Source organism: Pomacea canaliculata, linkage group LG11 (genome assembly GCF_003073045.1).
Source record: "Pomacea canaliculata isolate SZHN2017 linkage group LG11, ASM307304v1, whole genome shotgun sequence".
Taxonomy (NCBI): Eukaryota; Metazoa; Mollusca; class Gastropoda; order Architaenioglossa; family Ampullariidae; genus Pomacea; species Pomacea canaliculata.
Window position 1 is genome coordinate 11,524,935 of NC_037600.1, and position 288,358 is coordinate 11,813,292.

Genomic DNA, 288,358 nt, shown 5'->3' on the forward strand with positions numbered 1-288,358 from the left:
TCTCAACAGCAAAGGTGAACGGCTGTCTCACCCATGCCTGATATGACTCTCTCAAAGTTTTGTCTTTCACATAGCGCAGGACAACAGCAAGCTGGCTTAGGTTACAAACGTCTGTACCACGTGGTCTCGAACGAACGAACGAACGAATTTTTTTATTGACTCAGGCCACGTGGCCTCAACATTCAGGTGATGAGTACAGCTTGTATAATATCATGAGGCCTAACCACTTCGGTATAATATATCGTAATATCGTATCATGGACAATGACATAAAATAATACAGAATAATTAAACAATACCACTTTGAACTTTACGACGTTTAAAGCAATAATACAGGTATCTGGCAAGACAGTTAAGGTGTGAAGCATCATTAAACAAAAGATTAATTGTAAAATATGATGGTTGGGTTCTATATTGAATTGGCAAAAATGTAAGTCTCAGGTCCTCTAAAAGATGGCAATGGAAAAGATGTATTTCATCGTCTTGCGCTGTCTGACAGTGGGGGCATTTGAGGTCTGGCTCTGTAGTAGTCACGTGTCTGTACCTATGAGTTTTCAGGTCAGAAATTCCCATACGGAATCTCATTAGGGAATCTCTCAGAATCTTATTTTTAACAATATGCAGATAAGGTTCTATCTGTAGACTTGGTTTTAAAGTTGCATAAACGGTAAACCTAGAACTGTCTGCAACATGTTGATGCCAGTCTTGTTTGTAACAGTCGATAAGACGTTGCTTAAAAATACGAAGGAAGAGTCTCACATTCTGTACACCCTGATTCATCCACACATATCCAAAACATACGAGTGTAGAGTCATACACACTTCTGATACCCAGCATACCTTCCCTCTATTATGCAGTTGCAACAACATATTATATGCTTTCCGTGGTATCCTGTTGGAGTTCAGTCTTGTCAAACGTAACCAGTATCGCAAACATGAAACTTTGGCGTGGATCGATAAGGGAATCTACCAGTATCACCATACACCATATCGTTTGGAGTTTTGGGGCTAACATTTAACAACTTTTTCAGTGCAAGGGTAAGTACTCGCTCCACAGGAAGATGAGATTTTAGGCCCCAGATTTCAGATCCGTACAAAAGCAATGGTCTTATTCGGCTGTCAAATAGTTTAAACAGAAGGTTCGGATTGTAACTCCCAATTTTCCAAAGAGTCTTGAAAATTTGAACGACGCCTTGTTTTGCTTTTATTGACAGATCACTGAAAGTAGCCGAAAAGGACAGTCTAGTCGAGAAGAATAAACCAAGATATTTATAGGAATTCACTACTTTCAGTGGCTTACCATTACATGTCCATCTTTCTCTGCCTGCCAAATGACCGCCGTTCCTGAATACAATGATGTTTGACTTTTCTAGGTTTATTGTGAGGCTTAATTCTTCAGAACTTCTGGATAGAGTGTTTAGCTGATTTTGGAGGCCAATAGCGGTATCTGATAATAGTATAATATCATCAGCAAACAACAGAATGAAGATTTCTATAAGATCTGGGTGAAGTTGTATACCATGTTTACCGCTCTGAATTATATCCTGTGCCAATTCGTTAATGAATAGTGAAAATAAAATAGGGCTGGTTATTTCTCCTTGTTTTAGGCCGTTAGGACAGTAGAAAAAATCAGAGAGGTTAGCTTTGGAACCTACACGTGCCTTTACAGTTGTGTAAATGCTCTTTAAAGCCCGGTGCAATTTCCCCCGAATACCCTTTCTCCACAGCACTTGCCATAATTTAGCACGAGAAACAGAGTCAAAGGCTTTCTGGAAGTCTATGAAGGCTACATATAATTTCTTTTTTTGTAGGACCACGTGGTCTCGTCAAGTTAAAGGCTGAATTTTGCCGGACTTGAAATCAAATCTGCAACTACTTGAGCCAAGATGTCTTTACTCGTGCACTCTATCTTGTCACTGAGGGTGTCATTTAAAAGAGGAATTTGGGATAATTAACCTTCCGCCGCTGTTCCGAGTACCGGATTCGCAATCTTTAACGCTGCTGGTCTGATGAGAGTTTCGCCGATGGGAGCTCCGCCCAACCCTCGAGACCGACCCACCTAACCCCTAGGGATTAAGAATCACTGCCTTAGACCTTGGATTAAATTTTAACAGCGTTGTATTAAGGTCTGTTGACATCAACACCACCACGTGGCCTTCTGAACGTGTGAGTGCAAGTGGGAATTGTTTCGTCCTTTGACCATAGTTAACGCCCATTTCCTCTATTATTACCACTCACGATAATAACTAGTGTCCTCCAGACGATTGAGCCGGATAATAGACAGGGTTAACCGTGTGAGTACTGGCTGTAACAAATATTGCTTCTCGGTGCTCTTCGTCTCTTATATACGCGAGCAGAGAGGACACCCAACCACCCTCCTATTCCCAATCTTTCATGCCATATGTCCCGACCACCTCGCGTGTTTGTGGCTTTATGTTGTTCTGTTTTATGCTCAGGTGTGAGAATATTTGTGTTAGCGTGTGATGCAGAAGCGAGAATGATATTGGCGGATAGTTGAGAATGCCAATGTTCACCGACTGAAAAGAATTTAATTTTCAACCACCTTCTTTGCAAATAATTGTACATAAGACGGCTAGTTACTCTACAAGTTAGCTCTGAGGTTTCTATCATTTATTTCTTCGTCGCTAAAATAATATTTTAAAAACCGTATCATTCCTGTCTTCCACTCACTGATGGCGCTCAAGGCAACTGCCGAGATATGATGGCAAAGCAGACAGGACATGTCATGAAAACCGGCCGAGAAATAACATTAATGATGGCTCCGGCGAGAACAATAAACCATTCCCCGCCAATGCCGCCATCATGTGTTCAGCTTCCAACGAGGAACAGCTTGGACAGCTCCACCTGTATCCGGAAAAAGTGAGAGGACAATACGTCCGTGTGCTACGGGACTCCAGGGCAACCATAGCAGGCGTCCGGGAATCCTTAGTACATCCCGATGATTATATACATAAACAGCAATCCTGCATTACCTTTGGAGGAAAGATTGAAGTCTTCCCACTAGCAAGAGTTCCAGTCGAGACACCTTTCTATACTGGAATCTTAACATGCTGTGTAGTCAAAGATCCTGTAGCGGACCTCATCATTGGGAACGTAAGAGGGGCCCGCCACGTCACCTTTAATCTACCTGACGGAGGTCTGGCCCCAGCAGGTGCCGTCACTACCAGGGCCCAGTCTAAGCTACATGATCGGCAACTGCAGCCAATGAACATTCCGCCCGTTCAGTGGAATTTGACAAAAACGGAGATAATAGAGCTCCAGAGGAAAGATCCTTCCTTGGCCACTGCGAGAACCATGGCCGACCAGCAGCTCACTTCTCGAGACGGGTTAGAATCATTCGGTTATAAAAAAGGAATTCTTCATCGTATATATAAGCAAGAGAACGAACAAGTTCACCATATTGTCGTCCCTGAAGGGCTGCTTTTGACAGTTATGAGGCTCAGCCATGACAACCCTTTATCGGGACACATGGGAAGCCGAACCACCTTAAGGCGAATTAGAAATCAATTTTGGTGGCCGAAAGTGAGGAGAGATACCCAGGAATATTGCAGAACATGCGATATTTGTCAACGGACGTCAGCACCAGGGAGAGTCCCACCAGTACCAATGGTGAAAGTACCCACCATTGAAGAACCATTTTACCGGGTCGCGGTGGACCTAGTCGGACCTCTTCATCCTCCATCGGAAGAAGGCCATACCCATGTTTTGACCCTGATTGACCTCGCTACACGCTACCCGGAAGCCATACCGCTCAAAAAAATCGACACCATCACCGTAGCTGAAACTCTGTTAACCGTCTTTAGCAGAGTAGGGTTTCCACAGGAGATCCTAACCGACCGAGGATCGCAATTCACCTCACAGTTAATGGAAGAGATTATGCAGACATTATCAATTCGAACGCTGCATTCAACACCATAGAGATTGTTGCGCTTGCCAGTCGGCATGTGAGTGTTTTTGCGGCGTCTTGGTTTTGCGTCAGAGCCCGACGTCATTTTTATGACGTAATTTTATGACGTCATTTATATGGCGGAGTTTGACGGGGAGTGAAGAATGGATAGGGAGTGAAAACGGACGTGAAAACGGAGGAGCTGAGAAATCGTACGTGTGGTTACTGAGACTGTTGGGAGAAAGGATCAGTAGCGGACTAGAGTGTGTGGATTGTCCGTTTTGGGAAACTGGAAGACCTGTGAACTTTGTAGTTAGTTAATGTTAATTGATTTAAAGTTTTTGATTCCCACGGCAAATCTTGGTGATAAGTGTATGGAAGAACACGCAAGGGGACGCGTGCGTGTAGAGAGAGAAAGTGAGTGATCTAAAAAAAAACTGCGTTCCTGACACCTCGTACCCGGCAATGCTACCCAAAAGATGTTTGTTTGTATACAGCCCTGATGATAGAGCCACTTCAATTCATTGTGTATTTGTGGTCTGGTAGTAAATTTTTATTGCAGGGAGGTAAACGCTTGTCCTGCGGTGTGTATAGACTCGCGAAATCATTAAATTTGTGTGTGGTCCTGTCATGGCAACAGCAGGCGGAATTTAAAATTCAAGAAATCTTAGAGCTTTTCATAGCATCTTAAATGTATATGAAGCGAATCATAATAATACAGTAAATAATGATGGCAGTGCTAGGCAGGCTGGGAGTGAACTCTTGCAAGAGTGGTAAGACACTTTCCTGAACTACTGCTGACCAAACATGGCTGACTAATTTCAGAGTTGATCAGCAGTACATTGCCATCTGCAAGTCGTAAGTGGAACTGATTATGGTAGTTTGATGTAGAATGTCGTGCAAATAAATTGTTAAACTATAAGCAATGTGTTGTGTGTGGCTGTAAGGTGTCACCAACATGTGTATATCGGATGTAGGTCTTTATACTTATCACTAGATCTCGTGGTATGGTTAATGAGGTAATGTGGAGGTTGTCAATAGGTGACATTATTCTATGAACGGTCAAGATAAATTCTTTTTCAAAAAAATGTTCATATACTTCAGGTAGTTCTTTCTAGTAAATGTATTGCAAAGAAAAGAGAAGAAATAAAAATTAATTATCAAACTATTTCTCGTGACAAGCGAGTTATTGTATTACTCAAAGAGACAACATGTGTGATCGTGTTTTAGTAACTTCTCCTAGTACTTCTGAGATAGATGCGGTGTCGTATATTGTTCCTCACTAACATCAGTTTCGAAGACTACACCTCATCTTACATCGACGGAAACATTTGTGGATCTTAGTAGTTTCAGTAAAGGGACTGGATGGTTAAGTACAGTACAGACAGAAGAGGAATGTGTGAAATGAGCATCACCAGACGACAGGTCAAGTCAGTCAACGTCACGACCTACCGTGAAAAGTCACGTGACAAAGCAGACAATTAGTTACAAACCAACAGTACACACCCTCCAACATTCAACATGTCAAACTCACTCAAGGATAAAATCAGTCCAACACAATATTAGTCAAGATCGATAACTCTTATATTGACATTTTCAGTTCAACATGTCTTCATCACAGACACCGTTGCCTATATTATTCACTGTCGACAGTTGATGTCAACAAAGCCGTTGCCGCCTGCTCGGTGTCGTTGGTAAAAACATGAGAACTCATCAGGATATTGGTATTCTTGCTGGCTGTAGACAAACACATGAGTAAGTAACTCTTATCATCGGTTATTTCAATAAATTGGAAATTGTTTTTGACATTGCGTTTTTTGTCATCATTTTACAGTAATCTTACAACTCATACTTAAAACCTTCATGTACTTTTGGTGTATTTCAAGAGAAGCCGTTTATAAATAAATCTTTAAAAGCTGTTAAAATTTTGTTTTAATTACATGAGAAATATTCGCAAAGTGCGTTGCAATCAAAACGCTTTTACATATTTATATACAATATTTAACGAGTGAAGTACATCTTTTGATGATTGTTCACTAACAAACCAAACAAAAAAAATCACACCCACAGAACATAGATTCAGACTTGACAACCACAATATCCCAAAAAAAAACAACCTGTGCAGTGAATTCCGAGCGGATGCAATGGTAATGTAAACTAGATGGTGGTTCACGTGACTTCGATAAGTATAAAGGAATTGTAAACGAGATGACTAGAAGACTGTCGATAATTATAATGTTAGCGATTAGTGCACCTCCTAAAATTTGTTGCAAAAATCTCTCGATTTAATAACAATTTCTCTAAAACACTAAACTGAGTGTGGTTACTGGGGTAGGCTGGGTGCTGGGAGTCATGGTTACCTGTGCGAGCCAATGAGTGTAAGTGTCGCATACACCTACATGTCGGTGCGTCTCCCGGAGCCTCGAGGCGGATGAGTACAATATCTTTGTCCATTTCGTTTACCTATACCCCAAGGTTCACGAAACTAACACAAGTCCTCTTAATTGACTTAAATGACTGACAATACACCTTACTTGAGTTGCGAGACAAGCGGCCAACATAGACATGCATTCGCCTGGCGACAACGGTTCACTGTCGAGCCATGATGTCTTTGTTGAGGTCTAGTACTTACCTTGTGCTGTCAACAATTCGGACTGAGGTGTGTTCTCTCATGACACCTCCACCATTTCTACAGGCCGCTCTTCAGACTCATCATCCGCGTTGTCCGTCCCGGTCTTGGTTGGTTTATATGCCGTGTGCCCAGTAAAGTAAGTAAGTTACGCTTAGCATCAGGCACTACCGGATGTCCGAAACGTTGATCACATTTGTGTCCCGACGAAGGTTGCACACATCTACATTGTAATGTATATAGGCTATCGATGTATTCACTTTGTACCTCAACTCTCGTGCCCCCGTTGTAGCAGCGAAGCTTTCATTCGTCCCCAGCATCGACGGCAAGCCAGCAGCAGCAGCAGTGCGACAAGTGCTGCACGACTAGCGCCGCACGACACTGACCTAGGACTGCAGCTCGCTTTTAAGTGTGTTAGTAGGACTCATATTGGTCGTGGACAGTGGTCTGGACTCTGTTGATCCGTGCTGAGGTCAACGGTCAGCCTGTTTCCTCACCTTCGAATGTAGGTGTTCTGTAGAGATCGTACAATACTTAGACCTTGGACTAGTTGTAGGAAGGTCTGTTGACATCAACACCACCACGTGGCCTCTCTGAACGTGTTAGTGCACTTGATAATTGTTTCGTCCTCTGACCAAAGTTAACGCTCCTTTCCTCTGTATTACCACTAGAGATAATAACGAGTGTCCTCCAGACGATTGAGTCGGACGATAGACAGGGCTAAGCGTGTGAGTTGTGCGTTGTGTTTCAAAGTTCGTCTCTTATATACGCGAGCAGAGAGGACACTCAGTCCACCCTCACATTCCCACCCATCATGTTACATTACAGCTCCATCACACCTCCATCTCGTAGGTCTGCCTCGGATCTCAGTTTCCAACCAATCCTATCAATTCTTCATGGCCAGCGGTGGATGGTACCAGACACCCGGCACCACGCTGATGTCGACCACCTCACGTGTTTGACGGATGGAATGGAGGGGCCGCCCAACCTTCTCTGACAGCAGGTAGGCGAATAGCAGTCCACGAATAGCTGAATTAACGAAGGACACACACGATGATTAGTTATATTTTCCTATTCTTTATTGTGTTAAATTTTCATCAGAAGCTGTCAGACAGGATCTACTCCCCTTTCTATACCTTACCACCCGACACACCCACCCACACACACACACCTAGATGAAGCAAACCTTATAGTTTATGCGCAGTCTTTCTCCTAAAGGTCCTGCTGTCACAGATGATCTTGAAAAATTGTAAAATTTATTTCGAATTTTTAAACAGCATGCAAGCAGTCATACCCAGAGTTCATGCCTCGTGTATGGGGTTCAACCTCAGGTCAAGCCCAATGTCATGGATCTAGTCAGAGTGCTAGGGCTGGGCGCGTGTGTAGATTAAAGCGTGCGAATGATGGACGTTCTCTAAATAGAACGTGACAAATGACGTATAGTGACGTCAAAAGAAATAGTGAGGTAAGCGGGAGAGACGTTAGAAGGGATATGGAAGCAGAAGGACGTTAGAGGACATTTTTAGAAGAAGAAGGACGCTGGAGAATAGAGAGAAGAAGAGGACGTTAGAGAGTAGATAGAAGAGGAAGAACGTTAGCGAGTGGAAGAAGAAGAAAGTTAGAGAGCGGAAAGGAAGACGTGAACGCATTTTGCAGACAATGCGATTGCTGATCAGAGATCGAATGTACTATGTGAAAGGAGAAAACGAATGCCAAGACAGTGAGTTTATAGTGTGTGAGGTGTTCGTTGTACTTTGTAGAAGTGGAGATTGAAGGAAAAACTGTGGTGTTTAGAGACCGTTTTGCTTTTATGGTTAGGATTATTTTTTTTTGTTGGTAATTTTGATCAGTAAACCAGACTCGTACAGGCGAATCATTCTTCAATTGGAACGAAAGAACGCGCAATTGCCCGACCCGCTGCGTGAGTTGGAAGAGAGCGAAAAACAAGAGGCACCGGCGGTGTCGTGACACCCATCTACATCTCTCTGTATGAGTGTAAGGACCAGTTGACAGTCAGCATGTATGTACGAGGACCAGCATGACTGAATCTCAACTGTTGTTGACAGTCTGTACTTTGCATGACACATCCAAGCTTCGATTCTTTTAAGACTCTGACTAATTTTTCACAGCGTTGTAGGAAGGTCTGTTGACAATCAACAACACCACGTGGCCCTCTCAACGTCCTAGTGCACTTGGTAATTGTTCCGTCTTCTGACGCAAGTTGCCCCTTCACTCTATATTACCACTACAAATTAATAACGAGTGTCATATAGACGATTCAGCCTGATGATAACCCAGGGTTAAACGTGTGAGTATTGGTTTGTAACAAATATTGCTTCTCGTGCTCTTTGTCTCTTATATTCGCGATCAGAGAGGACGCCCAGCCACCCTCCTATTCCCACTCATTATGTTACAGTAAAGCTCCACTCCACCTCCAATCTCGTAGGCCTGCATCGGCGCTCACTTTCCAACTAATCCTTTTCAATTCTTCAGGGTGAGAAGTGGATGGTACGTGTAAGCCACCCAGACACCCGGCACCACGCTGATGTCCCGACCCAACCGTCACGTTTTGACGGATGGAATGGAGGGGCCGCCCCCAAACTTCTCTGACAGCAGGTAGGCGTAAACAGTCCGAGAGTAGCAGCAGTAACGAAGAACACATGATGATTAATTTCATTTTTCTCATCATTATTGTTTTATATTTTCATCAGAAGCTGTGAAACAAGATATAACTCCATTTGCTATACTCTCTACCCACCTCCAAACTCATAAACCCGCACAGACACACCTAAAAATGAGTCATGCGTTTATTTATGCGCAGCCTGACCACGTGATAGCATTCCGCGCTATACAGCATCACGAGTTATTATTTTTTATTTTTCATGATACCGGTGTCTTTATAGCAATAGCTCAATATACAGAACATATCATCTTTTATATTACTTATGATATCTTCGATTTCTTTCCAGAAACCGCTTGATTGCATTGTACAAATAAAACCTTTTATAGCAAACACACAACAATTTAATGTTTAGTATTTGTGTGAAACAAAAATATTGTTGATCGAACGTAAAACTAGAACTGGTATAGCCTCGTACCCGGCAATGCTACCCGAGATGTTTGTTTGTATAACAGCCGATGATAGAGCCGATTCTATTCAATTGGGTATTTGTTGGACTGGTAGTAAAATTTTTTATTGCAGGGAGGTAAACGCTTGCCTGCGGTGTGTATCAGGGTATACACATAATCGATCAAAATAATACAGTAAATAATGATGGCAGTGCTAGCAGTCCAAAAGCCTGGGAGTGAACTCTTGCACAAGAGTGGTAAGAACTTCCCTGAATACTGCTGACCAAACATGGCTGACTGATTGTAAAGTTATTAAGAGTGTATGGCATGATAAGTTGTTTTAAATATTCAAACTGACCTTGACAGTAAAAAGTTCAGCTACACTTATTCACGGCATGTTAGCAAAAGAAAAGTTGTAACCTTGATCCCAAGTGTCCTCTTGTTCATAGGATTTTAAAAACAATTGAGTAGGATCTTTCGATAAAGGTTGAATTTTCTGAAGCAATATTTAGTTTTCACATTTTCCTATTCAAGATGAATATATTTCTCTGTGTGTAAACAATCATACCATCCTACCCTCGTAGATCATAATTCTCAAGGTTGGCAACATCAGTACAATGCCTCTGGAAGTCGTAAGTGAAACTGATTATGGTAGTTTGAGGTCCAATGTGTGCAGATAACTATTAAACTACAAGCAAATGTCTAGTGTGTGGCTGTAAGGTGTCACTAACATGTGTATATCGATGTAGGTCTTTAACTTATCACGTACATGTCGTTGTAGGTTATGAGATTGATGAGGAGGTTGTCATAGGTGAAGTAATCTATGAACGGTCGAAGAAGTTCTTTTTCAAAAACATTTTTCATATACTTCAAGTCGTTCTTTCTTGTAATGAATCGCAAAAAAAGTCAAGAAAAAATAATTAATTATCAACTTTTTCTCGTGAGTAGTGAGTTTGGTGTATTACTCAACAAGACAACATTGTGTAATCGTGTTTTAGTAACTTCCTGAGATAGATGACTGTCATACATTGTTAATCAATAACATCATTCTTGAAGACTACACCTCATCTTCACGACGGAAACTTTGTGGACCTGAGAGGTTCAGTAAAGGGACGGACAGACAGAAGAGGAACCCAGACATGTGTGAAATGAACAGACGACAGGTCAATCAGTCAACGTCACGACTACCCAGAAAAGTCAGTGACAAAGCAGACAGTTAGTTCCAAACCAACAGTACACCCTCCAACATTCAACATGTGAACTCACTCATGATAAAATCAGTCCCAAACACAAATTTAGTCAAGATGGATAACTCTTATATTGACATTTTCAGTTCAACATGTCTTCATCACAGACACCGTTCCTATATTATTATCTGCGACAGTTGATGTCAACAAAGCCGTTGTCGCCTGCTGCGGTGTCGGTTGGCAAACATGAGAACTCCTCCAGGATATTGGTATTTTGCTGGCTGTAGACAAAACAATGAGTAAGTAACTCTATGCAATCGGTTATTTCCATAAATTAGAAATTGTTCTGACATTTAGTTCTTCTGTCATCTTTTACTCTAACTTACAACTCTTACTTAAATCTTCATGGTCCTTGTAGGGTATTTCAAGAACAAGCATTTTGAATAAATGTTTAAAAGCTGTTCTAATTTTTTTTAGTTACATGATAATATTCGCAAGTGCAATATACAATATTTAACGACTGCAGTAAATCTTTTGATGATTGTTCACTAACAACAACAAAAAATTCCACCCACAGAACATAGATTGACTGGACAAACCAAATATCCAAAAAACAAAACTGTGGAGTGAATGCCGAGAGGATGCAATGGTATGTAAACTAGAGTGTGGTTCACGTGACTTCAATAAGTATAAAGGAATTGTAAACGAGATGACTAAGAAGACTGTCGATAATTATAATGTTAGCGATTATCGCAGTCCATATTTGCTGCAAAATCTCTCGATTTAATAACAATTTCTCTAAAACACTAAACCTGAGTGTTGTTTACTGGGGTGTACGCCTGGGTGCTGGGAGTCATGGTTACCTTGCGAGCCAATGAGTGTAAGTGTCGCATACACCTACATGTCGGTGCGTCTTCCGGATCCTCGAGGCGGATGAGTACGATATCTTTGTCCATTTCGTTTACCTAGTCCCCGAGGTTCACGAAACTAACACAAGTCCTCTTAATTGACTTAAATGACTGACAACACACCTTACTTGACTAGCGAGACAAGCGGCCAGCATAGACATGCATTCGCTGGCAAGCAACGGTTCACGTGCCGAGCCATGATGTCTTTGTTGAGGTCTGGTACTTACCTTGTGATGTCATAATTCGGACTGAGGTGTGTTTTCTCATGACACCTCCACCATTTCAAGGCCGCTTCTCAGACTCATCATCCGCGTTGTCCGTCTCTCTTGTTTGGTTTATATGCTGTCGTGCAACTGGAGTAGGTAAGTTACGCTTAGCAAGGCGGTACGGATGTCCGAAACGTAAGTCCACATTGTGTCCCGACGAAGGGTCGCACACATCTACATCGATATGTAAAAGGTTAGGGAAGAATTCATTTTCTTCTCAATTAACGTGCCCCGTTGTAGCAACGAAACTTGTCATCAGTCCCCAGCATCGACGGCAACGCCAGCAGCAGCAGCAGTGCGACAAGTGCTGCACGACTAGCGGCGCACGACACTGACCTAGGACTGCAGCTCTCTTTTAAAGTGTGGTTAGTAGGACTCATATTGGTCATGGACAGTGGTCAGGTCTTTGTGATCGTGCTGAGGTCAACGGTCAGCCTGTTCCTCACTTCGACTGTAGTTGTTCTGTAGATCGTACAAACCTTAGACCTTGGAGTAGTTGTAGGAAGGTCTTGACATCAACACCACGTGGCCTCTCAACGTGCTAATGCACTTGATATTGTTTCGTCCTCTGACACAGCTAACGCCCATTCTTATATCCAGTAGAGATAATAACGAGTGTCTCCTGACGATTGAGCCGGATGATAGACAGGGTTAACCGTGTGAGTATTGGCTGTACATAAATATTGTTCTCGGTGCTCTTCGTCTCTTATATACGGCGAGCAGAGAGGACACCCAGTCACCCTCCTCTTCGACCATTCATGTTACAGTAAAGGTCCACCCCACTCCAATTGGTATGCCTGCCGTCTGCTCTCACTTTCAACCAATCCTTTCAATTCTTCAATGTCAGCGGGATGGTACGTGTAGCCACCCAGACACCGGCACACGCTGATGTCCCGACCATCTCACGTGTTTGACGGATGGAATGGAGGGGCCGCCCCCAACCTTCTCTGACAGCAGGTAGGCGTAACAGTCCGAGAATAGCTTAATTAACAAGGACACACGACGATTAGTCTGTATTTTTACCATCCTTTATTTTGTTATATATTTTTATCAGAAGCTGTCAGACACGATCTACTCCCATATCTATACCTCCACACTCACCACCAACACCCACACACACACCTAGATTAAGCAAGCTTATAGTTTATGCTCAATCTTTGTCCTAAACGTCCTGCTGTCACAGATGCTGTTTGACAATTTGTGGATTTATTTCAGGTTTTACGCAGCATTCAATTAGTAATACTCAGTTCATGCTCGTGTATGGGTTCAACCTAAGGTCAAGCCCAGTCTACATCATCTTTGTAGGTGTTCTGTAGAGAACGTACAATACCTTAGACAGTGGTTCTTAACCTTTTTTTTGATGTACTGAATCCCCAGTTTCAAATGCACAGTCACCGAACCCTTCTTTAGTGATAATTGAAATAAGGTTTTTTTTTCAATTCAAGACATAGGTATATGTTTTTACACAAAATGAACCCTGCATAAACATCACCTTGATCTAAGAAAAACACACAACTCACAGCAAAACTACAACACCTGCAAATCAGTGTGATTTCTGCTGTTGTTTTTGAGAGACCAGTTCAGATATGCATTGCTTCACCTTGGCAAGTGCTACTCTGCCTGTCATTTTCACAGCAAAGTCTGTTCCTTTTCTTTGTTTTTATGTCGAGCTTCCTCGAAAGGGATTGTTTCGCAGAAATGTTGAAACAAATGGTAAAAAAGTTCCAGAGCTTTCTTAGCAATAACTGGGTACCTTTCCAACTGTCGGCCCCAAAACCTCTAGAATGTTGTTATTCTGAAGAGTTGCTGTTGAACCTGGCTTTGCTGAATTTCAATGATTTCGTCGAGTTATTCATAATGGACATCTGCTGTCTCAACAGCAAACGTGAACGGCTGTCTCACACGTCTGATATGACTCTCTCAAAGTTTTGTCTTTCACAACAGCAAGCTGGCTTCGGTTACAAACGTCTGTACCACGTGGTCTCGTCCAGTTAAAGGCTGAATTTTGCCGGACTTGAAATCACATCTGCGACTACTTGAGCCAAGATGTCTTTACTCATGCACTCTATCGTATCACTGAGGGTGTCATTTGAAAGAGGAATTTGAGATAATTAACCTTCGGCGCTGTTCCGGAGTACCGGATTCGCAATCTTTAACGCTGCGGTCTGATAAGAGTTTCACCGATGGAGCTCGCCGAACCTCGAGACCAACCCACCGAACCCCTAGGGGTTAAGAACCACTGCCTTAGACCTTGGACCAAATTTTAACAGCGTTGTATTAAGGTCTGTTGACATCAACACCACCACGTGGCCTTCTGAGCGTGTTAGTGCAAGTGGTAATTGTTTCGTCCTCTGACCATAGTTAACCTCCTTTCCTCTATTATTTCCACTCACGATAATAATTAGTGTCCTACAGGCGATTGAGCCGGATAATAGACAGGGTTAACCGTGTGAGTATTGGCTGTAACAAATATTGCTTCTCGGTGCTCTTCGTCTCTTATATACGCGAGCAGAGAGGACACCCAATCCACCCTCCTATTCCCAATCTTTCATGCCATATGTCCCGACCACCTCGCGTGTTTGTGGCTTTATGTTGTTCTGTTTTATGCTCAGGTGTGAGAATATTTGTGTTAGCGTGTGATGCAGAAGCGAGAATGATATTGGCGGATAGTTGAGAATGCGAATGTTCACCGACTGAAAAGAATTTAATTTTCAACCACCTTCTTTGCAAATAATTGTACATAAGACGGCTAGTTACTCTACAAGTTAGCTCTGAGGTTTCTATCATTTATTTCTTCGTTGCTAAAATAATATTTTAAAAACCGTATCATTCCTGTCTTCCACTCACTGATGGCGCTCAAGGCAACTGCCGAGATATGATGGCAAAGCAGAGCCTGTGAATTGCAAATAGAGTCTTTCGAACGATCATTCATGTACTTCTTTCGAGAAAACTTATTGCAACAAAGTAAGAGAGAAAAAAGGTTAAAGAAGAATCAAATAGTTGAAGTTTCTGTATTAACAGCGACGCTCTACACAAAGCTGGTTTCAATCTGGTATATTTTATTGCAGACAGTAATTTTTCACTTGTCTTCTCTAGCCACGTGACCCCATGGCACAACTCCATGTTGAGGACTATCCTTTTTGTTTTCCTTTTGTATCATCGTCGCACCGATCAACAACAGATCATCTCTTCCGTCCTCACCCCGGACCGGCCAGTCATTGGACTTGTCAGACAGGACATGGTAAGGGTTGTGTCAGGATATCAGTTATATTCATGGCCTGTTAGTGTAAAGCATGGAGAGCCTGACCACGTGATAGCATTCCTCGCTATAAAAGCATCACGAGTTTTATTTTTATCTTTGATGATACCCGGTGTCTTTAGAGCGATAGTTCAATATACAGAAACGCTATTAAATATAATGTTTTAATATTACTTATCACATCTCCGAATTCTGTCCAGATGCCACATGACTTCATTTTTAGAAATAAAACCTTTTATAGCAACACACAACATTTTTAATGTTTGGTGTTTGTGTGCTTGAAAACAACATGTCGATAGAACGGTGGAGCTAGGACTGGTATAGCCTCGTACCCGGCAATGCTACCCAAAAGATGTTTGTTTGTATACAGCCCTGATGATAGAGCCACTTCAATTCATTGTGTATTTGTGGTCTGGTAGTAAATTTTTATTGCAGGGAGGTAAACGCTTGTCCTGCGGTGTGTGTATAGACTCGCGAAATCATTAAACTTGTGTGTGGTCCTGCCAAGGCAACAGCAGGCGCAATTTAAAATTCATGAAATCTTAGAGCTTTTTATAGCATCTTAAATGTATATGAAGTGAATCATAATAATGCACTAAATAATGATGGCAGTGCTAGGCAGGCTGGGAGTGAACTCTTGCAAGAGTGGTAAGACACTTTTCCAAACTACTGCTGACCAAACATGGCTGACTAATTTCAGAGTTGATCAGTTTGTATGGCTTGCACAATGCTTAATGAGCACATTCAGTAGCTCACAGTGAGAAAATGTTCATTTTTAGTCAAAATTCCTTAGCTCGAAACCTTTATTTACTCTCTTTGTCGTCAGTCCCTAAGATAAAGTGACAACGAAAGGGGAGAAGCTCTTGTGCTGTATGCTTTATTGCCCTATAGTAGAAATATTCTTTTACTCTGGCATTTTTAGTGTTTTCATAGGAAGTGTCACAAGTCTGACATTTTACTACGAGTATCAGTAAAGCATCCTTCCATTTGTGACTTTCAAAAAAGAAGAGGTTTGTTACCTTGCCGACTTTTTATTTTAAATCTCTATAACCCCTATGTATTTTCCTTTCAACTCACTGGGTGTAAAGCCCTTTTCCTTCAAAAAGGCTTTCAAGATGAAATCGTTTTCTCTGTGTGTGAAATAATTATACCATCCTAACCCTCGTAGCCACAATTCTCAAGGTTCGAGAACACAATGGCAGCAGTACAATGCCATCTGGAAGTCTTTAGTGCAACTAATTATGGTAGTTTGATGTAGAATGTCGTGCAAATAAACTGTTAAACTACAAGTAATGTGTTGTGTGTGGCTGTAAGGTGTCACCAACATGTGTACAGCGGATGTAGGTCTTTATACTTATCAAGTAGATGTCGTCGTATGCAGGAAGGGCATATCTGTAAGAGTGCTAATAAGGAATATCAATTTAATTAATTAAACTTAAACCCAGGCTAGTGTCATACAGTGTGTGTGTGTGTGTGTCCTGCAGTTACCATCAAGGTGGGACAGATCCGCTCTGAGCAAAAAAGTTTTAAAAGCCAGGCCGACATAAAATATTGTCAGTTGATTTACAGACACACGTGATACAGATTACTCACTACATCTATTGCTCTGTATTTATCCATGCAGTGTGGTATGAATATGAGTATTTATTCTTTTAAAAACAGTCATAAAAAATATATTTTTAGCATTTCTTAAAATATCAGTAATTATATAACAAAGCAGACAGCGATCGCCAAACCAACGGCAACGCACAATCCAACACTCAACATCTAAACTCTCAAGGATACAATCAGTCAAACACAATATTGGTAAAGATCAATAACTCTTATATTGAAACTTTTAGTTAAACATTTACAATGAGAGACACCGTACCGAATATTTATAGTCGACACAAAGTCCTGTATAAACTGTACATCCGATCAGTTGTACACGGATATCCCCCTCAGACGATGTCCGGGGTACAGCCCATCGGGAGGCAAAACTTGATGTTCAAGAAAGCCGTTGTCTCCTAGTCGGTGTCGTTGGGAAAAAAATAAAAATTCCTCCAGGATATTCGTATTTTGTTGGCTGCAGACAAACACCATGACTAAGTCATTCGATGCAACGATTATTTAAATAAAATGGAAATTGTTTCTGACATTGAGATCTTATGTAATCATTTTACAGTAATCTTACAACTCATACTTAAAACATTCATGTCCTTGTAGGGTATTTCAAGAGAAGCCGTTTATAAATAAATGTTTAAAAGCTGTTCAAATTTTGTTTTAATTACATGATAAATTTTCGCAAACTACGTTGCAATAAAAAGCATTATATATATATACAAATTATAATTAGTGAATTATATCTTTTGAAAGTAACTTGCAATCCTATATTGCCAGATTGTTCACTAACAAAACAATTAGGGAATTGTAAATGAGATGACTAGAAGACTGTCGATAATTATAATGTTAGCGATTGTTGCAGCTCTGAAAATTTGTTGCAAAAATCTCTCAATTTAATAACAATTTCTGTAATGCACTAAACGAATACACCTACATTTGGTTGCGTCTCAAGGAGCCGCGAGGCGGATGAGTACGATATATTTGCTCATTTCGTTTACATATTCACGAGACTAAAAAAACTACTTTTAATTGACTTCCGGAACACACCCTACATGACTGACAATACACTTACTTGACTTGCGAGACAAGCGGCCAACATAGACATGTAGTTTCCCGGCGACATCGGTTCACTGTCGAGCCATGATGTCTTTGTTGAGGTCTAGTACTTACCTTGTGCTGTCAATAATTCGGACTGAGGTGTGTTCTCTCACGGCCCCTCCACCACTCTACCAGCCGCTCTTTAGACTCATCCGCGTTGTCCGTCCCTGTCTTGTCTGGTTTAGTCGGCGCTTTTCCGTCTCGATGGCGTCGCGTATCCAATTACCCAAGTTCCTATACACGGAGCGGTACTGACATCGTGGCCCTTCAAAATATGAGGAACAAATACATCGACAGTTAGCATTGGCGGGGTCATTGTCGAAATCCCGCTGGCCCCCGTTTAAGCAGGGAAACACGGAAGCACAATCCCAAGTGTACTCATTCTCCCCTAGCGTCGATGGCAAAGCCAGCAGCAGCAGTGCGACAAGTGCTGCACGGCTAGCGCCGTACGACACTAACCTAGGACTGCAGCAAGCTTTTAAAGTGGGGTTAGTAGGACTCATATTGGTCATGGACAGTGGTCTGGACTTTGTGATCCGTGCTGAGGTCAACGGTCAGCCTGTTCCTCACCTTCGACTGTAGGTGTTCTGTAGATCGTACAATACCTTAGACCTTGGAGTAGTTGTAGGAAGGTCTGTTGACATCAACACCACCACGTGGCCCTCTCAACGTGCTAATGCACTTGGTAATTGTTTCGTTTTCTGACAACAGTCGCCCCTTTTACTCTATATTACCCCTAGAGATAATAACGAGTGTCCTCCAGACGATTGAGCGGGATGATGAACGGGGTTAACCGTGTGAGTACTGGCTGTAACAAATATTGCTTCTCGGGGCCGTTGTTCCCTCTGGTGTGCGTTGCGTAGAAAGTTCGTCTCTTATATACGCGATGGACACCCAGTCCACCCTCCTATTCCCACTCATTCATGTTACATTACAATTGTACCCCACCTCCAATCTCGTAGGCCTTCCCTCGGCGCTCAGCTTCCAACCAGTCCTTTCAATTCTTTACTGTCAGCGGTGGATGGTACGTGTAGCCACCCCAGACACCCGGCACCACGCTGATGTCCCGACCACATCACGTGTTTGACGGATGGAATGGAGGGGCCGCCCCCAACCTTCTCTGACAGCAGGTAGGCGTAACAGTCCGGGAGTAGAGCAGTAACGAAGGAAACACGATGATTATTTTGTATTATTCCCATTCTTTATTTTGCTATATTTTCATCAAATCTGTCAGACAAGATCGACTCCCCTTTCTTTACTTCCCTAACACACCTAGCACACCCACACACACACACCTACATGAGGCAAGCTTATAGTCTATACCCAGTCTTTCTACTGAAGGTTCTGCTGTCACAGATGCTGTTGACAATTTGTGGAGTTTATTTCAAGTTTTACACAGCATTCAAGAAGTAATACCCAGCTTTCATGCCTCGTGTATGGGTTCAACCTAAAGTCAACCCCAGTCATCATCTGTATGAGTGTAAGAACAGTTGACAGTCAGCATGTATGTACGAGGACCAGCATGATTGAAATCTCAACTTACACGTTTGTTGACTGTCTGTACTTTGCATGATCACATCCAAGTTCAGTTCCCTAAGGTTTTTTTTATGTTGGTGTATTTTATTCTCAGGTGTGAGAAAATTTGTGTTAGTGTGTGATGCAGAAGCGAGAGTGATATTGGGGACAGGTGAGAATGCAAATGTTCAATTTCCATTTTTTCTTGCACTTTGCTGTGATGCTGCCTGCAATGTGTTTGACATTGTGTCTGACTAATTTTTCCTACACTTTTGACTTCTAAAAATTTGTAAAGAAACTTTGGGAAACCTTGTCCCCCAACGGCATAGTCAGTAATAACTACAACAGCTGGTACAGTGTCAGTAACTTATTCTGGACGACGAAGATCAAAACTTCTTTCAGATTCTTTTTACAGCCTTCTGTTGGTGAGTGTGAACTCGCTCACTGGTATTATGCAATCTAGATATTGAAATTTTCATTTGATAAAATGCAGCAGCCTTTAAAAGTATCAGTATTGTTAAATTATAGATGAAACGGTAGTATATATGCATATGATTGATCGGTGTTACATTTTGGTTTCTTCGCTAACCAAATCATTCCTGTCTTCCACTCACTGATGGCGCTCAAGGCAACTGCCGAGATATCTGATGGCAAAGCCAAATCTGTGAGTTGCAAATAGAATCTTTCAAAGGATGTTTCATGTACTTCTATCGAGAAAATTTATTGCAAGAAAACAAGAGAGAAAAAAGGGTTAAGAAGAATCAAATAGTTGAAGTTTCTGTATTTATGTGAATAGCGAGTTTCTACACAAAGCTGGTTTCACTCTGAAATCGAGAAGCTCTTGTGTTGTATGCCTTATATTACCCTCAAGTATAAATATTTTTTGTAGTCTGGCATTTTTAAGAGTGTTATCATAGGAAGTGTCACAAGTCTGACAATTTACTACGGAGTGTCAGTCAACGGCGGCGTTTGGGGGTGGCAAATGGAGCGACCACCGCAGTACTCGCTCTCGAAGGGGCCCCGCGCTTCAGCCCGGAGGTCATCTTTATGAACTTGTCAACTTTAATAGATTGTGTGTTAAATGGAAAAATGCTGAGAGGGGCTCTTTAAAATCAGATGGCGTTGCGATTCTATCAATAGAATAAGACATTGCTTCCAATTTGGACTACGAAGACCTCATCAATGAATTTTCCACACGGAAGGCAAGAAAACTGTATTTCATAAAAAATCATTAATGTAAAACTTTTGGTTTGAAAACTCTGAAACTGGCGTTCATGTGCAGAAGGCTGCTATGTCCATATACAGCCTAGTCGTCATCTCTTTATTGCATGTCTCGTATTGACTTATTGCTGGCTGTGTTAAACAAGTTGTGACAAAAACATTGACGTCCAGAAAACACTTCTAAGTTCTGATTAAGCAAATTATTGAACCCATGTCTTCACGATCAACCCGAAGATAATAACAAGCAGTTTATTAAGCTATCGACACCATATTATTTCTCTTTAAGAAAAATCCGGTACTGTCACAGACGGGGGGAAATGTTACAAACAATTAAAACACTAAGTTCGTGGTTATTTCGAGAACTAGATCCCGCTTATCTAACTGTATATAAATCAGTGCTTCCAGCATCATATCAATAGGGATTTGACACACGTACTCCATTACCCCGCGCATCCTTCCATTTGTAACTTTCAAAAAAATGAGGTTTGTTACAAGGCCTACTTTTTATTTTAAATCATTTTTAAATGTACAACCCGTATGTATTTTCCCTTTGATTCAATGCGTGTAAAGCTTCTTTCCTTCAAAAAGGCTTTCAGATTGAGAAACAACAAAAACTATTACTGGTTCCTTTTCTGTAGAGAAATCGAATGTGAGCCATCCTCTAACAGTATTGTATTGTAGTGTAGATATCAGGCTTCAAAACAGACTGTTTATGTAAATTGAAATTTTAACATTGATGGTGGATGCTGCTAATGTCCTTCAATTTTACCTGGAGGGTAGGGAAACAGGTAAAGAGACAAAAGATGTTCCCAGACCCTAATTCGCCATCTTCAAACTTGATCCCCATGTAAAGTATGAGCTGAAGCTGGTCGGGTGTCTTTTCAGTGCAACCTCATCAAGAAATGTAGTTTTCGTAACAAGTTAAGTAAACAATTTTTCACTATGTCAACTAATTATCATTTTTTCTCCCAATAATAGCAAAAATTTGACTTGAAATGTTGAGAACAACACAATGGCTGGTATCGACGTCTTGGAAAGAATCAAACAAATGGAGTTATCTAAGCAAATAGCAAAATTAGACGACGACGACGACGACGACGACGATGAGTAGGACGACGACGATGCTGCTGCGGCTGCGGATGATGATGATGATCATGAAGGATAGTTAAACTGAAGAACAAGAAGTGTGGGGAGCTCTGTAGCTTGTCAGTGATATAGTTTCACAATTCTAGTGCAAAATTAGTTTGATCATTATTAATAATGATAGAATTTATCTTAAAGAAACAAATATTCAACTATCGGATAACAACGGTAGCTATAGATGTATAATGAATACTGTTAGTTACAAATAAAATAAAACCTGCCTTACTTTAGTTTTAGTCTATACTGTTTGATCTCTTCATGCAGCCAAAGAAGTGAAAGCAGCTTGACAAAAAATATTTTCTGAAGCCATCCTCTGTTTTCATCTCACAGCCTGCTACTTTCAAGATGAAATCGTTTTCTCTGTGTGTAAATGAATTATACCATCCCGACCCTCGTAGTGATAATTCTCAAGGTTTGGCAACACAATGGAAGCAGTACAATGCCATCTGGAAGTCTTTAGTGCAACTAATTATGTCAGTTTGAAGTAGAATGTCTTGCAAATGAACTGTTAAACTATAAGTAATGTGTAGTGTGTGGCTGTAAGGTGTCACCAACATGTGTAAATCGGATGTAGGTCTTTATACTTATCACGTACATGTCGTTGTATGGTTAATGTGGTGATGAGGAGGTTGTCAATAGGTGATAGTAATGTAAAAACGGTCAAAGAAGTTCTTTTTCAAAAAACCTTTTCATATACTTCATGTAGTTCTTTCTTGTAAATGTATTGCAAGGAAAAGAGAAGAAAAAATAATTAATTATCAAACTACTTGTAGTGAATAGTGAGTTTGTGTATTACTCAAAAGAGACAACATGTGAGATCGTGTTTAGTAACTTCTCCTAGTACTCTGAGATAGATGACTGTCATACATTGTACCTCACTAACATCATTCTCCAAGACTACACCTCATCTTTCATCAACGGAAACTTTTGTGGACCTGAGTAGGTTCAGTAAAGGGACTGGATGGTTAAGTACAGTACAGACAGAAGAGGAATGTGTAAAATGAGCATCACCAGACGACAGGTCAAGTCAGTAAACGTCACGACATACCGTGAAAAGTCACGTGACAAAGCAGACAGTTACAAACCAACAGTAACACACCCTCCAACATTCAACATGTCAAACTCACTCAAGGATAAAATCAGTCCAACACAATATTAGTCAAGATGGATAACTCTTATATTGACATTTTCAGTTCAACATGTCTTCATCACAGACACCGTTGCCTGTATTATTCACTGTCGACAGTTGATGTCAACAAAGCCGTTGCCGCCTGCTTGGTGTCGTTGGTAAAAACATGAGAACTCCTCCAGGATATTCGTATTTTACTGGCTGTAGACAAACACATGAGTAAGTAACTCTATGTATCGGTTATTTCAGTAAATTGGAAATTGTTTCTGACATTTAGTTCTTCTGTGATCATTTTACAGTAATCTTACAACTCTTACTTAAAATCTTCATGTCCTTGTAGGGTATTTCAAGATAAGCCGTTTATAAATAAATTTTTAAAACCTGTTCAAATTTTGTTGTAATTATAATAAATATTCTCAAAGGGCTTTGTAATCAAAACTATTTTATATACATATACAATCTTTAACGACTTGAAAACATATTTTGATGAATTTTTCAAACAAAAAAATTCAGCAACAAATAACACTCACAGAACATCTATTGAGACTGAACAAGGAGAATATCCGTAAAAAATAGTCGTGAATGCCGTGCGGATGTAATGGTAATGTAAACTAGAGACCGGTTCACCTACTTTCTATATTAAGTAATTTTAAACGAGATCACTAGAAGAGTATCGATAATTATAATATTAGCGATTATTGCACCTCCTAAAATTTGTTTGCAAAAATCTCTCAATTTAATAACAATTTCTGTAATGCACTAAACGAATACTCCTACATTTGGTTGCGTCTCCCGGAGCCTCGAGGCGGATGAGTACGATATATTTGCTCATTTTGTTTACATATTCACGAAACTAACAAAACTTCTTTTAATTGACTTCCGGAACACAACCTACATGACTGACAATACACCTTACTTGACTTGCGAGACAAGCGGCCAACATAGACATGCACTCGCCCGGCGACATCGGTTTATTTTCGAGCCATCATGTCTTTGTTGAGGTCTAATACTTACCTTGTGCTGTCATCAATTCGGACTGAGGTGTGTTCTCTCACGACCCCCTCCACCACTCTACCAGCCGCTCTCTCTCCGCGTTGTCCGTCCCTGTCTTGTCTGGTTTAGTCGGCGCTGTTCCGTCTCGATGGCATCGCGTATCAAATTACCCAAGCTCCTATACGGGGAGCGGTACTGACATTTTGGCCCGTGGAAGTCTGGCAAACAATCACATCGAGCGATCAAAAGGGTAGGGATGAATTCACTTTCTTCGTCAGCTTCCGTGCCCCCGTTGTAGCAGCTATTCGCGGAGACCGTCCCCAGCATAGACGGCAACGCCAGCAGCAGCAGTGCGACAAGTGCTGCACGCCTACCGCCGCTCGACACTGACCTAGCACTGCAGCTCGCTTTTAAAGTGGGGTTAGTAGGACTCATATTGGTCATGGACAGTGGTCAGGACTTTGTGATCCGTGCTGAGGTCAACGGTCAGCCTGTTCCTCACCTTCGACTGTAGATGTTCTGTAGATCGTACAAAACCTTAGACCTTGGAGTAGTTGTAGGAAGGTCTGTTGACATCAACACCACCACGTGGCCTCTGAACGTGCTAATGAACTTGATAATTGCTTCGTCCTCTGACCAAAGTTAACCCTCCTTTCCTCTGTATTACCACTAGAGATAATAACGAGTGTCCTCCAGACGATTGAGTCGGACGATAGACAGAGCTAAGTGTGTGAGTTGTGCGTTGTGTACAAAGTTTGTCTCTTATATACGGGAACAGAGAGGACACCCAGTCCACCATCAAATTCCCACCCATTCATTTTACATTACAGCTCCATCACACCTCCAATCTCGTAGGCCTGCCCTCGGATCTGTTTCCAACCAATCCTATCAATTCTTCATGGCCAGCGGTGGATGGTACGTGTAGCCACCCCAGACACCCGGCACCACGCTGATGTTCCGACCACCTCACGTGTTTGACGGATGGAATGGAGGGGCCGCCCCCAACCTTCTCTGACAGCAGGTAGGCCAATAGCAGTCCACGAATAGCTGAATTAACGAAGGACACACGATGATTAGTTTGTATTTTCCCTTTTCTTTATTGTGGTTTTTTTTTCATCAGAAGCTGTCAGACAGGATCTACACCCCTTTCTATACCTTACCACCCCCAACACACCCACCCACACATAGATGAAGCAACCTTATAGTTTATACGCAGTCTTTCTCCTAAAAGTCCTGCTGTCACAGATGATCTTGAAAAATTGTAAAATTTATTTCGAGTTTTTACACAGCATTCAAGAAGTAATACCCAGTTTATGCCTCGTGTATGGGGTTCAACCTCAGGTTAAGCCCAGTCTACATCATGTATGAGTATATAGGACCAGTTGACAGTCAGCATGTATGTACGAGAACCAGTATGACTGAAATCTCAACTTACATTGTGTTGACAGTCTGTACACTGCATGATCACATCCAAGCTCGATTCTTTGAAGTTTGTGTTGGTTTTATGTTGTTGTATTTTATGCTCAGGTGTGTGAAAATTTGTGTTAGTGTGTGATGCAGAAGCGAGAATGTTGTCGGTGGACAGGTGAGAATGCGGCTGCGGTGTGTATAGGGCTCGCGAAATCATTAAATTTGTGTGTGTTCCTGCCAATAATGATGGCAGTGCTAGGCAGGCTTGAAGTGCACTTTTTCAAGAGTGCTAAGAGACTCCCAAACTGTGGCTGACCAACCATGGCTGACTAATTTCAAAGTTGATCATTTTGTATGGCACGACAAGATGTTTTACATATTCCAATGTTCCTTGACAGTAAAAAGTTCCCTACACCTTATTCACGGCCTTTTTAGCAAAGAAAAGTTGTAACCTTGACCCTTAGGGTTGAGACTGGTAATGCCAGCTAAGTGTCCTCTTGTTCATAAGATTTTAAAACAATAGCGCTTTCTCCTGTAACTAAAAATAGAATGTGACGTCACGCAGCAGAGCATCATGGGATTGCTTTGCAGTCAAACGCCTTATGTCAATTGAACATTTATTGTTCATTGTACTCTACGCTACGGCGACTGACAAAAAGTGAATTTTTGCTATTAATCTCTGAAACAATGCTGAAAACAGGAGGAACCAAGCACTGCTGTTGGTGTTTATGTAAATCTGACTCCAGATATCCAGAGCGATTACCGGAGGGGACATTTTTTATTCCATTTCCAAAACCTGGTAAGACCAGTGACAAAATGACCCATGCAGTGGGAAAGACAACAGGGCAAGTTCAAGACTGACAAAGCAAAGCGCCGGCAGTTTTTATGTGGGCGATCTGATTTCCAAAATGGGGAGAAAATAACCAGGAACACATATATCTGCTCTCTGCATTTTCGTGGTGAAAAAGACCCAACATCTGAGAAGACGAACCAATATTAGCGACACTTACAGAGGAGGAGACACAAAAGCGACAGGGAGGTAACAGGAAGGCTCCAGCGCCACATGGCGACCAAACTGCACATTATCAACGTGAACGTGGGAGAAAAAAGCTTCGCAAAGAAAACTCATCATTTCCAGAACCCACAGAACAAAGTGACAACATAACATTTGAAGACGAAGGTGAAGCCGTGGCTGAGAGTGCATTGCTGAATGTAAGTCGGCTAGCCCAAACCACAAAGCTACACAAACATCTTATGATCATTACATGCTTGGAGCTAAAATCGAAACTATGATCATGAGAAACGCTGCTGCAGTAAAAAAAAAAAAATGATCGAAGTGAAACTGAAGTTACCAACAGGATGGACCCAACATTTGTTTTTAAAGACAGCAAGAATACAAAGTTTTTAGTTGGACTATTTCTCTAGCAGTTTGGCGTTTTGTACACATTTCTTGGTCCAGCAAAATACAACCTTCAATACTGGGACTCCAAGTGAAATACCAGAGAAACCAACGGGACAAATGATAAGAACACTGGTCCATCTAGGCGTTTTACCCCAAAAGAGGAACTTTTATTACACTTCTGAGACTGCGAAGGGGACTTTCACTGAAAATGATGGCCTACATGTTTGACACATCTGAATCGTTTGTAAGCAAAATTTGTATCACATGGATTCAGTTTATGCTCCTACACTTCAAGTCTATGAATGTCCCTATGTTCCCAACAAAAGATATAGTTAAAACATCTTTGCCAAGAGTGTTGAAACAGTTTAAAAATGTCAAATGCTCTGTAGACTGCACAGAGTTCTGTTGCAAGACACCGAGGGATTATGGGCAGCAAGGCAATGTGCATTCCTCTTACAAGAACCATACCACAATGAAAGGACCGATTGCAGTGACCCCTAAAGGTTCTGCATGTTTTGTTGATATATTTGAGAAATGTGGCATTCTACAACACATTGAACAAGATGTTTTGCTTGTGGACAAAGGGTTTAAAGTGTGGGATTTGCTTTTGTCAAGACAGGCTACTATAAAAATCCCTGCATTTCTAGGTAAGCGAGCTAGCCTGTCTGCAGAACAGATGGATACAAGGAGGGTAGCCAAGGCACGAATTCATGTAGACCGCTTTAATGAAAGACTGTAAAAGTTCATGCTTCTCAGTAGATATCCCCCTAAGCCTCAGTTGTGTTGCCTCCCAAATAGTTTTTCTTGGATGCAGTTTGTTAAATTTTCAGAGTAGCTTATGCATTTAAAAGCAAGTCAAATGCTAATGTGCGCAATAGACAGGTCAAAGATAGAAATGTGGGAGTAATTTTTACCAAAACAGACTAAAAAGAATTTTTGGTGCAAAAATAATGGTCAACCTATCAATTCATTCAGGGGCATATGACAGAAAAGTATTGTAAATAAATCTGTATAGTAATTAATATTATAGGTTACAAGTACTGACTGTACTGTTCTGCTTCATAGTAAACAAAGAGAAAAATAAAAAATCAAAACCGCATTTTTACACGTTCACGTTTTGTTTTGTTTAACAATAAACTGCACAGCAACGCATTCGCTGCAAACGCTGGTGTAGTACATGTGGGGAATATATTTGTCCGCTTTGCATTCCCAGAAACCCTTGCGCGGCTAGATCGTGACGTCATCTGTGGAAAGCGCCATTCTAGTACAAAATTAGTTTGATCATTATTAATATTGATAGAATATATCTTAAAGAAACAAATATTCAACTATCGGATAACAAAGGTAGCTATAGCTGCCTAATTAATACTGTTAGTTAAAAATAAAAAAAACCTGCCTTACTTTAGTGTTAGTCTATACTTTGTCTAATCTCTTCATTCAGTCAAAGAAGTGAAAGCAGCTTGACAAAAAATATTTTCTGAAGCCATCCTCTGTTCTCATCTCACAGCCTGCTACTTTCAAGATGAAATCCTTTTCTCTGTGTGTGAACTAATTATACCATCCTAACACTCGCAGGCTGTTGACAGTCTGTACTCTCCATGATCAGATCCAAGCTCAATTCCTTAAAGTTTGTGTTGGCTTTATGTTGGTGTATTTTATGCTCAGGTGTGAGAACATTTGCGTTAGTGTGTGATGCAGAAGCGAGAATGATATCGGTGGACAGGTGAGAATGCGAATATTGCTGTGATGCTGCCTGGGACGTGTTAGAAAGTCCGACTAATGTTTCCTACAGATTTGACTTCTAATAAATTGAAAAGAAACTTTGGGAAACCTTGTCCTATAATGGCATAGTAAGTAAAAACTACAACAGTTGGTACAGTGTCAGTAACTTATTCTGAACGACGAAGATCAAAACTTCTTTCAGATTCTTTTTACAGCCTTCTGTTGATGCGTGTGACTCGCTTACTGGTATTATACAAGTCTAGATATTTAATTTTTTATTTGAGAAACAGCAGCCTACAAAAGTATCGTTATTGTTAAATTACAGATGAAACGGTACCGTTTATATATAGAGAGATATATGTGCATACGATTGACAGGAGTAACATTTTGACAATAATTTAAAAATCAGACCATTCCAGTCTTCATCTCACTGATGGCGCTCAAAGCAACTACCGAGATATGTGATGGCAAAGCCGAGCCTGTGAATACCAAATAGAGTCTTTCAAAAGATGATTCATGTACTTTTTTCGACAAAATTTATTGCAAGAAAGAAGTGTAGAAAAAAGGGGTTAAGAAGAATCAAATAGTTGAAGTTTCTTTATTTATGTCAATAGCGATTTCCTACACAAAGCTAGTTTCAGGGTTTCATTAGGACAAGAATTTCTGTTCACTTATGTTGTCTTCTCTAGCTATGTGATCTCATGACACAACACCATGTCGAGGATTGTTTTTTTGTTTTTTTTTTATCATTGTCGTCACGATCCACAACAGATCATCTCTTCCGTCCTCACCACTGACCGGCCAGTCATCGGGTTTGTCAGACAGGACATGGTAAGGGTTGTGTCAGGATGTCTGCTGCCGATGTCCTGACACTGTGTGAGTGGGAGAGAGAGTGAAACAAAGAGATTGTGTGTTTCTAAGTTATTATTTCACTCCATCCCTTATCAGTTTATTCCATATTCATGGCCTGTTAGTATAAACATGGAGAGCCTGACCACGTGATAGCATTCCGCGCTATACGAGCATCACGAGTTTTATTTTTATCTTTGATGATACCTGGTGTCTTCATAGCGATAGTTCAATATACAGCTACGATATTAAATATAATCTTTTAATATTACTTAGGATATCTTCGATTTCTTTCCAGATGCCTATTGACTGCATTTTTAGAAAAAAAAAACTTTTATAGCAACACACAGCATTTTTAATGTTTGTTGTTTGTGTGCTTGAACACAACATGTTGTTGATAGAACGTTGGAGCTAGGACTGGTATAGCATCTTACCCGGCGGTGCTACTCATAGGATGTTTGTTTACAGCCCTGATGATAGAGCCGCTTCACTTTATTCCCTATTCGTGGTCTGGTAGTAAATGTTTATTGCAGGGGAGGGAAACGCTTGGCCTGCGGTGTGTATAGACTCGTGAAATCATTAAATTTGTGTGTGGTCCTGCCAAGGCAACAGCAGGCGGAATTTAAAATTCAAGAAATCTTAGAGCTTTGCATGACATCTTAAATTTATACGAAGCGAATCATAATAATACAGTAAATAATGATGGCAGTGCTAGGCAGGCTGGGAGTGAACTCTTGCAAGAGTGGTAAGACACTTTCCCAAACTGCGGCTGACCAAACATGGTTGACTGATTGTAAAGCTGATTAGTTTGTATGGCACGACAAGATGTTTTAAATATTCAAATGACCATCGACAGTAAAAAGCTCCCTACACCTTTTTCACGGCATTGTTAGCAAAGAAAAGCTGTAATCTTGATCCTTAAATTTGAGACCGATAATGACAGCTATGTGTTACGACCGTAGCGGTAACTTGGCTCGTTTAAAGATCTGAAAATCTGCGGTGTCACACTTTCCTGTACAAAGTCACTTCAGTCATCCGTTGAACAGAAGATAGAACACGTATACAGCGTCTCACACTGTAATATTTCTCAGTATTATTTCAATGTTCAACAACTCAACGTTATAACCACATAATCAGCGGACTGACACACAGGCTACTTATCCTCTTATTTTCAACTCACACAGAGTACTACTTCCAACTCACACAGAGTACTACTAACAACTCAGAAAATCGAATACCGACACTAGGTCTACCCAGCCCTTTTTATAGATCCCTTCAAAAATGCTAAAAATGCATAAATAAAAAAAAAAATATTAAAAAAATTAAGACGCAGTACGCCCTGGCCTTGACATCGCCACTTCCGCCAAGGCCTCGTCAAACTAAAAATACTCAATTTCGTAACACTATGTGTCCTCTTCTTCATAAGATTTTAAAACAATTGAGCATAAGAAGTTAAGCAAATAGAAATATGTGCAACAAGATCCGCATCACATGTTTTTCTGATGTAGTTTTCTTATATTGAAATCTGAAACTCCTTCCGACATCAGGATGAGGTGTGAAAGGTGAGACGGAAGTGTGGCACTGATTGTTGACAGTCCCTGCGATAAAATAAAATCTTCCTATACGCTCTTTGTAAATTATTAAACATTAGATGAGAGTTCTTGAATTATCTAAACTCAGTCTGAGTAATTCTCCATAAAGCCCTATGTATCAAACAGCAGTCACCGCTGATGGCATCACATTAAAAAAAAGTGGAACCAATGTCCAGTATCTCCGATAAAAGTTGATTTTCTGATGCAATCCTTAGTTTTCACAGCCTCCTACTTTCAAGATGAAACATTTTTCTCTGTGTGTAAACTAATTATACCATCCTAACCCTCGTAGCCACAATTCTCAAGTATTGGCAACAGCAGTACAATGCCATCTGGAAGTCTTTAGTGCAACTAATTATGTTAGTTTGATGTAGAATGTCTTGCAAATGAACTGTAAAACAATAAGTAATGTGTAGTGTGTGGCTGTAATATGTCACCAACATGTGTATATGGGATGTAGGTCTTTATACTTATCACGTACATGTCGTTGTATGGTTAATGAGGTAATGTGGAGGTTGTCAATAGGTGATAGAAATCTAAGAACGGTCAAAGAAGTTCTTTTTCTAAAAACTTTTTCATATTTTTCAGGTAGTTCTTTGTCGTAAATGTATTGCAAAGAAAAGAGAAGAAAAAATAATTATCAAACTATTTCTCGTGAGTAGTGAGTTTGTGTATTACTCACAAGAGACAACATGTGTGATTGTGTTTAGTATCTTCTCCTAGTACTCTGAGATAGATGACTGTCATACATTGTTCCTAACTAACATCATTCTTCAAGACTATACTTCATCTTTCATCGACGGAAACTTTTGTGGACCTGAGTAGGTTCAGTAAAGGGACTGGATGGTTAAGTACAGGATAGACAGAAGAGGAAAGTGTGAAATGAGCATCACCAGAGGACAGGTGAAGTCAGTCAACGCCACGACATACCCTGAAAAGTCACGTGACAAAGCGGACAGTTAGTTCCAAACCAACAGTACACACCCTCCAACATTCAACATGTCAAACTCACTCAAGGATAAAATCAATCCAACACAATATTAGTCAAGATGGATAACTCTTATATTGACATTTTCAGTTCAACATGTCTTCATCACAGACACCGTTGCCTGTATTATTCACTGTCGACAGTTGATGTCAACAAAGCCGTTGCCGCCTGCTTGGTGTCGTTGGTAAAAACATGAGAACTCATCCAGGATATTGGTATTTTGCTGGCTGTAGACAAACACATGAGTAAGTAACTCTATGCATCGGTTATTTCAGTAAATTGGAAATTGTTTCTGACATTTATCTTCTGTCATCATTTTACAGTAATCTTACAACTCATACTTAAAACCTTCATGTCCTTGTAGGGTATTTCAAGAGAAGCAATTTATGAATAAACGTTGCAAAACTATTCAAGTTGTTTAATTACATGATAAATATTCGCAAAGTGCGTTGCAATCAAAATGCTTTTATATACAATATTTAACGACTGAAGTACATCTTTTGATGATTGTTCACCAACAAACAAACAAAAAAAATCACACCCACAGAACATAGATTCAGACTGGACAACCAGAATATCCACACAAAAAAACTGTGGAGTGAATGCCGGGCGGATGCAATGGTAATGTAAACTAGAGGGCGGTTCACGTGACTTCAATAAGTATTAAGGAATTATAAACTAGATGACTAGAAGACTGTCGATAATTATAATGTTAGCGATTATCGCACGTCCTAAAATTTGTTGCAAAAATATCTCGATTTAATAACAATTTGTCTAAAACACTAAACTGAGTGTTGTTACTGGGGTGTACGCTGGGTGCTGGGAGTCATGGTTACCTGTGCGAGCCAATGAGTGTAAGTGTTGCATACACCTACATGTCGGTGCATCTCCCGGAGTCTCGAGGCGGATGAGTACGATATCTTTGTCCATTTCGTTTACCTATACCCGAAGGTTTACGAAACTAACAAAAGTCCTCTTAATTGACTTACATGACTGCCAATACACCTTACTTGAGTTGCGAGACAAGCGGCCAGCATAGACATGCATTCGCCTGGCGACATCGGTTCACTTTCGAGCCATGATGTCTTTGTTGAGGTCTAGTACTTACCTTGTGCTGTCAATAATTCGGACTGAGGTGTGTTCTCTCACGACACCTCTACCCTTCTACAGGCCGCTCTTCAGACTCATCATCCGCGTTGTCCGTCCCGGTCTTGGTTGGTTTATATGCTGTCGTGCCCAATAAAGTAAGTAAGTTACGCTTAGCATCAGGCGTTACCGGATGTCCGAAACGTTGATCACATTGTGTCCCGACGAAGGGTGGCACACATATACATCGTTTTATATTTGGGACGATTACCCCAGGCATGACTTCACTATCCATATCATATACCGTACCTCCGTTGTAGCAGCGAAACTCGTCATCAGTCCCCAGCATCGACGGCAACGCCAGCAGCAGCAGCAGTGCGACAAGTGCTGCACGACTAGCGCCGCACGACACTGACTTAGGACTGCAGCTCGCTTTTAAAGTGGGGTTAGTAGGACTCATATTGGTCATGGACAGTGGTCAGGACTTTGTGATCCGTGCTGAGGTCAACGGTCAGCCTGTTCCTCACCTTCGACTGTAGGTGTTCTGTAGATCGTACAATACCTTAGACCTTGGACTAGTTGTAGGAAGGTCTGTTGACATCAACACCACCACGTGTCCCTCTCAACGTGCTAATGCACTTGGTAATTGTTTCGTCCTCTGACCAAGTTAACGCTCCTTTCCTCTGTATTACCGCTAGAGATAATAACGAGTGTCCTCCAGACGATTAAGTCGGACGATAGACAGAGCTAAGCGTGTGAGTTGTGCGTTGTGTACAAAGTTCGTCTCTTATATACTCGAGCAGAGTGGACACCCAGTCACCCTCAAATTGCCACCCATTTATGTCACATTACAGCTCCATCACACCTCCCATCTCGTAGGTCTGCCCTCGTATCTCGGTTTCCAACCAATCCTATCAATTCTTCATGGCCAGCGGTGGATGGTACGTGTAGCCACCCCAGACACCCGGTACCACGCTGATGTCCCGACCACCTCACGTGTTTGACGGATGGAATGGAGGGGCCGCCCCCAACCTTCTCTGACAGCAGGTAGGCGTAACAGTCCGGAGTAGCTGCAGCAACAAGGACACACGATGATTAGACTGTATTTTTACCATCCTTTATTTTGCTATAGCTTCACCAGAAGCTGCCAGACAAGATCTACTCCCCTTTCTATACCACCTCACCCACCCCCAACACACCAACACACACACCCCTAGATGAGACAAGCTTATAGGTTATACGCAGTCTTTGTCTTGAAGGTTTTGCTGTCACACATGCTGTTGACAATTTCTGGAGTTTATTTCAAGTTTTACACAGCATGCAAGCAGTCATACCCAGAGTTCATGCCTCGTGTATGGGGTTCAACCTAAAGTCAAGCCCAGTCATCATCATCAGTATGAGTGTAAGAACAGTTGACAGTCAGCATGTATGTTCGAGGACCAGCATGACTGCAATCTCAACTTACAGGCTGTTGACAGTCTGTACTTTGCATGATGACATCAAAACTCAATTCCTTAAAGTTTGTGTTGGCTTGATGGTGGTGTATTTTATGCTCAGGTGTGAGAGAATTTGCGTTAGTGTGTGACGCAGAAGCGAGAATGATATCAGTGGACAGGTGAGAATGCGAATGTTCAATTTTCACTTTTCTTGCACTTTGCTGTGATGCTGCCTGGACGTGTTACAAAGTCTGACTAGTTTTACCTACAGCTTTGACTTCTAATAAATTGAAACCTTGTCCTATAATGGCATAGTAAGTAAAAAACTACAACAGTTGGTACAGTGTCAGTAACTTATTCTGGACGACGAAGTTCAAAACTTATTAACGATTCTTTTGACAGTTTTCTGTAGGTGCGTGTGAGCTTGCTCACTGGTATTATGCAATTCTAGACATTTAATTTTTTATTTAAGAAATTACAGCAGCCTACAAAAGTATTGTTATTGTTAAATTACCGATGAAACGGTACCGTTTATATATAGAGAGATATATGTGCATACGATTGACAGGAGTAACGTTTTGACAATAATTTAAAAATCAGACCATTCCAGTCTTCATCTCACTGATGGCGCTCAAGGCAACTACGGAGATATCTGATGGCAAAGCCAAGCCTGTGAATATCAAATAGAGTCTTTCAAAATATGATTCATGTACTTCCTTCGAAAAATTTATTGCAAGAAAGTAGTGTAGAAAAAAGGGGTTAAGAAGAATTAAATACTTGAAGTTTCTTTATTTATGTCAATAACGATTTCCTACACAAAGCTGGTTTCACTCTAGTATATCTTATTGGACAAGACTTTCTGTTCACTTATGTTGTCTTCTCTAGCTATGTGATCTCATGGCACAACACCGTGTCGAGGATTGTCTTTTTTTTTTTTTTGTATCATCGTCACCCCGATCCACAACAGATCATCTCTTCCGTCCTCACCACTGACCGGCCAGTCATCGGGCTTGTCAGACAGGACATGGTAAGGGTTGTGTCAGGATGTCTGGTGCCGATGTCTGACACTGAGTGAGTGGGAGAGAGAGAGTGAAACAAAGAGATTGTGTGTTTGTGTTATTATTTCACTCCATCCCTTATCAGTTTATTCCATATTCATGGTCTGTTAGTATAAACATGGAGATCCTGACCACGTGTTTGCATTCCGCGCTAACGAGCATCACGAGTTTTATTTTTATCTTTGATGATACCAGGTGTCTTTATAGCAATAGTTCAATATACAGCCACGATATTAAATATAATGTTTTAATATTACTTAGGATATATTCGATTTCTTTCCAGAAACCGCTTGATTGCATTTTTCGAAATAAAACATTTTATAGCAACACACAGCATTTTTAATGTTTGGTGTTTGTGTGCTTGAACACAACATATTGTTGATAGAACGGTGGAGCTAGGACTGGTATAACCTCTTACCCGGCGGTGCTACTGCAAGGATGTTTGTTTGTTTACAGCCCTGATGATAGAGCCGCTTCACTTTATTCCCTATTTGTGGTCTGGTATTAAATTTTTATTGCAGGGGAGGGAAACGCTTGGGCTGCGGTGTGTGTAGGTTTCGCGAAATCATTAAATTTGTGTGTGGTCCTGCCAAGACAACAGCAGGCGGAATTTAAAATTCAAGAAATCTTAGAGCTTTTTCGTAGCAGCTTTAATGTATATGAAGTGAATCATAATAATACAGTAAATAATGATGGCAGTACTAGGCAGGCTGGGAGTGAACTCTTGAAAGAGTGCTAAGACACTTTCCTGAACTACTGCTGACCAAACATGGCTGACTGATTTCAGAGTTGATAAGTTTGTATGGTATGACAAGATGTTTTAAATATTCAAATTACCCTTGACAGTAAAATGTTCCCTACACTTAATCCTTAGGGTTGAGACTGATAATGCCAGCTCTGTGTCCTCTTGTTCATAAGATTTTAAAACAATTGAGCAGGATCTTCGATGAAGGTTGATTTTCTGAAACAATCCATACTTTTCACAGCTTGCTACTTTCAAGATGAAATCCATTTCTCTGTGTGTAAACTAATTATACCATCCTAACCCTCGTCGCCACAATTCTCAAGTATTGACAACAGCAGTACATTGTCATCTGGATGTCTTTAGTGAAACTAATTATGATAGTTTGATGTAGAATGTCGTACAAATGAACTGTTAAACTATAAGCAATGTGGAGTGTGTGGCTGTAAGGTGTCACCAACATGTGTATATGTGATGTAGGTCTTTATACTTATCACGTACATCTCGTCATATGGTTAATGAGGTAATGTGGAGGTTGTCAATAGGTGATAGTAATCTATGAACGGTCAAGATAAGTTCTTTTTCAAAAATATTGTTCTTATATTTTATGTAGTTCTTTCTTGTAAATGTATTGCAAGGAAAGGAGAAGAAACAATAATTAATTATCAAACTATTTCTCGTGAATAGTGAGTTTGTGGATTACTCAACAGAGACAACATGTGTGATTGTGTTTAGTAACTTCTGAGAAAGATGACTGTCATACATTGTTCCTCACTAACATCATTCTCGAAGACTACACATCATCTTTCATCGTCGGAAACTTTTGTGGACCTGAGTAGGTTCAGTAAAGGGACAGGACAGACAGAAGAGGAATGTGTGAAATGAGCATCACCATACGACAAGTGAAGTCAGTCAACCACACGACATACCGTGAAAAGTCACGTGACAAAGCAGACAGTTAGTTCCAAACCAACAGTACACACCCTCCAACATTTAACATGTCAAACTCACTCAAGGATAAAATCAGTCCAACACAATATTAGTCAAGATCGATAACTCTTATATTGACATTTTCAGTTCAACATGTCTTCATCACAGACACCGTTGCCTATATTATTCACTGTCGACAGTTGATGTCAACAAAGCCGTTGCCGCCTGCTCGGTGTCGTTGGCAAAAACATGAGAACTTCTCCAGGATATTGGTATTTTGGTGGCTGTAGACAAACACATGAGTAAGTAACTCTATGTATCGGTTATTTCAATAAATTGGAAATTGTTTCTGACATTGAGATCTTCTGTCATCATTTTACAGTAATCTTACAACTTATACTTAAAACCTTCCTGTCCTTGTAGAGTATTTCAAGAGAAGCCGTTCATAAATAAATGTTTAAAACCTGTTCAAATTTTGTTGTAATTATATGATAAATATTCACAAAGGGCTTTGCAATCAAAAGGATTTTATATATATATATACAATCTTTAATGACTTGAATACATACCTTGATGAATTTTTACCAACAAATAAAAAAAACAAACAAATAACACTCACAGAACATTTATTGAGACTGGACAAGGAGAATATCCATAAAAAAATTGTCGAGTGAAAGCCGTGCGGATGCAATGGTAATGTAAACTACAGGGCGGTTCCCCTACTTTCTATATGAATTAATGAATTTTAAACGAGATCACTAGAAGACTATCGATAATTATAATGTTAGCGATTATTGCACCTCCTAAAATTTGTTGTAAAAATTTCTCGATTTAATAAAAATTTCTGTAATGCACTAAACGAATACACCTACATTTGGTTGCGTCTCCCGGAGCCTCGAGGCGGATGAGTACGATATATTTGCTAATTTGGTTTACCTATTCCCCGAGGTTCACGAAACTAACAAAACTTCTTTTAATTGACTAACGGAACACACCCTACATGACTGACAACACACCTTACTTGAGTTGCGATACAAGCGGCCAACATAGACATGCATTCGCCCGGCGACATCGGTTCACTGTCGAGCCATGATGTCTTTGTTGAGGTCTGGTACTTACCTTGTGCTGTCAACAGTTGGGACTGAGGTGTGTTCTCTCACGACCCCTCCACCGTTCTACCAGCTGCTCTCTAGACTCATCCTCGTTGTCCGTCCCTGTCTTGTCTGGTTTTGTCGGCGCTGTTCCGTCACGACGGCGTCGCGTATAAAATCACCCAAGTTCATAAACGCACTGCGGTACTGACATCGTGGCCCTTCATAATCTCGGGAACAAATACATCGACAGTTAGCCATGAGGGGGTCATGGCCGTAATCCCGCTCGCCCCCGTTTAAGCAGGGAAACACTGCATTACAATCCCAAGTGTACCGATTCTCCCCTAGCGTCGATGGCAACGCCAGCAGCAGCAGTGCGACAAGTGCTGCACGACTAGCGCTGCACGACACTGACCTAGGACTGCAGCTCGCTTTTAAAGTGGAGTTAGTAGGACTCATATTGGTCATGGACAGTGGTCGGGACTTTGTGATCCGTGCTAAGGTCAACGGTCAGCCTGTTCCTCACCTTCGACTGTCGGTGTTCTGGAGAGATCGTACAATACCTTAGACGTTGGACTAGTTGTAGGAAGGTCTGTCTTCAAAACGATCGAGCCGGACGATAGTGTTAACCGAGTGTATTGACTGTAACAAACACTGCTTCTCCGTGCCGTTGTTCCCTCTCGTGTGCGTTTGGTAGAAAGTTCGTCTCTTATATACGCGAGCAGAGAGGACACCCAGTCCACCCTCCTATTCCCACTCATTCATGTTACAGTACAGCTCTACCACACCTCCAATTTCGTAGGTCTGCCCTCGGCGCTCAGCTTCCAACCAATCCTTTCAATTCTTCACTGTCAGCGGGGGATGGTACGTGTAGCCACCCCAGACACCCGGCACCACGCTGATGTCCCGACCACCTCACGTGTTTAACGGATGGAATGGAGGGACCGCCCCCAACCTTCTCTGACAGCAGGTAGGCGTAACAGTCCGAGAGTAGGGGCCGTAACGAAGGACACATGATGATTAGTTTGTATTTTTCCCATTTTTTTCCCCTATATTTTCCAAACAAGTTGTCAGACAAGATCACGGGGAAAAAAAGACACACACACAGACACTCACACAGACACACACACACACAGAAAATTTGCTTTACTGTCTGATGCAAACGCGAGAATGATATTGGCGGAAAGGTGACAATCCAAATGTTCAATTTTCATTTCTCTTGCACTTTGCTGTGATGCTGCCTTTGATGTGTTAAATTAAATGTGACTAATTTTTCCTACCCCTTTGACTTCAAACAATTTGAAAAGAAACTTTGGGAAACTTCGTCCTCCAGTGGCATAGTCAGTAATAGCTACAACAGTTGGTACAGTGTCAGTAACTTATTCTGGACGACGAAGATCAAAACTTCTTTCAGATTCTTTATACAGCCTTCTCTTTATGCGTGTGAGCTCGCTCACTGGTATAATGCAAGTCTAGATATTTAAATTTTCATTTGATTAATGACAGCAGCCTCTAAAATTATCGTTATTGTAAATTTATAGATTACACTTTAGCATTTAAATATATATATATGTGTGTGTGTGTGGATAATATTGACCGGAGTAACACTCACTGATGGTGCACAAGTCAACTGTCCAGATATCTGATGGCAAAGTCGAGCCTGTAAATTGCAAATATAGTCTTTCGAAAGATAATTCATGTACTTCCTTCGAGAAATTTTAGTGCAAGAATGCAAAAGAGAAAAAAGGGGTTAAGAAGAATCAAATAATTGAAGTTTCTGTATTTATATGAACAGCGACTTTCTACACAAAGCTGATTTCACTCTGGTATATTTTATTCCAGATAGTAATTTGGACAAGAATTTCTGTTCACTTACATTGTGATCTTTAGCCATGTGACCGCATGGCACAACACCATGTCAAAGACTATCGTTTAGTTTTGTTTTGTTTTGTTTTTGTTTTTGTTTTTTGTATTATTGTCGGCCCGATCCACAACAGAAATTCTCTTCCGTCCTCATCCCGGACCGGCCAGTCATCGGGCTTGTCAGACAGGACATGGTAAGGGTTGTGTCAGGATGTCTGCTGCCGATGTCCTGACACTGTGTCAGTGGGAGAGAGTGAGGGAAACAGAGAGATAGCGTGTGTCTGTGTGTGTGCATGTGTGTGTTATTATTTCACTCCCTTCCCTATCAGTTTATTCCATATTCTTGGCCTGTTAGTGTAAAGCAGCGGTTCTCAACAAGGGGTCGCGAAGGTGGTCATTTTTTAAAAGTTTCTTATACCGGTATTAGTGAAATTAGTTTACATTGTGTAACCGAGTGGTGAGGGGGCTCAAACTCCAAATCTCTTCTCCCTATTCAAGTACACTGTCTCGGCATGCAGTGACTTCTCACTTACAAAACTCAAAACACAATCCCCCTCTCAACAATTGAGCCTCAAATCTCCTTCCTCTCGCCTTTTTACCTCTCTCTCCCCCAATCTCTCATCGCTGACTCCTCTCTCCCTCTCCAGTCACACCTCCCTATTTTTTTTTTAACATCTAAAAGGCACGCATTCAGGAAACGTCCATCATTCACACCCTTTCGCGCTCGCACGTGCTCAGTCCTAGAACTCTAGGTCCCTGACAGAAGGCCATGACCAGACAGTGCGGGGTGGGGGCTTAAGAACGACCGATGACTGCTGCTAATGGCATATTTATCGGACATATTTGAGAAACTGAACGTTGTGAATACTTCTCTGCAAGGGAAAGACACCACCATATTACAAACAACTGACAAGATGAATGCTTTCGTCCGAAACATTTTGTTGTGGACGCAAAAGATACGCCAAGAAAATATTTTTGATATGTTTCCGTGCTTGTGTAAGTGCAAGGCTGACTTTAACTTGAATCTTGATCAGGTGAAGAATGTAATTATTGCCCATCTAAACGGACTGCAAGAAAGGCTTCAGCATCACTTCGCTGAAATTGAAATACGATTGGATTCGTAATCCATTTCTGGCTGATCCTAGCACAAGCGGGTTGTCCACGGAAGAAGAAGAGCAGCTCATCGACCTTTCGAGTGACCAATCCCTGAAAATGGTCTTCCAAACAACACCAGTGCCAACATTCTGGATTAGCATCAACGGTGCTTTCTGAGAAAGCAATGAAAGTTCTTCTGCCATTTTCAACTTCGTATATGTGTGAGCAAGGATTTTCAGCATTAGCAGCACTGAAGTCTCAATACAGAAATCGTGTGGACGCAGAGGCTGAGCTGCGAATAGCAGTGGGTACGAACATCGCACACAGATTCGCTTCTCTATTCAACAGCAAGCAGGCTCAACCTTCTCATTAATCAAAGTGTGTGTCTAATAAAACTAATAAAATAATATTTATTAGCACCGCAGAATTTGCTTTCGTAAAATTTCATTAACAGTTATACTTCTTGCAGATACGAACTTTGTTCTTCCGTTGTTGAATTGCATTGATTTTTTCGACGCGGCGTTCGAGGTTAGCTAAGGCCCCTACCCTTCCCCTCCACCGACCTATAGCTGGCTTCACAAGTAAAAGGCTAAGAACCTCTGGTGTAAAGCATGAAGAGCCTTACCACATGATATCATTCCGCGCTATACGAGCATCACGAGTATTATATTTATCTTTGATGATACCCGGTGTCTCTATAGCGAAAGTTCAATATACGGCCACGATATTAAATATCATCATTTAATATTACTTATGATATCTTCGATTTCTTTCCAGATGCCGCTTGACTGCATTTTTACAAATAAAACCTTTTATAGCAACACACAACATTTTTAATGTTTTGTGTTTGTGTGCTTGAACACAACATATTGTTGATAGAACGATGGAGCTAGGACTCTTACCTGGCGGTGCTACTCAAAGGATGTTTGTTTGTATACAGCCCTGACGATAGAGCCGCTTCAGTTTATTCCCTATTTGTGGTCTGGTAGTAAATTTTTATTGCAGGGGAGGGAAACGCTTGGACTGCGGTGTGTATAGACTCGCGAAATCATTAAATTTGTGTGTGGTCCTGCCAAGGCAACAGCAGGCGGAATTTTAAATTCAAGAAATCTTAGAGCCTTTTTATAGCAGTTTTAATGTATATGAAGTGAATCATAATAATACAGTAAATAATGATGGCAGTGGTAGGCAGGCTGGGAGTGAACTCTTGCAAGAGTGGTGAGACACTTTCCCAAACTGCGGCTGACCAAACATGGAAAACTTATTTCAGAGTTGATAAGTTTGTATGGCACAAGATGTTATAAATATTCAAATGACCCTCGACAGTAAAAAGTTCCCTACACCTTATTCACGGCATTGTTAGCAAAGAAAAGTTGTAGTCTTGATCATTATGGTTGAGAATGATAATGCCAGCTGTGTGTCCTCTTCTTCATAAGATTTTAAAACAATTGAGCATAAGCAGGCCTGAAGAGAGGGGGGGACAAGGGGGTCTGGTGTACCCGGGCCGCCGCGTCAAGGGGGCCCGGCCTTGGTCAGTGGATTTTTTTTCTTCTTCTCCTTTTCTTTCCTTTTAAAGAAAGGTCTAAGACAGAACACCCAAGCATTACACATGCAGAAGTTGAGTTTGAGTGTAGATATTGAGATTCGAATTGTAAACATACATTATATACTGGGAAAATAATTTACGATTACAAGTACAAGGGGCCCAAAGAGGGGTCGTCTGTCCCGGGGCCCGGGCTGGCTCTCGGCGGCCCTGAGCATAAGGAAGTTAAGCAAATAGAAATATGTGCAACAAGATCCGCATCACAGTTTTTTCTCATGTTGTTTTCTTATATTGAGGTCTGAAACTGCTTCCGACATCAGGATGAGGTGTGAAAGGTGAAACAGAAGTGCGATACTGATTGTTGACAGTCCCTGCGATAAAATCAAATGTTCCTTTACGCACTTTGTAAATTATTAAACATTAGATGAGAGTTCTTGAATTATTTAAACTCAGTCTGTGTAATCCTCCATAAAGCCCTAAACGTGATTCACTGGACTGTTGACATTTATAATTTATCAACAAAAAGAAGAAGATGGTCAGCGGTGGATGGTACGTGTAGCCACCCCAGACACCAGGCACCACGCTGATGTCCCGACTACCTCACGTGTTTGACGGATGGAATGGAGGGGCCGCCCCCAACCTTCTCTGACAGCAGGTATGCGTAACAGCCCGGGAGTAGCTGCAGCAACAAACTACACACGATGATTAGTCTGTATTTTTCCCATACTTTCTTTTGTTATATTTTCACCAGAAGCTGTCAGACAAGAACTACTACCCTTTCTATACCCCCTCACCCACCGCCAACACACCCACACACACCTAGATGAGGCAAGCTTGAAGGTTTTGCTGTCACAGATGCTGTTGACAATTTGTGGAGTTTATTTCAACTTTTACACAGCATGCAAGCAGTAATATCCAGTGCTCATGCCTCGTGTATGGGGTTCAACTTAAGGTCAAGTCCAGTCATCATCTGTATGAGTGTAAAGACAGTTGACAGTCAGCATGTATGTACGAGGACCAGCATGACTGAAATCTCAACTTACAGGCTGTTGATAATTTATACTTTCCATGATCACATCCAAGCTCAATTCCTCAAAGTTTGTGTTGTCTTTAGGTTGGTAAATTTTATGCTCAGGTGTCAGAAAATTTGCGTTAGTGCAGACCTGGACAAAGGCCGGCCCGCCTCCTGTCTCTGACCGGCCCTATATATACAGTATTGGGTAAAACTGTGTTAGCTTTATTAGTCCAGCCCTCTAAAACCATCCCAATTTCTCATGCGGCCCCTTGCGAAAATTAATTGCCCACTTCTGTGTTAGTGTGTGATGCAGAAGCTAAACGATAACGGTTGACTGGTGAAAATCCGAATGTTCAATTTTCGGTTTTCTTGCACTTTGCTGTGCTGCTGCCTGGGATGTTAGAAAGTCCGACTAGTTTTTTCTACACCTTTGACTTCTAATAATTGAGAAGAAACTTTGGGAAACGTTCTCCTCAAAATGGTATAGTCAGTAAAAAGTACAACAGTTGGTACAGTGTCAGTAACTTATTCTGCAAGACGAAGAACAAAACTTCTTTAAGATTTTTTTAACAGCCTTCTGTTGGTGTGTGTGAACTCGCTCACTGGTATAATGCAAGTCTAGATAATTAAATTTTCATTTGATTAAAGACAGCAGACTGCAAAAGTATCGTTGTAGGTAAATTATAGATGAAACGGTAGCATATATCTATCTATAAATAGGGAGTTACATTTTGATTTCTTTCCTATAACAATAATAAAGAAATCCACACTATTTCTGTCTTCCACTCACTGATGGTACTCAAGGCAACTGCCGAGATATCTAATGGCAAAGGCGAGCCCGTGAATTGAAAATATAGTCTTTTATAAGCTGATTCGTGTACTTCTTTCACGAAATTTAATTGCAATATCAATGGGTTCAGAAGAATCAAATAGTTGAAGTTTCTGTATTTATGTGAACAACGACTTTCTACACAAAGCTGGTATCACTCTGGTATATTTTATTGCAGACTGTCATTTGGACAAGAATTTCTGTTCACTTATGTTGTCTTCTCTAGCCATGTGACCCCATGGCACAACACCAAGTCGAGGACTATCCGTTTTTTTCAAACATCGTCGCCCCGATCCACAACAGATCATCTCTTCCGTCCTCACCGCGCACCGGCTAGTCATCGGGCTTGTCAGACAGGACATGGTAAGGGTTGTGTCAGGATGTCTGCTGCCGATGTCCTGACACTGAGTGAGAATGAGAGAGAGTGAAACAGAGAAGATAGTGTGTGTGTTATTATTTTACTCCCTCCCTTATCAATTTATTCCATATTCATGGACTGTTAGTATAAAGCATGCAGAGCCTGACCACGTGTTTGCATTCCGCGCTATACAGCATCACGAGTTTTATTTTTATCTTTGATGATACCTGGTGTCTTTATAGCAGTAGTTCAATATACAGCCGCCACTTTTAATATTACTTATGATATCTTCGATTTCGTTTCAGATGCTGAAGTGCTTCGCCTACCTACTGTAGGAGAAAGTAGGGGGCGGCCCCTCCTTTTCATCCCTTAAACACGTGAGGTGGTCGGGACGTCAGCGTGGTGTCGGGTGTCTGGGGTGGCTACACGTACCATCCACCGCTGACCCTGAAGAATTCAAAGCATTGGTTGGAAAGTGAGCGGCGAGGGCAGACCTACGAGATTGGAGGTGGGGTGGAGATTTACTGTAACATGAATGGGTGGGAATAGGAGGGTGGACTGGTTGTCTTCTATCCTCGTGTGTATAAGAGACGAACTTTCTACGCAACGCACACGAGAGGGAACAACGGCTACGAGAAACAATATTTGTTACAGCCAGTACTCACACGTCTTACACCATCGTCCGGCTCGATCGTTTTGAGTACACTCATTATTATTTCTAGTGGTAATATAGAGGAAAGGGGCGTTAACTGTGGTGAGAGGACGAAACAAATACCAAGTGCACTACCAAGTTCAGAGGGCCACGTGGTGGTGTTGATGTCAACAGACCTTCCTACAACTAGTCCTAGGTCTAAGGTATTGTACGATCTACACAACACTTACAGTCGAAGGTGAGGAACAGGCTGACCGTTGACCTCAGCACGGATCACAAAGACCTGACCACTGTCCATGACCAATATGAGTCCTACTAACCCCACTTTAAAAACGAGCTGCAGTCCTATGTCAGTGTCGTGCGGCGCTAGTCGTGCAGCACTTGTCGTACTGCTGCTGCTGGCGTTGCCGTCGATGCTGGGGACGGATGCGTACAATACATCCAGGTATTGCTGCTACAACGGGGGCACAATGTATTTCAACTATCAACGCTTTTTTACGTCCTGTCGATGTATTTGTGGGCGAGACTTTGTCGGGCACCGATGTGAGTACCGCGCAGTTCCCGAGCGCAGCGCGTTTAGGGACTTGGCTAACTTTTTACGCAACGAATACGAGAGGGAACAACTCCGACTAAACCAGACAAGACAGGCTGATGATGAGTCGGTTGATGAGTCTGAAGAGCGGCCGGTAGAAGGTTAGAGGGGTCGTGAGAGAACACACCTCAGTCCGAATTGTTGACAGCACAAGGTAAGTACTAGACCTCAACAAAGACATCATGGCTCGACAGTGAACCGATGTCTCCAGACGAATCCATGTCTATGTTGGCCGCTTGTATCGCGGGTCAAGTAAGGTGTGTTGTCAGTCATGTAGGGTGTGTTCTTTTAGTCAATTAAGAGGACTTTTGTTAGTTTCGTGAACCTCGGGGACTAGGTCATTGAAATGGACAAAGATATCGTACTCATCCGCCTCGAGGCTCCGGGAGACGCACCGACATGTAGGTGTATGCGCACTTACACTCATTGGCTCGCACAGGTATCCATGACTCCCAGCACACAGCGTACACCCCAGTAACAACACAAAGTTTAGTGTATTAAAGAAATTGTTATTAAATCGAGATTTTTACAAAAATTTTAGGAGGTGCAATAATCGCGAACATTCTAATTATCGACAGTCTTCTAGTCATCTCGTTTACAATTCCCTGATTCTTATTGAAGTCACGCGAACCGCTCTCTAGTTTACATTACTATTGAATCCGCTCGGCATTCAACCGACAATTTTTATGGATATTCTCCTTGTCCAGTCTCAATAAATGTTCTGTAAGTGTTAATTATTTTCTAGTGAACAATCTGGCGATATAGGATTGCAAGTTACTTTCAAAAGATGTATTGCAGTCGTTAAAGATTGTATGTATATACTTAAACGCGTTTTGATTGCAATTCACTTTGCGAATATTTATCATATAATTACAACAAAATTTGAACAGATTTTAAACATTTATTTAGTAATGGCTTCTCTTGAAATACGCTAAAGGGACATGAAGGTTTTAAGTATGAGTTGTAAGATTACTGTAAAAGAACTAAAGAAACGATTTATTTATTGAAATTTATTGAAATAACCGATACATAGAGTTACTTACTCATGTGTTTGTGTGCAGCCAGCAAAATACGAATATCCTGGAGAAGTTCACATGTTTTTGCCAACGACACCGAGCAGGCGGCAACGGCTTTGTTGACATCAACTGTCGACAGTGAATAATATTTACAACGGTGTCTGTGATGAAGACATGTTGAACTGAAAATGTCAATATAAGAGTTATCGATCTTGACTAATATTGTGTTGGACTGATTTTATCTTTGGCTGAGTTTCACATGTTGAATGTTGGAGGGTGTGTTACTGTTGGTTAGGAACTGTGCTTTGTCACGTGATCTTTCACGGTAGGTCGTGGCCTTGACTGATTGGACCTGTCGTCTGGTGATGCTCATTTCACACTTTCCTTTTTCGTGTGTCCAGACCTTTTACTGAACATACTCAGATCCACAAACGTTTTCGCCGTTGAATCATGAGTTGTAGGGAACAAGTGTTAGTTGTAGAAACACAGAAGAAGTGAAATGTTGATCTGTTGCATCGTACTGTATGACACAAGCGTGGATTTTTGTCTAAAAATTAAATTAATATTCCGACATATTTTCACTATGAACTTATCTGCATGTGCTCACGTATCGTTGTGCAGCCATACAAACTTAACAACTTTACAATCAGTCAGCCATGTTTGGTCAGCCGCAGTTTGGGAAAGTGTCTTAGCACTCTTGCATGAGTTCACTCCCTAGCACTACCATCATTATTTACTGTATTATTATGATTCACTTCATATACATTAAAGCTGCTATGAAAAAGCTCTAAGATTTGAAATTTTAAATTCGGCCTGCTGTTGCCTTGGCAGGACCACACACAAATTTAATGATTTCGCTAGCCCTATACACACCGCTGGCCAAGCGGTTCCCTCCCCTGCAATAAAAATTTAGTACCAAACCACAAATACACAATTAATTGAAGTGGCTCTATCATCAGGGCTGTATACAAACAAACATCCTTTGAGTAGCACCGCCAGATAAGAGACTATACCAGTACCACTTCTACCGTTTAATCAACAATATGTTGTGTTCAAGCACACAAACACAAACCATTTTGTGTATTGCTATAAAAGGTTTTATTTCTAAAAATGCAATCAAACGACATCTGGAAAGAAAGCTAAGATATCATGAGTAATATTAAATGATGATATTTAATAGCATGGCTGTATATTGAACTATTGCCATAAAGACACGGGGTATCATCAAAGATAAAAATAAAACTCGTGATGCTGTATAGCGCGGAATGCTATCACGTGGTCAGGCTCTCCATGTTTTACACTAACTGACCATGAATATGGAATAAACTGATAAGGGATGGAGTGAAATAATAACACACACACTCTCTCTCTGTCTGTTTCACTCTCTCTCTCCCACTCACACTGTCTCAGGACATCGGCAGCAGACATCCTGACACAACCCTTACCATGTCCTGTCTGACAAGCCCGATGACTGGCCGGTCCGTAGTGAGGACTGAAGAGAACGATCTGTTGTGGATCGGGGCGACGATGATACAGAAAAATAGGGTATAGTCCTCTACATGGTGTGGTGCCATGGGGTCACATGGCTAAAGAAGACAACATAAGTGAACAGAAATTCTTGTCCAAATTACTGTCTGGAATAAAATATACCAGAGTGAAACCAGCTTTGTGTAGAAAGTCGCTGTTCACATAAAAACAGAAACTTCAAGTAGTTGATTCTTCTTAACCCTTTTCCTCTCTTGCTTTTTTGTAACAAATTTTGTCAAACGAAGTACATAAATCATCTTCTGAAAGATTATATTTGCAATTAACAGGCTCGACTTTTCCATCACATATCTCGGTAGTTGCCTTGAGCGTCATCAGTGAGTGGAAGACAGGAATGATATGGTTTTTAAAATATTATTTGGCGTCAAAATAAAATGATATAAACATCAAAGCTAAGTTGAGATTTCAAGCATGCTGGTCCTCGAACATTCATGCTGATTGTCGACTGGTCCTTACACTCATATAGATGTAGACTGGGTTGACTTTAGGTTGAATCCCATACACGAGGCATGAACTCAGCGGCGGCGTTAGGGGTGGCAAATGGGGCAGCCGCCCCAGGCTCCGCTCTCGAAGAGGCCCAGCGCTTCAGCCCCGAGGTCATCTTTATGAGTTTGTCAACTTAAATATATTCTGTGTTCAATGGAAAAATGCTGAGAGGGGCTTTTTCAATAAGACTTCTTCAAAGTCAAGTTCGCCTACCTAACTGTATATAAATCAGCGCTTCCGGCATCATATCAATAGGGATAAGGTTACCAGACCCGCTTTTGACCTCGTGTTCCACCTGCTCATGAAATGTCCAGGCGGGACGCCCAATGTCCCGCCTTCCGGCAAGTCCATCAAATACCTCGCATGTCTTTAAAAATCTGAATATCGTACACTGATTCTCATCCGCGCCTTTGGTTTTGGCTTTTGCCTTTTGGCGGTGTCTTGTTGATCCCTTTTTTTTTTCGTCTCTCTGCGGGCTCCGGGGTTTGATCCGTGACGACAATGACCTGCCGGCCAATATCTTATTGCACGCGCCGCTGGTACATCGCCGGTGGTCGTCTGCTCTTCCCTTCAGCTTCTTTGGTTACGGTTGTCTGAGTTTCCCCACTTCCCAGTGGCAGCCCACGCCAACAGGTGACTACACCCCAAACCTAGTGATAATGGAATGGACAGCAAATGAGTACACAATGGCTTTCACCTGCCGAAGTTATTGTGTAAAGTGAAGCTGTTTGTAGTCGCTCGCTTTCCTTTGAAGGCAGCCGCCCCGTTTGCCCTCTAACGACTCCATCAGACCTGTCAGTCTGTTATTATTTTTTTTTTATCTTTTTACTTTGTCTGTGTTGGAATGCTACGGACTGCCGATTTCTAACTCTGTTATGCTTGATAAAATACATTTTTAGCAAATTAAGCTAGGCTGATTCAAAAAAAAAGAAAAAGAAAACAAGCGCATTTTACACTTTGGCAGACGATGCTGATCCAAAGGCATCCACAGGCCGTACTGAAGCCCACCCCTGGTATAAAGTTGTAGACTAATGTAGTTTGCTTGGTAATGGAGAGACGGGAAGAGAAAGTTTCACGGTGTCGTGAAGTAACTACGAAACAAGTTCCTTTGACATCTCACTTCGGGCTTAGAGGTTGCAGTGCCAGTGGCGGATCACATCCTTTCCGTTCACAGAGTGGCCATACAGTAACATATCCACCTCTTAACTGTCGATTCAAACTGGCTTGCAGGTCCCCCAAGTGGCACATTAATCCAGCGACCTCAATGCACGAACGGTCTTCTAAACGGTTCATGTGCGATAAATCATTGTGTCCAGCGGCCATCTGACACCTGGCCCGCTACCCCGACAGCCCCGCCTACCTTAGGTGTGGAAATTGTATACTGCAGACTTGAACCTTAACATCTGCAGGTGTAATGGGTGGGTGTTCCTTCTTCAGACCTTTCTTTAAGAGAAAAGAAAAAGAAGAAGGAAAACAATCCGCTGACTAAGGCGAGGCCCCCTTCACAACCGCGGGCCCGGGTAGATCAGATACCCTGCCATCTCATCAAGCCTACGTCAGCAGGTTTCCCCTCACCTCTCTGCATTTCTTCCTCCCGCGTGTTTTCCGCTGCCCGGCATTTTATTCACTTCCAGTAATCGTTTTCTTTGAGTACGGTTCAGTGACTAAACTAGTGTCGTTGACTATACGAACATCGCCAGTGAAAAGACAGTTAAAGGTGGAAACACTGAAAGGACTTTTAATAGTGAAGTGCAACTTTGACAGCGAAAATTCAGGAAATCCTTGTGGAAATATTTTTTGACATTATCTTGCAATGACCGAAACTTTACAAGGAGATTCACGGTCTATGAAGTACGGTTTGGGACCAACAGCCCCGCAAGATGACAAAGGTGCCGGACCATCGTCGGCACGATAATTTATACAGCGCCTCACCTGCACGTCCGCAAAGTTGGTAGGTAAGGTAGGAATATTTCAATTTAAATTTTAAATACCGGTTTTCTATTTTAAATGGAATACTGTAGTGGCGTGGACAGATCTGCCGTTGAAAGCATCACTACTCGGAAAAGTCAGAGGAAAGTACCCCCAACCCCCGTTTTTGGGCGTTCTGTGTCGGTGACCACACCATCATCGGCACGCGTCCTGCTCTCGCCCCCGAAACGTCTGGTCACCTTAAGGGATGTTGATACACGTACTTCATTACCTCGGCCACGCGCGGATGGTCGGCCTTAGGCCCCGCGTAGTCCTAACCCCACCTCTGGCTGGGTACTACTGCTTGCATGATGTGTACAAGCTCGAAATAAACTCCACAAATTGTCAACAGCATCTGTGACAGCAGGACCTTTAGGACAAAGACTGGGTATAAACTATATGCTTGCCTCATGTAGGTGTGTGTGGGTGTGTTGGGGGAGGGTGTGGAGGTATAGAAATGGGAGTAGATTGTGTCTGACAGCTTCTGATGAAAATATAACAAAATAAAGGATGGTAAAAATACAGACTAATCATCGTGTGTCCTTCGTTCCTGCAGCTACTCCCGGACTGTTACGCCTACCTGCTGTCAGAGAAGGTTGTGGGCGGCCCCTCCATTCCATCCGTCAAACACGTGAGGTGGTCGGGACATCAGCGTGGTGCCGGGTGTCTGGGGTGGCTACACGTACCATCCACTGCTGACACTGAAGAATTGAAAGGATTGGTTGGAAAGTGAGCGCCGAGGGCTGGACTACGAGATTAGAGATGGGGTGGAGCTTTACTGTAACATGAATGAGTGGGAATAGGAGGGTGGACTGATCGTCCTCTCTGCTCGCGTATATAAGAGTCGAACTTTCTACCCAACGCACACGAGAGGGAACAACGGTTACGAGAAACAGTAATTGTTACAGCCAATACTCACACGGTTAACATTGTCTATCGTACAGCTCAATCGTGTGGAGGACACTCGTTATCTTCTCCAGTGGTAATATAGAGGAAAGGCGACTTAACTGTGACCAGAGGACGAAACAATTACCAAGTGCATTAACACGTTCAGAGGGCCACGTGGTGGTTTTGATATCAGCAGACCTTCTGACAACAACAAGGTCTAAGGTATTGTACGATCTCTACAGAACACCGACAGTCGAAGGTGAGGAACAGGCTGACCGTTGACCTTACCACGGATCACAAAGTCCTGACCACTGTCCATGACCAATATGAGTCCTACTAACCCCACTTTAACAGCGAGCTGCAGTCCTCGTCAGTGTCGTGCAGCACTTGTCGCACTACTGCTGCTGGCGTTGCCGTTGATGCGGGGGACGGATGCAGCAATTTGTACCTGCGTCAATGGGGGCACGGAAATTACCACCGGAGGCAACTACTATACTTCCTGTTATTGTCAATGTTCACGACAGTTCTCCGGGCCACGATGTGAGTACCGCACCTTGTACATGGAGTTAAGTAATTTAATACGCCACGCACAATTTATAGAAGAGCGACGACGAAACCAGACAAGACAGGGACGGACAACGCGGATGATGAGTCTGAAGACCGGCCGGGAGAAGATTGGAGGGCTCGTGAAAGGATAAACACCTCAGTCCGAATTATTGACAGCACAAGGTAAGTACCAGACCTCTTCAAAGACATCATGGCTCGACAGTAAACCGATGTCGCCGGACGAGTGCATGTCTATGTTGGCCGCTTGTCTCGCAACTCAATTAAGTGTATTGTCAGTCATGTAGTCAATTAAGAGGACTTTTGTTAGTTTCGTGAACCTCGAGGACTAGGTCAAGGAAATGGGCAAAGATATCGTACTCATCCGCCTCGAGGCGATGTACGATTGTAAGTTACTTTTAAAAGATGTATTCAAGTCGTTAAAGATTGTATGTATATATAAACGCATCTTGATTGCAACTCACTTTGCAAAAATTTGTCACATAATTACAACAAAATTTGAACAGCTTTTAAACATTTAATTTATAAACCGCTTCTCTTGAAATACCCTAAAGCAGACCTGGGCAAAGGCCGGCCCACCTCCTGTCCCTGACCGGCCGGCCCGCTGGCCCGCCCGCCTGTATATATATACTATATATATATATTGGGTAAAACTGAGTTAACTATATTAGTCCGGCCCTCTAAAACCATCCCAATTTCTCATGCGGCCCCTTAGGGAAAATTAATTGCCCACCTCTGCCCTAAAGGGACATGAAGGTTTTAAGTAAGAGTTGTAAGATTACTGTAAAATGATGACAGAAGAACTCAATGTCAGAAACAATTTCCAATTTACTGAAATAACCGATACATAGAGTTACTTACTCATGTGTTTGTCTACAGCCAGCAAAATACCAATATCCTGGATGAGTTCTCATGTTTTTGCCAACGACACCGAGAAGCGGCAACAGCTTTGTTGACATCAACTGTCGACAGTGAATAATATAGGCAACGGTGTCTGTGATGAAGACATGTTGAACTGAAAATGTCAATATAAGAGTTATCCATCTTGACTAATATTGTGTTGGACTGATTTTATCCTTGAGTGAGTTTGACATGTTGAATGTTGGAGGGTGTGTACTGTTGGTTTGTAACTAACTGTCTGCTTTGTCACGTGACTTTTCACGGTTTGTCGTGACGTTGACTGACTTGACCTCTCGTCTGGTGATGCTCATTTTACACATTCCTCTTCTGTCTTTCCTGTCCCTTTACTGAACCTACTCAGGTCCGCAAAAGTTTCCGCCGGTGAAAGATGAGGTGTAGTCTTGGAGATTGATGTTAGTGAGGTACAATGTGTGACAGCTCATCTATCTCAGAGTACTAGGAGTAGTTACTAAACACGATCACACATGTTGTCTCTTTGAGTAATACACAAACTCACTACTTAACGAGAATTAGTTTGATAAATAATGATTGTTTCTTCACTTTTCCTTGCAATACATTTACTAGAAAGAAGTACCTGACGCATATCGAAACATATTTTGAACAAGAACTTTTCTTCACCGTTCATAGATTACTATCACCTATTAAAAACCTCTACCGCAGCTCATTAATTAAATATACACATGTTGGTGACACCTTACAGCCACACACTACACATTACTTATAGTTTAACAGTTCATTTGCAAGACATTCGACATAAATCTAACATAATTAGTTGCACTTAAGACTTCCAGATGGCATTGTACTGCTGTTGCCAAACCTTCAGAATTGTGGCTACCAGGGTTAGGATGGTATAATTAGTTTTACACACAGAGAAATGGATTTATTTTGAAAGTAGCAGGCTGTGAAAACTAATGATTGATTCAGAAAATCAACCTTTATCGAAGATCCTGGACATTGGTTCCACTTTTGTTTAATGTGATGCCATCCGCCGTGGCTGCTGTTTGGTATATGCGATATATACAAGATTCCACCTTCTGTACACTATCCTTGCCTACTACTAATACTACTAATCAGTAATCATGATTACATAGCGCACTGACATTTATTATTTATTGCATTGTTACGATTCGCTTCATATACATTTAAGGTAAAAGCAGGACTTAGCAAGAGTTGTGTCAGGATGCCGAAGTCCTGACACTGAGTGAGTGGGAGAGAGAGAGTGAAACAGAGAGATAGTGTGCCGCGTGTCATGATTTCGTTTGTATAAGTATATTTTGTTTAGAAAAGATGCAGTTGCGGAAGAGCCGTGTGTTTGGATACATTGGTTTTTTTTTTCTTTCTACAGGCTTCCATTGGGTTCCATTTATCTGTTCATATCGTTTCTACTTGTTCTACCTGTTCTGCTTGTTCACCATGATTTGCATCTCTCCGTATTCGCCATATTCTACGTGTTCTTCGTCGTTGACGTCTCATCCGCCATTGTGTCAGGCCAGCCACAGTGTACCCGCGTCACCTCATCGGCGTGTGAACTCGTGACCCCGCTGCGCGAGTGTGCGGCCAGCCTTAGGTGGAGCAGCCAGGGTTAGGACCGGCGAGCAGGGGTTCACGTGACCAGACTCTGCCTGCCCACGTACCTGGTTGAGAGGAGGGAGTGGGGCCAGCTGGAGGAGAGGGAGAGTGGGGTAGTGTTCGGCTCTGGGGCAGCCAGCAGTGCCAGAGGACGGGTGACATTTTCAGGGGACTTTTGGGTTGCCACCCCGCAGTATGTGCGGGTTGTGGTTCTTCTTAGTATTCTTTGTAGTTATTCTGTATTTCGCCTGGGCACAGGGCGGCTGTTTTATTGTGTTTAGATTTTGTTTGGTTATTTTAAGGAAGTGTGAAAGACTCTGGGGTACCCACCCAGACCTGACTGTGTTGGCTTGCAGTGCACGTGGTTATTTGCTGCTGTGTGTACATTTTATTTTTATCTTCTTTGCGGGGAGGCAGTCCCCGGTTGTTATTTTGTTTTGACGAGGGCGCGTAGGTGTATTTGTTATCCAGTTGTGCGTTTGTGTATTCGTGTCTGTGTATATATATATATATTTTTTTTTATACATTTTGATTAAACTTTGTATTTGTATCGTTCTTTCCCGTTTTTGTCGTGGTCTTCGGTGTGCACGGGTTCGAGAGGTAAGCCGCGCACTGCCTCCAGCCGAGTGTCTGAGTGTGTCTGGTCGGCTGTGCGGGAGGCCGTGAGCGTGCTTCCGGCGACGCTGGGGGCGAAACGCGACATAGTGTGTGTTATTATTTCACTCCCGCTATCAGTTTATTCCATATTCATGGACTGTTAGTGTAAGCATGGAGAGCCTGACCACGTGCTAGCATTCTGCGCTATACGAGCATCACGAGTTTTATTTTTATCTTTGATGATACCCGGTGTCTTATAGCGATAGTTTAATATACAGCCACGCTATTAAATATCATTTTTAATATTACTTATGATATCTTCGACTTCTTTCCAGATGGCGCTTGATTGCATTTTAAGACATAAAACCTTTTATAGCAACACACAACAGTTTAAATGTTTTGTGTTTGTGTGCTTGAACACAACATATTGTTGTCATAGAACGGTGGAGCTAGGATTGGTATTGCTTTTACCTGGCGGTGCTACTCAAAGGATGTTTGTTTGTATACAGCCCTGACGACAGAGCCGCTTCATTTTATTCCGTATTCGTGGTCTGATACTTAATTTTTTTTTGCAGAGGTAGGAAACGCTTTTCCTGTCTCAAACTTTACTTTCCTTGCATTTTGCATATACTTCAGGTACGTCTTTCTAGTAAATGTATTGCAACGAAAAAGGAAAAAAAAATTAATTATCAAACTATTTCTCGTTAATAGTGAGTTTGAGTTTGTGTATTACTCAAAAGAGACAACATGGGTGATCGTGTTTAGAAACTTCTCCTAGTACTCTGAGATAGATGACTGTCATACATTGTACCTCACTATCATCATTCTCCAAGACTACACTTCACCTTTCAGGGGCGAAAATTTTGCGGACTTGAGTAGGTTCAGTAAAGGAACAGGACAGACAGAAGAGGAATGTGTGAAATGAGTATCACCAGACGACAGGTCAAGTCAGTCAACGTCACGACAAACCGTGAAAAAGTCACGTGACAAAGCAGACAGTTAGTTCCAAACCAACAGTACACACCCTCCAACATTCAACATGTCAAACTCACTCAAGGATAAAATCAGTCCAACACAATATTAGTCAAGATGGATAACTCTTATATTGACATTTTCAGTTCAACATGTCTTCATCACAGACACCGTTGCCTATATTATTCACTGTCGACAGTTGATGTCAACAAAGCCGTTGTCGCCTGCTCGGTGTCGTTGGCAAAAACATGAGAACTCATCCAGGATATTGGTATTTTGCTGGCTGCACACAAACACATGAGTAATTCTATGAATCGGTTATTTCAATAAATAATAAATTGTTTCTGACATTTGCTTCTTCTGTCATCATTTTACAGTAATCTCACAACTCATACTTAAAACCTTCATGTCCTTGTAGGGTATTTCAAGAGAAGCCGTTCATAAATAAATGTTTAAAAGCTGTTCAAATTTTGTGTATATTATATGATAAATATTCACAAAGTGCTTACAATCAAGATGCGTTTACAATATTTATACACACAATCTTTAACGACTGGAATACATTATTTTGAAAGTAACTTACAAGCGTATTTCGCCATATTGCTCACTAACAAAACAATTAACACTCACAGAACATTTATTGAGACTGGACAAGGAGAATATCCATAAAAAATTGTCGAGTGAATGGCGAGTGGATGAAATGGTAATGTAAGCTAGAGAGCGGCTCACGTGACTTCGATAAGAATTAAGGAATTGTAAACAAGATTACTAGAAGACTATCGATAATTAGAATGATAGCGATTATTGCCACCTCTTAAAAGCTCTCGACTTAATAACAATTTCTTGAATGCACTCAACTGTCACTTTTTTTTTTACTGGGGTACGCTGGGTGCTGGGAGTCATGGTTACCTGTGCCAGCAAATGAGTGTAAGTGTGCGCATACATCTACATGTCGGTGCGGAATTAAGAAAACACCTCTTAATTGACTTCCGGAACACACCCTACATGACTGACAATACACTTACTTGACTTGCGAGACAAGCGGTCAACATAGACATGCAGTCGCCCGGCGACATCGGTTTATTTTCTAGCCATGATGTCTTTGTTGAGGTCTAGTACTTACCTTGTGCTGTCAACAATTCGGACTGATGTGTGTTCTCTCACGACCCCTCCACCCTTCTACTCTCCGCTCTTCAGACTCATCAGCCGCGTTGTCCGTCCCAGTAACTCGAATAAGTTGCGCTTAGCATCATGCGGTACCGGAGTCCCGAAACGTAAGTCACAATATCTCCCGACGTAGCCTGACAAACATCTACATCGAACTTTTATAAACACTAGGGGTGTCAGTTCTGATAAAATATACCGTGCCCCCGTTGTAGCAGCGAAACTCGTCATCAGTCCCCAGCATCGACGGTAACGCCAGCAGCAGCAGCAGTGCGACAAGTGCAGCACGCCTAGCGCCGCACGACACTGACCTAGGACTGCAGCTCGCTTTTAAAGTGGGTTAGAAGGACTCATATTGGTCTTGGACAGTTGTCAGGACTGTAGAAATTCTTTAGAGATCGTACAATATCTTAGACCTTGTGTTGTTTTCTGACAACAGTCGCCCCTTTCTTCTATATTACCACTAGAGATAATAACGAGTGTCCTCCAGACGATTGAGCCTGATGATAGACGGGTTAACCGTAGCTGTAACAAATATTGCTTCTCGGTGCCGTTGTTCCCTCTCGTGTGCGTTGGGTAGAAAGTTCGTCTCTTATATACGCGAGCAGAGAGGACCCCAGTCCACCCTCCTATTCCCACCTATTCATGTTACAGTACAGCTCCACCCCACCTCCAATCTCGTAGGTCTGCCCTCTGCTCTCACTTTCCAACCAATCATTTTAATTCTTCAGGTCCAACGGTGGATGGTACGTGTAGCCACCCCAGACACCCGGCACCACGCTCATGTCCCGACCACCTCACGTGTTTGACGGTTGGAATGGAGGGGCCGCCCCCAAACTTCTCTGACAGCAGGTAGGCGTAACAGTCCGAGAATAGCTGCAGTAACAAGGACACACGATAATTAGTTTTTATTTTTTCCCATTCTTTATTGTGTTTTATTTTCATCAGAAGCTGTCAGACAAGATCTACTCCCATTTCTATACAGCGGTCCGGTGGCGCAACGATTAGCGCCTGCCACCAATACAGTGAAATTTGGCTGCCCAGAGTTCATTTCTCGTCTCGGGCACGCTGTTCTTTCTCTGCACGTGGCTTCTGTTTACAGGGCTGGCTGCCTTGCCGTACTATAGCCTCAGTAGCTGACACGGTGTAAAACACCAATTCCCCCCTCCCATTTCTATACCTCCACACCCTCCCGCAACACTAGATGAGGCAACCTTATAGTTTATGTCTTTGTCCTGAAGGTCCTGTTGACAATTTGTGGAATTTATTTCAAGTTTTACACAGCATTCAATCAGTGATACCCAGTTCATGCCTCGTGTATGGGTTCAACTTAAGGTCAAGCCCAGTGATCATCTGTATGAGTGTAAGGACAGTTGACAGTCAGCATGTATGTACGAGGACCAGCATGATTGAAATATCAACTTACATGTTTGTTGGCTGTCTGTACTTTGCATGATCACATCCAAGCTGAATTCCTCAAAGTTTGTGTTTGCTTGATGTTGTTGTATTTTATTCTCAGGTGTGAAAAAAATTGCGTTAGTGTGTAATGCAGAAGCGAGAATATTGTTGGCGGGAAGGTGACAATGAGAATGTACACTGACTGAAAAGAGCTAAATTTTCACTCACTTTCTTTGGAAATAATTGTACATAAAATTCCTAGTTTACAACTTTGCTTGGAGGTGTATCTCGTTTTTTCGTTCTAAAATTATATTTAAAAAACCAAATCATTTCTGTCTTCCACTCACTGATGGCGTTCAAAGCAACTGCCGAAATATCTGATGGCAAAGCCGAGCCTGTGAATTGCAAATAGATTCTTTGAAAAGATGATTCATGAACTTCCTTCGAGAAAATTTATTGGAAGAAAGCAAGAGAGAAAAAGGGTTAAGAAGAATCAAATAGTTGAAGTTTCTGTATTTATGTGAAGAGAGACTTTCTACACAAAGCTGGTTTCACTCTGGTACATTTTATTCGAGACAATAATTTGGACAAGAATTTCTGTTCACTTATGTTGTCTTCTTTAGCCATGTGACCCCATGGCACAAAACCATGTCGAAAACATGGTCAAATCCAGAGTTTCGAAATCTACTGTATCTGGATATTTTATAAATTTGAAGGTGTCCTCGAATTTGCGAAACTGTTTCTGAGATTCTTTGCAAGTAGTTTCATGAATTTCTAAACCTAGGCGTTTTCAGAATCTGCAAAATGGCGGGAGCTAAGGAGAACTCTTTCAAAAACGAGATTTGTCTTGTTCAAAATTTATTATGCGCTATGAGGCTGTCATATGATTCCCAAGTTAATAAAAGTAATATGAAAAAATTATGTGGAATATGATCCAACATCACTTCTTTAATATTATTTACAGTTTTCTGAAAAAATTAAAGGCTATTACTTATGATAATTGAAAATTTAAAAAATCCATCAGCCTCGTCGCGTGCCGCACAAAATCGTTTCGCGTGCCATAGGTTCGCCATCCCTGGTGTAAAACATGGAGAGCCTGACCACGTGATATCATTCCGCGCTGTACGAGCATCACGAGTATTATTTTTATCTTTGATGATACCCGGTGTCTTTATAGCGATAGTTCAATATACGGCCACCATATTAAATATCATCTTTTAAAATTACTTATGATATCTTCGATTTCCTTCCAGATGGCGCTTGATTGAATTTTTAGAAATAAAACCTTTTATAGGATTCTGGAGTTTAAATTTTAAGAAATATAAGATCTTTTTCATAGCAGCTGAAATGTATATGAAGTGAATCATAATAATACAGTAAATAATGATGGCAGTGATAGGCAGGCTGGGAGTGAACTCTTGCAAGAGTGCTAAGACACTTTCCTGAACTACTGCTGACCAAACATGGCTGACTAATTGTAAAGTTGATAAGTTTGTATGGCCTGCACAATGATGCGAGTTCTCTGGTTTTAGTTTCTGTAACATGATTTTTTTGACATGGTGGGGTTGTTAGCCCTACCACAACCTATTTTACCTCTAGGTGAGGTGTCCACCTTAGTCGCCTCTTACGACATGCCTGGCTGGATGGCAGGGACCCTATTCTTACAATGCTTGCTAGGCAAGCATACCCCGGGGTCCCACAGACTGACGGCAACTCTTGAGAAAGACCTCCGACCACAGCAAGCAGGATTTCGCCCTGGGCGATCCTGCTCTGTTTACATCTTCATTCTGCGACAGATTCTGGAGCAGAGCAACGAATGGAACACACCGCTGTACATCAATTTCATCGACCTGGAGAAGGCTTTTGACAGCATCCACCGCGAATCCTTATGGAAGATACTGAGGCATTATGGAGTCCCTGCAAAACTTGTTCAGGTCATTGCAATGCTGTACAGCGATTTCAAATCCCAGGTTGTCTATGACACGGAGCTCACAGACCCCTTCAACGTCAGTACCGGAGTGAAGCAGGGCTGCATTCTGTCGCCGTTCCTCTTCATCCTGGCCATGGACTGGATCACGAAGACTTCCACCAACAGTGAGAGGAGAGGGATCAGATGGACCATGACTATGACAGCAACAACAACGCTGGAAGACTTGGACTTTGCTGATGACATTGCCCTGCTGTCACACCGCCACCAAGACATGCATGAAAAAACAAAGGCCTGCTCAGAAACAGCAGGAAACCTTGGCTTGAAGGTCAGCACAAAGAAAACGAAAAGTATGAGAGTGAACGCCAGAGTCCAAGACGGCATCAAACTAAATGGAGAAGAGATTGAGGAAGTTGACAGTTTCACCTATCTTGGGTCCAAAATGTCAAACACCGGGGATGCGGAGGTGGAGATTCGAGCCCGACTGGCGAAAGCCAGCCAGGCCTTCGCCTCACTCAGGAGCACATGGAAGGCAAAAAACATCAGCCAGAAGATCAAGCTGAGAATCTTCAAGTCAAATGTGATCAGCACCCTCCTTTACGGATCAGAATCTTGGAAGATGACCAAAACCATCAGTAACAAGCTTGACGTCTTCCAAAACAGATGCCTCAGGCGCATACTTAACATCTTTTGGCCAAACACCATCACCAACGAAGAACTCCACCGAAGAACTGAAACCGAGTCCATCACCACGCAGGTTCAACAAAGGCGTTGGCGATGGATTGGACATGTGCTCCGCCAGCAGACAGCAGACCTCTCCACAGTCGCCCTACGATGGACTCCAGACGGCCGAAGAAAACGAGGCCGCCCACAGGAAACTTGGAGAAGAACAGTGGAAAGGGAGATGAAAGGAAAAGGGCTGGACATGGGGTCATCTAGAGCGGGTTTCAGCCGATCGACATCGGTGGCGGACTCTGGTTGAGGCCTTATGTGCAACCTGATGCACGAAGAGGAATAGATAGATAGCACAATGATGCGTGAGCACATGCAGATAAATTCACAAGGGAAAAATGTTCTTTTTTCGTTGAAATTCCTGAGCTCGAACCTTTAGTGACTCTTTTTTTTTTTTTTTTTTTTTCATCAGTCCCCTGAAGTTTCGACTTACAGAAATTCGACAGTACATGCTTTGGTTTCTATGATTACCCAACTACATCGCTATAATCTCAGGATCTTTATAAGGTGTAGGTTTAAAAGCAGTTATATTTTCTGTACTGTCTCTCAAATATTATCATGTTCTAGCCGGAATTATCAATCGTGAGGATAGTGACTTTCTATAAGCCCTATCTACAAACCGAAAGTAAAGAAATAAAGGACAAATTCTACGTTTTGACAATGTGTTGTAATATAAATGAATGTAAGAACGCGACAAAATCTTTTTTTTTAATACCTAATCGCAATTTTATAAATTTCACTCTCATTTTTTTACTGAACACGCCACATTCCTGTAGTGACTGCGATGTACATCGAAAAACGAAACTAAAGATAACCCTTAATCGGCAATACCTCCATCACGAGTATTATTTTTATCTTTGATGATACCCGGTGTCTTTATAGCGATAGTTCAATATACGGCCACCATATTAAATATCATCTTTTAAAATTACTTATGATATCTTCGATTTCTTTCCAGATGGCGCTTAATTGAATTTTGAGTTTAAATTGAGTTTAAATTTTAAGAAATATAAGATCTTTTTCATAGCATCTTAAATGTATATGAAGTGAATCATAATAATACAGTAAATAATGATGGCAGTGCTAGGCAGGCTGGGAGTGAACTCTTGCAAGAGTGCTAAGACACTTTCCTGAACTACTGCTGACCAAACATAGCTGACTGATTGTAAAGTTGATAAGTTTGTATGGCCAGCAATATGATGCGTGAGCACATGCAGATAAATTCACACTGGAAAAATGGGGGGTTTTTTTTTCGTTGAAATTCCTGCGCTCGAACCTTTAGTTACTCTTTTTTTTTTTTTCATCAGTCCCCTGAAGTTTCGACTTACAGAAATTCGACTGTACATGCTTTGGTTTCTATGATTGCCCAACTACATCGCTATAATCTCAGGAGCTTTATAAGGTGTAGGTTTAAAAGCAGTTATATTTTCCGTACTATCTCTCAAATATAATCTTGTTCTAGCCAGGGCCGCCGAGAGCCAGCCCGGGCCCCGGGACAGACGACCTCTCCGGGCCCCTTGTACTTGTAATCGTAAATTATTTTCCCAGTATATAATGTATGTTTACAATTCGAATCTCAATACCTACACTTCATTCAGTAACGAAATATAGACTGCAAACAGTAGGACAAGTGCACTAGGATCTACATCACTACTTGAACATAAAGTTGTTTACATGCGAGTGGTTAGTAAATGAGGACAAATGATGTTAAAGGATCAGACTTGTAGCACCCCGCTCCACAGACCCCCCCCCCCCCCTTAGTAAGGACTGTTACGTCAGCAGCGATGTCAAAACCTCGACAGATTAGAACAACGGCTAGATGTATCACATAGCATTTTGTTGTAAGTGCTGCGAGTTTGTACTAAGCTCACTGACGTGCAAGGAAATGTTCTCTATGTAAGTGATTTATACTTCTACATGTAAAAAGGAAGAACCGAAGAAGTAAATGCCTAAACAAGTCTTTATCGAGTGTCGTTAATAACCTCATTAAAAAGTGTTTGCTGCGACGAACAGCAGAGCACATCAGTTATCATTGTTATCAACTTACATAACAAACACACAGCACCTATCGAAAGTCCCTTCCTATATTATTCCTTTAGCAAAACCGCACGCGCGCGCGCGCACACACACACACAATAACTACACACACGCATGCTGTTACACGTAAACAAATATCTGAACTGAACTGTCGCCTTCAGACTCTTTAAAGCAGAAATTTTGAATTCATCCAACTTTTTACGAAGCATAAACTCGGTCGACTTCAACCGCCATCAGTCACTAGCCGTTAAAATACGTTCTCAGTTTTAGAAGACAAAGCAACTGTTTTAAAGACTAGTTAGCTAGTAAGTGTTCATACTTTTAATATTTAAGGAGATTAGAAGGTTTTGTAAAAATGACAGAAAAATAGAAATGTTTAGCATATTTTAGCTGAATCGTAATAGTTCATAGAACAAAGTTATACAGTACTAATATTGTCATTTTACCTGCTGACTAAAAACTTTGAGTTTTTCTCACAAACTTCATTATTGTCAGTCAATTTGAGACGCTAGTCACTCTCATTGACACTGATGTTCCTGCCTTGTCAAATGCTATTTGCCAATAAACTCGATTATTATACTGTATGGTAGTGTGCGACATCGCAGTTAGTGGGGATGGAACATAGCACGCACACAGGGAGGGTGGAGGCTGGCGATGGGGGGGTCGGGTGGTCGCTGGCTGGGTGACAGCCACGTGACAGAGGGAAGGTGTAAAGGGGTCGACTAGCGACAAGATGCAGGTGCGCGGATGTGGTTGGGAGAGGTGGAGGATGAAGAGGTGAGGGGGAGAATGAGAGGAGAGAGCGAGCGAAGCCGACAATTCTTGAGAACTTTGGACCAGACCTGGGCAAAGGCCTCCTGTCTCTGACCGGCCCGCCCGCCAGTATATATACTATACATACAGTATTAGGTAAAACTGAGTTAACTATATTAGTCCGGCCCTAAAACCATCCCAATTTCTCATGCGGCCCCTTGGGAAAATTAATTGCCCACCCCTGCTTTGGACTGACGGGTAACTTCAACAAATAAAGCCGTTTTTACGAACCCTCGCTACTATGCCACTTTTGCTCGGTCCCGGTAGGTGGCATAGTAGTGAGATTTGACTGTATGCCACTTTTGTGTGACTGTTAAAAGGTACAAGTTGTTAAATTCCGCGCAGTGCTCGATTACTATACCGTATGGTAGTGTGGGACATGGCAGTTAGGTGGGATGGAACATAGCACGCACACAGGGAGAGTGGAGGGTGGCGATGGGGGGTGGTCGCTGGCCGGGTGACAGTCACGTGACAGAGGGAGAGCTGGAGGGAGTCGACTAGCGACAGGATGCAGGTGCGCGGATGTGGTTGGGAGGGGTGGAGGATGAAGAGGCGAGGGGGAGAATGAGAGGAGACAGCTAGCGCCAGCCGACGATTCTTGAGAGCATAGGACTGACAAGTAACTTGAACCCTCGCTACTATGCCACTTTTGCTCGGTCCCGGTAGGTGGCATAGTAGCGAGATTTGACTGTATACAGCATCATATATGACAGCTTCCTTGAAGACAACTAGCGCACAATAAGAAAGATTCCGAGCTGGCTTTGGGGGACGGATGGTGGGTAGATAGTATCTCCTTTTTACCGGGGGCTTTGTCGGCAAAGAGCAAAAGAAGGTCGGAGGCCGATGTGTTTTTACAATGCTGGTACATCGCCGGAGGTCGTGCGATCGTCCCACACCTTTAGTTACAGTAGTCCGAGTCCTCCCCTTTCTGGTGACATAACTCTCCTCCCTACCTTTATCCCGGCCATCCACCCACCGTGCGAACACTGTCTCTACACTTAAATTACCTTTCTCATGCTAGCTTCCTCTTTATCATCCTCCTCCAGCTCCAAACTTCCCGCGACACCACCGTGATCAATTTGTAAGCCTAATATTTGCGGGACAGCAGTTTTTAAAATGTTTTGCAATAATGTGTTTTATTTTGCTGGCTGCGATAGTATTACAGGATAATATAGTCTTATTGTATCAAGGATCTACTGTGTAGACTAATGTAGTTGTTTGTTTGGTGATGGAGATACGGTTAAAAAAGTCTCAGTGTTGCTTAGTAACTACGAAAAAAAGCAGCCTTGATGTCTCTCGCTTACAGGCTGCAGCGCCAGGGGCGGGCCCCCACCATGTCGGTTCACAGAGTGGCCAGTACACACATCAGTAACATACCTGCCTGATCTCCACTGTTAAGTCCGATTTGCTTGCAGGGCCCGCCCCCTCCTCCACCTCACCCTTCCCGTAGTTGCACCTGTAGCCAGCAATCTCATGGCACAAACGTTCTTCAGGGCGGTTGACACGATAAAATCTTCAGTGTCCAGCGGCCGTCACCTCTTGGCTTGTCCAGCGAGAATATGATACCCGCTGACTACACTTCTCACGACAGGCCCCGGTACCCCGAAATTGTATTCTACAGACTTGAAACTCAACTTCTGCATGTGTAATGCTTGGGTGTTCTGTCCTTAGACCTTTCTTTAAAAGAAAAAGAAAAGGAGAAGAAGAAAAAAAATCCACTGACCAAGGCCGGGCCCCCTTGACAGCCGCGGGCCCGGGTACAAAAGACCCCCTGTCCCACCCTCTCGTCAGGCCTGGTTCTAGCCGGAATTATCAATCGTGAGGATAGTAACTTTCTATAAACCCTATCTATAAACCAAAAGTAAAGAAATAAAGCACAAACTCTACGTTTTGACAATGTGTTGTAATATAAGTGAATGTAAGAACGCGACAAAATCTTTCTTTTAATATTTTAATAATTTAAATTTTATAAATTTCACTCTCATTTTTTTTTTTTTTTTTTACTGAACACGCAACATTCCGGTAGTGAATGCGATGTACATCGAAAAACGAAACTAGAGATAACCCTTAATCGGAAATACCCACAGCACGGTCACGTGACTTTTGAATTCCCTCGCTTGGTTTAAACTCCTCAGTGGTCTTCGACTAAGTATTCGTACTGGACATATCTCTGAACCCTTCACCCTGTCTTCACTGAAAGGCTGATAACTTGAAACCTTCCGACAAGAACGTGAGTTGTCTATTCGTATTTTGTTTTTATTTAACATCTCAAGGCGTTCGCCCACCTGTCCAATTATCCGAGTGCGTGAGTATTGCTACAAACACGTGACTTGGTATAGTGTAGCATTTGTAGTTAAAGAATATTATGATTTAGCTAATCTGTGTTTGTGTTGAAAGACTTCAGTTTTTTCATTATTTACTGGTGCTAAAAATGATCGCAAACAACAACATTCGTGACACACGATCCTAGGAAGTTCGCGAATGTAAAGGGTCGCTACTCTGCAAAAGAATGCTTCGAATTTTCGTGCTTACTTCCCTTACTAGTAGCTGGGGATCGACATCGAGTAACCGCGGTAAAAGGAAAAAATATTGTGATCCAATTGCTTTTGTGGTTCTATATGAGTACAATATTGCAGTACCTTACCAAAGTTAAAAAATTATGTCTGCCAGAAAATATACAAGAACGAAGACACAAAGTATTCGGGTATGTTGTTCCTAAACTCTTCCTCATTTTCCAAAAAGGGTTCTAAAAGATAAAGTTACAAAGAAATGAGAGAAGCTCTTTTGCTGTATGCTTTATTGTCCTATAGTATAATTTGTTTTAGTCTGGCATTTTTAAGCGGGTTCTCATAGGAAGTGGCAAAAGTCTGACAATTTTCTTGCTTCCCTGCTTTCATTGACAACTACTTAAGAAGAATTTTAGTCCATTAAGCAGTTTGACTTTGTAAACATTTAAAACAAAGCAGAATAACTCTTGTAGTATTTGTAAAAAAAAAAAAAAAGCTAGACAAATTTAGTTTCTTAACTATTACTAAATTTTTTTCATTTTACGGAGCCAGGATGAAATCGTAATTTTTGAAAAGGATTAATACAGTTCCCTCAAGTAGATTACTACTAATTACATTTTAAATATTATTTGTTACAACTTTATCTTATATATATATTGTGTTTGCCTGTGTGTGTTGCGTCTATGAACTTTAGGGTATGTGTAAGTACTGAGATTATTTTAGAATGCTACTTTGTGCCTGGATATATCTATCTATATATAAATAGGGAGTTACATTTTGATTTCTTTCCTATAACAATAATAAAGAAATCCAGACTATTTCTGTCTTCCACTCACTGATAGTACTCAAGGCAACTGCCGAGATATCTAATGACAAAGGCGAGCCTGTGAATTGAAAATAGAGTCTTTTATAAGCTGATTCGTGTACTTCTTTCACGAAATTTAATTGCAAGAGAGCAAAAGATATCAATGGCTTAAGAAGAATCAAATAGTTGAAGTTTCTGTATTTATGTGAAGAGAGACTTTCTACACAAAGCTAGTTTCACTCTGGAATATTTTATTGCAGACAGTAATTTGGACAAGAATTTCTGTTGACTTATTTTGTCTTCTTTATTCATGTGACCCCATGGCACAACACCATGTTAAGGACTATCCTTGTTTTTGTATCATTGTCGCCCCGATCCACAACAGATCATCGCTTCAGTCCTCATCCCGGACCGGCCAGTCATCGGGCTTGTCAGACAGGACATGGTAAAGGTTGTGTCAGAATGTCTGCTGCCGATATCTGACACTGTGTGAGTGGGAGAGAGAGAGTGAAACAAAGAGATTGTGTGTTTGTGTTATTATTTTACTCACTCCCTTATCAATTTATTCCATATTCATGGCCTGTTAGTGTAAAGGATGGAGAGCCAGATTACGTGTTTGCATTCCGCGCTATACGAGCATCACGAGTTTTATTTTTATCTTTGATGATATCGGGTGTCTTTACTGCAATAGCTCAATATACACCCACCACTTTTAATATTACTTATATCTTCGATTTCGTTTCAGATGCTGAAGTACTAAGCCTACCTGCTGTAGGAGAAAGTAGGGGGCGGCCCTTCCTTTTCATCCCTTAAACACGTGAGGTGGTCGGGACGTCAGCGTGGTGTCGGGTGTCTGGGGTGGGTACACGTACCATCAGAGGGCAGACCTACGAGATTGGAGGTGGGGTGGAGCTTTAGTGTAACATGAATGGGTGGGAATAGGAGTGTGGACTGGTTGTCTTCTATCCTCGTGTGTATAAGAGAAGTACTTTCTACGCAACGCACACGAGAGAGAACAACGGCTACGAGAAACAATATTTGTTACAGCCAGTACTCACACGTCTTACACCATCGTCCGGCTCGATCGTTTTGAGGACACTCATTATTATTTCTAGTGGTAATATAGAGGAAAGGGGCGTTAACTGTGGTCAGAGGACGAAACGAATACCAAGTGCACTACCAAGTTCAGAGGGCCGCGTGGTGGTTTTAATGTCAACAGACTGTCATAGATGAGCTGTCATACATTATACCTCACTAACATCATTCTCTAAGACTAAACCTCATAGTTGACCTGCAAAAACTTTTGCGGATCTGAGTAGGTTCAGTAAAGGAACAGGACAGACAGAAGAGGAATGTGTGAAATGAGCATCACCAGACGACAGGTCAAGTCAGTCAACGTCACGACATACCGTGAAAAGTCACGTGACAAAGCAGACAATTAGTTCCAAACCAACAGTACACACCCTCCAACATTCAACATGTCCAACTCATTCAAGGATAAAATCAGTCCAACACAATATTAGTCAAGATGGATAACTCTTATATTGACATTTTCAGTTCATCATGTCTTCATCACAGACACCGTTGCCTATATTATTCACTGTCGACAGTTGCTGTCAACAAAGCCGTTGCCGCCTGCTCGGTGTCGTTGGCAAAAACATGAGAACTCCTCCAGGATATTCGTATTTTGCTGTCTGCACACAAACACATGAGAAAGTAACTCTATGCATCGGTTATTTCAATAAATTGGAAATTGTTTCTGACATTTAGTTCTTCTGTCATCATTTTACAGTAATCTCACAACTCATTCTTAAAACCTTCATGTCCTTGTAGGGTATTTCAAGAGAAGCCATTACTAAATAAATGTTTAAAAGCTGTTCATATTTTGTTGTAATTATATGATAAATATTCACAAAGTGCTTACAATCAAGATTTGTTGAGGTCTAATACTTACCTTGTGCTATCATCAATTCGGACTGAGGTGTTTTCTCTCACGACCCCTCCACACATCTACCGGCCTCTCTTCAGACTCATCATCCGCGTTGTCCGTCCCAGTAATGGTTGGTTTTCTCCCTGTCGTGCCAACTCGAATAAGTTGCGCTTAGCATCACGCCGTACCGGACTCGTGAAACGTATTTCACAATATCTCCCGCCGAAGCCTGACACACATCTACATCGAATTTTATAAACACTAGGGGTGTCAGTTCTGATTAAATATACCATGCCCCCGTTGTAGCAGCGAAACTCGTCATCAGTCCCCAGCATCGACGGCAACGCCAGCAGCAGCAGCAGTGCGACAAGTGCAGCACGACTAGCGCCGCACGACACTGACCTAGGACTGCAGCTCGCTTTTAAAGTGGGGTTAGTAGGACTCATATTGGTCTTGGACACTTGTCAGGACTGTAGGAGTTCTTTAGAGATCATACAATATCTTAGACCTTGGACTAGTTGTAGGAAGGTCTGTTGACATCAACACCACCACGTGGCCCTTTCAACGAGCTAGTGCACTTGGTAATTGTTTCGTTTTCTGACAACAGTCGCCCCTTTTACTCTATATTACCACTAGAGATAATAACGAGTGTCCTCCAGACGATTGAGCCTGATGATAGACGGGGTTATCAGTGTGAGTACTGGCTGTAACAATTACTGCTTCTCGGTGCCGTTGTTCCCTCTCGTGTGCGTTGGGTAGAAATTTCGTCTCTTATATACGCGAGCAGAGAGGACCCCAGTCCACCCTCCTATTCCCACCTATTCATGTTACAGTACAGCTACACCCCACCTCCAATCTCGTAGGCCTGCCCTCTGCTCTCACTTTCCAACAAATCCTTTCAATTCTTCAGGTCCAACGGTGGATGGTACTTGTGGATGGTACTGGTACCCCAGACACCCGACCCCACGCTGATGTCCCGACCACCTCACATGTTTGAAGGATGGAATGGAGGGGCCGCCCCCAACCTTCTCTGACAGCAGGTAGGCGTAACAGTCCGAGAGTAGCTGCAGTAACGATGGACACACGATAATTAGCTTTTATTTTTTCCCATTCTTTATTGTGTTTTATTTTCATCAGAAGCTGTCAGACAAGATCGACTCCCATTTCTACACAGCGATCCAGTGGCGCAACGGTTAGCGCCTGCCACCAATACAGTGAAAGTTGGCTGCCCAGAGTTCATTTCTCGTCTCGGGCACGCTGTTCTTTCTCTGCACGTGGCTTCTGTTTACAAGCCTGGCCGCCTTGCCGTAATATAGCCTCAGTTGCTGACACGGTGTAAAACACCAATTCCCCCCTCCCATTTTTATACCTCCACACCCTCCCGCAACACACCCACACACACACCTAGATGAGGCAGCCTTATAGTTTATACGCAGTCTTTGTCCTGAAGGTCCTGCTGTCACAGATGCTGTTGTCAATTTGTGGAATTTATTTCAAGTTTTACACAGCATTCAATTAGTAATACCCAGTTCATGCCTCATGTATGGGTTCAACCCAAGTTCATTTGTTTGTTTGTTTTTTGGTGTTTTATGCCATGCCAGCAACTAAGGCTATATCATGGCAATAAAAAAGTTTTTATGTTTAAAAGTTTCAGGGTAAATTTTCTCCAGTTATTTAACTTAAAATCAGACCACGATAATAAGTTAACTAGATGTTAAAGAAACAAATGTGGTGTAAAATGGGTGGTGGAGCCCAAAAAGGCCGCCAACAAACCAGAAATTAAATGAGATATATCAGACTTAAATTTGTTGTAAAAGTCGTATCCTTATTAAAACACCACAAATAGCTGCCGATGGGATGGACCTAAATAAAACATATAATGAATTTACTGTATAAAATTGTTGACGAATGGTCTGAAGTTTTGGACAGTTTATGAGAAGCTGTACAACGTTAAGATGTCCCCCACACCAGGGGCAACCTGGTGGTTGTTCCCCTCGCAAGAGATATCCTTGCGTGGCATATGTGTGTCCTGTCTTTAGTCTTGTTAGGACTACCTCCTCCCGCCTTGTGGTATGGCACAAAGGTGGGCGGTCAGAAAGACAGGGAAGAGTGGCGAATAATTTATTCTGACAGAGGGTGTTCCAGAGGTTTTGCCATAAAGTCAGTATGTAGGTTGTAAGTAAAGTTTTACAGTCAGATGAAATAAGGAACTGTATTTTACCAGGGGACTGACATGCAGCCTTAGCAGCCTGGTCTGCTCGAACATTGCCTGGAATGCCAGAATGGCCAGGAGCCCAGATAAAGACAATGTTCTTATTTCGTTCGATAAGTGCTGCATTAATTTTATGAATCTTGACCACAAGGGGGTGGTCAGATTCATTTGAAATAAGAGCTTGGAGAGCAGAAAGAGAGTCTGAGATTATCAGAAAGTTGTGCTCCGATGAGCGGTGAGCATGCTGCAAGGCAAGCATGATAGCATAAAGTTCTGCTGCCGTTGTGGTTGGCAGGATGGAACTGCTGCCGCAGCGACTGGGCCACCACTTGGGATTTTGGAGCCATCTGTAAAGATTGAACAGAATTTAGGATAATCAGAAATAAGTTTACGAAAGTGTTGAAGATAGATGGGGTCACTAGTGTTCCCTTTTTTGAAAGTTGTAAGATCAAAGCGAATCTCAGGAACAGGAAGAATCCAAGGAGGAGTTGTTTGTGGAGGTAAAGGCTCTACCTGATTGATATCTACTCCGGCAGCTTGAAGATGAGGTGCTACTCGGAGTGAAAGAGGCTTTTGCTCCTTGGTACGAATGGCATGCAGGGCAGCACGCTGAGGTCTGAAGACAGCACGATACGCAGGATTCCCAGGATGGGATTTTAAGCGACAGACATAGGATAGCATGAATTTCAAACGACGGAGAGAAAGTGGAGGCTCACCAGCTTCTGCGTACAAACTTTGTACAGGAGTGGTGCAAAAGGCACCCAGACAGATGCGGAGCCCTTGATGATGAATTGGATCGAGAATATTAAGGTAGGACTCTCGAGCAGAGCCATAGATAATGGATCCGTAGTCTAGCTTTGAGCGGATCAGGGCACGGTAGAGACGCAGCAGAACCGTGCGATCCGCTCCCCAGCTGACATGGCCAACTACTCTAAGAATGTCCAAGGCTTTCTGACAAGATAGGCGTAGAGATTTGATATGAGGTAGAAAGGACAGTTTACGGTCAAAGATGACCCCAAGAAATTTAACCTCTTGGACCACCTTGAGTATCGTGCCTTTGACAGTGATAGAAGGATTTGGAAACATACCTCTCAGTTTGCAAAAGTGGATGCATACTGACTTCGTAGGAGAAAAATTGAAGCCGTTTTCTGTCACCCACTTTTGTACTGCATTTACGCACAGCTGAGGCCGGCGTTCGAGGCATGGAAGGGAACGGCCTCGTATGCAGATAGCGAAGTCATCTACATACAAAGAGGCCTCTAAACCTGGACAGACTGATTTCAAGATTGAGTCGATTTTGATGTTGAAAATAGTTGGAGAAAGAATGCTGCCCTGAGGGACGCCCATTTCCTGTTCCTGAGGATCAGACAGTATAGACCCTACTCTGACTTGGAAATGGCGGTGTGAAAGAAAATTCTCGATGAAGAGTGGCATACCACCCCGGAAGCATGGAGGTCTAACAGAATACCCCGCTTCCAGGTAGTGACGTATGCCCTCTCTAAATCAAAGAACACCCCTAGAACATGTTCTTTGCCGACAAAAGCGTCCCTGACAAAGGTTTCAAAACGGACCAAATGGTCCAGGGTGCTGCGGCGTTTTCTGAAGCCACATTGCAGGTTGGAGAGGAGACTCTGAGATTCGAGGTACCAGGTAAGGCGAGCATTTACCATGCGTTCTAGAGTTTTACATAGACAACTAGTGAGAGCGATAGGGCGGTAAGAATTTGGATCAGAGGTATCCTTACCAGGTTTTGGAATGGGTATAACGACTGCCTCTCTCCACGAGGGGGGGGGGGGAAACAGCCGGATACCCAAATAAAGTTGAAGATATCTAGAAGGAGAAGGAGAGAAGTCTGTGGGAGATGTGTTAGTAGCTGATAGGAAATATTGTCAGGACCCGGTGCAGAATCCTTGCACTTTTGAAGGGCCTGTTGTAGTTCAGGAAGAAAGAAAGGTAGGTTGTACTTTTCTGAGTTGTCTGAAGAAAAGTCACAACCCAAAGATTCTTGGACAGATTTTAAGCGTTGAAAATCTGAAGAGTAGTGTGAAGAGGAGGAATTATGAGCAAAGGTGGATGCAAAGGAATTTGCGACATCCTGTACCTCTGTGAGAATAGAGTCTCCAACCCGCAGATGGCCTATTGACTCAGCCTGAAATCTTCCCTTTATCTTCCTTATGGCCACCCACACCGCTTGAGAAGTGGTACGGGAGGATAATGAGGACACAAATCAGGGTTATTGAGAACCTAAGGTCAAGCCCAGTCATCATCTGTATGAGTGTAAGAACAGTTGACAGGCAGCATGTATGTACGAGGACCAGCATGACTGAAATATCAACTTACATGTTTGTTGGCTGTCTGTACTTTGCATGATCACATCCAAGCTCAATTCCTCAAAGTTTGTGTTGGCTTGATGTTGTTGTATTTTATGCTCAGGTGTGAAAAAAATTGCGTTAGTGTGTGATGCAGAAGCGAGAATATTGTGGCGGGAAGGTGACAATGAGAATGTACACTGACTGAAAAGAGCTAAATTTTCACCCACTTTCTTTGGAAATAATTGTACATAAAATTCCTAGTTTACAACTTTGCTTTGAGGTGTATCTCGTTTTTTCGTTCTAAAATTATATTTAAAAAACCAAATCATTTCTGTCTTCCACTCACTGATGGCGTTCAAAGCAACTGCCGAAATATCTGATGGCAAAGCCGAGCCTGTGAACTGCAAATAGATTCTTTGAAAAGATGATTCATGAACTTCCATCTACTGTATCTGGATATTTTATAAATTTGAAGGTGTCCTCGAATTTGCGAAACTGTTCAAAACGCAATGAAAATTGCTCAGCAGTTGTGTTAATTATCTCTAAAAACAACCTTTTCTGAGATTCTTTGCAAGTAGTTTCATGAATTTCTAAACCTAGGCGTTTTCAGAATCTGCAAAATGGCGTGAGCTAAGGAGAACTCTTTCAAAAACGAGATTTGTCTTGTTCAAAATTTTATTATGCGCTATGATGCTATGTCATATGATACCCAAGTTAATAAAAGTAATATGAAAAAATTATGTGGAATATGATCCAACATCACTTTTTAAATATTATTTACAGTTTTCTGAAAAAAATTGAAGGCTATTACTTATGATAATTGAAATTTTTAAAAATCCATCAGCGTCGTCGCGTGCCGCACAAAATCGTTTCTCGTGCCATAGGTTCATCATCCCTGGTGTAAAGCATGGAGAGTCTGACCACGTGATATCATTCCGCACTGTACGAGCATCACGAGTATTATTTTTATCTTTGATGATACCCGGTGTCTTTATAGCGATAGTTCAATATACAGCCAGCATATTAAATATCATCTTTTAAAATTACTTATGATATCTTCGATTTCCTTCCAGATGGCGCTTGATTGAATTTTTAGAAATAAAACCTTTTATAGGATTCTGGAGTTTACATTTTAAGAAATATAAGATCTTTTTCATAGCAGCTGAAATGTATATGAAGTGAGTCATAATAATACAGTATATAATGATGGCAGTGCTAGGCAGGCTGGGAGAGAACTCTTGCAAGAGTGCTAAGACACTTTCCTGAACTACTGCTGACCAAACATGGCTGACTGATTGTAAAGTTGATAAGTTTGTATGGCCTGTACAATGATGCGTGAGCACATGCAGATAAATTCACAAGGGAAAAATGTTGTTTGTTTTTTTTTCGTTGAAATTCCTGCGCTCGAACCTTTAGTTACTCTTTTTTTTTCATCAGTCCCCTGAAGTTTCGACTTACAGAAATTCGACTGTACATGCTTTGGTTTCTATGATTGCCCAACTACATCGCTATAATCTCAGGAGCTTTATAAGGTGTAGGTTTAAAAGCAGTTATATTTTCTGCACTGTCTCTCAAATATAATCTTGTTCTAGCCGGAATTATCAATCGTGAGGATAGTAACTTTCTATAAGCTCTATCTATAAACCGAGAGTAAAGAAATAAAGCACAAATTCTACGTTTTGACAATGTGTTGTAATATAAGTGAATGTAAGAACGCGAAAAAATCTTTCTTTTAATAATTTAATAATTTAAATTTTATAAATTTCACTCTCATTTTTTTTACTGAACACACAACATTCGGGTAGTGAATGCGATGTACATCGAAAAACGAAACTAGAGATAACCCTTAATCGGAAATACCCACAGCACGGTCACGTGACTTTTGAATTCCCTCGCTTGGTTTAAACTCCTCAGTCGTCTTCGACTAAGTATTCGTACTGGACATATCTCTGAAGCCTTCACCCTGTCTTCACTGAAAGGCTGATAACTTGAAACCTTCCGACAAGAACGAGAGTTGTCTATTCGTATTTTGTTTTTTTTTAATTAATTTCTCAAAGCGTTCGCCCACCTGTCCAATTATCCGAGTGCGTGAGTATTGCTACAAACACGTGACTTGGTATAGTGTAGCATTTGTAGTTAAAGAATATTATGATTTACCTAATCTGTTTTTGTGTTGAAAGACTTCAGTTTTTTATTATTTACTGGTGCTAAAAATGATCGCAAACAACAACATTCGTGACACACAATCCTAGGAAGTTCGCGAATATAAAGGGTCGCTACTCTGCAAAAGAATGCTTCGAATTTTTCGTGCTTACTTCCCTTACTAATAGCTGGGGATCGAGATCGAGTAACCGCGGTAAAAGGAAAAAATATTGTGATCCAATTGCTTTTGTGGTTCTATATGAGTACAGTATTGTAGGAAGTTCGCGAATATAAAGGGTCGCTACTCTGCAAAAGAATGCTTCGAATTTTCGTGCTTACTTCCCTTTGTAGAAGCTGGGGATCGACATCGAGTAACCGCAGTAAAAGGAAAAAATATTGTGATCCAGTTGCTTTTTGTGGTTCTATATGAGTACAGTATTGCAGTACCTTACCAAAGTTAAAAAATTATGTCTGCCAGAAAATATACAAGAACGAAGACACAAAGTATTCGGGTATGTTGTTTCTAGACTTCCTCATTTTCCAAAAAGGGTTCTAAAAGATAAAGTTACAAAGAAATGAGAGAAGATCTTTTGCTGTATGCTTTATTGTCCTATAGTATAATTTGTTTTAGTCTGGCATTTTTAAGCGGGTTCTCATAGGAAGCGGCAAAAGTCTGACAATTTTCTTGCTTCCCTGCTTTCATTGACAACTACTTAAGAAGAATTTTAGTCCATTAAGCAGTTTGACTTTGTAAACATTTAAAACAAAGCAGAATAACTCTTGTAGTATTTGTAAAAAAAAAAAAAAAGCTAGACAAATTTAGTTTCTTAACTATTACTAAATTTTTTCTATTTTACGGAGCCAGGCTGAAATCGTAATTTTTGAAAAGGAGTAATACAGTTCCCTCAAGTAGATTATTACTAATCACATTTTAAATATTATTTGTTACAATTTTATCTTATATATATATATTGTGTTTGCCTGTGTGTGTTGCGTCTATGAACTTTAGAGTATGTGTAAGTACTGAGGAGATTATTTTAGAATGCTACTTTGTGCCTGGTGTTGCTCTATGTAATCTAACTCAACTTTACCAAAATTCAGACACGTTTGAATACTTGTTATAAACCTAATTAAAATTTTAAAATTCTACAGTCATGAAGACCAGTTTCTCAATGACTAGATTAATTCTGTAACAACTTTAGTTATTTATGTCTTTATTTTCTGTCACCTAAATTCTCTCTTATATTGCATGAAAATGTTTTTATTTATTATATCATTTTTTTATTGATTATTCTTTGCTGTCATCATTTAACCATATAACTACAAATTGTTAAACATTTTCTTTATAAGATCTGCATTCCAAAATGGCCACACCATGTTCTCAGCCAAAGGAAACAGAATGTCCAGTGTGCATGGATTACTTCACAAAACCAAAGATTTTACCTTGTGGTCATCTTCTGTGCCAAGGGTGCGTTATTCAGTGGATGGACTCAAACCCACCAGCGGGTTGCCCGACATGTAGATATCCTATCACAGAGCCTCAGGAGAATTTACATCAAAACTCAGCTGTTGTTGCCAATGCCTTACCTACAGACTATGTAATGAAGGCGCTGGTGGAGTGCTCCGTGGTGTTGTCAAAGCCACGCATTTGTTGTGCGTGTGATGGGGTGAAGGCTGTTTCCATCTGCATGCAGTGCCAGGATATGATGTGTTCATCGTGTGCGGAGATACACAAGAAGATGTCCATCAGCCGCAGTCACGATGTGGAGAGTCTCAGCACTGTGACACCTGAACGTCTGGCTTACAGCTGCCCCGCACTGTGTGCTGACCATGGTGACCAGCAATTTCTCTATTGCGTCCAACATAACCTCGCTCTCTGCCCGTCTTGTAATATACTACAGCACACAGAATGCACAGAGTTAAAAAATCTTCAAGACCAGGTGAAATCAGCTGCCCGTTACCTAAATGATGTAATCAATGCCATTTCCGAAGCAGAGCATAAACTGGAGCAAGCTATCGATCATGTGGACTCCAATCTCCAGAAAGTAAATGTCGATGAAGAAGAAGACATGGCCCAGCTGGACACAATATTTGACCACCTGACAAACGTGATGGAGGTTTGTCGTAACAAACTAAAGGACAGGACTTGTGGTGAACATTCCAGAGTCAAATCCTCACTAAGGGACAATAAAACCATTTTAGAAAGTCGTCTGGGGATACTGAAGTCTCACACACATTTAGCGACTCGTGCCAGACAGGTGGCAGTAGGTCCTGTGCTGATAGCCGCAAGCAAGGCTCTGACACACAGGGTCAACAGCCTTGACCTTACCGTGAACCTGAATGAACACCTGGTTGAAAGTCCGGTGCCCACTGCAGTGAGGTGTAAAGAGGTGATCATGGGGATAGAAGAAGAACTACAAATGTTGGGAGACCAGATGTCAAAGCCCCTGGTAAATTGGAAATTTTTTTTTTTTTTTACTTTTTGGTGTGCCGCTATAACAGGCCTGGTGTACAAAATAATGCAGAATGATAGCAGCAGACAAGAAATGAAGGAAATATTTTAAGATAAATATGCATTTTATTTATATAAGTCCGTTACAATTCCTTCACTTTAAACGCTTAAGGAACTCTTTCATCTATATGTGTACTTTCAATTGTTTCAAAAAGTGTTTTGAAATGTAAATTTAGAGAGAACTCTTGATTGACGCCGGAATTTGTTAATAGCATTCATAGTGTGTGAAAAAATGAAGAAATTATGTCAGAACCTATCTTTTGTAATGTCAGAATTACGATTGGAAATAAGCCAATTACATGTAAGAGATGGATACATAAAGATATATATATACTTAATGAGACACTCATTAGAGGAAAGAGGAAACTTTCTATCATATCAAGCTGTTAAATATAGATATGATGTTAACATTAACTTTGTGTTTTTTACTGGTTGCACATACTCCTTGAGAGTGTGAGCATACGCTATACAAATCCATCATCATTATTATTATCTCCACTGAAATATTCAGGCTCCTCTAGATGAATCTATATAATTATATACACTTATATAAAATTTTTATACTGGAATGGTATCGTTTGTCTGTATATCTGTAGAGCATAGCCAGTTCTACACTTGACATTGGTCTCATGGCACCACGCGATCAGCCAAGCAGTAGTTACCACACTAGAGCAACCAGACCTGCTTTATTGTTGCAAAACACCTCTGGCCCTGTGGAAGCTACTCCTGCCATGTTACAACATCCAGCCAGCCACGATGACCACATCAGTGACAGTAGCGGTGACCGGGAGCGGAGGACTCGGCCATTTCGTATACGTTCTGGTCAGAGGGCGAGCATCACCGGCGGGCCTTTCAGAGGTTTGTATCTCGCCACTCATCCGAATATATTTTGTTTTCAATCGAAGGAACTTGAAAACACATCTACTACACTGTAACATCGACAATCAGTGCAAACACATTATTACTTATTCTTTTTCCAAAATTCTAGACAAGAGATACAGTTGTCTCACTTTGTGTTCTTTATGTAAGTATGTGGTGATTTGGGGGAAGTATGTGTGCATGTGTGAGAGAGAGAGACCAAAGACACTCTTTTATTTGTTTGTAGATGTGTTTGGAAGTATCCTGACGTGTTTGTGCACTATGTAGTCGGTATTAAATGTATTAAAATAAATTTCACTCTTTGCCAAACTCAGCAGGGAGCACAGGTACTGTCACCTACACGAGAAAGCGCAAAGCTAAAGTGCAGATGGACAATTCAGGGACAACGATCACTGTTTGCAAGGTTTGACGGACAAGTCGTACCTAACTGCTGAGAGACATGTTCACTGTTCAGTTCAGCTTGTGACCAACTGCCCGTGTTGAAGAGTCTTCACAAGCCTGCGAGTTGTGTGAGATGATCTGTCATTTAGCGACAATTAATAGTTCGGTGAAAGCAAATCACATCCAAAATGTTATGTCAGATAATTTTATTGCAAGTTAGGGACGAGGTAATTATTTTTAATATTCCTGCAAGCGATACTTTGCAATTTAGTTATAAATCGCTCACATTTCATTGGAAAATAGTTGATGACAAAACGCGTAAACTAAATGATGAAAGTACAATGTATTATGGGTGACAAAAATATAGAAACTTCCTTTGTATAATCGGCTAACAGACGATTATATCTTAAAGCATGATTATCTAAGCTTAAATGTGAATGTACAAAGCCCTTAAGGGGAGGGCAAGACGAGAATTATATGAAGGTTAGTATGTTAGGTGTACAATCTTGTGATTAACTCTTTTGTTCTGTGGTTTTTCATTGTTGCTTTTGTAACTGTTTTTCTGTTGGAACTAAGTGAGAGTAGACTGTTTTTTGACACTCATTCGTTACACAATGGACAAGGTCCAAGTCTTTTTTTGAACTCACAAGTCTTCAGGGTGAGAAGTTTAACACTTTTTGATGGGATGTAACTTATGTAGATAATGTCTGCAGCTTTGGGGAATAGACCTACATCAATGGTTGGCTGTAAGAAAACAACCGGAAGAACTCAATGCTGCTCTCTTTGCTAATCTCAAGGACTTCTATCGGTTTTTTAAAATATTTTTTAAGCAATACATTTTTATGATTTCTACTATCGCCTACTAACAGGTTTTATTTGTTCAATACTCAGTATTCACAGCCTTAACGATCGAGTTATCAATATCGTTTATATATTTTTGTAAGTTAAACCAGATATTTGTATATTCAAGATTGCTCTTTATTTTGTGTCATGAAATATATTATATAATAGTTAACCATTGGCCAGACGTACAACTCACTGTAACTCGCTTTTGCAAAAAGTATCTTTCTGTCCAGAAATACAAGCATGTCAAAAACCTTGTTGTCATGGTTATAAATGGAGCGATTGCCAAACGATTGCCTATAAGTGGAGAACACATGCTACTTGCTTGAAAGTGTGTTTTTTTGTTCTCCATACGCAAAAGCTACAACGTTCGCGTGTGTGTGTGTGTGTGCAAAATTAGTATCACATTAATTACTTGTAAGCTTACTCAGTTGATTAAGCATTTAAATTTCAGGTCTAATATAAAATTAAAAAAAAGGTCTGCCTGTAAATGTATAAATAATGTAGAGCAATTACAGTTTTACCTTTCTATCCACTTATCATTATTATTATTATAATAAAAAGTTTCCGTACCATCCATATAGAGATACGTTATGATTATGAGTTCATCGTATATTTCAAATAATTATGTTAAAATCCTGCAAACTTTGGAAGTAGTTTTGGTACATTAATAATAAAAAGTGTAGTGCTTAAAACAAGTTTTGATACTTGAATAATACAATGTAATGTTATAGTGTCAATAATAGTGTAGACGTGAATGGGTTTTTTTCTGACGGCTGAAGTTTAATTCTTTCTTGTAGATGTTGCCACATTTAAGATTATGCTTACAGTACTTGTAAATATATGTTTTTCACATTTTGTTTGGGATAAACTTTTACCATATACAGAAGTTACAAGTAAATGATTTGAACAAGGTATGAGATTTGTAAGGGGAAGGATGCAAATACTCTGACAGCCCCCAATCAATCCTAATGATAAGGCACTTCAGTGAATAGTACACAAGGACGTGTTATAGAGCTCATTTAGGAACAGTGATTTCTTGGATCCTCCAGTTTGTGTGCCTCTCTCCTGTTGTTTGTGAAATGTTCTGCGTGACGTATGCAGCCTTGTAACGCCTTCTGTTTCGTATTGATTACATGCAATCACATAATTCATCACATGACATGCTCCAGCCTGTTGACCTTCTGTTATCGCGAGATTTGTGATGAAGGTTGGGCTACCGAGATAAAACCACAAGAAGCCGTGAAGCTGAAGCAGAGGACTTCGAAAGAAAAGTGTGAGTAATGGACGGATACATTTTTTATTTGGTAAAGCGAATCATGAAATGTAACGTAGAATATATGAAGACGTGTTACATTACAGAAGGGTTCCCATATAAGTATTTACAGTCTATATATTGACTTGCATCTTTACAACAGTGTCCGCCCTGTGGTTAGAGCAAAGTTCCTTGACAGATCATGGAAGATGTTTAACAGGATAATTTATTGCAAAGGATCTATCACATGTTCCTCAACATCATTGCAATACTTCATATGTGACATGTTTGACAAGGAAATCAGTCAGTCATGTCGCCCTTTGTTATTGCCCGGACGATGAATGGTTACTAACACTTTGCGAATGTCTTAACTGATAAACTTCGTTTGATGATGCTTTCATTAACAATGACATAGTTTAGTGGTGCTAAAGAAATGTGACCAAATTAAAAGAGCATTATTAAGAAACTTTTTTATAACCAGAAATACGTTGGCTGGCGAAGGTGTTAAAAAAACACCAGAAAATCGCTCGGAGATATCAGAGATTGTGCTCTAAACATAACATAGTTCACTTGCACTCACTTTCTTTATCAACATTCGAGTGTTTACTCGTGTTGCTCTTGCAATCAAACGGCTGGCAAGCTCACCAGATGCTATGGCTTTTACACACACACAGATTGTTGAAGTAACAACTGTCAGTGTCGTAGCCTGTCTCTTAAAGAGGCTCAAGAAACATTAAAGCAGGTGATACAAGATCACAAAAAATTCCATTCACGTTTTCGACAACAAAGTATTTGGAGGAGAATTTAGAAAGGAAAACATAATTCACAGTTTAGGGAGCAGGTGATCCGGGGAATAAATACAATTTCCCCAGGAGACGAAAATGAGATGATGGATGATGACAGAAACTTTGGAAAATGTTTTATCAAAATATTGAAAACAAATTAAGTGAATGATCGACTACACCTGTAGAATGAATATTGAATGAAAAGCCCCATCACGGGAAGTTAATGCTAAGGATCACGTGATGTAGTCCTGACTGTGTGTGTTTACATGTGACGCTTCCCACATGTTGCTATCTTACACTGACGAACGTCACCCATCACGCATAGTTCTATTTTACATTGACGAACGAGACATTTCACTTATACTCATAAATGTGGTATTTCAAAAAGGTATAACTTTAATTTCTTTAGTTAATCGTTCCGTTGATTACATCTACAACCAACATTTTTCTTTACAGTTTTATTATGTCTGCGAATTCGGCTCCGCCACATGAAATGGAGTGTGCCGTGTGCACAAAGGACTTCACCACACCCAAGATCTTACCATGCGGTCATCTTCTCTGCAAAAATTGTGTCATTTCGTGGACAGACACACGGTCCGACGCAGGCTGCCCACTTTGTAGATGTCCTATTGTCGAGCCCCGAGACCAGTTAAACCGAAGCTCTGCCGATGTTGCTGACGCCCTGCCAACAGACTTTGTGATGGAAGCGCTCGTGGAGAGCGCTCGTGTGCTGGCTAAGGATCGAATTTGTTGTGTGTGTGATGGCGTGACGGCAGACTTTATCTGTATGCAGTGCATGGACATGATGTGTTCAGCGTGCGCCAAGATACACAAGAAGATGTCCATGAGTCGCAGTCACGATGTGGAGAGTGTCAGCACTGTGACACCTGAACGTCTGGCTGCCAGCCGCCCTGCACTGTGTGCTGACCACGGCGACAAACAGTCTCTCTTTTGTGTTCAGCATGGTCTCGTTCTCTGCCTCTCCTGCAGTTTTCTCAAGCACCGGGAATGCACACAGGTAAAAGAGCTTCACGACCAGATGAGGACGGCTGACAGTTTACTAGGCGGTTTGATCGTCACCCTTGGCAACGCAGAACAAAACCTGGATCAAGCGCTACGTCAGCTGAACTCCCGTCTCCAGGAAGTGGATGCCGACGAGAAAGCAAACATGGCCGAGGTGGACAAAATATTTGACTACCTTCAGCAACAAGTGGACGTTTGTCGCAACCATCTGAAAGAAAGGACACGTGACGTACATTCCAAAGCCAGGGCCTCACTGCATGACGTCAGAGCCGCCCTGAAAAACCGTTTTTGGAAGATGACGTCACACAAGCAAATCGTGACGCGAGCCAGAGCAGTGGCGCCACGTCCCGCGCTGATACACGTGACCCAAGCTCTGATAGACAGGGTCAACAGCCTTGACCTTACGGCTGACCTGACGGGTCATGTGTTGGCGAAGCCGGTACCCAGTGCGAAATGGTGTGAAGAGGTCGTCATGCGAGTGGTCGACGATCTTCAGCGGTTAGGACATCGGACGACCGAGTCTTGGGTAAACCTGAGGTTATACTTTGACATTAAATTACTGCTCCTTTTGGTTTATTCCTTTACTCCCTCGTCCTGCTCCTATAGCAATATATATATACTGGAGTAATTGCTCTTTTCATGTCTTACTTGCAGCAGAGCTGCGTGGTCCAATGGTAGACATGGAGCCTCTGTCATCAAGTTCATCCAGTCACTCTGGCCACACCGGCGGTGATGGAGATTCCTGTCCAGTTGGCGATGTCCAAGAGTGTAATAGTGTAGTTGTTGGTCAGAGAGTTGGCATCAATGAAGGGATTTTAATGGGTATGTTTTAAGTTATTAATTTAATAATTATGCAATCTCTGTTAAGCAATAATAATCATAATCATCATCATAATTTTACAATAATTTGCTCACAGCACTTCACAGGAACGATTGCGGCGAATAAGGGACAGTCACCTTTTTGATGATTAATATGATAACATTTCTCAATATTCTCAAGATTTCTCAATATAGTATCAGTCTTCTCCTGATGTCTCTTGTGTGTATGCTGTCTTCCTAACTTATATAATTTGACTATGAAAGTGATAACAATATTGTTAATTGTGCAGGCTACACAGGCTACGTCTTGGACATCAAAAACAATGAAGTCATTGTGAAGCTGGACTCTCTCCAGACACCGATGACTTTTAACAAATCCTTCCTAACGACTCTCCCATAAGACCAGATACGCATGATGAGCTCTACTCACGCAGAACTACAGTTTGCTGTTGGGATTTTAGACACTCACTCCTCTGTCGACTGACAATGAATAATTTACTAAATTATTAACCTCGACATCGATGAGTGGATTAATAGTCATCGGCCATTTTCATTATCCCTAATACCAGTTTCCGCCCACATTTACTCAAATGAATTCGAGTAAGTTATTGACAAAAGGATTTATTATTCAACAGGTGAATGCATACAAAGGTAATTGCAGCGATATAAATATATCAATTATTTCCCATGATACAAGTGCACCTTCCATGTTCAAACAATATTTGACAATCGAGGAGTGCACTAGGAGATTACTTCAAAGCGCTTTAGACGACAAGGTAGAACACGTGGAAATGTCTTCCTGAGTTTATGTATGTTTTAGATATTTTAGTGTTCATTTAATATACTGTTAATATTTGAATATATTCAGATGCTGTACTGTTATTAGAGGTAAGAGACCACAATAATTACAATAGATGATGTTTCATTCTTTTCACACATTTGAAATGTTAACATGCCTCAAATCAAGGTTTTAAATAGAAAAGTCTTTGAGATGTTTACAAAATGGTGATAGCAGTTTAAAATGATCAACGCGCAGAACATCTTTTGCACAAAAGCGAAAGTTGTGATGAACGACAGCCAAAAGATGCAAGGACAGACAAAACATAATAAATATTAAATTTAAATTGCAGTAAATGATAGAGATCATTATCTAACGATGTGATTTAATTATACAGAGGTCAGCTATAAGAGGACTTTAACTCTTGTCAACAAAAGAAAAGAACACTGATAGGATAAAAGTATTACAGCAAAGATATTTTAAAAAAGTCTGAAATTAAAATGCTTTCATGCTCTAAAGACTGAAGTCATCATTTATCTGACCAACACTCAATGCATAGTTAAAATATGCACGAGCTTTTGGTAATTATTCTTAACACATAAATAAATAATTTATGAAATTAATAATTAATAATAAAATAAATTATTTTGAAATCCATCAGAAACCCCGTATTACTCATAACATAATGAACCCTGTTCACGGCCAGACCGGTGACCTAAGTTAATGCTAATGCTATTTTCTCTTGAAATAAAGAATTGTTTAATATTTTCGGGATTCATTTGTGTTTAGTCCTCAGCCTCATGAGTACGATTGCTTTCCTTGTTGTTTCACATTTCTTTTTCTCATGCCATCCTCGATGTAGGAAGGGCTGTAACCTGCACAGCAAAACTAGTAAGGTAGTAGGTGCCAAACAGGGCATGTTTAATACATGTAATACCCAAAATAACGACAGTGAAGGAAGGACAAATTCAAATTATACTTCAAGAATAACAATAGCAACAACTTTTGGGGGAGCAAAATATGAGGAAAGTAAAACAATGACGATCATGCATGATGATTAAAATAGAGAAAAATATATAAAAGAAAACAAAAAAATGAATTAAAAAAAGAATATGATGATGAAGCAAGAGCAAGAAGAAAGGCAGAGAAAAGATTTGGAAACAAAGTGACTTCAAGGAAAACTAGAACTCTGTGTCACGGAAAAGTTCATTACCGACAAGCTCTACATTACTGGAAACTACCAATAACAAGGTCCTACCTGCTTGAAATTTCTCAGTTCTAGAGGCAATTCCTCACTCCACTCGATATTTTTTAAGGTGTATTCCTCCCTCCACTCGATATTTTGTAAGGTGTACCTAAGTCTCTCACCTGAAACACTCTGTTGCAAACATCAAAGACGGCGAAACATGGCTGTGGAACGTTTTGGGCTGCGACTCCCTGGTCGTGACCGTTGATGTACAGGTGAAGGTTGTTTGATGGGTCCACTAGTACTCCAACTCGACTCCCGACTTCCAGTTTCTTAAGAGCCAGTCCATAATTAACCTTAAACTGTTGACAATGGAAAAGAAATGCTTGATAAGCTTAAAATACCTCAAGCCTTACTTTCTTTCCTTCTTTGCTTGTAGTAGAAGTCGTAAACGTTCAAAAATGAAAGAATGCTTGTATGATTTCGTCTCAGCTGAACTCAGTTTCATGATTTTTAAGCTCCAAATTTTACTTTTCGTGAATGGTTGTTGATGAAGCAGTGTGGTTAAAAAGCTTGTTCATTTGAACACAAACACAACTCCAAACACTAGTCGTCATATAGAGACTCACTATTTTTCCGTGGCGGCTGACCCCACTGTGTCGGATGATGATGGAATCTTCCAGGTCCTCGGACCACATCGTCACAGCAAGCTGTGCAGGATGGGTTCCCGTCACACCAAGGGTTAAGGTGTTCCAGTGAAACTCACCTATTCCGTCCACTGTGACCTGTATACACATCAAAGCGACATGATCAGTCAAGCTGAAATCCATTGCCTGAGATAATGCTCTGATCACGTGACCTAAAGATTGAAAAGCCATCCTGTGGAGTTCACTCTAGAGGGCAAACAATTTTTATTCTGTCTACAAGACAAATGTTAGATGAAACTGTGAGAGGGACCAAACCCACAGAAATGACATAACCTTAGCTTTAGTTCTTTCGATTTCATTTCAATCGTTTCGTATTTATCTCACCACCATCAAAACCATCACCAAAACCACACCATCATCGTCGTCGTAGTCGTAGCTTCGTCTCTCATCATCATCATCAACAAACAACAACAACAACAACAACTTACAAACATCATGTCTTACTTCATACAAGATGTTCTCCACCATCGCATCACGTGACACAACAACACCATTTCCGAAGCTCTCCTCCGGCTGCATCCTTTCCGCTGTCATTTTGTAGTTCGTCAGACGAATGCCGGTCCCACGGTTTTCGTGGAACACGAAGACTGGTGCCTGTGTGAACAAATGTAAATAGTGTCATCAACATGTACGTAAACACTATTCACTACTCAGTGATATCCATCGTGCGTATCATTCATATACATCAACTGGACGATGAATAGTGTAATAAGTCAAATACACTTGCTCCCTAATGTATACGACAAGTTACAAACACCTTGACGACTACCCGCAGACCAGTGAGAAGGAAAGTGGAGATGTTTGACCTACAGCTGTAGTCATGGAGATGAAAAGTTCACAAGGTTGATGTTGAACAGCGGTCAGAAATGTGATGGACATACGAGATGCTATGCAGAAGGATGACCACAGACGTGCACTGGAGACAACGGTAAAGAAAGCGCTTACCTGGTCGCCATCCTCCAGTCGCCCCATCTTTTTCAAAAGCTTTTCAATTTCCCGGATCACGGAAGCATCAACGATCATCTTGGGCAGTGAGACGACATTCAGATGCGCCGGCAAGGTACATGCAAGGTCCAGGCCATCTACATGTTTCGTCAGCGGGGTCTCCATGTCTTTCAGCCTGTGGTGTGGAGTTCGCCTCCTGGTTCGCTCCACCAGGTGTCGCTGTGCCTTGAGCTTCCGGCGCTGCTGAGCCAGGCTGGCCTTCTCGCCCAGCAGGGCATCCTTGAGGCTGGCGAGGGCGTTCTGGAAGAATTCCTTAGACTTCTGTCGGCTGGATTCGACCAGGGCGTGGATGAGGTCGCAGGCTTTGTCCACCTGCACCACGGCAGCCTCTTCGCTGGAGTCCGCCTCTCTCATGCAATCGTCCAGGTGAGACAAGGTCTCCTCCACTTGCCGCAGTGCTCCGTCCAGCTTGTCCCGCAGCTTAACCAGCGAGCTGTCGGCGTCTTTCATTGCGTCCTCCATCTTGCCCAACCGATGGCACGCCTTGTGCTCTGTCACGGCGCATGCGCTGCACAGGGCCACGCCGTGGCCACCGCAAAAATGGTCGGCGCGTCGGTCGCCATGATTACAACACAACGCCGGCCGCCTGCCGGCAAGACCTTCCGGTGTCAGTGCTGCCACGTGTTCCACCACGTGATAGCGCGTGGCGGTCAACTTCTGGTGCACCGTCTGGCACTTGCTGCACATCAAGTCCAGACAGTTCAAGCAGATGCAGACTGCAGGCGCAGCGCATACGCAGCACGAGTGCTCCTGCCCCAGCACCTGCATGCTCTCCACCAGCGACTCCATGGCCAGGTCCGTGGGCAGAGCATCCGCGATCTCTGCTAGGCTCCGTCCTGATCGTTCCTCGGCAGTCACGATGGCGCATGCGCATTGCGGGCAGGCGGGTTCTGTGGCGGAACTTAACCGCGAGGTGATGCAGTCGCGGCACAAGAGATGTCCGCAGGGTAGGATCTTGGGGTCGATGTAATCCTCGCCGCACACCCGACACTCCGTCTCCTTGACGGCCCTCGCGGCTGTCGCCATGTTTGTACTTTGTACTGAGGGTGTTAAAAAAAAACAGCCATTGAGTAATTCAGGCTTTTATGTAGGTAATTTGTATGCTTTTACAACTAAAACCATAATACCCTTTTATGGAATTGTTTACAATTATTTTCCAAAATCGCCATCGACGTCAGATCAGAGTTTAAATTAAATAAAATGTAACCTTAGCTTAAAATTTTTGGATTAAATTAGATTAATTACTGCATGTAGAGGGTGTACTGGTTGTCGTGACCAAATAACGAAACATTATTCAACAATCTTCAGGGAAGAATTTTTTTCTTTTTTAAAGAAACGAAAGCGAAAGTAACTGGCCTAAAATTCCCGCTGTCGTTAGTGTCTATAGCTTATTGCACACTCGCAAAATCAGACAGTGATCGATGAGACATCGTGACACTCTGACACGCTGCTGTGACCCTACACGACTTGTATGTCACCAATGATAACAATATTGTAACTCTCTCTCTCTGTGCAAAGGTGACATTGGCTGGAATGGTCTTGTCAATAAAATGTTCGAGTTCTCTCTCACACACACACGCACACGTACGTTCGTGCACCCGGTTATACAAATACTCAACGTCTGCTTTCATAAAAGTTTAGAATGAAATAACAAACTTTTTCAACAAATAATACAAATAAATAAATAAATGAATAATTAAATGCAGGACGTATAGTAGAGATAGGAAGACGCCAAACCAGTCTCAAAAACAAAGTGTTTTGCAAGAACTTGATTTAATTTTTTGCAAGAATATTTTGCACATTTTACTTTTTTGTCATTGTCTATGCTTATGTCACTTATTGCAAAAATTGTATTTATATTGTATCTACACATGCCACTGTAAGATTAGGCGATTACCAACTACACTAAGAGCTCACATGGGAGGTAATCCACACATCCCAGGAGCGGTGGTGTATTCTCCCTTGATACTTCGTTCTACCTCAAATCAACACCTTTTATATCAACACGTTTCACGAAAATGTTGATCTGCGATTGTTACATTCTTTAGAAGCACAATGCAGCCATAGCTTCCTTATTAGCTAAATTAAAGATTACATTAAAAGCGGAAGCTCAGAGATTATACTGTAAATATAAGAGTTAAAAATAACATTTGAAAGTAGGTGTCCTGAAAGCAGTTCAACTTTTGTAGCCTTGAAAAATCAAACAAATTTAACAATTGTACTACTTACCTGGTCCTTGAAGAGAATGCCAACTGTTTTACAGCTCTCTCCGTAGATACAGCAAGTCGAAACAGGTTTACATATCTACTGTACGAGACACTGCCCACTGAGTTGAACACAAGACAGCTTCGCGTGACGTTGACGCCATAAATACACAGCCAGTCTAAATATAGCACCCTCGCTCTCCGGGAATTTCCATTCAGTAATATTAGCTCGTTGGTCAGGTCAGCGCGCGCATGCATGAAAACAATGGTTTGGAAATTCCCGTCATAAATGAAGGGAGATAAATAAGCACTACAAAACAGTATTAAATATAAATATATGAAACATAGTTTGTGAAGATGAAGAAATGAACAGGGAAGAAGACTGAATAAAAGAAAGAAGAAAACTATCTTTCATCCTGCCATTTGGCATTTTTTACACACACCTATAAGTGACAATTAACTTTATTACAAAAAATACAGAATATCTTAGAACGACATCAATAATATTTGGCGATGAAAACCTTTTTTTTAAAGACACGAAAGCAGGAAATTAGGATATAATCAAAATATACTAATGCACAAATAGGAGTACATATGGTTATTAATAACTTTAATGATGAACGAAGAACGAACTTTAAATACATAGTTTTAAAAAATCTTAATGTCGAAAACATTTGTTTGATTGCAAAAATATTATGAACATCTAAGTATGTCAAAAGGCAAATGACCATTACACGCAACAACATTAACGACCATTTTCAGGACATGTATACACACACACATATATATAGACATATGTGACATTCTCAGTGCATACCTATCAACAGAACTGAAATGTTATTGCTAAAATATATTTATGTATTTGATGTATCGCATAGCATTATAGCATACATTTCCCAGATACACTAAAGGGTAGAGGCTTATTTACAGCAAATGCTTCATCATAAAAAAGATTTTTTTCGATGGAGTAGTACGTGGAGAGATTTCCATCGCAGATAACACAGAAGTGATTGTCAAGACCATGGCGGAACAAATAAGCATTCTCCAGATCGTCGTCCTTTTCAATCAAATTTTCTGTCTAAGGGAAGCCATGTTACCTGCAAAAAAATAAAAATAAACGCTGAACTTAAATGCAGACTAATATATCTTTTAGCCATTATATGAAATGCACAATAGTGCTTTATTTGTTAATTAATGTCTGTTGGTGTGACTGCCTACTGTTTCAAAATGTAACTCTCTCAACAGGTGAGAATATTCTGGTTTCTGGGTACGAAACAAGAATCCGATGTCTACCTTATACAAGTGTATCTTTCTATTAGCAGCACTCTCTTACATTATAATCTAGAATTGATATTCGTAAACCGGTAAACAGTGTCGACAAAAGCAACATTTCCATTTATGAATTTAAGCTCAAATTGCATTTGCGGTAAAAAAGACTGAGTGGAGTTCACTTCCTACCTTCATTTGATGTTTGAACTTGACAAGAGCATAGCAGGGTCGTGGAATACCTTTTGTCTCTGTTCCTATGTCTTCTCCATCAAGGTAAAAGTGAAGATGGTTCAAGGAATCTATCATCAGTCCAGCCACACTTCCTTCAGTACTCACCTGCCTCCACGCGGCAAATACTAGCCCCTGTCAAACGTTCAAAATGTCAGGTAAACTTGTTAACATTCTTACAAAAGTGGATGTAGGAAGATTGAAGCTATACATCTTTAATTAAAAAACTAATAAGACTGGTGCTTCGTGAATTCCTGCTATCTTTCATCATTCTTTCGGATTTTAGGCGGTAGTTAAGCAAAATTGAAACTTGCTGAGTTGCTGTTTTTGACAGTTGTACCTATTTGACTATTTGCATCTCTCTGGCTCCGTGCGATATTTAAAAGTTGCCTACTTGCCAACAGAAATTTGATTAACTTAACGGATGGAGATCGAGGAACAAAGAGTAACCACAAAAGTATATCAGGTAAACACAAAACCTTCAAGATTGTAAGGTCAAACCGTCAACACACCTTTCGTTCACCGCTGGCAGAGTCGTTTCCTGACACACCATAATACATGTGACTTCTCTTAGAATTTTCGTCCAGCCTTATCTGCATGTTTACACAAAAAAAAACTTTAAAGTATTTCATCACCACTGGTCCTATATCTGACTTTTGAAAAGTAGCATTTAAAAAACTACTACTAGAATGTATGATTTTTCTTACAATCGTTCTGTAATTTTTTTGTGTGTGGATTTTTAATAATCTTTGTTATTGTTTGTAATTGTTTTTATATTGTTGTTGTTGGGTTTTTTTTTTTTTGCTTTTTGTTTTTGTTTTGTTTTTTTGTTTTTTTGTTTTGGTGTTGTTGTTGTTTTTTTGTTTTTTTTTTTTTGGCTTTTCTTGGTTTAAGGTGATTTATTTGGGAGGTAGGAGAGTTGTGTATTACTGAAATGGATTATTTTTTAAGAGGCTTGCACACTGTCACAGCCAAAAGCTATTAGATAATAATTAAAGTGATAACAAAGAGAAATGCATTTTTGATGTAGTAGTTAAAAACCTACACCATATAAAGCAAGTTGAAGAAGTATTGTGTGCGTTAGTATTTGCCATCTTGTTTTTCTCACTGGGTTAATGAGTACTAACCGTTGTTCAAGCCTGGGAAATCACATTTTTGTATTTGCTCATAAGAGATGGACAGGCCCAAGCATCATGGAGCTTACGTGTATTTAGAAACACTCTTCTGAACACAGTTCTTCACTCTTGTGTTAATATACATGTTTAACACTACAGTAACTATGGCTCTGTGTTGCATTAGAGGTTTTCCGTAAGACTGACTCTGTCACTATCGGCATCATCAGTATCCTTCTCTAACTCCTCCTCAGATCCTTACCATCATGTCGATCACTGTTAAATTACGTATCATTATGTATTATGTATCATTACCTGATACAAGGTGTTCGGCTGTAAAGGTTCGTACGAGGTAACTACGCAGCCCTCAAAATAGGCCACGTCATGTCCTCTCCAGGGACCCCAAGGGCTGATGGGAGAAATTGGTGGATTGTGGTCCCTTGACGTCTATACAAACAAGCACGAGAGAGCAGATGAACGGCATTTTAGTGTCAGCCACCGTCTTTTTCTTCTTCCTTTTCGTCGTCGTTATCTGTTTTCGTCTTTGTGTCCATCATCATCATCCTCATCATCTTCTTCTTCTTCTTCTTCTTCTTCTTCTTCTTCTTCTTTGCCGTCATCATCACATTCTTTTTCTTTGTCGTCGCCATTGTCTTTTTGGTTTTTATCTCTTTCGTTTTTTTCATCATCTTCGTCATTATCTTATATCAGTGACAATAGTATTTTTATTGTTATTATTATTAAAGAGGAAAACAAGGAGCTTACCCTAGGTGGATCATCTTCTTCCGTCAACTCTTTCTTTACCTTTGTGACCACTTCCTCACAAAACTTTGCGGTCGTCACAGGATCCTTCCCCACGTCCCGATCCAGGACGACTTTGAGGTCAAGGCCGTTGATCCTCTCCGTCAGAGTCTTGCTGACCTCTATCTTGGCCGGAAGGACCGCCACCTCTCTGGCGCGCCTCACGATACTTTTGTGTGACGTCACTTCTTCGGACCGCTTGACCAGGCCGTTTTTGACGTCACTCAGTGACTTCCTGACCTTTTCATGTGAGTCGTGGGATTTGTCCTTTAGCTTCTTCTGGAAATCCTTCACCAGCTTCAGAAGATATTCGCAAGCGTCGTCCACGCTTTTCGTGTCCTCCTGCTCGCTGAAGTCAACTTCATGGAGACGTTCGTTCAGTTGACCTATGGCATGCTGCAGCTTCTCCTCCACCTGTGCAAGGACCTGGGTCATGCCGTTGAGGGCATTATCCGCCGACTCCACTTCTTCACCGAGTTCTCGAACCTGAGAACACTCTCGGTGCTTCTTGACGCTGCATAACCCGCAGACAGCCACGCTGTGGTCCGAGCAAAAAAAATCCGCTTGTTTCTCCGTGTGGACACGACACATCAAAGGTTGGGTGACAGCCAGACTCTTAACTGGGACAGTGCTGAGACTCACCACCTCGTGAGAGCTGCTCATAGACAACTTTTTGTGGGCATTGGTGCACACTGCGCACAACATGTCACGGCATTGCAAGCAGATGGACTCGGCCCTGACGTCATCGCACACGCGACATAGGGGTTCGTGAGCGAGGAGGTCAGCGCTCCTCGCCAGCGCCTCCATCACGAAATCCGTTGGCAGCGACTCAGCCAGGATGACTGGACTGCTTTTTTCTTTCTCTGCTGGAGAAAAGAACGGATTATTGCATCGAGGACAACATGGCTGCATCTGTGAGTCTATGACTGATACGATGCAGTCTTTGCAGAAGAGATGACCACATGGTAAAATTTTGGGCGTGACGAAGTTACTGTGACACTTGGGGCACGTTGTCTCAAGGTCCTGTGGCTCAAGGTCCTGTGGCTCAGGATGCTGTGGCTCAATGTTCTGTGGCTCAGGATCCTGTGACTCAAGGTTCTGTGGCTCAGGATCCTGTGCCTCAGGGTCACACGGTTTTGCCACCTCCTTGAGATCGGTTCTACCACAGAGAGAGTCACCACAAAAACATTGCTGAGAACCCACAGTCTAACTGAATGTAACGACCTTTGTAAAAAGTTTTTGAAAGTTACTGTTTTGCGTTTCACACAACAATTAGACAAAAATCAAGAATTTTCTCAATAGAGTGTTAATTATAGTGTGAATGTGCATGTCCAGTTTTTAAAATATCACTTTTATATCTGTAGCTATATGGACTGTGATTTAGTGATTGGTGTAAATCATAAAGTCTGATACAGTCGCAACTCCTATCTCGCCGCTACCACTCAAACTGAAATGTCGAGCGAGAGGCGAGGGTGGTGCTATAAATAGGGTATGTAGTCTATAAATAGACGGACGTTTAGAAGAGGTGACAAACTGTAGAATGCATGCTCGTGATAGCTATAGACATTTTTTAATCTCAGTATATTAAAATTGTACATGTATTGCATGTACGCATAAATACATAAAACGTGTCGCTGCTGAATGCCATCCAGTCACGTGCCCTCTGGGGTCAGAACCGGGACAGAACTTCCCGGTTGAGAAACAGTTTTTTTGCCGAAGCTTAGCCTATGTAAACCAAGACCAACGGTAAATATGTCTTCTCGTAGTCTGGAGGGCTTGTTTAAAGTGCAAGTGTACGAGCGAGTATTACTTGGCAAACTAACGAATTCTTCTTCTCTTCTTAGTGAACATACACATACACGTACAATATATATATATGCCATTGGCATAATTAATACCCTAAATTGGCTTTAGCACGTTTCTCAAGATTGTTAGTAAATGAAGGCACATGAAATATATTTTGAGTAAGATCGCCAATAAGATCGAAATTAAAATCAGATGTGCTTACATGGAGCTGTCTTCCATGATCAACAACTATGTCGTTGCCCTCGGCACTCTCTCTCTCCCCGTTGTAATCTTCCACTTCCTCCTTCACTTCGTCTTTCTTCTCGTTTGATTACCCCAAAAGAGCCTGTAGGTCACTTCTCAAAACAAATGCTTGTTGTTTTCACTTAGATTATTCTACAGAAGGACAAGAAGTTTGTCTTTCCCTTGGCTCCGCTGCACTGTTGTGAATAAACATTGCACGTGAAGTTTGACACGTTGCGGGTCACGGTAAACATTATGACAGACTGTTCTTCTCATCGGGAAATTCCAGTAGCTTGTAAGGGCAATATATTGGTTGAAGATGTTTGTTATGGCTTGGGTTAACTTTAGATTCTCCGTGTGTATATTCGAGAAAGTTTTAGTTGTTTATGGGGTAAAGATGGACGTGACTTGGAAGTCCATTGTTTTAAATTTTAGTCACGATTGTAAGGAGTCAAGGATGCATGCTTACAGCGATGTGGCTATGGTTTCATTGTTAAAAATTATACGATATATTGATATGCCTGCTGGTAAACAGGAAATGGCTCAGAAGTTTGGTGTTTGTGTGTGTCTATTTGTATCTGTGTGCTTTAGAGTGTCAGTACAGCAAACATAATTATGTTAGTTAGTTGCAGAAAACAAATTCCAATATTTCCCAGCACCTCTGAAAAAAAAATTACTCAATGACTGAAGCCCAGAACAAAATGTAATATTAGTCTTTTATTTCATCGAGTAAGAACATTAAAAAATCTCAGATCATTGTACAAAAAATGACAAGATGTTTCGGAGAAATGTAAACATCAAACGGGAACAGGATAAGCCTGAATCAAGCATCAGTACTGAAAGTAACACAATACAAAAAAATTCTAAAGACTAGGAAAACAAACCACGAAATATCTTTGAAATGAACTGTTTCAAAACATTATGACATAATAAATATTTGTGTGGAAAACATGCCTGATGTTCGCAGAACCATTTCAAAAAGTTTCAAGCATTCTAAACTTTTCGTTACTAAAAATAATTGTGCATTAATTATTTATACTAAAACTACCAATGTTGTTATGAAGAGATGATGAAAAAATGCTGCCAGCACGGATGTAAATTTTGTGCGAAATTTCACAAACAATGAAATTACATCCGGAATATTAAAGCAAACGCTCAGAGTACAACTTTAGTGATCAATCGAGAAATTTCCACAAAACAATCCTAAGATATGTTGTTATTTATTATTATTTTAAAAAAATACCGCATTGATATGTCCGACAGGTAAGATGACGGAATGTTCCATCTTTAAATATAAAAAGATATCATGATATGTGAAAATACATTTTCCCGAGACTTATAAAATTACTTTTTAAAAAACTGGAAGAAACGCCGGTAAAAGCCATTATTTCAAAATGCAAAGCAATTTTAAACATTTAATAATATTTAACCGAAGAAAATAAACACGTGTTGCTCTAAAATTATTTTATATTAGAAAATCAGTCTAGGTCAAATTTCTTATAAAGAAACTTTCCGTACAAATAATACAATACAAGAATGCAATTACGAAATAATGAAAGACTAAACGATTCAATAATATTTTATCGTCTATGCGTTACTTTTATAAGACAGACAAAAAATATTTAACCAACACTTACTTTTTCGTTTGTTTACATACTATCGTTTAAACTTGCAGTGAGTAAAATAAATAAATAATTGCACTGCTATTAACTGCACATCATAATGAATTCTTTAATTTGCAGGTGTCAGTCAAAACACTTAACAAAACAACTTAAGCTTTTAAAACAATATTTAAAATAATTCAATTATTATGTCTGTAATTATCAATATTAAAAATAATATGCAAGTGTAAAAATGTATCAACAATAGTAAATAAGAGAATTCGAGCAGAAATTTCTGTTTCAATGGCACCGTCTCAACATGTTTCAAAATAACTGCATAATAACAAAGAAGGTTGTCATGAGAACAGGAGCTTGAGCGTCAGTGTTGCAATAGTTCTCAGAACTGGTTCAAACAGTTTTACAAAAAGTAGAGAAAATACTCTCAACGAATATTTTGGCTTCAGGATAAAGATTTGAATAGAGAACATACTCAGCAGAAAATGAGTTACATGGATTTAATTAATCAGAACGAGTGAGCAGCTATGTTAATTTTTCTGGGGTCAAAGTATGATTATAAAACAAAATAACATGATAAAACTCAAAAGATTTACACAAAATTTGTGTTTTGGACATATTTAAATCAGTGTAGTGGTGGATGCGACAAAGGCGGTGAAGATGGTGGCTAAAAAATGAATTTGAAAGAAAAATCGTTGTAAGCACTGTCGTTGTTGTTTTAAAAAAATAACAAACTGGCAAGGATATTTTTTTAAATAAAGGTCAACTTTTAACCTGAACTTGTCATCACTAATTAAGCAAACAACAGGTGCACCTAACAGGATGTATATGCTATAGTTCCACAACCAGAGAAACTGGCCTTCTACTGTTTGACTACGGTTAATGACACGTCATCAAGCCTAACCATCCAAATGAAGCTTTAATGAATTTTTTAAAATTTTGTCCAGAATTAAATGTCTTAGAACAGCGGGGAGATATTGCAGCAAAAATATTTCGACCAAAAGCAAAGGTGAAGGCGCCATTGCACATCGTCTAACAAACTCCGCTTCATTGGACCGAGGCAAACAGTAGGAGGCCAAAGACAAAACTTTGAAGAGTCAGGGAGCCAGAGGGAGCAAATTGTCGACTGTCAAACAGTAGAAAATCTTACTTCAGATAAATACAGTTAAATAAATCTTTGATACAAGCATAAGGCAGACATTGTGGATATGGATCTGTAAACTTGTAAATATGTAAATAGGTGTCATTTCTGCTTGTAAATAAAAGGATAGCGTGTTCTTGGGAATGGTTAGGCAAAGAAAATTCACCCTGGATAAACAGCATCGAAAACTATTCTCGTTATAAAGTGCAGATAAATAAAAACAGCACGAACACGGAGTCCACTCACTCACGCTCTCTCACAGACGCGCGCATGCGCAGCAGGTTGTCACAAAGGTGATGTACAAGACATGAGATCAAAAGAAAGCTGCAGGTATCGCACGATATCCACCATCATCCACGTCACCAGCTGCTTAATGGTGACGTTTCTTCTCTACCCAACCCCCATCCTCGGCAGGCAGCAACCTGAGTGACACACCCACCGAGGTCAGATGGATGGTTAGAGTAAGGAAGCTCTGAGATGTTACGTCACGTCAAGTTACGTCACGTTGATGCAAGTGAGGTGGGGTAGGCGGGGTAGGTGGGGGGGTCACACATTACAAGGAGGGGGGGGGGAGTGGATGCAGTGAGAAGCACACAAAACAGTGTGACGTCACCAGACTGCTGGAAGTACGAGATTGTTCACAAACGACTTTTGTGATGTCACGCGATCACTATTTCGAGAATAATAATTAATGCCTCTGCCCTCGGCTGCTCGAGTGGTAATGTCAAAGGTCGTCTATCACCAGAACAGAACTAAACCTTGTTTGGCACATGATGCATAATGCAGAAGACTCCACTATTTGAAGCTAAAGCGTGCTGGCCTATCAAGAATGTACACTTTACAATCAAAATTACAACAACAAAAAACAAGCTTACAAAACAGAAAACTCAAATTAAAGCTGTCGGGTTAAAACAACTTTCGCCCTCATTTTAAATACATTTTTACCTGTCCTCCACATAGGTGCAGCTTTGCAAAGTTTTGTGGGTTTGGGTTTTTTTTTCTTGGACAAAGAACCACTGGGTTGTCTCTCGACTTAGTGTAGTTACTCAACGACAGCAACTGCTGAACACATGTCACATGTGCCCAACGAATGTCTGGCTGATCCACCAAGAAAAGTGTTCGGTTTGCTTACATAACATTTTTGGCAATAAATCCACTTATTCTCTGCTCATCAGAATCATCAGTCTTCAGGTCAACCATTAATTAGCGTTAGACCATTCTAATCATGGCCTTTGCCATCGTCTTAGCCTCTCAGTTAATGTCCGATATATATTGTCCATAATCTCCACTGTCAACTGTATATTAAATGTCCTTCGTCTTAGTAAGATCTCAGTGTATAGTATCCACGTTTCAACTCAACCAAGACGGATCACCACTTCGATGGTGACAGTCAAAATAAACGGCCTGAACTCCTGGATGAGTTACACCCCCTCTGCTGCTTACACCCCCTCATATCAACCGCTCGGTGAAAGCATCGGGCATCTTGTCCAAGGGTATACCCGTGGTGTTGTTCTGCTCGGCCTCAGATGGCTTGTACTCTCCTTTCATCCTCCGAGACCTCCGAATGTACCACACGACATATGCGCCAACGACCAAAGCGATGGCCACCACAACAATGCAGGCGACGATGATTCCATTTTTGTCCCGGAGCGGGAAGTACCCAGAAATCTGACTTTCGCAGAATTCGCCTGAAACGTAAAATTAAAATGATAATTTGTCGAAGTTCAATTCAATACCACTTTCTCCTAAGCTAAAAACAACATAAAATATTGAAAGCTGCCTTTCCTGGAACCACAAATAAACAACAATTAACATCTAATCGCACTTTGTAAACACTTACATCACCCTGTATAAATATTTGTCTAACATACTCTTTTATAGACAAGTTTTCGTATTAAGAGTCCATTTTCTTGTTATTACTAAAAGCCTATCTTGTTAATATACAAAGGACAACAAAGGATGACCAATGCTCGATGGAATACCAAACACTTCTGGACCCAATCTTACCAGCAAAGCCATCATGGCAGCTACAGCGGTAGCCACCAAGACTATTTTCGCAAAAAGCCGTCTGCGAACAGTTGTGTTCCTCTTCCACACATTCGTCGATGTCGTCCTCGCATTTGTCTCCTTGGTAACCGGTGTTGGTGCACAAGCATCGGTAGGCATTGAGTTCGTTAAAGCACGTGCCGTTGTTTCGACATGGCGAGGTCCGGCACTCGTCAACATCGCTATCACAGTACTTGCCCTCGAAGCCAGTTCCTGGACAGAAACAGTAAAACAAGATTTCTAATTAGGTGTCTGTTGAGGTACTTTTTACTTGGAAACATTTTTTTTTTTTTTTTTGACATTTTTTGGACATTTTTTTCTTGTCATACAACTCATGTTGAATTCTGTTGCTAAATAATAATAATCCCGACAATAAAAATGAAAAGAATAAGAATAATGAGCAGACAACCCGTCCAGCAAATAATAATAACAGTTCTTTTATAATTCACATGAAGCAGAGGGGAGGTAGGTGGGTGGTGTCCAGGACATTGTGTACTGACCAGAACAATTGCACAAGTACTGTCTGACGCCGTCCACGCACGTGGCGCTGTTCTTGCACTGGTTGTTGACGCAGTCGTCGATGTTCTTCTCGCAGCTGTCGCCCTGGAAGCCTGTTCCCGTGCAGGTGCACCTGTACCCACTGACCAGGTCGGTGCACGTGCCCCCGTTGAGGCAGGGCCGGGACTGGCAGTCGTCCACGTTCTGACCACATCGCGGACCGGTCCACCCGCTCAGACACGCACATGTGAAGCTACCCGGGGTGTTCAAGCACGTGCCTGCAATGACGGTAACATGAAGTTTCTTTTGATAGAGTTGTCACTTCTAGTTTGCGAGTATTTGCAGTTTGTACAGAATACAGCTATGGACTCATTGACATACAGATCGTTAGATGTTCAAAATTATAAAAATATACATTAAACTATTTTTCAATGCCTGCAACGATAGCTCTTTCTTTTTTTTTTTTTCTCTCTCTCTCTCTCTTTTGATTTTTCTTGATTCTTTTAGTGAAAAGAACAAAGCGGTATGACCTCTCTATAAACAACCCCGACGTGTAACTGTAAGTTCACGAACCTACCTCCATTGAAACAGATGTCCGTGACATTACATTCGTCAACGTCGTCTTGGCAACGATCTCCTTGGTAACCGCTCTCGCACAAGCAAGTGTATCCGCCAAAGCGGTTCTGGCACGTGCCCCTGTTCCAGCAAGGGTTGTCTTGCTCGCACTCGTCCACGTCTTCCGAGCACTGCGGCCCCGCGAAGCCTGTCTGTGAACAGTTGCAGGTGAACGGCGCCAGGTAAGGCTGGCAGTCGTGGCGGTTGGAGCACACGTCCAGCTGGCAGGAGCTGTTGGCCCAGCCGCACCGCGCGATGACGTCAGAGCAGGAGCAATGGCCGCGGTAGGAGCAGCGCCCGTTGTTGAAGCAAGGGTTGGTGTAGCAGGCGTTATCCACGCTCTCACATAGTGGTCCTGGGGAATAACACAATTAGTCTAGATTATATCCCTTAGTGAGGCTGTTTGTTGTTTTTTTTTGTTGTTGTTGTTGTTGTTTTGGGGGGGTTGTTTTGTCTTGTTTTTTGGTTTTTTTTGGGGGGTTGTCCTTTTTCTTTGTTTGGTTTTTTTTTTGTTTGTTTTTGTTTTGTTTTTTTAGTTTTTTGGGGTTTTTTTGGTTTTGTTTTGTTGTTGTTGTTGTTTTTTGTTGTTAGAACCACGATATAGCTTTATCTGTAAAATTAGCTTCTTCTGTTGCTGGTTTCTGCATGTGTTGGTGGTGACAGGGTATTTTGGGGGCGCTGTTTCATATTTTTATGTATAAATGCTTTTTACTATTAAAGTAAGAGGTTTTAGTCAGACATCATCACAGGGATCCCTGTCATCGCGCCTTTGTGTTGCGTGAGAAAATAATACACACTGAAGCTTACTATGTATGTGATGATATTGATAATGCTTTTAAGTATGATAATAAAGGCAACATCGCTGTAAAATATTTTTGCATAAGACAGGTTTAACGTGACCTGTAAACAATATAGCAGTTATGCTCAGAAAGCGATCCTGTTGCCTGGACACAAGTATTATGTGCGGAAGAAAAGAATCGTGTTAACATTTATAATCCTGGTTATTTTTTAAAGGATTCATAGTTCTAATAACGGTCTTGACAATACTTTTCGGATCTTTGTCAACCAATTTCAGGTTTCTGCCTTATCTTCTGTATGCATAATAATCTAATAAATCCTCTCTATCTTACTACTTTATCTTTCATTGATTTAGGGTAAAAAAAATAGTTTTATATTCTAACACAGATACAAAATGAAGATTACAGAATATGGTAAATGTAGCTTCATGTTAGTCAGATGCACTCCAAGAATACACACACTCAGCACGAACTAAAACCACTCACCTGTGTATCCAGGACGACATAAACAGCTGTAGCCCAGGGTACCATCCACACAGGTAGCACCATTTTTACAGGTGTGGTTTTGGCAGTCGTCCACGTGCACCTGGCAATGATCCCCTTCAAAGCCTTCCGCACAATCACACCTGTAGGACGCGTTCGCCTCCTCCCGGCAGGTGCCAGCGTTCAGACAGGGGCTGGACTGGCATCCGCGCACGTCCTCCTCGCACACCACACCGGAGAACCCGGACGCGCATGCGCAGGTGTAGTTACCGGGTCCGTCCAGACAAGTTCCGTTGTTCAGGCAAGGACCGTTGGCGCAGCCGTCGATGTTCTCCTCGCACCTGTCCCCTGTGAACCCTGCCGGACACCTGCAGACGAACCCCGAGGTGAAGATGGCGTCAGGCTGCGTGGAGCTATCCATGCATGTCCCTCCGTGCTGGCAGGGGTCTGACGCACACTCCTGAACGTCATCTTCGCAGTGAGCTCCAGTGAATCCCTCCCGACAGAGACAGACGTAACCGGAAGTTGCGTTCGTGACGTCAAACACACAGGTAGCGCCGTTGTAGCAGGGGTTAAACTCGCATTGATTAACGGGTGCCTCGCACCTGTCACCGGAAAAATAGAACGGACATGCGCACCGGAAGTTGCTGACGTCGCTCCGGCACTCGCCACCGTTCAGACATGGCGCGCTGACACAGTGATCGTAGAACTGACAGAAGGCTCCGTAGTAGCCGGGGCCGCAATCACAGAAGGACGAGGAAGAGTTCGACACGCACGTGCCGTTGTTCCGGCACTGCATGTCGTTGCAGTGGTCGTAGGTCTGACACAGCTCTCCCACGTACCCGTCCACACACTCGCAAGAGAAGCTGGCGTTGCTAACGTCCGCCACGCACGTGCCTCGGTTGAAGCATGGACTGGACGAGCACACGCGCCGCAGTTCGCATCTCTCGCCGAAGAAGTCCTCCGAACACTCGCACCTGAATGATCCCAGCAGGTCCGTGCAGGTCCCGTTGTTTAGACACGGCTGACTGACGCAGGAGTCGGCATTGAGCTCGCAGTGGACCCCTTCCCACCCCGGCTGACAGTTACACCGGTAGCCGTTGCCGTCCTCAGTAACCGTGCAGTTGATGGTGTTCTCCGTCGAGCACGCGCCATCGTCGCACGGCTGGAACTCATTCTCGCAGAGCTTACCTGTGAAGCCAGGCGGGCAGAGACAGGTGTATACCTGGTGCCCGTCCACGCAGGTGGCGTTGTTGTGACAGTCGTGACCCAAGCAGTCGTCCACGCTCTCCGCACACCCTGACCCTGTCCATCCGGGTACGCAGGGGCAGGAGAAGCTGTCCCAGTCGTCCTGGCAGTACGAGTTGGCCGGACAAGGGTTGACGTCGCAGACGGGTTCACCCTGGCAACCAGCGGTGAGGTTGACGGAAGTGACCGTGACCCCTGCTGGGGTCGTGGGGCTCTGGACAAAGGGGACGTTGACGTTGTTGAAGGTCAGGTTCCGGAGGCAACCTTTGAAGTGGCTGATCAGGTAACTGTTGTCACCTGGTGTGAAGAGATTGAACAGAAAAACGAGTTATCAAATCAGGTTAATCAACACATGGAACACATATCTAGATATATTAGCCTGTCTTTTATCATCTTCTCCTTTATCTCTGAACCAGTTGTGAAAATTGTGGGCGCTTATCTGTGAACCAGGATGGCAACAAACCATTTATCCTTTCACTGTCTAGGAAATTGTCTCCCTTTTATACCACCAGAAGGACATATTATAGATATGAAACTAAGCCTAATGTGTTCAGAAACAGGAAAAAATATTTGTTGTCCCCGATTTCTTACATCAACCCAATACGCAGGTATTATCTCACACCTGTCTCACCTGCTGTAAACGGTCGGGCACCAACGTATACCTGCAGCGTCTGGCTCAGCCGGGGATCAAAGGGATTCATATTAGCGTAAATATACATGGCGGTGTCATCAAAGGACAATAAAAGGAACGACTGGATCCTCTGCCAGGTGAGAGTGTGCCACTCGCCATCGTCGTAACGGTTTTCGGATGACCTCTGACCTGCAATGCATGTACAAATACTTTACATAGTCAAAGAAAGTTAATATATTCAAGAATATATGCGGGTACAATTGGTTTTGTTTCTGTTGCTATGTTTGTTTTTGTTTGTTTTTTTGTGGTTGGTTTTTGGTTAAGGTTTTGACGGTGGTTCTTTATTTTTTTATTTTTTTTATTTTTTTTCATTGGGAAATATAATGAGCAAGACCGGTTGGGGTAACTTTCTCACTTTGACTGAAGCTGGAGTAGACCTGTAGGTGGCCCTGGTACAGTCGGATTTCCACAAACTTGTCCAGGCCGCCGCTCAGCGACACGAACTGCAGCAGCAGCAGCAAACACGTGGCAGCACGAGTGCGGAACTGCACGCTGGCCGTGTTGCCGAACCCGAACTTGGTGCGGTCCACCTGCAGTAGCACGTGACTTGTGGAACCGTCAAACGTCACAGCCGTTGCTGCAGCAAAACGGTAAAATGTAGAGTGAACTTTTAAATGACAACAGACAGAAATTGCTGGAGATAAAACATCGAGTATCACAAAAACATATTCCGATGGTATATAGTATACTACGGCAGTGTTCCTACCTTCTGTGCAGTTCTCTCCCTGGAACCCTGCAGCACAAGAGCAGGAGTAGCCTCCCCACTGCGGGCGACACACCCCACCGTTGTGACACGGCTCCCCCTGACATGTGTCTTCTCGTGGACACCCGGGTGTGGGGACGGGTGGGTCGTTACCGAAGACAGAAGTCACGTGGTCCTGAAGATCTACAGGGTTGTTGATGACGAGGTTTTGCAGGCAGCCGTCAAAACTACAGGGAGATAACACGAGTGTACACACATACAAACGCACACACAGACATGAATAAATTGACACACACATATACTAATGTACAAGAGTACAATCTAATTAAAGTATGCCCCTGAAAGTGCAATCAAGACAAAATAATTAATTAATGAAATTGCTGGCCTTGCCTAACCATCAATTTTCCAGAACCCGAACTATAACCAAACACAAGGTAGGGTAGCTTAATAAATAAAGAAAATTGTTTGTATGTTACAGAAAGGTTTGGAGACATCATTGTTTACATGTATGCTTACTAAAGTACCCTGATGTTTGTCTCACCTGACGTCAGTTGGTAGTGGAGTGGGTCGCTGTCTCCACTTGTCGACCGCCGGGTGGCTGTGCAGACGTCCCAGAAACAGAGGTCGGGTGACCAAGATGAAGTTGGCTACAGTACCCGTAGCTGCCCCATACAGCCCCGTCCTCTCGCCGTACACTGAAGGCAGGTGTGATCCAGGGTGGAGGGAGGCAGACAGATAAGAGGGACCATAAAATTTACATGCTACAAACGAAAGCATAATAAAATAGGAAATTTATTGCTGAACTCGGTACCTCTTCACGTTTAGAAATACTGTTTGTGGGGTCGCCTACTGTGACGTGGGGAAGTGAGCTATAAAATGTTTTCTCTGCTTCTTGGATTTTTCTTTTTTTAGAGCAGTTCATAATCTTTTTTTCAGTTTTAATTTAATTTTTTTACAATTTTTTTTATTTATTATACCATACACACAAAACAAAAAATACTACCACATAAAACAACACAGACACAGATCAACTCATCATCATCATCATCATCATCATCATCATCATCATCATCATCATCATCATCATCATCATCACAACGCTGAAAGAACTGTCTAGACCTACCCTCGACAGTGTAGCGACCTGTGGCGAGGGTCACTTTGACCTGAAACCAGTCTCCATTGTCCAGATTATTACCCACGCGACTGATGACGTCAGATCCTCGTGACACAAGATGGAGACGAAGCTGGCCTCCGTCCAGTACCAGGGCCAGCATGTCCGTGGTCACCTGTAGCGAGAACAAGGGCAACCTTACTGAACAACAATGACAAAACCATGAGGTTGATTAAATTATCTCCCTTTTGTGGATTTAAAAGGAAAAACAAATCAAATGGTAAGTTGGAACATCGGTATATTTATATCATGGACATGTATATCCTGACATTCATGGATCGTCGGTATCTATCATTCAGAACTTGTGTGAAATTCTCTCCCTTTACACCAGACGCAGAATTATGTCTCTTCATCAAGATGCTAGCCTCCTACTTCCCAAGCGACACTACATCCCCTTTAAACAGACACACCCCATAACTTCCGGTTGACACACCGTGTACAAGATGACACCATCGGGCTCCGTGGCGCTGATCCAGAAGCTGAGGTTGGTGATCTCCGCGTAGCTTCCGAAATGCATCATGGACTCGGCGGTGAAATGCGCCATGTTTTGAACCTCGCACTGGCGGCCAGTGTACCCAGTGGCGCAGTCGCAGAACTTGTTGGTCCACGTGTCCACGCACCGTCCGCCATTTTGGCAGTAGGAGTCTGGGCAGGGCTCGTGGGTCTCGCACCCTGGGGTCGGCAGAGCGATTGTCTGCGGCGTTGGTGATGGTGTGGTTGTTGATGTCGGCGGTGCTGGAGTCGTCGCTGTTGTCGTCAACCTTGTCAAGGAGGTGTTTGATGACAACGACGTGTTAGAAGCCGGTGGCATGAGGTTGACAATGTTTCCCGAGACGACCAAGTTCTAAGGAGAAAATAATAAAAAAAAACTTTTACTAGTCTTACTGTTGTTGATATTAAGGGGAGTAACTGTGGAGGATACGTTGTTAGGAGTTGTTTCCCTTGTAACATTGCCATTCTTCAAGCATTTTATTCAAGATGTTGTGTGTCTGTCAATGGATGGTTTGAAAAGAGCAAATGAATATTTTGTGGTCCTAGTCATCTCTACAGGTAGAGACCTCAGACATTAATGGAGCGAATTGATTGGCTCACTGAGCCAATGATGGCTGCAGCATCAGTAAAACATTTCCTATCGCTGAATCAACTCAAAAAATCTCAGATTCGAAACCCATTCACTCACTCGGTCAAAATGTCTTACCCCTAAGCAGCCAACAAATCCATCCCCAGTGTTGAGCTTACTCCTGATGTAGGGTGTGATGTCAGCGACACCTCCGAAGTACAGCGGTCCACTCAGGTACAGCATGGTGGCGTTGTCTTCCCCTGACAGCCTCAGAGAACAGCTGGCGCCACCAGCGCACGAGTGAGGGTCAAGGGTCAGGTCAATGGTCGTTCTGGTTATTAGGATGTCGACAGTTTGACTGTAGATGGCGTGATCGGCAGCGGGCAACCGAAGAGCGCCGTCTAGCGAGTAGGTCCCATCACTCTGCGTGATCCGAAGGAGGCCAGAGTTGAGCTCGACACTCAGGTGTTGAGGTCTTGAATCGGAAGAAGTCTGGAACCAACCTTTGTTTAGTTAGTGTGTGTGAGAGAGAAAGAGAAAGGAGTTGTCTACCCCTTACAACCTCAGAGAATCTAATTTTTCCCGCCATCCCCATCATACCTACCCCACCCCCGAAGGTACTTACCCCTGTCGCAAACAGCAGCACCCCGTTAGGAAAAGTCGTTGTGTATGTAAATCGAATCTGCAGCTCAGTCGCGGCTGAGTCCTCCACACTCCTTCGTCTTCTGCTCGAAGTTCCACTCAACCCTCCTCCACCTAGGTACACCAACGACGGCAGCACGAGGACGTTCGAGCCGTTAAAATTTGCCGTCCGAACCTCTTCACAGTTGGTACCAGTTATTCCAGGTGGACAGCTGCACAGGTAGCTTCCCCTCTCGGGCTCCGAGCACTGGCCGCCATATTGACATGGCGCCAGCCTGCACTCCTTGACATCGGTGTCGCACAGAGCTCCTGCGACAACACACAAATCGACATAAAATGTGGGCGTGGACAGAAAATAAACAAGAATATTGCTGATATAATACTTCGATAACAATATTAATTTACTTAAATGCGATCTAATAGTACTTAACAAAGAATATAAACCTTTTGTTAGTCAATAAAAGAACCAAAGATAAAAAAACTTAAAACTTATTGCAAGGACGGCTAGATTGTATGACCAAACAAACCACTGGCTTCGTTTAATATTTTCTAGATATCCATTGAACTCTCCTTTTTTTGAGGCTGGACAATAAACTAGAATGGACTTTAGTCTCAACAATTGTGTTTCTCCATATCATGTACACACGAGCCAACAATGGAAGGTTAAGCATTGTATTTTTTTCTACGAGGACAGCATTGTACACAGCAATATAAAGACTTTCAGCAATAAAAAAGACAAAAACTTTACCTGTAACACCTTGCGGACAAATGCAGACGAAAGCGTTGAGCAAGTCGACACACGTGCTGCCAGACGCACACGGTTGTGACAAGCAATCGTCGATGTCCTCGTGACAAGTAGTACCTTGAAAACATTACAGCATTGTCCTCAACTTATTACAAAATTATTATATATATATAGAAACATTCTAGCATTACTATCAAGACATAATCAGCATTACAATATTTTCTATGTAATTACAAAATTGCTTTCAGGACATTACAGCATAAATACAAGATAATTACAGTATTATCTCCATTTAACAAATACATTATCAAACTTTATAACTATAAATTCTAAACACGATTGTACTATCTTTATAATATCCCAGTATTGATTTGAAGCATGAGGTGATATTGACATAAAAATGCATAATGAATGAGTCATATCTTAGTCATATTGTAATTCATGTATTCAAAAAAAATATTGAATGATTTCTCTGGTCACCTCTGATAAAAAAAAAACAACTTTGCGTAGAGATAATTACAGAGCAAAAAGTAGTCTTGAATCATCGATAGGCTAAAAGGTTCAAAAAAAAAATATTTATGCAGTTTGTACCTGAAAATCCAGGTGAGCACATGCAGGTGAAGCCGTTGACAAGGTCCACACATGTCGCGTTGTTGAGACACGGCTGGTAGGAACACTCGTTTATCTCTCGTTCACAATACGTGCCTACACAGTAAGAGATCTGCGCTGAGTGAACAACCCTCACTCCATCCCATTCACTCAATCGACCGATTTCTCTTTCTCTCCTCGCGGTCTGTCTGTGATGTCTCGCCATCGATTGGTCCCCCCACAGACCTTGCTTACTCTTCCCTCCCACTCATTAGACAGCGCGACCGGCACCTTGGCTGCATTAGGATGCTTACCTGCAAATCCAGGTGGACAGACGCAGCGAAATCCATTGATCTCATCCGCACAGGTAGCTCCGTTCTGACAGACGACAGTGTCACAGTCATCGATGTTCGTCTCGCAAAGGAGTCCCGTCCACCCGGCCTGGCACGCGCAGGTGAACCCACCCCACGTGTCTTGGCAGGTAGCGTTATTCCGACACCAGTCTGTTGTCTGGCATTCATTTATGTTGGTTTCACAATGGTTTCCTAGGCAACGGGAAAATTTTGGTTACTCTTAACTACTTGCGTGCTCAGAAATCACGAAATATTTATTTTAAAGTAGCTGACCCCGACATACGAGTTTTCGAGTTACGAAAATTACATTCACTACGAGGTTCGTTTGATATTATTACTCCATCAACGCGATGCAGTATTTTAAGTGATCACAGAAATGTTTGCTCTGGTAAAAATATTTCAAACAGACTGTTCTGTTCTTTTAATGGCCGCACAACATCAAACTTTGACAGCAATGAGATTACTGAGTTTTGCAGAAATTAAATGATTTCCATCTATTTCAATCAAAAATCAAACAATTTTAAACAATGGCACAGGCCTTTCCAATAAGATTGTCAGCCATGCCAATAAACTGCAGAGTCAAGTTCACTTGTAGGGTCAAGGTCGTACCTGTGAACCCTGCTGCACAGGTGCAGGTCACTGAACTGCTGTTCACCTGCGAACCGCACGTGGCTCCATTCTGACAAGGCTGAGATTCGCATCCTTCTAGTTTGACCTCACACCTGCTTCCGGTAAACCCTGCGATAAAAAAAGCTAAAAAAATTCTATCATCCAATGGACACTTTCCACGTACCTTTTTTTTTACCTATCACAGCATGGTCACATACACAACATATACAAACACATCACCGCATACGTCCTGCAGTATCTAAATATAGAAACAATCATGCAGACAAAATCGCTGTGTGGTCTCGTTATTCCCCACGGCTGTAGTGTAGCTATATATATATGTGTGTGTGTCACACAATGGGCTATTATTATTGGGAAATGCATTGTGTAATATTATTATTCAATCACGGTGTGTGTGTGTGCGCGCACGAGAGAGAGAGAGAAAGCTGGTGCACGAGCACTCACCCGCTGGACACACGCACTTGGGCAAAGCTCCTGCCTGCTCCAGACAGGTCCCGTTGTTCAAACAGTACACCGTCTCGCCGCCTCCTGCGCTCAGGATGGTTGCCATGGCAGCGCCTTGCCCCTGGCACTCCAGGACGTCGAGCTGGCAGCGCTGGCCTGTCCACAGCACGGAGCACACGCACCGGTATGACCCCGCCGTGTTGACGCACTGGCCGCCGTTGTCGCACGGCGAGGCTGCTGCTGCTGATGCTGCTGCTGATGCTACAGCACCTTCCGTGCATTCGTTGATGTCTGATTCGCAGGTCACACCTCTCCATCCTGGCGCGCACAGGCACGTGAAACCTGTAACAGTAAATACATCACGTAAGGGGAGGCTATGCTATCGCTCACCATCCACTAATTATTTTCCTTGGATGACTCGTCGAAACATATAAAGTTGCTTCGTATTTTTTTCTGAAATCATGGGTTTGATTATCATAAATTTTATTTAAATGCAAGTTTTATTTTCCTGTGTTTGTCTGGGATATATTTGTGTTCTTTCGTTACATCGAAATTGTTTTAATACATAATATTCAATATCGATATGAAAGCGTTAAGAATCGTTAAGAATATAGTAACGACGCTTGCCAATCTTCACCTTCGCCCCCAGCAGTCAGGCTGCACGTGCCCGCGTGTTGACAAGGTGCAGCTGTGCACGCGTCCACCCGGGTCTCGCACTGGCGGCCAGCGAAGCGTGACGTGCACAAGCAGCTGTAGCCGCCCACGCCGTCAGTCCGCTCCTGGCACGTGCCCCCGTTGTGACACGGGCTGGACCGGCAGTCGTACACGTCCCCCTGACAAAGCTCGCCGATGAAGCCGGGTGCACACCAACAGCTGGGGGAGGACAACAACAAAGAAAGGTGTGTCCAGGTAGAACATAAATAAAGCAGGTTTGTGAGTCGGTGGATGTAGATTATTTTTGCTGTGACAGGTGTTTTAATATGTTCGTGTGCTTAATTACGTGTACGTGAGAAGGGCGAGACCTTAAAATAAATAAACTGTGTAATTGTGGCTGTACATAAATGTTTAGTAAATACTCAATTTTTGTTTCATAACCTGAGACTAACAAATGTCATTAAAGATAAAACTAAGAATCTCAGTTCTTCCTTCGAATTTTATTGGCGACGATGACTGAGGCCAATCACGCCTTCAGATTGTCTGTCATTTTGTTCCTAATGAAAAGAAATCAATATTTTTTAATATTTGCACGACGGACAATATTTGGTCAGAGTGAATCACGTGACAGTTGGCTGCTAGGTTTGTTTTCCGATTTGTCATGCTTCTTTTAGTTCAACAACGAATGAACAATCATTTCGGGAGTTCCCACTGCGTTATCGGCTAGTTAAACATCATCTCATTAGCTCATGAAAACAGTTCACACATCGGCTTACTTAACTTATTTGTTTCTTAACCAGAATTTACCCATGTCCCTGAATAGAACTCGCCGACTTTCATCTCCTCCTTCAGTATCAACACATACATAATGTATCCTACATACATCATACATATAAAGTATGAGTAGCAGGTACCTGAAGCCTTTGGGGGACAGGCTGTCGTGGTAGCAGGTCCCTCCTTGCAGACAGGGGTTAGGGAAGCAGGGGTCGGTGCGGATGCCGCAGTTGTCCCCGCTGTAGGGGTAGGGGCAGTGGCAGCGGAAGGTGTCGCCCTCGTCCGTGCAGCTCCCGCCGTTCAGACAGGGGCTGCTGCTGCAGGCGCTGATGTGGGTCTCGCAGTTTGCTCCCGTCATTCCGGGTGGGCATTGGCATCTGTACAACATCAACATCACGACACTACACAATACGGTGGAGGAAGAAGATAAAGGCTTATAACCATGACGAAGAGAAAGAATGACAAGAACAGAAAGAAATATGTATAAATAATAGCATCTTTTGCCAGATTAGAATCTTTTCTCTGAGCAAAAGTAAAATCATTTATTAAAGACAATTTTTACACAAATACAAATAGATAAACAAGTTTTAAAAGCAAACAAGAAACAAATAAGGTCTAAAAAAACAAAAACAGAATAAATAAAGAAACAAAGAGAAAACTTCTTTAAAACCAAGAAATAAAATAAACATAGATACCGAACAATGAAAAGATAAACAAAGCAAACCAAATAAATAAATGAGCAAGCAAAAAAAAAAGAAAAAAACAAGTAGAAAGAAATTAAGGAAGCGAACAAGCAAGCAAAACAAAAAACGAAAGAAAAGTGAAAATGCGAACAAACAGGCAAAAACTAAAATAATAAAGCCAACAAAAAAATTAAGCGAAAAAACGAAGAAAAAGGAACGAATGAAAGAACAAAAAAGACAACAAAAAACAAAAAAAAAACAAAAAGGCAAATAAAATCAACAGACCAACAAAAGAAATGAAATGGCAAACGAGAGAAAGAAAGAAAAAAAGAAAGAAGAAAGAAAGAAAGAAAGAAAAGAAAGAAAGAAAGAAAAGAAAATGAGTAGGCTACAAACGAAAAGAAACAAAAAACGAACGAATGAATGAGGTGAAGAAAAGATTCTATCGTGTCTAAAAATGTAGATGGAAGGAAATGCTCTCGTTGCCCGACTCACAAGAATCCACCAATCAAATCAACGCAGCGTCTGGGAGGCTGGCAGACGGATGCCACACAGTCATCGATGTCTGTCTGGCAGTAAGCATCGGTAAATCCAGGTGGGCAGGTGCAGGTGAACAAGCCTGGCTGAGGCTCCACACACGTGCCCCCGTTCTGACAGGGCTGACTGCCGCACTCGGGTATGTCTGTCTCACAGTTCACACCCGTGTAACCTAGACACGACCAAACAAATCACAGTTTTCCAAGAATTCGTTTTGAGAATGAGCATTTTCAAAGATCCATGCCTTCGAGAATACTTTTGTAACTTTAATTTATTTTAATACCTTATCAGCAGTTAAGCAATAGAAGGTGCAAAAGTTCTGAAGCACATGGGAGGGTAGTGATTTCAGAAAAAAAAAATGTTAGTTTATGTACAATGTGAGTGATGAGAGGAGAGAATGAAGAGTGCGCGTGGCTGTGTGCGTGCACGCGTGCATATCAGTGAATAAATAAGCCGGAGGCACGTGTGGCCCGGGGGGGAAGGGAGTCTGGACATGGAAAATGAATTACCTGGTCGACAGAAGCAAGAGTACTTGTTGATGGCGTCCGTACACGAGCCGCCATTACGACAGGGACTAGACGAACATTCGTCAATGTTAAACTCGCATCGGTTGCCGTGGAAACCGGGCTGGCAGTAGCAGATATAGCCGCCTGAAGTGAACCAAGACAGATGCGTTAGCTGAGGATTTTTTTTTTTTAAGTTTTCAACAACAGCACAACGATTAACAAAGGCTTGCGACAGTTACTGTGCCTAAGCGAGTGAGTGAGAGAAAGAATAAGAGAGAGAGCGTTGTCTGCTAGCGAAAGTGGAAAAAGATATAAAAAAAAATGTCCAAAGGAAAGTTAGGAAAACGGAGAACAAAGGGAGATAAAGCATGGCAGTGGCTGAGACGCAATATAATACGGAAACGAGGAAAGTGTTAATTAAAGGAGTATAAAGCTAACATAGGAGAGAACGGGTGAGGCAGGGTTGGGATAGAGTGGGGGACTAAAAGACAGGGTGGGTGATAAATGAAGTGAATTAATGAGAGAACTGAATAGCTACTCTGAGACTGTGAGAAAAGGACAACGAAACATACCGATGGCCAGCCATTAAGACAGACAGACCGCGGATGTGGATAAGACGGATTATTATATGTGGAGAGATGGAAAGGGGAATGACAGAAGGCTGAAAGGGTACTCGTTCAGACACCAGTAACTACTAAAACAGTCAAAACCAGACAGAGATTATTAGAGAGGATCACACTGGTAACTGCCACAAACTTTTGTAAATCGCTGTGGTCTTGTTGAAACAGAGGGCGAGAGAAAGAGAGATCAAGCTAATGTTTGCCAAAACTAGAGGAAGAGAGAAATGGAGTAGTTAAGAACATTATTCAAAAATGGAGGAAGAAATACACAGCAATAGATAGAATAGGCATGAAGAGAAACAAGAGGAATAGAGACAGAGATATAAGAAAAGAACAAGATGACAGAAAAGAAGATAGGAGAAACAGGAGAAAACTGTAAAGTAGCATAGAGATAACAGAAAGGGTGACAGGATAAAAAAAATTTAAGACAGGACAAGAAAGGACATAGAGACAGGAGAAGGGATAAAGACACGAGAAAGGAGCAGAGGTAAGAGAAGAAATAGAGATATGATAAAAATATATTGAGACAGAAAAAGAATGAATATAGAGACAGGAGAAAAAGGAACATAGAGAGAGGTAAAAGGTGGACTTAGAGGCAAAAGGAAATTTAGGAGAATAAGAGACAGACGAAGAAACTGAAAAAGATGACACTCGACAGTGAGACAGAAACAGGCGACAGACGAACATGGAAGCGTTCCTCCCCTGCCCCCTGACGACTTCCTTTTTTTTGTGTCTTTCTTTCTTTAGCGAACACACCATCGACAGCTTTTTCTCTCCTTTTCTTCTGCTTAATTATCTTTTCACTGTCATTTTCAGTCTCGTCTGCATCTTCCTCCTTCCTCTGCTTCCGCCTTTTTCTTTTCGCCCAACCCACCACCCCATCATTTTCTTTTAAACGTCCGCGCCGATTCCTCCACAAGAAGCTAGATACAAGGCCCGTCCACCCCGGGTAACTGTATGCTCATCATGTATAATCATACCTGCCGGCTTCTCCACGCATACCCCATGATCCCCACACGGACCTTCCAGCGAGCAGCGCCTGACTACGGCCTCGCACTGCGGGCCCATGAAGTCGTCTGCGCATTCACACCGGAAGTTGTTGATGAGGTCGACGCAGGTGCCGTTGAAGAAGCACGGTTGGCTGGCGCATTCGTCGATCTCTGTCTCGCAGTGTTCGCCGGTGTAGCCTGCGAGAAGTCCAAGTCTTAAACACCAAAATCGTGACAATTGTCATCGTCCACATTGTTGTTTAGTAAATTATGCGATTTTTCTAAACAAAACAAAAAAAATCCTCCCAAATGAGTTTGGTTCCTTTAGTCACGTGGTCTGTGCATTCAGCTTTGGAACGGAAGGTCTGTGTTTCGAAGCTCATTCGGGCCTGTGACCGGAAACTTTTCTCCATCGACCGATGGTTATTTGGTTTAAAAGGGGAAAATTAAAGATGGTGGGAAAGCTTGTCGGTCCTTCCCTGGCATGGCCCTCCACATCATACGGACCTTGTACCAAAATTTGTACGCAACACCTTTTATTGTTGTTGTTGTTGTTTTTTGGGGTTTTTTTTTTTGTTTGTTTATTTGTTTGTGGTTTTTTTTTTGGTTGTTTTTTGTTTGTTTGTTTGTTTGTTTGTGTTTGTTTTTTGGTTTTGTTTTTTGGTTGTTGTTTTTTTTTTTGTTCTTTTTATTTTTTTGATTTGACTAATTTCCGTGAGCGCATCTAAATATATATAAAAATACATTAAGGATAACAAACACGATTTGTTCTATTGAATCTCTGAAGGATAACTTTTGTCGTCTGTTGCTAAATGGTTTTCTTCAAGTTTAGTGACGATACACTGTGGGTGATGTCGTTCTGTGGATCCAACATTTTTACATGCGCGAGCGCGCGCGCCTTGCTCACCATTTTTCAAAAATACAGTAAAGAAAATAAAAACATTGACAGACATTGAATTTCAATTTTTTTTAAACGTCGTACCTGGAGAGCAGGTGCATGCGAATCCTCCGAGTGTATTCACACACTGTCCCCCGTTTTGACATCTAGACGACAAGACAGCGCACTCGTCAACATCAAGCTCGCATCGTTTACCTGCGAACTGAGGTGTGCACTCGCAGGTGAAACTGCTGGAAGTGCTGGCGCAGGTCCCGTTGTTCAAGCATGGATTGGATTGGCATGCACTCTTCACCTGTGAAAAATGTCAGGAGTGTGGAGCTCAAAATTTATGAAAATGTCCTGAACGAAACATTCAGACCATGTTCATATGTGTTCATTGTGGATGATGATGAGGAGGAGGAGGAGAATAATGATGATGATGATGATGATTCAGTAAGATATAAGATGTCACTCGTGGACAAGAAAGCTTGTGTGTACAAACCTGATGGCACAGCTGACCTGTCCAGCCGTCAGCACACAGACAGGTGAAGCCGTTGATGGAGTCCTGGCACGTGCCACCGTTCATGCACGGGGGTACCACTGCTTCCTCACACTCGTTGACATCCATTTCACATCTCTCACCTACACGGCCATTATGAAGTCAAGAAGACATTTCGTGCATCACTCGCAAATTCTACATTGTCATTAACTTTTATTATGTAAGATGTGGTGCCTGGGAAATGCACTGTTAGGTTTGCAATAAAGTTTTAAACTGTTTAAATCTTCCGGAACCGCCACCACCACCAATGGTTTCCATCAGAAATTCCACAGAGAGATCGTTGTGAAACACGGATGGAGGGTAGGAGATGGGGAGTATTCAATGAATAAAAATGTTTTTTCACAGTTCTGATAATCTCTCTACACTCACCTCGAAATCCTAAGGCACTGACAGCAAAAGAGTTCAGGCCATCAACACAGGTACCATTGTTCTGACACGGGTTGGCGCTGCAGTCGTCTACTTCCGTCTGACACGTTTCTCCAGTGTATCCAGATGCGCACGCACACGAGTAGCCGTTTGTGGCGTCAAGACAGGTAGAGCCGTGTGCACAGGGTTAGGTACACACGCACTGACCCCGCTCTCACAGTTTGTACCTGAAATTGTTGGTCAAGAGCATCCATGGGTCAGGCGATCACATGACATGGAGTCTTTCAAGCAATGGTGCGACTAATTCAATGAACAAATCAGTCGAAGGCTTAAAAAAAACATCTCCGGCGTCATCACAGCTCGAATCATCAACCTAATAATCATTATCATCATTGGAACATGTGATACAGACGTTTAAAATTATTTGATGAAATATTCAGTGGAGGATAGAATAATGTTCAAACCTGTGAATCCCGGGGGACAAGAACACCTGTACCCTTCTCCCTCTGCTTCACACGTGGCACCATTCACACAAGGCTGAGGTTGACACCTGTCGAGCATTGTCTGGCACCTCTCACCTGTCCAAGATGGCAGACAGACGCACCTGAAGCCCTCTACGTCATCTACGCAGGTACCGGAGTTGTTACAGGGAGACGTGGCGCACGGGCTTACAACGGTTGTAGACTCGCACTGCACGCCGGTAAACCTGAACAAGAGGTAAACAGATTATTCACAAACCCTTCAGAGACAGGGAGAAACTTTTATGTATGTCAAAAACCAAAATTTGTTATTCTGGGATATAAGTATGATTTCTTTCACAAGACATACCCTTCTGGGCAAATACATCTGAAGGAGTCCACACCAGTCAAGCAGCTTCCACCGTTCGAGCAAAGAAGGTCCCCACACCTATTCACATCTTCTTGATATGCACTTCCTGAAGAAATAATCGAACATAATAATCAACCCAGGTGATGAAAGGAGACTTTGATTGATTCCTCCCACTCCCCAAAAACTAGCTGGAGGGGGATATTTCAGGATGTGTTCTGCTCCAATCGAAGCAGATAAGCTTGTTTGCGATGCAAGGTGTCAATGCAACAGATGTCGATGTGTCGTTCAGTGCATGACAGTCAATATTTCAAGATGTAGGTAGGTCAACAGCCACATCTTTGTCGCCTACTTGCAAGCTGATGGGTGGAGAGGTTCCCCTACTTTTCACAGGAGTATTTAATATGTGTTTAAAATATTTAATTTCATTCCAGACAAAAAATATCTCTACCTTACTTTGTGTGATTATCACCCTGTCCTCTCTCAATTATCTCTAACCCTGGCCCAAACCAAACTCCAAACAAACCCTAACCACAATATCCACCCGTAACTTGAGATTTACCCAAATCTCATTAGTGACCAACCTCTTTGGTTTCCCTGAAAAGACACACACCCCGACAAAAAGGAAGATATTTGCTCAATCTCTCACCTACACTCACGGTCGTTTTGTGTCAAGCACACACTAATTAATCATTTATGGCGCTCTTTGCCGCCATAATCTGTGTGAGACCTTGCCAAAGCGAGGCTACGGACGCCGAGGAGGATTCAATACCCGGCTGACAAGAAAAGGGAAACGGTTTCTGTAGAGTCTGACCGTCTCAGATAACCGCACATGCAACAAAGGATCCGCGCTGCCGCAACACCCTCTCCACCCCAACCCCACTGCCCACCCCACCCTCGCCATGCATGCACCTTCCCCCTTCCGTCCATCATCCTCCTCCCCCTCCCCTGGCTGCTGCGCCACGTTCCACAACTGCCTGAAAACCAATCAAGTCGTCGTGCGGGTGGGGGACAAAGAAGGTCCTCTCTTGGCGGGTGCTAATGACACCAGACACCTCCCCAGATGTGGGAGCTTGTGGAGCCTAACAGATGACTAATGAGCTCCACTGCAGTTTGTTCACATCAAAGGGATGCCCGCAGCTCGAGGCACTGTCTTCCTGGCCGAGGAGGTGTTTGTCCAAGGTTGACGCCTGAAGTGGTTTTTCTTCTTTTGTCTGGAAGAGTACACTAGCACCGCCGTTACAGACACCATTATTCACATTTCCTCTCTCTCTCCCACCCCCTACCCCTGTGTGTGTGTCTCAAACGTAAATACTTACACAAAAAAAAAGAAAGAAAGAAATGTTAAATTTTAAAAAATTATGAATGAAAGGGGAAAGATTTATAAAAACCTCTGGAAGGTTCGCGTTACAAATGGAAAAGACACGTGAAAGCTCGAGGTTTGTACTGCGACACTTTCCACAGTCTGGTGAAAAGCGAGGAAACAAAAGTAGAGTTTTGTGATTTTTTTTTTTTTTTAATAAACATTGGGCTGTTATCTTTTGTTGGTTTTGTTGAGCATTTAAACCTGGGACAAGCAAATATTCTCCTGTTACATCGCACGGTAGTTTAATTCATGGAAAATGTTCAATACAATAGTTTTGTAATCTTTTCACAAGCCTTACCGCTTGCGGGTGTAATTTCATTTCTCTCCCTTTCTCTCTCTCAGACACACAAACACATAATTCGAGGAGCGATAACTCATGTCACAGTTTTCTGCATCCCCTGTCCCAGTCACCTGTTTCCTAGATTAATGTCCCCTAGTTTCTGTGAATTTTTTTTTTCTATCCCCATTATGTCCATATTTTGAAATAACACCGCGCCAAGTCACCTGCAACACCGCGCCTGCTGGCTCGTATCGCCATGCCTACCCGGCTGTAATGCCATGCCTACCCGACCAAAAGAGGTTGCACCCCAGGAGGATTTCGAACTGCTCATCCCAAGAGCTTAGTATGGAGCATCAGCAGCATGTCACGGTTGGCTGGAGATGGACACGTGACAGTTTGAATGCGATGTCAAACACTGACAGCGGAAAGTCGCCATGTTTTCTAAGGGAGGTCATTCCTTCCTTGAAGCATCCTGAATGGGAGATAATCGGGTGGCGCTGCATGACGCTGTTGATTTGCGGCTTCGGATCACGGGCCGAGGGTTTTCTCGCTCGGCTGCGGCGATGCACAGATTTGATGTGACTTTTTTGTGTCGGGGAGTCGAAAAGCCTGCGATGGTCGCAGTCCTGCCTCTTGTCCAAACCCTCCCAGGGGGGCAGTTGGGCAGAGTGTGTGGTCTCTTGTTGTCTCCATTTTGTGTCCTCCCTAATGGCCCGTCCTATCGACCAAATGGTATTAACAGGGTTCAGCTCCACGTTGGGGACTGTAAAGCTCTCTATCTCTCTCTTTCTGTCTCTCTTTCTGTCCCTCTTTCTTTCTTTCTCCCGCTTTAATGTCTCCTCTCTTCTTGTCTTACTTTTCGCGATTCTAAATAAATTTTCTATTTCTTTTGTCTCAATTTATTTTTATCTTTTTATTCCCTCTCTCTCTCTCCTTCCTCTGTATCTAATTCTCTATTTCCTGTTTTTCTCACTTCATCTACTGCGTTTTTCTCCATTCCCTGTTTCTTTTATCTCGTGCCGTTCACCTGAATTCACAGCGAAAACACTCATCAGACGATGGTACCTTTCTCTCGCCTTTCACAGACAGCAGTTCGGAGTCAGCAGACCGTGACAGCTCCTGTTTTAATTCTCGGCGCTGCGCCCATTACAATCGTGACATGCAATCAGTCGCTTCCTTCAGACGACCATGTGTGGCGGTGCGACGGAACCAATCGATGTGCGCGTGCTGTACAGACGACAGGACCCACTGCCTCCTCCCTCCATCTTTGTGTGCTGTGATGACGCAATGGCTCCCTCAAGATGCTCCTGGCCTCCCACTCCTGGTCTCTTAGTTACCGCTCTTAGCTACCCCGAGGCTCTGACTTCCCTTGTGTGCTTTGAAAGCTGACTATGATCTCATCTTCATCTTTTGTAACTAATCCATCACCTTTCAAGACTTGTTATTAACATGATGCAATCAATGAGCTCAGTCTGTTACTTATATTATTTAAATTTTTATACAATAACTTTTAGAATGTCACAGAATTCAACTGAACATTCCATGGACATTTGGCCGTTGGACTTCAAATTTCAAACACCGTTTTTAATTTTTTTTTTTTTTTTTGAAGTGTCGAACCTAATGACGATACGGTGATGTAAAGTTTGTTATTGGGTGAAACTTGTGGTTTTTTTGTGGTTCAAATATATTCCGAAGCTAGTTTCCTTGAGGAAACTTTCATCAGCTCCGACTATATTTTAGACAATAGACGAAAGGATGTCTTGTACTTTGATGAGCGCAGACAATTTCCAAAAAATTGTTCTATAGTAGACATTTGATATGGTCATGTTGAAACCAATGTATTGTTGAGTGTCTGTTATTATTGGAGGCAATATCTGTTGCATTAAGACAGCTTTAATGATAATTTCAAAAATCCGTGCCAGTTTTCTCTTGATTCCAAAGCTTGGGTTCGCTCGAAATGTATAAAAGAAAAGCCTCACACAAACACAGAAAATCTCATTATACAGTAATAATGAACGCCGTGGCATCAAAGCTTCACTAGCAAAAGCCATCAGATCACAAAGATCATCAGAGCTTGACGGGAAAAAAAAATTCAAACGACAAGAACAGTGAGGTAATCCAACGCTCCAAGTCCGTTTTACCGGAGGACGATGGCGGGTGTGGCGGGTGACATAATTCCAATCCCAAACACTTTGGGTCTCCGTGAAATCCAGTTGTTCTGGACAGTGATGGATTGCGTCCCTGTCCTCACTGTCCTCGCTGTGTGGCGCCACCATCCCACAGAAAAATAAAATGCGAGAAGCTTCAAAGTGCACGAGGCTGGAGGTCGCTGACTCCCGGGATGGAAACATGGCGCCTGTAGGGGATTTCCTCCACGAGCTCTCATTATGATGCCATCTGTCTTCTGCGAGGGAGGTAGAGCTGACTGGTGTACTCAGCCTCCCCCTTTACTGGACCACTCAACCCCAATCTACCCTTTCCACTCTTCCTTTTTTCCATTGTGGTGAAAATGTCAATTGTTGCGGGTATGTCTCCGCGACCTTCCATCACTTTGATGAATTTTTTCGCATGGAACACAATTGTTTGACAAGTGGCTGGAAGTGTGTGGTCTCGCTGGTTTTATTCGCAGTGAAAATATTATATGCTCTTTTTTTCTGTCTCTGTCCCTCCTTCACACAGACAGACAACACAAGAATCTTCTCTTCTTTGCTCTTTTTGCCTTTCTCTCTCACACACATACACAAAGACACCTATCGTCGTCTTCGATTTATGGGAATTCGATTTTTATCTCGTTCGGATTTTTTTTTCCTTGGGGAGGGTGGAGATACTTCAATCCTTTTTGACATCCCATGACATCTTTCATTCCCAACCATGTGACTAAGCTCAAAACAGTGAACAAAATCAATCCTGCATAAACCAGAAAATATTTTCCATCGCACACCTCCGACTTCACGAGAGTTTAGCATCGCTGTGAGCATCTCAGGTCACTCACAATCTCTCACAGCTGTCACAAAGCTCTGTGATGCAATCCAAACCTCGACATGTAGCACTCGATGCACTTCTAAACCTTTGTACTCCAAGTGTTTGACCAAGTTTGGCAAAGTTGTCTGTGAAGAACACGGGAACCGATGGCACTTGGGTCAACTCGCTCAAAAAAATATCAAGAACTTCAGTCAAACTGAAATGTCAGGAACTTTGGTCAGTTAGAAGCCTTCCTTTCTTTATCCTCGGTGTTAATGATCGGGCCACGAAGAAAGAAAAAACTTCAATGAACAGGTTCATGTCGACTAGAATGTCATGTTAACATCGTGACTTATCATTCGTCAGCAATCTTGCTCAGCAGCTGATAACATGGTGGTTTTCATTTTTTGTTGAATCATTGTCCTTTTTATATTCATTGCCATTAAAGTCTGTTGGCCATATTCTTTTGAAGAAAAAAATTCTGCCAACTGTCCATAGTTCGACCACAATTCGCCAGGTCTAATTTGTCGCAGCATGAACCGCAAAAAAATGAAATTTTGGAGAAAAAAACTTGAGACATGGTAATGTGCTTTTTATTTATTTTTTTTATTTATTTATTTTATTTATTGTCCTTAACGTCTCCATCATACAAATCCAATCTGGTTGCCACTGACAGAAGTCAAAGGCAACAAACTTTCCAAGCGACAAGTAGCTGTTCAGAGCTGGTCTTCTCTACAGTTCTCACCCAACCTGACAGCTACGTCTGACACTTTCATCAAAGAAGATATTTTCCAGACATTAATTAATTATTACAACGGTGGACGTGAAGACGTACTCAGCACCATTGTCGATGAAAACGCCACCCCTAATCCCCACCCGTTCTACCCCATCAAACGCCTCCGACTGCACAGAGTGAAAAGAAACATGAAATCCCTTAATTATTCAAAACACAAATCTACGAAGAAAAATGAAAAAATATTATGTTGTTATCTGAAAAAGGACTGAGCACTTCAACAAATTTGTTATTTGTGAAGATCAAACACAAGCGCTGCTGCGAAAATTTTTGAAATAAAAAATTGATTCTTTAATTAGGTTTATATATATATATTCACTCGTGTGGAACAAAGTTTGGAAAGTGATGAATTTTAAATTCGTTTCCTTAGAGTAAAAAAATTTTATGTAAGATTTAGCAAAGATGAGACAGAGACAAGAACAGCGGAGTTCCATCTCACAGAGGGAGCAAGGGTAGTACACACAGCATGAAACAAAATGCCAAAGGGGACTCAGAGGACTGGAGGTCGTCGGAGGGGGACACCGAGTCCTTTTAGCTGAAATTTCTGGACGCGCTGTGACTCAAAGACAAAAATCGATGTGGTGCATAATTAATGGCGCCTAACACCCGTCACCCCACTCCGCCGCCCAAAGAGGACTCGCACATCCACCACAGAAATGAGGTCACGTGGTCTCTAAAAACGGGTTCCCTTGGCAGAATTCCACGCATGACATCACAGCCCCCATTGTCTCCGCGACTTGTGCGCTGACTAACCGCGCGGCCACGTTGAGCAAAAAATTGCCACCGTCGGGGACACTCGGAATGCCGCCATAGCCGCACCACGCCACCGGTCGCGCGCATTTGCAGGACGTGGGAGTTACCTCCCCTTTTGTGAGGTTCCGTCAAGACGGCATTGTCTCCTCTTAGACAATGGGGACTGAAGGTTAACGTCGAGGACCACTGATCTGTTAACCTGACCAAGCTTCGGAAATGCTGGACTCTTGACATTTTGGGAGAATTAAGGAGGCTGTTATAGTCTAACGGTTAATGAGGTTGAGGACCCTCTGGACGAGGCTTGAGTGTGGGACTGGGAATTGTTGGGTAAAGTGTGGAACGAGTCTTGTGCTCAAAAGTCTATAGACATAAGTGACTGAGTCACAGACTCAGTGGCTTTGACTTCCATGTTGTCTTTGGTCAAAGGTCCTTAGACAAGGGCGGTATCTTGAGTTATTTCAGTATTTAATACCAACTAAATCTGTAAATAAGCAGAAATAGGCACACCCGTCATTATTATCTAATAAACGTGACTTCACGGGATTATATTGTAACATTCCGGAAGTAGTGCCAATGCGCTGAAGAAAAAGAAGAAACATGATATTGTACATTTATCTCCAGATATTTTCAATCATCCAGTGGGTGTCATAGAATGATGTGCTGAACAAGTTAAATGTGCCAAGCCAAATAAATTTCTCTGGTTTTTTTTTTCTTCTCAGTGAGTGAGCATGAATCAGAATGTATGATAAATACAGAAAGACAGGTATGAAAAGCAACAATTATTTCATAATAATTCCCAATAACACAACCAATAATTCCTAGGAACAGTGCCCAATCAACACCAACAATGATAATGAGATCGGGAACGTATTTTTCTACATCTAGATATTGAAATAGAGAGAAAAAATGTGGTTCACAACATTATAATACAACGAGAGATTATAGGGTGAACGAAACACTAAGGGAGGTAACGTTCAAAGAAAAATATGTAAGGGGAAGTAATTACAGCATTTGCGTATATTTATAAAAAATAGTTAGTTCTGTCAGGACATCACACAGAGCTGTAACTATTATTAATATGGCTGCTTTTGTTTCTCTTGTTTTGATGAAAAAAGAGGGAGAGACAAAAGAGTGAGTGAGAGACAAACGAGAGCCAAGAAGCCAAACAAGTATCCCCCTCGTCGCTGTCATCATCTCCAGGAATGGGAGCATCAACCTGCAACATGCCGGAGACAGCAGCCTCCATGCAGTGGAGTGGGCAAGAGAGAGAGAGGAAAGGGGGGCCGGTGGTTGTGGCTGCAAATTGCTAGAGGCCAGCAGGAGCCGGGTGGGTGATGGTGGTGTGGGGGCGGGGAAAGCGAGAACGAGGAGGGTGGGTATGGGAGGAGGAGGAAGAGGAGGTCGTGGAAGCTGACACACAAGTGTTTCTCCTCCCGGGGTTTTTGTCGGGGCCGCTATTGCCTTCGAATGCAAACGTGACTCACACTGCTGCCGCCTGATACTCCTACCCCCACCCACCCACAACTACCCCCCATCCCACCCCCTCACATCCTTCCAACGTCCTCCTACTTCTTGCTGCGTCATTAACGGTCTCTCCAGTTCCACGAAAACTATTTCTGTTCGATGACATTCCTTCGGGCCATGATATACGGTTGAAGAAGGGAGACAAAGCTATTGAAGCATTTCTACAAGACTGAGCGCGAGGACTGCGCATGCACGGAATGATGTCATCCACATTTTTATCATTATTGTCACTCAACGGTTTAAATTCTTAAATAGAAACAAACATTGTGAATTTTTCTTTAGAGAGATGAAAATGAGAAATCCTGTCCACGTGTGAATGAATGAGTTTATGAGTGGACGAAGAACAAAGGGAATCACGCAGATGTTTGTTCAGATACATTGCATTTAAATCTGTTTTTCATTGTTCGAAACAAATATTTTTCAGGTGACAAAGTGTTTCCCTACCTTCATTCCCTCTCCATATATTAAAATCAATTTTGTTGATGTCGAATTAGCTTCGACGTCTGTGTCTGCCTTCGTTTATTAAGGTCCAAAGGTCAAACAATGTTTAGACTGTTGGGACCGCAACAGCCGTGTCGATTACGAATGACCCACGACAGGTTTCCATGACAACCAGCAAGCTATGAAACAGCTGCAAGGACTTTACATAAAGTTGCCGGCGCTCATAAGCGATTATCTCGCCTCGTGTTCACCAGGCCGATAGATTAGAAAGGGAGTGGTGAGGACCGATGACGAATATTATTTGTAAATATCAATAAGAGTGTTCCTTTAGTGTGGCTGACTGTCCTACTCTTCCTTCTGTATGTTTATGTGTGTGTGTGTGAGAGAGAGAGAGAAAGCGTGTATTCATGCGTCTATGTGTATAGAAGCAACCCTCCAAACTTGAAATTTTAATCTTTAAATTACTTTAAGCGACTTTGATTGTCATCTGCCAAGCCCTGTGTCTCCTGTCTTTACTTCTTAAAAGGCTAGGTACCCGGATGAGATATCTCACAGCATTTTTCCACTGGGTGAGTGAGCACAGCTTACACACATCTGTTCACACAGGTTGCCAGCATCTGAACAACCTCTGTGTTCCAGTACGACCAATGCCAGTCAGAAGCTAAGCAAAAGGCAAATCGATGAACTCTCAGCTCTCAACCATCAGTTCACTCGCACTAACATAAAATTTAACTCAGGCAGACGGGAAGTTGAGCTGGTCAGGGGGATGCTGATGTGCGATGGTGTCAAATTTAAATCTATAAAGCTTCATGAGCTGGAAGATGGAGGCAAACAGCCGCAGGCATGCACACAACCTTCACCACAGAGATAGAGGGAGAGGAAGGAAGAAAGGATGAGTATTGCGCGAAATTAAAGAAATTTAAAAAAACAAGTAAAATATAGGCAGAAAAAATTCCCGATCGAAGAGTTGTAATTATGGAAAAAGACAAAAAAGAAGCAGACATATGGCTCGTGTTGTATTCGTGTGCGTACAAAGAAACAAGAGAGAGAGAGAAAGAGGACATACACAGAAACATGAAGACAGACAGAGACAGAGGACCTACACAGAAGCATGAAGACAGAGACAGGAACAGAGAGGCACAGAGGACCTAGAACAAATAGAGAGACTAGGACCAGGACAAGGCTGGAACCATGGACCACTCACCTGACAAGAGGAGACAAATCAGAAAAATCTTCATCCTCCAAACAGCCATGATGCCGTAGTAGCGGACATGGTCACGAAGGGAGCTGGAGTTATCTGCTACCTCACACCCGGGTGATCGCCCTTCTCGTCATCTTTCTCCATTATGAGACAACTCGTCTTTGCTAGTCCCACACGGCCCTCATATAGGTCGTTGTAAGCCACAGGCCCGTGTAATACTCATTCCTCCACGATAGATGATTAATACACACTCACGAGGTCACGAGGTCACGACTCAACCTACTGGTCACGAGGTCGCTTGCATCATTCACGATTCTTTCAGACTGTTACTCGAAGACTGAATCACATGGCCGAACTGTTATGTGACAGAAGAAAACAGAAATATGCAATTATTATTATGTTATCAATAGATTAATCGGTATTTTACATTCACCATAAAAATACTTATCTCTTAAAGACATACATTGACATTTTTGTGGACTGCTGTACGATCCACATTGTCTGCCAGACAACGGTGAGGTGGTTAAGATAAGAAGAAAATAATCTTAAAATTCTACCGAATAAAAACCTCGATATACGAATATGTCGTAATCACCTCCGTTCATGTGATTGTTTGTGAATCTTGTTCATTCAAAACACTTTTCTGGTAATTCCAGAACACTCGTTGTCGCAGCCCTGGTACATCACTGGCACCAGGCTGCAGGCTGACGATTCACGCGCACTGCTTTCTGTCCTTCATTGGATCCGCATCCGGGTCCATTTCCTCGGATGAATGCACGGAGAAAGCTCGCAGTTGTCCACAGAAGTGCTGCGTCACCATGGCAACTACTTGACTTCAGGCGCTTGGACCATAACAGCGAGTTTCACAAACCTTCTTCGTTTGACACCTTTCGAAATAAATAACCCGACCAATAAAAAAAACAAAAAACAAAACTCTTCCAACCTCTTCCTCGTATCGTCTTCCAAACGAATAAAGATCCAATTCCAGAGAGTAGTACTTTTTGTCACGTGACGTTATCCTCCGCCTCCTAGCGCCCTCGTCGTCCCCCTTTCCTGGGTCCTCGAAGGTCTTTTTCCCCAAAACGGTTCGACAAACTCCTCCGGCGTTGCGTCCCCTTAATCCAGTTTACCCAGACGTCGCCGCGCCGTCGATCGTCTGCAGCCCGCTGGTCCAGACGCGAGTGTCGTCTGCTCCGTGGCCGGCGTCTTGTGATCAAAGGACGCGGTGATTAGAGCTTGGCAGGGAGGAATTGACGGCCTGCGCGCTCCTTGCCCCCCTCCCACGCCCCTGCCTTCCCCTCCTCCACACACCCTTACATCCCCTCCGCTTTTCTTGTCATATTCCCCATCCACCCCACCACACTTCCACTCGGCTACCCCTCCCGTTTCTAGCTCCACCTCTCCAAGACACCACGTGCACTTTCACTCCCCCTCTCCACAGCCACCCCATCCCCACCCACGCCACTTCTGCAAATCACCTCTTCACAGTACCAACCCTTGGACTGTCACGCTACCTCTTTCTTCACTTATTATTGCTGTTATTATTATTGATGATCTTCCTTGGATGGCAAGAAGCAAACAGTTTTCTGGGACCCTGGTCTTGGACACACACCCTCCTCCTTCTCCCTCTCCTCTGTTGCATTGTCGTCAAATATAAAAGAGGGGAGAGGGGAAAGAAAAAAAAGGGGAACGGGTGATGGGGGAGGTGAGAGAAATGCAAGAAGGGTTGTGATGATGATTGGGAAGATGTGAAACAGAGACGACGGGGACCGAGTCGATAGAATTTTTAATAAATTCGTTATTAATGTTTTAAAATTATTTTCTACTTTAGCATTCGGTTTAACCAGTAAAATTCAGTGTTTGCGAATAAAAATATCCCTGTCTCACTCTCACACTCTTGATCATATTCACACAGGACACACACACAGACACACAGTGTAAGCATGTCTGGAGTAGCAAACATGCGCGTACACACAGACACACACACAAACACGCCTGCATTCATATCCTAACATTTGTGTTTATTTTCTGTACGGCTATCTGTTTGTTCGTTTGCAGTCTTTAGTGGACCAACCATTGAGCCATAATTTACGGTTAATATTATATACAGATATGCAAAGAGCCTCACAAACATACTGAGGTCTACATTTATTACGATTACTATTTTTAGATATGCAGGCTGTCTCAAAAACCTACTGAGGTCTACATTTGTTATTATTATTATTAACATATACGATATCAGTCTCTCAAAAACGTACTAATTTCTTCATCTGTTATTATTAGAATTATTCACAGATATGCAAGAAAAGAGCGAAAAGTGAAAACAAAAACCTTTCAACCATTTCAAGCGTAAACATCTGTCCACGTGCGCATGCGTAACAAAAGCCGACAATAAACAACTCAACTAATCGAGATAATAATAAAACCATAACCGTAACAAGCTGTGGCTGAGTAGCACCAGCAGAAATAAAATCCAAAAAATAATAATAATGTTTAAAAAAATCTCGAGACATCGAGTCACAAGGCCTCAAGTTTTTTTTTTTAGTTTTTTTTATAAGGCGGTGATTAATTTTGTCGATGGCTCCGCGAAGTCTGCAGCTTTGGCAAAGCTCTGTGTGAGGCGAGTCTCGTAATACAGGCCATCGCGATCGATGGAATAAAGAAGTCCCTCTCTCTCTCCCTCCTCTCTCTCCCTCCTCTGTGTGGGCGTGCATGCGCGCATGTGTGTCTGTGTGTACGCATGTTTGTGTATTGTGTTCCTGCTTGCTTGTTTTTGTGGTGTGTGTGTGTTCGTGCGCGTGCTTGCATGTGTTGTGTGTCTGTGTGTGCAGTCCTGTGTGTGTGGTGAGGAGAGTGGGAGTCGAACCCGTGCGTTTATGTTTCTGAGTTTATGTCCATCCACGCCTGGGTGCGTGCGTACGAACAGACACCCTCATTGCCATCTCATTCATTGTAACTGACGAAATCAATGTAAGCAGACTTAAACATACAGTATGCAAGAAGAACGCGCCCACACACACATACACAGCTGTCACGACAATAATTCTTACAGTCAGGGGACTCAACTGCTGTTACTACAAGCTACACACTAACGACTGTTACTGCTGCTGCTCAAGTAAATGAGGGGTGGGGTGTCGGGGGGAAGAGAATGAGGAGAATTGAAATGGAGGGGGGAGGGTAATTTACACCATTTTACGGGAAATTATCGGGTTAAGTTTTATTGCAATATCGCTGTCACTTCCGGCGTAAGCGGTGCACAAAAGTGTCGCGTCATGTAGGTGTAGGGTTGCTATTCAATGGTTGAATCCGTTTCCTGGCTTTATATTCAAATCTTTCCATCTGTCCTTCTTACCATTTATTTATGTAGGTTTCTCTCTCATTCTTTCTATGTCCGTCTCTCGCTTTTCTTTGCCCCTCACTTTCAATGTCTCTTTCCCTTTATTTCTCCTTTCTACTTTACTCTCTCTGTTTCCGTCTGTTTATTTCTTCCTTATCTCTCCTTTTCTTCACGCTAAAAAAACTACATGTTCACACATCAGTAATGACAGACCGAAAAACTAGGAAGTATAACTAATGTGTGTTTATTGTGTGAAGATCTCAAATATAAACAAAAACTTTCAAAATCACTTCACTTTGATACAAAAATTCTATCGTTCATCCCCACAGACTTCGCAAAGTACAGAGGGCAGGAAGACGAGTTGTAACATTAAATGTCACGATGATGCTGGTAACATTTAAAACTTAAAACAGTGTATGTGTACTAAAGTATCGTGATTACATCATCGATGGCCAGAAAACATTTTCCTCTTTTTTTCCTCTCTCATTCACTCTTTTTCTCACTCCAATATACACACTCTCTCACAGGTAGGATTACTTTGTAAACAAGTAGCCGATGGTTGAAAGAGTAAATATTTTCCTCCTCTTTTTCTCTCAAACACACACGATGCTACCACCGCCTGTATACAAACATCTAAACCTTCCCTTACCATTGATAACAAAAACATGCAAACAAGTAAACAAAAGCATTCAAATAAATAATCAAAAACACGCCAACAAATAACCACCATTGATAACAAAAACATGCAAACAAATAAACAAAAATATAAAAACAAATAACCAAAAACATGGAAACAAACAAACAAAAACACGCAAACAAATAAACAAAAACATTCCCATGCTATCTCACAATCACCACAATCAGTGTCCAAGAAAGGTACTCACGCAGTCCTCCCTGGTCCTGTGGAGCAGACACATTGAACACGGAGGATGTAGTGGCCACGCCACGGTGCAACCCTGTGTGTGCAGCTACACCGGCACGTGCACTCGCTGTGTAAACAACGCGACGGCTCGCGACCAGCTCGCGACAACTGGCGGCACTTGCACAGTGAGCCGCTCCCCCTCGCTGTAACCCCGCGTCACACGCACCCTGTGGGTGTGCTGCAATAAAGCCCTCGTTAGACGACGATACGCGGCTTGTGGACGAGTATCGCTGTGTGTCAATACCTTACAATAAACAAACAACATTGTTGTTTTTGTTTTTACTGAAGAGGAAATTCGTCACGTGTTTAAATGTCAGAGCCTGCAAATTTAGAAAAATATAAAAGCGTTATAGGATAAGTATTTTTGTACATGGTTATGCCTGTAAGTACCTCGAGAACAAAATCAATTTATTCGCCAAAGGACACCCAGTCAATAAAATAAAACTGTACCCAGCCATCCTTTACAGGTGTAAAACGAAAAAATATGAAGATATGTCTGGGGACTAATCTTGGATTTGAACGGTCAAAGACTAAAAATAATCGTCGTGATCAGCTGGTGGACAGACGACATATAGCTGCACCCCAAGCGACATCAGTCCCCACCCCCAACTCTACCCTCACTCCCGCTCCTTCTACGCATGCGCGCACACACAAAATGCAGAGCAGCGCCGGCTGGAAAGAAAGGGGGAAGTTATTGATCCACCCCGCATAAAGGGAGTTTTGGTCCTTAGACCAGCGTCAGCTACCGTCAGCCTTGAGGCGCGAGATCGAGTGACCGTCAAACGTCGCGGAGGCTCATGGGAAGCAGGTCGCACGTACCATAGTTATGCAGCTGACGTGGTGATCACGTAAGAAGCAAAAGAAAGCCGGGTGGGGATGGGGTGGGGATTGGAAAGGGATGGAGGGGGACTAATTGCCCGGCGTTACGACGTAATGACCAGGACACAGCGTGACGTCAGCACGTAATGGAGGCAGGGCCGTATCACGTTGTGGCTGATTGTCAACATCAATCGAAGACTTGGCAGCAGAGGCCGGTGACAATTTGCTGAGCGAAAATGTAGAAAATTAACACACGAGAACCAGAAATCGTGTCTGAGATCACGTGGGGAGCAGATGCAGGTACAGATACGCCATTAGAACCCCAGGCTGCTCATCCAGCCAGCTGGACGGCCGCGTGACGTAAGGTAGCTATTCCACCCGTGGAGAGGGTAGCTGACTCGGTAGAGGGTTGTGGAGTAGTAGAGTCCGGACACAGCCTTCATCAAAAGCTGTCCCCGAGATATAATGAAGACTCATCTCACTCCTCTACCACCGTGACTGTCTGACTCAAGAGCAAAGAATTCATAGGCAAGAGTTATATCCCTTTGAAGGTAGTCGTGCACTTAGCTATTCCATTATAGCTATAGCATAGCTCTTGTATCCAGTCTCATACAGTTTTACGAATTTCATATTTAAGACCGGTAAACATCCGGGTTCAACTAGACTTTACAGTTATTTTTGAACAAATCAGCTTTTAAGGCTAGCCTGCCTTGTTTTATTTGGACTGAGCTAAAAATAGTAACAATAAACAAGAAGATGTAACTTGTTTGTGGATGCGTTCTTCACAGTCCGATTGAAATTAAATCTTTAATAAATGGTATGATAAATACAAAGAAATTTTATCACAAAAGAAATTTTTCTGAGCATGGAGCCACGTGACCCAATCAAAGAAGAGACAACTGCTTAGTGTTGTGCAGAAAGAGCTGAATTTATTCCCCTTGTGGTATCACAATACCTTTGTTTTGGTTTTTTTACTTGACTGGGATAAAAATAATAAATACATGGTAATACATCAATGTCTGATATGTGCAGTCAGTCACTCCGGAAGCATCACCTGTGTCGTGATCCAAGTTCACCGCAGGTAAACACATCAACCGACTGATGGGGCAACGTGTTTCAGCAGGAGATAAATTAGAGAGCGGGACTGTGAGTGGTTCATTGTGTGTAGAGCATGATACGAGGAAAGAGGAGATCAAGATTCTCCTTCCGCCAACGTTTATCTCCCCTGATAAATCGGGTACCATTAGGTGAAGATTGCTACACTGTGCCACCTACCTTCCTGGCCTAGCATGTCTTTCTGAGCTTCCCAGGCGAGTAGGTCTACTCCTGTCTGTCTATGTCTGCACCACGCATCAGACGAGACACAATCGGCAGAAAGCTCCTTCTCCATCTCTGGCCATTCACGGGAAGTAATCGAAGTACAGACAAAGGCAGCAATGTCTCCAGCCAATTGTCGTCCTTGCTATTGCAAGGTATGTGTAAGTTTGCAGACTTTTCGTGATTATGTTAGGTTGCTTGTGTGTGTGTGTGTGTGCAATTTGTGTACAGATAATAAAAAAAGCAGATTTCTTTGAAGCTGACGTTTCTAGCAAAAGTAAAAGCAGTTTCTCAGGAAGAACTGTGCAGATGAAATCATAAAAAATGCAAACGTTTAAATAAATAGTAATTTCCAGGCGATTTAACGTTAATATGTTTGATCCCCAAGTGGGATGCGAACCGGGCATGACACAGTTGACGGCCTACGATGCTTCAGCGACAGAGCAAGATCCGCTTGAGCTCTCCCCGGACCCTGCTGCTGACAGCGCCGTACACCAGCGGGTTGGTCACGTGACCCAGGAAGAAAGTGTAGCGGAAGGTGAGGTTGCAGGTCAGGTTGAAGATGTCCAGCCAGAAGGGCAGCCAAGTGACGACGAAGATAGCAGTGCAGATGGAGAGCATAGTCCCTGCTTTCTTCCCCGTGTCGGGACCCTGCGGACTCGGGGTGACTCTAGCCGCCATGCTGGGGTCAAGGGTCCCGGTGGTGGTGCGTGCTTTTGTCCTCCACGGAGAGACCCTAGGTACAGTGGGTTGAACATCTAGAGAAATACAGAAAGACATGGATACATGTGACATAAATATATGCATGTGCGTGTGTGTATTTTTTATATTTATATTATTGCATACATCCATGTATATGCATACTTGACTAATTCAATATGACGTTTATGGTAAGGAACTTTTATTTATTTATTTTTACTTTTATTCATAAATTTATTTTTTATTTATATAATTTATTTGTTTAATCTCTCGCAGCTTCTATGGCTTTCTCTATCTCTGTGTATTTCTATCTTTGTCTTTCTCTCCACTTGTGTCTCACTCTGTCGCTCTTTTTTTTTTCTAAGTCATTTTTGTGGGTTTATCTACCTACCTATCTTCTGTTACACTTTCTTTTCTTTGTCACAAAATTCAGCTGCAGTTTTGTGTTTGATTTTGGTGTCAGATGTTGCTACCTGCGTGGTGAGAGAGTAGGTATAGAGAGGCTCACTCCTTTGTCCTTACTAAGAAAAGTAGTGACGGAGTTGCTTCCCTTTAAGCGTGATGCTACCAGAGTGCAGTCTCTCTATATCTACTCTCTCTGGTGAGACATTGCACAGTCTCATCATGAATAGCGAGTAAAAATATGTAAAAAAAAATCTGCAGTTCTGCTGGTCATTGTATCTCTTTATGTATTGTTGGTAAGGATATCGGGTCTCTCCGCCCTCCTACCCTTTCCCCCCATGCTGCATTGTCTCTCCTTTCTTAAATAACTTGAGCTGGCTGTACAAGTCATCTTCACAGTGATGTTTCATTTTTCTCATGAAGTATGAAAGCTTGGCAATAAATTTACCACAATTTAGTTTTCATGTCGATTACTTTAGATTTTGTGGAATTTTTACAGTATTTCTGTTTCAGTTAAAGAAGTACTTAGACCAACAGAAGTTCGTGATTACCTGCATTTTTATCTCCCGTAGAATCAATACCAATCAATGCATTCTCACTCCTCCCCAGTGACGAAGGCAGTGTACAGCCATCCTGGCGTAGAACAGGAGTTGGCAGACATCTTGAGGGCTTGTCGGTCCAGGCGGACACCACGTGACTTGTGAGTGCAGTTTGGCCGATTGTTTGGTTTCTTGCCTTTGTCTCAGAATTCACTCGTTCTCTTCTGGTTCCGTCGCTGCGTCCATGTTCCTGGCCCAGCGAGCACCGCGCGATGGTGTGGACTGTAGTCAGTGGAGCGAGTCTCCGCCTCCGCCGCCATTGTACACGTCGCCATATTTCTTTGTACATTTTGATATACAGGATGCTCATTAAGAGGACCGCGACGACGAAGTCCAGGACGAGAAATCCCTGGTACGCCATGGCCCACGACTCGTTAACGAGTCCCGGCGTAAACTGGCTTTACGCGCGGCCCTCGCGTGACGTCACTTCCGTCGTTTCGTTCTCGGCGCAGATCCGCTGGCTCGTGACGTCATCGAGGGAGACGGAGAAAATCGTCGCCGAAGGGAAAGCGATGATGACGCTGGTGATGGCGATGGCAGCGGTGATGGACTTGGCGGTCTCCGCCCGGTGGAGTCGGAGGGGCCTGGAGACGGACAGATACCTCTCCCCAGCGATGGCACACAGCGTGTGGCAGGAAAACGTCACGAGCGCGTGACGTAAGATCTCCAGCCCGCGACACGCCACGTCTGACGTCACGGCCTGCCACTCGAACGCGATGGTGTAGGGGATGATGACGCAGCACACCAGCAGGTCCACGACGGCCAAGACCCGGATGTAAACCGAGAACGACATCTTGTGCTTGGCTCTGCCGTAGACGATCAGAACGAGGACGTTACCCACTATCCCCGTCACGGCGTAGGCGCTCAGAACTATGGTCAGCTGCAGCAGCAGCGACATCTCGTCTCGCCTCGCAAAACCAAGCCGAGAATTCCCGAGACGAGAGCTTGTGGGATGCTGGACAGTTCACAAACTGTTTACCATTTCTGGGTTCGAAAAGAAACTCGCAAAAGGAGTCATCGATGTTGCATCAAAGTTCATCCCTCAGGGCTCGGTACCTGCAAGAAGCGGGACACTTGAGTTCTGCAATGAGTCGTCATAGTCTGGGAAATCCATGTTGGACATTACTACAAACAAGCTTGCAAGTTTGCACAGAGTAAAGCCATTTTACAAACACACACACGCACACACAAACAATATGCGATGGCAAGAAAACAAACGCTGACATGAAGACAAACTAAAGCTTTGACCTTTCCTGGTTCTGACAGATTGATGTCTGCGGTAATCATCCTGAAAACACGGTTTAATGAAGGAGTTATCCTTCATCCCGTGCCAATCATTACACCAATAATTCTTGTGCTTTTCGCTGGCTGAATTATTTGTCATCTAATGATGATTCTATCGATCTCTGTCTCTTCAAATCTCTCTATTATTTGCATTTTTTACAGTGATTTTATCTCGGTTTTTAAACACTTTTTTGTCACTCACTACCTCTTTCAGTCGCTCTCATATTGTGTGTGCGTGCATTCCTGTGAGAGAGGAAACGGGAGGGAGTGTCTCCATCCCCCTCTTTGTTGAAGATAACTTCACATTACCACCGAGGTGGCCATTAAAATCCAGTGAATAGCTTTCCTGCAACCATTTGCTCTCGTGTCAACCCTCCGCCAGAGCGATTTTTCTCGGTTTGCTTTTGCGGGATTTTTCCTCAAGAACAAATTGTTGCACCATCGATCCCTCCTGGACCCAGTCACGTGGTCCTTTACTTCTCAGTGGGATGCCCAACGTTTATCTGCTCATTGGCATCGGTCGAACATGAACCAAGCTTGTACCTGCCCACAGCCTTTCACCAGAAATTTCTGCACACAGTATGGCTAGTTTTTTTTAAATCAGATTTTCATATAAAAGTGTATAAAATTTTATTTCTAGCTGATTGAAGTGATTTATTATTATATAACAGAAATATGATCTTCAATAAATACAAGTATTTTTGTATATGCAACAAATGATGGTGTTCGTTGTTCATCGATGATTACAAGTATTTTTGTAGTATGATGTTGTATGTGTGATAATAACATTCGATGTGAGTATGCGCTTGAGTGGTGTTTAGTCCCAGGAAAAGTTTGTTGCCCTCAATGCTGGCGAATTTACTTATTAGAAATAATTTCGTGCTAATGTTAGCAGCCATGATAGTCTCTCACGTGACGCAAAGAAATTTCACATGGACATGAAATACAAAACTCAACATTCTCTTGCAAGTGTACATGGATTACAAATATTATTTTCTTAATATAGTCGTTTTTAACTTTTGTAGAGTTAATCCATGTCAAAATGCGCACACAAAAGCTGTCATCTACATTTCATTAGAACAATATATTTTCAAGACACCTAAACACCTGATTGCATATAGTTGTTAATTGTAAATTCCTGAAGAGAGCAAAGGATGTTCCCCATGTTATGATTTTCATGAATATCATATCGTGTTCTTTAGACAATCAAACTATCTCCCATCACCTGATTTAATATTGAAAACTTTATGTTCGTAAAAGTTATTAATACTCAAAGTCGTTAGGTAGTGTTAATCAGCAGGTCGACAATTTATTTGTACTTACGAATATTGCCAAAAAATAATCCCATTACTGTACTATCTGTATCATTTTCAGTAGAAATCGCCAATATAATCTTATTATAACCATAATGACAGAAAACATGAAAAAAGAAGATAATGACTATTATTGATTTGAAAACAACTTACTGATTAAAAACGTTTTCATAATTTTATTTTCCTGTCTTATAAAGAAGACATCATCGCTGCAGGACTGAGATGACCACTGTCGTCGTCAAAGAACTAAACTGTTAAAATCATAAGAAGCAGGAAGGAAAATTGAGACTTTCAAATACAGAATACAGAATTATTTACCGAGGACATATTTCTCATAATTTCAAAAGAAATAAAATAAATAAACGGCCAAACAAAATACTGTAACTGCTGTGCAAGAGGATTAAACACCAAACCGTGGTGGCTAGAGATTGGTTGACCTTTGTGCTGCTCTGAGAGGGTCAGGTGAAGTCAGAGGTCACCTACCTGAGACATGGCCACTGCCAAGCTTCAGGCTGCTGCTTGGTCACAAGGTGGACGACGAGAAACGTTGACACCTGGAGCTGGAAGCTGCAAGTCTACGACAACCACGAAGACGCGCGAGCTTCACTGTTAGCGCAAGGGATCATGGGTACTGCGGCCACGGCAGCTCAGTGGTGTCTCCTTCTGTGGTGGCATAACTCTCGTGTGTGCATACTTTTGTGTGTGTGTGTGTGTGTGTGTGTGTGTGTGTGTGTATGTGTTGGCATATTGCAGAAGTGTTAGCATGTGTGTATGTCCATATATTTCTGTGTGGACGTATGCATGTGCGTCTACGACAATCTTTTAGTGTGTGCATCTGTGTGTTTGTGTATTGTGCTCTGTGTCTGTGTGTGTACATACGTTTTCTTTATTGAAAAAAGGAAGAAAGGTGAATCGATGATGCAAATGAAAGAAATGAAAGAGCGAAAAATACATTAATTAATACATGGAAGAACCAAACAAACAAGTAAACAATAAAGAAACAACGAAAATGGATTGAAAAAAGAAAACAAAGAATGAAAATGAAGGAAACACGAATAAAGATATCTGGAGAGAAAAAAAATTGATCTCGTGGAAGCCTTCTGAATAACGATTTGTTTCGAGGGTTTTTATAATAAAGAATACTCTGTTACCAAGACAGCCAAAGAAAACAAGCAATGACACCGAAGGCTGGCAATGAGGCAGACCAGACTTCAATCCAGCCAATCAATACTCTTTTCACCTGTCACAACCCTTAATCTCTGGCCACCTAGAGGTCGAGGGTACACCTGCAACTGATTATGGTTATTTCAGTGTGTGTGTGTGTGTGTGCGGTTTTTGCTGTTGTTGTTGTTGGTGGTGGTGGTGGTGGTGGTGTGGGGGGGGGGAACATGTTGTTCCAGTAGAGAGTTGACAACACAGTGAAGCTGTCACAGTAGCGAATTCAATATCAGAAGCAGGTGACGAGGGACATGCGGCAGATTAACGAAGAGCGGTAGAGGAGGCGGTGGACTGGTCCGACGGATTCAAATCCATTATTTTCAGTTTTATTTCCGCACATTGCCATGTAGACGATGTATTGTAAATCGATTCCAGTCTTTTGGAAATGGTCTGTTCATGCTCTGCGAGCAATCCGCTTAGTTACACAAGTAGACCGGGTTAGTGCTCCGCGCATGAAAAAAAAATTATGAAGGTAGAAAATGTGGAAATCGAAAACTGTCTCTGGTTTAGTCTCGATTATCTTGCCGTATGTCTGGTCGATTCTCTAGCAAAGAGACAAATACTGCAACTTAAATACACCTCCTGAAGCCAGATCACCCAAAACAATCACAAAACTGACTACAAAAAAAAAATTAAAACATCAAAGATCACAGAAATAAAAGATTTTAAGTCATTGATTCCTCGAAAAGATTTTACTACCAAGACACCGTGCTTTAATCTGTTGTAATTAAAGTTTTTAGATGTTTAATTAAGTCGCGCAGTATATATAAATAGTAAATCAGAATCTTTCTTCTTTGCCTGCTGACTCATTAGCAGCCGGGGTTAACTGCTTCTTTGTTGTTGTAATCACATGCTTTTTGGACCTGTGCTGTCCTCGCCAGACTATTTCTCGACTTAATGGCTTTAGCTTAGTCTCTGCCACCCTCTATTTCTTTCTCTTGTCTTCCTGGAGTTTCTTTCCTTGTCCTTTCATTCTTCAGAATGATCCAGCCTTCTCCGTCCGCCATCTGTTATTATCATTCTTTAATCTCTCTTCGTCTTTATTCCATCCACTTTTCATTTTCCTTTTTCACTGTCGTCTGTTCACTTATTTCTGAATTTGCTGCTAATACTATGGAATCATTTTTATTTCCATCTCTTTTGTGAGAGTTTTTTTCCTTTTTTTTCTTTTTTTTTTTCCCCCCTCAGCTGTTGATAACAGTATCTCGCCCTACGTTGCAGGGGAAGTAACTGTGTAAAGAAACGCATTTTCAGACAAAACCACAGTTATGGGACTTGGCAGTCGTCGTGATGAGTAACATGATTCAATATTTCATATCGGGTGGGATAAGTAGCTGTGTCCTAATGCTTCTCTGGACTTCTTCCTCTTTCATTATTTAAAATAAAGTCGCAATAGCTTTTAAAGCTAAAATATTACCGTTGCAAGGTGGACCATAAACTGAACAGAAAATGTTGTTTAGAGAAATTTTACAGCATGATCACCTTTAATCAAAATAAAACATTCACAATCAGGTAGTCCTTCGTGAGATTATTTTGAGTTCTTCAACCCACCGGCATCAAATATTGAGAGCGAAGCGATAAATGACAAGGGGTGAGGAATCTTCTCAGTCAACAAATTTTGTCCAAAAATTTTTATTTTAAAAGTTGTTTCCCTTTGTTACTTTTGCCGAACGTACGGGCGTAATTCATACTTTGTCAGGAAATATACAAATAAGCTAATCTTCAAACATAGTATCACTTCTGTGTCACTATGACATTTCTAGATCATTGCCAATCCCTAGCAACCAACGCTTCTTTGTCGCCGAAAGACAAAAAGCTCATCCTGCAGACAATGTTGCTTATTACTTTGAAATTACTTTCCCTCTGTTTCTCAAATTTTACCTGTTGGCCCTACCTCCGTGTCATCTCATGCCTACCTTACTCAAATGTTGTGTTTGTTGAGTTGCAAACTTTTTCCCAGCCAGGAGCATCTCTGGTCTAGGCAGTGAACCCCAAAATTTCTACATCATCAACCGGTAATAGGGAAGTTATCATCTCTGACAACGGGCAAACCTCGTTTTATAAGCATCCAATCCAAATCAAGGTCAAACTTTCTCGTTACCATAGCGATGAGAAAAAAAAATGTACGAAAGAAAGGAAGCTGGAGTTTACCACTATGCTTTAGTTAGTTGATTGGTTGTTTGGAAGTTCCTTTGACCTAGAGATGATAATTTTGTGTTGTATAGTAGAAGTGACGGAGGTCATAGAAAGTCAGTGTTGCCATGGACAACCCTGACTACCAGCATCTTTAGTAATAGCCACATCCAGCTAGAGGTGCATGTGCACAGAGACGACATCTGAACTCCGTGTTTTACATTCGTCAGTGCATTGGTAACAGCTACTGAGCTACCTGACCCCCTTCGATGATGACCTCAATGATTTGTAGCGGTGGTAGAGATCGAACACGACTTTCAGAGAGACTTAGGGTGGCCTTCTATGCCAAATACTCCTTCACCAACATCCCTCTCTAGTGCGTGTTGTTGTCACGGATCACTGGCAACATCCTCACCTTCCCCTCTCTTCCCCTCTACCCCCTCGCCGACCCACCCTGTAGTTCCCTAGCGGCACCACCGAGGTGCAAATCTCGCCGACTTGCTACAGCCGCCAGGACGACCGCGGTGCACCTACAGAACAAGAAGAGGACAGCGGAAACCCGCTCGATTTCGTCAAGTCTGCAGGGCTCATTTACCTACAGGTAGACATCAAAGGCGCCGCTGGCGGTCTAATTAAGCCGACAGGTGGGGCGGCGCGAGAGAAAGGGGTATGAGCCATGTAAACGAAGCGTGCAAAAAGAAAGGGCCGGACCGCTGCGAGTCCCCCTTCTCCCTCCCCTACCCCGTTCCAGCCGGGACACAAAGGTCGCGAACTTGACCTTGACCGTCATCCCCTACTCTCCTCCCCCCCTACACACACACAAACTCACAACACTCATCCCCCTCCCTAAAGGGTGCACGGGGCACCAGGTTGCTCAGTGTGGAGAGACCTGTGTCTAGTTGTGGGTGCACGGGTGGTGCACGAGAGGACAGGGTGTACAGACGCTCAAGTTCCCCCAGTGCACGGGAGGAGCATCACAGGTAGATAACTCCACCAAGGTCTCCACCGCCTCCCTCAGTCCGCGGGGAAACTCCCTGGTATATAAATAGACCTGTGCTTACTGTGCACATTTAAACACTTCTCGTTAATTGAGTTTTTAATCTCGTTCTTTCTTTAACTTCATCGACTTCAGTCGACCTCGGGGCTAGACTGTCTAGTTTTTCTTGTGTGTCTGAGAATAAATTTTCTTTGTCGGATTCTTGGTGACATATTTGTGATTGATGATTTTTTTTTTTAATCGTGATGGGTGGATTGCCTTCGACGTTATCTAACTTGAAAATCATGACAACATATTTCGGGTGGAATTCACAGTCACGTGACTTGCTGTCCTTCGAATAAATTGCCCATCGTTGTAAAATTCTCTTTTTTTCACAGCACCAGAATACAAATAGACAAATAGAGAAATGAGTATGGATGTACTAAATACAAACATTACACACATACATACACACACATATATATGAATGCATAGATCAGTAAATACATGACTCATACAAATGTGAATGTATGCATATATATATATTGATATGCAAGTACACATGTTTATAAGGCATGCATACTTTATACTTTGACAGAGAGAGACAGATTAACACTATGAACTCATAAGAACAAAGTAAGTATTCGAAAAAGTAAACATAAAGTACATATAGACGCAAACACACGCACGCACTCACGTATGCATGCGCGCGCTCGCAAACATTCAGACACAAACACACCCAAACAAAAACAAGACAAAATGTTTTTGTGGTCATAATAAATTTTGAAACACCCCAGGTTGTTACTCCACTCTACTACCCCAACCTGCAATGAACTTCGCAACCTTTCACCGGGGTACACGGGCCCCGGAGCACAAGTCTTGTACACGACGCGCCGGCAAAGAAATCAGAAAATGGCGCCATTAACGAACCTCAACAGCGCCGACAAGAGTAGCGGCCCCTTTTTTTCAAATTTTTTAAAGAACTAAGGCCCACAAGGGAACTACATCCAAGACGTAGTTGTCACCCCTTTCTCCCATTTTTTCCCCTTTCTTACTTTCTTTTATTTCATCTCCTACTTGTGGCCGAGACTAGTGTAACCCACAGGCCACTTGTTTACCAATGAATTATGCAACGACGGTCGGGCAAGGCTAGACCTTTGTCGCCTCCCAGTTGTAGAGAGTACCTCCCGCCGGGAGGCCCGAGATACGCGGAATGCAAAGTTAGTCAGATGTGAAATTTCTGGCTCGTAGCTCCACTCGGAGCTTTCTCTGCAAGTGGCGGTGAGGCCCCTTAGCAGACGATTCAATCAAAAATCACTTTTTTTTAATTCTTCGTCTTTCTCTTCTTTTTCTTTTTTTCACAGCTCCCCTCTCCAGACGAGAAAGAAATACCCGAGTCTTCACAGCGCGTCTGAATTCCCTAATAGTCGGGTACCTGCGGTAGGCGGCCGTTTTTATTCACGCCATTGTAACAGCGCAATGAGTATATTTGCGAGGTTTCATTTGCCGAATCTTCCTGAAGGGAGGAAAACCTCGCTCTCCACCATCGTTGTGTGGATTTGAATGTGTACCAGACGCACCTTTTGCTCCGGTCCACACTGAAGCCTCTGGCTCTTCCCATTCCATCCAGTTTTCAGACACAGACGAAGCCAAGGATGAACACTGTTCACTCTTCGTTAGTTTTCTTCTTTTAGCATTGGACAAACAGGGTCTCCTGTTCCACGTGCACTGCTTGTACATCTTTCTTATTTTAAATTAATATATTACTTTATATTACATTTATATTATGCCTTATATTGGTTTAATTATTATGCTGGTGGAGGTCTGAAACTTTTCAATGTGATAGCAGAACGGACCAATCAACCAGTAGATTGGACGACTAGAATAATATTGTAGAAAATATTTCTTTTTTTAAATGGCAAGTGCAAGAGGTTTGGGGGGCACTGCTAACTCAACCTCCTACAGTTTGATTCTGAGTAAACAATAAATCTAAAGACTAAAAAAATAATGTCCTCCCCTCTCCTTAGCTTCACTTCGTTTCTGCACACAACTTCATTTCTTTCCTCAAACCCAAGTTGTCAGCTTTCTTTTTCTCTAACTCGAAAATCACATCAGCGCTACTAAATGGTTTTCCCAACACTTTAAAAACAAGTGTACCGGAACGATTAGGAGACATTACCTTAATTTTATTAGCGAGTATAAAGGGATGAAAATGTTACCTTAAAATTACTTTGCGCGGCCCTTGAAGCTCGAGAGGACCATGTCGATCCCTGGCCCCTTAGCCCCGACCCTTGGCTCCGCCTCCAGAAAGAGGCTCCCCTATTTTTACTGAGTGTTTAAGTCAGGAACAAAGAGAAGAAGACACTTTGTCCAAAGCTACGTTGAAGGTATTCTCTAGACCAGCCGGGTAGAATACACCCGACTCGAATTACCGCGCCTCATTGAAGAGCCACTGCCAGGCGGTAGGTCGGCTGTCTCGTATGGTTGATCAGACGTGACAGAAATCACTTTCTATCCGTGTGAAGACCGGCACTTTGCTAAGGGTAGTGTGATGAGCGCCGAGCAAGATATAAAAATCACATTCCGGATTTGCTGATGCTTAGCTACAGTTTCGAGGCTAAGATGAAGGAAGGAAGTTAAAGCTTATTCATTTGGTGGAGAACATAAGCAGCACCTGAGTTCCCCTTTCTTTCCTTCTTTAAGATATGAAACTATCGGCAAACGTGTAGATAGGGACCTGTGGGCAAACTTGTAGACACTCACCTGTGGACAAACTTGTAGACACTCACCTGTGGACAAACTTGTAGACACTCACCTGTGGGCAAACTTGTATACACTCACTTGTGGACAAACTTGCAGACATTCACCTGTGGACAAACTTGTTTGCTAGCACTGGAGGAGAAATGTGTCTTGTGTGAGGCTCTCAACATGATGCTTCCTGAACCTCAAAGCGTTTACATGAGTTACAACTGTAAGTGATGATCTTCAATACTCACAGCTCGTGATAAATATCTTATGTAAGTAAGTTTGGGAGAAATGTGTTGTTAAGACATTCCATGGTGTATATTATGGTTGAAGACGGTCACTGGAGCTTGAAATAAAATTAAAAAATGTAATAAAAATTAATTAATTTAATTAGGCTTTGGCATTTGAGACAGCGCCGAGCTCTCTTGATCATAATACCTATGTTTTACATATTATGGCTAAGAATAGAGTCAAGCACGTGGAGTTCATTTTGCAGGTGTTCCAGCGATCTTTTGTCTCGCTAAGCAATTTTAACCAAGTCAAGACATAGCAGGTAATCTGGGGGGTAAAAGTGGGGGAAACAAGAGGGTGAAAAACATGATTATGTCTGTCTCGATCAGTCGTACCTGGCCTGGCACACATATGGAATATTTCTTGGGTCATTAGGCATCGCACAGGTAAAACCTCTTTAACTTACAGCTGGGTTCAAAGAAGGAGTTCTTCGGCGGAACGTCTTCTTTTCGTCGCAAGCTTTCACATCAAACGACGTTGGCCGAGAACAGCTTCTTTCAAAAGCCCTCGTGATAGCGCGACACAAAGCCTCCTCCACACAGGCCCCGCCGTCGCCGTTTCATTAATCATAGCGCGGGGGGGTAGGGTTTCACCGAGATGAGGCTCTGAATGACGGAAACAAGTTTCTTCTCCTCGCAGCCGCAACAAAGGGCACCTGCACGCAGGAAACCTGTTGCTCTCCACTTTTTTTTTAAGGGTAGGAGGGGAGGTGAGTTTGGAAGGGGGGTCGTCTGAAGACAAAACAGAAAGGAAACCGTGGGTAGGCCTCCCATAGACACTGCGATCTGCTGGCAGGGGCTTCTGTCTTGTTCGTTCTTTCAGTCCTCCAGTACTCTCTCTCTCTCTGTCTTCTCATTTTTCTATTTTTTCTGTGTGAGCATTGGCGGGTGGGTGCGTGTTTGTGTGTGTGTGGCTGTAATTAGTTACCTCAGCACGAGAGCACGCGCGTGTGATCGTGTGTGTATATATGTGTGTGTGTAGACGGCATGGAGTTATCAGTATGTGTGTGAGAGAGAAAGAAAAAGAACGCGTGTGTGCATCATCATCATCACTCTCGGGTACCCGCCCGACTCGGAGGAGACCGGCCCGTCCATGAGGCCGAACTGCCAGTACTAGTCTCCAGTGGGGGACAGGGGGAGACGCAATGAGACGAACCACTGGAGCTGATCTTGAACACCTTTGGAAAGGTCCCCAATCTAGCAGCCTGACCACTCTTTGAGATGATGATGATGATGATGAGGAGGAGGAGGAGGAGGAGGATGTGGATGATGATGAACTTTATTAATCCCCGATCACGACGAGGATGTGCTTATTTGTGGAGGGGTCGGGATGGGACTGTTCTTTCAACTCCAGTGCCTCATGGGACACTATTTGCTCTCCCCTACCTGAAGGGTGAATGGTCGTTTTTAACCTGGGCCGCGACCAGTTCAGGATGGTATTAGTGATGATGCTTCGAATCATCGTCCTGACTGAACTTCTTCTCTTAACCTAGTCCATCTCCTCTTCAACCACACCCCAGCCGAGATCCGTCTGTGTGTGTGAAACAAAAAGGCAAAGGTCGTCCCCTAACCTTTTGAGGTCGTGTAAGATCCCTCACTTTTCTCGAAGCCAGTTTTACCTGAGGGCGGTGCCCATCTTTTCCCCCTCGCTGCTTTACCTTCCCCAACCCTCTGAGGAGTCAGGTACCCGTTCCCGCTGGATCGACTGCGCTACTCGGGTATCGAACCGCCGCCTCTCAATCCAGCGCTGTAACCACTCGGCTATTTGCTTCCCTTGCATGACTGTATGCGCATGGTTTGTGTGTGTTTTCCAGACACTCATTGTGTGGTCTATGATCTTTTCTTGCTCTCTCCGCGCCACCCAACACCCACACCCCTCTTTATCTTGGCTTTTTACCTGGCTGTTCCTCCTGTCCCTTCAGCACTATCAAGATGTTTATGTTGCCCCTCTGTTAGCGCTACCTCGCGGTCACAAGTTGTGTTTCTTTGTATTCTCTACGCAACCTGCTCTTATCTTCAACTGACTTTTTAAAAATGTTTTCACGATGCACTATCTACATACATTTTCAAACAGACGCATTTTCTTTTTTTTTATTATTTTTACTTATTTTTATTTCTCGTTGTTCTGTCATGCCATCCTCCGCTGAGGCGATTTATAATCAGGACTTAAGTACAGTTTTACCCTGGTCCTAGATATGACAAATCAACAGTTTTGGTTTCATTTTTTTTTTGTTTTTGTTTTTTTTTTTTTTTTTTTTTTTTTTGTTTTTTTGGTGGGGTTGGGTTTTTGTCTTTGATACGCTCGTATAAATATATTTAAAGACAGTGTTCATAGCTAACATACTGATTTAATGCCAGAAATGTTATGACAGAAAGTTATCCTGATCCTCCAACACATTTTAATTCTTTCTAGCCATCAGTCCTCGCCATCATAGCCCCTTCCCAGTCTGCTGTTACTCCTTCCGTCCATCTGTTATGACCGAAAAAAAAATATGCCAGCCAGACATTAGCTTTGGGCAGAGTTCAGATCTCAGCACTCTCGAGAAAAATTTTTTTTTTCGTCGTGATTAAAACTGAATACATCGGAGTAAAACTCCTCAGGTGTCAACAACGACTTTACTCGTTCGTCGTTCGATCACTCGTCCCACTTCCTCCTTCTTCCGCCTTCCTGTTTTGTTGTTGTTTTTCAGTCATCAGATTGACGATGCACGTGGAGAACAAATAGTCATGTGATAGGTAGCCTCTTCCTCCTTCACCACCATCATCATCACCATGCTGACCCCGGTCTGTTTATGTCCCCCTCCCCCACTTTTCTCCACCCCAACCACTCCATCCCGTTCTCATCCCTTTGCTCGTTCTCTGCCTCCCCACATCTCCACTCTCACCTTTCGCCAACACGAGCGCCGGAGACGAAGAAAAAAGAAGAAGGAAATAAAAAGCTAAGACAGACTGCAGCCCCCATTCACACGCTGCTCGCTTGTGAGGTCCTAGCTTCAGGCACCAGGTGTCGCTTTTTCACTTGAACCCCTCTTAAAAACAGGCTGCGGCATGTTCATCACAATGTGAGTCGCCGAAACAAAAAATTCGACACCTTTTATGCTTTCATCTTTGCTTACGAAATGTCAGGCTATAAGAGAGGATTTTTTTTTTATTAACGAATATACTCATTCTGGAAGTAGCTGAAAAATTGTGCCGTTGTCTGTCGAAATGTACAAATGAATGTGATTGGCTACAATTTATGTGACGTTAGAAATGATTGGTTTGATACTTTCTGGAAGAATTCAATTGGGAAAAAGGACAGTTTTCGTTCTTTCTACTCTTTTCTGACAATCTTTACACCCCTTGAGCCTTCCCCATGACACCAAAGATGTTCACTGCTCAGAACAACGCTGAAATCTCCAAAAGCGTTCTGTTTTCTGACAATGTTCACAGTAATGTTGGACTTTGAGCGTTGATATCCAAGCTGACTTAAAGTGTGGCTGGCCTCTTCTTCGACACTTTGAACACCTCCTTCTTCTCCTCCTCTCTCTTTATCTCTCTTTTTTCTCTTTCTTTTCTTCCTCTAATTCCTCGCACTTGGATGCGCCGTTACCTAGCAGATTTAGAAGCTACTTTCAGTCGGTGGGGTTCCATTCTCTTCCCTTCAGAAAGACCACTCGTCAGAATCAGGCGTGGCTGGCACCGGTCCAGACCCCTTAAGGGTGAAGTACTGGTGCTTTTGTTGTTGCTACTGACCCTGGTGATGGTGGTGCTAGAGGGTTTCAACCTTTAAAACAAAGCAAGGCAGAGTCTACTTCTAACCACTGCCTTTGTGTTCTCCAAACCACTCGGTTCGAACATAGTCTCCCTTTCGTGAGATAAACAGGGTGATGATGGAAGCGATGACTCTGAGGACGACGAAACGAGGGCTAATTACAATGACATTTCTTCTTTAACTGCAGCACAAATGTTCGGTTTGTAAGCCTACAGGTCTGAACAGTCCCTGTACACTCAGTCTGGAGGAGGTAAAAAATTGAATCTTTTATCTGTTGTGATGTACAAGCGAATCTGATTGGCTACAACTGATGGCGATGCTGGAAATGAATCGCGAACAAGAAATGAAGGCACTGCGTCCAAAACCAGATCCTGGACATTAGGTGAAAGAAGGGAAGACCAGGCAGATATCAGAATCAAATAGAAAATCTTTTGAGTTATGTTTTCTTGCTTGAAAGACTCAGGGTGGTTTTTTTTTTTTCTTCTTTTTCTTTTTTTCAAGCTAGGGCGTGTTTGAATCGAGCTTTCGAGTGCTGCGCTTGTTTTGCTGGGAGTTATTTTAAAGCCCGTGTTGTTGTGTTCCTTGGAGTTATTGTTTTGTTTTGTTTTTTTCTTTGCTTCATTTTTTATGATGCTTTCCTCACTGCTTTGCTATGAATACATCTGTTCAGCAACAGTTTCTTTTAAAAAAATAATAATTATCTCCCTCTTACATTCTCCCAATGTCTCTTAACTCCATGATTCACTCCCTCTTTCTCTCCTTCGCTCATTCCATCTCGCGCCACAGTCTCTTTCGCTTCCGCCACATCATGTCTTCTTAAAACCTATGGGAGAGGGGTATCCCTCTTTTTTATCCCCCCACCCCCACGGCTCGCCCACTCTTCTTCTCTTAAATGACTGAATGAAATAGCAAGAAAGAGGAGAGCTGAGAAGTTGTACGAGTTAGTTAATAGTAAAAAGTTTTTCTTTCTTTCTCTAACTTTTCTCACTTTCTGTCATTGTCTATCGCTTATTTGGCGGTCAGGAGACGCAACGGTTAGCGTCTGTCTCTAATCCAGTGAGGATTGGGTGCTGTGGGTTCAAATCTCGTATCTGGCACAATGGTCTTTCTATCCGCCAACTTTGCAGAACTTCATTAAGCGCAGGACAATTTTTGTCCAGGTAAAAAGTCTTTAAATACAAGCATGAACTTTCACCTCCATGTGATCACTTAACGTTGGCTCTGAGCTTTCAATCTTTTCTTGTCGGGCTGTAATCTTTCAGACAGTTTTACACTCTGAACCTACAAAAATTTGTTTATTTTGCGAAAACAGTTTCTCAAGAGAATAGTTTGGATATTAGATGACTTCATCAAGAAACTGTAAGTCGTCTGCTACCTGCTCGTTCCCAAAAATATAAGAAGCACACCTGTGATGATGTCTGTAAAGTATCAAACAGTTTTTTTCCTTATTTCGTCTAAAGATTGTTATTTTTTTCTAAGATACCGTGGCAGCGATTTTACAGAGAAAGAAGGTACAGACGATCCCCGTATCACAGTTTATTTTCTCGTTGGGGTTTTTTATTACTATTTTTTTTCTTACCTCAGTTTGTATTTGATCTGATGGCAAAGACAGTCTCTGTCTCTTTCTTAAGTGTTAAGACTCGGTGATCGGAGGTAAGAGGTGTGATTGGATGATTTTGACGACGATGATGGAGGTTTTTGTAGGAAGTTGAGGTGATGGCGACGGTGGTTGTCTTTCGTGGCCGGTTATCTCCCCTACCTTAGAGTCTGTTGTTTATGAATGTCTTCCTTTTACACGATTTTCTTTATGCTTTCATTTTTAAGCCTTTATTCTAGCTTCTTGTGATGTTTTTGCGGGGAGGGAAGCTTGTTGTTACAGCGAAAGTTCTATCTGCCATCAATAACCACCAGAAAGCCACATCGAGTTCTAGGATTCCCACAGCCCTTGCCCGGTTCCCAGACGGAGGGAATTCTCGCTCTGTCTCATTTCCACTTGGCACGGTGAGCGGGCACTCGTCGGCGAGAAGTTATATGCGTGCATGTGGGTGGCTGCTGCATTCTGGTAGGCAGCGTCTTTGTCAGGTGTGTATTATTGACAAAACGTTTGAAGAGGTTTTTATGGGTGCAGCGATATGCCGGCTGTAGCAGGTATCTGGCGAGAATTGGGCCAAAAATAAAATTTAAACCGGCATCTGTGTGTGCGTGTGTTATTTTGTGTGTGTGTGTGAGAGAGAGAGAGAGAGAGAGAGAGAGAGAGAGAGAGAGAGAGAGAGAGAGAGAAGATTGTGTGTGAGAGAGTTATTGTATGTGTGTGTGTGAAAACGACTATTGGTTTCCGGATGACAGCTTCCACGCAATGCAACAAATATTAGTGTTCTTTAATACCTCTGTTTCATTCTTTAATTCTCCCTTCTCTCTCTCCAAGTAATCATTCTCAGCATTTCCCTCTATCACTCTCTCTGTCTCTCTTATCATCATAACCAACATGTCATTTAGTAAATTTTAATATCACCACTTATCATGGTTGTATAATGGGCCTATCCCTAAATAGTCTCTCTATCTCTTTCACAGATTAATCAAATTATCGGTTTGTTTATCATTATCTGTATGTCACGAAATGGATGCCGAGCATTCAGATACATCTTGTAACGATACGCGATACTTCACCGCGATACGGGTGTGTCGGTGCACCCCAGTAAGTTCTCGCAGGTTGTTGGGTGCACGTGAAGACAGACGCTCTGAGCGCAGGAAATACGCTTGCGTCGGACACATGCGCACGGGGGAGGGCAAGGTGAGTGTGCGGAGGGGGAGATAAATAGATTTGTTATACTGCGAGGAGTTGATGCTCCTGGTTATGAAGTGCACAAAATGAGGACCAGCTCGAGACTCGCTGGGGAGCGAAGGGGGGAAGAAATGAGGGGTCGGGGTTCAACACGGTTGTTGGAAGACTTTCTTCCTGAAGAGACATTTCACCTTTTGGATCCCTGTTAGTGAGACGGGGTTCAATTCGATTTCCGTGCCTTTCTTTTTTTTTCTTCTTCTTCTTCTTCTTTTTGTGTTCCCTTTCTTTTTCCTGGCAATGGAGAGAAGCGTTCGAAACAGAGTTTTTCACCTCTTCGGCTAGTTATACTTATACATAGTCTGCTTGTAGTTTGTTGTATTTTGTTACCTTTCCAGTTTTTTTTTTACCTGTAGTCAGCAACCAGCAGTGTTGTTAAAAGTGGTTAATTACTTTCACGATGAAAAAAAAATAACTGTAAACACTCTTTTTATGTCTTTCTCACTCTGCTTTTCTCCTCCCATTTCGCCCTTCGTCCCTGCTTTCTCTTTTGACCCTCCATCCGGGCATCTTCCGCAGTCAGACGCAGGGCTGAACTAAGGCGACCGGGGCATGGAACAGACAGGAGGGGTTAATGCCTTAGGACTCCTGGAGGTGAGCTGGTCGTACAGTCTTAGGCTTCCTTCACACGGTGTGATCTCTTGGGGTCAGGTGTGGCGACCCCGGAGCGCGTGCGTGTGCGTGTGTTAGGCTTAGGCTTGTTTATAAACACGCGTGCGTATACATGTGTGTGTGTCTGTGTGTGTGAGTGAGAGAGAGAGAGAGAGGCTGTGTGTATGTGTGAATAACAAGTATGTAAATCTGTATATCCTTCTTATGTGTGTCGTATGCATCAGTGCATTTATGTGCACGCACGTGAGTGAACGCACTTAAAGCCTCTTGTTTTACGCTCGTACTTAAATTTGAAAGCCGTTATTACCTTTGCTTTTCAACAAGAGTGCTGATGTACCTTTCTCAAGCTATATTTCGTTCAGGTGCACACGCATGACTGCTCATTACATCCGGGAAGTGGATACATGTGGTTACATGTGGTTATATTTATGCTTTTAATAGGTTGTGTATAATTGGGTCAATTTTATCTACTTTTCTGCTTAAATTTTTTACAGAAAATAACTTAGTGGATTCAGTTTCATGCGGTTAGACTTCTACTTTAAAATTATAACAATTTATTTTTACTGTGCCTCCTGGCCAGATATCGTCGTCAAGAACAGCTTGTGAAACGATCAAAAGATGTATCGCTTTAAGCATCTCAGACCTCATCTTAAGACATTTTTTTCGAAATAAAATGAATATAATGACTTTCAACTCAAACGCTAGAGTTACTCCCCGTTTCCCTTTCCCTAACGGTTCCTTTTGCTTCAGACTAGCAAAACAGGGGAGAAAATCGAAGGCACGAGAAGGAGCTTAAAGGCTTAGTACGATATAATTTATTTTCTAATAAACGGATACAGAAAGTGGTCAACCAAGACAAGTGGACTCGTCACGCTTGTACACAGATACGCTCTTCCATTGGCTGAAACCTTGACAACATCAACACATCCTGACCTCTGTGCTGTTGACCTGAACCTGTGCATGGGGATCTTGGTAGGAGTGTAAGAAAGTACGAAAGGGTGATACCCAGCCAGATTTGCGGAAACAATAACTTGCATTGTTTCACCCAATCATTAGCAAAAGATACGTACTCCTCTAGACCTTTAAGCAGCCAGAACTTTATTTACATCGTCAGACAAACCTTTAAGACGCAGGCAAAATAAAATACTACAAACAAATTAAGAGGACATGTTAAAATATTTCTTGACTATGTGAGCATCTCTTTGTCCTCACCGAGTTCTGTCACCATCCACCTTCTTTTGACCAATACAGTGATGGTTCAGATCTCGTCTCGTAAACAATGTTGGTTTTTTTTTCTCTTACTGTGACCTCTGTTTACAGGGCTGGCCGCTTTACCGTGATATAGCCCTAGTTGCTGGATCGGCGTAAATAAAAAAAAAAACTATTCCACCCTTCCCCTTTCAAACCTACCCACTCCACTCCATCACCACCCCGCGCCCCAAACTCCAACATGTTTCCAATCATACCCAGTAAAGTTGGAAAGGTCAGAACGGAAATGCACCCCAGCTCTCAGCATTCGGTATTGCTTTTGCCCTGCACTGTTGCTGCGGTGATAGGGAAAACAAAAATTGGCGGCTTTGCTGGAGCTGGCAGCACGCACCAGGTGACCTTTGACCACGGACGCTGACCTTTGACTAACCCGCGTATTGTTGCGCCTTGGCAATGTTCTGATAGGAGAGAAAGAGCGGAAGTGGTCGCTTGACTTTTGACCCTTTCTTGTCCATAAACAGAATCCTTAAGTTGTCTTTTATTTATTTGGGTTTTTTCTGTTTGTTTTGTTTGTTTGTTTGTTTGGTTGGTTGGTTGGTTGGTTGGTTGGTTGGTTGGTTGGTTGGTTGGTTGGTTGGTTGTTTGTTTGTTTGTTCGAGTGCGTGTGTGATTAATCCAGAATTCAGCCTTTGCCTTTCTCTGTTTGCGAACAAAAGGAAAGTGAAGTATGTGTGTTGTTGTGGAATGGGTGGTTGAGGATGGATTTATTTGTCTTTGTCTCTCTTTCAGTAGTGACATCTCGTTCCTCTTGTAGATGATGCGGAACGGAAGTGTGATGGTAGGAAGCACTAGCCACACAGTTACAACGGGTAGAAGCCTTCTAGTCTGCAAATGCGCCCTCAGATGATAGTCTTTCCTGTAAACATCAACTGAGAAACTCGCGTGTGAAGACAACCTACAAGTAAAAGTAAAGCTGTCCTGCAAATGCCATTTTATGAACATGATATTTTTGTCCTAAAATTTTTCATCATTTAAAAAAAAAAAAAACAGCAGGCCATTTTGCGCCCCTTGCCCCTCAGTAATTTCGCCACCAGCTCCTTCTCCATCCACCATCACCGCCCCCTGCCCCCTCTACCGTGTCTGCTGAGTAATGGGATTTTCCTGTAAAATTTGTACAAAGAGACTAGCATGGTGGTCGAAGAGGAAAGATGTCCTGCCAATGTCATTCTATGAAAGTTATATTTTTCCCTAACATTATTCATCTTTAAAAAAGAAACAGCAGGCCATTTTTGCATCCCTCCTCCGTGCCTGCGCCCTAGGTGACTCCATATTTCTCCTAATGGTAGAACAGCCCCTGGCCTTCCTTTTCCTTCTGTCCTGCAGCGTGTACAACGAATGTTCACAGGCCGGAACAGTCCTACAGCTGCTCATCCATCCCCACCTTTCTTGCACTGCAAATTTGAATTCATGATATTAATATTTTCATAACATTATATATTCGAACTGAAATATCCTTAAATATAAATCAGGGCATAGCATTGGAAAACTTGAGTTCCGCTTACAGGGTCGGGGTCCAGGGGCCGACGTACCCCTGGTGGGGTGTAGGGGCAAAACCCCTACTGGGGGGTCAGCTGAAAGATTTTCAGTTTTTGAAGCATTAATTTCACCCTTTTCCTGCAACGTTTTGCAAATATTTTCATTCACAATAACATTAACAAGACACACACACACATGTATACCAAACATAAATCCATTGGGACCAATGAAACACACACACACAAATTATACTTATATAATTATTTACTTGGCTGTCAATAAAACTAGCAGGAATTGTCACAATATCAGCTTGCGTTGGTTTTTTTTTCTATGCACTGTCAAAACTAAAGAATGAAGACAGCTTTGTTTGCTTCTTTGGTTTGTCTGCGACAACTGTCACAATGTTCAACTACTTGGTCAGCGTTTTGAATATCCTCCCCAGCACCCTTCTGGCTGCTGACAACATTCACTCCTTGGTTAGCATCTTCATTATCCTTGACACTTTACTAGGCTGTCAATAAAACTAGCAGGAATTGTCACAATATCAGTTTGCATTGTTTTCTTTTCTATGCACAGTCAAATCTAAAGAATGAAGACAGCTTTGCTTGCTTCTTTGGTTTGTCTGCGACAACTGCCACATCAACTAATTGGTCAGATATATCCTCCCCAGCATCCTCCTGGCTGTTGACAACATTATCCTTGACAGCATCTGCTTTCTGGCCGTTGACAACCCTTTCTTGGTCAGGATTGTCATTCTGGCTGTTTGTTTTCTGCTTCTTGCTAGAACCCTTATCGCTGAATAGCTCACCGCGCCGTACGATGTCAGATCTTGCCATCGTCGAACGTACCACAAGCTTTTTTCTTTGTACTCGCAAATGCCGCGCAGCGTAAGAACTGACTAAAGCCAACACGTGTGGCGCGCAAAGGAAGTAACACAAAATGCAAGAACCGGAGACCGTTTGAGTACAAAATGTGCTACTGACGAGGCGAGCGCGATCGGCGTACGCTACTTCGAAATCGGCGTAAGTCAGAAGTCAAGTCGGCGTAAATGCGCCGAACGGCGTACAATGCTATGCCCTGATAAATGTTCATATAAAGACTAGCCGAAGGTTAAAAACGTTTTAAATTCAGGGTGGGGGATGTTCAAAAGTTCTCGGCCTTGACTACTGGGCCCACGTGGGGCGTGCACCCGATGTCTCACGGGACGAGATAAAGTCGTCGCGGGGAAGGTGGCTGATAGCAAGAAGGAACTTTTCCCGATTGTCTTGGGATAAATTTTATTTATTGTTGAATATGTCTGGGAATTCCAAATTTCCCTGAATAAAAATAGGCTTCGTCGCTGCAGAGTTCTTTTGTCCAGCTCAGTCTGCCAAGCCTTTTTCTCTTCGGTTTGTGCTGTGGAGCCAAAGCTCCTGTCATCGCCCGGGTGCCTGCTGACAGTCGGGTAGGCCTGGCGTCACATACTGAGTAAAATCGGACGAAGAGTTGACCTGGGGCTGGGTGCATGAAGCAGGGTATGTTGTAGTCCCCGCGTTCCCAGAGCCGGTTCGCCTCCCACGTCCACCCCACACACACACACACAAAAAAAAAAAAAAAAAAAAAACTCTATGGGGTGTGTGTTTACGTCCCTTGACAGTTCTCTTTGACAGTGACAGTTGTCAACTGCAGCTGAAGGTGGCACGATGCTGGACATTCAATTCGCTCTTTAAACTCTTGTCATCATCACCGGCCATGTGCATGACTGTCACGTGTTGTGCTGGAAACGGTTCTCATACTTTGTCGAGCTCCGGACAGTTGATCCCTGGACAATACAAGGGGCAAATCGGAGTATACTCGGAAAAAATCCAACGACAGCCAGCCGTACGCGCATACACACAAACAAGCATGCAGTATATAACAGTAATAGCAAATTTTTCCTATATACACGTGACACAGACACGTAAATTTCTCCTGAAACAGATAGAAAAAAGTGAAACATAAATCAAAAACAAATCCAGTATCGGTGAAAAATCTGCTGATTATTTCTGGGGAAGAAAGCCGTTTCTCGTAGACATCTAGACATACATCGGTCTAGAAACTGAGTACATAAAAAGATGCACAGTTGAGGGACGGGTATGTCAGACTCCATCTTAACACTTTGCTGCTGATGTTTGCTTTAAAAGTGATATGACTTTGGGTGGGGGACTAAACAAATAAATGGAGACCCTGCTCAGATACTGGCTATTTTGGCAATATGTTCACCGACATCTCATTTGGACGGTGGCAGAGAGAAATCGTTGTTAATGATGCTGCAGGAGAGGAAGAACAGGTAAGTGAAGAAGAAAACACAGAAAATGATTTCTGGAAAATTCTTTAAGAGATGTATGACAGGGGAGAGTTTTCAGTATCAAACAAAGCAAGCTGATAAAGCAAGAAAGCGAAGAGATGATAATTTCATTTCTGTTTCCAGAATTTTTTTAAACTAACAAAGACTTTTCTCAATATCGTGTTGTTCTGGTCGATCTTTCCGGAATGGATCACTAGGAAATGAGACGTGTCGCTAGACAATCTGTCTATTCTTCTCATTCATGTCTACGACTCATTTGCAGACCGTCTGTTGGTGTATGGTCTGCACTCAAAACATAATACTTCAAATAGATTAACTGGAGCATAATTTTTATTAATATATTTAATGATTTTCAGCTCGAAGCTGCAGGTTCGATTCTTAATAGACGCTTTTTCTTTTGTATGCTCGTTTGTTGCTGTAGTTGTTATTCAGAGCTGGTGCGTGTGTGTGAGCGAGTGTTTTCACTTTTGAAGCGAACTGCTTAGCTCGACAAGTATATATACGAGTGCGTTGGGGTTTGTGTCTAAGTTTTCTTTGTTGGTTTTTTTTCTGAATAGAAGGAGAAGGGAAACCCCTCGGTCGAGGTCAAGATTCGTTAGGCGTAGAACAGGTTTGAGGTAGATGTGACTGGAATAAATATAATCGCTTCCGAAAAAAATCAAGATTGAAAATTCAAAAAAACGGTCTCTACTGAGTGCCTATCGACTTCATTAATTATTTGCATTCATTTACCCGACAAAGTCAATGATCATCTGTAAAAAAAAAAATCTACAAAATGATGGAGCATCGGCAACAGACTTCAATTGGTTGTTATACTTCAAAAGTGACTGCAACTAAAAGACAATGACAGAAAAGCAGCCACGTGTGCATGAAAAAAAAAACCAGCAATAACTTAGCTCAAAGCAAGTCTGGAAACTTCCTTAACACAAAAGAAATAAACCTCCAAACCAGAACAACGAGCAGTAAAGAGAACAAGGGGGTGGGGATGATAGCAACAAATTAAAAACAAACAAATAACAAACCACGAATAGCCGATCATTCTGGAAAACGAACAAGCCTGCAGACAGACACACAGACGGACAGGCAGCGTGGGATGTCTAGCGAGGGCCCACCTGTGTGCGGTACTTTGTGATGGTGTTGGCACTGTGAGCAGCGTCTGCCCTCGCCTCCCAGTGTGACCCTGTACTTGGCAACCGTATTCATATCCTTCGCATAACCCACCTCGTCCGTCCCTTTTTTTTTTCCTTCCACCCCTGCTATTTTTCTTCTTCTTTCCTTCTACTGCTGTTCAGGAGGTGAGCCCCCCCGTTTCCCTCCCAGTCTTTCTCCTTCCCTAACCCTGCCTACGTCACACCAGGCTCTCAGACATATCCCTCCATTCCCCTGTTTCTCTCTCTCTTTCTCTCTGTGTTTTTTTTCTTCCACCTCATCCTTCCTCCATCCCCCCACCAAAAAAAAAAACCCTCGCTTACCAACTCCACTCTCATTCTCCATACATAAAATAAACCAAATAAAGCCTGCGGAAAGAAAAGACAACTCGCATGACTTCGCCGTTCACTTTGTTGCACAAGTGGCTTCTCACAGGTGCCACAGGCCCCTGGGCAGACCTGGGCAGAGTTAAAGTACTTAGCGTCTCAGCGGAAGAAGGCCTGATTGTAGTACGCCTGCACTTTACCTACCTGTCGGATGTTCTTGTTCCCGGAAGACAACCACACCCACACAGCACTTCCCTCCCCTTCCACCCACTCCGCCGGGTACCTTCTCACCACTTTCCTCCAGGTTAGCGTTGCTGAATGGTCAGACACAAGTGGAACTTCGACCAGTTACCTACAGAATGGTCTGGTGAAAAATGGTGCTGCGGGGGTAACGGGTGGAAGGAGTGAGGGGGGGGGGGTTCGTTTAGGAAAATTTTGGGGCGCGTGCGCACTGAGGATGTGGGAGGGGAGGAAGAAAGATATAGTTTTTGTCCCTCAACGGCGCTCGGTATCCTATGGAGTTTACAGCTTCGAACATTACATAATAAAGACATACGCTCCGCCCTTTACACTAAGTTCAGGTGAGGTCAGGATATGTCCAGACTATACCACCCTCAGTGTGAAAGAAAAGAACAGACTATACCACCCATAGCGTGAAAGAAAAGGACAGACTATACCACCCATAGCGTGAAAGAAAAGGACAGACTATACCACCCATAGTGTGAAGGAAGAGGCCAGACTATACCACCCATAGCGTGAAAGAAAAGGACAGACTATACCACCCATAGCGTGAAAGAAAAGGACAGACTATACCACCCATAGTGTGAAGGAAGAGGCCAGACTATACCACCCATAGTGTGAAAGAAAAGGACAGACTATGCCACCCTCAGTGAGAACGTAAAGGACAGACTATACCACCCATAGTGTGAAAGAGAAGGATGTGTGACGATACAGTAATCACTCAAAGCGCAACGTTTTCTTTAATGCGAGATGATTGGACAGTTTTCTCGACTCAATCCATCAAAAATAAACTGGATAAAAAAGATTTTAAAAATGTTAATTCAGAAAGTGATGACCTGTGTTAAATCTACAAAGCTATACTTTTGTTCGTTCACATCCACAGTGTAAGTATCGTACTAAAACTAAAGTGGACTTCCCACGAATTCACATTAAGACTGTGATCCGACGGGACGTAATGACGTAGTCACGCTGAATGACAGTGGTCATGTGACATGGAAAGTCCAGCTGTGGCAACGCAGTTGTATTCAAGGGAAAGACCATTTGTACGGCCATTTTCTGTTTGTTTGTTTGGGGTTTTTTTTGTTGTTGTTTTTTGGGTTGTTTTTTTTTTGGTGGAGGTGGGTGTTTCTTGTGAACGGTTTGTGACAACGCGAAGTCAGGCCTGTCACAATCTTTAAACCATTCAAACCATTTTTGTGAAAGTCTACATAAATGTCAAACTGGTTCTGGGAATATCTTCAGATCATTGCTAATAAAACTACCTATTTGTACCCAACTACTCTGTTTTGCCATTTCACCCCAATTCACAGTCTGTCGTCTGTTCTTGCAACAGACCGTCATTACAGTCTTAAAATAGCTCACATCAACTTATTATCATCATTGGAGTTGTGACTGTCGTCGTCTCTGGGCATACGCTAATAAACGTATCCTCAAACAGGATGCACGATCACCACCACACACACATACACACCCACCCAGCACTTCCACACACACACACCCGACAGACTAGAGAGTGTAGGAATTGTATTTTTGGAGAGACAGCGTAGAGGACCACTTGCTTACCCCAGCCAGCGTATTCTTTTAAAAAAAAATATGTATAAAAATTTTTAAAAAAAACTCGCTTCATAGGTTGAGACTCTTCGCCAAGTCTGAAGCAAGCAGTTGCCAGCGCTGGTGCTTTTGAGGTTACCGAAAGTGGGGTGGCACGGTGGCTTCGGGTGGGGAGAGCGAGAGGGGATGGCAGATGAAAACAGGGGAAAATGTCGGATGAATAGGACCGGTGGGTGGGAGGGTGGAGAGGCGGGGTGGAGGTGAAGGGGTGCAACAAAGGTCTAAACAGCGCCACCTATCCTGCTCCAGCTGCTGTCGTGGTCTGGCCGTAGCGTCTGGTGTTACGAAAATTTCAGTCCCCACCTTTCCATTTTTTTTTCCTCTCTCTCCTCTCTCCTCACCCCCTTTTTCCTTTTATCGTGCAGCAAGTGTCCTCTGGATCTCAATCCCTAACCTTTCAGGTTACTTTTTAGTTTCGGGGTTTTTTTATTTTTTATTTTAAGATGTGTTTGTTTTTAACACCCCTCCACTTGCTTTCTCTTGTTTTTGTCGATACAATGTGTGATGACTGTTGTGAGCGATCATCGGTTCCTGCAGCTTCAACGGGAAATACAGGCAGGCGCAAGGGGAGACACGCTGGGAGGAGGGCGTGGGTGTAAAGACGGGGAGGAGGAAGGAGGAACAGAGTATAGGGAGTAGGGGGCAGACGGAGGTCGAGACACAGACGTGGTTACAAAGTGCAGCTGATGTCGACTACGTGACGGACTGATTAAGAGACACAACCAGCCACCGACGTTTTGCTCATTGAAAAAAAACAAACAAACAAGAAACAAACAAACAAAAATCTTGAAGGAGGTACCGGTCTTCCAATTGCCGTCAACATCCTTAACGTAGTTTTTCTCCAGAACACGCAAACAACATAACAATAAACAAAACAAAATTGAAGCAAGATTTGAAGAATACATTTAAATAAATTTTTTGGTGTCTGCTGATTAACCCAGCTTACGTAAACGCCATCTATGCAGCATGAGGAGGAGAGGGAGGAGGGAGGAGAAGGGAGGCAATCCCGCGAAGACGTCTAGTCGGGCAGGGCAAGTAGTTCACTCTTGTTTACCAAACAGCCAGGCGTGTAGAGCGGTATTGTCGAGCGCCATTCCCGAGAAAGCAGCCAATCGCGCATGCGTAATTGCGTCGGTCCGAGTGACGTACCACCGCTGCCTTACTGGAGGTCGCAGACGTCACGGCTGGCTGTGCCCTAACCCGTCTTGGAGTCCTTACCTACACGTCACAGCTTGCCCTCGTGTCTGTTGACGCCAGAGTTCATTGAGTAGAGACTTCATTCATTCGCTGTCGTTCTACAATTCTGTGTTTTTGCGTCTGTCTTTGTCTCTGTCTCTCTGTCCTCGCTCTCTCTCTCAGTGACGCATCTCCTCAGTACAGTGAGAGTGCGGTGTCCCTCGGTTCAATGCTCGCTTCGGGTACTGTTCTTTCTTTGCAGGGGATTTGTCGTGAAATAGTCTTCCTTTGCTCGATAGAAAATTAAAAAAAAAAAAACACCAATACACCTCACCTTACCCCACCTTTACACACACAACACTCAGCTTTATCTCTCCGTCCTCGTCTCTCCCCATCCCCACCCGATCAAATCATTTTATCTTTCTCTCTCACCTGTCTTCCTAAACTTTTATTTGTTATTTAAGTTATTTTTATTTGTTGTTTTGGTTTTCGTATTTAATATTTCAGTTAATTTTATTGAATATTTTAGGGTTGTTTGTTGATTTATTTGCGTGATTTCCAAACAGTCAAGTTGACTGGTGTGCAAAAATCGCTCTCACACAACTTTCTACTTTTTTAATTTAGTCTGTAATTTTTATATCGGGGTATCGTTATTCCGTGTGGCTAAAAAAAGAACTGTTTTGCAAGTAAATAATGTTTCTCTTGTTCTTCCTTTTCTCGCTCATTTGCTTTTCCTGTGTCTTTCTTGAGTGCATCACTTCGGTATTTTTCTCTGGCGAACTGCTCTGAAGAGTGGTCAGCACTTGTAGGCGTTAACATCATTTGCATTCTGTCCTCAGCACCCCGCCGTTAGCTGTCAGACGCCTGCGATGTCGTCTTGCTTGCTGGCTGGGCTCATGTCACGGCGGGTAGCCACCGGAAGTGACCGATGCCTGCCTCCAGACCGACGGCGTGAGGGCATGATGAGAGTACGTGGGTGTCCGAGGGAAACGAGGCCAGAGTGACGTAGCTAGGAGGGACACCTTTTTTCTACCCGGAAAGTGAGTCCTTGAAGATGGAGCAGCAGGACAGATGAATGAACTTGATGGCTTAGTAGCAGTGGTGTAGGAAGATGTCTGCTTTTGGGGGCAGACTTCATGCTGACAGACCAACATTCACATTCTTGGGGGGGGGGGGGGGTTGTTGTTGTTGTTTTGTTTGTTTGTTTTTTGTTGTTGTTTGTTGTTTTTTTTTGAGGGGGCGGTTGTCCCACTTGTCCCCTCCCTCGGTTCCTGCGTCACTGAGTAGGAGCGGGGAGTGAGGAAAATAGCCAGGGTGGTCAGAGTGATAATTAGAGGCATGAAAACAGATCTTTTTCTTAAAGCAGTTTGTGTGTGTGGAGTGAGAGAAAGAGAGGAACTGTGTATGAGCTGTCAACCTGTCAAGTTAGGGAAGAGACATGAACAGTATAAGTGTTTCACTGTTTCTCTACACGTCACGCATGAAGAAGCTTGACTGAAATGAAGCGATAGATAGTAAGTTAGCAATGACAGCTGGAAGAGTTATAGCGGCAGAAATCAATCCGGCCGAAGCCGGCTACCCCGGGTAGTTAACAGTATTAAATACAGGATGGGGGAAGGAAGGATTGAACACGTCCGAGTTGAAAGACAGCGGGACGGAGCTGGAGGGAAAGAGTCACTGATATAAGCGCTCTCGACGGATATCAGGTTTGAGACAGCCGCAGCACCCCTTGGCTTTCGTGCTTCTGTGCCGGGAGGGTTACCCGGGGTCACAGCAGTTATACCCATTCTTCTCTTTCTTCTTTGCCGGGTGTCTCGCTTCCCACCCCTTCTTCTCCCTTTGTCGCATCTCGCGGGATTTTCACGTCTTGTGTGCAGGTCTCCTCCTTCGTCTTCTTCCTCCTTAATCCTCTGTCCTCCACCAAGGAACACTTTACCGCAGCAACACACAATCGCTCTTTGGGAGGTCAATGCACCTGCGCTGCCGGTGAGACTTCGCAGAGCGTGCAGCTTGTCACGTGACCTGCGTGATCATGGTTCCTCCTATCCCAGCGGACACTGACCCTTTCCACTGCCCGACAGCGCCCCCTGGTCAGTCAAACGTGGCTGTCCTGTCCTCTTGTTATCAGTGGTATAGGAACCAGGGAGGGGAGGGGCAGCCACCCTCTTAAAAAAAAGATAGCATGGGGTTTGCCCTCTCAAAACCGACCAGGTTCCTACTGGTTGTGAAGCTGGGTCAAAGCTGCCATGCCCGGATTCATGAGATGGGTATCTGTATCCAAAGATGTAAGAAGAAAGACTAAAACAGGAAAACGACAGAACTCAATCAACTATGACCTCGAGGACAAAGACCAGAGTTCACACGGCCTCCGCTGACCAACTCGCGAGAGGACGAGACTGGGTGATGGACATGTTACCCAGGTAAAAGATTGCCGGCAGTTCGTGTCCAGACCGCCGTCTCTGTGTGAGAAAAATACCATCTTATCTACTTGCATACCTTGTCCTAGTCTAGCAAAGTCCACTCGGTCTCTTTTGAAAAGCCAGGCCATGTCTGCTCGCTGTCAGAGAGGGATGGCACGAACGAAACAAAATAAAATAATAGAAAGTGAATGTGAAAAATAATAAATACACATAAGATATAGAAAACATTTTTCATTATTCATGTTGCAAACATTTAGGGAAATGAAAAAGTAGAGTCTGGTTCTACTGTTGTTGTTCAGTTCACTCCGTTCAATTAGTTTAACTCTTTTTTCTTCTTTTTTTTTTCTTTTTGTTTTTGTTTGTTTGTTTGTTTTTGTTTTGTTTTTTTTTTTTTTTTTTTTTTTTTTTTTTTTTTTTTTTTGCTTTTTGTTGTTTTTTGGGGTTGTTTTTTTTTGTTTAAAAGAAACCATTTACCTATTTTCCTACTCTCAATAGATTAATTTCTTTTTTTTTTTCAAACATCACACCGACTTCAGCTGGTTCGCGTTTTCAGACCACTTTTGTTACATTATTTCTTTTTTGCTTTCTCTTTATTTCCACATTTTTATCTCCTCTTTTCCACACTTTCTTTTCCATCTCTCTCTGACACAGTATATTAACCTGTTATCGCCTCGTATCAGGAGCTCTCACAGTTGTCTGCATGAAGACCGCCGTCTTAACCTTTTATCTGCTGTCTAAAATGTACCGTCTGTCTGCAAGACGCTTTCCGTCAGCTGCGACCGTTAGAAAGTAGCGCCAATAAATCAGTTAAAAACGGTTACACGAGCCATCTTTAAGTCGGCCTTTGCGTTATTTTTCGCCGATAAATGCAAGAGAGGCGGAAAAAGCACTACGGTTCAATCAAGCAAACCCGCCCTCGCGGATAGCCCTTTTGAATATCCGATCAGCGGATCTGACGTCATACGCGTGCGCAGAAATCTGATAATAGTTCTCCGTGTTGCATTGTTAAGACGAGCCCCTTGTGATAAATCGCAATTTTACGCTTCCGTGTGTCAACTTATCTAACACACTCTTATATAAATGTGGAAGATGTGGGTGTAAACGACAACAAAAAATTGGTAAAAAAAACTGCATGTCGGGAAATGTCTTTTTCTGGGAAACTCACGGAGCAGTGGAAGTCTTTCTTTGCCGTTTATTGATACCTTCACTGCCGATCCTAATTGCTCTGCTCATTCTGTTTATTCTTCGCTTAATTTTCTAAAGTATGTCTATGAAATAATTGTTATCGATACCTATCGGTATTTCAATATTTGAAGGTAGGTGATTATCTCACTGCATACTAAGCAACCATTTTACCACCATTTTCAGCTTGCGCAAAAATATTACTGCGTCTTCGGGTACTGCTGCTACTGCTTAAATATTTTTTCCGTCTTTTTCAACGAAGAGCTCAGGAAGTCAGCTGCAACGATCGACAAGCAGACGACAGGCCTCCAGGGCATACTGTGGCCATCCTGTTGCATACTGAAACTAGTTCGCGACATCGGTTAAAAACGAAGTTCACAATGTGCTTCTTCAGGTTTAAGAAAGAAAGTAGAATAAGCAATGATCGTTAATCTTTCTTAATCAAACTCAGGCTGGGAGGGATCACTCAATCAAGACAAGGTTTCAAACGCTATAATTAGTGTACATGCATTTACATGTCATGCACAACTCAGTGACCTGGTGACCTCAGTTCCACACACTGACAGAGGCTCAATGTTCCTCTTGGAGAAGACGTTGGAGTGAATTAGAAATGGGTTAATGATTTGGATCGGTTTTTGAAAAAAAGGCTAATTCCGAGGCAAGATATAGCACTAGGTAAAAGGTCAAACCTTAAACATGATCAGAAGCCCGAGCTTTTCTCGAAATTCCACCATTAGCGAATGGCAAACTCCAGCTACTTGTGAATCTCTTCAACGATCACAGAGTCACTTGTGAATGTGAAGTGTTCCTGGTATAGATGGTGGAACTGCCAATATTTTGCAGTAAAAACAATGTCTTACGTTTTTATCTGGCTTAAATCGTAGAAGGGAGAAGAATTCTTTTTGAAACGTGTTTGCGTGCGTGCGCGCGTGTGTCTGTGCGTGTGTGTGTGTGTGTGTGCTCTCTCTCTCTAACGATGTAGACTCCAGTAGTTAAAATCAGACTTGACGTCACAGAGGTCGTGACCCTGCCAAAGTTTTTCTTCCAAATAATTGAACGCCTCGTTCAAATAGAAGCAACAAAATAAAAATGTAAAAAAAAGTCCTGCGTTGCGAGAGACAACTCCAGCTGATCAATGGATTTCTCTGAATCATGTTTTGCAGTGCGAAATGTATCTGCCCATTGGCTTGTCTCCCCCTTCAAGAAGTCAGACCTTCTCTTCTAAGGCTACATCGTCCAGCTCGCCCTGTCTGCTGGTGGTCGGCCCTTGGGGGCGGGTTGTCGTCCCTGTCCGGTCCGATGACGTGACGCGTGGCCAGCCAGCGGGAGGAGCGGCGTCGTCGTCTTCAAGTACGACAAACGCGACCGGTCGGCGGACCAGACAGACGGAAAGGGGGTGGGAACGAAGAAAGAGCGCGCGACACGAACGTTGGTTGCACGGTTGTCCGCACGTGCAGGGGGCGCTGCTTTAAAAAAAAAAAGTAAAAAAAGAAAAAGAAAAGTAACTGTTCGCCCAGTTTTTCTGGACTTCCTCTGTCTTTACGTGCTGATGGGTTAAAAAGAGGGAGGCACCTCTTCTGAGCGGTCATCGCAAGGTGTGACTTTTGATGTCACTTTTCTCAGGTAAGATGCTTTCATGAATGCATTTGTTGCGATAGTGTCTGTGCGTGCGTGAATGTTAATGTGCGCGCGTGTTTGTGTGTATGTACTCACGTCTGTACTGTGCTTATTAGTGTGTGTCTGCCTCTGAGTGTTAGATTGCGTGTGCGTCTGTGTATGGATCCATTATTTCCCCTCAACCTCATACTTTGTATCCTAAGGTTTAGTATTTTGCGCATATAGAAGCCATACTTAGTCTTTTTATGCTTTTTATATTTCATGGCTATATTTCTGTCTTTCTCGTGCTTGCACTGTCTTTGCTAGTGTGTGCGTGTGCGTGCATGTTTGAGAAAGCTAACGCTACATTCCATGTGAGTGAACAGGTAAGAAAATATGAGGAAAAAAGGAGACCAAAAAAAGCAACAAAAACTGATTGGAAAGATATAGAAGTGAAAGGAGATGTGTGATTGTAAAGGGGCAACTGTGTAGTGTAAATGACAATGACTCTGGAGTAGGCCTGTGAAGTTAATCAGTTGTTAATCAAAATTTCCTTGTGGTTGCAGCTTTTGCACCCATTGCCCTTTAATACATATTTCTTTTTCTTCTTGCCTCGGCTTTCGTTTTTACGAGTGTGTGCCAGCACGATCGTAATCATATTATTGTGTGTTCTCGTGTCAAACGGATGATCCCAGTCAACATTTAGTTGTTTTCTTTAATATTCCTTTCGTCTAGTTCTTCTTCTTGTTATTTTTCTTCGTCTCTTGATCACGATCATCATTCTCCTCGTTTTCATCATATCATCGCTCCTCTTATTCTTTTATCATTGGCAGCATTATCATGTCTACTCTCAACACTATTTTTGTCGAGTTTTTCCTTGTTATAGACTTCATATGACAAACGGTTTACTGAATGTACTTGGTGTCTTGTGGATTTTTTTCTTTGGAAGCACTAACACCTTAATGGTCTTGCGGGGTTAAAGCTTGTTTGCATCCCATTAAACATCTCTTACACAAAATTATTTTTAAAAACTTGCATTTGATAATATTATTGCATATTGCTCCTTGTGTACTTAATATCATTTCAATCCTTCTGATGTATGTTCTGGGTAAACCATTCGTAAGCTAGCACAACTTTTCCATCAATGAAGCTCATAATAAGTCGCCGATATTTGTCAAATTTCCGTTGTACTATTCAACTTCAAAAACTCGCTGTTTTTCAAGCAGAGCTTGTGAAGACTGTCTCCCCATGGCCTAGGGGACAGGCTTATTGACTGTCTGGAGTCAGTCACAGCTTACCAGACAGGGCTGATACCATCCAGGTCGCTGACCATGACATCATCCCCTCCCCCCCTTCTTCCGGTTCCAGCTGATGCACATTTGATCTGATCGAGGTCTAGCCCATCCTGTTTCGGTTAAAAATGGTGGAAAAAAACTGTTTTGTTTGTTTGTTACGTTTGCACTTTGATCTTAAAATAAACCTTCTCTGAGAAAGATTTGTAACTCTACCTTTGTTTAAGCTCACCACCTCTCACCCTCTACCTAGGCTCCCAGGCCTGGCTTCTCCTACCCTGTCCGTCCCACTCTATTTTCTTTTTATTGTTCAAACAGCTAGCTTTCTTAGCCACGGGGCAGGTCCAAGACGCGGGTTACAACTGTGACCTTTTGGCAATATTTAGTCGGAGTGAGTCATACAGCAAGGGGACATAAATATTCGCAGCCACATGTATGTAAGGAGAAGCCAGCGAGCCCCGGGCTGGCGGTGCTGAGACGGAGGGGGGTGATTCGGGGGTGTTGGCGGGGGAGAGAGAGAGGAGAGTGGCAGGTCGATTCCCAAGCTTTGAACGATATAGGAGTGGAAGGAGATCTTGCATCGATTTTTTTTTTGCCCCCCCCCCCCCCCATCGTCTTCTCCTCGCTCGTTCCTTCTCTCTCATACTTTTCCCTCCTTTTCTTTGCCTCTCACCCGCCAAAGCCTCAAGCTTCATCTTGAACGGTCCCCATGGGGTTGGAACATTCTAAACTGATAACCCGAGAGGAGGGGTTGCTTTAAGCGTCCACCATGGTTCCAGCTAGCGGCTTCTTGAAGTGTATCATCATCATCGTCGTCATCATCATCTTCTTCCTTAATGAGATCCTATGTCTCTTTTTTTTTGTAACAACTGCTGATCATCATTACATCATTACCGTCTTATTCGTCCTCTTAAGCGGCTACACCAAGCAGCCGCCACTGATCTTCTCCATCGTCTTTCTAATTATCTCCATCATCTTTTATCATCGTCGTCTTATTCTTCTTTCTTCTCTCGCTTCTTCGCGACTCCATATTTTGCGTCGGAGAAATTTTCCGTCAAGTATTGCATCATTTATTAATTTAATTATTATCTATAAATTGTGATAAATTTCATTTTAACTATAATTTTAATCAATTATTAATTTAATGAAGCTTTTGCTTCTTTCTTTAACAAAAAGTTAGCAGTAAATGTGGGTGATCCTTTTTTTTTAAAAAAAAATGAGCTGTGTAGCGTTTTGATGAACATTGATAACAGGGAGCAATAATAATAATAATTATTACAGCCTAATATGCAACCAACAAACACATTGCGCTGTACAACACCATGATAGTCAAGACGATCACAAAAGAACGAGAAGTTTTTTTTAAGAAGCATGCCATCAGGTTTAGAGAGTTGTCAGTGCAAATCATGTGATATTCAATGGAGTATGCTTGTGCGAAATCAGTTAAAGCCTATCTTCCCACCCTCAGATACTCCAGGTTCGGTTGTAAAACTCAAAACGGAAAGTTCGATTTCAAATTGATCTTCCCCTTCCCACCCAGTCCCACCCCATACCCGCCTCACTCTCTCTCTCTCATACACTCACCTCCCTTGTTTTCTCTATAGCCTCCCAACCCCCTTGCCGCATCCTCCCCTCGTCCTGTGCCCGTCTGTCGACAAGACAGTCGTACTTGCTGAAAGGTCAAGGTTGTTGTTATTGATTCCTGACGTCACTGTTTGACCAGTGCAGCTACGAGCGGCTGCGTCATCATTGGGCCTTGACCCTCGCTCAGTCTCCCTGTCATGGTCAGTTGGTCATTTTCAGACAGACCCGCTGCCAGAGGGTGGATGTTTTATTCATTATTTTGCGTAATTTCTGCATTTGTATTAAATTTTCTGCCTCCAGAACTAATAACCTGTTTCTCAAGACGACTTAATACAACGTGGATGACATAGACTCGTCTAGACACAACTTCTTTTTTAAAAAAAATCAGTCTCCTTCAAGTTTGCAGTCGTAAATCTTGTCGGTTTGCGTTTTCTTGAAGTGGAACTAGCTTGAGTTTTGCTCTTGTACAAACAGATTTGCTTTGTTCTGTTCTGTAGAGGTTTTTCTTATCCCACCCCACCCCATCCCACTTTTTTTTATACTAGACCTGTGTCTATATTTTGCTCACTATTTAGGACACACAATGAGTTTTAGAAGACTATTGGAAGCAGGCGGTGGGATGGTCTCGTGGCGTGGGATTAGCGAGGAGCAAAACGTCGCAGATTCGAGGCTTACGAGGAAAATTATCCACCTGGTTTATCCACGGAGGTAAGTGTGGCAGGAGGAAAAATTTGGGCTAGGCTTTCCGTATTTCTAGACACGATGAACCATTTATAAATCCACTGGCTCTACTGTTACCATGCTATGGGAGTAAGCACAATTTAAATGTAGCTTTACCGTCAGTGAGCTTGACAAATGGGGGGAAGTCACAGGAGGCTATCCAGTAAATCACTTGACACTTGGAAGTATTACTTATTTAGTATTAGGATTAAGGCTAAGTTCGGGGTTAGGGTATAGACCAGAGAAGCACGCTAATGAACACAATTCTATATCTTCTATTCCTTGTAGTAAGGTCATCATTGTACTTTTGTGATGTCAAGAGTTTGACCCGCTCAGTGTTTTAACAATAATACATATAGAATATAATGAGGGGGGTAGGAGAGTTCACTCAGAGTTTGAGAAATACTTGAACTAACCCTGGTCATGTAAAAAAAACCACAAAAGTACTCTGGACACTTGCCAACGGTCAAGATTGAAGGACGTGTCAGCATGGATAAAGTTCAACGCAAGTCAACTCGTGAACTTCTCGAATAATTCAATCTGCCGTGATTGTTCGAGAACAACTTTCACTAGCACCTCAACCCAACAGCTTAGTTTATTGAGTCGGTATTACTTTTGTTATTGTTCCACCAACTTTCTTCGTTATGAAATTGAGTCTTTCGCTATTATTTCACGAAACCTTTGTGATTACAGAGTATGCCGAGAGAAAAAGAGAGAAATCTGGGTTCTGGCCACAAAGGTTCTAAAGGTATTGTGTTTTTGAAGTACATGAGAGTAGATTGTCACTACTTCCTTTTCACTAATCTTCCAGGTTAGCTGTCGACAGTTTAGTCCTCGAGGGGCATAGGGTCCCAACAACACCTCGCCAGCGGACCTTTTTGGTTGTCGGCAGACGACAGTCATTTTGTCTAGGGTTTCTTTCTAGAAGGGGGCACGCATAGAATTGCCACTACACTAGTTTAGGGTCTGGTTTAGATTTACCTTACTAGCTTACCTGTGTTACATCGACCAAAAATATTTTTAAAATAGGAAGAAATTTGAGACATGTCTTGATACACTAAGGCCGATAGAGTCGTTAGAGTTTTTGGTGACCACTCATAAGGAAGACACGATGCGACGCAGCAGAGGTGAACTCACGCCGTCATGTCGGACTTGCGCCCAATGGACAGCCGGTCCACTATTCAAGGTAGTCACCCAACTTTTTCTTTTGCTTGCCACGGCATGGACTGCCCTCAACGTTTCCTTGGAGGACCGTTTCTGGCAAGGTATCATGTCGGAAGACATGACCAGACCAGACCGCTGATGGTAGCAAGCAGAGGCTCCGGGGAACCTACTCTGCTGTCGAAGCTGTGCAACTTTTTCTGCTCCCTGTAGTCTACAGAAGCACTTCATATCAACGCCTGGATCGTTGCTCCAATTCTGTAAGCAGGACAATGTAAGCTTGATTTTGTGCGGAAGCTGAAACGTACGATGTCTCAAATCTTGTTAAGCCTCGCCTGGCGCTCGTGCTGCCGTGATCCCGAGAACAGCATCTGCCTTGCAGCCACTGTCCTTCGAGATGTCCGCGCCCAGATATTTTGTTGAAGGACTGCACCTCCCCCAGCTTGATTCGCATCTCCATGTACTAGATCCAACAGTGTTTTCTAGCAATTTTCTAGCACAGCGTGGTCATAGTCTTCTATTCCATTCTCCTCTCGGCCACATTTAATCAACCCAGCTGGCACGTTGTCCATCCTGGGTTCAAATGGCCTGTCCGACTTCATCCCGTAGGACTTGTCGGTTCTCTTGGCCTCCAGCTGTCTCTTGGTTATCTTGAAAGATGTTCGAGTCTTGCGTCAACAGAAAATGGTGAAGTGCCCCATCGATAAAGAACAGCCTTTTCATCCAAGAGCAGGCGACCCCTGCTGTCTTCTGATAACCATCGTTGATAGGGATCTCAAAGAAACGGTAGGGCTAAAGGGTTGTTGTCCAAGTTCATCCCCTTATAGATCTCACGGCATCTGTCTTCGATTCAGGTTGCCCTGACTCCCTTCATGTCTTTCCGTATCTCGTGGTGGACCTTCCTGTACACAGCAGCTGCTTCCGGGTTCCTCAGCTTCTCACTCTTAAAGACCCGTCGGCGATCTAAGTGCCAAAACTTCCTTTGTGGTCTACTGTTCTTTTGTTTTGTTTTTTGTTGCCTTTGGACGCCCAAGAACATCAAGATCACCTCTTTGATAACATCCGAGACAGTATCCACATCGCAGACGATGAAGTTAAAAGCAGAGAATTGCCCTCCCACTCGCGCCTGGTAAGAAAGCTCAGCAACGCTCGGTTTTCTTGTCGTCATGCGCGTTGGGGTGTGACACTTCACCATCAGCTTGAAAATTAGTCTTGTTAAGACGAGGTTGAGGTCAACATTGTTATCCGCTCCTGTATATATACCCTCGTCTTTGCCAGATAGATGCTTGTTTTTAAGCGTCTCGGAAGTAAAATGAAATCGACTTGATTACGGATCGACCTACAAGGACAGTACAAGATCACGAGCCTCGTCCTTTTGCGAGGATGTAGGATTGACCTATGACCTTGTTCGAACTCTAATAGCCGGATACCCATTTTGTTTGTTTTACAAAGCTTGAAACGACTCACTGTGTTAGCCTATTGCCGATATGCCTGTAAGGCTACAAATGAAAAAGTTTTTGTCCCGAAATTTGACAGTGCTGCAACTAAAGATCACCTGGGCGCAGGTTTCTTTTGCTTGATCAGTGTAGGTGACGGAGATAGTAGAGTGGTGGGGAATGTTGTTGTTGTTGTTGTTGTTGTTGTTGTTGTTGTTGTTGTTGTTGTTGTTACGCTTTTGCTGTTGTCGTTGTTTTGTTGTTTTGTGGGTTTTTTAATTTTTTTGTTTTTGTCTTTGTTGTTTTGATTTTGTTTTTGCTGTTTGAAAGGTTTTGGAGGGTCTTAAGAGAGAGGAGGGTGGAAGAGGCTGAGAGAAACGAGGAAATAAAAGTAAGCATTGTCAAGGTGTGCAGATAAGTAGACGCATCGAAGGTCTACCGGTCGCAACGAGTAAATAACAGTACAAAGGATTAAGCCAGGTGAGAGAGAGAGAGCGTATAACAAGGCAGGTGAGACCCACAAAGTTAATCCTGCCAAGCGTCGGGTGAGGACGATGGTACGAAGAAAAGAAGGAGGTGAGGGGGAGTAGGGGTGGGTGGATGGCGAGATGGAGAGAGGCGGAGGGTGCGTGGCGGGGGAAGAGTTCGGGTACGTAAATGCGGAAGATGAGAAAGTCGTCTGACGAGACGCGCGCGCAAAGCAACGGCATCGTCTGCTGCTAAGTCTGTCTGTCTGCCCACCTGTGGCTTGCCTCCCCCACGATCAGCCCGAGACAACTGTTTGGGGGAGTGGGAACGGAAGGGGGTAAGAGGAAGGGAGGGAAGCGAGAGAGAGAAAGAGTTATCTGGAAATCCGGGTGCAACCACTGGCAACGTCTGAGCTCTAGACACCTACAGCGTCTCGCCTCTAGCGTTCGTCCTTCTAAACACCTTATTCTTTCAGTAAATCAGTCGTTCTTTCGTCCGCTCATTCGTTCAGCGTGTTCATCCAAATGTCTTTGATCAAAACACAAAGGTATATTTCGATTTAATGAGCGTGTAGATATATGTGTATTTGTATGAAAGCATTCATGTGTGATGTGTATGTGTAAATTTGTTACATTTTCTTTGTTGTTTTGTTTTCGCTTTCGCTTTCTTTTTCTTGTAGCATGTGAGGCTGGCTTTGGTTTTTGTTGGTTGAGCATCTGCGTTAACAAAGTATTTGTGTTTCCATCAACAAATGCTCAAAAAATCGTAGCAACAATTATAACGCAATAACAAAGAATGTGAGCAAAAACAAAAGTCCATACTTCCCAGCACACCCACCACCAAAAGCAAGCGTACAATACCCACTATGATACAGAATCCGCCTAAGTTCAAGCTTGTAACCGTTGAACTCCCCACACCTTATCGAGAGAACAAAATGTGAAACGCCCGTGTAATGGAGTTCGCGGAGGATGATAAAGGTGAAGGCGGCACAGCTTGCTGGCCACAGATGTTTGGGAACTGTTGAAGACGAGCAAGCTTTCGACAAGGTTGCGGAACCTCCACATCGGAGATAACCTACAAACATGTCAGTCAACGAAACTACATAATATGCTCTTTGAGAACTGACACAAAAGATACAGCTAACAGAAACTGTAAAACGGTTCCGACAATCTGAGCGTCGATGCGTTATGCCGAGGGCAGGGTGAGCAGGGTAGTTAGTCTTCTGATAGAAACGAGGAGAAAGTAAGAGATTGTTTTGTATTGTTGTTTTCATTTAGTCTCAGTGTCCCTTTGGCATCAAGAAAGAATGACTCTTGTAAACCGCAATCTTTAAGTTGTTGCGCTAACAGCAGGGAGAGCGAGGGCAGCGATGTCATTGTGGTTAAATAGCCAAGCTAGCATCACATTACACTGATGGCCAGGTGAGCAAGCTAACACTACATTACACTTATGGTATTTTGAACAATGTAGAGCTACACTTATGATATAGCTCACCATGATGTCGTTACATTTATTTAAGATCAATTTGATGACTTCATCCTCCTCGGACGACGACCGACGACAACGACGTTCCAATGAAAGTTATGTCACTTGATACCAAGGTCCCAAAATCAATGATGGGACAAACACGATGACACGTGACTGTGGAGTTGTGGAGACTATATCAAAATTTATGACAACAAGATGCTGCGCTACTTTTGAGACAAAAGATGGCGAGAATGGAACGAATGCTGTACGTCCTATTGGTTAGATCGCAGCGCTGGGTCAGAGGTCGTTTATACGGCTAAAGTTACTAAGGGGCCAACAACTGGAGAAAAAGGGGGAGAGCACAGAGATAAAGGTCTTAAAATGTAGTTGACGGCAGCGCGGCCTTGAGCGAGAACTATAAAAATGTATCTTATCGTTGCACCTCATCATAGTCAGAATGTTTTAAAAAGGGTATTGAAGGGGTGCAGTGTAGTCTTGATAGTAAGCATAAAACGAACCAAAGTGAGGTATCAATCACCCCCTTATAGCAAAGTGTCTTCTGATGAACTCTATCTTCTCATAAATTCATCTCATTGTTTGGACTTTGTATATTTTCACAAATGATCTCCACTGCAACAAGATGAATTGCGCAAAAAAAAAAGAAAATTTTTGTTGTTGATGTATTTCATTACTGACTGCATTTAAAGAAACCCGAGAGTGTGATCAGAGAGCGATAAACAGCTTGCCAAACAAGAGGCAAGGCACGAACCTGCGGAGTTTTCGAGGAAGCCGGGCATCTTATCATAGTCGGATGAGTAAAAATTGTGTGTGTGTGTGTGTGAATTTTGTGTATCGTCGCCTTCCGTTTATCCATGCACCGTGTTAACAGTGTGGCCTCACCTACCTGTGCGTTTAATCCGGTGGGTGCTCTCTAGCCGCACCTGTCTCAAGGATGTTGGAGCCTGTTTTCAGATCTTTAAATATATCGAGATACGTCTGCATTCATGGATGGAAGCAAACATACATATATCCTCATTTCTTCTCTGTGCTGTTGTTCTCTCTTTCTCTCTCTCTCACACAGTTCTCTTTCAGACACTATTTTCTTCTTTTTTCTTTCTTACCAGCTGTATTTCTCTTTCTCTCCTCCATACAGGTCTTGAACTAGCTATAGTCACTATAGTCAGTTCTGTTTAATGCAGTTCCCTGCCCCTGGAAGAACACTTCTTTTCTGAAGGAAAGAAAAAAAAATCCCTCCCAATTAGCTGCCCCCTATCTACCAGGGATTGCCACTGCCGCTACCGAGGGCGCTATTTCTAAAGTCGGTCGGCGTGGAGTTGTGAATGGCGAGCAAAGACGTCTGCTGGTGCTGACGTCACAAGAGTGTCTCTCGGTGTTTCCGTGACTTGCTGGCTCGGATCCACCCGCACTCCTCCCTCCCATTACCCCCTCCACACACGCACGTGCGCACGCACGCACGCACGCACACTTGCTAGAAGATGAGAGGCAAAGAAGGACACAAAAGAGAAGATGTGTTTAAGCTGAACCTGAGAGGGATGGCTGGCGGGAAGATGTGGCGGGGTGGTTGGGTGGGGAGGGTCGGGGTGGGGAGGAACTGAGCTACTTCCACGGATCGCAGCAGCCGTTTGTGACGTCTTAGTCTTTCACGCTTAGCAGCAGTGACGTAATACCTTTGTGGGTGGTTGAGGGATGCATTATGCGCACGATGAACGCGCGTGCGCCTGTGTGTGGGGGTGGGGGGGTGGGGGTGTGTTTATTATTATTTTTGACTTTTTGTTCTTAAAAATGTTTTTTATAACTTAATTCAAAGCTTCAAACAAATCCACACCAATCTGCAAGTGGTCACAGATATCGCAAACAATAAAGGAAATGAACGCTAAAAAAAAAAAAACAACAGGTTTTCATGAATGTGTGAACGACAGTGAGCTGTACTCGATGTTCACACTGTATGTGAAGAATAGTCTTCTGTACTGTGTGTTCACAGTGATTTGAACGATAGCAGTACCGAGAATTATGAACGACTCTTTCCTGTACTCTGTGTTCACACTGGGTATGGACGACAGCAAGCTTTACTGGATGCTCACTGAAGGTAAAATATAGCTCTACTGCATGCTCACAGTGGGTATGATCCATAGCTGTACGAACTAGAAATGAACATTATTGAGCTGTAGTGGGTGCTAACGCCGGGTATGAACGACAGTAAACTTTACCGGGTGTTCTGATTGGATAGAAAATAGTCTGGTGCTCACACTGGGTAGGAAAGATAGCTGTACCAAACTCTGGGTATCAACGATAGTGAACTGTACTTAGTGTTTGTATGAACGACAGCTGTACTCAATGACCCAAAATGTTCACACCAGGTATGAACGACTCTCAGCTGTCCTCGGTGTTTAAAGTCGAGACTGAGCTGCACTGAGGTCACATCTGATGACCAAAGAAAGGGAAAGGTCGCAAAACTCGGCAAAGTGGAAGTGCAAATTGTGTTGGACCCTATTACCCTCCCTCAAACCCACCCCACAACTACTTTACACAGTTTGAGGCGTTGCTTATGGCTGGCTGTTGCAAGAAATATGTATACATTATTTTTGTAATGTTATGAGGCAAGGCAGTTTTCTTTACGAGTTTTCAAAACTCGTGTACACTTGAAAATGGCTTTTATGAGGCCAAAGACTGTTGTTTGGCAATACCCTCTGCTTGTTAAACTCTTTTCTTATCTTTATTTTCTCTTCCCCTCTCCCTCTCTCTATTCCCTTTCAATCTCTTTTTCTCCCCTTCTTCACCAGTCATCGCATTAGGTAATGACAAAGGTACGTATCACAATATTTTCTGACTGACTGAACACTTGAGTGCCTTGTACAAAAATTCCAGAAGCATCTGAGAATGAGGGACCAGGTCCTTAAGGTAACATGGATTAAGGTAACATCTCTATTGGTTGATATGAAGGAGTCAGGTAACAAAATGTAACAAGGCAGCTGCCTTGGGGTTTGATGCCCAGAGGTTAGAAGCCTTGCATGCTTACTACAGGGCGTACAGGTGTCCAAACCAAACTTCGTCTCTATTACAAACACAGAAAAAAAAAATGTTTAACGACCAACACAAATTGCTGGACTGTCGTTGACAAACTTTTTCCTTCACGATATCTGCTTGATAAAGCAGAATATTTCTTCTTCCCTTCCCTGCCGGCCTTCCTTACTTTGTTGAGTCTTAATTTTTCTTGTTTCATGGGTAGCATCTCGCCCACCCCGACTTTCGCCACATTTTGTAGGAAGAGCAAGTACCCTCTTTATGTCACCTTCTGCTCAACATTAGGTTTGAACTGATGGCGGTGGAATAACCAGCTGGAACTGAGTGCAAAGGTCTTGGTTCGTCTCTATCTTTGCGACCTTCATTATTTCAAGAAAATTTGTTTTTGGACTCTCGTCTCTCTTCATTGTATATGTCTAAATGATCGTACAGACATACAAACATACAGACATTCTGGTTCTGTGAGATCTGTTGCTGCTGATGCTGCTACTGAATGTTGCGAAAGCGTTGCTAGTGAGAGCGCCCCCTAGCGAGAACTCTCGCGCCGAAAAGAAACGCCTACTACACACATTGTTACCCGGGACTAAGGAGCTGGGCCTCGGGCATTCATAGAAGTGTGTGTGTGTGTGCTCGTGTGTGTATGCGTGAGATTGTGTGTGTGGTTCCTCTCTCCCCTTCCCTCCCCTCCTTCCAACAAGGTAGCTGTTATTCTTCCCCAGACCGTGTGCCCCACCTCCTGATCATTGCTGCTCTACCCTGCGCTCCTCCCAGAGCCGTCTCGAGTTGCCCGCCTTGTTTAGGGGGCGGCGGACGGGGTGCAGGTAAGTTCAGGCGATACGATGAGAACGCAGAATGAAACAGGGTATTATGATAAGGGTGTTACTGAGGCGGACTATCGTGGTGCCGGGTACGCGGGTAGCCCAAGGTAGGGGAGCGCCGACAACAGGCGTTAGTAGTGGTGGTGGCATGACCACTCGACAACTCGGGTGTGACCAGCCATTTCTCTATACTTTACATCACTTACTGTATTTTTTCTTTCTTTCTCTCTCTCTCTCCAAGCTTTCTCTTTTCTTCTCCTGTTGTCCTTTTTTTTCGCTTTTTCATATGTTTGACAGGACAGTTTATCTTTTCAAGTTAAAGAATAATAATTCACTTGGATACGAAAGTTTTGCCAAATATGTACACGCGTGTTCACGCGCACATACACACAATCTCAGTCTTTCTCTCTCTCTCTCGCTAATCCAAACCGTCACCATTTCCCTAACCAAACTCTGGCGCCGAAGCCGCCGTTAATGAAGCTGGTCTCCCGTGAACCTTGCTTTATGAGGCTTCACCGCATCCTACCCGGAATAACTAGAAACACCTTTGGTCACATTTTCAACCAGTGTTCATTTTCCCGAAATATTCTCCAACCTGGCTCACGATCGTCTTAACCTCCACTCCTCCTGTCTTCCTATCCAAGCCCTCCCCTCCCCAACAAGCTAATATCATCCGTACCACCCACTAACCGCTACTTTGCCCATTTTTTAACCGCTTTTCTTTGCTTCTGTCTTCCTCGATCTCTCTTTTTTCATCTTGGGCGGCTTTTCGGCCAATCGTATTTTTTGTTCAATCAACTTTTTTCTTTTTTTCTTTCTTTCTTTTGTTTTCGTTCTTTCTTTTCTTTCTTTCTTTCTTTTTTCTAGCCACGTTTCCAAATCTGACTTCTCTCACAGGCTGTGTCTGGAACCAAGAATCAAGTGCGTGTGCAGAACCTCCCCCACCCCCACTCTCTCTCTCCCTCTCTCTCTCTCTTTCCCACGGGGCGATCACTCTCGTAAAAACCTTGTGCTTACCACGTCTGTTCCTTCTTCTTTTCTCAGTTTCTCCTGACGCCAGCGCCAACAAAGCTCAGATGCGACTCCCACCTAGCGCCCAGCCCGTCTGAGCAGCCACACGACGTCGTCGACATCGTTTTACACCAGCTTCCGCCTCAACGGACACCTATTCGAGTCAGGCTGCGGTCGAGTGCTGTTGCCAGCATGCCGCTGGTGCACGCAGGTGGCCGTTGTCGCGTCTCGAACCCTCATCGCCACTTTGATATCATCATCATCACAACAAGCGCCGCCACCACCATCACCATCACCACCACCACCACTACCAGCAGCAAAGTCAAATCGAACCTGACAAAAGCGAAGACGCCAACGGCGACAAAGACCACACACGCATTTGCGGAAAACGCCGGCGATGTGGCATCGAACACAAGGACTTTGTAGCTAAACGACGGAGTGTCGGCGGTTCGGCAGGTAAGTGCGGAAGCGGCGCGGCAGCGGGAAGGCGGCAGGGCGGCAGCGGTGCGGGAGTTGGCAAGTGGTTGCACTGTTCCGGTCACGGTTCCCAGAGCCGCAATGGTGGATGATACCGCCCGTGGCACAAAATGCGGCCCCTGTCTCGTGCAGCAGTCCAGTCCCTCCAACCGCTGGCGGCGGTTCTCTGCTTCTATCTGCTGCTGTCGGTTCGATGTTCGAGTCCTGCCGCTAGGACCCAGGCGGTTCCCCCTCGACCGCAAAGACAGAGCACTCAGTCTCCGCTAGCGGTGGCGCGGGAGAGCAGCCGATCGCGACAACAACAGCAACATCAACATCAGCATCAGCAGCAGGTTCCGTTATTCAACGTTTCTCGAAACTTCCGTTGGTCGCTTGTCAGGGCCAAGCGCCAAGAGTGGACGCAAAGTCGAGTGAGGTCATTCCAAAGTGAGCTGTCACACAGACCTTCGTCAACACTGGCAACTTTCAGTGGTGGTGTAGGTGAGGATGGTGTATGTGGTGGTGGTGGTTGTAAACTTGCACCCATTTTGAGTAAAGGCCAGCAGCAGCAGCAGCAGCAGCAGCGGCGGCGGCGAGAAGACGTGGAGGTAGAGGGTGTCCGTGTCTTCGAGGTGAGACTGGGGGACCAGACTCGTCAGCACCCGGCCACAGAGCGAGAGTCCATGGTTAAGTGGCAGCAACTGGAGGCGGCCAAGCACCAGGCCGCCCAGCGGGAGGCGGCTGCCCACAAGCTAAGCACGTGCACCCGCACGGTCTTCCCTCGTCGGGGAACTGTTCACCCCGAGAGCGTCGGCAACGTCCGACATGCCATGACCTTTGACACCGACGGCGGAGGATATTCCGCTGAGTCTGTAGACGATGACGAAGTTGTTGATGATGGAGCGGATGTCGGGCTAGGGAAAGGAGGTCAGAAAAATGACAAGAAGAGTCTGGAACCTGCAGAGAAGCTGGCGCAAAGATGGCGGGCCGTTCTCGCGTCAGCAGGCGTCAACCGTCACGACCTCGGAGACGGTCATCCTGACCCGCGCGTCACCGCCTCGTTGCATGATCGTGTGCGTCACCTACGTCACGCCAGCAGCAGGAAGTCAGCAAGGGATGCACGAAGAAATCGTATCGGGAACCCCGTCGAGCAGCTGGCCCCACGGACGCGTCGCTGGACGAAGCCCGGAGATGACGGGTCGCCGCAGCCCGTCGAGATGGCGTCATCGGTGACTCGCTTATCAAACTCTACAACTGTCATCAAAGCTCCTTCCACATACCGTCCTCGTCCTCGGAAAAGGAGTGCGAATGATCTCGAGGTCAAATCCTTTAGACCCTCCCGCGCTACCTCAGGGGTAATGACCTCTTACGCTCGTGGTGGGGACAGCCCCAAGTCACGTGGTCCGTCGACTTCGGAGGCGGGAGAAATCACGTCCTTGAATCCCTCAGGTTTCGGGAATGCCGTGTACTTCAGCGGACTTGAGGTCCTGGTGCTGAAGAGCTCGCCTCACGTAGCCCCTTGGAGAGAACTCCCAAGAGCTAGCTTCTCCGTGGAGTTGTGGGTTCAGCCGGAAGGAGGACAAAATACCCCGGCTGTTATCGTCGGTAAGTGCGTCTCGCATCTTCTTTATCACCAAAATGTTTAGCGGGTTGTAATTGTTTTTCAAATGAAGCTGGAATAATTACGCAAAATACTATCTTCCAAAATCTGGATAAAAGCACACTCCTTGCTTAAAATCGAAACATTACCATGTGCCCCATACATATGAATTCACCATAAATCATGTCAGCATCGAGATGTCAGAATTGTGCAGAGATATGGTTTCAGCCAATCGGACACCTGCCACCATTTGCCAATTAGGCTTCTATGTACAAATGTGACGTCACGAGTTTGACCTCTTTCAGTAAAACTGAAAAGCGGGTATCTCTAGAAGGAAAAGAGGGTATCTGGGAAAATAATTCCTTGTTCTAAGTCTTAATTCGAAAATAAAAGAAACTCCACAAGTCCTTTCCCACCTTAGTCCGTGATGGTCACGGCAACGTGTTAATCCACTGCTTTTACCTGAGCCCTTCTTCGTTCAGTTATAATTTTAATCCTTTGCCTCCTTAACCATTAGCTCTTCATAACCCGTGGCGACTGTTCGCCTGCGTGCGTGCATCAACCATCAATGTAATGCAGTATTCTGCTTGCTGTCCTTTGCGTGCGTGCCTGTGTTTGTGCAGGCGAGAAAAGTAAAGATTCTATTTTCTTAATTTTATATAAAAAAATTATAAAGCCTTACATTACCCAAATAAACTTTAATATAAATTGTTTGCGGCCCTATGCTCCACTGGGGGCGAATAGGAACAAGAAGAAGAATATAAATTGTATTAAATTAATATTTCAATGTTCAGCCCGTTTATACTACGGAATAAAATTAACCCAAGTTAAGCATCATGACCCAGAACTAAATGAAAATTATTTGTTTCCAAGACATTCTTCCTGAGGAAAAAAAAAGTTGTCTCCAAGGTTGTAGATGTAGGGCATTGTCCTCTTCCAGACATTTCGTTTCGCTATTCGCGCAACATTGTCGCAAAAGGCACTGAACGACTCCCTGGAAGAAGGATTGGCGTGTGACCTCCCTTATCACTTCGGACACCTTCCCTGCTTTTTTTTTTCTTCCTCTCTCTCTTTCCCTTCCCGCCGCTCTCCCAAAAACAACAAAAAAATAAACAGAACGAAAAAATAGCTCTTACAATTCGTTTTTTCCTCACAGTGCCAATGTCAGCTGCACGTTTTTCCTTCCGTAAGTAGCAGCATGTACTCCTTACATAATTTTTCTTTTCCCCCACCCAATGGCCCCGCTAGTTGGGTTCAACAGCACGTCTTCAATGGCGGACGTCAGGAGAGGGTGGGTGGGGATTGGGTGGGTAGGTAGGTGGGTGGCGGCGAGACGAAAGTTGTAACTGGCGCCCCGATCTTGTTTGTCAGGACGCCCAAGAGCCAAGGGAGAGCACACCTTTTTACTTCCCTTTCGGTTTTGTTTTCAGTCTGTGAGTAGGTATATATATTTTTTTTTAAATTTTTTATGGACGATCCCGTAATTATCGCGCGCTTTGCCTCGAAGAGGTACAAGGTCGGGTAACGACGTCATCCTCTATTTTTAGACCTGTGCACCGAATAACCCGCTGTACTCATTGATCAGGGGTTATCGCTAGAAATACAAGAAAATGAGAGCAACGATTGTGTGAAAGAAAGAGAGAATTTATGCATTTGTGTGCCTATTTGCTAAAGGTGTTATGAAAGCAAAAATATACCTACAATGATATAAACATAAATAACAGCAAAGTTTGAATGAAGAATAATGTAAATACACACTTTTATACGGTTGTCTACATATTTATATGTATATATGCAAACGCTTCGGTACAACACAAACCCCTATAAATAAAAAAGTAAAGTAGACACTCATCCATTGGATGCTGGGGACGCATGCTAGGGTTATGGGAAGGTGAAAGTCAAAACTGTCCACCCGAATACCAAGCTATACAGTCACGTGGACGTCCCCTCTGGCTCGGATGCGAGTTTTATCAAAGTTTTAACGATGTCCCGAGAAAGAAAAGAAATGAAACAGCAATTAAATACCATTCATCAGACGATGAGAGCTGACAAAGCTTGTGAGAAAACTGTTGACTGAGCAGGTGACGAGCCAGGGTAGAACGTATCACCGGTCACACAGAAGCAGAATCTTCATTTTTACTTGGGTTTTAGTTTTATTTGTTTACTTTTTCTGCTGCTCGGATCCCACCAGACCTTTCAACTGCATCCGTTAGCATTGCAGACTTGACGAGGAACTCCCAGTAGAGAAGTAGTATCAACATAGTTATCATTTTGTTATTAGATAACAAATTATTAGAGCAGATAAGGAATGAAACGACGACTCCAGTAGCGATGAAAGGTGAGGGGAAGTGGATGTGTTTAATTGCTATAACGTTGTCTAACCGCAAAGGATAGACGGGGGAAGGGACAATCGTTTGACTGACGAGTGTCGAGCTTACCCCATCCCCCACCTCCTTCCTTCATTCCGTTTACCCAGACCGTCAAAGTAAAGGTAAAGGTCGTCCTCTAACCTTTTGGACTTTTTGTGGGGAGTTAGGTGTTTATTACAGACTATCTCCTCTTTCTCTCAATCCTTTACCTTTCCCACCCCTCTCAGGAGTCAGGTACCTATCCCCGACACCTGGGTCGGCTGGGAAAAGTTCAGAACGGAACACGGGTACTGAATCGTCGCGCCTCTGAGTTCAAATGTTCTAACCGCTCTCCTCCCCCAGTGAAGACCTTCTCAAGCCTCCTGTTTAGCGTGGTCACGTGTCATATAAAGTGTTGCCGTTTCCTGTTTAGCGTGCTCCCATGCTTATATTAGAAGCGAAGAGCAGACTCTCGCGTACTTTCCCCTCTTTCCAATCCACCCACCTGTACCCGAGTCTGCAGACTGTTGAAAAAGGTAAGGGAGAGAAAGAGAGATGGGCATCGTCCGTACAAAAAAGATGGATTTGAGAAACGTGTGATGTTCAACACCTCACCCGCACCCTAACGAGCTAAACAAAAAGTGTCGGCAATGACACTTACCTGTTGTTTACGTGCTTATCCACACTTAGCCTTTCTTTGCATCAATCTTTGTGTTTAACAAAACCACTTCACGCAAGCAACGTTTGTATAGTCCCATGCAAATAACAATTTTGCATAGACTAAATATCGTCCAAATAAACGATAATTTTGTGCAGATTTACTGCAAGGTCTAATGAAGAAGCAATTCTAATTTACTAATTACCTAGACGTTGCGTTTAAGTAAACAACAATTTTGCATAGACAACCAAGTATAAATAGCACTTTTATCTAGATCTCAGGCCTAGCCTAAACAAACAACAGTTCTGTGTAGGCTTCATGTCAAATCCAAAAAGGAAATTCTTGCATAGACGTGACACACCGAGTAAAATATGAAACACAACAAATACGCTTCCTCAGAAGCAGAAGAGGGCAGCTCCGATAACCAGCATGCATGTATATTTATCACAATTTCCACATAAACAGCTATTTCTCCCCCCTACCCACCTATCAAAAAAAAAAAAAAAAAGATTTTTTTTCCAGCATATGTCAAGCAAACAGAGCGCGCCCTGACCTCTTGACAACTCGTCATCGAGGCTTCGGAATTTCCGAACTTTACCGAGGGTGAGTCACGTGACTGATGTCTCGTCGCCGCCGGAATCTGTTTATAGAGGAGATCTCATAGTTTTTCCTCTTCCTTTCAAGACGTTTTCTGTCATTGGGAGACAATGGGCTTTGTGGCTACTGTGTTTCAATGCCAGACAGTACGTACGTGCGTGTTAGTGTGAGTGTGTGTGTGTGAGTGTGAGTGAAGCTTAGCGGGGATAACGATGAAATGTAGCTCCGAGGGCGATCCCAGACTGTCGCATAGTATTATCCTCCTTTGCTAAATATAAGTCATGATGCATGGCGGCTGTCATCAGGGGGCGCCCCGCGCGAATTTCACGAAAAAGAAGGAGGACGGGTCGTGCTTCCGAATGGAGAAGGAAGGGAAGGATGAGGAGGAAAATAGAAGAAGAACAAATGAAATAAGTTTACACAAATTTACACAAGTGACCGCCGGCACCAGTATTTGAAAACATCTTGACAACTTTCTGTCTTTGTTCGATTAACTTTCTAACGTTTATTTCTCACTTTAAATGTCTTTCCAGTAATTTAATTACTAAAAGGTCTGCGAAATTTCATTTAGTACTGGCCGAAACGAACAGCGAACTTTAAAAAAATTGTATTTTTTCCCCTTTATGAGATGCTGCATCTGTTATTTATATATGTATTCTGAATATATAATTTATTTTAAACACGAAATTTAAATGAAGTGTTATATACCCTGTTTTACATTTAATTGTGGATGCAACATATTTCACACCATCCGATGATGCGACGATGTTTCTCTTAGGATTTTTTACTATTCAAACCAAATTCCTTTTGCTGGGTTAATCAAAAAGATGACCCTTTGAAGATCTTCTCACCGTATCTGACTCTACACTAGTAGTTTTACTTTTCAACAATCGCATGAATCGCATGCGGACACCACCAGTTGCCCTCATCCAATTAGCAAAACCTCGGGTGATGTGGTGACTGGGTGGGTGGGTGGAACCAAACAAACAACAAGAGAAAATGTTGACTAATTGCTTTACTTAGAGAAGATTCTAAGATTACAGGACATAAGGATAATATCAAAGCAGTACTGAAAACCGACCACCTAGCTTGACCGAACAGCGCTCAGGCTGAGATAACAAGTCTAGCGGGGGTCAATAATTAAAAAACAATTAGTAGCAGTAGTTCTACCGGTGCACTGTTACTTAAGCTTAAAACGCTTGAGATGCAAAAGTTCGTGGACATGCGCAGTGACAGTGTGACTAAAAAAAAACAGAACTAACCCAAGAACTGATCAGAAGCGATCGGAATATTAAAGGTGCAATTTTTTTCCTGCTGGTTGGGTAAAAGATCAGTGAAAGGTGCTAGTTCCCCAAACTGAGGTAAATTCACCCCACCGACCCACCCAGCAACTTCTGATCCCAAAACACACTCCTCTAACAGTTCTTGCAATGGCATACAATGGTTTGTGATGATTAACGGTGAGCTTAACGCGCCGAATCCGAATTCTTCAGGTTCTGTGGGACGCGATGCCTTGTTTGACCAGTTGCAGGTGACTGAACACCCGCCGTCCTTCACACACACATTACCGCTAATCGTGTATGCTTTACAAGAGTCACTATATCGTTGAAATGAGGAAGTCTCGCCGATCCGTAATTCCGCTGCCGGCGGGTGGGCTCCCTCATCCACTGCACATTAATTCCCCAATGCCCGCCCGAACCTTTCTCCCTCCTCTTCACCTCCACCTTTCTCCCTCCCCGTCACCTCCACCTTTCTCCCCAGTCGTGATGTCATCAGTCAAGAGTTCCAAACGTCCACAGGGCGCTGGGACCCTGACTCCAGCCCCTGGCCGTAACTGCACCGTGGTATTATCAGGGTGGTGAAAGTTTTAGCTATCCTCGAGAAGCAAGAAAAGGGAGCGAGGAAAGTAGGTGAGAAAGTAGGTGAGGATACAAACAGCCAGTGCAGTCAGTGTAGCGGTTGGGGAGGACTGCGGAGGGTGGCAAACCGCAATTGTTCACGTCGAGGCAAGAGCTACGCAGCTCCAGCGAGGACACAACTTCATCTCCGCCGACCTTACACCCCATTACCACCTGTAATTATCACCGGGAAGGAAGGGAGCGCGTGAACAGTCAATCTCTAATTTGTATTCTTCCCTCACTTCCAGTCTTCCATTCTTAGAGAGAGAGAGGGAAATGCCGTGCGCAGTCTGAGTCTGCACAGTCGTAGTCCTAGTCGTTTTTTCTGGTTTCTTCTGGGTTTGTTTGTTTGTTTGATTTTTGTTTGTTTGTTTGTTTGTTTGTTTGTTTGTTTGTTTGGTGTTGTTGTTGTTTGTTTTAAAGAGAAAAGGCGGCACAGAAGTAAGATCTTTTAGATGACCGACGATCAGAGGCCGTGCAAAGCAAGTAGCAATCAGCTGAACCTCTAATATCGTATATAGGTCTTTCTAAAAAAATCGGAGAAATAAGCACGAATGCTTGTCCAAGTTTGTCATGTCAAGTAAACTTTGCCAACTAGTTCAGGCTTTTGTCCATACTTTCCGAATTAAGGATTTAAACCCACTTGTAGTGTTAGCATACAGTTGGCGGGTCTGAACACCTGGATCAAGTTCTCTTTCACGCTGTGTGGGAAAGTTTCTGATTGTTGCTGTTGTTACATAAGAAGAGGTGAAATGTGTCAAACAAAGTTAAATGGAAAGAGACAAAAACAAATAGTTATTAATCATCAAAAAATGATACAAAACACACAAATAAACACACTAAACAAAAAATCAACCAAATACAAAATACATACAAAAAACACTGAACCAAGAAAAGCCAACCAAGCGCAAAAATACAAAAAACTCTAAACAAAAAAAAAACAAGCTAACAAAAAAAAACAACAACATACCGTTGGACAGATACAGTATGTGCATCACGCAGGAAAAGAACAGCGTGCCCGAGACGAAATGTGAATCCACGGGACTTGATCTTCACTGAACTCTTTGGACCACTCTTACACTGTGAAGAGATGGTTGAAGAGGGTTAGGGTTGGCTTGTGTCATCTTTGGTGCTAAAATAGTCATTAGCTGTTGTATAATTTAACTAATGGCAGTAGTCAAACTGATTCGTGTGTAGATGTTAATTTACCGATTAGTAAATGGTCGCGTTGACCAGCAACACATCACAGTTGTCGCAAAAGGCCGCCATCTCCATTTTCCCTCCCCATTACCCACTCCTCTCTTTGACCTCAGGTCTCTCGGGTGTTTCGATACCCCCACCACCAACACCTTCAATGTCGATATTCGAGGTTCGAGATGTCCTGAGTCTTTTGCGAAAAGGAAATGCAGGAATCTTGCGGCAAGATGGGACGCGACTGCTATTAGTTTGAGATCAGTGGACACGACCTGCCACACAGACAACAGCTTCCTCCCTGCATCCTCCCAACGGACAGTCCAAATTTCGTCACCGGTGATCCCCTCAACCCCCACCACCACCATACCCCATCACCACCACTCTTTCTTTCGCTCGGTCTTTTCTTTTTTTTCCTCCCTTCCCCTATCACACATATGCACGCGCGCACACACACAAAACAGCGCACACATACACGCATACTTTGCCCCAGACAGGCGTACGAGGTGTGTGTGTGTGAAGGGGAGGGACCGGGTCCGGCCTCACCGTGTGACTCATCCTGTCCGCAAAGGGAGAAGAAAGACCAGACAAGATAACAGCTCGCTTTGCCGGCCTTGACCTTTGTCGCCCCGGCGCCATTTTTTCTGCGGTCAGCGCTGGGCTCAGCGGGGCAGTCAGGGTCAGAGGTTAGCTTGCGCTGGGTCAAAGACCAGTCTTCACCCGCGACTGTTACCGTACGATAGACTTGTGAAGCCTCTTCCCCAATGTCACCCCTCTTTCCCCCCAACTTACTCTCACCGTCTTGTCCCCTCCTCCAACCACCCTTCCCCTCCCCCCACACACATCACCACCACCACCACCACCACCACCACCACCACCAAGCCCTCCCCATAGGCATCCTGCTTGGACAATGTCAGCAAGTCGTCCGCCATTGAGCTGTTGATCCTACTTCAATCCTCCGTCTTAGGGGCGTCGGTGGGCATTGTTGGAGGCGTCCGCCGAAACTATTTTTTAAATAGCGGAAAAAGAAATACAGGGTAAAGAAATACCTAATGACTCGTAGGAAATGTGCTTTTATCATTCGAGACCTACCTCACAGCTCGGCTTCTTCAAACTGGCGCTGGAACCGGTGTGTATGTGTCGGGTATCTGTAAGAGAGAAGGGAAGGAGAGAGTGTGTTACAAAGATTATTTACAAAGTCTGAACAGCTTATCAGAACTAAAACAGCTTTGACACTTCCTATGTTGTCATTAAACACATCATGGTCATGTTATCAGCATCATTACTATTATTATTACTACTATCATTAAAAGTGTGATTGATATATCGTATGATCACAGTTATGAAGGGTCATGCTCTCGATGCTTAAAACAAGTGCTGACAAAACTTCCTACAGTCTCTAAAACAAAGCAACATGGGTTAAAATCCATCAAAAATGGCGGTAAAATAATGTAACAATCTCTCAAAGCAACAAATTTCTGCTACAGATAAGATGACAAGATACGTTACAATCTGTCAAGACAACAAACTTACACCAAATGACATTTAAAACAGGCGTTACAATATGCCAAACAAGCAACAAACATTATTACAGACAAGACGAGAAACGTATGCCACAGTTTGTTCATTCAACTTCTAATCCTACTTCCTTTTTTTTATTGTTGATCTAGTTGATATTTTTCTTCTTTGTTTTAGCCAATTTTTCCTTATTTCTATTTATTTTTTTTTTTTTTTTTTGAGACTCTCCATCAAGAACATGGCAATACAGCCCATGCCAAAAGGTCATTTTACAGTTCACGAGCAATAACAGAACGGCTCCAAACCGGGTGGGTATCTGACTGAAACAGCGGCATTACCCACCGCATTCACAAAGCCTACCCGAGTCCATCTGGAGGCAAGCATTTCTCGGGTGTATGGAATGTTTCGCTGGCTTAGCGGCCTATTGTCACAGTCAAGCGGAGTGATACTTCAGACTTTTCACCTCCTTGCTCACAATTCATACTGGGGCAAGAAGCCATCGCGCGCATGTAGCAGAGCATGTTGTGCTAGTATGCTTGTATGTGTGAGAATGTGTATGTACGAGCGTTCATGCACGCTTGTAAGTGCGTGCCTGCGTGTATAAGTGAATGCGCACGCGAAGGATGCAAGCGCCATCTGTAACCACATAACCATATGGCAACAGATTGTCATTTGTGTGGTTAGTCTACCACGTGCAGAAGACACTCTCTATTCTAACCTTCCCTCTCTCGGCTGCTTATACCTGCTCGTCAATTAACCCACTTCATTGTGCTATTTCACAAAGGCTAGAGATTTACATTAATATACACCTCTGTAGAACCTTCGAGAACCTTCTATACACAAAGGTATCAGTTTAACACTTTCCGAGGTATTTGGACGTGTCATCAACGGTGGTTGGATACGGAAAACTTCATTTTCCAGGAAAGTCATATGGTATTTGCGGCATTTCACCACTTGTATTATCACTCGATCTCGTCGTCGTAAACATCAAAATGCGAAACATGCAGGGTATTGGGCACGTGGGTGAGACAGTCGAAAGATAAGTCTTACCGCGCAAGCCAACATTATCTTGCAAGTGAACGCTACATACGATGCTCACACGTCAGTCACTTTAAAAATCTCCAAACAGCCCACGAGCCGCCATCTTTCCTGTTCCCCAAACAAAAGGTTTAACGACATGGGAAGAAAAGTAAAAGAAAAGAAGAGTTTTATAAACAAGCCAGTGGTGCAATTAGAAACAAACAATAACCAGCCAATGACACGGATACCTATCGCTGTCCCAGTCCAGAAACATTGCGTTGCTTTTTCCAGAACTGTTTGTTTACCCAGCTACACTGTTACAGCATGTAGTGATACGCACGTCAACAACATGAACAATGTCACGTACAGCCGCCGAACAAACACCATCCTGATGAGTTAAAATTTTCCCCGACTTTAGTGTCTTGAAACACAGGAAAATACAAGTACATCGATCTTCTTAACAGATCTCTACCTCCCACAGGTAGCCCAAGTTCTGGTCGCGTAGTCCGACGGTCTGTTCTTGATGATTGGCTCCTTGCTTATTGTTCTCTAACCCAAGTGTCTTCACATTCTCCGAGTCTTTGCCCTCCTGGCTCAAGTTCCTTGGCGTTCAAAGAAACCTGAAGACGCATCGATCTAAGAGAACTCCGACCAAGTGTTCCTTTCGTATTGACAACCTACTGAGAAGTGCTCCCAAGAAGTCATTGTTGTCGTTCTTAAACGTTGTACATTCAGACACATGACATACAACCCGGGATGTCGTTGAACCAACACACAACCCGTATCATTCAACTAATCACTAACTAGCCATCGGAAACAGGAAGGAAGACCATACCCCCATTGACCCTTACCAGCTCTAACCACGTCTGCAGGAAAGCTATCAACATATTATTATTTGTGATATTACTTTAATTGTTTTGTTAGGGTTACACCTTTATTCTACTGTGTTTCGCTGGTAACCCAACATTCCTTGCTGTCTCCCACGTTCTGCTCTTTAATCTGCATGGGTGGTCTGACGATCCTGCAAGGTGCAAAATCATTCGCAGGTAAAAGTTATGAAGCTGGAGTCAAGTGTGGGAAGGTACGAGATAAAGCCATCTATATACAACTGTGAGACAGTCGAGAAGATTACCGCCCCATGGGGCACTCTCTTTATCATTCTCTCTCCCCTCCCTCTCTCATTGTGATGTATTCCTTTTATTTTCGAGAACTATTAGAGCTTACTGGCATCAATTTAGGATTGTGGAAGGGTATTTCTGACTTCTGCTGAGGTCACCGTGCATTGCAAAGATATTGCAGCAAACAGGCGTTCTCTCCGTGTCATAACCCATAGTATCACATCCTACATTGCATTGACTCTCCTCACTCTCAGCCTTCCAATGGTTTCCAGGTTAAAGTTGGTGTTTGTAGACTTGGTTTGGATTTCAATGTCACAAATTTAAAATATTTCTAATGCCGCAAAAGGCGTAGAGATCCTTTTTCCGTTCCCATTTCGCTTCCGATTTTCTCTAACATTTTTCTTGTATAATTTCTTGATACCTTCTCTGTCACATGTTACAGCCTGTAGTGTGGTGTAGGAATGTACGAGTAAACCACAGCCACGAGTCTTAGTAAAATGTCGTAGATAGTCAAAAATGCCTCGTGGAAATGTTATTTTACCGTTTTCAAAATTTATCTTACATTTCCCTCAGAATTTGCTTTCCTTGCATTGCTTGTCACGTGTCAAAAAATTACTTGTCATTCTTTGCTCATCCGTATTTTCAATGATTTTAATTTTGCAAGAGATTTCTTCGTGAAACCTCCAGTAAATACTGCCTGCTATATCACACAATTATTTCAGATGTTTCCCCACCCAACCCAAAAGCAATTGCGCATGGGAAGCACGACCGACACGATGTGCCTGCAAACTGAGATTGAGTGCGCGTACCAATTGCGAAATTTTTTTTTTTTTTTTTTTTTTTTTTTTTTTGTAGATTGTTGTCTTTTAAAGAAATGAGGCAAGTGTAAGGATTTCTGTGATAAACTCTAAGACATCCAGCCATTATTTTAAATTAGAGGTTGATTTAATTTGGCTGCAAGTCTCTCTTACAGTTTCTTCTCTCGTGCTACATGCAGCATCCCGCATGTAAACCTAACACCTGAAACTTATATATAATAAAGAGAAATGGGAACAGGGTGAACAATCACTTATGCACGTGCATTAACCCATACTAATGCGCAAATATATGGAAGCACGGACGCTTATTCAAACAAATCGCGCCCACAGCAAAATATGCACCCAAATATGTGCACCCATCTATTTATATAACTGACAATCTCCTAGACTTGTTTTATTTATATATGCGTGTATATATCATCGACAAGTTGTTTGAAATACTTCAGAGGAGTATTTTGTACGTACCATATCCCACATGTACCGCATAACCCCCATACACACGCGCACCCCCACACACATATATTTATGTACACAATTAACCTCAAATATCTGAACGGATCTTTCCATGATTGCATGAAGGTAAGTGCACTCTTGCATCCGCAATCTGCATCTTCACACGCATTTGTGCTCATATGCGCACGCACGCACACACACACACAATATATATTTATATAATCTTCCCAACCTTAGCTCTCCCTTCCTCCTCAATTTATCGACAGTGTCCTGACCACCAGACGGGGAGACCACCCAGCCAGGGCACCAGAACCTCATTGTCGGCCCTGTCTGTCTGACATCTTCCCCTTCCCCCCTCTCCTCCCTGCGCATATCCTCCCAAGAAGATGTCGTCCAGACAAGCACCACACCGATGAAGTCATTTCGGTTACAACTATATTTACTACGGTCGGCCCGGGGCATGTGCGCATACCATTAGGAGCTCGGGCTTCCCGCGCGCAGTGCTCTCCCCTTGCTGGTCACGTGCCGGTGCTGGTCCGGCAGCTCGCGCCGTGCAGTGCAGTGCAGTAAGTCGGGGACGTGTCGAACCGTTTAGCGACTCAGACACGACGTCATCTGTTTGGGTTCTGGACCTTTTTTTTTTTTTTCATTCCTGTCTTGAGGAAGAGGAGGAGCTGGGAGAAAAGGAGGCTAAATGGCCTGTAGAAAGTTTTGCTGGCTTCTGCCCCTGGAAACCCTGGGGAAGACAGGCACCTCCTTGCGTCCACCTCCCATCCACTGCTTCACTCAGTGTGAGTTGGCCCTCGTCCGCACCGTTAGGTCATTGATGGGTTTCCTGCCTTGGAGACCATGAACAAAAAAAAAAATTACTAATGGGATGAAGGTAATTATGATAATGATAAGGTTGTTGTAGGGATGATGATGGCGGCGGCAGTAATGGCAGTCGTGATGTTGATACTGATGTTTGTAGGGATGTATAATGTCGATAGAGGTGTTCATCATGGAGCTGCGCCTTTCGCTGCTGGACATGAAAATGTCGTGGCTGTGAAGAAGGCCGTTGTCTCGGGATCAAGAGTACTCACCACCTCCACGACGACGACCACCACCACAGACTACCACGGATTACCACCACTTTGTCGGAACAGATTTACTTCGACTAAGCCATAGCCATCCAAACACATAACGCAGGATGAAAAGAATTCTACGGGAACCCTCACAGGATTCGACCTCCCCCGCCGTTTGTCAAGAACCTTAGACTTCAATTTTTATTTATTTATTTTTTTTTTTTTTGTCAAATCAGCCGCGCAATGCCTCCCTCGCCCAACATGCTATTCATTTCGAGATGATTTAAGTTATTAATGGATTCTGGGGTATTGTGGGGCAAAGGTCGTATAAACTCAATCCTTCCATCCAAATTTGCATCCAAGTTATATCGTTTCAGATGAAGCTGACGACTACGATGATGATATATTTGATGCATTGAATGATGATGAACCTTTAATGTATTCTTCTTCTAATTTATCGTCGCTTTAGAAATCATTTTGAAAGGCCGTATTTTCTTCTCATTTTCGACTGCCTGTGTATGGTAAACAGACCTTGTTCTTATCATCAGTCATCTTCTCGCTACCAAGAATTTTTTCCCTAGTTACCTGCTGTCCATTGAAATCCATCCATCCATCAAATGATTGCTGCTTTAGACCGGAAGGACGGAACACTTTCCGGGCTGCTGCTACTACGGGTAGGTTTCCAGACTACCCAGCTTTAAGTGCCGTCTAATCGCAGGCTCGCAAGATAACACCACCTCCTTAAAATAACCGTACCCAGCGCGGCGCGCGCGCGCGCGCACACACACACTCACGTGCACACACACACCTGTCGAGCATCTCTCGTCCTACCGGCTTTTTCATCTCAGTATGAAGTGACGGCACGGTCCCGTGACGTTCACGCCAGGATTGTCTCCAGCGGAGCCAGGGATCAGCACGTCACGAGGCTAGCAGCAGCTGGTGACCTTTGAAGGCTGTTGATGGTAGTGGTGACTGGTGATGGTGGTAGGAATAGTGAGAAACATATCTACTTCTCACAATTGAACCTTTGAGCGCAGCACAGTGATAAATACATTAAGGAAGGTAAACAATAAAAAAATTAATAAATCACACACGCGCACGCACATACAAATGCACGCACACAAAATTTTTACTCGCATGGCTCCTAATATCTCGTGTTACACAATGTTCCCATGTGCACAATAAACATGCAATACACATATGCACAAAAAAACATACAGTGACAAAGCAACAAAACATACAACATGTCTACTAATAAAAAGAAAAAAAACAATACACGTATGAACAGTTTCGCAATGCACAAACGAACACACCCACCCACACACCTAAAATCGCACACGCGTCTGCATTTGACAAAGAGATCCGTGGATTAAGCGACTGATTGATCAAACGATGGACTGGAAGTTTCGTCGACTGATCAGCTTCTTCATTCATCGACTGACTCATTGACAAAGCCATGGCAGCGCGTACACCCCAGTGACGCCGGTGAAGCTCAAAATCCCATGATTCCACATCAGCTATTTTTAGACCGGAACACAGGCTCGACCATTTTTTATGGGGGCCTCTGGAACTAACGCTCGCCCCGCCACCTCCTCACCTGTCCATTACCACTTCTATTCTGGGTGCACAGCGAGAGCCGCTGCGAGTAAATCACGCACCCGCACGCGCGCCAGGTGACGTCTTGATTGGCAGAGGGCGCTGTCTACCTGTCCCGCCAGCGCGCGCAAGCTCCAGCCCACCCACCACCTTCCCCGGGGTCAGTCCGTCCGACACCTGACCTTTGGTCGTCCGTCGCTTGCTCTGATCGGGTCACGTGACTGAACTGCATGCTGTGACTGATGTCCGCACCCACGCTGGCCGGTTTCTGTTTCCTGACGATCCTTTCACGGGGGCAAAAAGAAGTGTCTGCATTAAAGCTTGTTTCTTTTCTCATCCCCTTCTCTCCCCCGACCTCAAGGCACTGTGGATCGGAGGTCACGGCGGTGACGCACAATGTTTTCCACACTGGGCCTGGCATCATGGAACCTCGTTAGGCACCGACGCCTAGCTACAGGGCTCCAAGACAGGAATTCATCTCAGACTTGGCCCCAAAGTTTTTAATATTCGGAGTTATTAATCGCTTCCCGTTCTCAAAAAAAGCTACAACCACTGGTTGTTTAAAAATGCAGACATTGTGAATGACGTAACGACTAAGAACTTCTGGAAAAAGTTTGTTTTCTTTGAAAATAAATCCTACTCTCTATTCTAAAGCTATTTCTTATCCATTATTTAGCTTTCTGCTCTATTTTGTTATTTATATTTTTGTGAATTTGATTTTTCTACACTGGACATCAGTATGTGATGAATTCCCCGTGTATGGAGGTAATTCATCTTATATTAAGTAGGGAAATTCATTCCATTCAGGGCCCCTTCGAGGTTCGACCAACTTGAGTCATTAACACTAATTTAGACCCTTCAGGTCCCCCAAGACAACTCTACACCATTGACTGTATCAAAAATACACACATACAGCATGACGTGGCTTACAACCTTTTACAACTATTTCTTTATAATGAAGCATAACTCTATTTTCTATTCAATATTTAGCCTTTAATGCATTCTTTTTATTTGTCATTCACATTTCTTACGGGCATTTTATTGGTTCTGACACTGGGACCTTCTGTGGGATGAATTCCACTAAAGTGCTCCGCACTCAGCCACCAAGTTCTGCACCTACCCACGTTCCGTGCAGCCGGCCCCCGAACGGCGCGCGTGGGAGCCAGTCGACTGACAAGACGAAGTTTGTGTGCCTTTGTTCAGTCGTTCGATCTCCTCGGTTTGGTGAATTTATGTCCTGCGGTTCTGTTTCATAAGTTATCAGACATGTGACGCTTGTACCCGACACTGATCAATAAACATTGTCTCCGTCTCTTCCTTTTCGCATCATCTTTTAACATTCTCAGATTACTTCTTTTTTTGTGAAATGTAAGTTTATAAAAGTAGTATTCCAGTAAACTACACCATTTTATTTATGTTTTCCTGTTAAAAAAAAACAAAACTAGAGTTTTGATTCTTGACAAAGTTTCAACAATTCGTGTTCACAAAGGAATCCTTACGAGTGTTCATTTGAGTAAAAAGCTTTCTCTCAAAAGTAAAATCATTCTGAAGCACTTGTTGGTTCAAACAAAATATTGACAGTATGATTGGAATAAGGTTTACATGTTTAAGAGGTAAAAAACTGTTGTATTAAACATTCATTAGAAATTTGTCGTTATATAAATGATTCATATTTTCAATAAATACGTACGTAAATAATGATTATCAAGTTCAAAAATGTATTCTGCTTTAAAAATGTATGGTTTCTGTTATTTCCCTCCTATTAATCTACTCGCGAGCTCTAGCGGGCGTGCGTGTAAAACTTGAATTAAATTTTAAGACTAACCCATTTTGTGCCATTAGACTTTTGTGAAGATACTCCTTTTCCTTGAAATGGGATAAGAAGTTGAAAATTTCATCTGTCGGTAACTGTAACTATTTGCCTCCCTAAATTACCTTTTTTTTTTTTGGAGGATAGAATTGTTCATCCGACGACGTTCCTGCAAACTAGCGCGTGACCGAAACGTTCAGTCGACTTTCCCGCTCTTATGTGAGAAAGTCGCTGTTTGTCAGAGCAGCCTTAAGTCGTACTGTGTGAGAGTAGCCTTCAGTCGCGGCGTGTGTAAGCACCCATAAACTCGCAACTTGATCGACTTCACTGTCATTGTTTTTCTTCTTTTTTTTTCTCTCTCTCCAGGCCTGTCAGACACCTGTAACAAATTGTCGGCCGTGAGCCACTGGTCAGTGGGAATTCAGACCGTTGGCCCCGTTGGCAACCGTAGCAGCAAAGGCGGACAGACAGACGCGCGCTTCTACTTCTCGCTGAAGACTGCACGTGCGGCGGAGGCGAGTCGACTGTACGCTCACAAGCGTTACACTCCGGGGGAGTGGGTGCACTTGGCTGCCACCTACGACGGCCAGAAAATGGCGCTCTTCCTCAACGGTGCCCTGGTGACCGTGGGTCGCAAGCAGTCCAAGGAAGTGTTCCCTGCGCCTGCCGCCCCTTGCAAGGTGCTGACCCTCGGAGGGAGGGTCGTAGGCGGTGGAGAGGGAAGTGGTAGTGGTGGTGGCGGAGGTAGTCGTGTTGATAGCAGTGAAAAAGAAGACAGCGCTAAAGGAAGTGACATAACGCCGCGCGCCTTCTCCTCTTCTTCCTCGTCTTCGTCAATGTCGTCGTCGCCGTCGTCATCCCCCACATCCTCTTCCTCGCCGTTAATATCGAACATGTTTAGGGGGTCTGTCGACCAGCTGCGTGTGTGGAGTCGGGCTCTGAACCATTCTGAAGTCTGGGGCATGGTGCAGCAAGTCGCAACCTACAGCGCGGAACATTCCAGAACTGATACCGGCTTTCCCACAGCTTCCACCTCTCAGGCTCCTGACCTCAAAGATGACCGTTCTCCTCACAAGGGTCACCAATCTCCCCGTCGTCCTCCGCTGCAGCCACCGCGAGGTTCCACGGTCGAATCTATAGCTAACGACCACCTCGCGGATCCCACTGACTTGTACATCGCCGACACCTTCGACGACCTGAGCAAGTGGTCGCTGGATGAGGGCGGCCGCACGGCCAGGTTGTCGCCGTCCACCCTGAAATACCCGGCACGCTACCTGTCGGCACCAATCCCACTGTGCGGACACACGACATGCGACAGCCCGCCCCTGGCGCTCTCCTACTCGCGCTCCTGGCAGTTGCGGCCGGCCAAGCAAGTCCGTTATCGCGTCGTCAACCTCATGAACGACGACGGCAGCGACCCGACTGTCAACGACCTACAGATCCTCAAGCAGGACGACGCCCTCAACCGCGCCTTCCGGCCCTACAACATCAGCTTCCGGCTGGACGTCACCAACGTCAACAGCACTGCGCTCAGGCGAAGATTCATCATGTTTGGATGTGACCCGGAGAACATTGGCGACGAAGTCTGCAACCCAGAGTGCCAGCACACGAGAACAGGTCGATCCTTTTCTTTTCTATCTTTTTTACCCGAAAAACTGAAATAACCTCTTTGCTCTTATTGCTGTACTTCATGATACATCTCCCAGCTTTGCATTATTGAATATACACTGTATATGTTCGAAGAGGTTTATCACTCATTTTGATCCATTTCTCATGCTTTTCCTCATACAAATTTGTCTTTAGTGTTATTTAGTATGCATAAAACGGTTCTTCTTCCTTTCTGACCTTCTCTCTTGTTATTATAGTATCATGCAGAATGTTTGAGGTGCCTCTCAGACTTTCATAATTACATCCGTGGGACAAAAGCGTTCATAGTTTCATTAACTTCGCTTGCGAGTTCAATATTTCATATCTCATTCTCAAATGAGTTTCTTATAAGGGACACAATAGTTCGAATAGCGAGGACAACATTAAAACCTGAATGTCTTATTGCATACCCGGAATTCCAACAGCAAAGTTTCATTGTACCTGACTATTTGTGATTTATTTTCTACCTTAGTTTTTAACTTCTTATCTTCTTTATCTATACCTGCTACATTTTTAGAGACACTGATGGCTCAACTTGCAAAACAAATAACTTTCTTTTAGTTTGGTTCTGTCATTTTCTCTCTCACACACACACACACACACGTACACACAAAATATACATATACTGTGTGACAATCTCAGCATGTAATACCCACAGAATATTTGATAACCATAACAAAAGGGATAAGCATAGAACAGCCGTTAAACACAGCAATCTCATAACAATAGTATCCTCACAGGCTTTGATGGCGGCGACTGCGATCCCATCCGCACGGAATGCGAACCTCGCATCAAGGGCAACGGACGCTGCGACTTCGCCTGTAACAAGCGGTATCACGACTGGGACGGGGGTGACTGTTGCCTACCCGGCCCCGACACCCACTACACCTGCTACGACCCCAGGTCCCCTTACAGGTGAGCGCCGCACCTGCCTTTCGTTAGTGGCGAGAAGAAACAACGGGCCTCCGACTTGTACCTGGCTGGTCCTGTCTCAGAGAACTTTATCTCCCTGTATACATCGCCGCTTCTAATTAACGACTGTCTCGTTAACGATCTTTCCCTGGAGTTGCAGATGCAGTTTTGAAGCGGTCGTTCACGCATGTTTCTTTTTACTGTTTTAAAATGTGACAAAAATAATGAAAGGGGAAAAAGGCTAGAAGCTGATCGGATACAAGAATCTTTGGTATGACGTGATTTGTCACGTGATTTATGTGGGCACGTGCAGCTCACTGCACGGGAGGGGCCTCCCTCCATGATGATGTGCAGGTGGGAGCTAAGCATCGGGTAACGCTAACGTTGACCAACATTTCAGAAATATACAGTAGCAGACTCGAATCGAACCAGACTTTGACAAACAAGACTGACAATGTTGTTGATGATGTTGATGTTGATGATGTTGATGATTGATTGATTGATTGATTGATTGATTGATGATGATTGATGATTGATGATGATGATGATGATGATGATGATGATGATGATGATGCAGAGGTTACGTGTCGGTGGACCAGTTCCGGGAGATAGTTAACCTGCGCAGCGATACTCAGCTTAACGTGTTTTTTGCCGACTGGACGACCAACCATCTGATTGGCCTCGCCACCTTTCCATGGGAGAAGAACATCTACTCCGTACAAGGTAGGAACCTCGACACACTACAGTAAACAACCTTAGTGCACGTGGCCAAGGTTGAGTGAAAGGTGTGGGGCTCACCCTGAGGCACGTGTTTAAACTAAATTGTAAACAAAAAGTATGCCAAGATTTTGATATTAGCTATCGTTTCAAGTGTCAACCAACCAGTGAGTGTGTATATGTTAGCGATTGATTTTTTTTTTCTTTTTTCAAAGGAGGGACTGTTGTCCAGCCGCAGACGTTTGGCGTGGATGGCCAGATGGACAGCCTGGTTCACGAGATCGGCCACAACCTGGGGCTGTGGCACGTGCACCACGGCGTGTCGGAGGTTGAGTGCGGCGACCCGTGCACAGAGACAACGGCCTCCATGGAGCTGGGGGACCTGTGCGCGGACACGAACCCCACGCCCCAGAACGTGCAGTGCGAGGAGCCCGGAGTCGGGGCGGACAGCTGCGGCCTCATGTCCGCCTACCGAGGCACGCCCTTCCGCAACTACATGAGCTACGCAGGTGATGACATGAGAACGCAGGTGTGGTTTCCATGCCGCAGACCGAAACCCTTCCGTCCTCGATCATTAACTGCTTTGTTGTCATTACTAACATCCTCAACAACGACATCGAACATGACGGCGCCAGTGGCCGCGATGATAATGAAGAAGATTGTGAAAATCTTCCTTTGATGATGATGATTATTATTATTATTAGAAAGAAACGTTTGCTAATGACGAAAATTAGTTTACGTAGGCAAATGATATATGTATTAGACTACCTGGGTTAGACCATACTAGGAACACAATAGAGGGTGCTCAAAAGGAGGCTTTTGTCAGAAGCCGTGTGTGTCAGCCTGTTTGTATTTTTTGTCATGTAGACGACAACTGCACGGATCACTTCACACCTCAGCAGGTGGGACGAATGCACTGCTACCTAGACCTTGCTTACCAACCTTGGCAGGTGTCGCCAAAACCATCGGCTGTACCTCTTCCTCCCAAGGTGAGGCCTGTTTTATCTCAGTGTCTCCTCTTTTGCTGTCCTACAAACAGTGCTAAGTATAGAATGGGGCAAAAAGTGAGTGGCACCGATAAGGGAGGATCACAAATGAAGCTTGGTTCGTGACATCAATGGAGGCTAGGTGTGTTGGGCTGTAAGAGCTTTGATGCCACGACCTAGATTTACCCTCGGTCCTCTAGTCTCGGTCTCAGATCACATAGTATGCGTAACGAGATCGCTGCATTGAAACTAATCATCTTGATTTCTAATTATTTTCAATAGTAGGATTAGACCTGCTAAAAAAACCGATAAAATAAACACCTGTAACTCACTTTTTTTCGGAGAGTTAAACTTTGCTTGAGGAAGCAGTCACATAAGCCGACATCGTTTTCTTCCGCAGATAATATCTGCTGGTCAAGGGGCGGTAACATTCGCTTGGTTACCTCCTCTTGGAGGCGGCACGGATGCTCGGCGGCCAGTGTGTGCGCTGTGTGATTCCCAAGGTGTGCTCGTTCAATTCGCATCATCAGCGTTTTCTCACGCGCCAAGTTCAGGTGCGATACGCTGGTCACCTGACCAAGCTACAGGTAAAATAAACATTCATTTGTCCTTGGTGTCCATTGCTCTTTGTCTTGCGTTCTTTTTTTTCTTTTTTTTTTAACGTTTGCACTGTAAATGAATGAATAATTGATTTACCTAAAATAACAGAATAAATATGCAATTTATATATATATAAAGAACGAGAGCATTTTAATTAATTTGTCCTTAATTACTATTTTTACCGCCATCTGCTTTGTGGCAGGTCCGCCGGATGCTGAGAGCTGTGTCCCCAGCACCAGGGCCTGGCTGCCAGACGTGCAGATGTGTACCAAGCGCACGTGCATGCTGGAGCTGTCCCTCAAGATGCCGGTCATCGCAGACACGTAAGCTGACGTGTGCGTGCCGTTTGCTTGATGACGTCTGAGTGACACTTTCTGGTGGTCTACAAGGCTAACACGGCTATGGTCTACCTGGACAAGGAGTCAAAACTTTGCAAAAATAGTTTGCATTTTCGTCTTCCGTAATCTCTGACAGATGACAGAGGATTAGCTTTCCTCAAGAAAAACTCTATCCTGTTTCAACTTTGTTGAGAAGTATTTCGATACAATTAATATACAAACTTTCAGTTCAACTGAGAAAGGATTCAACTTCGGAACAGAAGACTAATTGTGAGCAAGAAAGAAAGTTGAGAACAGTATACAAGACACCATTCGTACACGACCTCAGAAAATATTTTTAAATTCTTTTCAATTTAAAACAGTTGTGCTGAAAGTCTATATATAAAAAGCAAAGAATATTCTTTTATTGAATACTGCAAAAACATTACTGATGTGTCTGTTTCAGCATAATGTTATGGGTGACATGGAACGCAGATGGAGTTCGTAAGATACGACTGATTTATGAAGGAGGAAAGTCAACTGTCCTGAAGTCCACGCCAGCGTTTTGTGACATTCCATTCACTGCAAAGCTGTCCACTAAGCGGCGCTTACAGAAGGTTCGTCTATCACCGTGTATCAATATGCTTATCAATGTGTAAAACCTTACACCAACGGCATTCATATCCGAAGGCACCCACACACTACCCGGTTTGACACCCGTGTGACGCAGCGTACTTGCCACCCTCATCCAGTTAGCCCAGCTATGAAACGGGTACCTGACTTACGAGAGCGCTGGGGAAGGCTTCCGCTTATGTTATTTGTCACCGCATCATCATCATCATCATCACCATCATCATCATCATCATCATCATCATCATCATCATCATCATCATCATCATCAATCATCATCAATCATCAATCGCCATCATCATCATCATCATCATCCATAAAACGGCAGGATTCTAACCTATGTAGCCCATATTTACTCTGTTCAGGTTCGCGTGTACACCCGTACCCCGTACACAGCTATCGATGCCTTGCAAGTGATGTCGAGGCCACAGGAAAGCGAGTGCCGCGGGTGTCGACCAATCAGATACCACGTTTTCCGACACCCTGGGTTCGCCACGGGTAGATTCCAACTCACCACTGACACGCATTTCACCGACACGTGAGAATTATTTTCTTTTCTGTTCGGGATCCGTCTTTTCATTCCGTTTATTTGTTTTCTTTTGAAATATATTTTGAAGTTTTAATAGATTTACGAGTGTGTTCTTCTGCTGTGGTGTCTGACAGAGAAGTGAAGAGGGACGAGCAGTATCAGTACTGGATAGAGGCAGTGCAAGGCAGCAATACCAGTCAGCCTTCACCAGTGCTAACCTACACGGAAGGCGACCATTTCTGTGGCGACGGCAACGTCGATAGGTGAGACAGAACTGTCATCGCTTTTCTTTTCGGTTGCTGTCCTCTGCATGGTTACAGGCTACAGCAGATACTGAAGACTAGCACTGACGTGGCACTACAAATCCAGACTTCCTTTTAATTGGACTGCAGTGCAGCAGACGAGTTAGAGACGGAAAAGACTTCAAAACGATTCAAAAGCCTATTCACACGATTTTTAGTTCCTTATAAGTAATTTTTACAAGTGCGCTTGCATCATTCCTAGAATATTTTTTCGCTTTCTCTCCCTCTGAATGACGAGCATTACAACTTTTTCATCAAACAGAGAGCTAGAGGAGGAGTGCGACGATGGCAACGCACACTCTGGCGATGGCTGTGATGCGACCTGTCACATGGAAAGCACCTTTCACTGCAAAGGTAGGACACTTGCGTAGGCTGCACATGGAGGCAAGATACTCGGGGTGGGGACGGTATGCACGTGGGTGCAGTGTACATGCTCGTGTACCTTACATTTTTTAAAAGTTAACCCGACTTCATAATAAACTGTAAATGAGTGAGCTACTACATGATGCTGATTACGCTAATATTAGCGGTAGAGGGAAGGAAGGATCTGTTTCATTTGAACATTCAAACATCCCAAATCTCACCAGGGTTTGTTAATGAAACTCGTGAAGTTGGTGGTATAACACTGTTTTAAACAGATAAAATGTACATGAAGTTAGTAGAATCGTGCTGCTCAGTGAGAAAATCAGAGCAAAACAAGTTTCTGCTTGTAGGCAACCCCAGCCTGTGCTACCGCCATGAGGGAGATGGCGTGTGCGAGGACTTCGAGCAGGAGACCAGCGCCCTCGACTGTGGTTTCTACACACCGGAAGGGTTTTTTGACCAATGGGCGCACGACGCCGTCGCAAATCCGGAGCACCAGCTTCCCTCTTGTCCCGCGCGCATTGCTACAGGGGCGCCGGAAGTGACTCTGGTAAAACATCTGCCAAACTGTAACCACCTTACCCGATATGCAAAATTCCATTACAATAATTATATTATAATACATTCCTGTTTGCTCAAAAATGTTGAAGCTCGAGGATGAGCGTAGCTGTGTATGGACTCGACCATTCAGTCCATTTTAAGAACACAAACTAAATGCTTTCCCAATTCAATTCTTAAAATAAACGTTAAGCGTTGCTATGGAATGTTTTCTCCTTTAACTCCTGAGCTTAGTTACCTGATTCTCTGCTAGGAATGTGGAATGGAGGTTGACCCCAAGCAGGCCTGGTTCCCGTGTGGGACTCTTACTGAAACAGGGAACTTCTGGATAGAGGTATGTCCATTAGAGACTTTGCCCCTATAGACAGGGTTTCTTATCATGTGAAAATATTTTATAAACGCAGGTGACAAATGCCGTAAACAGCAGTGTAAAAATCAGGAAACTGGAAAGGAACTGAAGCAGGGAGGAGGAATTTCGCTCGACATGGTTGATTTTATTAAACCTTTTGTCTATGAACTAGTGGTTGACTGCATTCTTTACTGTTTCTTTTGATTAATCTTTCCCTACTTTTCATTCTTTTTCTTTGAATGCCTTCCTTTTTTCTTCCTTCTTTTCTTTTTCAATTCGTCATCTTCCTTCCATTTTTTTCTTTTGTTTTTGTTTCTTTTTCTTATTATTTCATTATATTTTTTTCATTCTTTTTCATTCTTTTTGTTTCTTTTTCTTATTATTTCATTATATTTTTTCATTCTTTGGGTTCTTTATTTATTCTTTTCTATCTCCCTTCTACTTCAGTTTCTTCAATTTTGCTTCTTCTTTCTTTTTCTCTTCCTACCCTTTTCCATTCGTTCTTCCTTCTGATTTTTGTCTTTCTTTTTTTTTCTCTCTTTCCTTTACCTTGTTTTTCATTCCTCCTTTAGTTCTTAATATGTCTTTTCGCCGTTCCTTCTGTTCTTTATTTTATTTCTTCCTTTCTTTCCACCATTCCCTTCTTCTCTTTCCCCTGTCCAACATATTCAAAAACTCACACAGAGAAAGGGAGATAGCAGCCATGGCTCGGACAGTACAGTCCCCTGACCACACGTCTGTTTCTAGCTGTACGTGCCCCGCCCCGTAGTGGTGACGGAGGTGATCGTGCACGTGGCGGCCGACGGCCGGACGGAAGTGGATCCCGTGCCCAAGACCATCAGCCTCGAGCTCATCAGGGACGATAACTCCTCCACTGTCCTCACACCAAGGCCCGTAACTTTAGACTGCGCCCGACACGAGCTACACGTGCCGGTCAAGCACGACCTGAGCACGCCCTTCTATAAATCTCGAGGTAAATGCTTTGTCTGTGTCCTGGTTCTGATGATCTTTAATGTAAGATTTGAAAAGACATTTAAGGACTTTCTATTTAAAAGATTTATTGATTGTTTATTTTTCTTTTTTTCTTTGTTTACTGTTATTATAAGAGATAAAAAGAATTTAAAGATTAATCAATTGATTGATTTTAAAAGTTTTAAACGAGGTATCCAGAAATTAGAAACTTAAAAACTTGTTGATGAAAAAAAATGCCACATATTTTTGTGGGTTTTTTCCTCTGGATTTAGGTGTCAGACTGACCTTCCAGTCCTACAACGTCAGCATTGCTGCAGTGCGCGTGCGCGCATCCCATTACCTTGACCCCGTGACACTCGCATCCTGTCGCTCCGACGAAGTGTTCAACCCTCACTCGGGTCTCTGCCTCACCCGCAACTGCACGCGCAGCCCGTGTCGCCCATACGTCATCGATCACGGTCACGCCCACTGCACAGGTTATGCCGACGGTGACGTTTGCAGCGTCACCTGCGACGAAGGGTAAGACGACAGGACGGAAGAACGGACGACAAAACAGTCGCGCCGCCGGGATGCACGAATGGATGCTTGAAGAAAACGTTATAAACAAACAGCTTGTTGATGTGCAGAAGAAAAAGACGAAGAATGAAAGCAACGCATGTGTGATAACAGCTTAAACTTTGCCGGTCTCGCTGAATGAATATAAAAAATGAAATAAATAAAAGGTGCAGCAAACGGGAACAAACCTTGTGTTGTCTGTCACCAGCTACACACCTGAGAGCCACAGCATGCAGGTGACGTGTCGGGGTGGCCAATGGTTCTCCGCCATGCCGGTCACGTGTCGACCAATAGACTGCGGGCCGCCGTTGGTTCCCAGGGCTGTGGCGGACTGCCCTCGAGGTAGCACGTACGGCAAGAACTGCACCTTCAGGTGCCTGCCCCCTGCAAACCTGCATGGTAGGAATATTTACTTCTCTGCCCTTTCCACATTATTTTTCATTATTATTATTATTATTCAATTCAAGGTAGGACATTATCGGTGCTAGATCACATAATTACAAATCATCGTGCATGAAAGTGTTAATCAAAATTCCTATTAATTCGCCCGCCTCGTTGGTGCTTTCAGGCCTGGACAATTGGCTGTTGTGCGAGAAAGATGGACTGTGGTCCTCGCCGCTGGCCCATTGTCTGGTCACGTGCCCACCGCCCCTGCACGTGCGGAATGTCAGGCCGCCCGTTCAGCGCTGTCGCAGCGGCGTGCAGCCTGTGGGATCTCTCTGTAAGTTCCGGTGTAACCAAGACTACCACGTCGCAGGAGCCCGCACTAACAGGTAACCTTTGACACCGACACTTTCTAGCTTCTAATCTGATTGGCTCTGACAAGGTAGTCAGAGTTCACAGTAAACACAAATGGGTTTGTTTTACTTCTCCAAAGAAAGGACTTTTGTGAACATCGAGAAGTTTTAAATAAGCTAATTAGTGATCAATGGGCGATTTTAATGGAAAATAAAAATACTGGTGAAAACACTCAGACTTCGAAATGAATATTAGACGAGGACATATAATTAACTTTATTAATTCCAATCGGCAAGTATTACGTGGAAAGTGTTTACAGTTACAAAAAAAAAAAAAGAAAAGAAAAAAATAGAAAAGGAACAAATGATAGTTACAAGAGAAGGATCAGTGCTTGACACCAGCTACCTTCGACAAAATATGTACAATGCGCCATGATGTTCCTGTCGTGGACAGACAAATCACGGAACAACAAACAAAAGAAAAAGATGAAAATGTCAAACCAACTCTGCAATCACACAATACTCGGGTATGTCCAATGCTTCACCACGTGACAACAGGCTACAAAGGCTTACACACAAGCATGTACACAGGTGCCAGAATAATGGCTCTTATGTCAAGAAGGCCCTAAAGGTGCCATAGGCTTGGCTTTATGTGTATTAGAGATTGTGCCATAACACTTAGTATTCTTCTGGGTTATTGATCATACTCTTCAATATCTTCGTCAGATAACAGCTACTTAATTCGCACAGAATAATCTTCGGTGCACCTGGTAACACGGAGTCGAGTGTATGTGATGACATCCTAATGGCAGTAGCATTGGAGGTCAATATAAACTGTTTAAAATAAAACAGCTGGAAGGTAGAATGGCCAAAGGGAAACTAAACAACTGCTTGCGGTTTCTTTTGAGACAGGCAAGTATTCCACATCAGCTGTGAAAGTGATGGTAGCTGGAGCAGTGGCCACTGCGAGAAAATTACCTGCCCCAAGCTTGACCCTATCTTCAGCGGTCTGGTGACTTGCACTGAGGGTGTTACTGTTGGCAGTCGCTGCACCCTACGATGCCCGAAGAGTCAGGTAAGAGAAAACAAGGAGGTAAGGACATTGGTTGGTTGGCTGGTTGGTTGGTTGCCTGGTTGGATTAGTACGAAAGTGCTTCAACCTTGCGGCGATTCCGCACAATGGAGGTGGGGGAGAGGTGGGGAGAGGAAACCGGAGTACCCGGAGAAAACCCCCGACGCCCAGCCCTGCGAACAGGTGTCACATACAGAGAGTGTCCTGAGACGAGATCTGAACCCTGAGCCACTCACTCCAGTGGTGACAAACGAGTGTTTTAACCACATCTACGAGGGGTACGTCATTACGGGCCTTCCATACACACTGCCGAGTGTATGACAAACTTTTACCTGGTGGTCATATAAAACTTCTGTATAGCATAGTCATTAATTTAGTCTGTCCCATTATATATATATATATATTTTTCCTAGAAAATATTTTTAACCAGTTTCACCATGATTTTGTTTAAAAATATGTAATGGTTTCTGACTGGTTCGCATTTTTATGAGCACTATGCAGCCTCCGCTTTAAATGGCTGAGAAAAGCTTCAGCACAGAATTCTTCAGCATTTTTTGACTGGCTCATCCATGTTTCCGGATTTTTTTTAATTTTTTTTTTAATGTGAACATGCGAAGAACAAACAATTCCGACTATGTAGTAGGCATGACCAAAATGGTCATTATTTATTGCAACATATTTGGGCAAGAGTACTTTTTTATGGACGTCAACAGTAACAACATACCAGACATACATTCCAGTTATAAACAACATTCGTGCTAGCTTTTCAAAAGCTATCATGGCAGAGGCTTAAGCAAGAGGATGAAGGTCACTTGCGCGGGGCACTGCCACAATGTAATGTTTTAGAGATGTGTTTAACAGTTTGTATACATTTTAGGGTTAGTTTGTTGTTGTTTTCGAGTGGTATTCTTTCATTTCTACGGTTAATGAGACTACTTGTCTGCTTGATGCTGTTATTCTAAGATTGTTCCATCAATGGCAGGAAACGCAGGTTGCCGTGTGTACGTCCAGCGGCAAGTGGAACACTAGTTTCCAGCGATGTGCCGCCTTTGATGAAGTGACGTGTCCACTTCCGGTTGAAGACACAAGCGTTGTTTTGCGCTGCGTTCGGTTGACAGCTGGTACGAAATCATTGTACTTCTTTTTTCTCCTTCTATGTCACCCTACATCTCTCTTACACTGTATATTATTTATCTTGTTTGTCGACTCCTGTCATATTACTGTTTAAGTATATGATAGTGACTTCTCTAATCTGCTTCTTTTTTCTACATACTTCCCTTTTTGTTAATATGCCGATACCTGCCTATTCGTCTCCTCCTCTCTATAGAGGTACGTAACCTCACATCGTATATAGAAATATATTGTATCAGTACAACTATTTTTTAGGCGCTAAATGCTCCATTACGTGCAAGACCCCGGATGATGAGCCTGTCTACGTCACTAAAGAGAAAACCAATAACGCAAATGCCAAAGACGCCGATGGAGGGGAGCCCATCAATCTGCTTACATGCACTGGAGTTGGACAGTGGTTCCCTCCCTTGGCTCAAGTGAACTGTGTCGAGCGCTGCAGCCAGGTATGTGTATAATAGATGCATGATGATGGTCTGCTGGGGGTCGCTTAGAAAACAGAATTAAATGACTGATTGATTTTCATTAATTAATTCATCAACTGCAGTCTATCGATTGGTCTTAAAGCCCTGTAAGCAACTCATGAACTTGTAAAAAAAATCGTGTTGCAAAAGTGTGTGTTTGTTAGTGTTTTCGTTATCTAAATTATTATTATCTAAACTGGGTATATTCTTTGCGGTTCAGTAGAATGTTACACGCCTGCGTACACGTTACCCAATGGCGTGAGCAGTGGCACGGTGAATAGAGAACCACGGTTCTCTGATATAGAAATTTGTCAACGGAATCTTTGTCATGCCGTAAACAGATTTGTCCTCGCAGGATAACTCTTATCACGACATCCCCTTTCCTTTGAGATTAATCATTTATCTTTGCTAAATAAAGTTCAAGTCGCTGTCACCAGTCTTTATAAGAGCGGACAGGGAGATAATTCTGCCGCTACGAGACATTCTTGGTGTGGAACTGATGTTGGCATAAGAGTTACTTGGATCTCGAACTGCACATGACCATGAAATGTCTACACTTCTCAAATATGCCTCAGCATCTTCTGAAAGTGTTGTAATGTCAGACTAAGCATCAGTTAACTGTGGACTTCTGGATACAGCAGCTGCAATGACAAGCTTCTTACCAGACATACTCTGTGGTGATGCTGAATATCATGAGGCGCATCAACATGGTTGGCATCTGACAGGGTTGTTGATTGTTGAATAGGTTTGTGATCAGTCTGTAGTCGAACACTGTCTAGACCAGTTCGATCGAACCCTAGGTGTTCGGTGAGTCGGTCTCAGGGGTTCGGCGGAGCCTCCGCCACGGAGGTCAAGACACACCCGCAATTCGTGATGACACTAAAGAAGGATTCGGTGAATGTGCATATGAAACTTGTGGGTTCGGTACCTCAAACAAGGTTAAGAACCCCTGGTCTAGACCAATCAAATATCTGCTGAACTTTTCCCAAGCCCAGACTGCTGTTCGTGTTCCTTTCTCTATCTGTTCATATCTTCATTCACTAGCAGTCGAAGTTCTTGAACAGAATGCCACAGTTTTGATACCCTCAGAATGCTGCTGTAGCAACCCACCACCAATGCCATAGCTGCTGGCATCTGAGCTGACAATTGTAGACTTTACCGGATCATAGAATGCAAGTGTTGGTGTTGAAGTAAGCAGGTTCTTCACATCTCCCATGGCTTTGGCATGAACTGATCCCACTTCTGGCACGATGCATTGTGCTGCGTCCCTACAGCCGACCAACACTACACACTTTTTGATGAAACAGCATTTATTAAACACGAACAATATGGCGCTATCCAAAACGCAAAAGGGAGCTGACAACATAAAACCCCGGATGTGTCCTCGCGGAATAACTCTCATCACGACAGTGCCTATGAAACTACCCTACATTATATTTTAACCTTAATAATAAACACACTTTAACATGTAATGTGCATGAATCAGATCGCAAAAATCTGTATTTACTGAGTTTTAATTCTGCCTACCTTGTTTAGAAATTCAAGGGAGACCAGTGGTGCGACGCACGCAACAACCGGAAGCACTGCGACTGGGACGGCGGGGACTGTTGTGAGTCGACGGTAGGGGGCAAGGTCCGACCCTTTCCAGAGACCTGCACCAAGGCGTGCACGTGCAAAGACCCGGATGCTGCGGAAAACAGGAACCGGAAGAAAAAGAAACGGAAAAATAGTTGAAAGAAACTCGAAAAAAATATAGAGTGATTTTTGCACAAAAATACGAGCTTTAAAAACTTGCTGCAATTTTATTTTATAAACTATAGATCAGAGTATTTTACAGACCTTTTTCCAGTATATTGTAAACCTATTTTTGAGTGTTACTGCTTCGAAAATGGAAATACCAAAAAGTGGGAGTATGATGACATTGATGTGTTGAAGGAGTTGTGAGCATCTTAACAGAGGTGATGTATACATATGCAAGCGCTGTACACAGTTCCATAATTTTGTTTTTTCACTCGAAAATCCTACAGACAAACATGGAAGTCATCGAGAGCATGCATTCGCTCAGTCATTAGTTTATTCAATCACTAACACTAGTGTATTCGCACAATATACTTACAGCCAGAACATGTCCATACATATACCTACAGAGGTATGCACAATCTCTCGCTCTGAGCACTCCATCCATACACACATAAACACAATGCTATCATACCTACAAAATGGTTCTGCCTAAAATGGTGACCTGCAATACGTGCTATGCATTTTTACATATTTAACCTGCTGCATTATATCTTTTCTACAGAAATAATTTTCTGTAGAAACAGTTGCCAAGATTCCTGTTGACTTTTGATATACCTCCAAGTTTGTAGGCAATAGCTGAATTTCTGAAGGAATATTTAGAGTAGATGATTCTATGGGATTTGTTTGAGGTTTGACTCTACCTCCTCTTCCTCCTCCTCATTTTATTCCCCCTATTCCTTCTCATCTTCTGGATTTTACCTCTTTTCTTTCTTTTTCTTCTATCGTCGATCCTTTTACACTCTATCAGCATCTGCGACCTCTTCTTCGCCTTTTAACTTGATTTTGTTTTTTAACTTACACGCTAAGCATTAGTGAACCAAATCTTTCATATTTTAGTAGGCCTGGACATTTTCTGGAGAACTTCCAGAGTGATGAGAAGATACTGGTAACCAAGTTCTTTCGACTGTTGTTGGTTGAAAAGTTTTTTCTATTTATTCCTGTTTGAGAAAGACAAAAGAACGAGAGAAGGGACAAAACCAAAGTCATTTTGTTGTAAATTCACCAAATATTTATGATGCTTTTGTCACCAGTCCTTGTCCCGTTAACATGCCACTGAGTATTAAGTGTGTTGGGTGTTGGGGCATGCACACATGCACCCTGACCTCTCTGAGTGCATGTTACGGTACAGTATTCTCGTAAACCGATTTTTAAATATTTATATATATAAAGAACGATATTGTTCACACAACCGTGAAGCTTGTTCGCACTGTCATTTAACATGTTAATGAAAGATCTACGTTTAAGCAGTTAATGCGACAGATGAAAAAGAAACAAAAGAAATTATGAAATCTTCTTCGACAAAATTTTATCTCCGTTGAATGCCATCGTCCAAATCGACAAAAAGAACTTTCAAGAATATTTTGTAGAAAACTATATAATTAATACCAAAATGTTATATTGGCTGGAGTGTTTGGGATATGTTTACCAAGTTAAATCTGTGTGCGCATGTCTGCAGTTTTGGAAATTTGAATTTTTTACTGGAGCAAATGTTTTTCTTAATTTTTTATCTTCGCCTGCTGTCCATCAACCCTTCTACCCAGGGTAACTGAAAGGAAAAGCCGCAAGTATTTCATCTGATCAACAATGGGAAAACGTTTTAATAAATAAATGTTAATCCTTTCCTTTTAATCTGCTGGCGATACTGTTTACAGGTCGGTGTTCTCGTAAAAGTGTTTCATAATATTGTTGTTGTACATCCAGTGTGTGTTGTAAGAAGTATATCTGTGGCTGTTGACGAAGTATTCTGATAAATATTGGGGGTTTCCCCCTTTTTTTTTTTTTTTTTTTTGTTGTTTAAAGTGTCCGGCTCAACAGTCGTTTTGGACTGTTGGTATGCTTGAAATTTCTGTTATCATGCTAGTTCCTCAACTGTGTTCTCGGCGCTACACGATCAGGGATTTCCCAATGGAGAGATACACTGTAGATGTCTGTGATCAGACCTTTCCTTGCTTCAGCATCGCCATTCATTTTGCCTTTGTCACAACGAGAAGTGTTGAGGCATTGTAGCTATCTGTAAACGGTGTTTCCCTATTTTTTATATTTGGATTTTCGTAAAGGTTTCTTAGCCATTGTAGCTATCTGTAAACATTTTTTCTTGTTTACTTTTTTTTTACACTTATGTCTTTATGTTCGACGAATTTTGTAAGGAATTTGCTGATAGTCTCCCACAAATATTATTCGTTTCTTTCGGAAATATTTATTATTTTCGACCGCTTGGTAGTTTATCTATGTCAAGTTTTGCATAATTTCGACACAAAAAGCTTGTTTTGAAGTCAGTTTTCCCTTCTCCAATCTACGATGTTCACTGTCTTTTTATTATTCATCTCACTGACCGCTCTGTAAATTAACTCTTATATATTTGCCAGCACACGCCAAAGCATTTATCGAGATATACTGATATTAAATGTCATGTAAATGTGAACTTTGACATGCTTTTCGTTGGACTGCATAGTAGGCCAGGCAGTGACATCTGCCAAACATCGTTTTCGAAGCTTTAAACCTGTTCTCTTCAATGATTTGATTGTCTGATCATACAGTTTTCGTTTAAAAAGCTGAATGAATTACTTCAAACATGAAACATAACATTCAATTTTTCATATTTATGAGATCTCTGGGGCAACCTATGTTACTTCGATAAGGCTACTGATGCAGATTTCAAAGAAGGATGCTTTCCACGCTGATTTTTAGCTTAATTTTGATAAAAATTTATTAAATAAAATCCTTGTAAAACAGAAACACACTCCCTTCTCTTTGCTATAGTTTTATCTATCACGCGCCCTCTTAATTAGACATTTGTAGTTGAATATGTTACTATACTGAGCAAAGCTACCACAAAATGTGTGTAGACCCTTTAAGTGTTTTGACAGGGAGAATATGCAAAAGCTGTGAGAAACACCTAAACTGTTTTCATTTCTATGAATTTGTTTTGAACTGTTTAAAGAAGCCCTGAAGGGCTGTGTTTAGAGTGTTCACAACACAAGATACTCAATTTGTGACTTACAAACGGCTCAAGATTTCTTTCATATGTATAAATATATAAGACTCATACCTCGGGCTCTTAAAGAGTGTGACTCCGCCTCAGAAGCCAACATTTTAGAAAATGTTTCTATTTTTAATGTTGTGTTCAAAGGTTCAACTGTTGTTGCTAGGGATAAATACAGTCGACTCGGTGAAATTTTAGATTGTGACAATGTTGTTGTCCAGTTTTATGGTGTTTGTACACATATTTACATGTTGCTTTACTTCACTGGAACTAGTAAATTTATGTCAGTGTTGCTGCCAGCAGTATTTGTTTAGACAAAGATCTTTGTTGATTTTTACCTCATCCAAACCATGTCATAATATACCAATGAAAACTTGCTGTTTAATCAAATACCTTGGTTTCGGAATATTTTTACTTCTAGAGTAGAGAGGCACGCAAGAGTTTTTTCTGCACACTCGTATTTCGGCTTTTTTATATAAACTGGAATTTGGCTTTTTTGCAAGGATGGTTAACGATGATTTTTATACTTTAATGCTGCTGATGTATTGTATTTTTTATGTTGCTGCAAGTGAACATTTCAAAATGAATGATAAAATCTATCCACACAACCAGTGAAAACAAGACCCTGAAAAAAAAGAAAGTTATCATCTATTCAAATTTCCCAAAGGCACTGTGGTTTTGTGGTTTTACTTATTTTTTTTATTATTTATTCCTGACGCAAAAGATCGTATATTTTCAAACATTTATGCTCTCTCTGAGAGGATGTGGACAGTGAAAACAGATTTTATCTGAACTACCCATTGGTGGGAAGAAAATGACATTTTGGGGGAAAACATCGAGATCACGATTTTGAATTTTTTTTTTATTTTTTTTTTTTTTTTTTGGTGTTGTGAAACATGATTGTATTTCTCATAACAGGATGTAATTGCTTCCTTTTAGTGCCGCACTGGTGTTATTGTTTCTGATGATGCACTTTGATTTAATATTTATACCAACAACATAAATAAAACCATCGTATTCATCTTCATCATCATCACCACCACCACCCACCGACAGGTGAAAATCAAATCGCCTCGTACTTCTCTATGGTAATTTCATATGGTAATTTTATACAGAATGATGGCTATACTTGATCCCAGAAACAGAATATACTTTAGTGTTGACATACATTCTAAACCATTGATATCATAGTTCTGAAATGATGATTTGATGATTAGTAAGCTTCTTTGTCACCACCCCACCTCTCTCTCTCACACACAGAAAATTGATTTTGGATTTTGAAGTGAATCGAGACTTAAACATGATTTTTGTAGCTTTCTTTTGTTCATAGATAGTAGTTTGCCAAAAATACTGTTCCGTTCAGTATATATAACTTGAACAATGGAGCTCTCTAAAGGTCAAACCTCACTTATCATATGATAACCGTCGACTCGCTGACTGGACAATGCCTCTTATCTTCAAAGCTTTCATCTTAGCTGCATCCTTCTGTGACACAAAAATTAAACGTTTAGGTCGATCTAGGTGTACTTTCTGGGCGAAAAGTTATATATTCCCAATGCATGGTTGTAACAAGCTACTAACAGGTGTATGTTTTCTTAACTCGCCAGCAACTTTGAGAGTCAGTTCATGAATGGCTGAGGTTGGCCTTTAAGCCCCCTTTTATGCGCAAATTTAAAGGGTATGACAATACTAAGCTGCTCAGTAGGTTTCCTTTTCCTTTCCAAAAGTGAATAACACGAAGAAGTTATGTTCACTATATCCAAAGACAGCTTAGTCCCTAGGCAAGTTACCTCAGTACATTGTTTGGGACCAGTCGAATGCCTTTGTGACTAAACTGTTTTGATTGTTTTAGTGAACTAAAACTTTCGCACTATGGTGGGGACTGTTCCCACTGTTGTGATGACCTCCTCGACCTGTTCAAATTAAGAGGGTTAATTGTAATGACAAAGCGTCAAAAGTGTTGTTTTAACTTCTCCAGATATCACTAAGTAATTAGTAATGATTGTAAACATTGCCTTTTTGGTAATGCGCAGGATTGTTTTGTTACAGGGAGAAAATAACTAATTAAAAGCAACTGATACGAACAATATTTTTTCATCTTAAGAATAAAAGCCACTTCGACGATTTAACCCTAGTTTAAAAGCTTAACGACAATGGACCTAGTGGACTGGTGGCCGTGGAAATAGTGAATTGTGAGTGGTTCACCATATCTAAGCATGACTATTCGAAGGCGGGAAAGAACCATCTCTAAACCATGTCAGTCACAGACAAAGAGGGGCGTCGAACAGGGGACCTTCTCAGAAGTCGAGCGCGCTAATCAGAAGCCTACTGAGGTCGAATATGTTTGCCTAATTAATAAATAAATAAATATGTTGTCAGTCGTCGTATCAAGTGGAAAGATTTGAGGATTAACTGCTATGCCGCGTAGCCTCTCTTCAAACTGAACGAGAACATTCCAGAAGAGCCGTCTGTGAGGTTCCAGGCGAGGTGTTTGTGATCTCATCGATCTCATTGTTCATTCACCTGTCACCGCCATCATCCTGTGTATCACGCGCGCCGCATCCCGCTTGTCGTCCCGCTTGACTAACAACTCGTGGTTGGTGGCGCTCACCCAAGGCCTCGCAGCCTGTCAGCCGTGACCGCCCGTAAACTGTCTTACTTGATTTGCTCATTAAAGCCTCCAGACTCGTGCAATCATAAATTAAGACCAAATTAATAAATGAAAAATTCGCGAAAGCGTGGTGTTGTGTTGTTCTTTTTGCTTTTGGTGCTTGCTTTCTGTTGGTGGATTAGTTTGTCAGAAACTGTTGGCGAAATGTTGGGAAAAAAAACTTCAATGTAAACTGTTTTACTGGCCACTGGGTAAAACTAAGACCAGAAGTCAATGAAGCGTATCTGTGTACTTTGACCTCTTTGTGTGCATGGTGTCGTTTGTAGGCGTCTCACTCAAGAATAGAAGGGGTGTATTTACCCAGATTTGAAGAAACTGTAGCTTGCGATTAGCTTTACTCAATCATTATAAAACATTTTGCACCCCACTAGTCCTTAATGACTATACTAAACAGTTCTGATTATGTCTATCAAATTTTTTTAAGACAATAAACAATCTTTCTACAGTACATTATTGTCTCTCTTTTTTTAAACTCTCAAACTTTTACTTCTTTGATGTTTGTCGTCTTTTTTGTTCTTCCTGACTAGTTTCCTTCATTTCTCCTCATACCCACATGTCAAGGTCCCTCATCTCTTGGGAATAACTCAAAGCAACAAGAGCTGCAACTGGCATTGCAGGATCCTCCTTCTGGCCCTATAGCCCGTCAACAAGGTATGAAATTAAAGCGACATTAAAGGCAATTGAGTGCGATAATCGTCATCAACCGTCGCTCCGGTCCTCGGTTTGCTCCCCGGGCGCAGAACACCAACGGCCCTGCCATTTCTTCGTTACTTTTCTCCAACCCAGTGGTTTTCTCTAAGCGGTAAGCTATTATCATTATCTTTGACTCCTTCGCCCTCCACGTAATAGCAGAGTAAGCCAGTTCACAACCTGTCTTCCCTTGCCCTGACAGGTCGCTTCATTAGAAGCGGCTCAAGAAAAAAGAACATGGTCTTCAACGCCAACCGGTGAAATGTCAAATCCGCGATTATATAAAAAAAAAAATAACCGTTTGCATTCAGAATTCTTGGTTTATATTTTAAGTCTTGCGTTTATTCTAGGGTTATAATTTGGTTTACATTTAAAAAATCGTTTATATTTCAACGCCTTACATTTCAAATATTTCGTTTACAATCGAAGGGTTATGTTTACTTTCAAAATATTTACAACCAGGTAATACGTTTAGATTTCAAATATTTGTTGACACTTCAAAGTTTACGGTTTAATTCCAAAATTATACGTTTATATTCCTAAGTGTGGTGATTATACTCAATTCCAAGTTAAATATTTATGTACCAAATATTTAGCTTGCATTCCTGTTTCTACAGTTACACTCCAACTTAAAATCTGGATGTGTTCCGCTTTTCGTGCGCTACTGTTCCAACCACTTCTACTATCTAACAGTGGTACTTCTTTCACTAATAAGTATTTTATTGTGCTTCCTTTATTGCTCTCTTCTGAAGTATTTTTGTCGACATTTCTTCTTAGGTTGTTTTCCCTATGGTTCTCTTCTTCTTCGTCTTCCTCCTCTTTCTCCTTCTTCTCTCACACTCACTCTCACTTTTCACTAGTAGTATGACTTCTCAAAATATATCCTATATCTAAGCAAAAGCATTAACGGAATACTGTGGACTTCTATACAATCAAACAATAAAAGCAAATTTCTCTCCAGTCAATCGCCCACCCCTCACCACCCACCCACCCACACATATATACGCGCCCTAATGTTACATAAACCTTTCTATACAACAATGTGACTCCTTAAAGCAATAGAGAAAATAAAAACCTACAATGACGCCCAAATCTTTCCAGGTGTAAAGAAGGCAAACAAACACCGGCCACCGGAAATCAACATATCAACAATAAACAACTCGACTGCACGCACTTCGACCTCTGCCGAAGGATGCCGCGACGAAGGGTGACATCTTCTGCTGAGAGAAGGCGGAGATGGCGAACATTAGAGGCTAACTAAATATCAGCAGGACTGAACAGTTATTTCCTGTCCAACCCCCACCCTACCCCTGAGAGCACGAGCTTTCTTTCTGTCGACGATTGCTCGCGCACACCTGTAATTTGTTTGAATGACAGATGCAGGTAATAACTGGCTTCCCTCCTTTTCTTCTGGTCATTATAGACGCCCTCTCCCACTAGTTCGGTCTTGAAAAAGACATTTTCTTTTAAGGCATGGAAAGTCGGAAATCGATCAATTTTTGCTTTGAGACAGGTCAAGCAATGGATTAAGGTGAAATCGTTGGACAAAACCAAATAAAAAAAAAAACAACCACAGAAAATATATATAAAGGATGATATGTTTTTAACTTACCTGAGCCACTTATCGGTATTTTGACACTAGATGTAGAAGAAACTAAATGAAGACCTCACATTATACTTCTAGAAGCCCGCTTTGCTTTATAATGAACACAGATTTTGAAAGATGGTCGTTTTCTGAAGAAAAACCATTTGCACAGCATGGTCAGATGTTTCACCGAGTAAGAGCATGCTCTAAAATTATGAGACTCGAATGCACACAGATATGCTTACCCGACGTATAATCGCATCCAAGTCGCACACACTCGCATGTATGCAAATCACACAATCGCATACAGGTCACACGTTCTAAAAGCCATTCAGCATAGGCTAAGAACAAAACTTGGAATTCCCTTTGATCCTGCTTCCCAAATTCTGTCAGAAAAAAAGGCCGTAATCATCATCGATACAGAAGGTGATCTGAACGTCGATGCAATCATCAGCAAGACAGACGGGGATAAGGTCATCGTTACAATCCTTGTAAATAAACACAAACGTGAATATTGTTTGTACATTAAGTGTGCTTGTCTCTGCCCTCGTGTATGTGCGCCATAGAAACAATATATAAAAAAGCACATACACACACACATGCGTACGCATGTACACATCGATATCTGTTTTCTATTAAAATGAAAAAGAAATTAGAAATCTATATCACCATTTAAAAATTTCTCAAACTCTCAGAAAGTGCCAGAATCCTTATAGAAAGAAAGAAAGAAAGAAATAAAGAAAGAGAGAGAGAAAGAAAGAAAGAGAGAGAGAGAAAGAATGAAAGAAAGGTATCTGGAATAAGCGAGTTAGAGAAAAAGAAAGAGAAAGCAATCTGTAACAAAAAGGAGTGGTGTTCTTCTGACCCCAAAAAGCGCCGGTGGAATTTCATATCTAGCTGACCGCTGACACGTCTCACTAATGAACCTGATCAATAGAACAACAGGAGTCCGTGGAGCTTGTTCATTAGCCTCCCGCAGGCCTGTCGTCATCCTTCTTGCCAAGGTCCCCACCCCGGGTGGATGGTATTGTTGCCAGCAAGGCTGCTGCTTAGCCCGATCTTAAGTCCTTGTTCTTGGATTTTTCTTTATTCGTTAAAGAAAGTGATTTGAGCTCATTACCAGACATGAATTCCAAAATTCTGGATGACCGCATACCCCCTCCGTAGACTCCAACATGTGTCGGAGAGTAGAGCCTTCAAACATGGACAGTTTCCCCTAATTTGTCCTGAGGATCGTGTATAGGCCTAATTAACAAACGTAGGGTAGCAGCCTTTCCTGTAACCTTAACGATGTTACCGCACACAAAGATGTCAGAATTACAACTGTTTTCTATTCTTTTGAAATCGTCTCCCTGTCAAACAGTAGGTGGGAGGGAATCAAATGCTCAAAAGTTTAATAGTAAGTATTCGGCAATACACTTAACCCATATTGAAAATAAAAGTTACTCTGGTAAATCTGTAAATGTGGTAATTGATTTACCTACCTTACGACTAACATGTTTCTTTCTCACATCCACTCGCAATCGAATTGTAGAGCTTATGCCTTATATATTCTCAATATAAACTCAAATATTCATGCTCACTATATGCAAGAAGATTCACTCACACTCCTTCCCCTTCAAATAAATATACGACACGCATATATATATTCTCAATGCTGCACGAATTGCATCAAATTTTTTTGTATGACCCATCTTCTATCTTTTCCCTCCCGCGATCACAAATTGTAACTTTATATCAAATAAATTAATACATTTTGGATCGCGAAGGTTCGGTAGAAATGTCCGGTCAACGAAAACTCTAAGCATTAGAAATATTTGCTTTTACACTTTCGCTTCTTTGTTTTTCTTTTGCAATCACCTTTCTTTTCCTATCGAGAAGTGGTCCAAGGGGATATACCAAAGATTTAAGTTTGAAGGATCCGCTTGCTGAAAGACTTGAGCTTAATTATACATCGAATTATTTTTTTTTATTCCATCGCTCACAAACTCTCTCTCTCTCTCTTTCTCTCTCTCTTTCTCTCTCTCTTTCTCTCAGTCGTTCTTGTTTCCCTCACGCTGTTGATATTGACTGGGAGTCGCGATTTGGGGCTCGACGAAACTACAGTTACCGCCGACAAATTGGGTCTACCCTTCCTCAGGCTGCCTGTTTGTTCATTAGCCCTATTGTCCGCGTGCAGGACCCAGGTTTCGACCCCCAACCAGAATTCTTTCAGCATTTGCTTCGCTCGTGAAAGATGCTGCAGTTATCTTTTCTTGCTCCAGACCGGATGTTGGCGTTTTACCAGGCAAGTGCTGACTGCTGTAAGAGTGACTGGGTGGTCAGTCCTGCAGGTTTGCTGGGTCTACATGGATGTAGTCCAAGAATCGTCACATCTTCAGAGAATAAGATTACACTAGTTTTCAAAATCGCACTTTTTTTTTCCTTCTCAATTTTGAAATATTCTTTCATCAGTAGAAACGAAAACAGTTCCTGAATACCCATTTAATGAAAAATAATTCTGTTAATTTACAGAATGATTAACAGTGGTGAGATGAATGAGATTTTTTTAAGTAACGGGACGAATTGCACATATAACTATTTAAAATGTGAGACGCAATGAGGTTGTGTCTCTGGGCGAGAACTAGAGTCGATCCCAATCAAACACTTTTACACTTTTATCGTATATATATATATGTTGTGTTGTTACTAGGAGATATGCAATAAACATGTAAATCGAATACAGGTAGGGGTAGACTATGTAAGCAGTCAATTGACAGTAAGTGGAGAGGTTATCCTCTTGTTTTATACAGTTTAATAAAGTTTCCCCCTGCAAGTAGATAGGCCTTGTGTTATTAAAGCAAAAGTATTCTCCTTCCGTCCAAAGACGAACAGCGCACAGACGGAGAGACGGGCTAGCAGGAAAATGAACAAACTGATGACAACTTCGCCCCACACAAATGCAGCTCTCAGTCTTCAAGCCCTGCAGGACCTGACGCAGCGGCAGCGGCGGAGACGGAGCAGTCACTCGTCTGTCAGCGCTGCTGCTGTCCTGCAGCTCATGGGCGTCCGGGACAAGAAGTCAAGGATCCAACAAAAATCTCTGGACTCCGAAGTGAACATCCGCACGATGGCTCAAGAAGTTCAAACTGCCGTAATTTGAGTCAGTCCTTCCTCTCTTACCCTCTCCCCGCCGCACCTCCCGCTCCATATTCTATTTTTTCGAGAGCCCCGAGTCATCCCTCTTCCCCCTCGTTCGTCAGCTCGGTCGTGATGATGGGCCAAGCTGCATGGACAGTCTTCGCTTCTACCACAAACACAAAAATGTTCCTACACTTCGAAAGTTGAATGAGGCCCACTGTCAGTTTTTATGTGCAGGACATAAGATGCAAACAGTCATGCTGTGTAACCTCGAATGGCTAAATTTCAGCTAAATATCATCCAGAGAACAAGTGATTTGAAATTATCAATTATGGACAACTCGCTGAAGACCTAATGAATTAATGTCTAAAGCGAACAGACTTGGGTTGCGAACGACAGGGGAATGTCGGAACAACGTTTGTTGCTTACCTGTAGTTTGAGATAATCGACTGGCTATCGAAGTGTCTACATTGCTTTCAGAATTGTCCTATCCCCGAGTACAGCCTTGTTTTTCTTTTCTTTTCCCGCTGAAAATGTAACTTTATAAGCAAAGAAAAATCTAGATATTGAATTAAATAATATATATAAATATATAACAGTAGGCCATCGGGACCGATAATAAATAGAAAGTTGTAGGATCTGGAAACACAAATAGCTCTCTCCCCCGTCCCCTCTTTGTGCCTCCCTCTCTTCTTCAGTCCTGGGTGTTCTGTATGCGCTGCGGTCGATCGGAATTTCCTTGACATATTCATCCATATGCTGATGTTTCCATGATTTGCTTTTCGCTGTCGCTATAGATCGCTTGAAACATTCCATGCTAAGATGGATTATGTGATTATTATTTTATTTTATCTTTATTATTTTTATTTATTTTATTTAGCTAGATTTTATTTGTATTCCATTGAGCTCGCCTTCACGTGGGGAAATGCTTCTACAAATTAAATTATTCTTGTTATTTAGTAAGTTAACTGTTTCTTTGATTTTTTTTTTATTTAAAAAAAAGCTCCACACAGTAGTTGTAATGACAGTAAACAGCACATGGGAAAAGAACGGAATCGCCACGAGGATAGCAGCAGCAAGCAGCGCGAGACAAAGAGAAGATCTGCACCAATGCGCTCTCTTTGGTGGTGGTTAAGGTAGCGGCTAAAGAACAGACATTTCCCCCAACCCACTCACCCTACCCCCGAAAAAAAACAATAGAGGGCGAAAGAGAAGAAGGGAGAGTGGATGATCGGAGGATGTTTGCTTGGTGAAGCATAGCTCTTATCCTTCACACTTGCTCTCTTTTATTTCGAGAGCTTTGCGCTTGTCCACCGCCGCCCGTCATTACACGCACCAAGCCAAGCGGCAGACCCGAGCCCCTCGGCACCGGAAAGGGAAGGAAGAAATTTCGGAGAGGAAGAGGAAAGCAAAGTTGTCTCCCCTCGCTCGTTTAAGCTCCATTCTTTGCTCACTCAAAAGTCTAAACCCCCAACACCCGACTCTCTCTCTCTTTCTCTTTCTCTCGCTCCCTCACTCTCTCGCTCGCTACATCTTTCGCGGTTCTTCGCTCAAGGAGCTCTTACAATTGATTCACTTCAATAGGAAACACAATCTAATTTGCTGCAATTCTCGTTGCCTAGGCAACAGGGACAGTGACAGTGATTCCGTTAGGCGAGCGACGGGAGCCGGTCCTGATTTCCGAAATTACCCTTATCAAAACTTGTCCGGCCCTTCGGCGCAGAGTTCGCAACATCAGTATTCTCCCGATCGCCTTTTCGATTTCTCCCCAATTAAAGCCCGATAATCCGATCAGCGGGAATCAAGAGGCGATCGGCTTAAATAATGCATCTGCTTTCTCAATGACAGCTCCCCTCGTGAACCCTCGGGCTACCTTGTACACTCTGCTGGTGCGGGGCGAGTCCTCCTTACCAGCTTTCGAATTTCTATTGACTACATTACTTCTGTTGCTTTTACTCAATAGTGACTCAGAGAAACACCCTCGTTAATTTTGGGCTGCATGTTGTGAAAATTTCCCTATGTCCGCTGTTCATTCTTTTTCGTCATTGCTTTATTTCCCACTCCCTTCCTGTTTTTTTTTTTTTTTTCTCTATTATTCTACTTTCACAACATTACGTGAAACAAGGAAACAAGCCTGACATATGTTTGTCAAAGAAATCTGTCCAGCAGATGAGAAAAGAACGAAATACTATTTATTCCACGTATGTAGGGACAAATGTAGTTCATGAAAATTACATGGATTTTTTTTCATAGGTTACAAACACAATGGCTAACACAAACCTTAACTGAATTTGTTTTCCTTGACTTCTCGTCCACGCTGGATGTATTTGCAAGATATACCTTTCAGAGGTGCTTGCCTTCCTGCTTGTCTGCTTTATTCTCTTTAGTTCGGGCTTGTTTTGTTGTTGTTGGTTTTGTTTGTTTTGTTTGTTTGTTTGTTTGGTTGGTTTTTTTTTTGGTTTTTTTTTTTTGGGGGGGGGTGGTTTCGTTTTTTCATTCTTTCTCCCTGCCCTTCCCTTTTTTCTCTTTTTTTTCCATTTCTAACTCTTTCTTTCTCCCTCTCTTTCCCTCCCTTCCTTTGGTGTAAATATATTCATTCCAACAAGATTCTTTTTCTATCGGCTGATAATTAACTCATTCTTTATAAGAACAACTGTTTCTTTGTTTCTTTGTTTTGTCGTGTCCAATAAGGAGCAGACCTATGGAACACTTTTTAGCGGGAATGCTTGAGGGAAAGGGAGCAGGAGCCCAGGAAAACGGCCCGGAAAATTGGACATCCCCCCCCCCCCCTCAACCACCACACACACACACACACTCTGTCATTTCTTCGATTCAAAATGGTCGTGTTTGTTCCTGCTGTCAGAGCCCTGCATGTGTAGCCTGGTTTGTAGTCGTTAAATGGTAATCTAAGCATATTATGTTCACTCCAAGAACAACAGTTAACAATATTCTAGCTTGTCCGGTCCTCTATTTCTCTCCTCAACTTCCAAATATCTTTTCAAATGGCGCTGTTGGGAGACATGTAGAAAAAAAAAAGGATGCCTTCGCTTTTAAAACTAAAACAAATTATCCCCCCTTTCTTGTCCTGTGGACAACAAGGAGGCTCCCGCTCCCTGTACGCGGAGTGAAGGGCGGACAACTTTCATGGCAGCCACGTGCGCAAAGGCAAATAACTCTGGGCACCCAATGAGGCGGCGCGCTTGTCAATTTCATGCACATTGACGCGGCCACGTGACCATAGCAACCCGCAAAAACTCTCGCGCGCAGCAGACGACAACGAAAAAGTCAAGAGATTTTTTTTTAGTAAGACAACAATTTGACCGAAAACCGCATGTGACAAAACAGGAGGCGTCTTCCAAGAGCGCGGACGTTTGATCACTTCCGGCCAGGCACGCTGCGTTAGAATATTAATTTTCACTTCCGCAAATATCAAGTCACGTGACGTGAGGCGCTGTCGCTCTCTTTTCTTACCTCCTAAATTTTTACATCGACTTCCTGCTGCTGAGGGCAACAACACGCACGGAAGGGGTGTGGAGGATGGGAAGCAGGGACTGCAAACATTGTCGCGCATGAAAGAAACTTTAAAATGCTTTATAAGAAAAATAAACAGATCGATGTGCCGTAGGAAGGTCAAAGAACTATAATACTCGCAAAACACAAAAACACAAAAAGAAAGAGAAATCAATGGCTATAGCACATAAAATCCCATTCTTAACTGGGTAAAAGGCCCAATCCCCAAACCTCCGAGGTGCCCCAAAGCCCCACCGCACTGGCAGATGTGATGGCAAACAAGTCTGGCATGTTGATCAAAGTTTTAGCTTCCCAAACATTTGCCACAAAATCACTTTCCCCTGTGACCTACACACACAACACAGCCAGACTTCATCAACATACGACGACGTTCGCTCGTTTAACAAGGGCCTGAAGCTTCCTGGTGTAAGAGTATACTTAGTTAATTTACTATTACTGCATAAAAATATTTTTAACAAGATGGAGACTACTCTTTTATGCAGATTTTTCTACACTTGTACACCTTCTAAACTTTAACATGGACAGCTCCAAAGATCGAAACATATAGTCAAATACACAGATATTGTTATTGCTAGTTTTAAATGCATATTAGTTTTCTTATTGAACTAGTGATATTTTTTTTTCAATATTCTAACGGAAATATTCAACTATGTACCTAAGCAACATTTCTAAAGCAACTTGGAAGTGGCATTCATGAAGTGAGCTCAGCCCGCGCTTCGTAACTTTTATTCTCCCCAAAACAGTCATCGCCTTTCGTTCATCCATCGATCGATCGATCTCTCTATTTCTGTCTCTTTCTTTCTCTCTATCGTTGTTTCTTTCTGTCTGCATGTCCTTTCGGTCATTTTTGATGTCTGTAGTGTTGTCGTTGCCGAGCGGCGACCTGACCAATTATCGAGGAACAAAGACAGCTCTCGACGATCTTGCTTGACGTAAGTAGGCACGCGGCCTGGCCGTGCAACGAGCGCGGGATGGTCACTGCGCGCACGCATGTGCAAACTGTGATCAGTGGTAATTAAATCCCATCACCGTCGAAAGTTAATCAATGCGCGTGCCTCAAAAGAACGCAGGGAGCCGAAGAAAAGGAGGGATACAAGGAGCGGGGGGATGCACGGAACAGCCGGCTCGAGCTGGCTCGCAAGCTAGCTGCTGCTGCTGAGCGTGATTCACGCTAGGCGCGCGCCGGCGCTCCAGAGAACAAAACTCCAATTCAAACGCCGGAAGCCGCCATACACAGACGAGTCGCGTCGCCTTCGCGGTCGCCTTCAAAATTCAGTTTCCGAGAGTTATCACGCCTGAACGTGGGATGAGCCTCTCCTTCCCTTCTTTTTGACAAGGAATGGCCAAGTTGGTGATGTCACAAGCGCTGAGGGTGGAAGTGAGACATTGAAGAGAGGCAAGGCCTGCAGCTCGACGTCTACAATGACCCCGGGTTCAACACCGACGATGTCAGAAAAAGAAGAAGCCGAAAAAAGTAAAGACTCAAAACAAAAAACCAAACCGTGACTCCTGGCAGAAAGAACAAGCGTAGATGTCAAACTACCTGCGCAGTAGTTCAATCCTCATTTTTCATCCACATTCACATCAAGCACTGCGCGTTATCTAGGAGGATTTCACATGTCTGGGGTGGATCGAACGGCTAATTCTTCTGAAGACAGTATACTTGGAACTCTCTAAAATGTACGACCAATTTATTGAGGAAGTAACTAAGACTGTTTATGCAGCAACGGCAAAGCATATGTCTAGTTATCACAAAACCTATCACAAGACCTCTTCTTCTTCTGCTCGTCATCATCTTGATTTCTTTTCTTTCTATTTTCTTCCCCTCTACCGTTTCTGACAAGCAAAAAAAAAATCAAACTTCAAACTCTCTTCCCCCTACCATATAAATAGGACATTGTTTGCCTGACCACTGTCTTCTGCTGACCTACCCCTTTCCGCTGACGTCACAAATTAAATCACAGAGGTCAGTCAAGCGAGACAAATTGGTGACGCTGGCCGGTTCTAGCGACTAATGCAATCAAGTGCGACTGATGAAATTTGACGCCAGGTCAATTTTTTCCTGAACAGCCACAACCTCGACACACCGGCCCCGCCACCCGAGAGCACGCGAGTCAAGTCCACAGGTTAGGAGCCAAGGAAGCAGAGGACGAGGGAAAACGAGAGAAGAAACACGCGCACGTGCGCACACATACACAGGCACGCACGCACGCGCGGGCGCGCGTCCTTGTTTGTGATTTCGTTCCATCTTCTTGGTGCTGGCAGTTGGGGTATCCCACACTGCAAGCTGGCAGAGAAATTAGGAGGAATAAAAAGGCGGATCCACAATAACAGAGCATGGAGCAAACAAAAAGGAATGAAAGAAATTGTGAGGGAAAGAAAATTAGGAAAGAAGAAAGTAGGCAAGCAAACAAGCAAGGGGTTGGAATGAAAAAACAAAAGGAAGAAAGCAAGCAAGCGTTTTCAAGGACTGAAATAACTATGGCAAGAAATATTTATGGTACAGGAATAATTACGACATGAAATAAGTATAGGTTGTGTAGGCCGACCAAAATTACACTGAAGGTGCTAGGGGCGGGGGATAGTAGCAACAACGCCAGCTACCAGGGGATTGGTTTTCTTCTTCTTCTTCTTCTTCTGTTGTTGTTGTTGTTGTTGTTGTTGTTGTTGTTGTTGTTGTTGTTGTTGTTGTTGTTGTTGTTGTTGCCGACATACGATGAGGCAGATAACAGGAAATTCAAGAACTTGACGAGGGCAAAGTTTTTGAGAACAAAACTAGAGTAGCCAGTAGGAAGAAAGGGACAGAGGCAAACCCGACTTTAGACACCATAAACATCATAAAAAAACCTAACCTTAGTCGTTTCCGTAGTGTGGTATGCTCCATACCTAGAAATATTTGTTTTTTATAATTTTACAAAAATTAATAATTTCAGGTAATGGTACACGACACTTGATGACCTTAGGATGCCAGTCAGTCAAAACACAACTGCTTCACAAGCCAGCAAATGACCTATTGATGATTGATAGGCGGAATCGGAAAGAGACAAACGAGTAACTAATTTATATGCATACATATAATATCTTTTTATCTCGTTAGAGGAAGTGATTCCCGAGTGAGACAAGTATCGACTGCTTGTTAAAGCCGTCGATCATAATTCCCTTAAAGCGCAAAAGCTACAGAGAAAAATGTACAGGTCACAAATCTCTGTACTTTGTAAAATGAAGACAAACTCTACGACGAGATAAACGTTTATTTCTGTAAACTACATCTTTTTTCATTCTCTTTTACCTGAGCGATTTTCCAGCTGAGAATTGTAGAGGGATAAACAAGAAAAGTCAGTAATGTTTTTAGGCCTTTCATTATCCCACCCACCCCACCTCACACTTTTTTCTTTACTGATTCATTGGATTTATGTCAGACAAGGCTAGAATAAAAATAAAACCTAATCCCTGGAGAGATGCAAAGATGGCAGCTTGAATTTGATCAGACACCTTTCTTTATGCCAGCCGCGAATCGCGCGGTCTGCTCCCTGCAACAGCCGGGCACTGCCGCCGCCATATTGGTATTCACGGTGGACAGCGTCAGTCGTCGGGGACTGAAAGACGGTTACTATTGGCGAGCGCCTCCTCCGGACTGCGCTTCATTTGTTTGTCTTGATTTTAGTGGCCGTCCGGCAGTCTACTTTTGTGCGACTTCGTCAATGTCATTGCTGGCCATCCAAGTTGAACGGACTTTGGTCATTTAACCCTGTCGGTGACAGTACCACTCAGGGCTGAGACACGTGACCTGCCTGTCGCGTGTATTCAATGCATACTCTCCTTAAAAATCTTCATGTTCTTTCTTCCTTCCTTCCTCCTCTCTCTCTTTCTTCCTTTTCTCTTTTCTTCTTCCAGTTTGCTTCCATGTCTTCATAGTGAATGTCAATGATTTTCAATCCATTGTTTTCAAAATAAACCTATTCAACAGGCATCTAGAGATTTCAAAATCAAATTTCTCGCATCAAAAGCAGTGACAGCAAATTGAGAGAAACTAGTTGAAGTAAAGATTTCTGTATACACCTGTCTACCATCTTGGTGTAACAATGAACCTTTTTCTCCCTACCTATATATGCAACTAAATGACGTGCTTGTCTTAGTTCAGTATACGAAGAAAAACTGATTTGACTTCTAGTCTGCGGACCACATCTAATCCACCCTTCATCACCTTTTGTACACGACCCGGGTGCTTCGATCGGACCACGTTCACCGCAGTCGACGCCCTCCAACCGAGCCCGCCTCCGGTAGCCCTCAGCACCAGGTACCTCCCACCTGAGCTTCCGCCTGCTCTCTGCTGTAATAGCCTGCAGTCAACCCGTTCCCTGGAGCTCGACACCTGCCTAACAGACATCGATCTAGGTCACGGTGGGCGATTGGCAGGTAGGGACGGGGGAGTGGGAACTACATCAATAGTGAAACAAAACTGAGGTGCACTGGACAGAGCAAATCATTTTGAAACCGACATTTTTAGTTTTGCATTGGAGTATTTTTACTTATTTATTTATTATATTTTTCCTTTTATTATTTATTATTTATTATTTTTATATAGCATATTATATAAAGAAATACTTTAATCAAATTAGAATCCATTAAAAGTAGCACTTTGCCGATCCTTTCAAAGGTCGGAGTGCCTAGTGACTGGACCGTTCTGTAGTAGGGTTACTTTAAAGGGATACTAAAGGGAAAATTAAACTGCTTAGAAACTCGTAAATAGTAGGATCAATTTGAATCTCGTCTATTTTCATGTCTGTTCATGTGAAAAAAGTTGAAGGTTTGTAGTAGAATGTTGCGTTTAAGAAGAGAAATTACACGGACTCTTTCGTCTGCTTCGACGAACTCTCGTTCTCGGTCACGTGACCTTATGACGTTTCAGTAGGATTGTTTACATGTGAGACCGAACCATGCCTGCACCCGATTGCCACGAAAAAATGGGAAAAGATTCGACATTGTCATCATTTTCCGAAAGACAGATCGAGCCTTACAAAAAGAGTGTGTCATACAATAACAAGGCTCGATGCCACACGTTTGGTAGCCCAGAGAGGTCGAGGTGTTGTGCAAGCATTTTGTTGACGATCAGTGCTTTACTAGCCGGACCCGAAATGTCCGAACAGTTAGATTTGGCCTTCAAGGCACAGCTTCTGCCAGATGCAATTCCGACCATTTTTCAACACAATGAAATTTCTCGAAAAAGAATGAAGGATCTATCTGACAGACGAGTTTCACTTGCCAAACGACTACAGCATAAACAGGTCAGTGTCAGTGCTATGTACTGTTACTGTGTTTACAAAATGCACTTTTCATTATTGGTAGATAACATTACAATATACATATATCAAAGACTGTATATATCTAAAAAACAATAAACGTGTTATGTGGTACTTATAATAAGCGTGTTTCAATAGGTAAAAATTCATAGTACATGCATAATAAATGAAAAATGTCAGCATCAAACTGAAAGTGTAAAAGAAATGATTGTTGAAATCCTGTCACTTGTTACATTATTTTTTTAAAAATCATTGTTTGCTTTTATAAAATGAAATATTTTTTAATTCATATTTTTGAAAAGACAGCCTATTTGTTTATGAAATCTAAAAACAATGAAATTCATGTGAAAGGTATTTCCTACATAATGAGCTTATCAACAATAGTAGTGAAATCTATGTGCAGTACACTGCGGAAGTTAGAATTGATATTTCAACATTTGAAAATTAGAGTAATATTAATGATTGTGTTTTATGTTGGATACTGTAAAGAATTAAAAATAATAATAGCTTGATCACATGGTATAATCATACATGTTTTATTATTGTTTTAATGTTTTGTGGAATGATTATTTATAAAACTTTAATGTTCAGACTATAACAAGTCAGTCACAACAAACAGTTCAACTGTGCTTAAATAAAGAGGTCCAGACCCAGATCTCAGCTCCAATCCTGAAAGGTAATGGCCACTTTTTAGTTCTTTTCTCTATTACACATCTCTTTTATCTAAAATTGGCATGAATTCCACAAACTGTGCCAGATATTTTCTTCTTATAAGGATATTCAAGGTCAAAAATATGTGCAGTTTTAAACACTTAGATAAAAAAAATAATTTTATATGGCTTTGTAAAATTTTTATGTGGATAAATTTTTTTCATAATGAAATGAAAAAGAAGGAAATTGTCTATAAATGTCTGCTAGGTGTGATCCTGATATTGATATGGGGAGTCAGAAAATGAAAATGACACCTCAGAGTGGAATAATTCAGCAGTCGAGGAGCACCAGTAAACAAAATTTATATTGCAGTTACTAACAAACAGTCAGTACTTGATAGTTTATATGAGAAACATGCTAGCACAAGAATTTAAGCTGATATTTAGCTATAAAAATGATTTATGGTTTTAACTATGATTTTAGTCTCGATATTTGTCTCTAGGAATTCTCAGAAAGATGAACTGGGCACAAATCCCTTCCTGGAAAGAAAATTTATCATTCACGAAAAGAAGTCGGAGAGCTGCTGAGTGTCTGCAGGCAGTGTAGCAACCCCTCTATCACAACTATAGATGAGTGTCACATAGAAGTCAAATTTATAACCATATGCCAAGACAGCTCCTGTGGCCATGATTACTCCTGGACATCACAGCCACACTCTTTTAGGCTTCCTAAATGTTCAACGTTTGACAAGTACACAAACACACATGTGTCTCAAATTGTCCACTTGGTTTATTGGAATCCATAACTGTGCAAGAATTAAGAAAATTATGACAAAATACATTGTTGAAACTGTTTTAAATGCTTACAGAGCAATCAAATGAAAAATTCACATGCAGTGGAACTTGAGGAAATAAAAAGATTAAGCCACATGTCTGTATATTATGTGAAAGAAAGAAATCAGTTCTCACACAGTTTTCCTTGCATTGTTATTAGTTTGTAAGAAAATAAAGAATGAAAGGTAAATTCAGCACCAAGTATTTCAGAAATGATGCTTGTAAAATAAAAATGCCAGATGCATGCAAGATTTGTTTTGGACATAAAGATAAAGTGTGTTCCATACCTGAGTTTGAACAAATAAAAGAAATTAATGTTAACAAAGGGAAGATTTTATTTTACAATTCATGTCAGATACATGATGCATCTGATATGAAGTGTGTCCAATAACTGGATTTGGATAAATGTAACAATTTTCATGATGTATAGGGAACATTTTCTTGACAATTCACTTTTAAGCTTTTACTCTACATTTTTTTATGCTTCAACATTTGTTGTGGCCATTCCTCACAATGCTCACAAATGCACCAGTCTGAAACTGTGATAAATGAATCTATGTAAATGCACATTTAAACAACAAACATATAAGTTAAAAGCACAGGCATAATAACATATAAAGCAAACGTCTGCTTGAATTCTATCCATCGTTGTTATAAAGTAAGTCATTAGTGTAATTATTCAAACTATATCCCCCAAAAAAGGCTGCAAATAGTATTATATTAAAGTCTGTTTAAAATATTTAAATACAGATATTTCAAACTATTAATTTTTTAAACTATCCTTAGGAAAGTTCACTTAAAACCCAAATTATCATATACAATGTGAATATTCCGGTGTGTGTGAGGAAATAATTAGCATACCAAATGTAATTTTATTTTTTAAATACACTACGAAGTGAATTCGTCAACAACAATGCCCAGTGTAAAGAGTTTGAGTGCATTATGTTTATTTAAAGTGCTTGAAGGTAAAGCATGCTTTCACTTTCTGTTCCCGTGCACACAGTATGACTTACTTCTATAGTCCTACCAGAGATCTGTCCCTACAGATCTCTGGTCCTACGTACCTGCTTTGTGCTTCGACTGCTGCAACATTTTCCTCGTCCTCCGAGGATGTGCAGTCGATTGTGAGCTGATGCAAGTGGTTCAAATTGGTAAAATTGAACATTATTCATGGCCATCTCGATAGTTAATGACTTTGGAGATCACAAATCCAACTAAGCGACACCACCGATCACTATCCTAGCAATGACCACAGACACTTCCTGTCGTTTGTGACGTCACAAAAGACTCGTCTGCTTGACTCATCTCGGGAAGCTATCGTAGTTACTCGGCGGAAGGACACAAGGGTCGATTTCACTGGATTTTTTCGATTTTTATAAACATCGGCAACCGAAATAGTGCTAATAAGTGGTAATTAAGTGAGAAACGAATCCTTTATTTCTCCTGTATCACTCTCGTGCTCTGTAATTCTAACTAAATCTATTTTTGAAAAGTTTGACTGTCGTCACAGCCTTATCACTACCCTTTAGTATCCCTTTAAGCTGAGGCTGAACTTTGGGGAAAAAAAGTGTTAGGAGGATGAGGGTTGTTCAGCCGCGAGGGTTGTTCAAGCCATGGACTTCGTCAGTCCCTGCGCCTACCATGCACACTTTATATAAAATGTCACAATGAATTTACATACAAGTCCTGTAGTTGCAGTATGTATTCGATAGAAAGACAGGAGTAAGAGATGAAGGGTGGGGAGGGGTGGGAACATATCACATTAATTAACTAGCGCGGCAAAGGTTAGAAAGCAAATTAGCTTCTAACGTAACTTGGTGGATGACGAAATACGTTGATCATTGGTGCAATACGATGTCACGTGACCTAGGCTTATAGTCATGATGTTGTGGAAAGATGCGACAAGCGAAGTAATTCAGTTACAACTTTTGTTAAGTCTGCGATTCGACGGTGAGCAGAAACCTACCCTCACCTCCACGCTGTGTCTAGCACTCTTGTACACCACTGTATGTGGTCGACGTCGACCGGGTCAAAGGTCTGCCGTGGACGAGAGGTGCTACCATATCGCCAGACTTGGACGTGTGAAGTCGTATGACTAGGAGAAGGAGTAGACGGTAGGGTAAAATTAGCAGGGTGTAGTGGGACAGGGAGTCTATCACTTGTCTCAAGGCGCTCGCTCGCTCGGCAGCCACAGCCTGTTGGCGAGGGTTTGTTAGGGTGAAGCCAAGACACCTCCATTCAAAATATCTAAACATTTTGCATAAGCAGCGTCTAGAAGCAGGATGGCGGTGATCTTTGAGAGACGACGAATAACTGTTTCGACTAGTGTTGTCTTTGTGATGGGCTACCCGGTAAAGGACGTCTGTATCTTCCCACATCTCCGTCTCTTTCTTTTGTGTGCAGACGTCGGTCTGTCTCTCTCTCTCTCTGCGCGCACGTGCACACACATACACACGGTTTTAAACACGCACGCATGGACACACACAGAGAGAGGAAGAAAAGGAGGGAGATACACAGAGAATGAGAGTACCAAGTATAACAAATCTAAAATGAGTATTTATACGATTTGCGTGAGCTGTACTCTTCTCGAATGGGAAAATTCAAGGAGTCGGAAATGTAAAACTGTTTTGAGACAAATTATGGCTGCTAGTCTGTTAACGACAAGATTTACTATAGTAAACCCTGTGGCAGCCAGCACTTTTCTAGTTATTATCCATTTAAAACAGATATTTTGCCCAGGTCTTATCTCTCCAATTATATATATATAAGTTTAAAAAGTTTAAAAAATGACATGTTAATCAGAAATATCGTGTCTGAAACATCGCATTTCCCAACGGTTTATACAATGAGTCTAAACATGTTGAGTTTAGAGAAAGAGAGAGAGAAATATTGACAAGGAAAGAGAGAGGGAGGCCGCGAAGATAAAAGAGAAAGAAAGAAACCAGTTCACAAGTTAGTGTGTCGTTGTTCAAGTATTAAACGAAAAGCCAATGAAAATGTCAGCGCACTTCTACACCTGTATAGAAGAATAAACAAAACATGTCTCTTGTTGTCTTATTTCACCCCTTTGCCTGAATAGTAGAAGAACAGTACAACTTGCACCCTAAATTCAGAATAAGTGAACATGGGAAATACAGTCAAAAAACTGCTTTAAGTTTTGAATATAATACATTGTGTACACTAACGTGTTCTGAAATGAAAATGTTTCAAAGCAACTATAAACTAGTTACCCAGCATCATGCATCTGCTCAAACAAACATACGATTGGCAACAAGTCTGTCTCTGTTACTAATCTATCAGAGCCTCCTCTATCCTCTTTTTCATCTTCTTCTCTTTTATCGTCCTCCTCCTGTTTCTTCTTCTTTCTTTACAATGCTATTTGGTAAAATTGTGTTGTCCATAGGAGTACATTCAAAACACAACAGCTACATGACAACTCACTAATATTTTCTAGTGTCATATTTACCTTACTGTAGGACATTCTTGCCCATTCGAGGCTACAGGACGATAATGGTCATCTTAGCTACCTAGTCTGTCACCGAGGTCTACATTTCCACAATAATCCGGCCCTTGAAAGTAGGGACAGATGCACTTTCGACTGTAACCGACCAGAGTCTAAAACTATCATCAGCAAAGCATAAACTTTTTTTCTAATATAGATAAGAATAAAAACTTGGTAGTTGTTTAAAGACACACGTACAGTAAGGACTGTTTCTGTTGTTCCAGAAGACAGACACAACACATACACAAAACGGTTTCGACACGCCCCTTTCACATACTAGCGCGACTGTAGCGGCTTTTGAGTGCCACCGACTGAAAATCACATGACAGGCGACTCCTTATTCACATGCTTTCACACTGTCTCTGTCACAAGTGCCTGCGTGTATACTGTGCTGCTGAAAACCCTAGAGGATTTCACAGTATGAAGCAGCATATCTTTTCCAAACTTACTCTGGGATTGCAGTAGAATATGCGTATGTGCACGTGTCGGCGTGGTTCGGGTAAGTACAAGGACTCGTCACAGTTATTTTCGGGTGTTCATAGCTTAGATGTCAGGGCTTATTTTCTGTGAGTTTTATGTGTTTACATATACTGCACCTGTTTATAGGGACGATTTATTGGGTTTAGCTGCTAACTCAGTATAAAACACCAATCCCCCGCCTCACTCACACACACATACACATACCATTCCTTTCAGCAATCTTTCTTATCCACTTACGTATCTTTTTATTAGTCACTCAAGCTATATTCTGTTTGCAGAATCTTTATGAACGAAGTTGCTGTTTTCTTTAAGCAATCTTTACTATATTTTATATCAATCAATCGTTTACTCAGTCTCTACTGTCTTTTAATGTTTCTTTGAGAATCACTTTACCAAGAGTCAGCAAGACAAACTACAAGAGGCAAGATCGACCACGACGATGACAACAGAGATAAAAAGTAAGGGGCGCAAGCAAAATCAAGAATATCTTTACGCAACTGACAAATTACATTCTGAGAATCTTTTAGGAAGAAAACTTAAGACATAATAACGATCAGCTTCACAATATGGCCAAAGTAATAAGGAATTTGAGAATACTGCTGTTAAATGCAAGTAAAAACTTCCGACTGAGCATAAAAACCTAGATTTGTCTATCACTGCACTTACACGACAACTCTCCCTATCCACATTTGCATTTTGTTGCTCATGAAGCACACTGAAGTCAGAATTGTCACAGATGACAGCAATGCCAAAATACAGCAATAAATTTTACACTGAAGAGCACAGCAGTTAGCAATCATCGTGCCATCGCCTGCGCTTCTCAGAAGAGAGAAAAAAAAAAGCTAAGAACACTCGGTGTACTCGACGAACTTGTAACTCTCGCAAAAGCTCGTTTCCAAGTACACAGGGGGTCAGCATGGAAATAATACTATTGCCGACAGTCTGGCCATGCCCGACTCTCTGTCAGTAATCCTACCTTTGATTTCCAAGGCAAGGGATTAACGTAGTCTTTGGAAGAGAGGAAGAGAGGAAGAACGACAGGGGGGCAACCGAATCACTAACCTTCGGTGTCGACGTCAGCGCTGGGCAGGACAAGCGCTGTGACGTAACTGGCTGTACGCGCTACTGGTTGGCCTGATGTGTGACATGTCTCGATGAGGAGGCGCGCGCCAAGGGGGCGGAGTCGGACTGCGGAAACGCCCTCCTATTGGTCGCTGGCGCCTGTCAGATTCGATATTTCGCTTAATTAGCTGAAACAGCACGCCTGTTCCAGTGTTTAGACCACGGTCTAGTTAGTAAATTAAACTAGTCGATTAAACGGACCTGGTGGGGGGTCAGGGAGGGGTTACAAAATAATCGCGCTTTCGCCCATATGCTGGCTGCGTGGACGTCACAGTTCCACGCCGAAGACTGGAGGCGTTTGACTCCACAGTACCTCGGTATAAAACTATTTTCTCTTGCGACCGATCGAACACTGTGGCGAAGAGAAGTAGCACCGCGGAAACTGTCGTCTGTCACGAAGACAGACCCCCGAGTCGTCGTGTGAGGGTGGTAGACTGGCGGGAGGGATGAGAGTCTGTGGTCTGCAGCAGGCGGCGAACTTCAGTCGAACTCACAGAGGCGCAGCAGCATCCTCGAGACAAGGTAGCGCACCACCGAGCGAGGGGCGTGGATAAATTCTTGGACGACATCACTAAGCAGGTCTGTTTTGCCACACTGTGTGTGACTTGCCACAACAGGCCTGAGATCGCCACATCTCTAGGGACAAAGTTCGAAAGATCACACTTGAAGAAAACCGATCGTCAGATCAACACCTGTTGTGGACGGAGTGCAGGCTTGTGTGTAGTTATCGAAAAACAAAAGGTGACTGGACAGCGAAGGAACGATGCTTACAGCCGGAATGTATTCGTCTCCAGAGTTTGATGTCCACGCAGGAGACAGTCCTTCACCGCGGGTACCCTGCCCGTACGTGGAGGTAAGTGAATGATGACTAAGAAATAGAAAGCTTATGATCGTTGTAATTTTCTTTTTAACCCATTTCCTTTCTTTTACTTTCATTCCTTCCTTCCTCGGTTTCTTCTTTTATTTCACACCTGACCACAGTTCTCAAGCTTCCTTTAGAGATTTCTAGTCAATGTCCAAATATCAAAATAAAAACTAAAGCTTACTTCCTGCTCTCGACTGACCGCCATCCTTTGATCGTTATGTATTTTTCGCACGTTCACACCTGTATTCGATTTGCACAGGCCACTAAAGGATACAGATCGTTTTCCTGGAGCACAGTTTTACAAATAAAAAAGTAGTTCGAAACATGCCAAACGTTTAGTGTTTGTGTCTTAAGTGCTAAAGCAAACCTCTGCAGCCCATAGTGCATAGTACTTCCCATTCTAACGTGTTAAACCTACTGCCCACATATGTCAGACACAACAACTTTTGTCTTACACATCCTGTTAATAAGCACTCCCACCCTCCACCCCTGTTGATTTACCAGTTCCGGACACACCACACGCAGTAGCAGCAACAGCGTTTACTACCTTAAAGCAGTTAAAACTGTGTATATGGCGAATAAGAATATTTACATCCATGAAACTAAGCGTACAATTTTACATTTTTATTTCCAGAAAACGGATGAAAAAGGAACTTTTTGCGTGAGTAAAAAAATATAATTAGTCTGCTTTTGGAAAGTCAGGGAGAGCAAGGGGTGAGTCTGTAACATAACAACGCTTGAGTCATGCATTTCCTTATAACAACATTGTCGTTTAGTCTAGTGTGTCTCGTGATAAACATGGAAAGTTGCAAACTGTCGGATGGCAATCTCGCTTGAATATTTATTCTCGCCAAGTCAAATTTCTACAAGGGATCTTTAATATCTAGTGTGAAGGGGATGGTCTTAGATGTAGGAATTACTTTTTTTCAATTATTAAGCTGTGCATTCTTTGTATATGTACCACTTTGTTTTGCAACTGAGCACTTGCTTTGAAGGTTAGCAGACTGACAATTAACCAAATAACCAGTATTGTAGTACGAGAGTCGTACAAAGAAACATTTGGCTAAAAGTAATTGTTGGTGTTACCACTGAAAACTGCTTCCATCACACAAAATGTGGATGATGGACGTTTCCCGACAGCGTAGTGTACCTTGAAGAGGTTTTAAAAACAAAAACAAAAGAAAGTGTGACTGGAAAGGGAGAGAGGAGTCAGCTATGACAAATTAGGGGGTCGGCACGTGTCCCCTGCACTACCTTCCACGGTTGCACCTCAGGGACCGAACTGTCATCGCGCCGGGAGGCCACAAAGGGGCCATCAACGGTCCGGCCAACTTTGATGTACAGCAAAGGTCGAGTCGTCGGAGAGCGCGGGCAACTTAAAAGCAAGCTCATAACATCTAACCCAGTAGTTCTTAACCTTTTTTGAGGTACCGAACCCACAAGTTTCATATGCATATTCACCGAACCCTTCTTTAGTGTCATCATGAATTGCGAGTGTGTCTTGACCTCCGTGGCGGAGACTCCGCCGAACCCCTGAGACCGACTCACCGAACCCCAAGGGTTCGATCGAACCCAGGTTAAGAACCACTGATCTAACCTCACTATTGAACGATTCAGACAGTACTAACTTCTTGACACCTTTGCCGATGGTATTAAACTGAAATATTTAAAAATCATAATTACATTGACTCACCTCTGGATCATAAAAGTAAACTCTGTTCAAATCAAAATCAATTCACAAGAGAGTTTTACAAGAACATGGTCAATAGAAGAGACATTTTCTTCCTGCTTGCTACAAATAAAAGGCTCTACGTTTCTTCCAGCGTGAAGAGTATTACTTTCATTTGTCGTTTAGGGAATTTTGTTTTAATGAAGAAACCTGAAGCGTAATATAATATAAGCGCTTGGGGTGTCTCACAATTACAAGACGTCTCCCAAGACACAATTACAAGACTCTCCCCATGCTCACCTCCGCTACACCATCACTCTCAATGAACCCTGTGACACCATGGAGAACTCCTCAAGCTTATTTGGATATTTTTCTACGTCCAAAACGTTATTTTTGTTTCTTTGTTTGTTGTGACAGCCATCAGCATTAATGTCCGAAAAAAAGCTCGTACACGAAACTGCCCAAATAGAATAAACCGCTCGTAATAATGAGCTCTACATACTGAATTCAATATGTCCAAGATATGCAGGTTTCGTGTCATGTGACCTGTTTAAACAGAGTCGTCGCAGTACCCTGATATATGGTGAAACATTTTAATGGAAGGATGATTTTTTTTCTCCCAGATAAAAATTAATTTGCTGTAAACAAAACAGTAGGATTCCACTAAAAGTTTATCATGCAAAGTCACTCCAGAGGAACAGATAACCCCCTCGGTGAGCAGTTTAATATCGAATTTAGGATAATGAATAAGGTGTCGGGGGCTGTAGCTCATTCGAAATAAGCGTAAGATATGGAGGGAAATAATGATGACGATGATGATGATGATGATGATAATAATGAAGGAATGTTCCTAAAAATAGGAAACGAATCAATCAGAATATGTTTCTCTTATTTTACACTTTTCTCTCTTCGTTTCTATCCATACCTTCTACAGTCTGATTCAGCAGCGATTAAATTGTACTTGGTTATAAGCACACTACCTTCCAAGACTATTCCAGTCCTCTAGACTGCAAAGTAGACACCGACACTTAAGCACCGACCTATTTTTCCATTATCATGAAATTCACTGCCAAAAAATATCTATGTGAACATTGTTATAGTCTTGTACTTTAAGCATGCTATTGAGCTGTTCCCTATTTTTATTATTTTAGTGGGTTTTTTAAATGATTAAGTTGTCGGTTCTGGGTCTACCTGTTTTTAATCATTATAATGCGCCTTTAGCTTTCATTAGATGGTCTGTGTTTGAAATGAACTAGTAACAACAGTACAAATAATAGCTAACAATCATCGTTCTTTCGTTCTTGTTTCTGTCTCTCATCTCTCTTTCCCCCTCTCCTCCATCTCTGCCTAGCAACACCCTTACATCCCTTCATCGCCGCCATCACTTCATCGTGAAAGTACTGAAACGACGAAGCCCTAGAAGTAGAATTCCCCTTCTTCTCGAAGACTGGTATCCTGTTTTGATAGGTTTATTCTTAATGAAACATATTTTTTTAATAATTAATTTCACTTTTTCTTGTTTTAGCTCACTTTTTTCAAACAAATGATTTAGTTAGACACAGAATTTATAGTTTAAAGAGCCAAATACTCCACGCCAAGCTGCGGCTCATTAGCCTATTATGAATTCAGTGAGTTTTTCTCCTGTATAGATAACACCGCCGTTTCTACATGTAGTTTCCTTCCCCCTTCACACCAATTTCCACACCCACCCATCTACCTAAGTGCGAATAACCTCTAGGTGGAAGCACTTCCTTCCTCAAGAAAGGATGCTATTTTGACTTCCACTCCAGAAAAGTTGTCAAAATGACCTGTCGTTTTTGTTTTTGTAAGAGGTACGCACATCATCCTATCGTCCTGATTCTGTTTAAAGTCTTTGACTTATCCTCGGTGAGAAGAGAAATGTGAAACTCGATACGTCTGATTACAAAATTTTGCCGACACAATAAATTTCATTGCCGTAATAGACCCCATGCCTTCTTCCTCTCTCTGTCTCTCCCTCTGCCTGCTGGCCGTTTCATGATCCGATTTAGACAACACCCACCACTCCGCTGATCTGTCACAGCGGGTATAGCACGCCGCCGGTCCAGCTCGGGCTGATGTCTGTGAGTTCCTCTGCATGACATTTGTACCCATGAACACACCGTGACCGTCACGCTTCGGCATTAACCAACTCTCGTACAGAGGGATTACTTGCCCTTTGTATGTCCATGAGTATCTAGGGGCGCGAAATTAAGACCCTATAGTGTTTAAGAGTCCGCCGGCCGAACAATAGGTCATCAGCGAACATTTGTTGACATTTAGCAGCTCGATCAAGCAGCCTTGTCTATTACCGTATGTTACCTAGGGTAGACAGCCCCTGTTCGTATAGGTACAGTACTTCCACAGTACGACACGCAGGTTTCACCTTTTAGAGTGGGTGGGATTGTGGGCAGGAAGGGATATGGTCTTCATCCACACTGCGGGGTTCAGGCCTGTCTGGACGGGGTAAAGGTGTGGCGAATGATTGCAGCCATGAATTAATGTCACTAAACAGGCGGCATCTTATGCAGCAGAAATGAGTTCAAAAAGATCTACTGACACTTTGCTCCCCGCCCTCCACTCACCCACTCACCCCCAAACACACACACATATTTCTTAAGCTAGCGAAAGAAATTAGATATGAGATGAGGTACTAAACCGGGCAGACAACACTGGACAGGCAGTAAGGCATAATGAAAAAGAGATTTAAACGAGCCCTTCATACAATGATTCCACGATGTATTAAATGTCGTGACTGAGCTCAGCTCAAGTTACGGTTCATGAAGTTACTATGTTCAGTTTCGAAAAAAAATGAGACTATTTTCTCCTCTAAAAGCTCGTGCGCATGACTATAGCTCGTGTAACGTGAGGTAGACCTCGCCAACCCCCCCCCCTTTCACCCCTCCTTCCACCACTCCCCCCCCCAAAAAAAAAAAATATTCATCAGCGAAAAGGACGGCGCACGCTATGCGTAAACCTCCCTCACAATTATTTTTTTAAAAACTGTTTAGATTTTGAAGCCAGAGCGTTTAGCTTTTTAACAGGTGATCATTATACGCCGGAATAGGACGTGTTTTGGGGAAAGGGAATGTTTTTATCTCTTGTCGAGCCATTGCTGCAGCGTATTCCTCGCTGACATTGACTGCCCCTTCTCTCCCCCACCCTTTGATGGACTCCAAGTCTGTGAGCACATCTCCGAAGCCCGCTGCTCCCTTTGTCGCTGACCATTTGGAAGAGTTCATAGTTTCGTCAAAAGTGGCAAGCAGTTGGGACAGTTACCTCGCGGATTACCTCGGTGCTGCGTGTCTGTGAACAGCCGCCATCCCTCGATACAGCCTCGTTCCGTTGCTAGACGACTACAAAAGGCGTGCGCTCCACCTGCTGCCATGGTCTTGCACTTCAGTGTGTTTCCTGTCGTGAGTAGACTTTACTACACCAGTCGGCTAAATGCGATTAACTCTCGGTGAAAACAACCTTTGTCCTGCTTGTTTATCGCACGAAATCGCCGATAAGTAAATATGGTTCTGAAAGAACATCCCTTTCCCTACGTTCCAGACCGAGGCAACTGCAACGGTAGATGAGGTAGAGGTAGATGATTGTGTTTGTGCGTGGACAACAGCGCGGTGTCTCACGGTCGACCAAGACAATGTACTAAAGGGAAATGGTGATTTGAGTTCAAATGATAGGATGCTTATGTTTTTAATCGTTTCCGCTTAAATTTCGAGTTCAAAACTAAGTTTCAAATACAATCGCATCTAAAATCGGAGCTTCGTACTCTTTTGCGAAGGAAAACAATGACGTCTGTAATTATCATTTTTGCCATTTCGCTTTGACAGCCAGGCTCGAATTTCGACTACTGTCGTCATGTAACCTGTTTGAAACAACAATACAAAGTGGAAAAAAAACGCAGCACGAAACAACAAGATAACTGGTACTTCAGGGAAAACAATCAGTATGTTTGGAGGCAACAGAAATGCGTTCTTGTCAGTTAAACAAGAGGGTAATGGAAACAAGGCTTGGAGACAATCTAATACGTCCTAAGATGATTTGGTTAATGAAAATTACAATTGAATGCATGTAGGCCTGTATGGGTTAATGGAACCCAAACACACAGACGCATTAGGGTTCTTACAGCTACACTGAGATGAAATCAAATACATGTATGCCCGTTAGGATTGCGGGAAGTAGCGGTTAGACTGTAACCACCTACATGTAGCTACGCTAGAGATAGCGGAAACAGGGGTTAAAGGCAATCACATGTGTAGGCGGGATCGGGTTACTGAAGTAAAAACCTCTGGGACACTGAAAGCGTCCCGTGCACACGGATATTAACCGCATGGTGAAAAGGAAGTAAGTCTAATCAAAACTGAGGAGACTGGGAGATGGAACCAGCTTTTTTTTCTTTATTCTTTTCTGTTTGCTTGTTCGTTAAGTTTTTTTCCTTTACTTGTTTAATTCTTTCTTTTCTTTTTTCTTTTTTTTTTTCTTTTACACATAGGTTTCAAAGAAAGACTGGGGCCATAAGGTACATGACAAATTAAAACTGAGCAAAAATAAAGAGTGACATTTGAGGGATAATAAAAAATATTATCACAGACATTGTTTAACACGGTTCCCAGTCACTTAATCCCCAGACACTTAATCCCCAACGCTTCATCCTTAAAATGAAATTTTAACTATAAAAATTATGAAGCCGGCGAAAAATTTAATTGAAATCCAAATAATTATCTTCATATAAACATCACAATAAGTTTTACAATTAAAATAAATATTGAAATACATTAATAATATTTAAATCATGCTATTAACTTCAACGTCATTTGAACATCTACAACATTAGTTAAAGTGTAAAATTGTTAAATTGTAAAACTTTTAAGGATGAAGCGTTGGGGATGAAGTGTCTGGGGATTAAGTGTCTGGACATCGTTTAACACATATGTGTTTATACAGATACTGGTGCCAATAGTGTAGATAAGGAAATTGTCTTCTGCACTTTTTTCCCAACACTGTTGTCAATGGGGTGTTGTCTACTTTACCATATTGCTATCAGACAGATAAAAAAAGTAAAAATCTCTTTCATTAAGCTACACTGCACGAGAGCATATCTACTATAGCCACCACTTTCTCGACAGCCACTTAATCACACTTGTAGCCGCGCCGCCTACAAGTACTACACTATACAAACCTGTGTACAACATAATTTCTCTCTCTCTCTCTCCACACACACAATACAGAGTCAGATGCCCTCAACGCTCGGCTGCTAAAGAGAGGTGCACTAAGACTACTGCCATAGCTTCGGAATTTTTGCTCTAGCGGGATGCTCTGACCTTACCTTACCTATAACTTACCCCAGAGAACATTTTGTAATATACACCGTGAGTGGGCCTCTCGCTTTCTTTCACCTGAGTGCTTGATTAATAGTGGAAACGTCGTTCTTAAGATTCACCGGTTAGGATATCAGCCAGTCGTTTTCAACCGCAAGGACTCTTGCATTCGGACTTCATATTATCCTACCCAAGTTCATCAATTCCGCTCGACACCCTAGCAGCACTTCCGGCGTTGACGTCACTTCCACGATCTGCTGTCTCACACATGTTCCTTTTTTTTTCCCGCTCTTCTTTGCATTTGTGTCTTCAAATTCCTTTCCCCGTCTCCCTTCCAATTCACCTACCCACCCACCCCCACACCAACACGGTGAACATGAATGAAGCTGCGTCCCTATAATAAGATTCCCGTTTCCCCATCGCCTGCTCTGAGCGAAGGAGGAAACGGGGTTTTTCTCTCGCCTTCTCTCGCGCCTTTGCAGCGCGCGGCACCCCATCAGCTCTCACCGGAAGTTGGGGTATACATCGTCCTCTGCACGCCTGGCGCGTGCCGAGAGTAAAACTGTGGTGAGGGTGGAAGGGTAGAGATCACTGCTTCAGTAAGAAAAATGAACTAAAGTAAAACAAAGGAGAGAAAAATATTAGGCAATAGGGTTTTTTTTTCCTCCTCGAACCTAGCGTTAGGATAGCCAAAATGAACCACGAGAGAGAGTTCAAAACACTAGAGAGATTGTCAGGCGTGACAAAACTGATTATTAAGTCTCCTCTGCAGATGCCCCCAAACCACAAAAATAATAAACAATTTTCAATTGCTTCGACGTCAAGAAAAATACATACTCCGAAAGAACAAGATGTGCTGGACCGATGATTGATGATGATGGAGGAGGAGGAGGAGGATTGATGATGAAAGTGCAGTATAACAATTTTTTCTAAATGTCTTCGGATTATTCAATAGATAACAAAAGAATACAATTATTTCAGCCAGAATTGGTTTTACCGGGAAAGCAAAAATGATGTCAGGTATATCTACGACGGAACAAATGTTTGGTGTTTGCCTTTGTGTACACGTATTTGTGCATGTCTGCACTGATTAATCTGTGAATACCATGCAAATAAGAGTTTCGGCGAATGTGTACATGCGTGTACAATTACACTTTTCTGGGTATCAAAGTTAGTAATGAAATGTGGCAGTCTAAGAAGGAAAAAGTAAATTCAATGATTGTGTACTCGACTAACCGGGGCATCATTTTATTTTTAAAACTAACCTAGTCCAACTTCTAAACACGAAACTCTAGCAGTAGGCTAACCCACAATTAGAAAAAATGTCATGAGACGCCATCATTTAGAGGCAACCTATGTGCACAAACGCGCGCGCACGCGCACACACGCTCTCTTGTCCAGCTGTCGATTCCGGAGTCCCAAACCTCTGGTCGAACAGATTTGCACGTTAAAGACACTTAACCTTCCCGACAGGAAGATCCGCGAAGGACGGGAAGAGGATGGGTGACGTGAGAGGGCGGGTGGGGAGGAGCGGACATATTCTCCCGCCGGTGCCTCGCTCTCTATTTCCTCCGCAGCCCCTTCTTTCCATTACGCTGGGACAAAAGCTCTTTTACGGACCCTTTCGCCGCCTAGGAAGTGCATTACTGTTCTGCTCTCTCGCGCGCTCTGCGACTAGCGACGCCCCCCTTCTGATCGTTTTAGCCCAGTCGCCTGAGTTCGTGGCGAAAGAACTCGCGCTCGTTCTCTCTGTCACAAGAGCCAGTGTCCTCTATGGCGTACTCTGGTAATTCCTGCCTCGGGGATTTCTCGTGTTAACCCCTTACCGCCCCGGGTTCTCGAGGACAAAAATCTACCGGTTTTCTTTCTGCACGAGAACTCGATGCGCGCAAGACAGCTATTCATGTCCAATACGGAAGATGCCCAGTGGTTCGTGATTCTTTTGAACTGTTGTGTATGTTTCCTTCTTTTCCTTTGGGCTTTTCCAATCCACCCACCCACTTAGCCACTAATGCTCCGCCTTGATGACGAGGGGCAGTAGTACATACATGGAAAGCATAACCGTCACCGCCGTGCTTACCCAAATCATTTGATGTGATGTAAACAGAAAGATGATGCGTTCTGTCAAAGCACTGTTTGTGCAATAAAACTGTAGCTATCCCATTCTTCATTTTTGTTTCTTTTGCAAAGTGTCCTCAAAAATATCTGTAAACTCTTAATCGCACACATTAGAAATGATATCGGTATCGAAAGAAAAATCTGGTTAGTTTGTAGTGCATAAATGATCGCATTTATTTTGCCGCATTATCCCTCTTCTTGTGACATCTCCTTATTATCTTTTTCTCGAGATATGTACTGTATTGTAACATTTACAAATGACTGACGGTTCTAATTTTCCAAAACAACAATAATTATCACAGATATCACACGGCAAAAAAAAAAAGCTTTGCATTAAAGATATGAAAAAATAGGATTCTTGGCAAAATGACAGGCGTCGAAATGAAACAGCCAAAATGCGTGCCGCTAACAGGGAAAAGAACTGGCCTTCAAGCAAGCACGTGTCCTGCTTCTTTAAAATGACCGACTTCCTTTTTATTGTTTTGTTTTGGTTTGTTGTTTTTTTTTTTCATGCCTGCTTTTGTACCAACTTCGAGCCGCTAATGAATTATGGATCAAGATTTTATATAAACGAGTTTAAATCGTGGACAGCTCTTCTTCTGACGGGAAGTAACACTTAAACTGACGGTTCCGGACTGAAAGGTATGACTCCTTAGAAACGAGCCAAGGACCGCAACCCTGCACACAAATTCGCTCTAAAGCTTTCCATCTCATTGGACCAGGGGGGCTGCAAGACTCGACCACCAAAAAATGTTCTTTCGGGACTTTACCACATGGGCACCAGCCGGTTGCAGCGGCGATCCAACCTGCAGCAGACGTAGGAACACTGCAGGGAGACGGTGGCCGCCATGATGGTCAAGAGTCCGGCGAAAGCCAGTACATAGCCGAATCCCGGGTCAACGGACAGCGCCTTCTTGACGCTGAAACGTTTGATCTCCGTGAAGGTGACGAAGAGCATGGCGAAGAAAAGGAACAGCAGCGCCAGCAGCAGGAACTGCATAGCCTCGTCGACGTACGCCAGGCTTCGCCATTTGAACCAATAGTCATGGAGGTCCTTAGCGCTCATGCCGATGGCAGGGATGGCGATCAGGAAGGCCATCCCCATGGCCAGACGCGACTGCCAGAGGGGCCAGGCGAAGTGCGTGCGGTCTTCGCTGAAGGTTGTGCAGGTGCGGTTAACGCAATAAGTCCAGAGCCCCACCACCTCCACCTTATCCTCGTAGGTGCCTGTAAACCAGTCGTTCATGGCAAGGGACTCAGAGAAGAAGATGATGCCTACGCACACCAAAGGAACGGCCAGCATGATGGACAGGTGAGGCAAGTGCAGGGAGTTGCCGCGCATCACATCGCGAGCGTCGAACATCATCGATGACGACAGTCTCGCGTGGGCTGATGGAGGAGTAGGAGAGTTGACGGAGATGTGTGATGGTTCTGCCCTTGCTGCCTGTGGTTGTCGAGGCAGATGGCGCCCAGCTCTGGTCGCGAGGCTGGTTGGATGATTTGACTTCTGAATGTTGCTGGAACTGATCTCTTTAAGCCGCTTAAAACGGACTTCTTGAATGTAACCCAGCGCTTCTTTTCCACAGACGGTGGGGCTTGGTTTCGGGGGCGGTGATGAACTCCTGTACCTTTTTTTCCCTCTCTCTGAACCGGTTTTGTGCACTAGGACAGTCACTAACCCATCTATTTCAGAACATCCTTCCGAGTTGTTCTCAACCGTCACTGAGAAGTTTTCTAGCGTAGGGTTATCGTGTTCTTCATTCAGCGACCCGGCAAGTTTTTCTGCTGATCTTTGGCACGAGCTTGCAGTTCTGTTTCGATGATGCAACGAATTTTCTTTGCTGTCGATTTCTACGAGATGAAAATCGCTCGCTTTACGAGCTGCCTCGATTTTCCTTCTAGAATATTGGTTGTTGGAAAACTGGAGCAGATCTCTGGGTCCCATTCCTGGGATTTCTGATGAGTTACTGGAGCACTCACCAGGTTGTGCTAAAGGGCTGAGCGCGTGTGGCTGATCTTTCGTCTTCAACCGACTGTTACTAGTTCCCGGGTGACTAGTGTCTCTCCTATGATGTTTCAAAAACAGCTCGTTGTGTTTTATCGTGCGGTTCGGCATGACCCCAACGGAAGTGGATTGGGAAATCTTCATTGATCGTTTAGCCTTGTGAGACATCACGGGACGCACACTGCGTTTGGTTCTGCATGAACGGGGGCTCTGCCTGTAGTCAGCTTTGAATCTTTTAACGCTTTTTTCTTCGCAAGTTTGTGTATCTCGGACAGGATACGTTCCTGGTGCTGACGCTGCTGAGGAAGATCCAGTGGCTGCTGCGTTCACTTCTGGACGAGCTTCATCTGCCTGATGTTCTTCCACTGCTACGGCTGCCGCGTTGTTCAAGCAATGTGGAGTAGGTTCACCAGACTTCTCGGGAGTCTCACGCTCCATTATGCTCACGTGTCTAGGCGGCCTGACTTCCTGCGACTACCAAACTTACGCAATTTTTTTAGATGACGTAAACGAAAATATGACGCACTTCTAGAAGCGCAACTTAGGTTACAAAACGTCAGTGAGATCACGTGGTTTGACTGGACACAAATAAATAATTCTCTCTCTCTCTCTCTCTCTCTCTCTCTCACACACACACACTCTCACACTCACTCGACCGTGCCCCTAGAAGTTATTTATTATTGTATCTTGGCTTGTAAACCGCTTTTAACCAGTCTTGATTATGAAAAAAGATGCTGTTGGTGTTGTCGTCGTCTTCGTTGAATACACGTCGAGTTCCGACAGTACACAGATTACAGAGCATAGTGCATTGTCTCCGTCAGGTAGACGCTTACTTTTGAAACCCCAAAACAGTTCAAACTAAACCTCGAATCCAGGCAAAAATCTTCTATTATAGAGTTCTTTCATTCTTTAATTTTATTTTTTTGGGGTTTTTTTTTTCCCAAGGTATCCGATACCGCTTGGCGCTGATAAGGGGAGAAGAGGCGAACACTCTTTTCTTACTTAAAGCTTTTTGTCCGCCAGCGAGGCTGCACACTCGCCCGTGTTCCGTTACCCAGAGCGGTAAACTAATCGCCCTATCAAGTTAATTAAGTAGCTGGCAGTCGAAACCGACGAGTGACGGTCACCGAACACGGTTACGGTCCAGTGGATTTCGTTACACTGCGGCAGGAGTCCAAAGCACACGTCACTGCAAGATTAAGTGAAATTAATGATCGATTTCGGATTACATTAAAAGACGAGAGACAGTAATCTTTTTTCTACTTCTAATGGCTTGTTTCAAATACCGACTTATTCAGAAGCCGTCGAGACAATGACTACATGCTGAGTTCGCAGTCAGAAACTGATCCGACTTGAGCACACGAAGTAGTGCGTATCTGACTGCGCTTGGACGCGCTAAGTAGGGAAAATAGTACGCAGTCAGTGCTTGCCCATGTCCCCTTTCTCTCTGTATCTCCAGCGAGGTAATGGATGTGCACGTGCTAAATCTCTTACAAAATAAGCGAAATCTGGACATGCACGGTCAGCACTACTTAATCTTCCTAAGCAATCTTAGTATGAATAAAGTAAATGTATCGTATAACCTTATTTAGGTTTATCTGTGTACAACCATGATGTCACGAGTTGAGCTCTTTGTCATGCATAGTGATATTTGTGTGAATGAATCTCGAGAATAGAAGGATGTATAGCATTCACTGCTTTGGGTAAGTAGTATCAACCTGCTATTCTTCATTCTTGAAATGCTGTTTTGAACTGAGATTTTGGTTTTTTCCAGTGTGATGTTTGTCATCTTTTGATCCGAGACCGGTTCCTGCTGCGGATGAATGATGGGACTTTTTACCATGAGAGTTGTCTACGATGTTCAGAGTGTGGGGAGGAACTCTCCGGACAAAACAACTGCTACAAAAGAGATGGGGCTATCTTCTGCAAAACAGATTACCAAATGTATGTAGTACACATTACTCCTTTCTTTGTCAATTTGCTGGCTCACTTTGAACTGATGACGGCAATGATGTGTGCGGTCGGTTTTGTATTTTGCTAGAAAAACTTTATACAAATAATGACATCCCATGAACCTCTCCCTTAAATTTGACTTTTTACGGGTGTTAAGCAGGTACTAATCTTACTTTAAATTTCCTTTCCCTCTTATTACTCATGCAGGCACAAAAGTCAGAACTTCTGAGACATCAGCGACCATCTCCTCCCACCGCCCGCCATCTCTCTCTCTGAATAGCGTTCCTAGAAAAAGCTTCAGATGTAAATCATCATCAGTTTTTTTTTAAAGAAACAGAGAATCTTTGTAGCGTAGGATTTTCTAAAGGTATTCTTGATGCGAAACCCATGTTTTTATTCTGGGACAGCCTCTCTTGCTCAGAGGCAAATGAGTTTCTGAAGCGGGAAAGAATATATGGCGGGATTGCAGCGTGTTATTCCTAGTTCTTCGAGTTTTCGGCTCAAAAAGTGTAGGCTGTCCAAAAGGTTTCCTGGAATAAATTACTGTAACGACCCAACAACGACAGGCAGCACACATTTGAGCTTCGGGTCATCTCTGTCGTTTGTGACGATGGCGAACCACACTGCAGAGTGTAAAAGAGGGAAGGGATATTATTAACAATGCTGTGAACTGCCAGTCCAAAGCCTGAAAGCTACGCCAAAGTTTCCAAGAAGCTTGTGGCTCACTTTTAAACCATGTCTGCCGTTCATTTTGGGTAGCATAAACCTCACAAAAAGTATGAATGATAGTGACCAGCATCGCAGCCTCAAAGCTAGTGAGAAACACTACTCTAACTCAGTCACAATTTGGTGATATATTTTGAATTTTAAAAAAAAGCATAGAACGTGGAGTGACTAAGCGACGAAAATCTGTTCACTCTAAACCCTGTCACCTTGTTGCATAAACCATTAAACTGTTTTGTTCCTTCTTTTACAGGGTCGCTTCCTTTGTTCTCGCTATCTGTACACATGCATTAATAATGCCTCCCTAAAAAGCGCTGGGTTTCATTTTCTACCTCATTTTCATGCCATACTTTCTTACGACATAAGTCTCGCCTTTTGTGACCCCCTAATAATTATATGCGGTTCCCTGAATGAACAACACTGTCTGTAATGTAAATTAATCATCGAGTCAGAAACATTCACGGAACTTCAGAGAGCGATGCCTTACTTTCTGAGTAAGTTTACATGCATTTTTTTTTTTTTTTTACCATTCATCGGGCAAACAGAAAAGTGAGAAAAATAGAACGAATCTACAATCGAGAACGATCATTAAACCCTTGAGGGGCCTGAAAAGTGTCGAATATATGCAATGACCAGCATACTGTCTTAAATATTGGTCTCTGAAACAAAAGAGATAGGATCGACAGACAAAAATGAAGAAATTATTAAGAGAGTAAGACAGGGTCAGGAAAGGAGGCATTATCGTCGTCATAGTTACTGACGTCATCATCATTATCTTACAAGAAAAAATAGATGGCTTAATGTCTTTTCCGAGAAGACAGAAACTGCAGTAAAAGACGCAACGGAACCGTGTAGGAACAAGGTCTTTCGTTAAGCGCCGAGAAAATGCCTGCTCTAGGTAGATTTTCCCGGCGAACACTCTAGCTAAATGGAGACCCACGGGACGGTTCTCCCAGCATTCCCTTTTGTTCCCTGGTCCAAGCGAGACAGGAAGGAGAGGAAAGCACGCTCGAGAAGACGGGAAAGATAGGATGCATTTCCGGTCCTACCACTGGTCGTTAAAAACATAACGTGGCTAGTGACGCGAAAAGGAATTAGGCGGGAGAGTCACTTCCCCTTCTGCGGCGCTCTCGCCATTGAAGGAGGCAGGGGAGGTCAGACGGGTTAAAACTCGGACCGGATACTGGGCGTGATACCGACTGGTGCGTAGTTAAAGTCCGTGAAAAAATAGAGAAAGGTTCGGAATCTAATGGATGTTTTAAAGAGCTTTCACCTGAAGTAAAGGCGCCAGCGACGACCCATCAGGCTGCAGAGAAAACAAAATGAAACGCACTCCGCAGTCACGGAAGGCCACCCACGGCATAAAATTAACACTTCTGGCAACAACGGCGGGATTATCCACGAACCCCTACGAAGCGGGTTTTCTTTTTCTCGTCTTTTCTCCCCCTCCCCCTCATCTTCCCACCACCACCACCACCACCACCACCACTTCCACACAGATCATGAAGTATGTGTTAATTCTTGCACATTGTCTCTAACGTATCTGTGTACAATAAAACAGTAGTGTAATTAATTTATTAATAATTATTCGCTAATTTTATTGAATAATAGCTTTTCTTCAAAACACGTATGCAGTCGCGAGACGAAGGATAGTTACAAATAACATTGCGACCTAAAAGCAGTATTATACTCTTCGAAAATGTCAGCAAAACAAGGACACTCCTTTTATTTAGCTTTATTTAGACCAATATCTTATACAATCTTCGTTGGAGACAGAGATTTGACTTGAAGCTTGAAGGTCCCTATCCTACCCAGAGCAGGGGTCTGTAAACCCTGATGGTAGCTGTGTACAGGAGAAACGGACTCACAACCATATTTAGGCACCTGAGGCTTACACATGTCCTCCGTATGTCTCTCTCCATATACATACCCAACTGTAGTATCTAGTATGGCCTCCAGAAGGTTAAAGGTCAATGAAATGTGTATCTCAAAACACTGATACTGTAATGGAAGAAAAATAAAACTAAAAACTAAACTTTAATATTTAATGTAAGAGGATTACAGACAATAAAGAAATTTTCTCAATTTTCTCAAAGGCAAATGCCCTGTTGTAATGGATGCAATCAGCATCAGGCTGATGAAATCTGTGTTCTTACCATATTTCATTCTGTGTCCGAGTACTAACGTGTCTGCTAAGCGCAATAGACCTGTTATTCAGTGGGGAGATGCACTCTAGGGTGAGGATGATTATTACTATTACTGTTGTGTGCTTTCTAACATTCAAAGACGTTCACCCTTGTCTCGACAGAAAGTTTTCCAAGCGCTGCGCGCGGTGTGACCGGATCATCTGTCCCAAGATGGACTGGATCCGCAAGGCTACTACCATGTATTATCACCTGGCCTGCTTTCTTTGTGCGGTGTGCGGACGGCAGCTTTCAACAGGGGAGTGCTTCAAACTCATAGACGGCAGCATCCTCTGCGAGAAACACTGCGTGGACCCAGACCTCCAGAAAGGTTTGTGAATCCCAGTCCATGTCCACTTCTTTCGGTTCACATTATGCGATAAAGGATGGAGGATAGTTTATGGTTTAGATGCCGCCTCGTTCAAAAGTAACACATTAAGATAATGGCGCAGTAAAGAAGAGGTCTTGTTTAATTGAGCTATTCAAAAGTATTCAGTATCACACTGTAAGGGGGAGGGAAGGGCTGGGTGGCCAATCGGAAGCACTCTTCGGCCACGTACTGATCGTAAAGGGAAAGTGGAAAAGATGTGGTAAAAATAGAAAAGGAACGAACGTCGGGGAGTGTAAGTGTGGACAGGGTATATGGCTGAAATGGACGAAAACGCTTTCTAAGAACGCCAATATTCTTCTCTGCCTCTGACTATTAACGAGTTCTATGTCGCCGTTGGTTTCTATTCAAATTTCAATCTGCGTCCTATTCAGAGTGTTAATTTTTAATTTACATTATAAAAGATGAACGACCGTTACCGGCATACAATTTTAAAATAACACTTTGCTATCCCGATACGTCGATAATTTTTTTTTTCTATGCAATTTTAAATAAGAAGACACAATTACAGCGAAAAGTCTGATCAAATGCCTCTCCCCCCCCCACCCGCGGCGCACGCACGCACACGCATGCAAACACATGCATTCAGACCCTCCTATCTGTCTATGATTTGCATTGATGGGCACATTCACTAACATATTGCTGCTCCTGCGCGTGCAGAGGAAATCAACCAAAAGGCAAAGACTAAGAGAGTGAGGACGACCTTCACCGAGGAGCAGATCCGGATTCTTATGGACCACTTTGTTCATGACTGCAATCCAGATGGAGCAGACCTTGAGATGATTGCCAAGCGCACGGGACTCACCAAACGTGTGACTCAAGTAAGCGTGCCATCTTCAAGCATTATTATGATATAGTCCACTCTCTCTCTCTCTCACACACACACACATATTTAAAGTGTAGTAAAGTTGCTCGCAAAAGAAAATGAGGCACGAAAACTTAGCATTCCAAGTTATTCTCAGAAAGCAGAAGTTATATAAGCATCGTGATTTGCCTTAAGGAAATGGACAATGTACCTGCTATCGTTGACCAAACTCATTTTTCCCTTTCAGGTTTGGTTCCAGAACTCCAGAGCCCGCCAAAAGAAGCATCAGCAACAGCATCCCGGTGATAAAAAGAACAACAATACAACGACTGCGAACAACAACAACAGTTTTAACCCTTCTGGCCTTTTATCTGGCATTCCCAGCGTAGGAAGCGACCACAGCAGTGAACTGCCCGCGGAAATGCACAGTTTCTCCACAAGCAGCGAACATAGTGCGTATAAATAAATTAACACATTGATGTCACGAGGTTAGCAAAAAATGTTGATTTCAGTGCAAAAGATTTGTTTGAATTGCTTTCGATTCACAATGTAGCGACAAAAAAACAAGTTTTCCTTTTGTATGATGTGTGAAGATCCTCGGGTTAGCTTCCGTCTGTCGCGTGTTAATCAGTTCGAGCCCGTTCGATTTCAAATCTCCCAAATGAAGTCAAAAGAAAAAAATGATGCTGTTAGCTGATCTCATGTTGTGAAGTCTTGTAAACGCTATGAAATTATCCAGAAGGAAATGCAAGTATATGTCTAGATGTTATCAGGGGAAATGCGCTTTTCTGCCAATTCAGGCAACAGCTTAAATTGGACCCTTTTCGAAATTCCCCTAGGAGAGTTGCTTAACATGAATGCTGCTTGAATACCGTTAAAAAGTAAATGATTGAAAAAATAATGACTTCATTAATAGAATAAGCAACATAATAGTGATATACAGATATTGTTCGGATACTCACAGGTGAGGACTGGTCACCTGTGGAAGACGATGACCGACTCTCAGGTTTGACATCGTACATCGTGGAATGCCAGTAGCAAGCTGTGGTCCTTGACATTCTGTTGGTCAACTGAATTTCAGCACAGAGCACTACGTTCACGCCATCTGAAATGATGTTAAAGGAAACATTATTTCCAGCTGACGTCTTCAGATCTGTGTAACTTTGTGCACGACCCAAAGACAGTAACGACAATATGAAAGAACAAGTTGTGCTGTGACTAGACAGGATGTGATGCTCAGAATATCTTTGAATTTCTGTGGATTTGACAATATCTGTGCTCCGCTTGGTCAGATAACCTTTCTACCCCTTCACCTCATCACTTGCAACTGTCACTTCATCCCCAAGTTTCCATGCCTTCTCACAAGTGTCTACAACGGTGGCTTTTTTTAATTTTGATTTTTGTGTTAAAGGGGTTGCGCTAAACGAATACGAAAGAAAATTTCAGAATGGCCAGCAGAAAAAAGTGATGAATTTCGACAGTTGCAAGATTCCAGAGGACACCCTTGATTAGTTTTTGCTTTGGTTTTTATTTTTTTATTTTTTTAATCGAATGTAAGTACTAGGCTCCCCTAACTCGAAATTGTTGCTGCGTCTGTTGTTTGCATCAGCTAAGATTCATAGCTATTACCTGACATGTTAGTCATTTGGTCGCACAAACTCACCCACCCTTGCTAAAGACTCTTTTGTCCTTTGTCGATGTCTGCGAGTGCTGTACATTCAGTTCTTCGTTCTATCGACTTGGCTAAAGAGACTATCACAGCTCAAGCTACTGCTGCTCGAATAAGTAAGTGCTCAAGTTGGTTGTTAAATTTTTTGCCACTAATCTGCTACCAAGTTGATCACTTTGGTGTTATAGTAAAAGGTTCAGATTATCAATCAAAAAAACTAAAATTTGACAGTCGTCGTTCACATTACATTCACTAAAAACGATCCTTCATTTCTCATCCCAGATGCGAGTTTGTCTTTCGATAGAGAATCTCGGTGAAATAACGACTTCCAAAATGAAATCTGAAATTCTAATTAGCACATGATTTCATCACATTGGGAAGTACATGCCTTACAGATTGTTTAAATCCATTACTTGTTCTCAATGACTTGCATCTGTCAGTTGTACAGATGGCTTCGATACCGGGAATTTTGTTTTATTGCAGCATTTTGTTAAGGAATTATAATCGAGCGAGTCACTACCTTCTTTTGCATATTTCCTTACTTTTAATGCACCATAAATCCAGTCATCCTGATGTCTTTCCATCCTTTTAATCCTTTTATTAATCTAGTCTTGTGTAGACTAGTTTTTTTCCCCCTCACGTCTGCTTCCATAGGTTCAAGATAGCCAGTCACTATTTTTGAAATGACTTCTGCTCCAAATAAAAACTGAGCGCTATTCAGATTCGTATATTTAAGAAAAAAAAAATGATAGCGCCTTTTTTTTTTTTTTCGTTTACCAGACATCATAATAAAAACACACACAAAAACCGCACATAATTTAAATAAATTTTGTTATTATTTCACTGGGGTTTTTTTTTCTATGTTAGATTGTGACATTAGAAAAATTTAAGGAACGTTTGGGTCACGCTGAACTCAAGACAAATGTTCGTGGCCGATGATAGGGTGGTTCAAGCCTCTTCTCTATGTCCTTTCTGATGACAAGAATGTTGTGGGTGGTGAAACAATCGCTTATGCCCCACCCCCTTAAGCGCTGTCCTGGATTCTCGGTACATAAGTTATAAGTGTTTCCATGCTTCGAGCTCCTCCCACAGCAAGTAGATTGCACCGCACCAGTTACCTATGGCAACAGACGTGAATCATATTAGGCCGTTAATCTGATGATTACTTAATGCAAACTGACCCTACTGTGCTGCAAGGTATTACCTTACTTAGCCCTAACCTTTCTACTAATTATAATCGAAAGACCGTTTTTAAATTGAAAACCGGCTTGTGGTTTGTAGTAAAAAGGTAGAAAAGGTTAAGGTAATGGCAAAACCTATAATTAGTGTTTATTTTGCATGTGCTACAAATGACGAGAAAACTTTTTTTTAAATCCAAGAATTCTGTTTTAACTCTTTCTTTTTTATTGAAACTACCTCCAAGTTTCTTGAAATTTTGTGATTTTCAGTAATGTCATAGTGCCCGACAAAAGATTTTTTCAGTACAATATTTTGTGTAGATTCCACGAAAGACATTCAGCATGTTTTTCTTTGTGAGCAGAATAGTTGCTGGTTTCATTCATTTTCTTATGATTGTTATTTTTTATTCATGCAGCCATCCTTTTTATGTCCACATATGAACAGCCCCCAAGTCCTCTTACCATTGCTAGCCTCACTTTATCGTTTAACGAGTTATCATCACTTAACAAGTCGCATTAGAAAGGCAAGGGTTAGGGGCGGGGTTAAGACGTTCTATGTTCTTCACACTCAGCTGCCAGGTGTCACTAGCAGCAGTTCCGTCTGAATTACGACCCATTTCTCATGTGTCTCAACATTCTCAAGCCTTTTTTTTTTTCATTTGGAGGTGGGGCTAGAGTTTTTTTTTTACTAGTCTTTTGTATATATTCTTGTGATAAGCACATGCGTTCGAGTTCGTTTTTTTTTTCTTTCTTTTTTTTTTGTAAATAGGCATAGAAGATAGGGGATGAGATGTGCTGTTAGGTTCCACTCCCACACCCCCTTAAATTGATTTCCTGGGTTCAGATCTCCTCTCTGGTATGTTCTTCTTTCTGTGCATGTGGCATCGTTGGGGGTGGGAGGGAATATATTTTTTTGCTAAATTAGGCTACGTGCGTTAATTTTGTTGCTAGGTTACTCTGTTATCTGACAGACTGCTCGGGCCTTTTAGATAGAACTATTCTGACCCATTACATAGCACAGATCTGCAGTTTTACTTCGTCTTTGTTTTTTCTTTGTTTTTTATGCAGGCGTATGTGGCACGAGACACGACGAGCATAGAAACAAAAAACAAAAAAAAAAAACGAAGTAAAAAAAAATTAGAAGCCGTAATCACCGTTTAAAATGTGTGAACAGCGCATTAAAATTCACGGGAACAAGTGGTGTGGGAGGGAGGGAGTAGTTCAAAACGTTTCTAATAATGGTTGTAAGAAATGGGCGGTCCACTCTGATTTAAGACTCGCTGCGCATGTCCAAGAGCTGGCAGCAGAAACCACTCGGAGGGGTTGGGGTAGATGGGTGGCTGCCAGGTGCAATACAAGTCGGTGTAGGTGCAAGCTTGATGGTTAATGCAAAACATAAAAACAACCACAGTTTAGCTGAGTGGTACCGCGCTCAGCCATCCAGCTAGCGCCATGCCAAGCATTATGCACCTGGCCGTGACCCCCTGTCAGCCGTTAAAGCTCCTCCTTGTCTTTTTTTTTTTTTTGGCTTCTGTTTTTGGTTTTTTGTTGTGGTTTTTTTTTTGTGTGTGTGTTGTTTGTTTGTTTGGTTGGTTGGTTGGTTTTTGTTGTTTTTTGTGGGGTTTCCTAGGTTGGGGGTTTTTTTTTGTTTTTTTTTTTTTGTATTTTGTTTTTTTGTCGATTCTTTTCCCCATTGTCCTCCTCCTGCGTACACTTTAGAAATTTAAAATATTTCAACGGCTGCAGACCAGACCAGATGTCCGAATATTGCATGGATGAATGCCCTGTGACCTTCCTGCCGTATGCCAGCACACTGTGATCCGCTCTCTTCATATCTTATTTGTTCCAAAGCCCATCCCTCCATCGTTGACAAGATTAATGTTGCTAATGGATGTTTAAGGCTTGTGCTTTCAAAATTATTGGTTCTGTCATTTTTCTGCCCCCTTGTATTTCGTATGCCCTAACTTTTGAGTTTCATGTAGTACATAGTTTATCTTTGTCACGATTTTTATTTTCTCTCCTTGTATGTTGTTTTTTTTTTTTTTCATTTGCAAAATCACTAGCACCTCTTTTTTTTTTTTTTATCTTATTTTCTTTGATTTGATGATTTTCTAATTTCTTGTCTGTTTTCATCCATCGTCGGTTGACCCCCTTACTCGTTCTATCACGTTTGCCCTTCCATTCTCCACTCGTTTGGTTGGTTTATTTATTATTTTTGCGTTGTTCGCCTTAATGCCTTTTATTATTCCTTCAATGAGATGATATAGGACGCCGAATCCATCACGGATTCTTTAACATCTCTTACTTTTACTCTAGAATTTACTAATTTTGCTTTTCTTGAGATGCGCCATCTATAGACAACATGTACTGGGAGGGCGTGTTAAGAACAGCGTCGAAAAAAAAAAGACGAATGTTAGAGCCGCTCCACCCGATTTCACAGAAGAAGATGCACGTGCAGATTTCTGGGAGGTTTTTTTTTTCTCTCTCTCTTTTTTTGGCGCGTGTGAAAGTGTTAGATAACCCCACCTCATATACACCTTGGCACGGCTCGTCTCTGATTTTGACTGTAACAAGGGTTTTAAGACGAACCTTAATTCATCGTCACACCAGTTTCACATGCTGCAGTTCATCTCTACCCACTGTAAACGCTTAACTTCAGCAAAGGTACCTCCCCCTCCCCATTTGAAGGATTAGAACTGTAGAAAAACACTTACGATGCTACGCAACCTGCTTATGTTTTATTATTATTAGCGTATGCTCATTAGGACAGTTCCAAATTTTAGTAGTTTTGTTGGTAGGTCTTTTAGCGAAAATCATTTTTTACAAGATACTTTTTATCTGTTTTCGTTCTTTTTTTTCCACCAGAAGACCCTGCCATTCTTTTTGTCTCTCGATCTCACGCAATTCACCCAAGATATATGTAAAGCAAAGCCTGTGAAGCCCAACAGTCAAATATTTCTGTGCCGATTTTCTGTTTATTATCTGTGGTCTGAAAATAAACTGGTGGAAGAAGAAACCAGATAATGTCATATTTTGTGTGTCTCGAAAGAAGGGTGATGTGTGAGTGGGCTTTGCATGCCTGCGTGCTCTCTATGATATACCGTGTATGCTATAAATCATGTGACAATAGTTGTAACAGAATGCGAAACGATATAAAGTTTTTTTCATGTTCTGTAGGTTTTTTTTTCTTCTTAAATATAAGGATAACGACCTGTTCTTTCTCCACTATTATTTCAAAAGGGCGTGCGTGTGTGCATATATTTTTTGTTTTTCGTATTAAAATTAAGAAACGAAATTTTTATTTTGTTTATTTGTTTTTGTGGTTTTTTTTTTTCTTTTTGTTTGCTATGAAGTTAATTAAGAATATGCATAACATTTTGTGAAAACGAAAACAAAACCTCAGTTCTCTCCCTTGCCAACATGAACGGCTGCCAAATATGACCAACGACTACGGGGTCTTGACTATGACTACAATACTAAAATAATGTTATTCAAGTGCAAAAGCACTAACAACAGTGTAATCAATATATACAGAACAAATATAGCTAAAGAAGTCCAGCATTTTCTATATGTCATCTGTATCCAAGCAAAATATAAAACACAAAATTCTTTCATTAAAAAAAAGTATGATAACCTCTATTAAAAAACATGACAGCATATACATATTTTGCTAGGCTGACTCTTCCATCAAACATAATATTAAATATCAAATTCAGCAGTAAATACCATTATTCTGAAGGCTTGGAAAATACATGCAAAATAAAAGTGTAGGTTTGCTCACTGGATTGTCCCCGGTGTAAACAGATCTGATATGGATTGGTAATAGAATGGAATTTAAATTAATGATAAGAATAATGTACACAGGTTCAAGATTACAAAACAAACTCTTATCGGAAGATGGATTTTGTATTATCATTATATATAGCATCATTGAGAAAGATACATGGGACTTTGTCTGCATAAAAAAGGCATCAGTGTAAGAACCTTGATTTTAATTTATCACTTTGTAAGTATTTCCACATTATAGTAAAAACATGTTAATGACAAGACTACATCACTACACAAAAAACACTAGAAATGACAATATGGTGAAGAGCAGAATGACTTTCTAAATTATAAATGTTAGACAAAAAGTATGTGTATAATCCTTTGTTCACAAAATATTAAAAGAAAAATGTATAAAGCATTGGACAAAATTAAATAAACACAATCTTCACCCATATGAAGTTGTTACCCACAATTTAAAATTCACAGCATGTTATAATGACATAAAAATAATGTAAAATATGAAGAAGTACATTTTGTACATCACATTCCTCTGATGCAACAAGAATGATAAAATTGTCACAAAAATAAACAGACTACATAAGAGAATAATTTTTAGCATATCCATGCAACTTATCATTCATGCATCACAAATAGTCCAAACAAACCATTTTTGTGGTGGCAAACCTGGATGCGGTGGTAACCCTGGATTACATGAATGATATAATTTAAATGCCAGACGGATAGAATAGAAGACCAATCAGATTTTCAGAACAAAGCCAGCTTAAAGAAGCACATTAAAAAAATTATGAAAACTGAAATAATGCCTGCTAAGGTTTAGGTCTTGCAAATGCCTGGGAAGGTGAAACATCAGGTCGAGGTGGTGGAAGTCTTGTTGGAGGACCTGGTCTTCGTTCTATGCCTTTTGGCTCTTTTTGTAAACTTCTTGAAGATAAACCATTGCTTCCACTGACAGGCTTGTGACCTTGATTTTTTCCATCTGTGACTGAGCTGCCATTTAGTTTCTGTATCATGCTGGTCACATCAGATTCCCTTGCAGGCAAAGAAAGGGGAGGATACCTCTCTTTTACCTGAGCTGATGACCCGTCTTTATGATTACTTCCCTTGTTTAACTGGGACACTGACACACACCCAGAAGAAACCTGTGCCTGTAACTTGACAGTAGGACTGCAAATGAAAGCATTACTGTTACTGTTCCCATGAATGACTGTAGTGACAGACGACGATGGAGGAGGTACACGAGGTGGAGGCCTGGCTGGTGGGGGTGTCCATGCTCTAGTCCCTCTAATGTCTGTTATTTCTTTGTCTGGTAACACTTTTCGGCTGGTTTCAGGTGACACAGGTGTGGAGTGGGATTTCTGTTTAAAATCGTGGTGTTAAACAATTAAATGTAAAAGACTTAACACATTCCTACATTTCACACAGGCTTTAGTTTATGATACCACATTTCTGTATGTTTACACATGATTATGCATGTGCATGAGAGTGCACACATACATATGAATGCATATACTCATATATATTTATGTACTATTATTTACAATAGAGAGATAAATATTTTAAACACTCTGCAACCACTGTGAAAGGATTCCTATTAGGATGTAAAGGTGAAAAACATATCAATTAGAAAAGGCAATTTTTGACAAATTATATAGCTTTAAAATGCAAAAATATTATGTGATGAAAGCAAAAACAACAATAGTTGCTTTAAAATTTGCTGATATATTAGGATAAAATAATAAGTATTTTTGTGCATTTGTGCAAAAGCATGGGTATTAAATACAAAATGAGTGGATCTTTAATGACACTCAAATTTAGGGTCAAAGAAAGAAAACAGTGTGTAATAAATAACATTAACAGTACAAAAGAAGTAATAGTTACATCAGGGGAAAAAAGGTAACAATAATGCTTTACTGACCAAAACTGGTTGTGGTTTTCTAAATCTGTCAGATTCTTCAATACCATAGCCGGTGATATAAGACACCACCTGCAAATAATTCATGTGATGCTTTTCAATATTCGTTTCTCAGAGATAACACTCAAACAGGTAATGAGAATTTTTGAATGGTTAGTGGGTTCTAAATGGAAGTTTCTCTAGCTGGTATGCACTGACTTACATCAAAAGCCACATGCCATCTACCATTTCATGTCAAACCCTGACAACAACGTGTGTCAAAAAGTAAGACACATATCACAAAAGACAAATAAGACAAAAAACAAGCAACATGGACTGAGGTCCTGTCAGACACATCAACCTCTGCAAATTTAAAAAAGGTTCAAACTAAGTCTAAAAATTAAAATAAAATGAAATTGTTAGACTTTCGGTGAGAAAACAAATAAATGTTTCATAAGTATTTAAAAAACATAGACAATGTGGTCCTTACAACAATGCATAAGGCTTTTCCTTTCTAAACCTATAAATAAATCTTACCAATATAGCAAAATTTTATAAAATCTTTGTTTTGCACTTAACTAGTCAAATCTACTTCATTTTTTCCCATTACAGAAAGGATTTGTCAAAATATGATTTAGACCATTGACAGCACATGAAACAACTCAAGGGATTTCTAAAATCAATATGGTAATATTGACTGTTTAATCAAATCTCTAATTAGTCTCTACCTTAGACTGCGGCAGAAACTGTTTCTTTTCCAAATTATCAACAAGACTTTTGGCTGGTCTGAATATGCATGTCTCCAGGGGCAAAGTAATAAGATCGCCTTCAGCAATCTACCAAGATATAAAAATACAAAACTATTAAATAAACTATGCTCCAGAATAATTACTGCTTTTATATCTACAGATACACTTTAAAGCCTTAATGTTTATTAAGCTACTTCCTTAATGACATAAGCAAGGCATTTAGTTTCACAAAGAATCATTTTAATTGCATACATTACATGAAAATTTATAAGGCAAATAAAGCAATGGGAGTAAACTGACTAAAATATTAACAAACAGCACTAAAATAATTAATCAAAATTTATGAAGCAATAAGTGATAAACCTTTTTCATAGTAAAAGCATACCTTTCTACTGGCATTCTGTAGCCTTATTTTCTCCAGAGTATTCTGGTTTTGCTGAACCTGTTTTTTTTCCAAATTAGAAGGAGAAAAGTTTAAACCTTAAAATTAACATAAATTTTTACAAATTTTGTAGTTGCGGAATCTATATTTCTCTCTCCCTCCCTCTTTCTTACACACACATGCATAAACATACATAATTATGCACATGAACATAAAAAACAGACTGAGAGAAGCTTCATTCTTTCTCATTTTATCAGTTATTTTAAATGCTTTCACCTGTTCTACTGTTAACTTGACAGGCATGCCTAGCTGACGGTAGTCGATGAATTCTCCATTTCTAATATTTAGTTTAGCTTGTGCAAAATCTTGCTGTGCATTCTCTAGCCTAAAAGAAAACAATCAAGAACCAGTTCTTACAAAAAAGGCATACATAAAGTAATCCTCTCACTGTAATAAATCAACTTATTTATCATTTTACAGATGACTTTCTCAAGATAATTTGTAATATATATATTACATATTTATATAATACTGGAAAAAGTTACACTTTCAATGACTAACATCAGAAAGATGATCATGATGTTAGGATAAGGTCTTTTGCTTAATTGCAAGAGATAAAAAAAAAGAGTTAATCAGTAAATATCTAGAAGAGAAATAACTCTTATTAACAATCATCATCCTCCTTTTTAGGCTTACCTTCCAAGAAAATATTCTGTAATGGCACGTTGGAAATATGCTACAGCCAAATAGGGATCTCTTTGGACACACTGATTCAGATTCTGTGAAAAAAAAAGTTCACTGTTTATTATTATTTACAAAATATTATATATATATGATGAACTCCTGCATGATTAGCATATATGACAGATATCAAGATGTACATGTGCCACATTTATGCCATAAATTTAAGTTCATTAAAGTGAAATATGCGAGCATATGTTTATATCAATGGTTCCAACCCTGGAAAGGGACACCCAGAACCAAGTCCGATGGCGTGGTGTAGTTGCAGCCCTATGCTCCACTGGGGGTGATTAGGAACAAGAAGAATGTTTACATCAATGTGTATTAATCCTGATACAATTTAGCTATAGGTCTCCCATTTGCACTAATATCTATGCCCACTAGTCTGATCAGATTAAACAAGGTGGATCGATCTCTACAATCTCTATAGGTTTTTCTTCAACCTGTCCTTTTAATGTCCCCTTTCCATTTTAATTCTTTTTCCTTTCTACAAATAAATCTACTTATGCATGTTTTATAAATCATTGACATGTAAAAGATACTGATTTGCATCCTCCATTCTGTGAGTACCTCTAAGGCTGCTGCGTAGTTTTTAGATAGGAGATCAACAGTGGCCAAGTTGAATGATATCTTTGCAGAGTGGTCGTGGATTTCACGAAACTGCTCTCTCGCCTCCTCTAGGCGGTTGTCATCGAAAGCTTCGACTGCTTTCTGCCACACGGACACAATCTTCGGGCTCACTTTGCTGGCCATTTTATTTTCACCGTTCACTTTACTTAAAATAAATCACAAGCTTGTTCATCTTTGCGGTATTCGATCGCACCAGTTAAACTATCAAGGAAAGTAAACATTGTCTTTTTGGGGGCGTTCTACCCACACACTCGCGCGCACCCCATCACCGGAAGTAAGGAAAATCCCATCACGTGGTGCGTATGATGTCATTCATTCAAGACCTACTATCCGTGAGTCTTTTAATCGGGAATACCCGGTGAGACAATGTATACATTGCGTTGTGGTCTGCAGACCTATAGAAAAAAGTTCGTAAACGGCCTATAATCATGATTTCAGTTAACTAGAGCAACATATACTAATGATCTGATGCTTTGTTCTCTTTATTAACTATATCATAACCAATACATCCAATGCCGATATTCGTTTACACCGAAAGATTCGCATCTGTTCGATCGAGCGTTTTCTGCTCTGCCGCCATTTACAAGAGAAGCAGTTTATAGTGTCTCTGCCTCTAGAAATACAACTACACAGCCCGCAGACATATCACTCACAGGATGAGACCACGAACTTGTATTGGAACGGTTCCTTGTTTACACCCGACATCAAGCGTCTACGCGTTTTGAGAGTGTTGGCTTGGACCTACCCAGCAAACATGCAAGATTCTGCCAAGCTTTATGCTTTAGCTATACTGCGATCATAAGACTTCAGCCTCCTGTAAGATGGGTAACTGATCGAAGGATGGATAAAACACTCTTATTAAACATTTTCTAGACATCCCGTTATGATATGACATGCTAATATCAGTAATAATTAAAGACACTCAAGAAAAATTCTTAACAGCTTTTTAACCGTGATATTCCAGGGAACAATATGGAAACAATTATTTGACTTCACTGAATTTTGTTAGTTTAGACACGGAAAAATGGCAAAGCTACCAGCTATGGTTTGGTCATTTCATCCTCTCATTGAATAAATGCAGTTTTGTTCGTTCTTAGTCGTTTGACTACATGAATTGAGCAAGGAAGTCAAATTATTGTAAGTGCGACCTCACTGTGCAGTTGTACAAGCTGTTCAGTATTACATTGAATTGCATTCCTTTATACATGGTCAGAACAGGCCCCTTTCTCGATGATTTGTCTAACGACTTGACACAAAATAACGACCTATAGGACCATGTAACGTGTCGCTGGATAAAATAAAGCGAAATAATCTGTATAAATATCAACTCCCCGATGCCCGTGACAGTGTTGCAAGCAAACAGTTCTAGACATGTCGGGGTGAGAAATCTCTCTTGAGGTGTAAGTTTAGTACCTTAGAGTCCTTGTAATGTGATGAGTGCCTGTTAATCCACACGCGCGCGCACACACACACACACGTCCAACTGCATGAGGCGATATGTATAATTATTTGTAGCCGCACTTGCTGTGTATGCATATACACAAATCAAGAACTGTTGACAAGTATTTTATCTTGCGGCACAGACAAGCGATAATCTAAGAAACAAAAATTATCTTAAACCATAGACGCCTCCACTTGGAGATAGATGAATCAACACAAATCAGTGCTGCCTCTTGAGGACGAGCGATCCAACCTTCTCTATCATGAAGGCTGCCTCTTGGGGCCACACGTCATACACAAAATAATGCTGCCTCTAGGACCCCGGTTTTCAAACTTTTCCAGACGAGTACCACTTTCGAAAATACGAATTGACCGAGTACCGAGTATCGCCTCCCAACCCTACTCCCTGCGAATATATACACTAGTCTAGGACTTAATCATGGTGCTCGCGTACCACCCGTCATACAGTTTGAAAATCGGGACTGTGGGCCTCCTAGGACATAGGGAACAAGCGACCCACCCTTCTACTTCTTGTCTTGTTACTCTTGGTTAGCAAGTTTTTACCTTTGATGTTAGTGGCCCCTAGCCAGTTACTAGGACCAAATATTCCATGGCATGTATCAGGCCCAAGACTCCGTGGCATTAGCCAGGCCCAAACACTCACGGCCATCTTCCATAGCCCGTCTCCCGGCCCCTTAGACAGTTACAATAAAAACAAATTACTAATGAATATCTATATCTTTAAAAGAATACATGAGAAAGTCAACATACAAAAAAATTCGAAATAACAACAACAAAATGAACATCGCACCTTTCCAGCGTTCATCCACTTGCCGTGTTTCACTGGGAAGGGAAGCACTGAGCGGCGAGAGTTAATTATATCCTTTCCCACTTTCTTAAAATAAAAACAACCTGTTAGTCATGCGACAGGTACGACTTGGTCTTCCACACTGTTTAACCTCATGTCACCCCTATGTGACACCATCCATCTAAGTCTCTCGCTTACTTTTTTCTACCTGGTTATTTCTATTTTTGTCTTTCATTGTTTCTCTCCCTCTCCTTCTTCTTCTCCTCGACTTTTCCTCTGTTATCTCTTTCTTCATTTTCTTTTTAACTCATCTTCCAGTGTGTGTGTGTGAGGGAGAGCGTGCGTGAGCGCAAGCGTACCCTTCTTCAATCGTCTGCTCATCTCTGCTGTTTTCAAAGTCAAGTAATATATGCAAAGCCTTTAGAACATCCGTTGTCATCAACATGTGCGATGACCACGCATGCGTCGATCGCTCCTTGTGTGGATGACTCGTTTACAAACCTTGCTTATTAACGCATGACTGGTGATTCGTCACTTCTGTGTCGGTGACAGATGTTTCGCCGCTGATGGGATTGCTGTTTACGAGTTCCTGCCCTGCTAACAACAATTTGCATGTCATTTTGTTGCTATTGTTGTTTTATTTTCTTTCTTTCTTTTAATCGTTTTTTCTACTCATTTTCATAAGAATCTCCGTAGATAACTTGCGCTACGACCAAACTGATGTCTGTAAAATGTTTCTTACTCTAAAAACCTTGACCATTGCCAAGGAAAACAAAAAAATTATTTTCCAAGAAATAATTAATTTACAATTATTATTGTTTCATGGTTTTCAATTTTACCCCAGCGTATTCCTTTTCCAGTTAAAACTACTCACGATATTTCTTTCGAAACGGCTTTGAAATGTAAACTGTAATGACTAATCTTTAGGTTTCTTTTTATATTGCAATCATGATGTGTGCGTGTGAGTGTGTTTGCGGGGGATAACCGACGATGCCGTAAAACTACTTTCGTGACCGAGATGCTTGATATTCTGCAAGACTGTGAAACAATTTCGGACAGAAGACTTATCGCTATGGTATGTACTAGTTCCCTAAAGTCACCAAATGTCTGCATGTGAAATCATTGCCACCACATTCGTTTGCATCACGTGCGCCAACGACTTTCGCGTGCCAGCGCTCTCGAGGGGGCAGGCCCCTCCCCGGTCCCCCCATGAACATCACCTAAAAGACTCGGCGCAGGAGCAGGCACAGCCTTCGCCCTCTCGTGTTTTGGCCTGTCCATAATTATGGATGCGCGTGTCCGCAAACATTAGATCCCCCCGTGCGACCAGCCACGCGGCGACAGGCCCAATGCGCATGCGTGCGATGACCTGTTGTGGTAGAGTGGACCGCGATTTTACTGCTGCCTCCACAAATTTTCTGTCACTGATCGTTCATTTCCGGGGCATCGGGGAACGAGTCTCGGGGGTAATTCGGTGGTAAAGGCCAGACAATCTTACCAAGTCCAGTGTAAGAAGAGAAAAGAAAAAAAAAATGGGCTGGCATCGGAACGTTCGGATCTTTAGTTTCTGATAATTCGAAATTACCTAAATGGGGGAAGTGGGGAGGGGAACAGTTATTAACTTCATAGCTTAGTGGTTAAATTGAATCACCTTTCATCATGTCTCTGGATGCAACACGAGTTAAAACAAACATCAGCAAGTCAAACAATATGCTAAAAATGTGGATAATAATGATAAAATGCGTGTTTCAGGATGGAATGGTACTTATTAAAATAGGTGCGGGTTCGGTGCACGCTTAAACGCTTCACGAATCTCTGAATGTTAGTAAGGGAAAGCCAGAAGGCCAAATATGTTTTAGTCGGTTGTGAACAGAAATGCATGGGGTACAATTGTAAATATTCTCTGTGACATGTTTTGCAGCTAACCCCAAATACAAAGATCGATCTCGTGACATGTGGAGCCAAACATGTTTTTTCAATCTCAACGCATTCTGCAATGCATAAACAATAACAAGAGGAAGAAATTGTGCACCCAATCGGAAATGGTCTTCTACGCATTTTCTGGGCTCCGTTCAAGACATTTACATATCGTATGATTTTTCTCGAAGACATTTAAAGAACTGCTAGAGACCAAGATATTTCTTGCCCAGACTTTGAGTGTATCTCTTCGAAAGAAATGGAAAAATGGTGAATGTCGACAATCATCTCGAAAAAATCACAGATGTCTAAGGATGCGCCTAATTAACAAATGGTCACAGCTGTTTCATTAGCTGTAGCTTTCACCACGTGAACGTATCCATATACATTCGTGACGTCATGGATTTGATGTCTTTCTCTGCATGTTGATGTTGGTAGGAAGGGAGTGAGCGTTCTTCACTCACACTTCCAGGATAAATATCTCTTGTCCTGAGCCAGGTTTTGAACAGTTAAAAAAAAACCGCTCTAGTAGGTCTGTAAAAGTCCCGACTGCCAAGCCCAGGCTGGCTGTGCAAAGTGTGAATGCCCTTCACCCGGTAGTTGAACGCTCTGGAACTGTAACGAATATGAAAACTTCGATCATTTTGTAAAATCAGCTGTGATTGGTCTGGAATGAACGGTCTTCCTAAGTAACTGTTCCCTTCACTCACCCCCTCCCTTCTCCAACCAGCATCGCATCACTATCGCAAGGATGAGCATATATATACATGTGTGTGTAGGAGTGGAATCAGAAAGGGGTAACGGAAATAAGCGCTCTCTAGTCTGACTACATATGATGCAGTTGTCTGACTTTGTGCATGATAGATGACAGGTTGTTGTCGAAGTGTTTATCTTAGCGAGTTCGCAGAAGAAAACATTTTCGAAGTCAACTCTTAGTCTGAAACGTGCCTTGTAAGGTTGGTTCTACCAAGAGACAGATTTATTCCACTCGCTTGGCTTCACTACATTTGGTGAGTATGGCAGTTAAAAGTGATATTGTTCAGTCTCGTAATATGCTCCAGAATTAAGACAAAATATAACAAGTATTTGCAAGTAGCACAGACGAAATGGGTACACTCTTTACAAGCAATAAAATATGTCCACACGTATTTTAAAGTTCATGCAGTACAACCACGTTTCGGTGAGCGACTGATCCCATGCATGTACACACTATGATGTTCACAGACCTATGAACTCGCCTAACGATTCTTCCATCGCTCAGAAACGTATTAGATGTACTAGAGAGGCTGAGAAAGTATCTCCCTCGTCAAATGAATTGTGACTGGACCTATTAAATCCACTTCCACTGCACAAGATCAGATTTTTAATACTCGTTTTTCAAGAATTTCATTCCGTCAACAACGATTGATACAGTAATTTCTTTTCGGGTTTTTTTTTTTTTTTTTTTTTTTTTTCATTGAGATGTTGTTTAGAACTTTTTAAGTCTTAATCGTGGGTGACACATGTTGGGTTTGAGAAACACCAGCTTCATCAAAATATCGTTCAAACTCAGCATCACCATGGCAACAGCACGAATGCAGAGGACAGTGGCAACAAGACTGATGCTACTCCTGGCGATAGTCGCCTGCAAGCTGGGCGTGGATGCCAAGGTGGACTATGTGTGCACCTTCGGACCAATGCTTTCAACGCAAGGCAAGTTCATACTAGTCATCTTCTCTCCACCCTTTTAAAGATCCCAAACACTTATTACTTTACTAACATACTCATTCCTATACATCTTTTCCAAGCCAGTTTTAATACTCTTTAATCATTGTTGTCGTTTCTTATTTATCGTCCTTGACTATATTTCCAATTGTTTTTAAAAAGGTACGGACTCTGTACCTCTGAGTTTAAATACATCTACAACCCCTTCTGTAGACGTTTCTGTAGACTTCTACATTATAAGCTGACCCTTCGGTCTGCCACTGTTTCCAGTTCCATTCCGTAGATAATCCCGAGGTAGCTTATTTACTACCAAAGACAATCTCTTTATTATTAGTGCCTCATGATCGGGGCCTCAGGCGACAGTCGTACATTTTCTGTTTTTATCTTACCATGGAGGGTTCCGAATAATATAGGAGTATGATATCTTTTACATAGCACATTTTTGGGGATGCATGTGTGTGGGTGTAGCAACTGTGAACAGTTCCACGAAGAAAAAAAAAGAAGAGACACTAGCTTGTTATTGTTGCACAGGTCCTGATGGCACTCTACTGCACTTCTGCTCCACGGGCATGCAGCCACCATTCGTGACTCGCGGCCATTACATCGTGGCCACTGACAGCGCCAACCCGGGCAGGTGCTTCGAGTGCGTGTGCGAGGATGACATCGGCATGGCGTGCTGCGAGAGGCCGTGAGTTGTGAACTACAGTTTTCTCATGATACAATCCACGTTTTGCTCTATGGCCTGCATCCACTAAGTGTTTGCGGAACTCCCATCCAAAGACCTGCACATGGGAGTTGAGAAATAACGGTTACGACGACGACGACGACGATCATGACAACTATGATGAAGACAATGACGATGACAACGACGAAAATGGTAATTCTTTTAGAAATAATACAATCGGGTTTGTGCCATCTGTCTGAACAATTAACGAGGTAAGTATCACCAAGGATATTATAGGATATCAGTTCGTGGTATCACGGTTAATAATTTTCATATTCAAGCGACATCTGGAAAATTGTCAATCTTTCTTAAACGGAAAGCATTTCCTTGGAGCAAAGCACCGTCTACTACTGCTATAATAATAATAACAATGATTTAAATGAATCATTTCTGGTGTAGTTCCATCAGGCGTACATGCATTGTTACTTCTACGATGCTGCCTGAATTCAGGCCAAATTAAGAGGACATAGGTCATCGACTGTATCCCTGACTACAAAACATCTCAACTAGCCTTGCTCAAGATGCGAGAAGTGTTTGTGCTTGTTTCCTTTTTTTTTTTTTTTCACCCACTCGGTAGGACAAGGGGAAGTAAGTACTGTTTATCCGTGTTAATGCAGTTAATGACATATTTTCGTCTATATTATTTTGCAGGTGCCCGTCAAATTAACAGCCCCCAGGACTGCACAAGGCGACAAAACATGCTCACACACGCAATCACTGGAATAAACTTGACATGGTTTTGTATTTCTACTGTGTACATTAAATGGTTTGTTTTCTGAATCCCAATGTTTATCTTTGACTCATGTATGCGTATGTAAGTGATGTGAGCCCCACTGATATGCATGAAGTTTCTCCAGCACTAATATAACTGAACTGAGCAAGCACAACACATCTTCTAGACAGAAAACATCTTATCCTAGTCGCTGGTAGATGAGAAAATAGAAAGTGTCGGGCTTCATGAGTGTTATTATTTTCTTTTTTTATACGTAAAACATTTCTTGTGAGCAGGTCTACAGCGACATACGAACTCTTGTGAAACTGGGCCCAAGGTTGTGATGCAAGAGCTTGGCATCTCCTTTCCTTACATAAGTGGCCATTAATTTTCGGAGTCGAAATTCCTCCTACAGCCACCTTTTATATACAGGAAACGTTCATGAAATTTAGCTCTGAAGGGGCTGTCTTGAGATATGGTGTCCCACAGTGATGGGTCCAATACTTTTTGTGTTGTATACATCCCCTCTGATGTTATGTTACGCCTTGTCATATGTAAGTTATGCTAATAATACAGAGATGTATCGGTCAGCTCTACTTACTAAACTCTCTGGACTACTGCCATGGACACAGGGATGAATACCTGACGAAGTCCTGGATGCTTCGAAAACAGACTGCAATTAAATGACAAGACTGAACTGCTGCTTACTTGTCCAAAGAAATTTCTTAATCATCCTTCTCTCCTTCTAGTTTATTGTCTCCTATAAACAACTATTCCTTTCTCCGTCTCTGTCTGCAGCTTGGGTGTCATTCTCAATCAGTTTTCATCAGTATATTTTTCACATCTGCAGAAATGCTTACCTTGAACATCTTAGGGTTAATACTACTCATCATTATCTTACCATTGATACAACTAAAACTCTAATCTGTGCCTTTGTGCTCTCGAGGATGGATAAGTATCTTTCTGACAGACTTCCCAGGATTCAGAATAATGCTGCTCACCTCATCTGCAGAGTATATAGCTATGAATAGATGTCACCTATCACTCGTTCTCTTCACTGGCTGCCAATCATGGATCATATAGTCTACAAACTTTCCACTTTGACTTACTGCGCCATTTCTGGCACTAACTCCCATCTATACTCTCACAAATTCTTTACTCATCTTCTTCTTCAGCATGTCCCACTAAGACAAAGATGTATGGACAGAGGTTTTTCTCCTATGAATCTCATCAACTTGGAATGGATTATCTATCAGCCTTTAACACCGATTCTTTTACCACCTTTAAGTCTAAACTTAAGATGCATCTTTTCATAACAGCGACTTCACTTTGACCCTGCCCTGATCATTAGTTTGCATAATGCATGTTTGTAATTTACTTTGTGTATGTGAGTGTATGTTGTAGAAGTTTGTGTGTCTGTTATATGTGAATATGGGTGCATGGTTGTTGGTGAATTCAGTCGGTATGTCAGCGGTTCTCAACCTTTTACTTGTGACGCCCCCCTGACGAACAATGGTACGTCTGCCCCCCTTAGCCAGCAATGTAAGCTAATTTCACTAAAACCGGTAGAAGAAACTTTTTAAAAATGGCCACCTTCGCGCCCCCCTTGTAAGCACCTTGCGCCCCCCTAGGGGTTAGGGTTTGAGAACCGCGGGTTTAATGGATCTGTATTCCCTTTACTGTTATTCTTCTTATTATTATTATGAAAGTATTACATGCATGTATGTAGAAAAGTAGATACGTATATACGTGTATGTATGAGTACTTGCTTGGATATAATGTGCATTTTTGACCAGTAGTCTTCCTGTCCACATCATCATCTTTACACTCGACTTGTCCTTCCATACATCCATCTACAAATAACAAATACTTAAATAAAAGAGAAACATTTAATAATGCAGGAAAAAGAAAACAATATTATAGATTAACTCGCTGATTATGAATTATATAATTCACAAAGAAAAAGCATGTCCGTGGGTGCACGATACTGTAAGAGCTGTTGAATAAAATATTATAATAGATGAGTTAGTCGTGATGTCTCATTACCGTAAACTTCGGGCTATAAGCCGATACTTTTCCCCAAAGTTTATGTCCTGAGGTTTAGACAGCGATGCGGATTTTTTATAGTTTGATTACATTTTCGATGAGTTCCTAATTAATTAAATTAAATTACTTCAAAATTTAAAAAATTTAAATTTAAAATTAAAAATTAAACATTAATTAAAGTGTTAATTGTTTACATTGTTACAGTGTTAACTGTTCGCATTTTTAAATCAAGCAACACACAACTGGAGCATTCAGATCAGTTGCCAAAAACTCATGTCAACAAAAATAAACAAGAGGAAATGCCTACGATGCAACTCTCATGTTGTATATATTTGCGGCTTATTTATGGAAAAAATAGAAAGTTGTAAAAATTTAGTGGATGCGGCTTATATACAGGTTAACACAGCGATGCGGATTTTTTATATTTTGATTACATTTTCGATGAGTTCCAAATTAACTAAATTAACTAAAAATTTAAAAAATTGAAAAATTAAAATTAAATTCAAAATTAAAATTAAAAATTAAAAATTTATTAAAGTGTTAATTGTTTACATTGTTAATGTTAATTGTTTACGTTATTACAGTGTTAACTGTTCGCATTTTTAAATCAAGCAACACACAACTGGAGCATTCAGATCAGTTGCCAAAAACTCATGTCAACAAAAAAAACAAGAGTAAATGCGTACGATGCAACTCTCGTGTTGTATATATTTGTGGATTATTTATGGAAAAAATAGAAAGTTGTAAAAATTTAGTGGATGCGGCTTATGTACAGGTTTAGACAGAGATGCGGATTTTTTATATTTTGATTACATTTTCGATGAGTTCGAAATTAACTAAATTAACTACAAATTAAAAAAAATTAAAATTAAATTAAAAATTTTAAAATTAAAAATTAATTAAAGTGTTAATTGTTGACATTGTTACAGTGTTAACTGTTTGCATTTTTAAATCAAGCAACACACAACTGGAGCATTCAGATCAGTTGCCAAAAACTCATGTCAACAAAAAAAAAAAACAAGTGTTGTATATATTTGCGGCTTATTTATGGAAAAAATAGAAAGTTGTAAAAATTTAATTGATGCGGCTTATATACAGGAGCGCTTCATAATCCAAAATTTAAGGTATGGGATATGCATTCCTTTTAGACTTTACCCGTACAGAACTATAACATATAATTAATTCATTAAAACTATGCCCAACATTAATATGTAAAACAACCAGTCAATAACGATGGTTATAGGCAATCATTCTCTTCTGAAAAAAAGGAGCTTTAATATTAACCCTCCGTCATGTACCTGTGGGGACAGACTTAGTATCCCACGTGTGCTGTTGGAGTTTAATAATTAAGACAAACCAGAAACAGAAGAATTAAAACATTTTTAGGATAAATAAAGATTGGTGCGAAGCATTAATAACTGCCTCAACTCACCTAAAGAACTAGAATATAGATTAATATTATTGATAGAATCAATGGTGACAAGCCACCCAAACTACACTGATTTAAGAAGGGTAAAGGGAAATAACTGGATAAAAACGTACTCTAAAAACGTAAATAATAGCCATAGACACTCCATAAATGTGTTAATAAAATTGTTCAACTTCTCCATCTCCAACTGGAACTAGGAGCAAAGCCCATTACATAAAGTAAAACTCTAAAAACAACAACAACAAAATTACAGTTTAGAGGGTAGAAATAGGGCTACATAAGGGTCTGGCAACCACTTCAACACAACCCCACTAGGCAGGCTTCCTAGGCACCCATAGCAAACGACCACAGCAGGAACAGAGGGCACTATCGCAGTGGACCCCCCATGCAGGCTTGGCACACCTGCTAGACACCAAGAACTCGGACAAACAACAGGAAGAGAGCGCACTAGCAAGAGTAAGGCTCAAGAAAGAAGAGAGGTGAACGGCAAGATGGATGTTTGGGCAAATGCAAAGGTAAAATATATCCCACTGTGATCATGTCAAAATCGTGTCCTGGCTGCTTATGCCTCGACTGCTTGTGCCCTGGCTGACATTTTCTCATACTATAGTTGCAGGAAGTGCAAGAACCTGCACAACAAAGGGAAACAATGCACGTGAAGCTCCACAAATTTAATTAAAACGACAAACTACTCGTGTGCTAAATTCAGGGCTTCTGCTCAGGCTAAATTCTTTGGGGTCCCAGGGACCCCTTCTTCAGATTTTTAAGGGGTCCCTGTTCTTCGCCCAAATTTGAATGGGACCCCATTGACGAAAATTGAAGGGGTCCTCCGAACTTTTAATGCGTACTGTACGCAATTTTTTGCGAAAGCAGAAGCCCTGTTAAATAAGAAATGGGGATAATTGATATCATACGATAAAGAACTTATCTACAACAAACATGTTTTAAGGATGCTGATGTTACTAAAAACCTTTGAACTTTGTCGGCAAATAGTTCCTTGGCTGTAGGCAAATCGACGGTTAAATCGAATTATGTTTGGCCAAATCCATTGGGTCGAATGGACCACTCTCCGGTTTGCAGCGTTCGATTGCCCGCTAGGTACCTGTTCGTGCACTCTGTACAAGTCCACATAAATGGGGATGCTTATAAGGTCTACTTTTTCTCATATACTTATTAGAGTTTGAAAACAGAACTTTTAGAACAGCAGCTTTGGATTTCATTTCACCCACATTACAAGTAAAATATTAAGAATTTCTTTCTTGCTGCATTGTCTACTTCTTTTTACAGAACTCCTTTTACTTGATGACATTCATTAGAAACTTTTTTGTCAGCATATTCAGTTTAGATTTATGTCCCTTAGAATAGTTACAACTTGAGAAAGACCTAGTTCTAGAAGAATTTGTTTGTTTACTATAAATGCTGCCTAATTTACCGTAGAAAACGTGGCTGGCATCTCTCTCTCTCTTCATCGCTTTCTCCTCCATTTACTTCTCAAAACAATTTAATCTTAAACATAGAAATTTAAGAACAGAAATAGACGTAAAACTTGCTAAGAATTCCAACTGTCGAGTATCTTAACTTGCGAGCCATTTTTGCAGTCAACATTAAATAATGTAAGGACAGTGTCACAAGCTGCTGTATAGTGTGGCTAAAACTATTTTTTTCTCCTGTTCTCATTCCTCAAAAGACTGTGGTATTATCCAAAACTGTCACAGAAATCCGATCATCTTTTTATCTCTTATGTCCACATCATGTTAAGCTTTTCCACACTTTACTAAGATACTTTAAAGCTTGTTCCGAGCTGTGTACCTGAATGAATCTCACCTGTGTCACGTTGATGCTGAGGTCGAAAACTGCATAGCAAGGTCGCTGAACATTTCTCAAGGCGATGCCCAAGTCTCGTTCTTGGAGAAAAATGTGAAGGCTGTCGGTGGAGTCGATCATCAATCCTATGGCCTTTGATGTGTCAACATCCGCAACCTGAAAAACAAATATCGTCAAAACACATACATTCTCATCTAGGCACCAGGTTCAGCAATTTTACCGTCGAGCACGTCAACTAAATCATCTGTTGGTAATATTTGAGTGATAACTTTTAAATAATGATGAACAAAGGGTGTGTTTTGCTAATTTAATATCTAAATCAAAAACTGAAATCTGGAATTATTATTGTAAATTATTTGAACCATCAGACAAAATCAGTGTCCCCTTCAACGTTTTCTGCTCAGTATGCCGTCTGAACATCCTCCATCTCACACATTCACTATTTGATGTTCAAATTTTACAAGCATTTATTTATAACAAAGCCATTATTTAGAGTGAGAGAGGAAGGGAGATAATAAAAGAGTGAGTGTGGGGAAGGAAAGACAGACAGACAGACAGACAGACAAAAACAATGTCACCTACAACGTTGTCTGGCCAGTCTGCTGTCTGAACATCCACCATCTCACACATCCACTGTTTGATGTTCAAATCATTGGGATATGTTTGTGTTATTCCACAAAATTTTATATCATCTGGTTGCCAAGCTCGTCTCATTTCTATTACCGATACCTGGAGAAGGAGATAAAATAGTTACACAGCCTTCAAATATTAAAATAATTCAAAAACTCATTCAAAGGGTTGATAAATATTTAATCTGTTTACATTTAGCTCATTTAAAAAATAGCCATGGGTCTGGTACAAAGATACCACATCCATTGCTTTGGGTTTCCTTTAGCATTTTTTTAGAAGACTAGTCAAGAAATTAATGCTACATTTTATGTTGTTTTTCTTGCTTATACCACCCTTTCAGTCGGGTCAAAAGTTTTCTACAAATAAAATCCTACCGAAGGAAGCTATATGGTGCTGGTGAAAATAAAAGCACCATGACTTTAAAATTCATTTTGTTTTGAAGACTAAAACTATTTGACAGTCTCTTTATTTTTTTCATCCTTTAAACAACAATCGTCTTCAATATCATTGTTAGCCTTAACGGCGGTGTTAAAGCAGCGAAGGGTTGTTTTTACCTGATATAAAACATTCGACACCAGAGCATCACGTGACACCACAACACCTTCACACGCACCCTGACACTCGGCCAACTTCTGGTTCAGCGCGAGCATCACGCTGGAGCCGCGATTTTTGTGGAAAACGAATTCTATCTCCTGTGAGATTTAAAAAACATGGTATTGTTAAACATCTAGTGTCATATTTTTTTCTAATAACTAATTAAATTATTAGAGTTATTTTTATAAAGCTCAGTCCAAGATATACAAGATACAATTTCTCTAAATCTTAGTGGATGTCTTCCTTCCGTTCTGGAACTATCCATCTAAAAACAAATCCATGAACAGAAATAAGTCAGCTACACTGATGTTGGGATTGTAGGGCTGTGTTGAGGTTGACAGTAGAAGTGATAATTAGGCTAATTAGGACTGTGGACTAAAGTGATCGCAGTTTGTGAATTGCGATATTTCTTTGCGTGTATGCCAGAAACGAAAATTGATATTCACCCAGATTGATGGGTTAATGCGTTCCTGACCTGAGTTAACCCAGTCAATAAACAGTCACCTAACCATATCTCTCCTACTTGCCACAAATGTAAATCAAAAATTTCATAATCAAGAAAGTCTAAGAACTGTGTGAAAGATGCCATAAATCCTTGTCTCCTCCTCTATCCCAACAACTACGCTAACAAAAAAAATTTAGAAATAAACAGTTTTTCTTACTTCAAGTCTTTCCTCTTGTAGTGTGAGTTCACACTTTATTTGTCGGACAAAATTGTTCAAGTCCACCATTTTGACAAAGGCCGTCGTGTCGATCTCTGATGGCCAGGTGGCGCTCAAGTCCAGAGTCTTGATCCTGTCCTGTAAAGTTTGCTTGGCGTAGATGAGCTGGGGGCAAGGACACACTGCTCCTGCGCGTGAAACAATTCTCGCGTGGGATTTGACCCTCGCTAGTCGCATTTCAATGTCGTAACTAGCGTCGCGCATTGACTCTAAGACTTTTCTCGAGCTAGCAGACTTTAATGGTTTTGTATATTTGTTGAAAATCGGCACCAGACGATTGCACAGCTTTTCATACGAATTCCATCCTATCAGACAAGTGTTTAGCTCATTTATGCTTTTTTCCATCTTGTTTCCCGCCGAAGAAAGAGTTTCGTTTAGGTCTCTCACTGCTTCTTTAGCTGCATTCATTTTGCTGTCCAGATCTTTCATCTCAGGACACAATTTGTGTGTTTCCGCAACACATGAGCCGCAAACAGCAAACCCGTGATTTGCGCAATAATACTTTATTTTTTCGCCATGGCATTCACACAGTGGAATGCGGCTAGCAGCCAGACTTTCAGCTGTTACACTCCCTAGACTCTTTACTTCGTGACTACGGCTCATCGAAAAATTTTTGTGTACGTTGGTGCAGGCCGGACACAACATTTCCCGGCACTGCAGACAGATGGAGTCGGCTTCTTCGCGACGACACCCACAACAGACGGGTGTCTGGGTCTTCAGGTCGACGCTCAACACCAACGCATCCATGACAAAATCTGTGGGCAGAGAGTCGGCAATGCTCTCTGGACTCTGAGATTCCAGTGCCTCCTGGCTAGCGATGGGATCTTGGCATAAAGGACAATCAGGGTGGTTTTTTGACTTTATTATAGAGACAATACACTCCCTGCACAGGAGATGACCACAGAGTAAAATCTTCGGCTCGAAGAAATTATTATGACACACCGAGCACTCTGTGTCAGGTGGCTCACAAGATACTGTTTCCATGCTGGAATGCGGATCTAGAAAATCAAAAATATATATAACAACAGAAATATAGTTTTTTTTTTCTTTTCTTTCCAAATATCAAAGAGGCATTAATTAGCTTTAGTTTACACGCCTTTATTGATTCACTATAAAGGTTTGTTGTCTCACATCGGGTGCGTACCCACAACCAATCGACTTAATTTATTTTATCTCATTTTGTTCTAGTTACCATCATCAAGGTAAATTGTCAGCCAATTTATTTTATTTTCATCACGGTTGTATGATCTGCATGGTGTTTTATTTAAACGCTACATTTGCAGAAAAACTGTATAAGTATTTTGTCCAGAACTATGCCAAGAAATACTAGATCATCTGTTAATAAAAAGAGAGCCATTATGCACATAGGTTCTGAATGATTGTATGTATAAACTGGTATCTAAATTTTAAATGGGACGCAACTCATCTAAAATGCTCTGTAGAGTTGCTTCCCTTCAAATAAATAGCGAATAACCAGTAAGTTAGCATACAGATGTATGTGACCCCTAGGACACATTAATTGTAGCTCTGAAAACAATATTTAATACGATATGAAATTATTAACAGCTATGCAAAGACTGCAGACATCATCATCTTCTAGTCCCATGTGGAATAATATTACTTTTGTCCCCAGAGTTCTATGTAGCATCTGATTTGAAGCTATTTTAATTAAATATCTTTTATACTATGCATTGCTTTAAATAAAACATTAAACATTAAATAAAACATTCAATAAATACATCTGCATATTGTACTATTTTACTTTCAGATTTGTGCATTTTTATACCTTTTATATATTTGTTTTTTCTTTTCATAATAGCAAAAATATCTACGCACTGAATAAATAAATAATGTGAGATGGGGTCCCCCTCCTTGCATCCTCTTCTAATTTGGAACCATGCTGATAATTCAATCAAAGGAATATTTTTTAAATTATTAGGGCTGAGTATTCTTCTGTTACTTCTCTAATAACGTTATTTTTTGAGTTAGATAATTTTTGTCCTCTAAATGTGATGAATTTAACTTCAATTGATTGAAATCTTCTTTCCTCTTCTTTATTGCTTAATGATAGAGTGATCATATAATGGTCAGCTCGATCTCCTGGTAAGCAAAATTTACGTTTTGTTACATAAATTGTGCTCACCAAATACCAGACCCTTTCTTTTACAATAAACAGTTTAGCACACATATGCAAATTTATCTACATACCTTTAGATAGTCTGACTTATATACATAGATTGGGGTACTTACGTTTAGAAGCTCTCAACAGCGACAGCAGTTTGCAGTGTTTGGTGCTCCACTTTGTCAACAGACTAACTCTTCAACATTTACCATGAAGGACCTTACATTCCAGCCTGCAAGAGCGGCGGGCATTTAAAGGGATGTCAGACGAACAGGAGGGAAACGTGGAATACGATGCTAAACTGACGACAGTTGAGAGAGGGCGTGACTTGTAGGCGGTGCTAGTGACGCATACATCGAGCTTTTTCTCTGCAGCCCAGGCACGTGATCGTGTCGCATCCCTCTACCCTCTGTTTCCCCCCCCCCCTTTTGTTCCCCCTCCCCGCATGTAGCTGCGACAAGTCAAAGGCCGAAGTCGAAGTGGGTGTATTTTTGAAATGGTTTCGCCTGTGGGAGGGAAGGTAGGGGTACCCGGTGGTGTACCAGCGGTCAGTTTCCCCTAACCGCTACCCTGGTCCCGAGGCAGGGTGGAGACCACATGCGATAAAACGAGCAATAAAATGTCTTTCTCAATTCTCAGCCGAGTACTTGGTGTTGGCGGTTAGAAAGCTGATGGGAAACGGTTTGGAACTGAACATAATGTCAGGGTTAGGACCGACAATTGAATGTATTCTCCATAAAATGAAAAAAAAAAAAAAAAAGGGGGAGAAAAAGATGAACAGCGGATATGACACAAACACAAAGACAACTGAATTTTAAAACAAAGTATACATAACAACTGGAAAATAAAATAATAATACTACAGTATGGACACTAGCCTACTTGCACGTCGCACTCAAAACTTGGGTGGAATGCATAGACCGTACATGTAAGCATGGACTGCAAGCCAAATATTGATATCCCCGCTAATCAGGAAAGAAAGATAAGAGATAGAGAGAAAGACAAAAGAGCAATAAAAATAAAGTTTGAAAATTCAGTTGTTTTTATGTTCGTGTCATTTGCGCTGTGAATTCTTCTGTCTTTTGAATATTCTAGTTTTGTTTGTTTGTGTACACGCTTTGCCGACAGCCAGGTGGGCGGGGTAAAGGTGAACAAACACGGTCGGCTGCCATGGCAACAAAACATCTGAGTCAGCCCACTAGTACTTGCTGTAGGGTCGTGAGAAAGGTGAGGCGAAATGGCTTCTATCTGAACATGCTGTCGTGGTTAGGACTGTCAAATAAATGTTTTCTCCATGAAATAAAGAAAGATAAAAATGAGACGGATGAACAGCTGAAATTAGACAATCATACAGATAACAGAATTTAAAAACAATTAATTTTTTTTTCATCTCTTGATCTTTCTCTCCATCTTTCTTTACTCATAAGAGGGGATAATAATTTTTAATATTTTCAGTCCATTCCTCCTGATGACTGACCTAAAGTACACCTCGGTTTGAGTACAATGTTCGTACTTTTACAAATGGCCAACGATTCACGACAGCAACATAGTGCCCCCACGCTCTTTCTTCACTTATCTTACCCGACAATGATGCCGGGTGGAGGTCATCGGTGCTTGTGTCTTCCTGAGTCGACAAAACCGAGAACTGGA

The 288,358-nt window shown here is 42.2% G+C and overlaps 12 protein-coding genes and 9 long non-coding RNA genes across 29 annotated transcripts; 8 read left to right on the plus strand and 13 right to left on the minus strand.

The window, feature by feature from the left end:
• Positions 1–22,961: 22,961 nt before the first annotated feature.
• On the minus strand, positions 22,962–24,055 carry LOC112575550. Its single transcript, XR_003101669.1, has 2 exons — positions 23,946–24,055; positions 22,962–23,132 (listed from the first exon to the last, which is right to left on the minus strand). It is a non-coding gene; the product is annotated as an uncharacterized LOC112575550 (long non-coding RNA).
• Positions 24,056–31,943: 7,888 nt separating this feature from the next.
• LOC112575544 lies at positions 31,944–33,766 on the minus strand. Its single transcript, XR_003101663.1, has 2 exons — positions 32,996–33,766; positions 31,944–32,114 (listed from the first exon to the last, which is right to left on the minus strand). It is a non-coding gene; the product is annotated as an uncharacterized LOC112575544 (long non-coding RNA).
• LOC112575551 lies at positions 32,474–35,868 on the plus strand. Its single transcript, XR_003101670.1, has 3 exons — positions 32,474–32,508; positions 33,906–34,020; positions 35,377–35,868. It is a non-coding gene; the product is annotated as an uncharacterized LOC112575551 (long non-coding RNA).
• A 1,380-nt stretch (positions 35,869–37,248) lies between these two features.
• On the minus strand, positions 37,249–39,133 carry LOC112575545. The gene is made up of 2 exons (XR_003101664.1): positions 38,259–39,133; positions 37,249–37,423 (listed from the first exon to the last, which is right to left on the minus strand). It is a non-coding gene; the product is annotated as an uncharacterized LOC112575545 (long non-coding RNA).
• An 852-nt stretch (positions 39,134–39,985) lies between these two features.
• Positions 39,986–47,380, plus strand: LOC112575547. 2 transcript variants are annotated; one of them, XR_003101666.1, is made up of 3 exons: positions 39,986–40,287; positions 45,239–46,331; positions 47,239–47,380. It is a non-coding gene; the product is annotated as an uncharacterized LOC112575547 (long non-coding RNA). The 2 variants fall into 2 exon arrangements; XR_003101667.1 differs by lacking the exon at positions 39,986–40,287 and adding an exon at positions 44,912–44,938.
• Positions 47,381–51,715: 4,335 nt separating this feature from the next.
• On the plus strand, positions 51,716–53,693 carry LOC112575548. The gene is made up of 2 exons (XR_003101668.1): positions 51,716–52,809; positions 53,524–53,693. It is a non-coding gene; the product is annotated as an uncharacterized LOC112575548 (long non-coding RNA).
• Positions 53,694–56,811: 3,118 nt separating this feature from the next.
• Positions 56,812–58,351, minus strand: LOC112575543. Its single transcript, XR_003101662.1, has 2 exons — positions 57,827–58,351; positions 56,812–56,986 (listed from the first exon to the last, which is right to left on the minus strand). It is a non-coding gene; the product is annotated as an uncharacterized LOC112575543 (long non-coding RNA).
• Positions 58,352–66,607: 8,256 nt separating this feature from the next.
• LOC112575542 (E3 ubiquitin-protein ligase Midline-1-like) lies at positions 66,608–81,550 on the plus strand. Of its 4 annotated transcripts, none has more exons than XM_025257482.1 (6): positions 66,608–68,531; positions 68,832–68,987; positions 70,927–71,056; positions 78,033–79,132; positions 79,791–80,052; positions 80,388–81,550. In XM_025257482.1, the coding sequence occupies exons 3-6, from the start codon at positions 71,017–71,019 to the stop codon at positions 80,480–80,482; spliced, it is 1,497 nt and encodes a 498-aa protein (XP_025113267.1). In that variant the 5' UTR covers positions 66,608–68,531; positions 68,832–68,987; positions 70,927–71,016; the 3' UTR covers positions 80,483–81,550. The 4 variants fall into 4 exon arrangements, with proteins under 4 accessions (XP_025113267.1, XP_025113269.1, XP_025113270.1 ...); XM_025257484.1 differs by having other exon boundaries at positions 66,608–67,004; XM_025257485.1 differs by having other exon boundaries at positions 66,608–68,987; positions 80,391–81,550.
• LOC112575546 lies at positions 69,609–70,874 on the minus strand. Its single transcript, XR_003101665.1, has 2 exons — positions 70,041–70,874; positions 69,609–69,780 (listed from the first exon to the last, which is right to left on the minus strand). It is a non-coding gene; the product is annotated as an uncharacterized LOC112575546 (long non-coding RNA).
• Positions 81,551–82,319: 769 nt separating the features above from the next.
• LOC112575841 (transcription intermediary factor 1-alpha-like) lies at positions 82,320–85,639 on the plus strand. Its single transcript, XM_025257898.1, has 4 exons — positions 82,320–82,573; positions 83,794–84,886; positions 85,015–85,182; positions 85,470–85,639. The coding sequence occupies exons 2-3, from the start codon at positions 83,801–83,803 to the stop codon at positions 85,036–85,038; spliced, it is 1,110 nt and encodes a 369-aa protein (XP_025113683.1). The 5' UTR covers positions 82,320–82,573; positions 83,794–83,800; the 3' UTR covers positions 85,039–85,182; positions 85,470–85,639.
• Positions 85,640–86,654: 1,015 nt separating this feature from the next.
• On the minus strand, positions 86,655–91,238 carry LOC112575840 (E3 ubiquitin-protein ligase TRIM56-like). The gene is made up of 6 exons (XM_025257897.1): positions 91,085–91,238; positions 88,796–89,895; positions 88,295–88,444; positions 87,773–87,928; positions 87,326–87,505; positions 86,655–86,832 (listed from the first exon to the last, which is right to left on the minus strand). The coding sequence occupies exons 2-6, from the start codon at positions 89,879–89,881 to the stop codon at positions 86,800–86,802; spliced, it is 1,605 nt and encodes a 534-aa protein (XP_025113682.1). The 5' UTR covers positions 89,882–89,895; positions 91,085–91,238; the 3' UTR covers positions 86,655–86,799.
• A 140-nt stretch (positions 91,239–91,378) lies between these two features.
• LOC112575839 (tripartite motif-containing protein 45-like) lies at positions 91,379–96,747 on the minus strand. Its single transcript, XM_025257896.1, has 6 exons — positions 96,478–96,747; positions 94,434–95,628; positions 93,984–94,115; positions 93,069–93,149; positions 92,518–92,691; positions 91,379–92,156 (listed from the first exon to the last, which is right to left on the minus strand). The coding sequence occupies exons 1-6, from the start codon at positions 96,492–96,494 to the stop codon at positions 92,121–92,123; spliced, it is 1,635 nt and encodes a 544-aa protein (XP_025113681.1). The 5' UTR covers positions 96,495–96,747; the 3' UTR covers positions 91,379–92,120.
• A 449-nt stretch (positions 96,748–97,196) lies between these two features.
• LOC112575721 (neurogenic locus notch homolog protein 1-like) lies at positions 97,197–118,252 on the minus strand. 2 transcript variants are annotated; one of them, XM_025257719.1, is made up of 25 exons: positions 118,111–118,252; positions 117,714–117,921; positions 116,723–116,929; positions 115,126–115,266; positions 114,575–114,788; positions 113,537–113,773; positions 112,606–112,841; positions 111,969–112,310; positions 111,504–111,632; positions 110,856–111,086; positions 110,545–110,658; positions 109,957–110,070; positions 109,192–109,517; positions 108,705–109,058; positions 107,940–108,350; positions 107,459–107,621; positions 106,877–107,030; positions 106,339–106,562; positions 105,988–106,209; positions 105,573–105,761; positions 103,697–105,238; positions 102,376–102,768; positions 101,801–102,076; positions 101,262–101,513; positions 97,197–100,942 (listed from the first exon to the last, which is right to left on the minus strand). In XM_025257719.1, the coding sequence occupies exons 1-25, from the start codon at positions 118,234–118,236 to the stop codon at positions 100,704–100,706; spliced, it is 7,044 nt and encodes a 2,347-aa protein (XP_025113504.1). In that variant the 5' UTR covers positions 118,237–118,252; the 3' UTR covers positions 97,197–100,703. The 2 variants fall into 2 exon arrangements, with proteins under 2 accessions (XP_025113504.1, XP_025113503.1); XM_025257718.1 differs by having other exon boundaries at positions 105,564–105,761.
• A 225-nt stretch (positions 118,253–118,477) lies between these two features.
• On the minus strand, positions 118,478–133,121 carry LOC112575722 (fibropellin-3-like). 3 transcript variants are annotated; one of them, XM_025257721.1, is made up of 5 exons: positions 132,899–133,121; positions 128,681–129,032; positions 119,362–119,467; positions 118,998–119,239; positions 118,478–118,760 (listed from the first exon to the last, which is right to left on the minus strand). In XM_025257721.1, the coding sequence occupies exons 2-5, from the start codon at positions 128,727–128,729 to the stop codon at positions 118,624–118,626; spliced, it is 534 nt and encodes a 177-aa protein (XP_025113506.1). In that variant the 5' UTR covers positions 128,730–129,032; positions 132,899–133,121; the 3' UTR covers positions 118,478–118,623. The 3 variants fall into 3 exon arrangements, with proteins under 3 accessions (XP_025113506.1, XP_025113507.1, XP_025113505.1); XM_025257722.1 differs by lacking the exon at positions 132,899–133,121 and adding an exon at positions 129,621–130,126; XM_025257720.1 differs by lacking the exon at positions 132,899–133,121 and adding an exon at positions 129,273–130,126.
• Positions 133,122–134,744: 1,623 nt separating this feature from the next.
• Positions 134,745–138,683, minus strand: LOC112575468 (probable G-protein coupled receptor No9). The gene is given in 2 exon segments (XM_025257356.1): positions 134,745–135,830; positions 136,725–138,683. Coding segments are annotated over 2 exon segments (1,272 nt in total). The 5' UTR covers positions 137,671–138,683; the 3' UTR covers positions 134,745–135,504.
• Positions 138,684–164,156: 25,473 nt separating this feature from the next.
• Positions 164,157–221,017, plus strand: LOC112575081 (pappalysin-1-like). The gene is made up of 23 exons (XM_025256640.1): positions 164,157–168,734; positions 181,740–183,767; positions 200,218–201,468; positions 202,239–202,413; positions 202,988–203,133; positions 203,343–203,636; positions 203,995–204,116; positions 204,514–204,700; positions 204,916–205,036; positions 205,497–205,647; positions 206,026–206,198; positions 206,324–206,452; positions 206,754–206,845; positions 207,205–207,404; positions 207,666–207,746; positions 208,509–208,734; positions 209,006–209,252; positions 209,497–209,687; positions 209,857–210,061; positions 210,938–211,100; positions 212,080–212,218; positions 212,484–212,671; positions 214,226–221,017. The coding sequence occupies exons 2-23, from the start codon at positions 182,294–182,296 to the stop codon at positions 214,421–214,423; spliced, it is 6,153 nt and encodes a 2,050-aa protein (XP_025112425.1). The 5' UTR covers positions 164,157–168,734; positions 181,740–182,293; the 3' UTR covers positions 214,424–221,017.
• On the minus strand, positions 190,139–199,342 carry LOC112575086. Its single transcript, XR_003101559.1, has 3 exons — positions 195,854–199,342; positions 191,547–191,602; positions 190,139–190,343 (listed from the first exon to the last, which is right to left on the minus strand). It is a non-coding gene; the product is annotated as an uncharacterized LOC112575086 (long non-coding RNA).
• Positions 221,018–254,422: 33,405 nt separating the features above from the next.
• On the plus strand, positions 254,423–260,046 carry LOC112575743 (LIM/homeobox protein Awh-like). Its single transcript, XM_025257750.1, has 7 exons — positions 254,423–254,521; positions 254,731–254,900; positions 255,669–255,724; positions 257,811–258,146; positions 258,864–259,024; positions 259,256–259,460; positions 259,973–260,046. Exons 1-7 carry the CDS (start codon positions 254,423–254,425, stop codon positions 260,044–260,046), a joined length of 1,101 nt encoding a protein of 366 aa, XP_025113535.1.
• Positions 260,047–262,532: 2,486 nt separating this feature from the next.
• On the minus strand, positions 262,533–270,320 carry LOC112575082 (NADPH oxidase activator-like). The gene is made up of 7 exons (XM_025256641.1): positions 269,978–270,320; positions 269,363–269,445; positions 268,943–269,051; positions 268,670–268,726; positions 268,264–268,371; positions 267,560–267,628; positions 262,533–266,999 (listed from the first exon to the last, which is right to left on the minus strand). Exons 1-7 carry the CDS (start codon positions 270,158–270,160, stop codon positions 266,451–266,453), a joined length of 1,158 nt encoding a protein of 385 aa, XP_025112426.1. The 5' UTR covers positions 270,161–270,320; the 3' UTR covers positions 262,533–266,450.
• Positions 270,321–274,964: 4,644 nt separating this feature from the next.
• LOC112575085 lies at positions 274,965–277,410 on the plus strand. 2 transcript variants are annotated; one of them, XM_025256644.1, is made up of 4 exons: positions 274,965–275,212; positions 275,755–275,894; positions 276,438–276,594; positions 277,282–277,410. In XM_025256644.1, exons 2-4 carry the CDS (start codon positions 275,762–275,764, stop codon positions 277,295–277,297), a joined length of 306 nt encoding a protein of 101 aa, XP_025112429.1. In that variant the 5' UTR covers positions 274,965–275,212; positions 275,755–275,761; the 3' UTR covers positions 277,298–277,410. The 2 variants fall into 2 exon arrangements, with proteins under 2 accessions (XP_025112429.1, XP_025112428.1); XM_025256643.1 differs by lacking the exon at positions 274,965–275,212 and having other exon boundaries at positions 275,228–275,894.
• Positions 277,411–280,399: 2,989 nt separating this feature from the next.
• On the minus strand, positions 280,400–284,937 carry LOC112575084. Its single transcript, XM_025256642.1, has 5 exons — positions 284,528–284,937; positions 283,826–283,963; positions 283,224–283,370; positions 282,642–282,797; positions 280,400–281,446 (listed from the first exon to the last, which is right to left on the minus strand). Exons 1-5 carry the CDS (start codon positions 284,930–284,932, stop codon positions 281,417–281,419), a joined length of 876 nt encoding a protein of 291 aa, XP_025112427.1. The 5' UTR covers positions 284,933–284,937; the 3' UTR covers positions 280,400–281,416.
• Positions 284,938–288,358: the final 3,421 nt, after the last annotated feature.

Bases quoted from the DNA above. Each gene is read 5' to 3' on its own strand.
- LOC112575085 (XM_025256643.1), top strand. From the start codon at position 275,705: ATGTTGGGTTTGAGAAACACCAGCTTCATCAAAATATCGTTCAAACTC. The intron at 275,895-276,437 runs GCAAGTTCATAC...ATTGTTGCACAG, and splicing joins ACCAATGCTTTCAACGCAAG to GTCCTGATGGCACTCTACTG.
- LOC112575839 (XM_025257896.1), bottom strand. The intron at 92,692-93,068 runs GTGTGTTGACGG...AACGTTTGACAG, and splicing joins CTGCCAGCGGTGAACGAAAG to GGGCTAGTATTTGCCGCGTG. The intron at 92,157-92,517 runs GTAGGAAGTGAA...ATTTTTTTGCAG, and splicing joins AGTTCAAACATCAAATGAAG to GTAACATGGCTTCCCTTAGA.
- LOC112575841 (XM_025257898.1), top strand. From the start codon at position 83,801: ATGTCTGCGAATTCGGCTCCGCCACATGAAATGGAGTGTGCCGTGTGC. The intron at 84,887-85,014 runs GTAAACCTGAGG...TCTTACTTGCAG, and splicing joins ATCGGACGACCGAGTCTTGG to CAGAGCTGCGTGGTCCAATG.
- LOC112575084 (XM_025256642.1), bottom strand. From the start codon at position 284,932: ATGGAAAAAAGCATAAATGAGCTAAACACTTGTCTGATAGGATGGAAT. The intron at 283,371-283,825 runs GTAAAAACAACC...CTCCTTCTCCAG, and splicing joins TGTCGAATGTTTTATATCAG to GTATCGGTAATAGAAATGAG. The intron at 282,798-283,223 runs GTAGGTGACATT...TTTGTTTTTCAG, and splicing joins CAGACTGGCCAGACAACGTT to GTTGCGGATGTTGACACATC.
- LOC112575721 (XM_025257718.1), bottom strand. From the start codon at position 118,236: ATGGATGTCAACGAGTGTGAGGAAGCAGTGGTACCCCCGTGCATGAAC. The intron at 109,059-109,191 runs GTAAGTACCTTC...GGTTGGTTCCAG, and splicing joins TGCTGCTGTTTGCGACAGGG to ACTTCTTCCGATTCAAGACC. The intron at 105,762-105,987 runs GTGAGAAAGTTA...CATGCATTGCAG, and splicing joins CTACTCCAGCTTCAGTCAAA to GTCAGAGGTCATCCGAAAAC.
- LOC112575081 (XM_025256640.1), top strand. From the start codon at position 182,294: ATGCGGCCCCTGTCTCGTGCAGCAGTCCAGTCCCTCCAACCGCTGGCG. The intron at 207,747-208,508 runs GTATGTCCATTA...GTCTGTTTCTAG, and splicing joins CAGGGAACTTCTGGATAGAG to CTGTACGTGCCCCGCCCCGT. The intron at 211,101-212,079 runs GTAAGAGAAAAC...CATCAATGGCAG, and splicing joins TACGATGCCCGAAGAGTCAG to GAAACGCAGGTTGCCGTGTG.
- LOC112575082 (XM_025256641.1), bottom strand. From the start codon at position 270,160: ATGGCCAGCAAAGTGAGCCCGAAGATTGTGTCCGTGTGGCAGAAAGCA. The intron at 268,727-268,942 runs GTGAAAGCATTT...GAAAAAAAACAG, and splicing joins TCAAGTTAACAGTAGAACAG to GTTCAGCAAAACCAGAATAC. The intron at 267,629-268,263 runs GTAGAGACTAAT...AATTATTTGCAG, and splicing joins AGTTTCTGCCGCAGTCTAAG to GTGGTGTCTTATATCACCGG.
- LOC112575542 (XM_025257482.1), top strand. From the start codon at position 71,017: ATGGAATGGAGGGGCCGCCCCCAACCTTCTCTGACAGCAG. The intron at 71,057-78,032 runs GTAGGCGTAACA...TTTCTTTATAAG, and splicing joins CCAACCTTCTCTGACAGCAG to ATCTGCATTCCAAAATGGCC. The intron at 80,053-80,387 runs GTTTGTATCTCG...TGCCAAACTCAG, and splicing joins CACCGGCGGGCCTTTCAGAG to CAGGGAGCACAGGTACTGTC.
- LOC112575743 (XM_025257750.1), top strand. From the start codon at position 254,423: ATGGATGTGCACGTGCTAAATCTCTTACAAAATAAGCGAAATCTGGAC. The intron at 259,025-259,255 runs GTAAGCGTGCCA...TTTCCCTTTCAG, and splicing joins TCACCAAACGTGTGACTCAA to GTTTGGTTCCAGAACTCCAG. The intron at 259,461-259,972 runs GTGCGTATAAAT...GGATACTCACAG, and splicing joins CTCCACAAGCAGCGAACATA to GTGAGGACTGGTCACCTGTG.
- LOC112575840 (XM_025257897.1), bottom strand. From the start codon at position 89,881: ATGGCGACAGCCGCGAGGGCCGTCAAGGAGACGGAGTGTCGGGTGTGC. The intron at 88,445-88,795 runs GTAAGCGCTTTC...TTGTTCACACAG, and splicing joins GACTGGAGGATGGCGACCAG to GCACCAGTCTTCGTGTTCCA. The intron at 87,929-88,294 runs GTAAGACATGAT...ATGTGTATACAG, and splicing joins TGGAGAACATCTTGTATGAA to GTCACAGTGGACGGAATAGG.
- LOC112575722 (XM_025257721.1), bottom strand. From the start codon at position 128,729: ATGGCTGTTTGGAGGATGAAGATTTTTCTGATTTGTCTCCTCTTGTCA. The intron at 119,240-119,361 runs GTATGTCTTGTG...CCTCTTGTTCAG, and splicing joins AGATGTATTTGCCCAGAAGG to GTTTACCGGCGTGCAGTGCG. The intron at 118,761-118,997 runs GTTTGAACATTA...CAACAATTTCAG, and splicing joins TTGTCCCCCGGGATTCACAG to GTACAAACTGTGAGAGCGGG.